The 288,358-nt window shown below is 39.3% G+C and overlaps 6 protein-coding genes across 7 annotated transcripts in view; 2 read left to right on the top strand and 4 right to left on the bottom strand.

Moving 5' to 3' along the window:
- The window catches only part of LOC135477655 (potassium voltage-gated channel subfamily H member 6-like), a 153,154-nt gene extending 67,629 nt beyond the window's left edge, over positions 1–85,525 (bottom strand). The window contains exons 1-2 of the mRNA XM_064757830.1: positions 84,917–85,525; positions 8,261–8,490 (exon numbers count right to left, since the gene is read on the bottom strand). Coding sequence (XP_064613900.1) covers positions 8,261–8,381 — 121 coding nt within the window. The 5' untranslated portion in view covers positions 8,382–8,490; positions 84,917–85,525. The remainder of the gene's footprint in view (positions 1–8,260; positions 8,491–84,916) is intronic.
- Positions 85,526–110,059: 24,534 nt separating this feature from the next.
- LOC135478115 (uncharacterized) lies at positions 110,060–123,222 on the bottom strand. Its single transcript, XM_064758386.1, has 7 exons — positions 123,186–123,222; positions 119,525–121,191; positions 118,637–118,704; positions 116,966–117,379; positions 114,859–114,970; positions 112,791–112,903; positions 110,060–111,216 (listed from the first exon to the last, which is right to left on the bottom strand). Exons 2-7 carry the CDS (start codon positions 121,158–121,160, stop codon positions 111,103–111,105), a joined length of 2,457 nt encoding a protein of 818 aa, XP_064614456.1. The 5' UTR covers positions 121,161–121,191; positions 123,186–123,222; the 3' UTR covers positions 110,060–111,102.
- A 911-nt stretch (positions 123,223–124,133) lies between these two features.
- On the bottom strand, positions 124,134–125,445 carry LOC135478114 (uncharacterized protein DDB_G0284671-like). The gene is made up of 2 exons (XM_064758385.1): positions 125,411–125,445; positions 124,134–124,869 (listed from the first exon to the last, which is right to left on the bottom strand). The coding sequence occupies exons 1-2, from the start codon at positions 125,443–125,445 to the stop codon at positions 124,134–124,136; spliced, it is 771 nt and encodes a 256-aa protein (XP_064614455.1).
- Positions 125,446–139,718: 14,273 nt separating this feature from the next.
- LOC135477520 (protein white-like) lies at positions 139,719–161,036 on the top strand. The gene is made up of 18 exons (XM_064757655.1): positions 139,719–139,763; positions 141,593–141,779; positions 142,289–142,360; positions 143,855–143,953; positions 145,028–145,194; positions 145,680–145,751; positions 148,007–148,109; positions 148,745–148,843; positions 149,135–149,157; positions 149,320–149,425; positions 150,723–150,854; positions 152,385–152,477; positions 153,286–153,343; positions 153,898–153,975; positions 155,762–155,867; positions 156,262–156,362; positions 157,142–157,221; positions 158,053–161,036. The coding sequence occupies exons 3-18, from the start codon at positions 142,301–142,303 to the stop codon at positions 158,149–158,151; spliced, it is 1,476 nt and encodes a 491-aa protein (XP_064613725.1). The 5' UTR covers positions 139,719–139,763; positions 141,593–141,779; positions 142,289–142,300; the 3' UTR covers positions 158,152–161,036.
- A 23,848-nt stretch (positions 161,037–184,884) lies between these two features.
- Positions 184,885–219,043, top strand: LOC135477640 (polycomb group protein Psc-like). Of its 2 annotated transcripts, none has more exons than XM_064757811.1 (10): positions 184,885–184,982; positions 206,218–206,330; positions 208,690–208,786; positions 210,098–210,153; positions 212,464–212,511; positions 214,096–214,201; positions 214,514–214,553; positions 214,861–214,959; positions 215,698–215,778; positions 216,521–219,043. In XM_064757811.1, exons 1-10 carry the CDS (start codon positions 184,942–184,944, stop codon positions 217,409–217,411), a joined length of 1,572 nt encoding a protein of 523 aa, XP_064613881.1. In that variant the 5' UTR covers positions 184,885–184,941; the 3' UTR covers positions 217,412–219,043. The 2 variants fall into 2 exon arrangements, with proteins under 2 accessions (XP_064613881.1, XP_064613882.1); XM_064757812.1 differs by lacking the exon at positions 184,885–184,982 and adding an exon at positions 192,667–192,709.
- A 26,509-nt stretch (positions 219,044–245,552) lies between these two features.
- LOC135477683 (polycomb complex protein BMI-1-like) lies at positions 245,553–285,572 on the bottom strand. The gene is given in 10 exon segments (XM_064757872.1): positions 245,553–248,204; positions 248,611–248,691; positions 249,611–249,715; positions 251,234–251,309; positions 251,926–252,037; positions 252,567–252,611; positions 261,657–261,712; positions 266,158–266,254; positions 285,232–285,280; positions 285,282–285,572. Coding segments are annotated over 10 exon segments (1,329 nt in total). The 5' UTR covers positions 285,396–285,572; the 3' UTR covers positions 245,553–247,610.
- Between the last annotated feature and the right edge of the window lie 2,786 nt (positions 285,573–288,358).

The following is a 288,358-nucleotide window of genomic DNA, read 5'->3' as shown; positions in this document are numbered from 1 at the left end:
TTTATCTAGTGCTGCTTCACTGAGATGCCTTACCAAAAGGCAAGTAAGCCGCTCCGCCCGAGCCATTATACTGATACGGGTCAAACAGTCGTTGCACTATCCCCTTCATGCTGAACGCCGAGAGAGGACGTTACAACTTCCTCTTTTAAGATCTTAGGTGTGGACTCGACCCAGGATTGACCCTGGATCTACCGCTCCTGGACCACAAAAGATGCTACCACTATATAGGGTACAGAATGTCATATTTAGGCAAAAATGGCATTCCTTGATACTCCTACTTTATATGACATTATTTTATACAATGACGACCGGACGTGGGAAGGTCTGCCAGCAACCTGGGGATGGTTGTGGGTTTCCCTCAGGCTTTGCCCAGTTTCCGACCACCATAATGCTGGGCTGATGTCACATTTATCAGATGCTCCTGGGTCATTACGCCATGCCGGCATGCTAACCACCCAAGACCCTCAACTTGTAATTAAGAACACTTTCTTAAAATTAGGATTGTGAGCGTTGTTCAAATTTGGTGTAACAAGTTTGTTATATTGATTGAATGATATATCAAAAGATCAATGCCATCTCATACGACTTTAATACTGTACTGAATTTGACAATGGTACAATGTGAATTATAGCATCTTTACACTGGGTTACATTACTTAGGAAACAGAAGGCACATGTATGGCAAGAAAACAACTGTATGATTTAAGGCCTGAAACAGTCGCTGTTGTTGTCTCTTCATTAACAGTCTCAATCAGAATACTGCTATTTTTTAGGGGGAAGAAACGCTATATAGACGTTATTTAAGGCTGATATCTGCTCTGGTTGTATGGGCTCAGAGACTTGAAGGTTTCCGGTCGTATTCCCTGTACAAGCTCACAAACGTGCCTCAGCACTTAGCGCTAGACTGCCGGCTCTCTGGCACGCCATTGATTCCAGCTATGATCTGGGCATGTCGGAAAACGACGTGACTGTCCAAAATTTCGACTGGGCAAACACTTGACCTCTGAATCTATATTGATTTTTTTGCCCAATCTGATGCTGGTTCTTAAGCTGGCATCGAGAGTGACTATTCTGCAACAATCAAATGCAGATAGATCTTGCAACTGACATCCTCAGAGTGGAAAAAAGGAACACTTCGCACAAGATTTTTTAAGATTTTCCACTTAAAACCATGTTTAATAATAGAATTGTAGACAAGAAGACGGCTGTAAAACTGGCTGGAAAAAATTGCTGGCCAAGTTCAATAATCACGCAAAATCCAGACCAAGAAGGGCTGAGGAGTTCGGAATTCAAAGAAGAATGACGAAGTCCAAAAAGCCGTTCATCGAAATTTCCTGTTACAAGTGTCCCCCTGGTGGCAAGGATATTTATTCAAGCCAACTTAGAGCTTTCCCAATTTTACTAAGGCAAACTAAAATCTGGAGACGTAAATGGCAGCAGATGATGTTCCAAAAAAAAAAACCAAAAAAAAAACGGATTGGCGGAATACAAGAGACATGCTAAAATTGGAAAATTTTTCTGCCCTTGAAAATATGTTTCCATCAACACTGTAATGGAATTGCAGAATTTCCAACTGATAATAGACTGTCATATAAGAAATGACTTTCAATTATCTAACTAGCAAAGACAGTTTTTTTTGTTTAAAATAAAATTATTCTAATACCATGGAAACAATTCCTGTGCATCTACCAAATGAGAAAAGTGTTTTCCCATGACTTTGTTTTAAATAACTATCAAGAATTCAATTTTCTACAGGTTGTAGACCAAAACATTGACCGCACTTACATGTATATGGAAATTGGATGTCACTTGAAAATAAACCTTTATATATGTGTAGAGGATCAAACGCACATGTACTTTGATCTGGTGGAATTTGAATGGCTAAATTTTGTATATAACGCATTTTAACATAGAAAAACACTCTTATTTTTCAATGTTTTAAAACAAATTAATGTGGAAAATTACATTTGCATATTTTAGTTAGTTTCAAGAAAAGTGAAGCTAGAATGTATTGTGGCTTTAATTTACTGTTACTTGTAAATGTTAGATTATTATATTTATTATATGTGTTTTGTGACGACTGACAGGGAATACACGTGTGTACAGTACTTGATGTTAAAACTGTAGTAGATCTCTTCTTACATGATGTGGAAATCATTTTACAATAGGATGCAAAATTAATTTATTACCTTTCACTCAGGTTGATGGGGAATGCATACCTGTACAGTATTTGATTTTAAAACTGTAGTAAATCTCTTTTTACATAATTTGGAAATCATTTTACAACAGGATGCAAAATTAACTTATTACCTTTTACTCAGATTTATGGGGAATGCATACCTGTACAGTATTTGATGTTAAAACTGTAGTAAATCTCTTTTTACATAACTTGGAAATCATTTTACAACAGGATGCAAAATTAACTTATTACCTTTTACTCAGATTGATGAGGAATGCATACCTGTACAGTATTTGATGTTAAAACTGTAGTAAATCTCTTTTTATATGATGTGGAAATCATTTTACAATAAGATGCAAAATTCACTTATTACCTTTTACTCAAATTTATGGGGAATGCATACCTGTACAGTATTTGATGTTAAAACTGTAGTAAATTTCTTTTTATATGATGTGGAAATCATTTTACAATAAGATGCAAAATTAACTGATTACCTTTGACTCAGATTGATGGGGAATGCATACCTGTACAGTATTTGATGTTAAAACTGTAGTAAATCTCTTTTTATATGATGTGGAAATCATTTTACAATAAGATGCAAAATTAACTTATTACCTTTCACTCAGATTGATGGGGAATGCATACCTGTACAGTATTTGATGTTAAAACTGTAGTAAATCTCTTTTTATACGATGTGGAAATCATTTTACAATAAGATGCAAAATTAACTTATTACCTTTGACTCAGATTGATGAGGAATGCATACCTGCACAGTATTTGATGTTAAAACCGTAATAAAGCACTTTTCATATGACGTGGCAATCATTTAACAATAAGACACAAAATTAACAGTAACTTCTTTTACTCGACATGGTACAAAAGTTTAGATGAGTAAACACTCATCAAAAACAAATTACCAGAGTCTTGAATAAGAGCAAAATGGACTAAGTAATTGGCATATAATGCCAAGGATTTTAACATTTAGAGAGCAAAACATTATGCATCATTTCTCGATGGCATAATGAAAAGTTGACATACATGTATTGCAGACAGCCTGCAAGACATTATATGCTCTAAATGAACTTGTACCCTTAAACTAATGCAATATTCATTGTCTAGCTAGTCACACAGACTGAAGTACTGAATACATAATAAGGGGTCGAAGGTCAACCAACTCCAGCAGTCTCTACCAAGCATGCAAAACAACACTTTCAGAATGTCTGACAGGAGAACAGCTGCTTCAGAGCAAACAAGTGCAGACAAAAACGCTCACGCAGCATACAGTAACCAAATCTAAAATTAAATGTTTTACCAGGTTAATGAGAATTATCGCAACTTTATTCAGCATAAAAGAATGACACTTCTACAAATCTGGCAGGATTAGTGTCCACATTTACCTACTAGTCCTAATTATAAAGATAATAACCTGTTTAAACAGTATATTCCCGGGAGGGCTTCTGATAGTGAATAACATGGAAGTTCCGATTTATGACACCTCTGGGCAGCCTTCAGACTCTGAGTTTTCAGACTTTGAATTGGATATTTTTCCAGGCATTTCCAACTGCAGTGACAATACATACTGGTAAGCTAGGTAGCATTATTCTGTGTTACACTGTATGTTTGTCTTAAGATTGAATATTTATTTATTATTCTTTCTCTCTGTCCACTTCACAATAAATATCTTTCTATTCCCTGAGAGATTCTAAATTCATATCTATATTCCATGACAACAACTGACAGATATTATTTTTGCCATTCCGAATAGCTTATGCCTATAGGGGCATATAATGGCCAACAATATAATTACATGTACGATGTGTATGTCAGCGTTAGTGTACAGAAATTTAGTATCTATTGATTTTCAGTTCAGTTAATAATATTTTATAACTACTCTGTGCAGGTGCTGTTGTGGAAATTAGGCTGTATCCCTCTCTTATAGCTTTCAGCAGCAAAATGACCAGAGCAGATACAGCTGTTTTGGGTGGGCACAAAATCTGTGCCTTCATAAAAGCCACATCCTCTGGAAACTTGAAAAAACCAACTCCAGGGTTCTTTGACCACCTGTTTTTACAACTGTATGCGAAGAGCATCAAACCATTTCATGGAGTAATGTGATATGCTTGTTGTCACTCTTGTGTAGCATTTCTAACACTGGACTGCGTGGCAAGGCTCTAAAGGTTGGATTTGTATGACATGATTCGGCAGACTACATGCACCAAGTATTGGCAGGGAATATGCATAAAACCAGCCTGATTCCCTTGTGATACCGAGATTAAAGTAATTTTTTTCAATATTTTTTTACACTCAATTTAACAATATATACAGAGGTATATAATATATGTAATGATGAATAAATAATAAGTCTGGACACTTATCCTTTAATTTAAAATATCAGTGTAGAAAATGTATACTAAATATGTAATAGAATAATTTCAAAGTTTCACTATCAGGTTTAGGGTCGAAGAAATACAGATATGCAAGCACAGTGCTCCAGATAAATGCTGTATATCATTGTGGCAGTACAGTACTCCAGATTTTAGTAGAGGAGTACTGTCTTATATCACAAGAGTACTTGCTATAATCAAAGAAAACCATTTATCATAAATATAGGGAAGTCTATTCACTGTTCTTTGTGTTCAGCATTATGTCCTCATGTTTTTGAGCCAACAACGACCATCACACACTAGAATTTCTCTTTTCTACCAAGTTTACACACTCCTCCAGCAAGGGAAGTCACATCAATTCCTCCAGCAAAGGAACATAACATATAACTCCTTCAGTAAAGGGACATAACACATAACTCCTCCAGCAAGAGACATAGCAGGACACAGACCCCGATTACAACTTCCGTTTTTCGGTAGGGACGATTGTAGTTCTGTGTATTTTAGGGCGTAAAGTCTTTTTTCGCTGCCAGCCTGCCGTTTTTGGTGTACAGGTGCATGCTTGGTATCAAAATGATGGAAATTGTCCAAGCTTTGGGCAGGTAAGAGTTTTAATGATGAAAGATTGAAATTCTGGGCGAGAGGACACAAGTAGACTGATGGTGATCAGGCTGCGAGTGAAGACTCCTTGGCGTTGCTAGGCACCCCTCCCAACTGCCGGCATGGAAAGGTCCAGATTTTGAAGGTCAACCTATGTCAAGATTTTTATGGCTTCTTTCTCACAGGCTGGGTCAGGTATTCAGAAAAGCTTATTGGCCACAGAATGTTTGGGACTGAGCTACAGTGCTAAACGTTAACATTGTCGCTTATGGAAAACTAATGGGGGTCTGTGGCCAACGCGCAACTCCCCCAGCAAGGGACATAACACACAACTCCTCCAGCAAAGGGACATAACACACAACTCCTCCAGCAAGGGACATGTTACACACAACTCCTCCAGCAAGGGACATAACACACAACTCCTCCAGCAAGGGACATGTTACACACAACTCCTCCAGCAAGGGACATGTTACACACAACTCCTCCAGCAAGGGACATGTTACAAACAACTCCTCCAGCAAGGGACATAACACACAACTCCAACAGCAAGGGGCATATTACACATACATGTAACTCCTCCAGCAAGGGACATATTACACACAACATACAATTCCTCCAGCAGGGTACATACATGTAACATACAATTCCTCCAGCATTGAATCATTGTTAATGAATCATCAATCCAGAAATCGCCATTCTTTCATGGATTTTTAGACGTACAAAATGATATGAAAAACGTTTGGAATAATATACAGTCCCAAAAACCCCCATGTGAAAAAAAAAAATTTTTTTGGATGAATTTCTTGGTATGAAAAAATATATCTGAAGTATTTCTGGGTACATTTCTCTACTGCCTTTCACTAATGAGACACACATAATTTTTTAATCTATAATTACACTTTAAAAGAATGGTCACCTTTGTAGAAGTTGAATAATCTTGAGTACGTTGTAAAACACCAATCAAACAAATAAATAAAATACATTTTAACAATTATGTGAAGTATTTACTGTATTATATCTAGCAAGTCGGCTATATAACAGACATGAAGAGCTTCACAATTTCAGTCTATATAAGCGGATTACTGTTATATCCACATTTCCAGTCACTCACATTCTGATAGTGAAGTGTTAGTAATAAGGACACTTTCAATCACAACTAATTTCCTATTCTTGGCCAAGACACACAAAATTAAGCTATGGCTATGTGACAACTAAGTGTGCCAAATCTGGCAAACTTTAGTTCATCTCTTTCAAAAGTTTGGTGATTTACACCTATTATATCAACTAACGAGACCTGTTTTTTTTCCTTGGTGGTGATGGGGGGGGGGGGGAGTGTTGGAACTTTCCAATCTGACCTATCACAAGAGGGATGAAAAAGAAGTGTGAATGGAATTAGCATTTGTCTAACCAAATCTTGGCTGCTGACCAATGGTGGACAAAGGTGACTTTCCTGTCATGTTCTCTACGCTACCAAACATCTGATAAACTTGATTATGATTGGTCTAAATTTCCTTTGGAGGATAATCAATAGCTCCTGGAAGCCCAGATGAGGTATTTTTTGGTTACAACCTCTCAGCATCAATTGCAAAATGCCAAAATTTAGTGTTGTCACTGGCAACGATTGCCTTTGGCAATACTAGAACTATTTCTGCCAAGCTTTCATACTCAACAGCAGGGCCGTCATGTGAAATGTGTTCACAGAAGGATCAGCTTCTTTAGATAGCACAAGATGCTGTTTCAAGTCACATATAACAACATTTTTTTTTCTGTGTTTTTGTTGGGTTTTGATATTTTCCTCGGACTATCCAGAAATGAATAATAACCACCTTTATCCACATCCTTGTGCGTACACGTACAGTGAATATATATTTTCTTCACAGAAAAAAAAATTTGAATATATATATATATATATATATTAAATGCAGGTTGATCATGTACCACATATCACTACCTGAAGCTCAAGGCAAGATTCAGTCACTCAAGTTCTGAGACACAACTTGACAAATTCAACAACTTTCAAGGCCTAAATATTACAGTTATTCAAATTTACACTCCATAAATTGATTCGATTGAGCACAAGCATTTTCAAAATTTCTCCCTTTCAGAAAATCCCCATGCAACCCTTGTCACTCAAATACACTGTACATCCATGCAGATTGTCAGGTTGGTCGAATTGAGCTGCCATTACAAGGACTGGCTAACACAACATAATAACAATCACAGTGTTTATGCCCATTAAAAGACATGTACATGTATATCTAAGTGAAGTTTTCACATTCTTCATCCTGATTAAAGTTCATCATTTATATATATTAAATATATATGTGTAAATGTGAAATATACATTATATTGGTGAGTATCAGTGACACAACACTGCATGTACAGGGCTCAGCTCATAACTGAGTCATAATTGGTATTAGTGACACAATACTGCATGCACAGGGCTCAGCTCATAACTGAGTCATAATTGGTATTAGTGACACAATACTGCATGTACAGGGCTCAGCTCATAACTGAATCATAATTGGTATTGGTGATACAATACTGCATGTACAGGGCTGAGCTCATAACTGAATCATAATTGGTATTAGTAACACAATACTGCATGCACAGGGCTCAGCTCATAACTCAGTCATAATTGGTATTAGTGACACAATACTGCATGTACAGGGCTCAGCTCATAACTGAATCATAATTGGTATTGGTGATACAATACTGCATGTACAGGGCTGAGCTCATAACTGAGTCATAAAGGATATTAGACACACAATACTGCATGTACAGGGCTGAGCTCACAACAGTCATAATTGGTATTAGTGATACAATACTGCATGTACAGGGCTCAGCTCATAACTGAGTCATAAAGGATATTAGACACACAATACTGCATGTACAGGGCTGAGCTCAGAACAGTCATAATTGGTATTAGTGACACAATACTGCATGTACCGGGCTGAGCTCATAACTGAGTCATAATTGGTATTAGTGACACAATACTGCATATAGATCGTATTAGAATTTATGGGCAAGAGACTGATAACGTGGGATTCTTACCAGGGCATGCATGTATAGAAGACGAATAACTAAGTAAGTTTACTCACCGTCTTTTTTATAATACAGGATTTCCACTTGCTTTTCCTCCGAGCCCAGAAGCGCTTCTTTATTTGCAAAATGGCCAAAGTGCTGGTAAGTGGACCGTGCAGGAAATCGCAGACGCAGCATTTCTGCATGACTTCTGCCCTGGAGTACCCAGTAAGTTCACAGAACCATCATTGCAGAAAATAATGGGTCCCGGTCTCCACTTGGGCGTTGGCGATGACAAAGTTACGATCTGCAACACAAACAATGTTGGTGAGCAAAACATACACTGGAGAGAATTCAGGTAAACAGCTGCAATAACAAAATTAAACAACTACTAGTATATGCTAATAAACATCTGAGAACAAAGAGCCATGGTCAAAAACATAAAACTTCACTGTGTCCCAAAAGTGTTAAACTTTCACTTGAGCCAACCTGAAGTGCAATTAATTGACCCTCATCAAGCTAGGTCTTCTAAGCACTGTTATGTACTTTTATAACCAGCTTCATTTCAGATTTATTTTGATCTGATTGATGTTTAACGCCCTACTTCGAATTTAAACACCTGTCCATGATGGTGACTGTTCAGAATTCATCTACACGTATAGTGATCAATGTATATGCTAAATTGCTACACATAGCCTTCTCATTCCCATGTACTGTTCAGTATGCATGATCATTATACAGTGAGAAATTATGTACATTCCCATGTACTGTTCAGTATGCATGATCATTATACAGTGAGAAATTATGTACATTCCCATGTACTGTTCAGTATGCATGATCATTATACAGTGAGAAATTAATATTATCCAACACATTTTGATTTTTCCATGACTTGACGGACATGTACCATATATCAAAAACGGCTGATCAATTAACTCTACAATCATTTGTTTTTAGTCCTTGATGGTGGATGAAGTGAAAACAACAATATTCTGCGAAAAGGTTAAAGTAGAAATGCAGAAATCGCTTTCTCACATTTTTTTGTTTCATTTTATTAGTAACTGTTTCAATAATCATATCTTTGTACTTTTATAAATTTTCTTGTCCTCTTGGATAGTGCTGTAAGAAATCTGAATCCAAATCTCTACCCTCTATCATGCGTACAACAAAATGATCGACCCAGATTTAGAAGGTGGAGGTAAAAATATCACAGCAGACGTAAGTGTGGAACAGCTAGTACATCAGATTGGATGTGAATTCAGGCAAAAAGCAAATCAATTGGAATCTTGAAAGCTATTATTAGCGGCAGACAAGACAGGCAGAATCTTGATCAATAGTGAGACCAATACGGTAACTGTTCAGGCTGTCACAGGTCACTACAGTCTTTCGAGAAAAGCTTACAAATCCTTGAACATGTTTGATTCAAATTCAGTGGACCTTAGTCAAAATGATATTTGTCAGAGAAATCACCAAATATGTAAATATACCAGACACATACATTCTAAGATGATACGAGACTAGTCGCTCTTCATGTTTTGATTGAAATAATAACAAGATTTCAACCAAATTTTCCCCCAAAAAACTTGTACATGCAAGAATGTACATGTGAACAAGTTTTTTAAAACTATGTCAGTGTAATTTGTTTTATATTATGTTGTTCAGCCAGTTTTCTTCCAGCATAATACTGGCCGTCGCTGTAAAAGTGAAATATTCTTGAGTACAGTGTAAAACACTAATCAAATAAATAAATAAATAAATAAATAAATAAACAGACATAAAAACATAATACATCCGAAAAGAGAGCGTTACCTCTGAAAAGCTTAACGTGATATGCAACTCATTTTCAATGAAATCTTCTGCTCTGCATGGCAGTAGACATACAGTGAAACTTTCACACCTGCAACTGTAAATGAAGAATTTCTACATGTAAGCAGATGTTGTGGTAACACTTACATGTACAAGTTTATAGACAGATGGATTTGATGGGGGGGACAGACAGATGGACCTGTAATATGGATGTACCGTATAAAAAAGCTACTTAAAGGCCCGTGTATGTATGCACTTAACAATTTTTTAGTCAAGTGACAATGGAAAGTCATTAGGTCTGCATACATATACTGTGTCTTCTTACGTAGCAAAGCAAGTCCATGACGCCAAAGTGCTGCCGCCACTGAAGTACCATCGCAGCAACCATTTTTAAAGTCTTTGGTAAGATCTCACCCAGGTTTGATCCCGGGTTTCCCAATTTCGAGGTGGACACTCTAACCATTAGGCCACTAAAGCGGCCCAAGGCCTGTGTAAGACGACGTGACAGCCCCAGAAGAAAAGGGGCTTTACAATGTCCTTCTGATCTTTCAAGCCAAGGGTGACGTGAACACATTATGACGCAACAGAACAGGTGTCTTGAAAAAAGCAGCAGAGCTATCTTAAAGGGAATACTATCTCTCCTTTGAGGGCCGGCGACGCCTCTGGCGGACTTAGGAGTTCAAGGTAAATAAGATTCCATGGCCATGTGTCCTGCATATCTGACCAAATCACGAGTGCGTGTCAAGTAATTCACTTGACACGGCCTTCATTATTTTCAAGTTATTCATCGGCCACGACTGTAGCTGGAGAGCTCAAATTTCATCACACTGTCAGTATGACTTCATTTACACCCAATCAACTTCAGGATGGAAAACGTTGCTCATGGCCAAAAAGGGGCTCCCACTAGACAGAGCAGACCATGCAAGAGAGCTCATCATACAGCTTTGTGCGGAACAGCTGAGTAGGATCCAATGATCAAGGTCCAGCACAACTTAACACAAACTGCAGGATTGATGAAGATGAACAAAATAATTAATCACAACGATAATCAGGGACTCTTTGATCACCACAGCACAACTGTTGTCAACAGAATGTTCAAGTAAAATCTGAGTACTGCCTATTTATAGTCCTATTTATTGATCATTATACAAAAAATTATATCTCAAATAATTAATGCATATAAAAATTAATATTACAGTCAAGGAAAAGTTGCAGTCAAATTAGCTGGATTAAAATGGATTACAAAACATTTTCCCAGACTATATGTAGATTAGAGGAAAAAGCTTAATCAAAATGAGTCTTTGATTAAGGATTAAATTACTCTGGGAATTGGTGTTGGGTTAAATTCACTTCTGTCCTCAGATCGGGGTAAATCATCAGATTTGTGTGAAACTGATTGCATGTTCATCAGATTGGGACATACATTTTCAGTGAACTGAAAACCCAATGCGAAAACGGAAGTTTAGAAGAGTCTTGAGAGTTGTTGTTTTTTTTTTCATAAAATTAATGCATAAAACTGATGCAGTGGATTTCAACTAATTTTTACTATGAGTATGTAAAAATGGGCTTTTAGATCGACACAAATGTGCATAATTAAGGCTGTACAGCATAGAGAGTAAAACCAGAGCAGAGACAACAGTTATAGACGTACAGCTAGGAGATGTAAAGCCAGACAAGTGACGACAGTGTGATAGATGTACAGCATAGAGAGTAAAACCAGAGCAGCGATGTCAGAGTGATAGACGTACAGCACACAGAGTTAAACCAGATCAGTGATGTCAGAGTAACAGACGTACAGCACAGAGTGAAACCAGAGCAGATAGGTCAGAGTGATAGACAGACGTACAGCACAGAGAGTAAAACCAGAGCAGCGACATCAGAGTGATAGACGTAGAGCATAGAGACTAAAACCAGAGCAGCGACGTCAGAGTGATAGACGTACAGCACAGAGTGAAACCAGAGCAGTAACGTCAGAGTGATAGACAGACGTACAGCACAGAGAGTAAAACCAGAGCATTGATGACAGTGTGACAGACGTACAGCACAGAGAGTAAAACCAGAGCAGCGACATCAGAGTGATAGACGTACAGCATAGAGAGTAAAACCAGAGCAGTAACGTCAGAGTGATAGACGTACAGCACAGAGAGTAAAACCAGAGCAGCGACATCAGAGTGATAGAGAGTAAAACCAGATCAGCGATGTCAGAGTGATAGACGTAAAGCACAGAGTGAAACCAGAGCAGTAACGTCAGAGTGATAGACAGACGTACAGCACAGTGAGTAAAACCAGAGCAGCGATGTCAGAGTGATATAGCTGGAAAATGGTCACATGTAACTGGTGAAATACAGCCTCTTGTCAATCATAAACCTCTATAAGGGTTTTTCTCTAACTAAACAACCTTAAGATGATATACCTTTTTCTATAAGAAATAAGAATAATAAGAAATTATTCAAACTTAACAGGCAGCCCTTATGAACTTGGAAAAAAGCCATAAGAGTTAAGCAAAATGTGTTCCATGAAAAATGCTAATAAGGTTATAGCTGAATTCACAGTACATGTGGATGCGAAAGAGATTTCACTGTGCTTATAAATACACATGATGTGGGAGCCACCTGTAGATGGTGAGCACCTGTAAGCATTACAGCCAAAGTCAACACAAACTTGTGACATTGAGAATTTGAGCTAAGACTTCATTAACAAATTTTCAAGAAAGGCATCTCATACATAATCACCATACAAAACAATAATATAAAATTCAGGCTCAAATAAGATGTCCATTGAAGATTTGTAATAAAATGACTGGAATGCTGAAACATCTTTTTTTATGACAGAACATGACAGACAAATCGGCAATTCTGTTTCTCTTGGATCCCATCCCATCTTCTGACCAAATCAAACCGCTCTTGTTTACATACAAATCCCTCAGTGCAGCTGTGTTTGTGACTGGATCCCTCACCCATGTCACATCATATGCACTACACTCTCAGCAGTAACCGAGTATGATCGAAAACTTTCTTTCAATACAGTCTGCTAAATTTCCGCATCTTTCCAGGATAGGAAGCCATGCTGTGTAAACAACCAAACCATGGGCACTGTCTTGATCTACTATGACAGACAAAAACAACAAACTCCAGGAAAACAAGTTGTTTGCCCCGTCATAGTACACAGCATTGCTTTATAGCCAGATGTGCCGATGGATAAAGATAAAGTAAGAACTTGTACACCAAAAAATTGCATCAGATATATGTGCTTAGAAAAGAGAGACCTACATCATTTAAACCCCTGTTGCTAGAAATAACATCACCTCCAATCACTCGATGCAGATGATATCTGTTATCTGAAGCCACAACTACATGTAACGATATGAAACCAAGAAAAGGATGTGGACGTGCATCTTGTGTTTCTGTAACAACAACAGAAAAATGCTGCCAATAATTTGATTGGTGTACTTACTATACAGGAACATACGTGTGAAAATGTGTTAAAATGTCTGCAAAAACAGCAGCCATATGATTAAACTTGAACAAGTTATGTCTTAAAACAGTAGAACATAAGCTGTACCTTCCTATAATTGATTTTATCTGGCCAATATAATATATAAAATTCAGAGTTGAAGCAATCAATCTCAACTAAAGGTTCAAACAAAAATGGTGGTCAATGAACTAAAGTTCTGAGTATTTAAGTTTTTCATTTTGCCTGCAGGATTCTAAGAGTTCTATTGACTTTAATTAAAAAAGTGTTTGGGGTTTGTTTGGAAGGTACATGTAGGATGGTGTCCCATGTACTTAACAAATGATTAACACTTTAACAGTTTAAGCATCAAATGTAATACTATACGACATATATCTGCATTGAAACCAATGCATCATTTGTGATAAAATTTCAGGTCACTTATCATAATTTAATATTTAAAAATGTGTTATGTGTATCGTTATGTGACTGTGTACCGTAATTCAGCTTCAGAAACAAGCATTTAGCAACAAACTTGGAAAAGTACATCTTTACAAGAAATAGTTGTATCTGGTTATTAATTCTCTGGCATTTACATGGCATTAATCAATCTAAGTTGTATGAAGACATGGCTTACAATGGAATATGATCAGACACCAATAAATCTGTCAGCTGTTTCAGAATGGTGTTAAAAAAATATCAGATATATTAAAATAATAATAATAGCTACAAACATATATATATGTATCCGGAGACAACCAAAATGTGTATAATTTCTTTCAGCCTAACAAACAGGTTTGGCCAAGTTACTTCTGTTACCATGGTGATAGACACAGAAGAACTCTTCGATTTGGCAAGGTGGAAATAGTTCATTAGTCCTGTACAAGGGATCACCTCTGATTTACAAACACACAGGTGAAATTATCAGCTAAAGCAAAGGCATCTGGGATGAAAGAATGACATGCCCATGGATTTGTTGCAACGGTGTTTTCAGCCATAATCATTCCCACACTGGATGTGCTGGTTACCAAGGCAACAGACAAATGTGAAGACACCTCTTAGTACCGCTTCCTGGAATTTGCAAATGGCCCAACAAGACCTCAGCCAGAGGTCCCTTGTTTCCTTGCCACCAGGAAGCAGACTCATGAAAATGTAAGGCTAACGACTTAACAGAATTATACCTGTGTTGTAAATAATTACAGAGTCATCCAAATCGCAGGTATATGTACATATAAATTACCTGCACATTCAGCAGGTAGGAAGAATGATAGAGTGATGCAGATTTTAAAGACTGCATGCTCTGTCTTTCATTATATCCACAAATATGAACAAACGTATGCATGTTTTGTGATAAAACTAAATCCATACACCGTTCAAGATGGACTGATTCACTCAATTAACATAAGTCCATTGTTAAATACTAAAACATATAGTCATAAAATTTCATTCATGTTGTCTGAAGAAGAAATGTATTTGAACAACAGATATATGGCTTCTGAATTTAAAAATGCACATCTAAATACTCCCTCTTCACCAACAACTTGTTACTAAAATATGTATGTTAATATAGCTCCTATTTTTGGTAATTAAATAAAATGAAAACTACTTAAAAGGTGTGACAAGCTATACTTTCACACTTCTTTATATTTTACGCTGCACTCAAGAATATTTCACTCATATAATGTTGGCCAGCATTATGGTGGGAGGAAACTGACAAAGCACAGGGGAAACCCACAACCATCAGCTGGTTGTTGACAGATCTTCCCACGTATAACCAGATAGAAAGACAGCATGAGCTGGGCTTGAACTCACATTACACACTTTTATTATGTTTAATAGTAAAACCATTTATTTTATATAAGAGATCAGAGCTGGCGATAATCAAGTGGAAATGTACGTGATAGGGCTGAGGCCCCTCAAGGAATGAACGAATGATCATGGCTTAACACAATTTTTCAGCCTCATTGTGGCGACCCCCTCAAGGAAGACTGTATATCCAAAGGTTATACTGAACTATAAATGTACATGTATGTGCATGCACCATTGTTGAAATGATGCCCTTTTCAAACTGATATACTGTTGTCTCCGCACCTTTCAAACTAGCGTGGCATCTACGTGAAGCAGAAACACTAGGGAAGTCTGCTCCCTGATCACATTTTCCCCACATCACTGCTGTGATTCTTCAGGAATAAAATATCACCACCCCTTCGCCTGAACTGGTCTTAAACTAGGCCATGTTGGCACACTAACAACCAAAATTCCATGTGATAACATGGCAGTCAATGTTTTTCAGGTAAGCAAACATAAACATAAAAGCTTACATAAAAAAAGAGAAATGTCTCCAATTTCGTTCCTAGTTACAGCCATGGTGTGGGGGAAAAAAAAAAGACTCAAGGGGGCCATCATCCCTAGTGTTTGTGCCTGACGTGGAGCAAGGTTGTAGCAATGACCCGGACTATTAACTAGACGTTTTATTTGCGAGGAGGGTACATTGGTTCAGTATTTACCCCAGAGTAGTTTTGGCTAGGAAGACGGCTGTTACAGATATGAACATCGGAGCTGTAAAGTACATACTTACACATAGTATACACAGCTTCTGATTGGTCAGTGCTGGGGAACATAATGGACAGAACCAATAAGGTTACCTGAATGATTGGCATATCTGTGACTAGATGTACGCCAGGGTCTATAAATAGAACAGCTCCTATTGACAGTCTGTCATATGCCCACCTGGGCTTATATACAATTACAAAGATACAACAAAATGTTGCATTTATATGTTAATAAGCACCAAATGGAGCAGACAATAAATTTTGTGCAAAATCAAGGTCCTGTGAACATACTGAAAGTGTCTACATAGCACAGGTAAAAAGTTGAATGTCCTTATGTGGAGAACAGGTCTGAGAAAAAACTATGAAGGAAACCTCAATTTCTACATTGTTGTATCCAATTGCAGTTCAAAGTTTTGTTCTCATGAGGGAAATACAGATATATCTATCAGCCTCACAACTGTCAAAAAAAAAAAGTATATTTTTTAATGTGACAGTGGCACTGTTCATGGCACTGTTCACATGATGGAATAGTCTTCTACAAAACTTGTCAGCCAATCAACTACAAAGAACACTTAACTGTCATAAAAAATACTGCTCTGACCTAACCACCTTGAATATATGAAAGTCGTACATGTCCATTACAAAGGCAGGGAATTTGCTTCACCATAAACAATGCATATTGTCATCATACACAATTTATATATATACTGTGATTATACTTTTTCTTTAGTTAATCTAAGGAAATGATCTCTGTCTAAATTCTAAAATAGCATGCAAAAGTTGAAATAAATAAAGTACAACAACTTTCATAAATCATGTTCACACAGTACATGGGTGAGTCATCAATGATGTTCACACAGTACATGGGTGAGTCATAAATGATGTTCATACAGTCCATGTATATAACCCCCTTTTAAAGCGGATAGCTGTGAGTTCAAGTCCAGCTCATGCTGGCTTCCACTTGGATCATACATGAAAAGGTCTGGTAGCAACTTTAGTATGATCTTAGGTTTCCTCCCACAACAATGTTGGCTTCTGCCGTGCAAGAGAAACATTCTTGAGTATGGTACAAAACACCAATCAAATAAACATATACTCCGAGTTGTATTAACCACTCTAGGAGTTATTACCATGGTTTGGGATATAATTTATTGCTTCACTGCCCAGGTGTTACTCTTAGTGGTTTATGCCGGAAACATAAGACACTCACCTCCCTTATAATATTGGCCAAGTATACAAATTTTGTGAAGAGCTATAAATTTACCAATATAAACACAAATCTCCGACAATACCACATGATTTACAACGAATGCACATACAGTTAATGTTGTATACATTCTGTATTGCTCGCATGTAGGTCTAACACAATCTCCACTGCTTACATGCATACATCACACATGCACCCACTGGTATGTGTATTTCGCATCTTTCATACCCATTTATCTGCATTAACGCTTTATGTCGGTCTTGTTGAACAAACAGTAAAGCCACTGTACAATTTGCATCACGCAAGCATGTACAGCAGAGAAATCACGATGCAATGGTGATATCACTGTAATTGTAGCTTCAACATGTACTACGAGTTTACATGCACATTCGTGTCTACTGACATTTCACAGGTAGAGTATTTAGTGCCTTGCATCCTTGTATTACAGGAAAGTTCAAAAAAGAGTAGCACATTAAGGCTTCAGTAAAAATAATGAATAGAGCCTATTGGGAAAGAGCAGTGATAAATTTCCTCGCCTGAGCGCATAGCATTGTGCATCTCCACAGCTGTGCACAAGCCCAACAAACCATTGATTCAACCAGTCACGGAGACGCAGGAAAAATCAACTTCCCCAAGAATCAATTTTAGCGTATCGAGAGATGGCTGTTTTTGGATCTGGCAAAAAGGAAAAAGCCAGTCATTGAGGTGATCATTGATTGAGATAATAAAACGAAAGCTAGGAAAAAAATCGACGTAGCTAGTAGGATGGGGGGAAAAAACACCCAATCCAACCGAATTGATTACGATGAAAGAGCACCGCCTAAGACTAACGTATAGATTATTTCAAACTAAATTACATAACTGGCCATGTCTTCTTGTTACAACAACGTTGGGTTTAATATTAATTGGCTGTGCACTCAATACTAAGAATGCTTACAGCATCCAAGGTCAAATCATCAAAAGGTCATCTAACCAAAGCAGATCTCTGGGCTAAGATCAAAGACGAAACCGCTTAAGCTGTTAACTGCTTCTTACAATTAACTACCAGGATACATAAATACATGTTCAACAATATCCTCTTACTGGCATGACTGGCAGTGAGGATTTGTTAACAAGATACCTTGACAGAGCCACTTAATCGAGCACTTAAACACAACCACCCAAGATACTTAATTCCCTCAAACTATTTGGTCTACGTTAATTCCTATGACATGTTTAGAATCATGCATATCCCGGTTTCAAAAAAAGAATGGTGAGAAAACATTATCTAGAAGTGCACTGAAATATAACATAAATTATAGTATAAAGCGGAGTATTAAAGTATAAACAATATTAGAAACATTGACAATTCAGTGAAAATTCCAGGCTTCTGAATCCCAAGCAGAAGTGCTCTTCATCTCCTCTCGTGTGCACTGAGCGTCAATGCGTCGTGAAGAAACAACAAACAGATTACCCTGAAGAGTGACATACCAGGCTCAAATCAAGAAATGTTGTCTGTAATACTCTTCACTGTGATATATTTATTATGATAGCATTATTTAGACTGATATTTTGTATTAAAGATGAATATTTCCACTTGCTCTTCAGGCTCACAAAAATATTGATCTTCTTCATGAAATATCAAATGGCATATCCATGCAAAGAGCCCTAACTACACCCACATGTACACCAGAATTCACAATAATGCAGACTTCATATAGCTCTAAAACTTCTTCAGCACATTAAAGGGTGCAAAACATGGAAACACAGAAGGTGTTTTGATGTTTGTTGGGAATGTTTGAAATGTAGGATGATCATTTTAAAAAAATGTAAGTGGCGCAGGACTGCAAGCAAAATAACTATATTATTTTTTCAGTCACGTATACAACCGTGATTTTATTTGAATTTTGCAGCACAGACGAGATCTTTTTCAACCTATCAGATTGCAGTGTGCAGCTGGTGCATGTCTCCTCTGAAAAATGGTAATTTATATCGAATAATACCTAGCACTTACACAACAGCATATTTGTGTTTATGATGAATTTTATTTATTTAAAACTGATATCTGATTAAAGCTGAGCAAAATTTTATTAAATTATCAGTCTTTCATCAAAGTGACTGCTGTGAAGTTTACTAACGATCTTCATTTCTGAGAGAGGGAAAAAAAAAATGTACCAGCCGAATATACTGCAGTCTTATAGGTATTTATTTATTTATCTATTTAATTGGTGTTTTACGTCATACTGACGAATATTTCACTAGTAAGACGGCGGTCAGCATTAGTGGGAGGAAACAGGGCAGAGCCCCGGGGGAACAGATGACCTAATTCCCATGGATAGTCTGCTTTCCGATTAAAATTTAATTAAACCCAATTATGGTTACATTATAGACAAAATAATAAAATAGTGATATTACTTTGGGTGTTGCAACTTACATTTTCGCCAGCAGTATATCATCCTACCTTCCAAATAAACATTAACAACATGTCTAGTAGTAACAAAAACTATTTAAGAATCAAGCACAATCTATAACTTATATAGTCATGGGTGAAATTCCATGTCATTTGCCGTATCTTTTATCACAACATTAAATTCTTCACAATATGCAATTCACTTTCACCATGTTCATTCAATTTACCCTAAAGCAGCTACATGTAGCATATAAATTTTAAAACTTGGAATCTATTCAAAATTGTTACTCCTCCCCCCCCCCCCACCCACCCAAAAAAAAGCAAAAAAAAAAACAAAAACACCCTCCAAAAACACCCTCCAAAAAACAGTAGGCTTTCTGTTAGGGAAGATCAGCTTTACTGATTCAAACTGCTGGAGTGTTTCCGATGCCAGTTCGTCTGAAACATTTGGTAAAAAAGTAGTATAAAGATTGCCATGTGTTTACAGAGGTTAATGTGTCATTTCAGTCTTCTCCCACTTGCAAAAAACCTCCCACAAGCTAATAGCTGGTAGTGAAAAACAACAACGAGAATAACAGTTTAAATCAATAAGATTGGAAGGCTGAAAAAAACAGCATGTTAGCTGAAGGACGACCACAAGGAGCTGCGTGACCCCAACATTATTAAAATGTAATTTCAAGTGTTAAAGCATTTTCTATTTACATTATGTGCTTTTACCAAATGAATAATAGTATGAACACTCAGTCAGACAGAAATACATTTTTAAATGAAAAGGAAACTTTATAAGCTCATTATTAACTGACATATTGCTGGCACTATGTTATTACTCAGACAGCCTGCTGATGTTCTGTATGTGCTAGCAAGCCTAGCTAACTCTTAGAAAGAGGATTAGTGCCATAGTCATGAAATCCAAAATGGCCGACACTAACCACATTGGTCTACATAGAGCGACTGATGAAAATCAAACCCGACTGTGTCTTTGTTAAGTTTATAAGCCCTCATGTAAGTATGAAATTGACTGGCATGGATGAAAACTATTCCCAATATCGTTTATCTATATAATAATGGGTTTGACGGAAGGAAATCAAAAAGGCCTACCATCAGCCGTAATGATTCACACATATATATCTAGTTGACAGACAAAAATCAACACTTGGTTGACCTCAGAGGAAATGTGTATACCTATCTACTTGATTCGTTGAAAAACTGTTCAAGATATGTTTCCACCATCACAGGTATAACTCTTGGATGGAAGTATTCACTACCTATGTGCAGAAAGAATTTCCATGCCCCGCCCTCACCACCTTTTATCTGTCAACTGACAAAAGCTCAATTATTTCCTGGATGCTCATGCCTACACTTTATTCTCAGAGCCTTGGTGTCAATAAGCAGTCTACAGCATTAAATACGATTCGTGTGGTCTTCCATGAAGTTTGTGGAAGATCAAATGCCTTTTACTAATAAGGTCTACATAAACTCAGCAACATGTAGTTCCAAATCATCACCTGCTACAAAGGTGTAATTGTCAGTCACTTGCCAAAGGCAGGTAGTTTACCCTCCGCACTACAGTTTCATTATCAAGTCAACCACAATCAATCAATCAATCAATCAATCAGGCCATCCTTAAAAATGTTGGGACAAATCCATTAGAAAAAATAAGGTAGGTTTTTAATCCTTCAGCTATTCACAAAAACTGACAAAGGGAGAAAATCGCAGAAAAAAATGAACTTTTATTAAAATTTCAACAAAAACTTTAAGAGCACAACCCTTTTTCAAGTCATTCAGGCTATTTAATCCCAAACACACATATTTTAATGATGTCCTTTATCAAATCTTCCATTAACAGCATGATCTTTCACAATTCAGTCAGCCTTTCTTGTTTGCAAGCACACAAAAAATATTCTTAACTTTAATTTTCACAACTAGATGCATTCCAAATGACTACCTGTTGTCATATTTTAAAACAGTCAAAAACAAGTGAACACATTTCCACATCCAACTGAAAACGGTTAGCATGAAGTACATGTACTTGAAAATCTTTCAATGAAAAAAAATCTTTGAACCTATTCATAACAGAATTTTGACTGAAACAGCCCCAGTTAACACAGGAATTTAGTATATCTCAAAAATGAACCTGCGCACCAACTTGAAATCCTCAAACAAGAATTTTATTGAAACTATAATATGGTCACCATAATGTAGTTCAATATGAAACTTTATTTGGAATTTCTTTGTGAAATGGCATGACATCTGTTTGGTTTGGTTTGGCTTAATTCTGTTGCAATCAAACCTAGCTAACATTATTCAAACTTCCCATTCTAGCCAGTTGACATGAGAACTGGAAATTTTATAAAAATAGCCCCAGCTTAAATACGAACCTAGTTTATCTCAATATATTTGAACCTGAACAATAAATGTTAAACCGTACTCTGAAGTGTTTTTTTCTTACAATCATGTTGTCCAAACCAACAGGTGCAAAATTGTCTTGATAAATTAGTAATAACACAAAGAAAGTGAGGAGAAAACCTGAGGAATACAAAAAGGCATCTCCTGGATTTGAGCCAGAGACTGGCAGGTATCACATACAATGTGGGCCTAGTAGGAAAGACCAGGATGTAAAAAAAGCTACTTTGATCTTCTGCTCATATCTGATAACAAAAGACAAAGAATATATAGCTGCAATGATACTTCCTGTTCCCATTTGGTAAACTGCAGTAATGATACAATAAAAAATGTAGTCTCATTCAGGCTTGCACTAAATCCCCATATCCGTTTAAAATTATTCTGTTGCTAATTTCGTGAAAATTACATGTCAGAACAGAAAAGTATTTGGAGAATCTTAATCCTCATGTCAATGTGGTTAGGGGCGGTATTAACACTTCGTTTTCAACAAGCCAGTGCCCTACACCCGTCATGAAACGATGGATTGATACGACAACCCACGAGTTGGTATTTACCACCCACAACTTGTTCTCTTCATTTGTCTTCATGACATGTTCATCAGGAGTGACCACGCATGACTGGCGTATTGATATCAACCGTACGCCCGTCGATGTTGTGGCCAGTCGGTCAAATCAAGCCTGAGGTAGTAAACATCCGCCAATGAGCGCAAGTTAATTTCTGTAAATTATTGCATTAGGAATCCTCCCGACAAAATCGTGAGCTTAATTTTAGCATTCTGTGATTGACGTGTTTGATTCAGTGAGTGAGTGCTTGGGATTTAACGTCGTACTCAACAATTTTGCAGTCATATGACGACGAAGGAATCCTTAGGGTGCATGTACGTGTAATGTGCCTCCTTGTTGCAGGCCGGATTTCCACCGCTCTTTTATTTAGTGCTGCTTCACTGAGGCGACCTACCAAAGGCAAGTAAGCCGCCCCGCCTGAGCCATTATACTGATACGGGTCAACCAGTCGTTGCACTATCCTCTTCATGCTGAACGCCAAGCGAAGAAGTTACAACTTCCTCTTCTAAAGTCTTAGGTGTGACTCGATCAAGGATTGATCCTGGATCTACCGGTCCCGAAGCAGACGTTCTACCAACTGTGCTATCCAGGCCGGTATGTTTGATTCAAACTTACACCCAATGGAACTCCCAACTCATATGCACCCAACGGACTTCCTTCCAGAACCATGTTTCTCATGGGCTATCATCATGCGCTTTCTCTTTTTGACCAGTAATGCAGTTTTATAATAATTCCTGTGTATGCAAATAATTAAAGTAAGGGTAACAAGTAATCTGCTTGGCCTGTGCCCGGTCAAATTCAACACTGATGAAGCTGATGTATTCAATATTATCTTTTTGTCAGCTGTTGCTGCAGATATCAGTGTAAGACCTTGAGAAGAATATTGGACGCCGCCTTACAGATGAAGCCATTACATTTAATGTTTTGTTTTTGTCAGCTATTCTCGAATTCTGTTCACAGAACTAAAAACTAGCATGTTTTCAGTCCCCTCCACCCTTCAGATCCCAGGAAATAAACATAATGAATACGATTTACCAAATGTAAAATAAATGTGCGTTTAAAGACTTACACGCACAGAATCTGCGAATGATAGATAGATTGGTGTGGTTAAACTACCATTCTAACAGCATGACACTTCCTTGCCGGTCTCTTGGGGGATGTTAGCGCTCTCAGGGTTAACGCGAACAGGAGCACCCACTTCAGTTGAAGCTCCCTATTTCAGATGCGCTCCACAGGGCTTCCCATGCGCTTCATTTGAAACGCCTGAGAGTAGTAGGGGCTTCAGAGGCGCTTCATAAACTTGAACAATTGTTCTGCTCCCATACAGCATGGTATGGGGGGCTTCAGGGGCGTTTCCTAAACTTAGACCATTTCTCCAGACAATTTTTCAGCCAATAGGGGGCGGTGGGGGTGGGGGGTGGGGGGGGGGGTCTTCATAGGCACTGCACAAACTTTTACTACTGAGCAGCTTAGTAGGAGGGGCTTCAGAGGCGCTCCACAATCTTGGATAGTTTTTCTTCTGCAAAAAATATAGTCTAAAATTGATCACTAGAATAGAGCTAAAATTGAATTAATATGACAAAATCATTCAAACAATTATAATAAACACAGAACATACATAACATTTCACTGTATCACTTGTTCATGAAATGTGAACAAGCCTGATAAATTTCAAAATGAAGAAAACCATGCTCCCTTCAAATGTTGGGGTCCATTACCGGGACATGGCAGTATGAACATGAAAGCAATAGGATAGCGCAAGAGTGCAACTTTCCTGCAATCAAACTGCCAGAGGTGCTTCATGTGCGCGCCACAGAGGATTCAGGTACTCTCCAGAGAGGCTTTCAGGGAGCTCCATCTGCGCTTTAGAGAGGCTTCCAGTGCACTGCATACTAGGCCCTTCGTGAAGCGCCCTAGAAGCATCATTTGCATTTTCTGGACACGCTTCTGGGGCGTATCCTCCTATCTGGGTGAGGTCAGGTTTGGGGGTTTCAGGAGATATAGGGAATACAGGAGAAAAATTTGACATACTGCACACCCAGATTTGTAATTTTGGCTAACTTCTATGTTCCAAGGTAGTACTAACAGTCAATGGAGAAACCCATGCATCTTCCGTTACAATTTGGCAAATTTTTTTCCCTTTCACACAGTTTAACTGTCGCCAAATTGTAACAGAAAATGTGACCGGCATGTTGTACTATTAGCCTTTGCCTGGAGTAAGGTCATTCAGCTCCCCAGCCTAAACTGACCCTGTCAGCCTCAGGTTATTTACCTCCCCAATTAGAGAGTGTTAACTGGAACAGGAATCTGGTGTGATACCACACATGAGTCCAGCCCTGTCAATCATTCCCATAAACCAATCCCACTGAACAGTTTCAATCTGTCAATTTCCCTAAAGCTCCCAGAATACCTTTTACATCTGTATTCCATAGAGGGAGCCACTTGTGGTACTGCCTTATAAGTATTCGTTGTCAGACATGTCAACGTCGGCAGTCAGGCAAATAAATCATGCATGCCTTCAATCAACGCTGTGCTGAGGAAATCAGAAGGAATCAAAGAAGGGTGTGGGGGGTGGGGGAGGGGATATACAAAGTCTTCAGAATGAAGACATGCTGACACTAGCCCATACAATCCACAAGTCACAATAAATTTAAAAACACAATGGCGGAATTTATCAGCCAGAATGTATTTATTGACTCCATGGGTTTAGCAATGGACCTGATCGCGATTAGGCTGCAGAACCGATGCCACAGCCAGTTAGTGCCTTTTGGGATCACAGAGGATGAGAGATATCCTCAGCTCACAATGAAGTAGCACAATGAGCATTCCTGGACTGCCATTCAGTATCAATTAGTGCCTTTTGGAACACAGAAAATCATTACTCTATTTTGTATTCTCTAGAGTGTCATCTAAGGAACCACAATAACTTTGCTGGTCAGCTTCCTGAATACTGATTTCATGAAGCATCACCTTAACACACTGAGCAGAGTACTGTGGGAACCCGAACAAATGATGCAAGGTGATATGTGATTTTATAACTCGGTTTTAGGAGGAAACCACATTCAGCAAATTCTTGGAAATGTCTTAAATGAAACACCATTGTTGGGTATAGCCAGAATATACATGTAATACTACTAAATTTAATTATTTATTTATTTGATTGGTGTTTTATGCTGTACTATTTCACTTACATGTATATGACAACAGCCAGAATTATAGCGGGAGGAAACGGGGGAAGATCCTGGCCAAAACCTGTGACTATTCACAGGTTAATGACAGACTCTCCCACGTAGCACCAGAGAGGCAGCCAGCATGAACTGGACTTGAACTCACAGTGACCACATTGATGAATTGATTGCACCGGGCTAGCGTGTTCACTACTTCGGCCACTCAGACCCTTGATAGCACTAAATTATACAGATATGTTGGCACCATGAAGATTAGTTAAAAACATATGCTCTATAGTAGAATCACAAAGTCTGAAACATTATTCTCTGGTTTACATCTGGTAAAGATACATGTATGCTGAAAATCGATGTTTCAAGACATGCAATCCACAATTTGTACATGATATTGCAGATCTATTCACCACATGTACAACACTTTCATTCGCCAAGCATTCGACTGATTCATCCCACCATCTGATTGTTGGGAGCATTATAAAGGCACAGACGGTAGCAAAAACTCCTTGGTGAAGCCAGAATATATCCAGCGGACCTGAGTCTATCTGATTAGATAACAAACTCAAACATAATGGTCAATATCTAGTGAGCCATCTCTTGAAATGTGCAAATAATGGCTTTCCTATGAAATGCAGCTTGGATGTTTTCCTCCCAATGCCAAAATTGCTCTTGGGCTACTTTTTTGGTCTTCCATAATAGACCTTCATTTTCGTTAGTCTGAAAGCTTTTGTAATTGGATCTGCTATTGACAACATTTGCCTTCCTCTCTTAAGAGTGTGGGTGTTTTTTTGGTGTTGCCCAATATGTCTGTACTGAATTTGTTCTAAATCCTCTCTATATCAACCGTGATCATACCGTTCCCGTGAGCCATTATGGACTCCACCATTGGCAAGATATTTAAAGCTACACGTCTCAAATCCCAGGGCTTGCTTCCTGCCTTTAAACGACTGAGCAATGATGATGTAAGTAGCCCACATTAGGCAGCAGTTTGAGCACCAGAGTCATGGTGATAACTCCTCCCACACACCTCTCCTGTTCCATTTGCTGTGAGAATTACAGGGTTCAACATCACAATCCATCACCCAGGCCACAACTCTCGTTTTATCCTTGAATAATCCTCCATACAGAACAGTTCCATCCTCAAGGGCAAAAATATTCACGTCCAATTTTAACCATTGGGGAAAATGCCTCCACAAATATTGACAGGTAATTTTATTTTTCCAATAGCTCTTTTAACGATTTCAACATTAAATACTGTCAAAGACTGCCTTGTGTGAAGACTGATGACGTAGGCTAGATGTTACCTCAGCATTTCTCTCTATTATTTGAACTGTCTGCAGCCAATAATTTTCTCATCCTATGGCTGTCTTCAGAGGCAATAGCCTACAGATAACGTTTCAATCTTTTTCTTCCCAATTCCAAGGCACCATATGGATTTAATTTCCAGGTAGCCAATTTAAGATGCAGACCAAAAAGCAGAATGTTTGCTCTGAGGATAATTTGCTTTTGTCAAACAATGATTTTGCATTATAATCAAAACATTAAGAAGTACAGACAGCTCCCTATTTTGTAGCTTTTTTGTTGAACCCAGATTTCTGTAAAAGTATATTAAGAGACCTTGACTTGAAATGAAATGAAACATATTATGACAATTACAGCAAAATGGCTCTGCATGTCCATGCAGGTAGGCTAGATGTACATAATGAAAAAAGGTCTCACTCTTGGACACATAAACCTTTGAGATTCCGAGATTTTAAACAGCCAATTATCTACTTGTTACAGCAACTCCAAACCGAAACCAATGTATTTACAGATTAAACTGGCACATGTAGCTAGCTTATTGCTGAACTAAAATTCACAAAATTTTTACCTATATTTTGACCTTAATAGGTAAGGCGAAAGATTCAATGAGCAATAAAGTATAAATTATAGTAGTTGTTGATAACATAATGCCGTATTATATGATTTAAACAAAACATATCCCTATATAAGGGTTTATGCCCGTACAGAATGGTCAAGTTAAACCATTTTTGCACAATTTTTTACCTAACATGCCTAAGAAAACAGTCTGCTATACTTATTAAATTATCTGATTGGTATTTATCGCCATGCTCAGGAAGTTTTCACCTGTGTGATGGTCCAGGTTTATAGGTGGTGTTTGGAGAATATCGTCTGCTTTACATGTAAATTTCCAAAATGATGCCAACATTATTTTCATGTCTTCCCATAATAGCAGTTGTTTTCTGATGGAGATTTGTTTTAATAACTAGATGGACTGCACACCTTCTTGATTCAAAAGTTGCAAAACTTGAACAAAATTCAGACAGTGAACAAATTTAACCGTAAACGACATCATCAACAATTTGACTTACGCAACATGTCCATTCTCTTACACAACATGTCCATTCTCTTACGCAACATGTCCATTCTCTAAAAGAAACTTCACAGGAAGTTCTATATGTACACGCAACACAAATATTGTAAAAACTGATGACAACATGCAGCAAGATATTAATTATATTACTCCTGATTGCATCTGATTTGTACAAATTCTCAGCCTATTTTTGAATAATTGGGTGACAGTTTGTGTCTAATGACTGACTTTCAACCAATAGCAAACCAGAATACTCTACATGTGCATAGCATATGCTAATTGCCATCAGCTAGGTGTCTAGGTGTCACTGTAAGAACAACCGTAGGAGTATCTTAGGAGTATAATGAAGTGTTTTGAAGAAAAATAGATCTTTAAGATGAGGAAAGGAAAGGCGCCCAACTGTAAAAATGTTATTTCACTTCTGTGTCAATTCAACCACAGAGAAGACAGAATACAGACACAGTTTTTTATTTTGAGTGTTGACTAAAGCAGAATGAGAGTCCGTGAGTGAATATGGTTTCGTGTTGTCATTGGCTACTTGACAGCTTTAACGTTCCGAAAAGAAACGAACACACACCATGGATGCAGGTGTGCTGCTAATTCAATATTCTGAAGTATCTATCGATTATACTCATGGCACAACCAACATGTGTAAACTTTTGTACGAGGCACAATCAACAAGGCATACAATATCTGTAATTGAATCCCTCTGAGAGGTGGTGGGCATTAGTGAAGAACCTAAGGCCTCGGTCGACTATGGCAAGCATGGCAAGAAAAGGTGCAATCCCCAGTACACAATGCGTTCCATTCGGGTCCTCCAGCAGTGTAAGCCTGCGAGAAAAGGGTAGGAGCAGGAAAGTGGCCACATTGACCATTCCCCACTGACCAACTCATACATATTGATCAGCATAATCCCCGCTTTGAAACAGCACTTCACTTGTTCACTAACTTCAGAGAATGAAGTATGGTTCTGTCCCATCAGCGAACAGGAATCCTGCTACCAAGGATTATTTGATCGCGCTCTAGCCAGAGGCAACAGAGAAAAGTTCAGTCTGGATTAAGCTATGGTTTATCTAAAGCCCATACTGGCTGTCAAGGACAAAAGAGCATCACGAAAAAAATTTAGACTACATATAACAGCTCTTATTACAGCCAAATGGTCCCATATAATGGTTTTGTCCATTCAGTGAGTGTTCTTTAGGACACCAATCAAATATGGTATTCACATACACTGATCTACATCTTGGCCCATGCATATTACTATACTGAACCAGCCTCTACTAAACGCCTCCTCTATATCCAGACACAGTCTGAGAAAGAACTGCTGACATTCCAAGGAAGAAATCCTGAGTGTTCAAGGAAGAAAAGCTGACGGTCCAAGGAAGAAATCCTGAATGTTCAAGGAAGAAATGCAGACAGTCCAAGGAAGAAATGCTGAATGTTCAAGGAAGAAATGCTGACAGTCCAAGGAAGAAATCCTGAATGTTCAAGAAAGAAATGCTGACAGTTCAAGGAAGAAACCCTGACTGTTCAAGGAAGGCGCTACCAGTCCAAGGAAGGGATCATGAATGCTCAAGGAAGAACCCTGAATGTTCAAGAAAGAAACCCTGCATGTTCAAGGAAAAAACTCTGAATGTCTAAGGAAGAAATGCTAACAGTCCAAGGAAGAAACCATGAATGCCCAAGGAAAAAACCCTAACTGTTCAAGGGAGACGCTACCAGTCCAAGGAAGGGATCATGAATGCTCAAGGAAGAAACCCTGAATGTTCAAGGAAAAAGTCCTGAATGTTCACGGAAGAAACCCTGGCACTCCAATTAAGAAATACTGACAGTCCAAGGAAGATATCCTGCCTACAATTCATAAATCAGTTTTCTCTTAAAACCAAAATTTTTTTCATCCCGGATATTGCACTTTTACACATAAGAAACAAAGAACATTTTTCTCTTGTACATTTGCACATATTAAGTGTAAAGAGATTTCTTTTTTTCTGCATAAATTACTGAAATCGTGACGTCATCAAAGAGCTCAATCCATATAAGCATCACTATTTTCTCTTTTTGATTCAAAGGATGTTGTTTGCATAAAGCAGATTTGCATACATTATCAGGTTTGGATGATCAAGAAAATGGCATGGTCCTTCATTTGATCATGTACTTAACTCTGTTTCATCACACCTTTCAGCTGTATATAGAAACTTCAGCTGGAAATCCTAGCAACAAAGAGAGGATTTAGATCTTGGGAGTTTTATAGCAAATACATTTATTTTTAATAAGAATTCATTGGTCTGATAAAGTGGATAAATTGCAATAAAGGCATAGCGACTGCTGGCAATCTGTTTCTGCTCTCAAGCTGCCTGGCGCATCTCCTCAAATAAGCTTTTAGACAAACAAATCACGAGAAGCTGGATATTGGTGAGGCAAGAGCAGCACGAATGACCACAGAGCGTTGATTACCAACAGAAATTTCTCTGACACAGCAAGTCCTCGTCAGTGGGGAACAACTTCGTGGATTAATTTAGGAGCAAACAGCCCATTCGTCTGGTAGGCTTCACCGAGCCTTTGATCCCTGATAATTGCACCAGCTGTCCATGGGACCAATCATGAACCACGATTTCCATAGGTGGCAAAAATGACTTACACCTTGCTGCTGAGTAAAAGATAATGCAAATCACACCTGCCCTGAACTTCTGACCTCCCCATAAAAACTGAACATCATTAATATGGTCTTACACTTTGAATATAATGATGCAAGAGAATCACAGGACCACATCTAATAGTTTATACAAACAAAATGTAATGTAACTTAATGCAAATGTACTTATTTGTTTTACAGGCGAGCGGACTCGAAAAAAAATATATCCAAAACTGAAATAAAAATAAAATTGAAAATCCATCACTAAATTTTGTTTTCCTGTTTTTCTTTGGGTTTTTTTTTTTCTTTTCTTTTTTTTTGGATCATGTAAACATTAGTTAACCCCATAAATTAGATGATTTGCCAGAGTTGTGTTTATTTTCTTACCCTCTTCCGACATTGAAAAAAAAGAGTAACATGTATTTTGCCCATAAAATAAAAATAATGATTGGTGCCTAATGATGAATTTTTCATCTTCACTGATGAATGACTGAAAAAGTGTCATATAATACAGGTAATTAAATGAAGCTAAATAGGAGAACTGGTCACGGTAGGCAACTGCCTTATCATCCATTTACTACATGCACCTTCTAATGAGCTCCCTCATTATAATCTTCATCCCCTGCATATATACCAAATTGATTGACACTTGCTTTGAAGCAACAGGATAGAACTAAATTATCAATACAATGTAACATATGTAGCAGTACATGTATATGCCTGTATGTGCCGAATGCTTGATAATTTGCTACATGATATAGCAAAGCAAATTGGTCTTTCTCTGAATTTGTCCAATCCATTCCACTGTAAAATTGATATTTTATTATACTGCCTCAAACCAGACTGGCCCATGAGCATACAAACATGTAACATTTCATTTTGTGAAGACACACAGTAGACATATAACATTTACAATAAGTATACTAGTGTCAACTAGTATACTTATAACATTTACAACCAGTATACAAGTATTTTCTTACAACTAGTATATATAACATTTACAGCAAGTATACTAGTGTCAACTAGTATACTTATAACATTTACAGCAAGTATACAACTAGTATTTACTTACGACTAGTATGTAACATTTACAACAAGTATACTAGTGTCAATACAGTAGAGATCATGTAAATATAATGCACAAGATCGACTAACTTAATTTAAAACTTCTCACGTTATGTAGTTTAGCCAGTGTTTACCAGCACCATGAATACAGTGATGGTAACACTGGTTATGGAGTGAGCATGTCATGCAGACATATCTAAGCCCGAGAGAACCTAAGAGAATGATGTAATTTGAGACCCAATTAACGTTGTTTTGTAGTAAATTGTCACTTATGAACATATTGTAATGAAGTCTTCTCAGACATCTTTTGAGTGAATGATTTTAATGCGGTATTTAACAAGGACTGAAAGTCTCTTGACTAAACACTGTGCTGGGACCAGTTTCCCATAAAAATCATCTGGCGCACTGGTCTTCACACTGATTTGAAAAGCTTACAAAACCCAACTTGTACCCACTCTATGACTGGTGCATTTGCGAAACCCCCCACACTTCAGGCGAATGGATCATTAGAGTAACAATGAGTTTGTCAGACAAATTTAGTGTATGGCTAACTTGTAATGCACTGAATTTGTAATAAACATTGATTCAGGCTAAAAATGGTTATTCTTGACATATCAATCTGCTTTTATTGTTCTTTTTACCAAAAAATTCTAATATTTATTTTGTTTTTTTTTATCTAGCTACTATTGTAGGGTAAAAGTAAAAACACTGGAAAAGTTTGTACAGGAAAAATATTTCGCAAATATAAACATGGTATACGCATAAGGCACCATATTATATATCTGCAATGCTTCAAGCCTGCAAATTAAACACGTCAAATTGCTGAGGTTCCAACATGAAAAAACTGTCAGGCTCAAGCACTTTAGCAACAACTGCAACAGTAAGCACTTTGTTCCCTGGCAGTGAGTGACGAACAAGTTGAATGCCTCTTCCACTTTAAATCCCCATTTCTCATTGAATGACACTTATTGATCGTATTTTCACCTGGCTTTCGTTTCATTTTCATGTTCACAGCCCTGACAAAACATCAGCCTGATTAGTGCCGGGCGGCCCATGGCTAGTTTTTACCACCATCACTGAATTCATGACAAATTGGCGCTTGATGCCGATATTGGTTTTCCAATTTCATTGATCAATCTTGCCATTAACAGGTATTGACCCTCTTACTTCCCAGAGAGTGACGGATCACTGACGAATACAAGGCAAAAAAAGAATACACAAAAGTGAAAAAATCAGTCTCCAAAGGCTTTGCACTTCAACCTTCAATAAGAGGAAATTTGTATAAATTACCTTTTAGATTATGAGTATTGAAAGGAAAGGTAGATTCATAAAACATTAAGCTTCCAACAGCTACTAGATCATCACATGCATTTACATGTCATGCAGGCATGACAACATATGGCCATGACATACTATGATATATTGCCCCAAAATTATTGAGCTAAATATCAATCAGCAAAAAATAATAAAATCAAAGTTATACATGTGTCATATATACATGTATGTACTGTAATTCTGAAAGCATTTTTCTGTGTAAGACTGATAAAATTACACTTTTTGTGAAGCCATGAAATTTCCAAATCCATGCAACCAATGCAGTTTTGTCTTTAAAATAAAATTAAAAATGTGCATAAATTGCACTGAAAGTTGCTTTTTCAGATGGGAAAAGTTTAAGGCATTAGGGTAAATGTACATATTAACAAATTCTATTGTCACTTTATTATTTATTTTATTTTGTTGAAAAACAGTCAAACTGAATTTAGAGCTATTTTACTAAATCCCCCCGCTCTTGTGGACTGGGATAGTCAACCTCCTTACCCATAATTACAAAGAGTACATGATTACCAAGAGTGCATGATTACCAAGAGTATATGAATACCAAGAGTACGCGATTACCAAGAGTACATGATTACCAAGAATACATGATTACCAAGTGTACGCGATTACCAAGAATACATAATTACCAAGAATACATGATTACCAAGAGTACGCGATTACCAAAAGTACATGATTACCAAGAATACATGATTACCAAGAATATTTATGTTACTCAACCAATCAATTCATTTTCAATCATTTCAAATAAACACAGCCAAGAATAACATTCCACAAATTCACTGGAATTTTGAATTAACTTTGATTCTTTTTTCCAGAAATTCCACAACCTCAGCACAACTTCAGCACTGGACTGAGCTTCCTGACATATTAGACATACATGTATGTTGCTATAGCAACGGAGAGTCAAGTAGAAGTTTAGTCCAAGGAGATTTGTTGGACTGACATGTGACAACTTTCTGCCAAGGTCGTCAGAGCCAAGTGGTCTGAAGTGATTTCTACCGTTGCCTATAGTCACCAAAGGTCGCCACTAGCACAGAGTACATAACGTTGCCTATAGTCACCAGAGGTCGCCACTAGCACAGAATACATACCGTTGCCTATAGTCACCAGAGGTCGCCACTAGCACAGAGTACACGGAATTTACTCGTCAATAATCAACAAGCTCAGATGAACATGTTGCTTCATGCTTCATGGCTCCAAACCTGAGGAATGTTGTGTGACTGGACAACTGCCAGTGATATACTTCATACATGTGCATACACATATATAGCTACCATGCACACTCTGCTATGAATTCTGTCAGAATTTATTTATATATGTGATATGTGTGTTACGCCGAACTCAAGAATATTTCACTTATACAACGGAAGCCAGCATTATGGTGGCAGGAAACCAAGCTGAGCCAACGACCTTCTGCAATTTCCTGGCAGACCTTCCCACATACGACTGGAGAGAAATCCAGCAAGAGGTGGACTTGAACCCACAGCGACAGCATTTATGAGAGTCTCTTATATGAGAGTCATTATATCACACAGGCACACTATAACCACTGTGCCACGGAGAACCTGAATTCCTTCACAAATATATGGTCAATTAACAATGCAGACTAATGACGATGTAGACCTTCTATCCACTTCATCCATCCATACACTGAACACGTATATGGGGATCCAGAATAAACTATACAGGATTTCATCGTCTCATATCATCCCACCTGATATCACACCTCCATGTGCAGGTTGAAGATAAGGGTAGTTTTTGTAATGAGCTTGCTACATGCAAGTCTACTGTATAAACCAAACCATTTATAGAATATCTGCTTTCTGTTACATTGTAAGCGTACAATGATTGACCTGGGGTGATTCCAACGGACTTCAGGGGGAGCTATTACGGACTTCGGGGTGCTCCTAAGACACTTCATGGGTGCTTTTAAGGGACTTCCAGGGGCTCTTCCAGGAGACCTCTTGGAGGTGTACAAGGAACTTTTTGGAGGTGTACAGAGGACTTCAGAGGTGATTTTAAGGGACTTCAGGGGTGCTTCTAGGAGACTCCTCTGGAGGGGCTTCATAATTCCAGGAAATCCCTTTGATGCTTTATTTACATTATCAGACTTCAGAGGGACTTCCCAATGATGGGTCACACTGCTCAAAGGGACTTCCCTTGCGCTCCATAACTAGAAGTGCTCTAGAAGCCGGAACTTCTCAGGGATTTAAACAGTGCTTTACAGGGGGACTTTAAAAGGACTTTTGACAAGTTCTAATTTTTAACATTTTTTACAAAACTGACCTGACCAGTGGAAAATATAGTTTTGTCAAGTTCATGGTATGCTTGACAAGCCATACCACCAGCTGTATTACACTTATATTAAACTACTAATCTATATTAAAACAGAGTTAAGTATCCGATGGTAATTTCACAGGTTGTGACATACACTAGTGGGAAAACTCCAGGGGATTAAAAAAGCCATGCAAACAACCTTGATCTCTGATGTGTATGCAATCTGTCAAGAAATAACAATATAGACAACCTTACATTCCATGGCTTAACAAATAGGTGAGAAATTATTTTGAGTTCAATTAAATCAAGAGAAAAAACAAAAAGCCTACAAGTAGGTCAAGCTATTAGATTAATACACTTTTGGATGAAAATATACAAGTGTACTGAAATTTGACCATCGTGAAATGCTGGCTTAACAATAGATTTAACAGTTTTGTTGTAATCTATATATGTATGTTTAGGGTTTTATCTTTTACTCAACAATGTTCCAGTCTAATGATGACGAGGAGTACTTAACTGTGTGTACATACATGTATACTGTGTCTTCTTGTGGCAGGGAGTATTCATGCCGCCAAAGTGATGCCGCCATCAAAGCATCATGCCAAAGACACCAGACAGGACACCCCACCGCATCACATTATACTGACACCTACCCAACCAGTCCTGTTTCCTTGCTCTAACCTCTCAGTGCTTGTGTGCGGCAAGTGAGACAGCTAACAAGTACCCTATATTTGAAGTCTGACCCATCACCCAGGTTTGACCCCTGGTCTCTCGGCCTTTATAAAGTGGGCACTTTAACTAGAAAGCCACAGAAGCGGTCATTTTTGTTGTAATAAGACACTCTTATAACACAATGCAATGTGTGACCCTCTTATATGCTTGCAGGTACATAACTACACCAAACTGCCACTGTTCAACAAAAGCTGAAATATATTTGATAGGAGTTTTATGCCATATTCAAAAATATTTCACAACTATGACAACAGAAAAACAAATTTGTTAATAGGTAGCCAATTCTTCCATTTTACTGTAAATTATGCATTTTCTTATCCAGTTGTTTGTGATGTTCTATTAATGTCAATGTGTGGGACTGCACTGTGCTGCCATTATCTACCAGACCATACCGTATATCACATATACTTCTATGATAGATGATGTGTTTTTTCTCAGGGTTTTTTTAAGTTCAATGAGGAAATCAAGCACAGCCTCTAAAAGGACCTAAAAGCATTGGCCACAGGCCTTCATGCAAGAAGAATCATCTAGGGATGCACTTTTTCTACATTTCTTACCTTGAAATTCCTGCCTTGTTCACCTTATTAGAAAATTTAAACCGCACGCTTTATTTCTCGTACTTTTGGTTTACCATAGTTTTTTACTTGACACTGACTGTCTTAATAATCCCGTCTGGCTAAGCAAACCCTGAAAGACCACCAGCAGTGACTTCAGGTCTCTGCCAAAAGATTTGCTTTCTCAAACTCTTGCTCAAACCTTTGTCTTAACAGGGTTATACAATCTATCCCCTTGTTATGTAGCAGAATCTTTGCTCTAAAACTTTGCCATCCTGGGTGTGACTTGCCACAGACACTGCCTTGGCTGAGATGGGACCTCCTGTGGCACCCAGACCTAAGCTCTTATTGATTGGTCTGTGGGGTCAATACTTAGACAGGAATCCCTGCGACGACCGAATTAGGCCATGTAACTCTGCTTAACTTAATTTCCGTCACAGTCTCTGGACATATTCCATGGGGTTTCGGTTTTCATCAACACTGTGAAAGTCAAACAGCAAGAGAGAATCTGTTTCTGCACAGTATCAAAATTTGATGGCTGGTATATACAAGAAACACACGGAAGAAAGTGATGTATCACTCTGATATGTTCTGAAACTGCCACCATATTTTATCCTACTTTTTGGCACAGCAAAAACAAAGCTAAAAAAATAAATTAATGAAAATAGTTTTACGGACAAACTTTAAGTTTTGTTTTTCTTTACACATGACACAATCAGGTTTTATATTTTTGTAGCATCTTTTTTTTTTTTTTTTGCAAACAGATCAATGGTGTGATGATTACCAGCTTAGGCAGAGATCTCCAATGGAGAAATCCAATACTATTGCTGATATGATATTAGAACATTCCCTCAAAAGCGAATTATCAAGCGACTACAGGCACTCAAATCTAGTCTGTCAACCCTATTTTACATGTCACATATTCCTATACCTTACAATACTATCGAAATAGTAAAGTCATGAAACTGACAACAGTTCCATGATGCGTCCCTGCCCTTGTAGACTAAGATTACTTTGTATGTGTATATCATTATCATTTCAATGCATTTGATTGTCAGCACAATCCAATTAGCAAGCCCTAGAAGCCTTGCAAATGATCGGTTATATCCTCTCGCTCTCTTGTAATGAAGACATGCTTGGACTTTTCCAGTTTATTTTTTTTCACAGATGTCAAAATCATGACTGGACATCATCAATCAGTTATTGGGCTTCTGAGTCAATATTTTGGATATGGAAAAAATATCTCCATGCGCACAGAACTTATTAGCATGTATGCAAAATTTATACACTAAACTAGGAAATCGGGTCAAATTTTTTTATATATTTTTTTTGGACTTTCAGAGATACTGTTAAAATGTACTTAACAAAGGTTCATGTACATCTATATTTTAATGTAGGGATACAAAGCATTTACTGTCATTTGACTAGATTCTGAAGTACAAATCAACTGACAAATCTATGCAAATCTTGATGACCTGGCAAAGCAGGTCAAATACTGTAACCCTGATGCAGCCACACATGAACTTTTAATAAGGTCTTCGGGCAGTACTGATCTTTGCAGGATTACCTAATCAGATAAGTCAATAGTCCATAGCTATTATCCAACCATCATAGTTCATAGCTATTATCCACCCACCATAGTCCATTGCTGTTATCCACCCACCATAGTCCATAGCTATTATCCACCCACCATAGTCCATAGCTATTATCTAACGACCATAGTCCATAGCTATTATCTAACCACCATAGTCCATAGCTATTAGCTATTATCTAACCACCATAGTCCATAGCTATTATCTAACCACCATAGTCCATAGCTATTATCCAACCACCATAGTCCATAGCTATTATCCAACCACCATAGTCCATAGCTATTATCCAACCATCATAGTCCATAGCTGTTATCCAACCATCATAGTCTATAGCTATTATCCAACCACCATGGTCCATAGCTATTATCCAACCACCATAGTCCATAGCTATTATCCAACCCCCATGTTTTGACCATGTTTTGACCATGTTTTGAGACGGCTGCTTGATCATGTTTTGGGCCACTAAGCAAGTCTCACCACCTGTGCTACCTGTAGGTGCGGAACTAGTTTTTCACACATTATCACAAAGATCTGTAATACTGGAGAAGAGACTTAAACGAGAAATTCCGAGTCACGTGGTCTGTCTGGCCGAGTCACATGGTCTTTGTCAGCTTCAGTAAATCATGCCAAACACAGCATATATCAATACGCTTTTATGTCATCCCTTTTTGTGCCTAGATTTGACCGCTCTGCTTAAGTCTTCCTATGAAAACTTCCTACAAACAGACTGTAATTTGTTATCCAATCAGGTATACTTTTACTTCAGCTCTCCACCTTTGTTCATTAATAACTTATTTCACCAGATTTTTTCCTGTGTGCAGACAACCAAATGCAAGGTGTTGTTTGAACTTTGCTGTCCATCATTATAAAAAAAAAACCAATTTGACTGGTTAAAGTCCTTATTAGCATTAATCAGCAATCAATTCAGCTGGATCGTTTAATTAATTGTGACTGTTTGATCAATGCATATAAACACAGTCATATTAATTAAAAAACAAGTTATTAAGATTACAAATTAGTAGTATAAAGACTTGACAAAATGTACAAGGTGTTATGGTCTTCAGGGTTAACATATAATACTGAGACACTTTGTCTGTCATCGCAGGTATCTTACTGCTTCCAAGGAAACAGCCACCCTGAAGCTACGCAGGAGGAAAATGTGAAAATAAACAATACTGGATATATACTCTACTATTAAAACACCAGTGCAGACAATTTCAGCAATACAAATGTCCTGTTAACCAAAAATGATTTCAGTATGGAACTATTACTATAAAAATATTAAAGGTTATTAATTAAAATAATAACAATAGCAGAAAGAGGTGAACATTGGCAGTATACAGTCACTCATATCGAGCTTACGTGATAACATGCAAAAACAGACAAATCCAGACTCGTTAGTTTATACTCTTGGTAATTTTGGATTGGCTAATAATTGGGTGGTATTCAAATTCCTTCCTGCTCTGGCCAGGTGTGTCGATTTTCATCATGTGCGAGATCGTTATTTACACTGTTAGGAAGTGTTGAAATTGGGTAGGTACATGATACCACAACCTGTAATGAGCACGGCTGACCTGAGACTTCAGCCGTTAATTGCTTCTGATACGTTCTATTCTCAACAATGAAACATGCACAGGTAGAGCAACCAGTCAGCAAAATCATGTGGAGAAGGAATATATACCTGGCGATCAATCAACAAGACAACACCATTGGTGGATCTAATCCTGGATGCAGGCATGACTCGTTTGAAATCTGGTCTCACCTAGAGTTTGGACCGTGCCTCTTCATCAGTATTCGTCACATTCGACTGAGACAAACCTCTCCTTCGCAGACCAGGCAGATTTCTATCAATCCCACCACACAGAGACTTGTCACGAGACAGCGGAGAGAGATACCATTGTCTTAGGAAACTTCCATCTTGTGCAGAAGTCTAGCCACCTTGAATCCTTCCCATTTACCGTCTCTGAACAGGCATGCTTCAGATTGGAGTGGTACTGACCATTACTTAATGCATCCCCTTAGGGGTGTGCTCACGGTCCAGGCCAGACTATCAGACGATTGAGCTAATGGGGAAGGGAGGGTCTTAATATGAGCTGGGTTTAATAATGTGACTAAACTTGTACCAAAGATTCAATGAACTTAAACAAAACTTACATAATCCACCACCTTTCAAATGTAACCAGGTTTTCTGGGGAACAAAACTAAATGCTGTACAGTATTTAAAGTTTCCAGGCTTGTTCCAAGCATAAATCTCACACTTTCTAAAAAACTTGGATTCCCTGGCTTTACAATTAAAGAGTCAAACAAACTTCAAATCAAGCTTTTAAAAGCAATGTAAAATAACCATACGTGTAGTTGAGCTTTCACATACACCGCCGTGCATCAATGAGACTTTCAGTAGATGGAAAGTATTATCACTGACTTCAAAATGACTTCAGTTGGAGTAAGCTCACCCCACAGGCTGCGAGTTTCTCAATTTAAAGTCTTTTTGGGGCCTCCCTGGCTCAGTTGGTTAGCGTGCTTGCGCAGCTTAATCTAGGAGCCTCTCACCAATGCGGTCGCTATGAGTTCGAGTCCTGTGGATGGTCGTGGGTTTCCCTCGGGCTCTGCCCGGTTTCCTCCCACCATAATGCTGGCCGCCGTCATATAAGTGAAATATTCTGGAATACGGCGTGAAACACCAATCAAATAAATAAATAAATAAAGTCTTTTCCAGGCGCATCTACAAAAACCATTAATATCCAGGCTTTTGAGGTCTGGTGAAAGATATTTTAGTTTTTCAAACTTTTTAAGATTCTTTTCAAATCTATGGTAAAGTCCCAGCCATTATACAACAGATAAAACATTCCATATTCTATCAGTATTTACATTAGTCATCTTTGCAGATATGCACAAATGCAAGTCTGTGATACTATTACCCGACATTTTTTAAAATAAAACATTCCCTTCGAGAAACACTCAACATTTTTTAAAATAAAACACTCCTTTCGAGAAAACGGAAAGTTGAACATGTTGAAAGACAAATATTTTCCATGTCTTCTGACACTGGAACTAGGTCACCTGGGCCAAGTTATATGAGCCTTGGTACAGTATCATTTAACCTGATAGACAATATGTTTCTCTTACCACTTTCCCCAATGGGGTGTTTAAAAAAAAATAACAGGAACCTTTTTTTTTCAAGATTCAATCCTGACAATGGTGAGCTGAAAAGTCTGGGACATCCATCTTTGCTTAGCTACATGTACTTATACATACATGTACATATATATATATATATATATATAAGTAGGTAATCTGAGTCTATATGTTCATGTACATACAACTGCCAATAAATTAAAAATCATCTCTGTAATTAAATATACCCTTCATGAAGAGAAACATGCCACTTAAGGCTGTGAATAAAATATCAAACAACATGTCCCTCAGCTAGCCAGATCATGTGCATACAATTCTGAAAATCAATTGAGGGTGCCTTTGCCACTAATAAGTACGTATATTATTGGTAAGCTCCAGGGTTATAACTTTGCTATCAAAAGATCAAAAGCAAAGTGACAGAACTTTCTCATCAGCAGTCCTCAAGCTTCGTTGTCCAGAGGCTTTAGACTATATTGTACGAATGATCGTGGATTAAATTACACACAATCATTATCCAGGCCTACCTGAGGGGCCAAGGTATTTATCTCCAATCAGGAGCTAGTCTGGCCAAGAGCACGGTCCTGTTAGACCATATCCCCTCCTGCTATCGATTGGCCAGCCCTGACAAGTTTAATTTATTGTTGGAAAATAATGTTGTCCGTGACTCTGGACGTAGCAATGGTATTGACAATGACTGCTTGATCACAATATGTGCTAAGCACACAGCCATGGACTTGTATGAATACCTGAGTAAATGTGTGCTTTAAGTACATCCATATTTGCATTATTTACTATCTAGTACATAACCTGATCGAACCTATCAGGTATTACGTGTAATTAAAACCATGCCCATAATTACCTGTATGCTAGTTTTACTGAATATTTAGCTGTATCCACAAGGAATAGAATTATCAGATATCCTAAAATTTATTATCTATCATGTCTATCAAAAGCCCATTTGATGCAATAGAAGATTTTCCACATCTTGTGGGTTATCATTTCCACCTTTAATTCAAATAACATTTATAGAATTCAAACTTCATTCTGCAATATTCTATTTGTTATTTATAGTTTGACAATATCATGATTTTGTGAATTTGAACAAGTTCACCTTTTATAGCTGTAGGCATGGCAGGCCTTCATACTCTTAATTATCCATTTGTACGTATACAGCAAAACGCTGTACATGCAGGACGTCTTGTATGATGTCATCTCAAACTTCTTGATGTAAGAATCGACGTTAAACATGACTAAACTAGTACTATGACATCAGCTCACTGAACTTGGATCGGAATGTCATCAAACAAAATATCTGTCTTTTGACATCAAGGACACTGGGTGTGAAATATCTATATGTAATAAAATATTTTGACATTTTGTGAAATATGTCTTGAAATACAGATTTTGAAGGCTTAATCATCACCAGCTGAGACATGAGAGGTGCATATATAGCCTGTGTGACCATTTACTCCAGGTATAAAATCATCACCAGCTGAGACATGAGAGGTCTATATGAATAGCCTGTGTGACCATTTACTCCAGGTATAAAATCTCTCAGGCTTAATCATCACCAGCTGAGACATGAGAGGTGTATATGAATAGCCTGTGTGACCATTCACTGCAGGTATAAAATCTCTCCGGCTTAATCATCACCAGCTGAGACATGAGAGGTCTATATGAACAGCCTGTGTGATCATTTACTCCAGGTATAAAATCTCTCAGGCTTAATCACCAGCTGAGACATGAGAGGTCTATATGAACAGCTTGTGTGATCATTTACTCCAGGTATAAAATGTCTCAGGCTTAATCATCACCAGCTGAGACATGAGAGGTCTATATGAACAGCCTGTGTGACCATTTACTCCAGGTATAAAATCTCTCAGGCTTAATCATCACCAGCTGAGACATGAGAGGTCTATATGAACAGCCTGTGTGACCATTTTACTCCAGGTATAAAATGTCTCAGGCTTAATCATCACCAGCTGAGACATGAGAGGTCTATATGAACAGCCTGTGTGACCATTTACTCCAGGTATAAAATCTCTCAGGCTTAATCATCACCAGCTGAGACATGAGAGGTCTATATGAACAGCCTGTGTGACCATTTACTCCAGGTATAAAATCTCTCAGGCTTAATCATCACCAGCTGAGACATGAGAGGTCTATATGAACAGCCTGTGTGACCATTTACTCCAGGTATAAAATCTCTCAGGCTTAATCATCACCAGCTGAGACATGAGAGGTCTATATGAACAGCCTGTGTGACCATTTACTCCAGGTATAAAATGTCTCAGGCTTAATCATCACCAGCTGAGACATGAGAGGTCTATATGAACAGCCTGTGTGACCATTTACTCCAGGTATAAAATCATCACCAGCTGAGACATGAGAGGTCTATATGAATAGCCTGTGTGACCATTTACTCCAGGTATAAAATCATCACCAGCTGAGACATGAGAGGTGCATATGAATAGCCTGTGTGACCATTTACTCCAGGTATAAAATGTCTCAGGCTTAATCATCACCAGCTGAGACATGAGAGGTCTATATGAACAGCCTGTGTGACCATTTACTCCAGGTATAAAATCATCACCAGCTGAGACATGAGAGGTCTATATGAACAGCCTGTGTGACCATTTACTCCAGGTATAAAATCATCACCAGCTGAGACATGAGAGGTCTATATGAATAGCCTGTTTGACCATTTACTCCAGGTATAAAATGTCTCAGGCTTAATCATGAGAGTGAGTGAGTGAGTGAAAGTTTTAACGTCGCTTTCAACAACATTTCAGTTTTATCGCGACAATAAAACGTCAAGTAGTCGATCTACTGCGGATAATTTATTTACTATTCAGTCAAAAAAGGACACCAGAAGTCACATAACAAACACAGACGGTAGTTTAAAATCACAGCTCTCCCTGCTATACCAATGGTAGAGAGAAAATCAAAAATAGTATCACTTTCTACAGAATTGAAAAGTTCTGAAAGAGAGCTCACGTGATAAAAGGAATCTCGTACAGGAGCAAAGTCGCCACAGTCAAGCAATATGTGCTTGATCACAAGCAAAGCAATGAGGAGCATCTTCTCCTTTCAACAAATACCCATGCGTAGCACGTGTGTGACCGATACGACACCTCAAATTGCAAGAGCGGAGACGATGCCGTGAAAGGGAAGGTGCTGGACCAACAAACTGATGAATATCATGCAGTTTGTTGGTTGTCTGGTCATCCCATTGAGCCTGAAACAAGCGCTTGATATAGGAGCAAATAAGTGAACGCAAGTCCGAATATGGAACGTCAGTTTGGGTAGTAACGGAATGCAGAGCCGCCTTCGCGGCTTCATCTGAGAGGTCTATACGAACAGCCATTTCAGTCATTTCAGTAATTTACTAAACACTTAATTCAAATGTGGAATTGTTGCTGAAACATCAAATACACACGTCACCACTTGCACTTAAGGCTAAGGAAATCAGATTTATGAACATGAAACAAGGATCGACAGTATGCATAAACATGTATGATACAAGTAGTAACATGAATGAATGATTGAATGATTATGGCTTATATATTGATCCTGGCAAGTTAGGAACTTGAAAGAAGTTTCTATAAATTACTACAACAAGGACATGTACATGTATTGGGTTAAATTCGCTTCAAATCTACATCACAGGACGTATGATGACCTAGTTATCATAGCTGACATAATGACCAACCATTAACAATGTTAATTGTGTTCACAAATGAGAATTGTGTTCACAAATGAGATACATTTGAACACTTTTGTCTGAGCAATCTTTACGTTTTGTATTATAAATCATAATCGCATACACGTACATCTGACCTCAGCCCCAACAGATATTAATATATACACATTCTATAAAACTGAATTATATTCTATTTTAATAAATGATGGTCACAATCGTGGCCACAAATCGACAAATCAATATTTTCTTTATACATAATTTTTTTATCCAAATTCCTTTTCTCATACTGCTGCATAATTAAAGCTCTCTCTTCTGTCAGGAAGAGCTTAATGTCAATCTTGTCAATTTACATCTGTATGTACAGGAAAGGTAGATGTACACCATATACAGTATTATGATATACACCAATATATCATCATGAAACTTTTAAGACATATTATATATATCTATATATATATATATATATATATATATATATGTATATATATATATATATATATATATATATATATATATATATATCAACACAATCTAGCATAAAAACATGTAGAGGCCTTTCACGTCAAAAATAATTTGTAAAACTACATGCCAGGGCACTACTAGAGTTTATCTTTAATACATTTCAGCCAGGTTATACATGTAACATTACAGCTGGTTGGTTAACATGATTGAGCTGTGAACCATCCACTGCTCAGTTTACACTGGCTCCCAGAGGGCACCATGAACCTATCAGATTCAGCCATCTCAGATGTGCAGACAGAGGCGCTTCCTACCACTGCAAGCTGATGAGCAACTATCAACCCATCAGCTAATTATAAGGTCAGCTCAGCTATCATCACGCTCTTTAATTCTCAATACAACATGCTCTATCTCCTGTCAAGTCTCATTTAAGTATCCTGCTTATCGCGGAAATTCAAATAAAAAAATAAGTCCAAAGAGTAGATCTATGTTCTGAAAATATCCTTCGGCTGGTAGAAGGCACACTTGAATATTGTGAACACGCAAAACAGATTAATCATTTTATTACTCAGCCCCATTCCAATTAGATATGAAAATTAAGTAATAATATCACAGATCTTCTTTGACAATTTTTCATATAAAATAGTACAGCTGCAAACTGCGTAAGACTCTTCGTATGACCTGTTTAACACCGCTCACTTGATTACTTTGTTACCGAAACAATTTGTCACCCAGCCAATCCCAATCCACTCAGTTATTATTATAGGTGTACTCCTAAGAAACCTTGCAATCTAAATTCCATCCTGCAGATATAATGGATCAAGGGTTTTCCTCTGTTGGTATTGAACTCTGACTACCACATATTCAAAGCTGATCAGGTCCAGCTTCCTAACAACTGAGCTACAGGGAAATTCCATTACATGGCCTGCAATGCTAGTATGTCTAACTATTGGAAAGTTGCTCCCATTCGAATGGACAGGCAGGCACCAAAATCCAATCAGTTATTATCAGTCCCCTATGAAAATTAAGGCTTGAAATCATACCTGATTAAAAAATTTGCCAGGTAGGTTTGAAGATATTATTTAGACAAGATCAGGTGCCAGGCAAAGAAGATGAACAGCACAAATACAGTATAATGGAAAGATATAAAACTCTTGTCAGTGAATACTGTTCAAACTTTCAATTTCCACTGACACCATAAAGCGTGATCCAGGATGTGACTTATTCTGAAATGAAGCAACAATAAAACTTCAAGAAAATAAATAAATATTCCAAGAAAATTACATAAAGCAAACGGAGAGGTCAATATTCCCTTACTGAACATTTCCCCCCAAATATTTAAAATTCATAGAAATTTTACCAGCAGAAAATACTCCGGGAATAACACATACTAGTCAGTGTTGTTATGCACAAAATAGACTGATGTAAATGTATACATGTATAGTCCACACTACTCATACTATTGCTCATTCCTGACATAATTTCTGATAACAATTTGTGGACAAACGAGTAATGTACATGTTCCGGTAGTATTGAAGTTCTTATACATGAGAATAATGGTCAGTCCAGCTTGGACCTGAGTGAGTCTCCATTGCGACGAATAGGTATACAGTGCGTCATGATACAAGTACATGCATGTTTTACTCCACAAAACAAGTACTTTGAGAGGTTAATGTTGTGTATACATCTAAATGTTCTGATACAGCATGATAAAACTGTTTTTTTTTTATTCAGTACATCACTGATTTACCTGATAATATTTTTCGATAAAAAGGAGACAGCTCTCTGCAGGAGGTTGTCCATTTTCTCTGCAGATAGCAATACCTTATTTATACCTTATACCTTTATTATGTTTTTTTCATAGGCATTGCACCAATCAAAAAGAGAGAAGAGGGACAATATCACGTAGCTGATGCATAATTTTTAGCTACCTTTCAACATAGTTTCTGATTGGCTAGAATCTAAGAAAGGTGCAGTGTTGCAAGGCTATACACTGGTGAACAAACTCAGTTGTTCGGCACAGCGTGGCAAGAAATATACATGTACTAGCTCTCATTACTTCGCCGCAAAGCATCGGCGCAGAGCAGTGCGGTTTCTGTAAGATTCATCTTCAGGCCACTGTTAATGCAAATTGGAAGCAACAAATTTCAGTTAGCTCTGAAGTCTGTACCATTAAAAGGAGCATAGCAGAGGGGCAAAAAACAATGTTGTGATGCCTTTTTTGCCTCTTTATCTGAAGAGATACATGGAGTCCATTTCATCGATGTTTTCTTAACCACCCCGATGAATATGTAAATCAAGCCGTGAGGGAGAACAGAAACACAGAGCCTGCTGCTTCATGCACTACTCAAGTCAGCCCTCATTGTATGCAGTGGTCAATGAGACACAGCCTTTTACACCTCACAGCCCCACCCTTTACACCCCAAAGCTCCACCCCTTTATACCCGACAGCCCCCCCCTTTACACCCCACAGCCCCACTACTTTACACCTCCACAGCCCCCTTTCATAGCCCCACAGCCTCACCGCTTTACACCCTCACAGCCCCACCCCTTTACACCCCCACAATGATAACATAAACCATTACAAAGAGAAAATGTAAGCCTATATGTAACCTAAAGTAAGAGAACATATGTTTTACAAGATTGACACATGGTCAGCTTCTCCCAAACAGGACGAGTAAATTATGGGTGGAAGCTTTTATTTGTCACTCTATAACTGTCAGAATTTAAAATCAACAGGCATATCTCAAACGCCCGGCAGCAGGAAAGTTGCATGTCTTTCAATTTCCATTGCATATCTTTCAAAGCCTTGCGTGTGATTCTCTTAAAATAAACATAAACACGCCTGTACATATATGACGTGATAATTACGCAGGGAGTTGTCTAGATGCTCATTTGCGGGCAAATTATTAAGTCATCTGCCTGGCAAGAACTGTACTACATGTACCCTATTTCTTCTAATTTTGGGACACCTGTTCTGTCCAAACACAGAATTACAGATTACAATGTAATTGTAACAGGAATATTGAATTTCTTTTTTTCTCACATGGTTACATCATCTAATGAACAACATACTCATATCTTTACCTTTCAAACAGGCTGGTAAAGAAATGTAATATTCTACTTTCAACACTACTAACAAATGTGCCAAAAATCAGAATAATTAGGGTACTTATATGTTTATATATAACTTCACTGCACTGTTAGAGAGTTCCAAAGGTATTAAAAACAAGCCAAAATTCGGGCTGCAACATCCTACAAAGCCACAGAACCCTCATTTAATGATCGAATGACCAAGGTAACACGACTAACAGCACAGGTAAATTTTTATCCAACAGACGACCCACTATGGCATGACTGGTAGACTGGAGTATAATTCTCAGAGGGATACCTCAACTGTACTACTGCATTTATGACATCCTCCATCTGTGGAGAGGTTTCACCTCCATGTACATGTGTAATGGCCAAACTGTCAGCTCGACTCCTCTCCCTCATCACAAGGCTACTGTTGGTGGACAAATCGGACTACAATGTAGTTTAAATTAAGGTGCATAAATTGCACTGATAGTGGCTCTAGCTTTTATGACGGAAAATGTTTAGAGAAAAAAAAAAAGACCACCATACATGCAGATTACATGTACCAGCTAGGCTACCTTTCTCAAAATTATGTGTAGTACATGCCACAGTTTTATTTCCAACACTCTTTACACATGTACATTGTAGTCTTCAGAATATGTGATGTGTGTGATTTACAGGCTTTCCGCTGTCAAGGGCACTATTAACTTGGTCATGTGACCGTAGCATGAGCCCCTCTGGTGGTATGCTAATCCATATGGCTGTTCTGCTTACTTCGGCCGCTGTAAGCCAGTCATAATGAGGGTAATGGGATCGGATCGGAGGATCCGAGGGGGGGTCCTATCTACGATTCATTGGTCCCCTTACGATAAGGGGTTTAGCTGCTACACACCCAGTCAGCGGTAAGTGGAAATTTGTGGAAATTTTGGTGATTTGCTGCAGCTTTCCGTAACCCCCCGCTAAGACAAATTCGGAACATGTACTATAGTGGTCAAGGGACTGGCCAAGCTGGGAGCGGATGGTGGCCGAGATTACAAGCCTTCGTCCATCCATGATAAAACTGACTGGCCGCATGGATTATAGCTAGCCAGGGTCTCTCTTTGTATTCTGTACAGAGATCTACACATACACATGCATGCCTCTGGCCCAGTCTAGAGCTTCGGCGGGCAGCCGATACACTGGCCAATCAATAGGGTTTATTTAGACGACTTAATTGGAGCTCCTTAAGGCTTGGTTTTATAAGACGGCAACTCAGTTGAGGTCAGATGATGTACTTGTATGTCAATTTGAGTTAATCCCACATTCCAACTGGGAGACAAACAGTTCAGCAACTTCCATAAGTCAAAGTCAAGTCTCAACCCTGATCTTGGACACAGACATTTACATCCTGTTGGAGCATGTAACAGAATATATAACCATACACTTGTATTTAGTACACTAAGAAATTAATAATAATCATGCATGTACTAAAGTATACCTCTGTTATTATCACCGAATGCACTTAATCATACCTCTGTTATTATCACCAAATGCACTAAAGTATATCTGTTATTATCACAGAATGCACTTAATTATACCTCTGTTATTATCACAGTATGCACTTCAGTATCCCTCTGTTAATATCACAGAATTCACTTCAGTATACCTCTGTGATTATCACAGAATGCAATTAAGTATACCTCTGTTATTATCACAGAATGCACTTAGGTATACCTCTGTTATTATCACAGAATAATTCTATTTTTCTACAAGGGCTACATGATCATGTTCCTGATGTATTTGGCAAATGATTACACTGTTAACAGAAAGATTATTAGGCTTACTCCAGTATTTATGTGCCAATATGTAAAATTTTAGATGTACTGCTAAAACCAGTTTCCAAAGGACACAACTAACGTCAGTATATACCCCTGTAAATTATCCATGTTTCTATTTATTTATCTGATTAATCTGATTGGTGTTTTACGCTGTACTCAAGAATATTTCACTTATACGACCACGGCCAGCATTATGGTGGGATGAAACCGGGGAGAGTCCGGGGGAAACCCACAACAATCCGCAGGTTGATGTCACACCTTCCCACTTACAGCGGGAGAGGAAGCCAGCATGAGCTGGACTTTCAATGTTTGTACTGTTCTGTGTTTATTAAATTAGCCACCTATTTTTGCTACTGCATGATACATCAAAACCAAAAACCTTCAATGTCAGAAACTAATATGCAACCTAATTTTTTAATGACCCAGCCATTAACCCATATCTCTTATCTGGTCAAAATTGAACTAACATTTTTTTTCTTCATTAACCATATGGCTGACATTTGATCAACAGGCTGTGGTATATTCCCAATGGACACTTTTAATATTTTTGTGTGGTCATAAGCTGCTGGTCAGACCATCCTGTCAAGACCTACATGTACGTGGGCAAGGGTAAGGGCTCGAGGGACCTAACGCTGCTGCCACCCAGTTTACCAGACACACCGGGCTGTGGCAGCCCAGGGCCCAAGTTCAAAGGACGTGCACTTAGCACAGCCGCTCAAGCCTTTGATGAAGCCCTGCAAGCTGGTATTAAAATAACAAACCCATGATTTGGCTTTTCTGCCTCGCAGCCCCGAAATAAGAAATATGGCCTGAAGTCTCCTGGAGCAAATTTCTCAGCACGCTTCTTGACTCCAGGAGAACTGCGTAAATCAATAGGTATTTGACGTTATTACTCGCGGTCGGCGGTATATGCACCGTTCTTATAGATCCAGACTTGGCACAATGAAGTGTAGCGCCCAGAGGAAAAACAACAACAACATAGCCACAGATTTACAGTGGGCACGTTCCATTGTGCCTGTATGAGCTATACATCAATGCAAATTACACAAGCTAAGAGCGATATATAGGCACACAAATGAAGCTATTGAAGACAGATGAATCTATAGTTGTACTTAACGAAACTTTAATATGTGGATGGCTGAGGAGAAGAATATCTACCAACTCAAGAAACTTTCTTTTCTCTTATTTTTCACGGGTTGTTCACTGGATGCATGCATAAAGTACATATGCCAAAACGGATGAAATTACTTTATGACTTTTAAGCAGATCAATTCTAGAATGATCTGTATCACATGACCTCAAGCTATTTCACCATGATGAAGCTGCAGGTGGCCAGCTGCAGATCAATGAATATTAATACTGGCCACAACAGATTTTAAAGAAACGGTAAAAACAAGCCAAACTGGGATTATCTATAAATACCGCTACGGTTGCGCTTGCATTTTGGTGTATACATGTACACAAAGGAGATATATACTGTAAATGCCTGTTTTTTGGAGGGGGAGAGGGGGGAGAGAGGGGAGGGGGGGGGGGGTTCGCTGACTGAAAATCTTGTGCAGACTTTAAACAAAAAAAAATTTGCTGGACTTAAATTTCATGGATATAGTTGGAATATTTATTCATTCATCTTATCAAGTTTTTTTAAATTTTACAATGTGCACAGTTCTCTTATAAATAAATATGGACAGCTAGCATCTAGAATCTCTGCTACTAATTTAAAAACTGAGTCTCATACTACTTCATAACTGAGTCTAGTTCTGATTCATAACTGAGTCTAGTTCTGATTCATAACTGAGTCTAGTTCTGCTTCATAATTCAGTCTAGTTCTGCTGAACCAAGGGCTAGCAGCTGTATGTTCACTGAACAAGATTGCAACACAAGATTACACATGAACAGTTGCATTTAATTATTAATAATAAGCAGACATACATATTTCGATGACCTGCATCTTATTAACTAGCAAGTTTCATGATTTGGATACTGAACTAATTGATTCATCTGGAACATTTCCTTGTGTCAAGTTTATTTATTTGATAGGTGTTTTACGCCGTACTCAAGAATATTTCACTTATACGACTGCGGCCAGCATTATGGTGGGTGGAAACCGGGCAGAGCCCAGGGAAAACCCACGACCATCCACAGGTTGCTGACAGACCTTCCCACGTATGCCTTGTGTCAAGTTGCCAACATCACTGAAATCTGCTGACTACCCTTTGCATGAATCAATCCTAAATTCTTACTTCATATACTTTCTTAGTTCTTTGGTGGTTTGTGTTCAACATCGTTTGCATGGAAACTGGTCTTGCGCTTTCATACTACTCGACCCAGAATGTCCATAATGTTCTGGCATACGAATCTGCTTCAGCTATAAATTTGGTCCTTATGGTTAAAATGAAACAATAACAGCATTTTGAGTAATTCTACACAATTGATTGCTATTAACATACCGCATTTTTAAAATTCGGCTTAGACCATGGGGCTAGGGCAAAGTGCAATAAATTTTTCTGGTGACTTATTAACTTTTACTTCTTTAAAGCAGACAGAAGACGGCCTAGTACTCGATCAATATTGTTTCACCTAAAAAAAATCAGGCTATAGAGATGCCAAAAATACCTTTCTTCATAAGAAAAGCCTTTCAGAACTTATAAATAGTGCATTCAGATATACACTGTACATCAATCAATGACACATCAAAAATTTAAATAAATCAAACCACAATTCTTGGATATCGTTAAACTCATCAGCTGTTATGTTGCCATGGAAACCATGAATATATCAAGGAAACTGGAAAATATTGCTGTACATACATGTATATATAGAATAGGGCTATAGATATATGGTTAAACGTACTCTGTAACTCTGTTATGCCTGTTTTCATAGAGTCAAGTGATGACAATATGACTTGCATTGAAGTAAGCGGTGCCAAAAGCCTGACTGAATAAGCGGTGCCAGATCCCTGGCTGACAAAGCCGTGCCAGAGCTCAAGGCCTGACTAAACAAGTGGTGTTTTTGGGGATGCCAGATGCCACAGTGACCAAGCGGTGCCAGATCCCTGGCTGACCAAGTAGTGCCAGATGCCTCACTGACAAAGTAGTGCAACATGCCGGCTTGAACAAGCAGTACTGCGAAAAACTCCGAAAAACTCCGAAAACACTTTAACTGGAAGTCATCAAAACTTTTCATCTGGTGCCATCTTATCTTATTTATGCAACTTTACTGACAATAATAAAGTACAACAAACACGCATTATTAATGCTAATGTCTCTTTCAGTGAGAAAAGCTCTCAAAACAAAAAAGTACTTTTGGCTAAAAGTTTTCAAACAGGAACATTTCTATGTGTTTAGGCCTATTAACGGTGAAAAATGATTCTTCACAGAAGTTCAAAATTTAATTCGGGCCGAATTAAAACGAAGGGTTGTGGTTCCCACATGGCTGTTTTAAATCATTACCAGACATTGTACATAATGGAAAAGACACAAAATTTGTAATCACTGCAGTCATTGCCATTTAAGTGAGAATTCCATCAGTTTTTGCATCAAGCAAATGAGCAAATCTTATGCTACATTTAGCCAACACAGAATTGGGAACAACAGCAAACCGTAAAATGGCCTCTATTTATGACCAGTTTTTCTACTTAATGGCACATGTGTCTTCTCAAAATGTACTCAAATTTTCATTTTATTTGCTTTGGGAGAAAACACTCTGAACTGGCAATTCCTATGACAGTTGCTCTTAATACACAATTAATGCTTAGGCTATAGTTCTAAAGCTATATACTACATGTGGCTACATGTGCATGTACTTCATCACAAGATAAAGGGTAGCCAGTTTTGATAAACATGTCCCACATTACAAGATAAAGGGTTGCCAGTTTTGACAAACATGTCCCACATTACAAGGTGAAGGGTTGCCCGTTTGACAAACATGTCCCACATTACAAGGTAAAGAGTTGTCGGTTTTGATAAACAAGTCCCACATTACAAGGTAAAGGGTTGCCGGATTTGATAAACATGCTCCACATTACAAGGCAAAGCGTTGCCGGTTTTGATAAACATGTCCCACTTTACAAGGTGAAGGGTTGCCGGTTTGACAAACATGTTCCACATTACAAGATAAAGGGTTACCGGTTTTAATAAACATGTCCCACGTTACAAGGTGAAGGGTTGCCGGTTTGACAAACATGTCCCACATTACAAGGTAAAGGGTTGCCGGTTTTGATAAACATGTTCCACATTACAAGATAAAGGGTTGCCGGTTTTGATAAACATGTCCCACATTACAAGGTAAAGGGTTGCCGGTTTTGATAAACATGTTCCACATTACAAGATAAAGGGTTGCCGGTTTTGATAAACATGTCCCACATTACAAGGTAAAGGGTTGCCGGTTTTGATAAACATGTCCCACATTACAAGATAAAGGGTTGCCAGTTTTGACAAACATGTCCCACATTACAAGGTGAAGGGTTGCCCGTTTGACAAACATGTCCCACATTACAAGGTAAAGAGTTGTCGGTTTTGATAAACAAGTCCCACATTACAAGGTAAAGGGTTGCCGGATTTGATAAACATGCTCCACATTACAAGGCAAAGCGTTGCCGGTTTTGATAAACATGTCCCACTTTACAAGGTGAAGGGTTGCCGGTTTGACAAACATGTTCCACATTACAAGATAAAGGGTTACCGGTTTTAATAAACATGTCCCACGTTACAAGGTGAAGGGTTGCCGGTTTGACAAACATGTCCCACATTGCAAGGTAAAGGGTTGCCGGTTTTGATAAACATGTTCCACATTACAAGATAAAGGGTTGCCGGTTTTGATAAACATGTCCCATATTACAAGATAAAGGGTTGCCAGTTTTGATAAACATGTCCCACATTACAAGGTTAAGGGTTGCCGGTTTTGATAAACATATCCCACATTACAAGGTGAAGGGTTGCCGGTTTTGATAAACATGTCCCACATTACAAGGTGAAGGGTTGCTGGTTTTGACAAACATGTTCCACATTACAAGGTGAAGGGTTGCCGGTTTTGATAAACATATCCCACATTACAAGGTGAAGGGTTGCCGGTTTTGATAAACATGTCCCACATTACAAGGTGAAGGGTTGCCAGTTTTGATTAACAAGTCTGATAAACATGTCCCACATTACAAGGTGAAGGGTTGCCGGTTTTGACAAACATGTTCCACATTACAAGGTGAAGGGTTGCCGGTTTTGATAAACATATCCCACATTACAAGGTGAAGGGTTGCCGGTTTTGATAAACATGTCCCACATTACAAGGTGAAGGGTTGCTGGTTTTGATAAACATATCCTACATTACAAGATAAAGGGTTGCCGGTTTGACAAACATGTCCCACATTACAAGGTGAAGGGTTCCTGGTTTTGATAAACATATCCTGCATTACAAGGTGAAGGGTTGCTGGTTTTGATAAACATATCCTACATTACAAGATAAAGGGTTGCCGGTTTTGATAAACATGTCCCACATTACAAGGTAAAGGGTTGCCGGTTTTGATAAACATGTCCCACATTACAAGATAAAGGGTTGCCAGTTTTGACAAACATGTCCCACATTACAAGGTGAAGGGTTGCCCGTTTGACAAACATGTCCCACATTACAAGGTAAAGAGTTGTCGGTTTTGATAAACAAGTCCCACATTACAAGGTAAAGGGTTGCCGGATTTGATAAACATGCTCCACATTACAAGGCAAAGCGTTGCCGGTTTTGATAAACATGTCTCACTTTACAAGGTGAAGGGTTGCCGGTTTGACAAACATGTTCCACATTACAAGATAAAGGGTTACCGGTTTTAATAAACATGTCCCACGTTACAAGGTGAAGGGTTGCCGGTTTGACAAACATGTCCCACATTGCAAGGTAAAGGGTTGCCGGTTTTGATAAACATGTTCCACATTACAAGATAAAGGGTTGCCGGTTTTGATAAACATGTTCCACATTACAAGGTGAAGGGTTGCCGGTTTTGATAAACATATCCTACATTACAAGATAAAGGGTTGCCAGTTTTGATTAACAAGTCTGATAAACATGTCCCACATTACAAGGTGAAGGGTTGCCGGTTTTGACAAACATGTTCCACATTACAAGGTGAAGGGTTGCCGGTTTTGATAAACATGTCCCACATTACAAGGTGAAGGGTTCCTGGTTTTGATAAACATGTTCCACATTACAAGGTGAAGGGTTGCCGGTTTTGATAAACATATCCTACATTACAAGATAAAGGGTTGCCGGTTTGACAAACATGTCCCACATTACAAGGTGAAGGGTTCCTGGTTTTGATAAACATATCCCGCATTACAAGGTGAAGGGTTGCTGGTTTTGATAAACATGTCCCACATTACAAGGTGAAGGGCTGCCAGTTTTGATAAACATGTTCCACATTACAAGGTGAAGGGTTTCCGGTTTTGATAAACATATCCCACATTACAAGATAAAGGGTTGCCAGTTTGACAAACATGTCCCACATTACAAGGTGAAGGGTTGCTGGTTTGCCAAACATGAACAGAAAGATCTATCTACATGTAGATAATCACTTTAAACCAAGATATAGCCACAGTCCTGAGCCAGGGTAATTCATAAATGATTTAACAGCAAACTCTACTACAGATACTATTACGCCTGTATGGACGTGCTGACCTTTTCAACCCTAATGATTGATTCCCAATGCATATGTTCACATAGCACTGTAACATGAGAGGTACAACTAAGTCCTGAAATACATCTCTTTCAACCTCACCTAGCTTGCAAACTACTTATTGTTTCTCTCTGATAAATATTAAAAAAAGACAACAGTATCCTGCATGAAAGCTCAATCAATGTATTGCTGACGAAGACTTTTAAACCACTGAAGTTTTCACATCAATTACAAGATGACAGCTACTATTTCATCATTCATACCCACTTCTATTCAGCCCAAAATATAAAGAAAAGATCTATTCCTTCCTTTTCAGACTAATTGGATGACAGTTATTTTTTTACATTTTTTAATTTTATCAGTCTTTTTTATAAGCAAAACTTTCAGGTTTTTCCCTTGAGCACCTTTTCCATTTTTCATGCACCATAAACCTTAAATTAAGTACATAAGTATACATGAGTAATACATTAGGCAGGAATAAAGCTCACAAGAGCCAGGAAAATCAGCTAGATTTGTCCAGCTAGCATTAATGAAAGATAAAGATAAAGTTTTGGCAAATAGTTTGATCTTTACATATATAACATTCCTGCCCTTAAGAAGGCCTAGCTAACTTTAATTTCATTGTTATACAACCCAAAACATTGCACGGGACTGTAAACAAAACTGTAAAACTAGTATGCAATAGTACATCATGAAAAGAAATAGACTGCATCATCTGACTTCTCAAATACATACATGTACATGTACATCTAGTATCAAGGGTTAAATTCTTCACTCATTTTTAGAAGTTGAAAGTAAAAATGGTGACCTCAAACTGAGCTCCCAGGAGCCTCTCACTAATGCAGTCGCTGTGAGTTCAAGTCCAGCTCATGCTGGCTTCCTCTCCGGCCGTAAGTGGGAAGCTCTGCAGCAACCTGTGGATGGTTGTGGGTTTCCCCCAGGCTCTGCCCGGTTTCCTCCCTCCATAATGCTGGCCGCAGACGTATAAGTTAAATATTCTTGAGTACAGTGTATAACACCAATCAAATAAATAAAAAAAAATCAAATTGAGCTCAATTAAGTAATTATCATAAAGATAATCTGGAATCGTGCAAATATTCATAATTTCAGACAAAAGGATTGTTTGTAACTTATCAAGAGCCATGTTATGTTACAATATTTCTAAATGGAATCTTAAGCATCTTGAAATGATATTGGATGACCTCAATTTCTGCTGATGGTATCAATGTTTATTTATGAGAAGCAAAGTATGAAGAATACTGTAACAATGTGGATGGTCAAGACAGCTAAAAATAAAATACTTTATTTGTAGATGTACATGTAACAGAAATTTCCCTATCTGACAACAATTATTTGAGCAACAGCCAGAAAGATAATTTGGAGATTCACAAACACTTCTTTTTTTTTTTTTTCCTTTTAGGTTAAATTTATTGTACCGTTCTTTCGGTCAAGACCAGCGCAGGCTTATATCAAGATGCGCACAAATTTGGTCTGCTTGATCCTTGGCATTCATCATAGTGAAGAAAAATGACACAATGTTAGCCTAATTATAATTACTGCTGCGGGAGTTCTGGATTCACTTGTAGCCTGCGGAGGACGTACAATTTGGATGGACAAATGAGTTCCAAGTGACAACCAAATTACTCGCCTTCAACGTTTCTTTCATCGATACCCCGAATAAAGCTCAATCAAGGATTTGCGGCCGACCACAGGACAGGCTAGCATGTCCTAATGCCATGCTCATCACAGTCCATATTGTGCTTAATACAGCAGTGTTTTAGTTCCGGCTACAGTTCTCCAGGCAAGTGCTTGCTTGTGTTTAGCCATGTTTGCAACATCACCATACCATGTGCGTGTGACACACACTCTCCAATTGGATTTAACACCTTAGCATTTCAAAAAATATCAGAATCATGTGAATACAATCATTAGCAAAATGCAATTTCATATCAGGTTAACAGCATTTAACCCTGCATGATAATACAGCATACGACCCTACATGATAATACAGCATATAACCCGCATGTTAATACAGCATATAACCCTGCATGATAATACAGCATATAACCCTGCATGATAATACAGCACATATTCCAGCATGATAATACAGCATATAACCCCACATGATAATACAACACATATTCCGGCATGATAATACAGCATTTAACCATGCACGATAATACAGCATACAACCATGCATGATAATACAGCATATAACTCGCATGATAATACAGCACATAACCCTGCATGATAATCCAGCACATAACCCTGCATGATAATACAGCATATAACCCTGCATGATAATAAAGCATATAACCCTGCATGACAATACAGCACATAACCCTGCATGATAATACAGCACATAACCCTGCATGATAATACAGCATATAACCCTGCATGATAATACAGCACATAACCCTGCATGATAATACAGCATATAACCCTGCATGATAATACAGCACATAACCCTGCATGATAATACAGCATATAACCCTGCATGACAATACAGCATATAACCCGCATGATAATACAGCATATAACCCACATGATAATACAGCATATAACCATGCATGATAATACAGTATATACAGCCAGCATTAATATTACAGTTTGAGTTAAATGTCTGTATATCCATATAAACATATGTATATCCATATAAACATATATATATCTGCAATCCCAAAGCAACTCAATTAATCCATACGGTTTCAGAAATATTTTCAGTCAGTTGCTATCGAAACCACAAATATAATCTAATTAGCCTTGGCCTATATAGCTGGAAAGCACTTCATTCTGATGTATACATGTACATGTTTCCTGTAACGAATCTGGTTTAGAAAAACATGTCTTTGAAACTTAGTATTTCCTGTTGGTTGCCATGGAAATCAGAAGTTTGATGGAATCAGTCCGAGTTTAACAAGTATTCTGTGAGCAGTACATCAGCTTGGGTTACAGGTAATTGCTGAGAGCTAATAAAGCCTTATCTTTAAAACAGTTACACCTGAAAACTTCAAGGAGGTCGAGAAACTCACTTTTATTTAGAATATAAGTTAGAATATATGCCATTCGGCTAAGAGTACAAGAAAAATCACACTTAATACATCCTCCAACCTACAAATGACTTCAACCACATACCAGCATGTCACATCATAAGCAAATAAAAATAAACAAGCATTTATAAACAGAAAAACAACCAAAAGTCTTGAATTATCAAAATCTTCACACAACAACACAACAGAAAAGAAATGAGAACAAAAACAAAAAAAAAACCCAAAACCAAATAGACCAAAAATCCATATTTGTCTCCAGACAGCTTTGCCCTTGTCTGTGAAGACGTGGACCTTAACAGCCAATGAGAGTTTAGCTTTCTCTCTTAAAGCAATTTCTAATCGATAACTCTAGGAAGATGGTGCCATTTATGTATAAAGAGACCTCCAAAATCATCTTGGTTTTGGCCACAAAGATAAATACGCTTGTCACAGAGACACACGAAATAAACTCGTTGGTAATGATCTATTGTGTGTGCTTATGGAGACATGACAAAGGTGCATGTGTTGTGATGCAGAAAGGCATGTATATGTGTTGAAGGGAAAAGAAACACAAAAATGAAGCCATTCTCGTTACAAAAACAATTAAAAACTGTATCTGAAAATAACACCTTCACTTATTATTTCTATTATTTTTTTTTGCACTGAGTTAAAGTTCAATTGTTGTTTTAAGAGCAGAATCATTTTTTTCAATGCCAGGGGAATGTATTTTCTTGATTACTGGAGAGATTTGAAAAAGAGCAATTCATAAAAAGATCAAGATCAGACAAACTAAAAAGGTGAATTTTCAGTTTCAGTATTATTTCCTTTTTTGGATTTTTTTTTTTTGTTTTTTTAGTGTCTGTTTTCCCGAAAAAACCCAAAACAAAATTGTTGTCACCTAAACACGTGTCGTTTTTAAACATGTATTTTAATGTCAGAATTGCTTTTTCGTGCACAAACACACATACATAAAGCTCAAACAAATTTTATTCAGTTACATCTTTCGATATGCATTACATCAATGTGGTCAATAAAGCCCAGACATGCAGGTCTTGCACACTGGGCATGCTCAGAAAAGGGGCATCTCAAATTGCTGACCATTCAACCCTGAATTTACTTGTTAAATACTTTATGATTATTCGGCATAATGAAATACATTCAGTGTCATGTACACAGTAAGGACACTGTACAAGCACCCATGCCTTACCAATTTAAAGTGAGAGGAAATACCTGACTAATGTTTACGTCCACTGAAAGACTACCATTCAAAGTATCTGAAACAGGCATTAAATATTTTTTTAGATTTTTTTTCAACCCAGTAAAAGTTTAATGAAACCGCGTCTTGACACGGTCTTGTTGTCCATTATCGACAACAAGACACGGTAAAGTTTATTCTAGCTCTCTAACGTTGAAGATATTTTCTGTTTAATAATCTGAGCAAAAGCCTATGGCAGATAAAAGTTGTGAATTTCAATGAAGGTCCATGTGATAAATAGCTTTCTCGAAAATTTGACATACTGTATATTTGACATATATACAGTATACAGTATACAGTATATTTGCAAGGATATTTCTTGCACTGCTTAAACTGTTGATGCAGTTGGCCTACTAAATCATTTACAAGGAACTCCAGCGACCCTGTTTAAATATCCTGCAGATGCACGGCCGGGCTATTCCTGGATCTGGCCATAGCCTCTGGAGGGCTTGCTGGTGATTTTGAGCCCTATTAAATGTTTTCAAAATTACAATAAGACTGTTGTGCAACCAGATTCATGCTCAATTCTGAAACAAACGGAAATAATTCTAAGCACCACTGGGACTGCATGATGTTATGGGCAATCAACTGTCGCTAGATTTTATGCTTCAATTTTGTAGTAATGGCTTTTGTCAAACAGAGTATTAATTAATCTTTAGCCGACTGAATCACCCAACACACTGCTATTTTAAACACTGTATTAAAAAGATATGGTCTGGGCACACACAAATGCATGTGTGCATAAACTCCGAGGACATCATGCAAGCAGAATATGTGGGGCTCCCACAGATGACAACATTGCTATCCCGGTCACGGCCATTAATCAGTCTCGCGATCAGTCCACCGGAAATGATCACACAGGGAAGCAGGGTCGCAGCAATATCAACAGCCCCTACACAATATCTAGACAAACAATTGAATGGTAATACTAGAGAAGCACACAGCTCGCACATAAACTCGCTGGAATGGTACATGTAGCTGTATTACAATGGAGCTCATATAAACAGACAGACCTATCTACATGTGGATAGTCACTTAAAACCAAGATATAGCCACAGTCCTGAGCCAGGGTAATTCATAAATGTCTTAAAGGAGAAGAAAACTTAAATATCAATCAAATACCATTGAGAAGAGTATGAATTTCCTCGCAGGTGCATGCCATAAAAAAAAATTCTAATATGTACCTCAAGTTGATAAATTATAAAGTCAGCACCAAAATCTGCTGTGGGGGGTGATTCCATTTTGCCTAAGAACTAGTCATGAAGTCTTCTGTATTAAGAGGAGAATTGCCGTCAGAAACCGCCGAAGCGCAATTCATACATTTCCGATGGAACTCTTCCTAAAAGGTAGTGAACAGTACAGTTCGTTTTCCGCTTGACGATTGGGAAACCGGAATGTTGGACGTAGGTTCCGAGTTTACACTAACCAGCCGGCAGTTTTAACGACTCTCATTGGCTGAGAGGCAACACACCTCCAGCATAAATTACAGGGTGTTAAAGATGGAAGACGCGATGGACTCAGCGATTTATGCCAGCTTTGCCGTCTTCAGGCTTTACCTGTATGGCGAGAAAAAGTCGCAAACTTATGCAGCAGGCAGCTCAAGATAGAAAAAAATGTGCTCTTTTCAACCTATAGTGTCCTGTTTTTAAGCTTTCTTCTCCTTTAACAGCAAACTGTATTACAGATACTATTACGCCTGTATGGACGTGCTGACCTTTTCAACCCTAATGATTGATTCCCAATGCATATGTTCACATAGCACTGTAACATGAGAGGTACAACTAAGTCCTGAAATACTTCTTTTTCAACCTCACCTAGCTTGCAAACTACTTATTGTTTCTCTCTGATAAATATTAAAAAAAGACAACAGTATCCCGCACGAAAGCTCAATCAATGTATTGCTGACGAAGACTTTCAAACCACTGAAGTTTTTGCATCAATTACAAGATGGCAGCTTCTATTTCATTATTCATACCCACTTCTATTCAGCCCAAACCCTAGCCTCAGCCCTAAAGAAAAGATCTATTCCTTCCATTTCAGACTAATTGGATGATAGTTATTAACATTTTATCACGTTTTTTTGGTTTTTTTTTAAGTAAAACTTTCCCAGCTTTCCTCTTCGACACCATGCAGGCAAAACAGCTAGATTTGTCCAGCTAGAATAATGAAAACATATCCAAGTAAGGTTTTGGCAAATAGTTTGATCTTTATGTATATAATATTCTTGCCTTTATTAAGGTCTAGCTGACTTTAATCATTATATAACACAAAACAATTTTGTAGCTGTGGCTTCCAAGATGAGAGCGGTGCTGACCTAGTTATCACTGGCATCAGACAAAGCACCTCTGCTTGAACACCTCTGACTTTCAATAATTTAAAGGTATGTTATAAATTTAAATATTTCAGTTCGAATAAATCCGGGGAAAAAAATTATGTATGAGATTGAATTCATTTAATCCGGTGAGATGTCGTCTTCTGATTCGCACAAACCTTAGGCATCCGTGATGAACTACGCAGTGTCTCTGATATTTGTTATTTAGAAACTGCTGGCTAGACACTAAAATGAATGACAAATCATGTATTTGTGTAACTTACACAGCGTGACTAAGTAGGCCTAGGTTCTACTTGGGAGATGAATGCGGTTTGGGCCGAGACAGTATGCTACTGTACTTAGGCCTACTGTCTGACATAATCTGTGATACCGTCGTTGAATATTACACGGCCTGTAAATCAACTGATTTTACGTCTGAGGTGGTCTGTAAATGATACAGACCTGTCCCACAATTAACACTGTGTGAAATGCCCTTTAGTTACACCTAACTACACAGCTACGTCGTAAATGATCTCAAAATGATGTCTTATGCAGTAGTTCTGTGTTATCATATGTCACTTCATGGAGTGAAAGGGTAAAGGCTACGTCACAGCTTAGGCCACGCAATCTGATAGCAACTTGTTTGATTGGATAACATTCGCAATATGGCCGCCTCAATTCACAGTACTGCCATTTTGTTCTCCATATTATTCCGTGAAATCTCATTAAAATAATAAAGTATGATACTTTTTAGAAAGCTTGAGTAGCCTGCTTTCGATTGAAATATATTTTAAACAGGTGCCATCTTTAAAAGTTTACATGTATTTGTAAACCATTCCAAGGCAACTTGAACATAAAACTGTGCTAATCAAATCTTAACTACTCATCATGATGGGGTCTACCAATTTAACTGAACTAAGATTGGATATATTACTGCTCAGCATGCTGGTTTGAAAACATCTTGTTCACGAGACCTAATGGGCCCAAAAGGGATTCATGGTTATTTGTGTTGATCCCAATCCGATCAGTTATGGGAGTCGCCCACAATTCCACGGAAGAATTTGGTTAAGTGCATGTAGTTTTGAAGACAAAATGGCAACCATTAAGCTAAACGCATGCATGACCTCTTAGATAATGCAATATGTTCTATTTTGCCCACTCCTGGATGAAAGTCTAACCAATTAAAATTCAGAAAACTTCCATGGCAGTGAATTTTTAAAAACAGACATCAAAATAATATAGCCTTAAGTTACATATATTTCGAAGTGGAAGCAGACCTACACGGCCACACCATGTGACAATGTAACATTTATTTATGTGATTGGTGTTTTATGCCGTGCTCAAAAATATTTCACTTTATACGGCAGCCAGTATTATGGTGGGAGGAAACTGAGCCGAGCCTGGAGAAAGTTCATGACCATGCACAGGTTCCTGTAAGACTTCCCCTGAGGAAGTCAGCGTGAGCTAGACTTGAACTAGCAGCAGCAAGTTTAAGAGGCTCTTAGGTCATTGCGTGGCACAGGCATGCCGACAACTACGTCATGGAGGCCCCAACACGGCAATGGGCATAAGGACAGACAAAACAACAAGACAGGCACAGAAGGGCACAAAGACAGACAGACACAAGAACAGAGGGGCACAGAGACAGACAGACACAAGGACAGAGGGACACAACGACAAGACAGACACAAGGACAAGACAAACACAAGTACAAGACAGACACAAGAACAAAGGGACACAAAGACAGACAGACAGACACAAGGACACACAGACACATGGACACAAGGAAAAGACAGACACAAGGACAGAGATATACATTTTCTCTGAGACATGTTTATCAGACGTTGCTCACAGGAGTTGAACATGCAGTCAGGACATAGTTCCAGTTGATGGAATCATTCAGGCCTAACACCACATTGGCAATATTTCAGCCATATCGTTCCCTTTGACACATTCTGTATGTGAAACAGCTTGCTAGGACACTCGCAAAATCCTTAAAATTCAGCCCACCAACATTACACAGTTCACCAGAAAGATGAGTTAATAGGGTCAGATGAAAAAGTCGCTAGCTGATAACGTCAGGAAAAGATTTTGTTTTGTAACCGATGAATCAATTTTCTTTGACACTTCAGAGAGGATGACAGACAAGGAAATCTGAACCAACAATCACTTAAAATAAGACGATGAAATCTTTATGAACACTGGATCACACTTGATAGTGGAAGTTCAAAGGCAACCAATCAATACGGACTTAATTATACGCCTCTCAACAAACAAAAAACAACAAATCGTTCTGCTATGAGCAAATGCCATGTGTCAGGTATTTGTGTATCTATGGACAAACCCGATTGTGACAACTGGTGCTGCCGCTGCAGGAAATAATCCTCACTTCACACATATCTGACAGAACATGAAATGCCCATTACGACAGAAACAACAAAATCATAGAACTCAGTACCTGGGCTTAGGCTATATACATGCATAGTCACCACGGCTACCTGTGTATATTACACCCACAGACATGTACCTGTATATATTTACGATTTTTTTTTTGGTGACAGGTACAGACCTTAATTTAATTATAGGAGGCCTCCATGGCTCAGTTGGTTAGCGCGCTAGTGCAGCGCAATGACCCAGTAGTCTCTCACCAATGCGGCCGCTGTGAGTTCAAGTATAGCTCATGCTGGCTTCCTCTCCAGCCGTATGTGGGAAGGTCTGTCAGCAACCTGCGGATGGTCCTGGGTTTCCCCAGGGCTCTGTCCGGTTTCCACCCACCATAATGCTGGCCGCCGTCGTTTAAGTGATATATTCTTGAGTACGGCGTAAAACACCAATCAAATAAATAAATAAATAATTTAATTGATTAACAATAGGCATGATGACAATACAAATGATTTTCAAAAGAATTTTCTTCAACTTTAAAGCATACAGAAATATTACAAGTCCAAAAGCAGCAATTTCGGCATGTACATGTATATCTATAAACTATTCTCCAATTATGTGAAACCATGAAAAAGTTGCAATAATACAGGTTTTAACAAATAAACCACTAAATCAATCAATCTTAATGTAAATATAGATAAAATCAAATGTCAATTTTGCATGGTTCATCCCTCCAGAGGCCTAAGCCATTGTCAGATGAAGCTAAGCCACAGGACAGCATGTACCCAGTAGGTTCAGCTTAGTACACCGGCTGTGCGTGGCAAATTACTAAAATTGTCGTAAGTGAATCTGTCAGATATTTACAAGGTGTATATCAACGAGAAGTCATCCAACTGGAATAATGGATTTTTCTATCCTGTTGAAGCGTTTGTTCAAACGGCTGACGCCCGCAATCACCATGGGGGCACATGTGCAAGTAACTACGGTAACGGGGCGAAATAAGGTAAAACACCGACGATGCAATTAGCCCAACGGAACGGACCTACGATAAAAATCAGACCTTAGCAAATGTTTGTGGCCGGTGCTGGCACTCAGATCACTATCATGAGCGGTCCATAACCACGTTATGGATGTTAATGGTCCAGGCTTTACAGCAAATTGCACTTTACAGCTACCACACACAAGTCCTCTGTATACATGCTCTGTCCATATCCTTTAATAAAATTTTTTGGAGACATTGCACATGTACATAGGGAGGTTCATAATGAGTATAAAATCTGTATTCAGAATGGTTAACTTTACAGTCAGTGCAATACTTGAACTATGGTTGGCCACAGGTTCGAAACCGGAACTTGTCGCATGGAATCATAATGTTGGATATTTCTGAGATACCTGAAGAGCTAGACGCAGAGGTTTCTTGATGGGCCACACCCAGATTCATCTCTATGATCCAAATGACTCTTGTACTACAGTAGTGAAATATTCCAGCATATGATGTAAAACAGATCAAGGTCAGGAGTGTCATAACTAACCTTGGTATTATCAGAAGGTACTTGTATATTTAACCTGTTTTTTACTCATTTTCACACTTTACTTTAAGAGCATTAACTGTTTCTGTAATATACACTGTGTGTGCCTCAATGCACATTTTTAATCAGTCTTGAAAATGGTAAAATAAAACCGAAACATTGCATCATGTATGTTGTTGAGTCAGTTGTTGGAGATACCACAGTTCTCCGCTTTGTGATGCTTATCAGTGGAGATGTATACTTGTATAAATTTTGTTTTGGACCAGTGTCATCCATCCTGTTGAGAAATAAATGGGAAATGTACACTAAAACCTGAAGACATCCAAAAAATCACACAACAAATGAAGCAATTGAAGCTACACACCATTCTACATATACATGTACATTGGGACACGTGAAAGAAAATGTTTTCTTACGCATTGTAGTCATTCTACTACATTTTCAAGTGCCATTAACACATGAAGATAGACACAGTCCTGAAGAAAGCCTAACACAGTGACAGGTACTGGGCTTAAAATGTACCTTTTACATGTGTAATAAGTAGTTCACATAGTGCCACAGTTTCTTCCCACCATAATGCTGGCTACCATCGTATAAGTGAAATATTCTTGAGTACAGCATAAAACACCAATCAAATATATACATAAACAACTAGAACTGCAAAACAGTTTTAGCTGGGGTTCACATCCTTCATTGTCATAGATATCATTGTACACTGTCAAGTGGGAGACAGCTTAACTATATCTGAACTCACAACGGCTATGGGAAATCATTGACAGTGCTGCAGAAATGAGCAAGTCAACATACAATATATTTGTCCAGATGCCGTCTAACTCAATGTTACAGCCATAGAATTAACATGTCCTTTGTAAAACAAAAAACGGTGGTGTCATTTAAATGCTTCTAGCGAGAAAACTATTGATCTGAGCTCAAATTCGGTTGGCATATTACAGAAAGAGCATGTCTTGGGCTACCTTTTGTTGCATGTTTCACATTTCTAGCTCCCATAGTTCTCGAGTTACAGGTCACTGAAATTACGTCACTAAATTTTAGTTCTTCGCCTATATCTCAAAAAAGTTACGAAGGTATGCAAAAAATAAAAGCAGATTTGGAATCAGTGGCTCAACATACACCACAATACTTTTCAAAAATTGAAACTTCAAAACTATTTGTGACATCACAACTTCAACCAATGGCGAGCTTCCACGGTTTTTACCGGAAGTCAAAGATTTCTCAACTTACTGTAACTACCAATGGTCTAGCTGCATATCAAATTTCAAAACAATTGGTCCTGTGGTTCTTGAGAAGACGATGTTTAAACGATTTCATATAAAATGCAATATGGCCGCCAAACCATGTGACGTAAAAAAATCGGGCTGTGAGGACAAGTTGGTGCAAACTTCAGACATCAGGGAATAATACTGCAAAATTTCAATCCGTCAAGCGGTCTAGGCTGTAGGCAGCTCAAAAAATTGAATCAATAATATTAATTATCCGAACAAACACAATAGGTTTTCCTGTGTGGACCCCCTAATAAATAGATATTGTCCCAGCGATTCACAAGGACATCTAAGTATAACAGACCACCATGACCACTGGGAATCAGGACTCTGGGGAGTGAAATACATGCTCTACAGCTGTGGGAATCAACACTGAACAGCAAGTTTCTAAGAGTACTACACAGGCCTCTGACTTATAACTTTAGCCATGTAAGTTGCCACCGACATGTGCTAACACTACCCTACATCAGTCCGGTTCAGCTCCACATTAGGTTCAGAGTTTACAGTGACTTGACAGGTTCGGAGATAATGGTATGCAGGATTATAGATACACAGTTGGTAGAGCCTCCGCTTCGGGAGCGGTAGATCCAGGGTCAATCCTGGGTCAAGTCACACCTAGGACTTTAAAAGAGGAAATTGTAACTTCCTCACTTGGCGTTTAGCATAAAGGGCATAGTGCAACGATTGGTTGACCCGTATCAGTATAATGGTTTGGGCGTGGGAGGCTTACTTGCCTTCGGTAAGTCGTCTCAGTGAAGCAGCACTAGATAAAAGAGCGGTGAAAATCCGTCCTGCAACAAGGAGGCACATTGCATGAACTCTAAGGATTCCTTCGTCATCATATGACTGAAAAATTGTTAAGTATGACGTTAAAACCCCAAGCACTCACTCACTCATACATGTTGAAGACTTAATTAACATTTGCACATATCGTTTCAATATAGGGACACATACAGTACATGTATGAACTTCTGATATCTTTGCAACTTGCTCGATGTATCTCAATAAACAAGATAACTGTGTTCCATATATCTGTGAGGATAACTTTGCTCCATGTATCACAGTGGACAAGATAACTGTGTTCCATATATCTGTGAGGACAAGATAACTTTGCTCCCATGTATCACAGTGGACAAGATAACTGTGTTCCATATATCTGTGAGGACAACATAACTTTGCTCCATGTATCACAGTGGACAAGATAACTGTGTTCCATATATCTGTGAGGACAAGATAACTTTGCTCCATGTATCACAGTGGACAAGATAACTGTGTTCCATATATCTGTGAGGATAACTTTGCTCCATGTATCACAGTGGACAAGATAACTGTGTTCCATATATCTGTGAGGATAACTTGCTGGGTGTATCACAGTGGACAAGATAACTGTGTTCCATATATCTGTGAGGACAAGATAACTTTGCTCCATGTATCTCAGTGGTTACCCACTAATTATATATATATATATATAGATATAACTCTGCGCATATATCTTGATGAATAAAATAACTTAGCTGTATATATATGGGTGGACAAGACAGCCATGTTGTAAATCAGCTGCAGTATGTGCAGATGTATTTCTGAGAGGGTAACTTTGTTGTATATATCTAAATGGAAAAGTTAAATCTGCTGCATAAAAGGCAATGAGTAGACAAAGTACACATACATATATATATCTAAAGCCCTATGTATATCTGAGTGGACAAGATATGGAGAGGTAGATGTAGCTGTACATGTACAAATGTACATTCTACTATACAAGAAGAAGACATGTATAGAGCATTTAACAAGCAGAATTGTTGTGAAGTCACCGAGCATGTTGCCAAGACCAAGTGTAAATACCAGGCAGACTAGCAAACCTACAAGAGTTCATTTGGCTACGCAAGTGCACTTTAAAACCTGAACACATGTACACAGCATCAAGGAAATGGAAACTAAGTCATTTACGTGACGCTATGTGTTCATCAAATACATAGTTTCCATGGTATAATTATTTTTTGGAGAATTTACAGCACCTCATATCCCACAGCAGAGTCTGGCATTTACAGCTTGGTACTTGTGAAAGGCAAGACTGGACAGCTGCTCTCAGAAGCATACAACAGTAAATATCAGCCTCAAGTCACAGCGAGGCATTACTCATTCACGTCCAATGGCAGCCAGCGAGCTGACATAACAACGCAAAACAACGCAGTATTGTGGCTTGAGACTATAATACATGTGTGAACCACCGCAAAGGGTAATCAGGCTGGTGCAATACGGTTACAACTGTTGTGTGCACGTATGTATGTATGCCTGCGGTTTTGCCTCAAGCTTCATGCGAAGACCGGAGTCATTAGATCTGCGTACACACACAGTACCTTCTTGTGGCAGAGTCCCTGCTGCCAATGCTCTGCCGCCACTGAAGTATCATGCTGAAGTCACCAGACATGACACCCCACACAGTCACATTAGACTGGCACAAGTCCAACCAATCCTATTTCCTTGCTCTAACCTCTCAGTGCTGAGCGCCAAAAGAGGGAACAACAAGTACCATTTTTGGTATGACCCAACCAGGTTTGATCCCGGGTTTCCCGACTTCCCAACACTCTATTAACCATTAGGCATCCAAAGCGTTGTGAGGTGTGTAGACCATAACTACATGCTAGTCTACATGAATTAACAGAATTTAGATTATATATCAGAAAACCTTACAGAAACTTTTTTAATAATGTATGTATGTGTATAATACACATAAAGCATAAAATTTTAATCCACACTAGTTAGGGTTAATTTGACTTTTTATTTTATCTCAACCCTAACCTACAGGTATTCCCAGTGCATTTTAACATAATATAATGTCTGTAGAGCAAATACATGTACAAAACAAGGCAACTAAGAGAAAACCCAAACTTGTTTTCCAAAAGGCTTTTCTCTTATGGCAGAAAAACACACAGAACCTGTTGAAAAATTCAAATCACTTGCCACCTAGGGCCAGACAATGATCTGTAACGTGGCATGTCTTGCACAGTTCCATTCCAAAGCTGTTAGAATGCAGAGTGCAAATGTTCATAAACAACAGCTTAGAGAAGTTCAACACTCTCACTGATGGCAACTTAAATGTGACAACACGGACACGTCGTCGTTCCCATGGGAAATCCTAACTGAGTTATCAACTCGCCAGTCTTGAGTTCCAGGTTACAACTGTAGGCCCATGGCATTTACAGCCAGTCACTGCAAGCAGTACGCAACAACATAATGTATAGAAAATACCATTTTAAGGACAAAAACGATTACTGCATTACAGAAAAACATGAACACTGTTTGTTGACTGTGAGATTATGATTCACTGGTCACGAACGCCTTTACTATATAATCAATGAGATAAAAAAAATATAAAATGACAATTTCTGATACCAAACTGCTCTGTAAGTGTAAACTTTATTGACTAGAAATGCATTGTTATCAAATTATTTCATTGACAAGACTGTGAGCAACCAACCAACACCTTTCACTCTGACGAAAAGCTCAGAAATTTAAAAATTTGTCCATTAAATGAGCTATCGGGTGATCTGTATATGCATACACAGGATATCTGAGCATGTTTGGACATTTTACTGAAATAATAATGAAAAAAGCTTGGTGGGTATAAATGAGCATATGACTAAACCTACATAAAACAAAATCTCACATGGCAATTATGATCATATATTTTTTATTTATTTGAAATATTGGGGCATAATACCAAAGATATCTGTTATTTCCTATTTAATATTTATCTAATTCCATTGCTGAATTGAAGAATATTTCACTGTAATACATGTAATTTGTGTATATATATGACAGTGGTTGAGTGCTTAAACCACCACCATGATGACATTAGGTCTAGTAACTGATGACCTGAATTGGCACTTCATATTGGCAGATTGCCAGGTTGACTGCTACATGTACATGTATGAACTTCACGTAACCACACCTCTAATCCACCCTTATAATGGCGAGTTGTCACTCGTTGCCACCAATAACAGGGAGGCACCATGATTTGTAACCCTCTGTCACTAGTGCAACTCCCACGACCTTGAACAACCGTTATGTTGAAAACTGACTTTAGAACAACACCTACACTGTCACAATGAAGCAGTTTCCACCTCAAGTTGCTGTACTGTCTTTAATGTGGCGTCATCATGATCTAGGAAAGGAACGTATGACATCAATAATATGACATCAAGGTCCTGATGTAGGGCATTCATTCGACAGATCCCCCATTCTACAGATTTCATGTCCAGTACATGTATGCATGTTTTGTTGTTTTTGTTTTGTTTTGTTTTTGCTTATATTTATGCAATTTAAAACATTAACTGGGTCAAGTAAAATTTAAAGTCTCTCTAGTACTGTCACTGAGACAGCTTTATTTTGGTAAAGGCTACTGTTGTAAGGATTGGTGAAAATACATGTATCTGTCACTCCTCCCCCAAATAATACGGCATGTTCATGATGAGGTATGGTGTCTTGTCTGGTGTCTTCCACATGGTGTTTTTAGTATGGCAGCAGTATGAACATGATACTATTGGGACTTCCCTTCTACATCAACACAGTGACACCTACATGCATATACCCCATCAGGGACATATCTGCAGCCATTTTAGTTCTGCAAAACATTTCGGCTCCCAAACTACTGAGCCCTCAAATGTACTACATCAAACTACATCACAAATTGCTTTCATTCACCGACATAAAAGCTCTCAAACTTACCCAAAATTTACATCGTCAAGGCTTCATACATGAGAAATAACAATTTTAAAATCATTTGAAATGTTGACTTAACTCTAAGATCTCTTCCTGATACCTTCAACTTTTTTTATTTTTTCCATGATTTGACTTTAAGAAGGCCTAAAGCAACATAACACTTAAGATTCCACTATTACTGCATATATATCTACTGTAGGTTCTGACAAGGATTACTAATATCCCCTGAAGCTAGTCGCCCCTCTGCCCCTTTAAAATTACAACTTTCAGTCACAGGAACTTCCACAAATACCTACCCATTATGTTTTTGTTCATACAGGTATTAGCCATACAATATCGCTGCAACACTTTCTATGTCTATTATGTTTTTGTTCATACAGGTATTAGCCATACAAAATCCCTGCAACACTTTCTATGTCTATTATGTTTTTGTTCATACAGGTATTAGCCATACAAAATCCCTGCAACACTTTCTATGACTATTATGTTTTTGTTCATACAGGTATTAGCCATACAAAATCCCTGCAACACTTTCTATGTCTATCATGTTTTTGTTCATACAGGTATTAGCCATACAACATCCCTGCAACACTTTCTATGTCTATTATGTTTTTGTTCATACAGGTATTAGCCATACAAAATCCCTGCAACACTTTCTATGTCTATTATGTTTTTGTTCATATAGGTATTAGCCATACAAAATCCCTGCAACACTTTCTATGTCTATTATGTTTTTGTTCATACAGGTATTAGCCGTACAAAATCCCTGCAACACTTTCTATGTTTAAGAGACTCATTGTGTCATGTTTCTTTTCAAAAGTACAATGAAGACAAACCTGTTAGATCACATTCATCTTTTACAGATGATTGATCCAAGAAACGATCAAATCTGATAGTGCCCAAGATACAGCCCTCATTTACATGTAAAAGTTACTTAACGGAAATCTTCACTTTCATTCAAGTGCCTAATTTATTCTAATCTATGCGTATGGTGATCGAGAGTTGTGCGAACTTTGTCCAAGCAGAAACACTGGCATTTACCAGATGCTGCCTCCAGGAAAACATGCCAATGGGCACATACAATTAAAGAAAACTACTTGTAACAAAAATAACTCGACCTACGTGTTGATTTCACTGGATGTGTGAAAATAACCACACAACACTGAATGTCTTTTTCTATAAAAAAAAAAAAATTAAAACTTGTTTCCAAATCATTACTTTCCTTTTAAACTTCAAAACTGAAAAGTTTAGAATCTATTTTAACTGCAGTTTCAACATTTTCTAAAGTGATTTTGTTATCAAGGGTTGCCCTTGATAAAGAACAACATGCTCCAAACTTCAGTTTGAATACAAAGATGGAGAACTATAGCCACACTTGTTTCATTCTATCACCATAGGCCAGTTGTGGGTTTCCTCCAGGCTCTGCCTGGTTTCCTCCCACCATAATGCTGGTCTTCGTTGAATAAGTGAAATATTCTTGAGTACGGCGTAAAACATCAATCAAATAAATAAATAAATCCTCACAGGCCTCACTAGTAAACCCATAACCATCTTCAGGTTGCTGAAGACCTTCCCATCTACATGTTACCATCCTAGATTTTTCAATTTTTGGTCCCTTTGGATGTTGATTTGTATGCAGTCATGTTACAATGAAAAGCTACCTGTATGTTCGAACATTCTGATGTTGAAAACAGTGGCCAACTGAAAAGCTTGTTGTGGATAAAGATTCTGGACATAATGATTTACTGAAAGGAAGATTTCGAACAATACAAGTAGGAGGACATGTTTTACTAAATATTCAGTTCGGACACTTCAGCAAAAACTTCGGCATGAATCCTTTACACTGTCCCCTAAAAAATTTTGTGTATGAGTTTATAAAATTGTTCTCTCAAAGTCATAAATTAGGACAAAGATTTATAGAGGTTGCCCATAAATACAAAAGACACAAAAAGCTCAGTTGATATTTCCTTGAAATTGTTGCCATTGTTAAAATACATAAGTCAGCAAAATTTTATAATATGTCTGGGGAAGAGAGTGTTATTTTACCATAATGGCTAGAACACAAGCTTTCTGTATGCACTTCCCCCGGGCTCTGTCCGGTTTCCTCCCACCATAATGCTGGCCGCCATCATATAAGTGAAATATTCTTGAGTAGGGCGTAAAACACCAATCAAATAAATAAATAAATAAATTCCGTATGCACATTTCAAACTTCTATTTTGATGAAATATGGTAAATGACCTAAACTTTCACTCAAAAAAATGCATTTTGGGTTGAGGCAAACACATGCTATAAAAGTTGGTCCTGAATTGGACATTCAGCCAGTAGGAGATCCACTCTACCTTCCAAACTCCACTCAAAATACCTTTCAAATTATTATTAGAACCTGAGCCTGTCTGTGTAACCATTCACAATAGGCCTACTGTCAACACTGGCTGACAACTCTCCCTGAATACAAAACATACTAGAACATAACAGAATTACAAGCATGGAAATCAGGGTCTTCAAAATTTGTGTGAATGCTAACTTCAGAGAAGTCATGCAGGGTGGGATACATGGTGGGAAACATTCCATAACCACCAAAACGGTTCTACACTCCTTTTTCCAGGTTCAAGTAAAGTTTCATTTGATGTTCAAGTGTCTGTCTTTAAACAGTGCATCAAAAGTAAATTCCCCTTAACATGTGTTTGACATTTACCAAGATATTTGCCGAATCATTGTGAAATTTTGCACACAGTATTTTAGTAAATCAAGTTAACACACTATAGCATGGCTGGCTGACTGATTCACGCTTTAGTTAATCACAGCAGTACATTCACACACCAAGAATTGCAAGATACAAGGATTGTGAGATACAACGCAGTGGCATTCACACAACAAGGATTGCAAGATACAAGGCAGTGGCATTCATGCACCAAGGTTTGCCAGATACAAGGCAGTGGCATTCACTCACCAAGGATTGCAAGATACAAGGCAGTGGCATTCACGCACCAAGGATTGCCAGATACAAGGCAGTGGCATTCACGCACCAAGGATTGCAAGATACAAGGCAGTGGCATTCACGCACCAAGGATTGCCAAATACACGGCAGTGGCATTCACGCACCAAGGATTGCCAGATACAAGGCAGTGGCATTCACTCACCAAGGATTGCAAGATACAAGGCAGTGGCATTCACTCACCAAGGATTGCAAGATACAAGGCAGTGGCATTCACGCACCAAGGATTGCCAGATACAAGGCAGTGGCATTCACGCACCAAGGATTGCAAGATACAAGGCAGTGGCATTCACGCACCAAGGATTGCCAAATACACGGCAGTGGCATTCACGCACCAAGGATTGCCAGATACAAGGCAGTGGCATTCACTCACCAAGGATTGCAAGATACAAGGCAGTGGCATTCACGCACCAAGGATTGCCAGATACAAGGCAGTGGCATTCAAGCACCAAGGATTGCCAGATACAAGGCAGTGGCATTCAAGCATTGATATGCCTCAAATGGCCGGATTATGTCACCACACAGGTTCACAGTTATGACCATAAAACATGATAAAGTCCATTTTTTGACACTTCACACATAACACCAGTCATATTTTCAGATGAGTTAAAAGGGTGGAAGATATGGATATACCTGGTAAATGCCTGGCTCTATCCACAGGCTGGCAACTACCCAAACTTGGGGAGGACACTATTGTAAACTGCACCTGGCACGCCTTGTTGCAATTTCAATAGAGTATTGAAATTTTCTGTCAAGCAATTTAATACATGTACATAAAAGCTCTCCTTTCAATTCCTCATATTAAACAGGATAATTGCACTTGATCAAATTATGAAAGATTTTCCATGTAGCTTATACATCAAAAACTATTTCAGTCTACATGAATATGTATATGTTTGGATAATGTCACTTCAAACATATCTATGCAACAGCTTAATCCAAGAGATGAATTTAAGGTCATTGACTCAGTCAGGTATATCTCAACAAATTCTGACATTAAACAATTGTCTGCTGATATAATGAATTTAAAAATACCCTGAGTTAGGGTTTAATTTATAATTTATGCCCCTGAACTACAGTTTACAGTTTACGCATCTAAGAGTATTATGCTACACATTCTTCTTAAAATTATCTCAAGGTGATGGTGGTTCTAAAAACGTATGGTCATTCTCTGAGGTTGATCTTCTGGAGGACATGCAAATGTGAGTGTAGTTCATGTAAACAATTACATTTACAACTGCTTTTCCGAGAGTCAAACTACTGTAGCCATGTGGTTACACAAATGCTAACGCAATAGCTGAACCGGGATCAAAACACCTTGGTAGAGAACTGCGTGGTAGCGCTAGCTGACAGGCGTAGACAGTGAAGTGTTTTCTATCAGCTGTTTGCCACTCTTAAACATGCATTAAGTCAACAATGAAGAAATGGCTTCTGAGAACATCTTGTTTTGCAAACCTCACAATGTGATGTACTTACTACATATTATACAATCTCCCTTAGCCAGAACCAGAATGCGTTTCCATCCTCAACTACATGTACAAAGAGAGCTACAATTTATAAACAGTCCCCATGGAGACATGCCACAATGCTATAGCTCCCCACTCTGAGAATAGAGCTTCCTATTACAGCAGACTGTGTCCTGTCAAATCCTATACAGCTAGCTACAAGGGGACTGCTCAGTGTCCCTGCAGTACCGGCAGCCAGAAAATACCCCATATCCCCACACAATCTGCTGAAATAGCTGCTCAGTCAGAACAGCAATAAATAATGTCAACTGACGCTACCAGAATAAGGCATTTCATTCTTTACCACACATTCATGCCACATCTGCAACTGGCAGAACTTCTGGCTTTTGGAGTTGGCTACAGAAAGGATAATGAAAATCCTAGAACATTTTTTGGTAATTTTTATCTTTTTTCTTTTTTTTTTCTTTTTTTTTGGCCTCAACGCTTGTGAAATGTCATCGTTCATCCAAAGCCATCCCTTGTGGTTTAGATGATCTTTAAACACACAGATGTGCTGCAGGGGAAAACCTGCAGTTGTGAATGTGACATACATATTGATTACCACTTGTACTTGAGCTTGTAACACACTACAATACTGTAACAAACCTGCTACCAATCTTCATTCTAACCCTACAACTGTACAGGTGTATAGTATTATATCAAGTATTATGGTATATTAGGCATGCAGCGAAAGACACTGTAACATGCCGCACAGCATTGCTTTCATACACATATACACATACAGGGACAAGTGACATGCTGTTATATTCTACCAATGATGTATTTATTGGATTGGTGTTTTATGCCGTAGTCAAGACCATTTCACTTATAGGACGGTGGCCAGCATCATAGTGGGAGGAAACCGGGCAGAGCCCGGGGGAAACCCACAACCATCCGCAAGTTGCTGGCCAACCCCCAATGATTTATATACATTGTACCAACCAAAGAAACTCAGCAACATGTTTGTCATATACTGTCCAAAATGACTCCTTACAAAAATTTAGGTTAAAATGCATCACTGTTCAAAGGTTTCCAAATATGCATGTAATCTGCATTGGATTTTTGTCAGTCACTGCCACCTCATTCAAGACAGTGACTGCGTCATCACTCAGTGCCACCTGACTCACATAAGCGCCATTACTCATAAGCACCTCACTCATGCAAGTGTCATCACTCAGCACCACCTCACTCATGCAAGTGTCATCCCTTGAGTGCACATCCGACTCCTCAGCCATTTCTATACATATTTTAGCATGCATGTACACGTAGACAGCCAGTATTTTCTTCCCTGTTACAATCAGAATCAAAGCCCAAGCAAGTAAATTCCCTGGCACATGAATGTAAGTGTGCGTCTAATCAGGACATCATCACAGCAACTGTGACCCACCACATTTCAGTTCCTCTGCCTGTGTCTGCTGTATGTGGAGCTTACGTTAGATGGAAATGTCCTCATACATGCACATGTTTTAATACACATTTTCCCAATCCTTAGAGGATTCAAAGTAGGGATGCAATGATACGCGGCTGTATCGACTGGTGCATCATGATACACCGCTGTATCGACTGGTGCATCATGATACACCGCTGTATCGACTGGTGTATCATGATTTATTGCTGTATCAACTGGTGTATCATGATACACCGCTGTATTGACGGGTGCATCATGATACACCGCTGTATCGACTGGTGTATCATGATTTATTACTGTATCCACTGATGTATCATGATACACCACTGTATCGACTGGTGTATCATGATACACCGCTGTATCGACTGGTGTATCATGATTTATTACTGTATCCACTGATGTATCATGATACACCACTGTATCGACTGGTGTATCATGATACACCACTGTATCAACTGGTGTATCATGATACACTGCTGTATCGACTGGTGTATCATGATACACCACTGTATCGACATGATACACCGCTGTATCGACTGGTGTATCATGATACACTGCTGTATCGACTGGTGTATCATGATTTATTGCTGTATCGACTGGTGTATCATGATACACCGCTGTATCGACTGGTGTATCATGATACACTGCTGTACAATAGGACATATGATATGCCACAATGCATTGCGTGATGCATCCATTTTTATTCTATTCATTCTCACTACATGTACATGTAGCTCTATTCATCCAAAATTTATTTAATTTATTTATTTGATTGGTGTTTTGTGCCATACTCACATTAAACCAAAATGTACCCCCATCAATTATCAGTGGATGATACTATCCTACTTCATCTCCTGCCCTTTAGGCATGTTCAGATACAGCCCTACGTATAGTATACAGCATATGTGTGTTTTACTTTATCTATATGTGGATGTATATACAGATGATGTATCATACCGCCACTTCCGTATCATTCATCATATTTTATCTTGAAAGCGTTATTCTTTCTCTATATCCCTAATTCCATGAACATGTAGTTTTGTTGGTTATCGAGTTCCGTCCCTGCCTGGATATAGCAATATCCCCGGTTTAATATTTAATATGATATGTACATATTGGGAAATACTACAGTCCAAGCGTGGGATGATCTGCGAAAGATATTACCTCACACTGCACACTTGTCAATACTCTCAGCTCTTACATGTATACACAGGCCTGCCAAGTCCATGTATACACATATACTGTAATAAACTAAGATTACAATGTACCAGCAAAATGTTCAGGTCAACTTCCGCACCCATTGTTATATACATCTGTAAGTGATGAGCCAGTAGACAAACAAAAGGTAGGAGTGTGCTGAATGATGAATAATTTCAAATTTTAAAAATTCTGTTTTACTTCTTTTTAAACACAACCAAAAGTTACATGTCTATTTATTTATTTATTTATTTATTTATTTGATTGGTGTTTAATGCCATACTCAAGAATATTTCACTTATACAAGCCAGCATTTTGGTGTGAGGAAAACTGGGCAGAGCCCGGGGGAAACCCACAACCATCCGCAGGTTGCTGGCAGACCTTCCCACTTACAGCCGGAGAAGTTACACGTCTAAACGACACCGGTATGTGAACCTATCAACACATCTTCTTGAACTGCACTTTAAGGTCCTCATCAGGGGCATACTTGAAGATTCTGCTCCCAAACTTGATTGGTGGACATTGTGACACTGCATACACTCCAACTCAAGATTATGCTGAGAGCTGTGAAATCTGGGAACGACAGAAATTTGTATGAAAACTTGGTTCTGTTCAATTTAAATTACTTACTAGTTTCAATACAGCTTTATTAGTTTGGGTATACCCGCACGTGTTCCGCAACTAAAATTGCTCTAGATATGGTCCCGATAACAACAATCCCATAGATATGCTAAAAAAAAAAACCCACATACCTGCGCCCAAATTCATTTATCAATCAATGCATCAATGATCAAAGGTGAGTCCTAATAACAATTAAAACAGGTGTGCTTAAATAATGATGAGACAAATGCACCCAAAATAAAAATGTAATGATGGGAAAAGGGAAAAATCACAAATAATTATCGACATGTGGATATATGTGGCAGTTCCACTGAGACATGTGAGGGTTCCTCGGAACTTTACGCGGACAGCTAACTAAAATCAACACTGACAATCACTCATTTTTAGGATTATTACACACTGATATCTGTTAATCCCGCATGGATAACTCAGTATGTGATTATTCCACACTGATATCTGTTAAGCCGACATGGATAACTCAATCTGTGATTATTCCACAATGATATCTGATAATTCCACAAGGATAACTCAGTATGTGATTATTCCACACTGATATCTGTTAAGCCCACATGGATAACTCAGTCTGTGATTATTCTACACTGATATCTGTTAATCCCACAAGGATAACTCAGTATGTGATTATTCCACACTGATATCTGTTAATCCCACATGGATAACTCAGTATGTGATTATTCCACACTGATATCTGTTAATCCCAAATGGATAACTCAGTATGTGATTATTCCACACTGATATCTGTTAATCCCACATGGATAACTTAGTATGAGATTATTCCACACTGATATCTGTTAATCCCACATGGATAACTCAGTATGTGATTATTTACTATCTAGCACACAAATGTGAAAAATGTCAAAACAGTCATTCTGAACTCAAAAGTCCTTCTGCATGAAGAAAAATTTGTGTAAATGTCACATACTACGTAATTACACACTTTAATTTCTCTCTTTGATTACTTGTACACATACACTGTAAATCTTCAACCTTTTCAAGCACTGAAAAGCTTTCTTTCCGTGAAATGTAAGCATAGAGTTATTATGAAAATGATGCTTAAAATGATTTGTTTGTGTCATTAAAGACGCAAGCTTCCTACAACTGTGCAAATTATTTCTCTACACCCTATAGTGTAATGTTTCAAAGACTTTGCAGAGACGATTGAAAAGGTTGACGAATTAGGGTAAGTGAGAATGTGGATGTCTAATTCGGTCTGGTTCTCATAGGCCATAAGTCTGTTTTTCTCCTGAAAAATGCTAATATATCTGTTTGTTTGATTTGGAGTTTCATAATGTCGCTTTTAATCTTACATCGGTCATATCCCAAAGTGTCTCCTTGTAGCAAGCTGGATCCAATGCTGACTTATCTATAATGCTGCCTCACTAGAACACCATGCCAAAGACACCAGACATGACACCAACATCAGTCACATTATACTGAAATCAGGATGACCACTACTTTAATAGCCTCTCCCTCTTTAAATATGCTGAGTGCCAAGCAAGGCATCGCCAAAGTTACTGATGTTGAAATCTTTGGTATGACTCGTTTCGGGCTGGAACCCGGATCTACCATTTACAATCCAGACACGACAGATATGTGCCTTTCGCAATCGCAGCATGTGTACATCCATATATATTTATATACTGCATATATAAGTGTACTGGATTGGGCCAAAAATTCAGGATGTTCTGATGAAACCAAAGTTGACTGAGAGTGTACAAAATATCCAATGTGAAAACTACATGTACTGAATGCAAAGCTTTACTTTCAACAGGAATCTGTGAATCTGATTCCTGTCATGACTCCCAGAAACCAAATTTACCAGAATCTGCCTGGATTCTCTTAAGAAAGTCACAAAAATAATTTTCAAGACGACAAATTCTTCTCAAATTTCCAGTCCATAATGCGCCTAATGTTCGACTTTTTTTACATGTTACTTTAAATGTGCGTTGTTGTTGTTGTTCGCCAAGATAACTTTCAAAACATACAAACTATAGAACCTTTATACTGGTGAACTGAGATTAAAATAAACTGTGAAACTAATCAGGATTTTGAAGTGAAATTACCTAATGGTTTTATACTACATTGCAAGCAAATTCTTATATGCCATGTATTAAAACTTGAAGTAACTGCATACTTTGTGGTACTAGATTTGACCTAGATTCTGGTGGATTCTCACAAAGCAAACTTACAGGAATCCATTTAGATTCCGGTAAAGAATTACGAAAATGAAGGCCTGCACTGGTATATATAAAGACTAGTCAAGTTACTGTGTTGAATTAGCAGAAGAAGTTAATGAAAATATGTACTTACTCTGGCCATCAAATTTCCTTATTATTGTATCAATGAATGCATATGGAGGGGCAATGTGGCCTCGTCGTACCAGCATCTTGGCAGCTGACGACACCAGAAATGACACCCGAACCAGTCACAGTATACTGAAATTGGGATGCCCACTGCTTGGCCTCTTCCTTTTTAAAGATGCTGAGTGCCAAACGAGGCATTGCCAAGACTAGTGATGTTGAAATCAAGATTATTGAAGATGACTACAGATATGTCCCTTTCGCAATCGCACCGTGTGTGCATCCACATATATGTATATACTGCATATATAAGTGTACTGGATTGGGCAAGAAATTCAGGATGTTCTGATGAAACCAAAGTTGATCGGGAGTGTACAAAATATCCAATGTGAAAACTACATATATCAGTATATATAAGACTATTATCTGAACAGAGAAAGCCTCTGACCACAGTAACAAGTTTATGTACACATAATACATATCGGTATAAACATAAGGTTTCCCACAAGTGGTGTGTACTCAGGCTACCAAAACCACATGTGTTTTGTTCTGGGTACAGTTATATAGCCCATGATAGCACAGCAGTGGTAACCTCTAGCTTACCAGTTCACACTAGACAGGAGAAAGTCGCTAGCCAGTACACATAAAATCCAGGCGCTCTACCCATCAGAAATAATGCCTTACACTTAACTTTGATGTGGGACATGGCTCTATCACTGTTTACAGGATGCCTTTTCCCCAATATCTGTAAATGTGCATGTAGAGCTTAAAAGTATAGCCTGCTCAGCTTTGCAATGCATGAGCAAGTATTATGAACATCTTAGAAGCACAGTTCAATATGGAAGTTAACTGTAACATTGCACAGCTGCATACAAGCAGCTATAAATAGCATATACGCTATGCCATGGGTAGGCTACTGGACAAACAAAACATAAATTGTTCAAAAACAGATGTGTGCTATTGATTTAAACATGGAATATTGAAAACAGTACTGAACCAGATTTCCTACTCAGTAAATAAGTAATAGTACGCCAATATTTATAGCAATGCAAATCCACACCAAAAACTGAAAAGAAGGAAACATGTTCCAAGATGAACCAACCTGTTATAATAAATGTTACAATTATAAAGCCAAAAATATTATTTACAATCACAAAAAATATGAAAAAATTCACTGTGGTGAATTAAAAGAAGCAAATAACGAAAATATGTACTTACTCTGGCCGTCGAATTTCCTTATTATTGTGTCAATGAATGTATTTGGAGGGGCAACGTGGCCTCGTCGTACGGGCATCTTGGCGGCTGGCGACTAGCTCACTCCCGGCGAGGCGCCTCAAAGCGGGCGGAGGATTGAATCACAAACACCGTAGTCGTCTGTCAAATCGCCGAGTGAAAGCAACAGCGCACATCTTCACCTGACACATCACAGTAAAAATCACTCGACCAAAACCTCCCAATTCCCGATACATGGAACGCGTTGGGGCTTAAATGGATAGCCTTATCCCCCAAGTCGGTAATAAATGTCTCACCAAAAAAGAAAAAATGCAAAAAGAAAATCACATGAAATTGAAGTATACGGGCAATGCCGCACGTTCCCTGGATGACAATCGCCACAAGAGCATGCCGATAGACGATTCGGGTGCCTGTTTTCGATGAAATAGCCCAACCAAATCTGCAGGGAAAACGTAGTCAGCCAGTCTAACTGATTTCCAACCGTCACCACAGCGAATTATTATTGTATTCCCTACAGATGAAAGCCAAATGCAGCGACTGTGTGCTCATATTCATACAGAATGTTTTCTGTCGACATGCTTCAGCATCGCTCTCTGTTCCCTCGCTTTGACTAGTGATGCATTGGTACCGAAGATCCACGAAGATTGGCGAATTCTAACGACTGTGACCAATGATGTATTGGCGTAGTGCGCCGCATAAATAATGTTCTTCCGCTCTCGTTTAGGTCCGCGCTGCTACTGCAAGGTTGCTCTCTCCAGCATTTGTCTTCGTGTACTGCAGTTCAAAGATGTCGACGTATTCTGTACATGTATGTACAAGCGCGTGTTATGTGGCATTTAATGTGGCAATGGAAAAAAAAAAACGTGTATATGACATTTGCCTTTGACGCGTTTTTTTCACAAGCCAAAATTGGAACGACATGTATTTCAACATCTACATGATCAAAAGCCCATATGTGTGTGATTTGCATATTGAACTACAATATTTAATGTAAATTGTCTAGAACCGTTAAATATCTCGGGCTTAAATTCTCCCATATGACTTGCCGACAGGGATGGCAGGCCTATAGCCTATGTATAAGTTGGGTTAGCGATCCAGTGGCCACTCAGTTCAAACCACCTTGCTGGGCTAAATCTTCTTTTCGCAACATTTCCCCTGTAAAATCTAGTGGAGAGTTCTAGCCTAAACAAGTAGAGATATCCTGTTAAATAGATCAATGAATCTGAATATGTATAAACAATTATGTACAAGGCCAAATATGGCAGAACGTGACGTTATTCTACCAGAATATAGTGCAATAACAAACTCTATTCTGGTATGACGAAGGAAAAACAGTGTTATGTTAAATCTGACAGATTAGCTTTACAGTGTTATATATACATTTAATTATGATCCGAGTTTATTTATTTATTCATTTGATTGGTATTTTACACCGTACTCAAGAATGTTTCACTTATACGACGGCGGCCAGCGTTATGGTGGGTGGAAACCGGGCAGAGCTTGGGGGAAACCCCCAATGATCCGCAGGTTGCTGGCAGACCTTCCCAAGTACGGCCGGAGAGGAAGCCAGCTTGAGCTGGACTTGAACTCACAGCGACCGCATTGGTGAGAGACTCCTGGGTCATTAGGCCGCGCTAGCGCGCTAACCAACTGAGCCACAGAGGCCCCTTATCTGCCATGAGCATAGGCCTAAATATTTCACCCAAACGTGTAATGCACAGCTAGAGCTGGACTTGAACTCGCAACACTCACACTACATGTTCAGCTCTATAAACGTATGTGTATTCACGTTCATGTATGGAGACTGACGTAACATTTCACACACAGTTTATAACTCTCTGACGTGTATGACCAAAAGATCTACAGTAACCACGCAACTTTGTGAACATGACGTAGGCCTCATCATTTTTTTTCCCGAATGTTCTCGGCCGGGTGAAATGCATTTGAATCCATATATTCCGTTATGCCTTTTCTGACTGCATTATGACCATACAGTGACGTCTCATAACGTCTGTGATAATTAACACACACAGATTGCTACACTTCCATATTCAAGATTCAAAGACGTATAAATCTATAAATGCGTTCACCGAATGTACCTTGACACAAACCATTTCAAGCAAAAAATGAGTTGTGAGATCATTTACACGCACTGTGTTCCGACAGGCCATCCTATGCAGAATCCGACGGTTTAAAAGCATTTTACTAGGTTGGAAAAATTCTATTAAAAAAATCGATTAGTTATCCAGGAGATTGTTTACTTGCCCTTCATCTAATATACACGTCATTTTGGTGGTTTATTTGACTTTAAGAAAAGTCACAGATTATATTCCGTTTTATTTATTTAGTTATTTATTTGAATGGTATTTTACACCCAAATATATTAAGATTATTTCACTTGTAAATACTACGGCGGCCAGCATTATCGCGGGAGGAAATCGAGCAAAGCCCGTGGGGAACCCACGACCATCCACAGGTTTCTGGCAGACTTTCCCATGTACGGATGGAGAGGAAGCCAGCATGAGCTGGACTTGAACTCACAGTGACCGCACTTGTGAGAAGACCCTGTGTGTCAACGCTGCGCTAACATGCTAAACAACTGAGCGGGAATTTAATTGTTAAGTGGATCGTGACACAGTACTAAGGTGCTCATTGGGAACATGTAATGTGGATTGTGACACACAACCAAGGTGATAAATGAGAACTTCTAATGTCATATAGTGACACACCACTGATGTGTTCGTAGGGAACTTGTAATGTGGATCGTGACACACTTCTCAGGTGCTCATTGGGAACTTTAAAGTGGATTGTGACACACAACCGAGGTGCTAAATGAGAACTTCTAATGTGCATTTAACAAACGAACACACCACTGAGATGTTCATAGGGAACTTATAATGTGGATCGTGACACACTATACTGAGGTGTTCATAGGGAACTCTACTAAGGTATTCTTGGTAACTTGTCCTGTGGATCGTGATACACTACAGAAGTGTTCATAGGAAACTTGTACTGTGGGTCGTGACACACTTTACTGAGGTGTTCATAGGAAACTTGTACCGTGGGTCGTGACACGCTATACTGAGGTGTTCATAAGGAACTTGTACGGTGGATCGTGACACACTATACTGAGGTGTTCATGGGGAACTTGTAGAGTGGATCGTGACACACTATACTGAGGTGTTCATAGGGAACTTGTACTGTGGATCGTTACACACCACTGAGGCGTTCATATGGAACTTGTAGAGTGGATCGTGACACACTATACCGAGGTGCTAAATGAAAACTTGTTGTATGGATCGTGACACACCACTGAGGTTTTCATAGGGAACTTATAATGTGGATCGTAACACACTACAGTGATGTTAACAGGGAACTTATAATGTGAATTGTGACACTCTACTAAGGTGTTCTTGGGAACTTCTACTGTGGATCGTGACAGACTACTGAGGTGCTCACAGGGAACTTTGCAGTTAAGTTGAACTGATGAATGCTCTGATGAAAAAGTATATAATACACCCCGCTTTACAAATTTTAGGAACATTTGTGGCGATTTTGAGCGATAACACCTGCACAGACGGGGCTCATATTTTGTGAAAGGTAATTCGTTTACCTGTTCTAAAATAACAGCAAGACTTCGACTGAATTTGCCTTTATAGAGTTCTTTCCAAAAAATCTCCTGTATCGCGTCTATCAAGATTAATGGTACTACCAAGGCGACATGCTCAGTGTGTGAGTTTGGGTCTCTTCATTAAGTGCTAACCACACACGTTCTCTAAGCTTTCTAGGTTATATGCTGGACACGAACTTAATTTATCCTACGTAGTTCATTGAGTGTAACTTAATGATAAATGTTAATTTGCTCACCATGGCACAATTGTGAAGTGGACCAAGATTCATTACAATACGTCGTCCCATCATGCAGGTCCCAACAAAACTATTTATTTATTTATTTGATTGGTGTTTTACGCTGTACTCAAGAATATTTCACTTATACGACGGCAGTCAGGATTATAGTGAGTGGAAACCGGGCAGAGCCCGGGGGAAACCCACGACCATCCGCAGGTTGCTGGAACAGACTTTCCCACGTTCGGCCGGAGAGGAAGCCAGCATGAGCTGGACTTGAACTCACAGCGACCGCATTGGAGAGAGACTCCTGGGTCATTACGCTGCGCTAGCGCGCTAACCGACTGAGCCACTGAAGTATTTAACAGTGTAACTGAGAAATGAATGGCCACCTATATCTTATGGAATCGTTCGAACTGGGTCGTCCTCTGGATATACACACACTTTCATCTACTGACACCTTTCGTCACCTTTGTCCTGTTTTCGCACGCCTTTATCGTCGCGACATAGGTGGTTTCTGCGAGTGCCCAGGGTTTGCTGATCCATTATGTGAACACGGAAGTGTACACATGTTTACCCAGTGCTCTGCATCTCAGCAAAATCACGGACAATTAGTTTCAAGCAATTGTAGAGTATAATGGCATCTGATGTAAACGATGCTGAATCAAAACGACTTGAATTTAATTTGATTAAATTCTAGCCAAATGAAACCGCTTTCCTTCATGGTTTTTTTTCTGGCGTTCCAATTCCGGATGCAGGCGCGTCTAATGAATCCTGTCAGGGCAAGCCGATTCTCATCCCCTTTCTTTTACACAAATCTGATCATGGCGAGTGCTGACAAAGTATAAAGCCCAGTGGACTTGTGCGTCTTTTACACTTTGTAGCAGGCGAAGGACCACACAAATATCCGTATCCAGTCAATTCTACGCATATATATTGGGCCTAACGTACGTAGCAAGTCACGTATCACCCATGCCTTCTTAGTCAGTCACTGGATCGGTCAGTCAGTAGGTTTTTCCCTCACGCGCAATATGTTATCATCTACCCACGCCTCCTCAGTGAGTTGCTGAGTCAGTCACGCAGTCAGTCTGCTTTTTCATCACACACAACACGTCACACATCTGCCCACGCCCCCTTAGTCAATGGCTGAGTCAGTCAGTCAGTCTGTTTTGCACTCACGCACAGCACGTCACACATTTGGCCACGCCCCCTTAGTCAATAGCCGAATTAATCAATCAGTCTGTTTTTCTCTCACGCACAACACGTTATCATCTGCCCATGCCTTCTCAGTGAGTCAGTTATGCAGTCTGTTTATCCATTATGCACAACACGCCACACACCTGGCTACGCCTCCTTAGTCGGTGGCTGAGTCAGTCATGCAGTCAGTGTGTTTATTCATCACGCACAACACGTTATCATCTGGCCACGCCTATTTAGTCTATCACTGAATCAGTCAATCAATCTGTTTTCCCCTCACGCTCAACACGTCACACATCTGCCCACGCCCCCTTAGTCAATGGCTGAGTCAGTCATGCAGTCAGTGTGTTTATTCATCACGCACAACACGTTATCATCTGGCCACGCCTTTTTAGTCGATCACTGAATCAGTCAATCAGTCTGTTTTCCCCTCACGCACAACGCGCCACACACCTGGACATGCCTCCTTAGTCGGTGGCTGAGTCAGTCATGCAGTCAGTGTGTTTATCAATCACCCACAGCACCTTATCATCTGTCCACGCCTCCTTTGTCAATCGCTGAATCAGTCAGTCAGTATCCATAACAGGGAATATGCCACTCATCTGCCCACGGCGCCATATTCTGTCAAAGATAATCATATACCGATAAGTTTATCGGTTTTCTTTGGCATATCGTGAACCTGTCTTCCATTTCTTATAGAGTTTGAAAGAAGACGTTAAAAAAAGTAAATACCTCCTAATCCGGAACATGAGAGTAAAGTCTCTTGCCAATAACCGGTTTAATGGGGGAGATGAAGAAAACGTATAGAAACAGCATCCGATGATGCTCATTGCACGTTTGTTGGTTTAGGGCTTAATTGGTTTATTTTTTTAAGTCTGAAGATCTCGTGAGAATGACAGGGACGGCTTGCACCATACTCGCGACGCCACACATGCGAGCCTAGGACCTAAACCACGACAGAAGACATGCGTGGTTAGAAGCCTACCCGCAACGCTACACATGCGCAGCTAATACCATAAGCTCGACACCATACACGCCCGCTTAGAACCATACCCGCGGCACCAGACATGCGCGGTTTGAACCATAACCATGACACCAGACATGCGCGCTTAGAGCCATTTCCACGACACCATACATGCGCACTTATAACCGTACCCGCGGCATCAGACATACGAGGTTAGGATCGTAGGTAGTCATGCAGACGGTGGAGTAATTCAGTGACGTGGCTTGCAACACTGATAATACACTGATCTTGTACTATGAACGCATACAGTGGTGTTTGGTGTACAGGAATTAAATCCGGGATCACACGAATTCTTGGTGAAAAAAAAAACCTTCCTTGCTTTTAACATTATTTCTGTGATTTCACACTTTATGGGAGGGAAGAGCAAATAAAATCGAAGTACAAGAATGAATGTCACGAACGTTGTTTATCTCGGATATTATCTTCCTTGACTTTACTTTTCATAGGTGACGCTTACTGTAAAAAATTTTTGAGTACGACGTAAATATCATTCAAATATTCAAATAAAATCCAGCCAGGCAACATCAGATGTAATGACAGCCTTACACCATTATACACCATTACACCATTAAATTTGATCAGTTTTCCTATTTAAACGCTTGGCAAGCCATAGAAACAGCTGAACTTTCACAGGTGATCGACCCTCCACGGTACGAAAGGCTGCTTGGTCGTGCTTTATTTCGTTACAAGATGATCAGTATTGACTTAGTCTCAAGACTCAAGTCAGTATCGATTGTGTCCCTTGATTCCTGTTTTCAAGATCTACCGTGATCGCGTTCCTGAAGTGCTTTACTGATATGTAGTACGACAGAAGTCTATCTGAGTGTCTATACAAAGAACCAGTTCTCGTTCGCAGACGAGAAAACATCGGTCATTTCAAGTTTTGAGGCCGCATAAATCTGTATCATCTGAGATCTTTGGGACCTACACTCACTTCGCCCGTGGGGTAAGGCTTGGTGAGATAGATACATATAGGGCCATGTATGAACTTTTGACAGTTGTGTCATTCCAGAACCACCATTCCAGAACCACCATTCCGGGAACGCCATTCCAGGAACACCATTCCAGAACCACAATTCCAGGAACACCATTCCAGAACCACTATTCCAGGAACACCATTCTAGAACCAACAATCCAGAACCACCATGGTAGGGATACCATTTTAGAGGCACCATTCAATGGACACCATTTCAGAGACAACATTCCAGGAACACCATTCCCGAAAAACCATTCCAAACATCATTCCAGTCACCAGTGTAGCTGCGCCCTTCTATAAACACCATTCCAGGGACACAGCTCCAGGGAAACCATTCCATAGACATCGAGAGAAACCATTGCAGAGAAACCATTCCAGGAACACAATTCCAGAGACACAATTCCAGGCAAACTGTTCCAGAGATAACATTTCAGTGACACCATTCCGTAGTCATCATCTAGAGACACCATTCCACAGAGAAGCAATTCCAGGGGTACCGTTCCAGTGACACTATTCTGGGTACACCATCTCAGAGACACCTTTCCAGAAACACTTTTCCAGAGACACCATTCCAGACACTATTCCATACTCACCATTCCGGAGACCCCCATTCAGGAAGCATTATGAAGCGATCGTAGGCAAAGTCGTAACAACCAAGACAACACATATTAACAACATATGGAATTTGGTTGCTTTGTGGTACAAGGCCAGGTCATTATTTATTATGATTTATATAATCAGAAAGAAGTGAGTCTTTCCATTTCAATGACTACACTCATTTCATTTAAGCGACTGCATTAAATTCATATAAATGACTGCACTCGGCTCATATAAATGACAACATTCGTTTCATATAAATGACTACACTCGGTCCAAATACGTGCGTGATGATAATGCATTGATGGTCATAACAGTTTAAATACCCTCTAAGGCGGTGTCAACATATTCTTTGTCAGCCATTCATTATAGAAGGAAAGGTTTTAATTTTGTGTCTAACAATTTGAAGCTACTGTACCACTATTAGTAAACAACGCCTCGAATGATTAGGGACAATGTTTTATCAGCTGTGTCGTGTAAGATTAAAGGTAGAAGGTGCGGTGCCTTAAATTGTATGCATGTATATGTGTATGTATGTATACTTAGAGTTTTACGTCGTACTTAACAATTTTTTCAGTAATATGACGTGGAGGAGCCATTAGGTGTGTGTACAAATACTGTGTTTTCTTCTGGCTGGGCCGAATGAAGTCGTTTATATGAATCGAGTGTAGTCAATTATATAAAGTGCTGCCGCCACTGAAGTGTCATACAGAAGACACCAGACATGACACCACCCTTTCACATATACTAACAAGGGGTCAACCAATCCTGTTTCCGGGGCCTCCGTGGCTCAGTCGGTTAGCGCGCTAGCGCAGCGTAATGACCCAGGAGCCTCTCACCAGTGCGGTCGCTATGAGTTTAAGTCCAGCTCATGCTGGCTTCCTCTCCGGCCGTATGTGGGAAGGTCTGTCAGCAACCTGCGGATGGTCGTGGGTTTCCCCTGGGCTGTGCCCGGTTTCCACCCACCATAATGCTGGCCGCCGTCGTATAAGTGAAATATTCTTGAGTACGGCGTAAAACACCAATCAAATAAATAAATAAATAAATAAATCCTGTTTCCTTGCTCTAACCTCTTAGTGCTGAGCGTAAAGAGAGGCAGCAACAGGTACCATTTTTAAAGTCCTTGGTATGACATGGCCCGGGTTTGATCCCAAGTCTTCCGACCATTAGATCAACAAACCGGTCTAAAGCAATTTGTGTCATTATCTATCGGATGTTAACGGTTAATTGGAAACTCTAACAATTATTTACTATGACTATGTGGGAAAATCTGCACACACAGAACGCTTTATCAGGTTTACTTAAAGATTTTGGCATCATAAAGAACATTTTGCCTTAAGCCATAAAGTTTGGAAGCCTCGCAGATGAGGACATCTCGCTCCGCGCCTCGCATTACCCACGACAAGGCGCTGGCCTAATGTTTAGAGTGTCCGCCTCAAAGTCGGGAGACCTGGGGTCATACCCGGGTGAAAGATTTGAAAAATAGTACATGTTGCTGCCTTGCTAAGCGTTCAGCACGGACAGGCTAGAGCAAGGACTGGTAGGCCCGTGTTAGCATAGTGTTACAGGGTGGGGTGTCATGTCGGATATCTTCGGCAAGATAATTCAGTGACAGTAGCACTTTGGCGGCATGGACATGGCTTTGCTACAAAAAGACAAAATATATAAACTATAAAATAACACTTAATAACACTTTGTCGCCACACGACTGAAAATTTGTTAAGTATACGACGTAAAACCCTAAGCAAACATGCATACATATTCTTCAGCCGTGCGTGGCACTGTCTGCCAGCAACCTGCAGATACTCGTAAGTGTTCCACCGGGCTAAGCCTGGTTTCCTCCGACTATAACGCTGGCCAAAACCTTGGTGATGTTAATTAATTTAGTAAACTGGAAAAGCATAGATACTCCCAATAAAACCTTAGGAGTCACATAAATGAAGTATTGATGAGTACGGCCTAAGCCACTGATCAAGTACATAAATATGTAACAATCCTGACATCACTACGTCACCTTCTGCAGTGCAGATAACAAACCCTGTCTTCTCTCGAGATGGTGAATACATCTAGCCACAAGCGACCACAAAAGACACTGAGTTATATACAGATTATAGTTGTCTGCATGCATAAGTGAATGCGTGTAACTGACGATGTCGGTGAGGCCAAAATTCATAAAACTGTAAACGTGGTAGGCCTATTTAGCGTGTGCGTGTCAGTTGCAAACAAGCTTGACGTACCTTGAATATTACGTTGCATTTAATGGATATATTTGTGTTGAACGATTCCCATCCTTCTTTTTATTTGACTTTCTAAATATAAACAAGCTCTGAGAGTTGATTATGGATGCATTGTAAAAGCCTGCTGAGTTTTAACAATGACACAAAGAAGGCACCAAGATCTGCAGGAGTTCGATTTCCTTTCATGGAATAAGAAATACTGTAAGAAAAAGATGGGTAATTGTTTTATTGATTGGTGTCTACTGGAAGGGCTTGGGAGGCTGATTACTGCTAGAATCTATTGGAGAGGGAACGTCCCCGGGAGAGATGGGAAGAAAACAAACACACCAAATCCACCCCTTACACACCGCAACCACTTTGACCTTTCCCGACCGAGCAACTTTTCAGATTGATTCTGAAAACTGTAATAGCGGCGGCCATTGATTTCTGAGATCAATTTGCCAGTGTGTGAGCATTGTGGTCGGGTCAGGACATCTATTGCCCACATCCTTATTCCGTCACAGGATTTCTTTTTTAGCTTCCTCTTCGTTTTTCGTGTTACAAGCTCATCGGGTAATTCCATCTTGTGAGGATGTTGTCACGAATTGATTTTGTCTCAGAACAGAACTATCAATTCAGTCAATATGGTCGGTTTAGAATGATTGCATCTAGTTGTCAGACCAGTTATTTTGTTTCCTGCACAGACGTTACCTTCATATTTCTCAGTTCCTCCTTCATCACCTAGCTATAAACGATTTGGATGGCTAAATTGTCAGCCTAGGATAGTCTTCTCCACATTTCTAGGTTTTCCACAGATACCTCCTTAACTGCTCGTAATTGTCCATTCAGAGAATGGAAGTAGTGTAATCTTACTCCGTGCACTATTATTTAGGTCTTTACTTCTAGTTTACATTGAAACTATATATGTGTATGACAGCTAGATGCTAACCCCAAACCCCACGAAACATAAAGAATTTTGAATTCTGAAATATTTAATATATAATACAATTTTAAAAATTACACTTTTCAAAAAAGGTTCGTGCAAAGTAACAGGAACTTTAACCAGATGTTTACATTTACAAATTTTGTTAAACACAAAAAAAGGTTTTCTTCTTTTAACATCAAAACACAGAACACTCGAGATAACAAAGTTTTGACTACATTCGCCAATATAACGATTACATTGGTACAGTATGCCCACAAAAGGATCTCTACCGTTCATTTTAACGAATGACTAAGAATCGGGTTAATGGGTGTCCGAGGTTCTTTATCGTTTAGACCGGCCCCAATAGCACAGTTGGTAGAGCGTCCGCATCGGGAGCGGTAGATCCAGGATCAATCCTGGGTCGAGTCACACCTAAGACTTTAAAAGAGGAAGTTGTAACTTCTTCGCTTGGCGTTCAGCATGAAGAGGATAGTGCAACGACTGGTTGACCCGTATCAGTATAATGGCTCAGGCGGGGGCGGCTTACTTGCCTTCGGTAAGTCGTCTCAGTGAAGCAGCACTAGATGAAAAAGCGGTGGAAATACGTCCTGCAACAAGGAGGTACATTACATACACTCTAAAGGATTCCTTCGTCGTCATATGACTGAAAAATTGTTAAGCACGTCGTTAAACCCCCAAGCACTCACTCACTCTTTATCGTTTAGTGGACATCTGTTTGTAGCCTTCGTATGAATATCTGTTATATTCAAAAATTGCGGCATAGAACTACTCCAAACCAGATTAATTGACAAATTTACAGCTTGCAAGGAGAAAGTGGTATTGGAAACACGACAGACAATTGCTGTCTTTCGTTGGTCTTAAAATAAACTTTAAAAAAACTTAAGACTATGGTTTCAAAAGAAGTGAAGAAAGTTATGACAAAGAAATGAAAGGAAAAATGAATTTTGTGTCTTATTTTTATATCTCGACATACCTGCTGTATTTTTATGCACATTTTCACGCATTTGTCGGAAATTTTCGGAAATCAGGTCATCGATGAACTAGGAATACGGGACCGCACACTCCTTTCGGGCTTTTCACACACTGAGTTGTTTTAACAGATATTACCCTCGAAGTCATGAGTGTAGGCCACTTAATTTCGGGACTGGCCGCTGAGGCCTTAGCAAAACTGCTGTTTAATTAATTTTTACGCCTAAAGAGGAAGGCTGAGCAGCCGTGGTCACTTGTACGTCTGAACAGTGCATAACACTATTGGACGCTCCTATATTTCACACTATTGGACGCTTCTACGCATCACACTATTGGACGCACCTATGCACCACACTATTATAATTCAGCTGCAAATACTCATTTTGAGATATACGTTTACTTATTATATCAGCTTACCTGAGTTACATAGGCCTTTTTCTGCTCATGCAATTGCTCCAAAAGAAACAATTTATACGCCCCTATAGCACTATTGTTTATTTTGGAGCGAACCCTTCGAACTATTAACTATGAATGTATGTACCTTTCCTCAATCGAAGCAATCCAGTTTACCCTATACTGTAAACATTAATAAGGCTATATCGCACTCTTATGAAGAAGAAAACATTCAGACACATTGCACATTTGTGTTCTAATAACTGTAACGCTGCTGCTCTAACGGTCTTCATACCCAACCGCTATTCCCCAAACTGAAGAGGAGTGTTTGTAAAGTTAGACTGCTTAGTGGTGTATATATAACATGTCCTTAATCACACTGAGTTGCGTATGAACAACAGACTTTAAAGCTTAGACTATAGGATCCCTGATCAGTTGAGGGATGCATGGGCTGGAGGTAATGTCTTGGGACATATGAGACAGGAGTTATGTATATGCTTGAAACAAGTGGGAAGGTGGGCTGGGAAGGGGACGGGGAGGAGAGAAAGGGCAATGACAAGTCCACTTAATACTTGTGGGATGATTTCAAGGGGATATTGAGCTAACAGTCCACAGGAATATTCAATTCGACAGTCAAACAAAGTTACCGCTCGAAATCCTGGCTTCGACATTTATTACTGACCGGCGGACCTAAAGAGATTTGACATTGGACAATGTAGGCTACAGTGTCACGTTTGTATGCTCGGCCTGGGCACCAACCTCGTCTGTCGCTAATTCCCCTCTGCAGTACTACCAACATCTGGGACACGTACAATAAGGTTGTTATCTCGTCTAGTAATATAAATTACAAAACTGATCGATAGATATGTTTGCTGTTTAGTAGTTTCAAGATGACTGAGAAGATGAGCAATCCAGGCGGTAAGGGTACAAGTTACGACTGTGTAGAACGGTAACCGTTACGACTGGGGCTAGCAGTAACGGTTACGATTGTAGCGGTAACGGTTACGACTGTGAGACTAGCTGTAACGGTTACGACTGTAGGGTAACTCTGAGATCGGTTGGCCATGTTTCTAGCTTAGCTTCCACATAAGATAACATACATCTTATTGGTTTCGATCAAATCATTCCACGGGTTTATCTTTTTCCAGACGTTGACGAGTGCGGCCGACTCAAATAATGGCGGCTATCGAAAATTGGTTTGCTTCCGATGCAATGAGTACACTTGCGTTAATTGTGACGTTATGCTCTTTATTATTCACGATTAACTAGATGAAGTAAGAGTTACTGAAGCATTTTTGGAAACGTGTTTTTGTAGCTTCCAGCTTCGACATGTTAAGGAGAGCACGCGCGAAAGGGTCGACTTCTAGGTTGATGATTGGAAGAGTACAGATTTGTGTTGATGAAAGTTGAGCTGGAAAGAATGGAACAGATCTCAGATCTACTACTCTATCTATGTCGTTTGTTTGTCTGACCGAATTTGAGTGCCAGTGGCACTTTATTATACATGACTGGATGACAACGACCTATTTCGGATGCAAAATACAGCGAGATGTCATGCACCTAACCCAGGTTGTGTACGCAATTTATCATCCACCGGGTGACCTCCGTGGCCGAGTAAGATAGCGCGCTTGCGCGGCGCAATGATCCAAGCGCTCTCTACCAATGCGGTCGCTATGCGTTCAAGTCCAGTTCGTGCTTACCTCCTCTCCAGCCGTACGTGGGAATGTCTTCCAGCAGCCTGCGGAATGGTCGTGGGTCTCCCCTACCATGATGAAGACTGTCGTGAAATAGTCTTGTGTACGGCGTAAAACACCAAATAAACAAACAAACAAATAAATAAATAAATAAATAAATAAATGAATTTTATCCGCTGTTTGAATGATAAATTTGAGAGGAACGCGGTTTATTGTATATGCTAAATCATACATACCTTATGCACCTCTGGGATTCCATATTGTTGCGATTTTTCGCGATTAAAGCAACAGTTAAGGCCATAAGACTGTGGAATTATTTAACGCATTCTCTAGAGCACTTAGAGCCTGAGGAGAATTCTTAATTTTCACATGTCAATTTTCTCGTCATTTGAAGACCCCAAATGTGCTTATCTAAAGGAAATGTGAAAATCCCCCCTGACTTGAAAAGATTCACTGGTACCTCAAAAGTAACTGAAGGTTAAGAATTTCATTTATACACCAGAAACCAGAAAGGCATATATGTGCAGAAAATAAAGCAAGTTTCGGTGCCATCCATGTCTTAAAGGAATTGGCATACATTTGAAATAAAACGGCCAATCTGGGCACCGTGGACTAAAGAAATCGGCGTACATGTGAAGGGAAAGGGCAAATCTGGGTACCGTGGATTAAAGGAATGGGCATACATGTGAAAGGAATGGGCAAGTCTTGGCACCGTGGATTAAAGGAAAGATCATATATGTGAAGGTAAACAGCGAGTCTCAGCATTGTAATTGAAAGGAATAGAGTAAAAAAAAAAACCTCGTTACCGTACGTTAATTTATGGAATGGCAGTACCCGTATGGTGCCCCAAGTTTTGAAATTTCATCACGTTCACTCGCTTATGGTATATGCGTGTGTTTGGGAATGTAACTTTTAATTCATGCTTGATACAAACACACAAATGATAACCACTGGTGTTCTGTCTTAAGATCTGTGTACTTCTACAAGTACCCTGGCGTACACAGACATCTGGGATGAACTCGCGGTAGGATTACAACTCAATGTTTATTCAAAACAGCATAACTCGTTTAGCTATTGTCTTCGGCATTGTAACAGAAAATGTGTACAACCTGATCAAAGAGTGTACGGTTTCAAACTTCGTGGAAAAATGAATCAGCAATATACTAGCAAACGTTATTGGGTGTCATCAGAAATGCTAAATTGTCTGCTGGTTCAAACTGTTTGCACTTGGAACCAGATTTGAAGTATTCCTTCATATCTATTTTGATCTCCTTCAGAAAAGAGCAGCTGTTCTCGGCTACGTCTGTATTTACCGATTCGCGCATCCACATCTGTCTTCTCTTTGCCTTATCAGACAACCGCCTGTATCAAGAAAAACCCACGCTTATGAAATAATCGATTCGACATATTTTAAAGACAGTTTTCTAATTGAACAATATTCAGCGAACTCCAGTCTGTGCAGTCGGTCATATATGTATATGTATATATGTATATGTAAATATGAAGCGTTCTAAAGACTCCGACATGGATAAACTTCATTGGCGGACTATATGTATATAAAAGAATTGGGGAAAGAAAAAATAATCACAGCTCTTGCCCTCTGCTACCAAACATGGCTTCTGCCTGGACCAGAGAAAGTATGTCTTGTGTGGAACTAGAGCTTACACTCCGTTGAGAGTGAAGGGATCGACCGTGCTTGTATCCAGATGGTCCGCTGACTGAACAAACATTCTCATCGTGTCCACGAGCCGTGCAACAACAACACCCAACCCGGAAACGCTCGATAAAACTGTTTTACTGCTATTTACAGATATTTTGTAAATGATTCCCCGCCCTTCAGTCAAATAGCTTAAGCAATTACGGACTGCATTTATAGGTTGTCATGGCTGAGAGGCTTATAGTTGCGCTCAAAGCAGCCATTTTTTTGGGTGAACACGTTACATAATAGTCACCAACAGAACTCTCAACGACCTTTATAGTTTTATTGATCAACCGTTCACATCGACAGTGGACAGCTGTACATTCTTGTTCATGAGTAAACAGACGTGGTAATTTTTATTTGTTTGGATTGGAAAATATTCAGATATTCCTAATGGCCACCAACATGTTACGAAATAGAAGTAAAGTCCATGACTTTCTCTGAGAACATTATGAAGTATACCCAATGATCATCAGAAAAGTCCAGGTCCGAAAGATGAACATTAATGGACATAAGAATGCCAGTTTAAGGGACTACAGCTTCGTACATCGTTTTGTTCATACATAAAGCTGTTTCGGTACGGCTGTTTACGACTGTTGTCAAACATAATTGTTCAAGTCCTTTAGACAGTATTGTTCTCGTAACACTGTTGTTCTCTGAGTTGCTACTAATCCGAATAACGGGGTGACGTTGTAACTAAAACCATTTTGTATGTAAAATCTGTTGATCTGGCATTAAACTTATTTATTCTGCATGTGTCTAGCGCCATTTCCAAGGACATTTAATTTTTTGACACTGAAGCAAGCGGTTGGCGGGGTATAAGCCTGGGCTCAGCGAACGCGACAAGAGATTATAACAGAAGATCTCAATGGATTGTGTTTAGAAGCGTGTGGCATTAAGAACTCATGACTAACAATGATCGTTAGACACGTTTGCTGGTTATAACTAAGACGTTAGATTTGTGTTTGGTTGATGAATCACAATTCATCAAAACAAAACCAGTAGACATTCGATAAAACCAACACTGTTGATTCATTTAGGTGCGTTAATTATGATAGTGTGTAAATGGTGAATCTTTTAATCATGTATTTGGTACAAAATGTATTAACGTACGACTTTTTGCGTAGAAAGAGTTAGAGGCCGTATATTCATCCTCCTGAATTAGGTCGCGTCTTTGGATATATGAACAGTTGCAATCAAAGCGCAACTGAGATACATATTTTATTATCGACAACTTACCTTCTAGAATTTCCACACGATCTGAATACTGATTTCATTCACTGAATACACAGAACATACCTTGCGTCTTTCCTATATCACTGAAAACTGTTGACCGCTTCTGTTCGCATGATTCGTTCCTATTTTCATACTTTATATATTTTCTTAGTTCTTTGACAGTTTGTCTTAAACGTCGCCTTGTGAATTAACTTTGCGATTATTGACAGGAACGTGTTAATTGGTAGACGGCTGGTATACGAATATCTGTTTCAACGCATACATGTTTTGGCTGTGAAAATATCTTGATGTTACAGATGAATATAAGTTGTTGTTGTTAACATTTACATAAAAAGTTAGAATAAAACTCTGACGTAAATTAACAGAGGCCGGATTCCAGCGGTTACGCGCGTGACAACTGTTGCAATGTCCTCAATATCCACATCCCCGAAAAGCTGAAGAAATTATTCTTTAAGGTGGGCTCTAAAACAAATATATATTTCTTAAATACACACTTTAACAACAACAAAAATCCTGCGCTAGTTGACTTTAGACGACTTCACCGTGTGTTTGTTGTTAAAATAATCCTATGTAATGAAGGCTATAGCCCTCCGTTTAGACTACTTGCGGTTTGAATACATTTACACATGTATGTACCGGTATATCAGATGGGAACAATATAAAAAATAATCATTTTAATATCGCTGAGGGGCTTAGAATGGCCTTCAAATCCCAAGGGTTTTATAAGTTGTTTATTACATCGTAATAGAAACAATTGTCTTTATATATAGCGGCATGTACATGCATGTATGTGAGTATCGTGGATCAGTATATTTCTATAAAACAAATAATGCCTTTTTACATGTGTTCATTTCAAGGGAGTATCCTTTCCAAGTATGGAGTATCCAAACATGATGCAGCTTGCTGGATTCCTTATATCTACCTTTGTCATATCCAAAAAACTAAGAGAAACTCACTTAAGAAGTTTAATAAAAGGTGTAGATCGATCACCGTATAGAAAGATTACATATACAGCCCCAGCCTGAGCTCCTGGCCGCCAATGTCTGACTCTAAATCCTACAGCTATCCGCTGTTAGATATGATATGCCGGGGTTTTCAATCTCCGATATCTCATCAATGTGTGCATCAATAGGGACTAGAAAAAATTGATATTTGTCCAGTGGCCAGACGCAGTTATAGACTCTCCAGAAAGCGAGAGACTGTGAATACATGGTTACCCCTGACATATCGTAATCGTCACGGGTAAGAGCTGTGTATTTATAGGTCTACCTACCCAACTTATTGATAGACGAGTCTAATCGAATTATAAACCGCGGGAATTTTCCTATATGAGATATATACATGTACATGTGCATGTGTATGCTGAAGTGTACTATGATAGACAAGCTAACAAATCTACCATCACAGAGAACATGATACAGCGTGACAGACATAGCAAATAGACATATAACGTGACAGACAAGCTGACAAATCTACCATCACAGAGAACATGATACAGCGTGACAGACAAAGCAGATACACATATAACGTGACAGACAAGCTGACAAATCTACCATCGCAGAGAACATGATACAGCGTGACAGACAAAGCAGATACACATATAACGTGACAGACAAGCTGACAAATCTACCATCACAGAGAACATGATACAGCGTGACAGACAAAGCAGATACACATATAACGTGACAGACAAGCTGACAAATCTACCATCACAGAGAACATGATACAGCGTGACAGACAAAGCAGATACACATATAACGTGACAGATAAGCTGACAAATCTACCATCACATAGAACATGATACAGCGTGACAGACAAAGCAGATACACATATAACGTGACAGACAAGCTGACAAATCTACCATCGCAGAGAACATGATACAGCGTGACAGACAAAGCAGATACACATATAACGTGACAGACAAGCTGACAAATCTACCATCGCAGAGAACATGATACAGCGTGACAGACAAAGCAGATACACATATAACGTGACAGACAAGCTGACAAATCTACCATCACAGAGAACATGATGCAGCGTGACAGACAAAGCAGACAGACATATAACGTGACAGACAAGCTGACAAATCTACTATCACAGAGAACATGATACAGCGTGACAGACAAAGCAGATAGACATATAACGTGACAGATAAGCTAACAAATCTACCATCACAGAGAACATGATACAGCGTGACAGACAAAGCAGATAGACATATAACGTGATAGACAAGCTAACAAATCTACCATCACAGAGAACATGATACAGCGTGACGGACAAAGCAGATACACATATAACGTGATAGAAAAGCTAACAAATCTACCATCACAGAGAACATGATACAGCGTGACAGACATAGCAAATAGACATATAACGTGACAGACAAGCTGACAAATCTACCATCACAGAGAACATGATACAGCGTGACAGACAAAGCAGATACACATATAACGTGACAGACAAGCTGACAAATCTACCATCACAGAGAACATGATACAGCGTGACAGACAAAGCAGATACACATATAACGTGACAGACAAGCTGACAAATCTACCATCACAGAGAACATGATACAGCGTGACAGACAAAGCAGACAGACATATAACGTGACAGACAAGCTGACAAATCTACCATCACAGAGAACATGATACAGCGTGACAGACAAAGCAGATAGACATATAACGTGACAGATAAGCTAACAAATCTACCATAACAGAGAACATGATACAGCGTGACAGACAAAGCAGATAGACATATAACGTGACAGACAAGCTGAGAAATCTACCATCACACAGAACATGATACAGCGTGACAGACAAAGCAAATAGACATATAATGTGACAGAGAAGGTGACAAATCTACCATCACATAGAACATGATACAGCGTGACAGACAAAGCAGATAGACATATAACGTGACAGACTAGCTGACAAATCTACCATCACGCAGAACATGCTACAGCGTGACAGACAAAGCAGATAGACGTGACAGACAAGCTGACAAATCTACCATCACATAGAACATGATACACATGACTGGGTGGGTGGTGATATAGAACTTTCATGTATGACCGCCAACGTCCCAGAAACATCGAAGGTATAGGGTGATGTCGACAAATGTGTATACAGAACATAAACGACCAGCACAAAGACAAATGACATAAAATAGACTTGAAGGCAAAAACTACAGTTCAGGGACACTATGCCAACAAGCTTGCATTGAAAGGTTAAGCGTATGCCCATACAAATGATCGACAAGCTAAAGTCGTTTCGTGTGAATTGGGCGATAACAGAATGTCTGACCGTTTCCAATGAGCTGTATACGATGGTTTCCTCAGCACATACAGTAGAGTTGACCACTGTTCCGCTTTCGTGGAACCGTAAGGAAATATTCTGGACTAGGCAGGACGTAGAAAACCAAACAAGTAAATCAATTAATAAATACTGTAGAAGAAACAATGTCAAAAAGAAATGAAGGTGCATAGTTAACACGCAAACAGGTTTAAGAATGACGAAGACACGGAGAAAATTGTCTACTATTTACTGAAAAACGAAATGCTGAGGCAACTGCTTGGAGGTCATATTGATTGAATTGATAATTCTGTTCTGAGACAAAATCAATTCGTGACAACATCCTCACAAGATGGAATTACCCGATGAGCTTGTAACACGAAAAACGAAGAGGAAGCTAAAAAAGAAATCCTATGGCGGAATAAGGATGTGGGCAATAGATGTCCTGACCCGACCACAATGCTTGCACACTGGCAAATTGATCTCAGAAATCAATGGCCGCCGCTATTACAGTTTTCAGAATCAATCTGAAAAGTTGCTCGGTCGGGAAAGGTCAAAGTGGTTGCGGTGTGTAAGGGGTGGATTTGGTGTGTTTGTTTTCTTCCCATCTCTCCCGGGGACGTTCCCTCTCCAATGGATTCCAGCAGTAATCAGCCTCCAAAGCCCTTCCAGCAGACACCAATCAATAAAACAATTACCCATCTTTTTCTTACAGTATTTTTTATTCCATGAAAGGAAATCGAACTCCTGCAGTTCTTGGTGCCTTCTTTGTGTCATTGTTAAAACTCAATAGGCTTTTACAATGCATCCATAATCAACTCTCAGAGCTCGTTTCAAGTATAGAGCGCAACAAAAAAAAATATCTTTAAGAAGAGATGCGTCAATTAAATGTAACTGGACATTATGGACTTTGTGCGAGATTCCAAAGACGCTCCTCCAGGCTGTAATCGTCATCTGCCACATGGCGTCATTGACATCTTAATCCAGTTCTTCACATTTGTATGATTTGAAAGCATTGTTTTGCCCAGGGACATAAAAATATACTTTCTTGTTCAGAGAAAGCCTTTGTCAGAAGTCTAGGACGAAACCTGCCTGTTAAACAGTGCTGATAAACTACTGAAATTAACAAAAGGAAGAATTGTACGCAGGCGCGGGTTATTGTCCATAGTAATTTTAAATGATCGTTCATGCACAGGCCACACTCATGATAACAGCGGCCTATCTCCATCCGGTAAAACAAGACGAGATAGGTCGCTGATATTATAAGCGCATGCACAGATTCCCGTCCTTGACCTTGTGGTTATACTGTGCGTATGTATCTGTACAGGATAGTTATTACACTCTGAAGAAAATTCCTTCGGAAAGACCTTGGTGCTTCGTAGTTCAGCAGGATTTTGGGAAGCGGGCAGAAATTCCACATTGCCAAGGATGGAAAAAGTACGAAATTTGAGGTTTGAAGAACAATACCAAAGCGAAGTGGTTCAGATCTCTCTGAGACTACCATACTGCATGGTACTTCAGGCAAAACCGTAACTTTAATTCTAAATAAACGGGAAAAAATGTCAAATCAGATTGTTTCTAATCAATAATCGTGTAAACAAATATCTGGCATACGTATTTCAGACAGCTTTTATTATAAAACTTTAAGGAATAAATTGTGATTAAGGCAGAAATGTAGACAAGCACCAGTTTATTTGCCTTGAAAAGATTAACCCAACAATCGTGTCATAATACTCAATACTGATTAGAAAAACATAAAATAAACGAAAAACAAAATTAGTGCTTTCTTATTTTGCCGCATAACGGTAAATGGACAGCTAATGAATAATGGCTATGAATACAATATACTGATTCAGATAGGGGAGGTGATTAGTAATAGAATGTGTTTTGTAAGGTCACAACAGGAAGACATGACTGATGTTATAGACTGGACGATTCTAAGCAGCGGAAAGTAAGGAACTGATTCATTTCGTTTGAAAAGAGAAAAGACATTGCATACTGTCTCAGAACGGTCAAACAATTACAAATGTGGGCTTTGATTTTCAGATGCAATTTGGTCACGTGAAATAATATATCCTGTCCGCAGAACTGAATACACGTAAATGTAGTCAAGGTATTAAAACTATCTAACCAATGTTACAGAAAGTGTACGAGTGTGATCATGAGCAATGCCAACCTTCTATGTACCTCTACGATAGAGATCCATCTGAAACTTGCTCCAATCAAGATGAACTGACGTCCTTCTATACACCCGTGAAGCTAGAACGTATGATAGCAGTTTGCAGATTTTGCTAGAAACATCGTCGGTGCTATCTGTGGTCTGATTTGCAAAGATAATATTGGTCTTGATTATAACCTGAAAAGTTACATTTTTATGTATTAAAGCAAATACAGTGTACAATGCAAAGGCTTCCACACTGACCCTTTGCTATCTTTTAACGTGAAATTGGAACTTTTATTTGTCGAACTTCTAACTTGGAACTATTCCCAAAAAACTTTTTTCTAAGTGGAAAAAATTCAGTGATATGTTGTCAGCGCAAAACAAAAGGAAACAGTCTTTAATAGCTGTCAGAATTAACACACAGTTTCTGACACAAAATTGATAAATATAAAAAGCAAAAATACATTAGAACACGTAAAAAGAAAATATGAGTACCTTTTAAGCATTTTCACAAAGTGAAGGCAGCACTGGTCTTATATCACAGAATACCAGGCTCAAACTGCTCAAAGAAATCTCAGCTCAAGCTCAGACTTAACCTCACAATAAATTTATCTCAGTCTTTTGAGAATGAGAATAAGAAAATTCACTGCCGACTGAGCCCGAGCTAAAAGACACGGCACAATTTACTACACCTACCGACATCTATGTCAGAACTCAGTACAACACAATTTCCACGAGGGCAGAAGTTTTGCTGATGTTGTACAACGACGTCTTCGATGTTTCGTAAGGTCTCAATTAATAGGACTACTGATATCAAACACTGACACAAACACCAGAACCTCATAAACTGGAAATTCACTGCAAGAAAACTAAAAACTAAAAAAAAAAAAATCACAACCTATAAAATGACACCAAATAACTATGGTTTTGCGCAGCTTGCAACAATAATTGGAAAGTCAACATTATTTACCATTCTGAACGTATAATTCCACAAGGGCAAAAAAACTCTTCTAAACTTGCTGAAATCACAGTAACAAATCAACGACAACTCTAACAAACACTGCCAATAAAACACGAAACATAACGTAACATATATACACATATTCATCAACGAATATACTATCGATCTATCATCTAAATCGAACGTCTATGTACTTTGAACAATCCTTCTATATCAAGCATGATAGTCTTTGTCTGTTCAAGTTTTTCAAACAGCCCATACATTATTTTAAACTTCCAGTACATTACACAACGTCCAGTACATTATAAAACCCATCATACATTATTACTGGTGCAACAATTAATACCTACGATTTGTAAATACAAACATGTTCAGTACTGGTACAAGATCAAGAAAATGGCTGTTCAAACCTATATGTGCATGTAGTTGAAAATAACACTTACCTACCACCATTAAACAAAACCTAATGAAGGGAATAAAATATTTCCAAAAGCTTGATAATACAAACATGTAGCTGCCATAGAGACCGTCTGATTACACTCTGATATTCGGAATTTTGCCTGTAGAACAATCGTCTAAAAATATTTAATCACGTCAAAACAAAGGCAATCTGTACATGTACATACAAACATGTGTATATAATTTTAACAAGAACTTGGTAAAACAGAGATCAAACATATTAATACAACCAAAGATGACACAGTTTTGCTGACTAAATGCAGGTGGGCAGTGGTTACAAATTTGTGCTTCAGAATTTGTGGGAATATTTAATTATTGTTACACATAAAAGAAAAAAGATAACAACAGTTGTTAGATCAGCTTAAAGAACTTGGAGTAAAATGGTTACGGATGTTTGTATGCCATACAAAGGCACAAAGTAGCTGGGCTGACAAATTGAAATGCTAAAACGAAAAAGGAAAATTAAGCAATGCTGTAAAATATGTAACAAATAATAAAATTACAGAAGGACTGTAGAATTCTGCACCGAGAAACAATTGATAGTTAGGCAATTTTGTTGTGTGGGTATTTAAACAAGAAAGCTATAAAAGGAAGACACTATCTGTAAAAAGATAGTGTAAATTAATTAAACTCTTTCCAGTGTGACAGGGAAACAATCTGCTCAGTGTGTAAAAGCAACATGACCAAATGTGCGCTGCAAGGAGAACAACAGTCTGAGCAGTAAGATTTGACACAACCAGTGGATTAGAAGAGATATAATGAACGGTAAGATGAGACACAATCAGTGGATTGGAAGAGAAACGATGAGCAGTCAGATGAGACACAACCAGTGGATTAGAAGAGAAACGATGAGCGGTAAGATGAGACACAAACAGTGGATTAGAGGAGTAACAATGAGTGGTAAGATGATACACAACCAATGGATTCGAAGAGAAATGACGAGTGGTAAGATGACACACAACCCGTGGATTAGAAGAGAAACAATGAGCAGTAAGACGAGACACAACCAGTGGATTAGAAGAGAAATGATGAGCGGTAAGACGAGACACAACCAGTGGGTTAGAAGAGAAACAATGAGCAGTAAGACAAGACACAAACAGTGGATCAGAAGAGTAACCATGAGCGGTAAGACGAGACACAAACAGTGGATTAAAAGAGAAACGATGAGCGGTAAGACGAGACACAACCCGTGGATTAGAAGAGAAACAATGAGCAGTAAGACGAGACACAACCAGTGGATTAGAGGAGAAACAATGAACGGTAAGACGAGACACAACCAATGGATTAGACGAGAAACGATGAGCAGTAAGATGAGACACAAACAGTGGACCAGAAGAGTAATGATGAGCGGTAAGACAAGACACAACCAGTGGATTAGAAGAGAAACGATGAGTGGTAAGACGAGACACAACCAGTGGATTAGAGGAGAAACAATGAGCGGTAAGACAAGACACAACCAGTGGGTTAGAAGAGAAACAATGAGCAGTAAGATGAGACACAAACAGTGGATCAGAAGAGTAATGATGAGCAGTAAGATGAGACACAACCAGTGGATTAGAAGAGAAACGACGAGCAGTCAGATGAGACACAAACAGTGGAATGGCGGAGAAACGATGAGCGGTAAGATGAGACACAAACAGTGGAAACACAATTAATGCACAGGTGATTAATTGTTTTTTCAATGCCAAGCTTAGGAAGTTTTCACTTATATGATGCCAATCAGGTTTATGGGCGAAGGAAAAACAAGAGTGCCTAGTGTACACCATCAACTCTCGCCAAGCACCTGACAAAAAAATCCTAGCTGAAACAGTGAGAGTTGGATTAGAATACACCATCCTAATAGTCAAGGACCAGATAATCGCAGCGAGCCAGTGCCTGAACCATCTGAGTTAACAGGGCCCGCTCATTTAATATGCACAAGTGGGTGCTATATATTCAGCTCTCCCTGGTTCTATGGACGAATCATGAATAGAATTATGGATTCTGTATACATTCGGATTTGATATCTATTCTTGGAAATAATATTACCAGATTTTAGTTTCTTGACCCTCCCTTTAGAAAGGATTTAACCATTTCCCAAAGGCAGACAAAACATAAGTAATACCTCCACCTGATTTCAAACCATCTAGTGGAGTTTTCTGGGGCTATGTATTCACTGAATTTCACTTAACTTCCAGTAACTTAAGCTTAAGTAAAAATTATTAAATACCTATATCGGTATAGGTATATACATTTTCCCTAGTGCTTTATCAGCTGCATGTGGACTTGATTCATATCCTGTAATATGAATTTTATACATTTGTGTCTAAAATTAATGTCACAGTTTTAGCTCAGATTTTTGGAACAACAATATTGAGCAAAAGTATAAAAGCACACTAGCTGCATCAGAAACTTTTCTGAACCAAAGCCTACCCAGACTGCATATCTGCAGGTAAACCTGCATCAATGGTTTGATGCTGATTATCTGCCTGTGTGTTGTGTTATGGTCAACCGCATTGATGTCATCCCTACAGCTGGGTATGTTGGGTGATCTCAGATAAGATATTTTGACGTCGCGTTTTTGTCAGCAGAATGGGTGATGGAGCTTCGTCACTGAATGGGTACTTGAAACTCTTAGGTCTCTGTAATAATAAAAAAGCTAACTTTAGGATATAAGTATGTACATATACACATGTATAATATATTTAGTCACATCAAACCACTGGGGGCCTCTATGGCTCAGTTGGTTAATGCGCTAGCGCAGTGTAATGACCCAGGAGCCTCTCACCAATGCGGTTGCTGTGAGTTCAAGTCCAGCTCACGCTGGCTTCCTCTCTGGCTGCATGTGGGAAGGTCTGCCTGGTTTCCTCTCACCATAACGCTGGCTGCCGTCGTATAGGTGAAATATTCTTGAGTACAGCGTAAAACACAAATCAAATAAATAAATAAATCACACATAAGTCACACATGAAAACCATTCTTTTTGTGTTTCAATAAAATTTATCTTGTCCCATCAAGTGACACAAACTGCGGACTGGGAACTATCAACACTACTTCTCTGTGATGCTGCCTTAATGTAAAAAAAAAAAAAACAGCTCAGAACTCTAAAACTGACATAATAGTTTCATGGAAAATGGAGAAAGTTATAAAGAAAACAATTTCTGTTTTTTTTTTCAAATCTTTTTGGAAATGAGAAAATCCATAAAATGCTGGAGTTTCGAGTTAGAACTCTTTTGTCGAGAAAGGTAGAAAAAGTCCAACTGTATCATGCGACCTGTCAAAAATTGATGAGCTGAACGCTTGTAAACTTGATAAATTTTGAAAGGAAATAGATGACATGTGTACCTTTAGCACAGGGTGGGACAGGTGATCAATTAATTAATGTCAACAAAGGTTGCCTAATATTTTCCACAAGTCACATGATACAGCTGGACTGTTTTTACTTTCATCAACAAAAGAGTTCCAACTCGAAACTCCACTATTAATGTGAAAGTAAGATCAGCAGGATCGCCCCGTCCGTCACTCTCCAATAAAACTCTTCCTACCCACAGTGAGATATATTGACAGCTATCATCATAGATGTCCCGACTTCATGTCACTTAATTTCTGGGGTCTAAAAACTGTAGTTTAAATCAGCTCCCCCCCCCCCACCCTCCCCAAAGTGCTGAGAAGCTTTTTATACTCTTATACGTAAGAAAACCTCCTCAGCTGCATGTTAAATAAAATCACATATATCATGTACCATTTAAAACAAACAAGTTATTCCTCTTATAACCAAAGTGAGCAATTTTAACCACCAGTAGAAATCTACATTTAAGCCTTTTGACTGACAAATCACAACTAAATGAATGATTTTGGTAAAATATAATTAAGACGTACAGCATAGAGAGAAAAACCAGAGCAGCGACAACAATGTGTTAGCCGGCAAATGGTCAGAGGTAAACATGTGAAGTACGGACTCTTGTCAATTTAACTCAGTTAGGGTTTTATTCCAACTGTTCATGTAAATGCAAAAGTAGTAGCAAATTAGATGCCCCCTAGATCCATGGCTTAAGGAGAATTTGGTAAAAAAAAATGCGCTGATGTTAATTGCAATTTATTGGACGTCACTGATCTTGAATTACTCAAACTGCTGTGTTGTCATCACATTTATTAATGACACTTCAGAAATCAATAACAATTGAGAATGAATACTATATAAAGAACAAGAACAAACCTGTGTCAGGATGGGCTTGGGGAGTGGAGTGGTTGAAGGGGAGGGAGGGGGTGTTTTGTCAACCTCCTGTTCTAATGCCTCACTCCAGTGGATCTTTGAAGCTGCTTTTGGCGCTGTCAACAGAGAATATCATGGAGCATCTAATTAAATCATCTTTAACATCTTATCTTTTTGTGATACATATACCATGCAAAGCCTGGAGGAATTCCCCTCACTTTGAAGGTAGATGCCTGGCCAAACCAAGAGGAAATGACATCTCCTTGAAGGTACAGATAGATGGCACAGTCAAGAGGAAATGATGACACCTTCAAAGTAGATACCTGGCAACGTCAGGAGAAATTGACCTCACCTTGAAGGTAGATACCTGACTATAAAGTGAGGGAGAATTTACTTCGCTTTGAAGGTACAAATACCTGGCCAAACCTGGAGGTATTCACCTCAACTTCAAGGTACAGACATCTGGCCAACCAGGAGGTATTCACCCCAACTTCAAGGTACAGATACCTGGCCAAACCAGGAGGTATTCACCTCAACTTCGAGGTACAGATACCTGGCCAAACCAGGAGGTATTCACCTCAATTTCAAGGTACAGATACCTGGCCAACCAGGAGGTATTCACCTCAACTTCAAGGTACAGATACCTGGCCATACCTGGAGGTATTCACCTCAACTTCGAGGTACAGATACCTGGCCAAACCAGGAGGTATTCACCCCAACTTCAAGGTACAGATACCTGGCCAAACCAGGAGGTATTCACCTCAACTTTGAGGTACAGATACCTGGCCAAACCAGGAGGTATTCACCTCAATTTCAAGGTACAGATACCTGGCCAACCAGGAGGTATTCACCTCAACTTCAAGGTACAGATACCTGGCCATACCTGGAGGTATTCACCTCAACTTCAAGGTACAGATACCTGGCCAAACAAGGAGGAACTGACCTCTCCTTGAAGGTACAGACACCGGATAAATCCAGGGGAAATCACCTCATCTTGAAGGTACAGATACCTGGCAGACCCAGGGGGAATTGACCTCACCTTGATGGTACAAATAGCTGGCAGAGTCTGAAGGAATTGATCTCACCTTGATGGTACAGATACCTGGCAGAGTTTGGAGGAATTGACCTAGCCTTGAAAGTACAGATACCTGGCAGACCCAGTGGGAATTCAACTAGCCTTGAAGGTACAGATGCCTGGCAGGCCCAGGGGCAATTCACCTAGCCTTGAAGGTGTAGATACCTGGTAGACCCAGGGGGTATTCACCTAGCCTTGAAGGTACAGACACCTGGCAGACCTAGGGGGAGGGTTCACCTAGCCGACCCAGGGGCAATTCAACTAGCCTTGAAGGTACAGATACCTGGCAGACCCAGGGGCAATTCACCTAGCCTTGAAGGTACAGATACCTGGCAGACCCATGGGCAATTCACCTAGCCTTGAAGGTACAGATACCTTGCAGACCCAGGGGCAATTCACCTAGCCTTGAAGTTACAGATACCTGGCAGACCCAGGGGCAATTCACCTAGCCTTGAAGGTACAGATACCTGGCAGGCCCAGGGGCAATTCAACTAGCCTTGAAGGTACAGATACCTTGCAGACCCAGGGGCAATTCACCTAGCCTTGAAGTTATAGATACCTGCCAGAGCCAAGAGGAATGTAGGTGCAGATGCACTTGACGGATTTTTCTGTAGGTTGTGGTCAGTAAGTAAATCATGTGTGAGAGAAGTAAAATATCACAGGTCTGCACAATTCTGTGTTGTATGAATATCATTGGTCAGTTCAGACACACTATGCGGACAGTGTGGAATCGTCAGTGTATTTTTCAGCGGTGCAGATGTATTTGGCATGTCTTACATGAGTAAAATTTCACAGAAGGCAAGACTGCCTGCAAAATACAATGTTGCTGGCATGGACTCACAAAGTGGATTTATACAAATTCACAGGATATGTCAGAAAAATCCATCTAGTGGGTGCCCAGTTTGTATTGGCTCATAGGAAGTTTATTTCACACAATAAGTCTTTAATAAACAAAACAATTAAATAAATAATCAAGCCAATATGTAGTATACTAACGTGGGTAATGTGTGATGATCATTGGTGAATCTGAACACTTGATGTACTCCACCAGTCTCTGCCCATTACAGATCGTGTGAATCTTTGTGATGGTGTCCAGATCAGGAGGTGACTGTGAACAGAGAACACTCAATATCAAGTCCCGTGCTCACAGAGTCACAGACACAAAAGCCATACATAACACGCGCAATAAATTTTAAAAAAAAGGTCTCAGACCTTGGCCTCAGAGAATTTATTTGTTCATTTGATTGGTATTTTATGCAATACACAAAAATATTTCACTTATATGATGGAGGCCAGCATTATAGTGGGAGGAAACCGGGCAGAATATGGGAGAGACCCATGACCATCCACAGGCTGTTGTCACACAGCTTGAGCTGGACTTGAAACTTTGACAACTGACAACCCAAAACAAGCATATACTGTGAATATTCACAAAATCCAGATTACAGACAATGCCACTTTGCCATCATTTTCCATTTCATATTTCAATGCCATTAAAAAAAACTTCATCTTAAAAGTTAGATACATGTATACTTTGTCTCTTTTCCTTTGTGAAAGAACTGATACATTCCTACCCCATCATATAAATACTATATGTACTTCTTTCCTGCCATTAATGCTCATTGTAAATACTTAAACATATTTATCTGCAGGAATCAATGAATAAGGTCATTGAAAACAGGGCTCAAAATGTTACCTGATTTAGGTGAGTGAGAGAGTGCTTGGCGTTTAACGTCGTACTCAACAATTTTTCAGTCATATGACAACAGAGGTCCTTAGAATGTATGTAATGTGCCTCTTTGTTGCAGGACGGATTTCCACCGCTCTTTTATCTAGTGCTGCTTCACTGAGACGCCTTACCAAAGGCAAGTAAGCTGCCCGCCTGATCCATTATACTGATACGGGTCAACCAGTTGTTGCACTATCCCCTTCATGCTGAACGCCAAGCGAGAAAGCTGCAACTTCCTCTTTGAAAGTCTTAGGTGTGACTCGACCCAGGATTGACCCTGGATCTACCGCTCCCGGAGCGGATGCTCTACCAACTGTGCTATTGGGGCCGGTCACCTTGACTTTACTCAGGTAAAATGTTTTTGCACCTGTCTCAATTGAATTATACCTGTAGAGTATCCGTTTTTCATTCTTTGTACACACGTACATTCAAAGTAAATATCTGAGGTATGTATGTATGTATGTATACATGTATGTATGGAGTATGTATGGATGTATGTATGTATATATGTATGTCAATGTGGCTTGTTTTTTCACTATAAAAGCTTTTATTGCATTGGCTTCTCTCTTCATGAAATCCCAGAAAATTCCATGTGACAGAAACTTGATCCTAAGGGATACCTTTAACATTGTAGACTTCAAAAATATCCATCAGTTGAAAGTAGATATTTGAGAGCTGTATTTGGCCAATATCTTGCAGGGCATTCACAGAACTGGTAGTAGTAACCCAAATAACCATTTTCAGCCCGGGATATGTGTATCTTATGGTGAACTATGAAAAGAAACATTGTGATGAATGATCAATGTGTGAGCATTCTCCACGACTGCGGGTGGTGGTACATGCGTCTTTGCTATGGCCTACAGTATCTGAAAACTGACACATCATGGAGAGCTTCCCACACTATGGAGAATTCAGTTCATTCCTCTTGTGAGTCGGGCATATCGGAAGTTGGAGATGTACAGCCTGTTGGGTATGTTCAAGTCGTCAAAGTAAAGTGTATGTTTTATGATTTAGTGTGCTAACTTGGTCAGATCTGGTTTACTTGTTGCCAGCGACATGTAAGTTTATTTTTTGCCTGTCACTGGCAAAAATAACATGGTAGATACATGGAAATTTCGAGCCATGTGAAAATGTTTATAGAGCTGAAGTAAACATTGGTGATGACATCCATCCCATATTTTGTGGGACTTAACATCCACAAACCAATGTTTACTTATGGCATTAAAATTTGGACCATGACTAAGGTACTCATTTTGCCTTATTCCAAGAGTTCTATGTTTTAAGACAAATAAAAGATATTTTAAAACAATCAATTTCCTCTAAAAATGCGTTTTTGGGGAGTAATTTTTGGTCAATTACAGTAATTATAGTTACCAGTTCTACTTCAGTCTGGAGGTTAAGCTTTATCCCAGGAGGAAAGGTCGGAGGTGATGAAGGTGGTGACGATGGTGACAACAAAGGGGAGTTAACTCTGTCCTCAATTACAGGGGCTGGTGATAGATTCATGGGCCGAATCCTACGCCCTTTTGAGCAGCTGTTTTCAGGATTTGAGGTATCCTCTGTTGACATGGATATGTTCAGAGGAGAAAAATAAGTAGTAGTTTGTTCGTTAAAACTTCTTGCTTTATCTCTGTTTGTCAGTTGGTCACGGCATTCCCTCGACTGTGGCGTTTTGACAGGAGTTGATGTTTTGATGTTAAGCGTCACATCAATAGAGCTGTTGCCATGATCATGTGAAGTCATGGACTGTTGCTGACAGGGGCTGACTTCCATGTCAAAGGATGAGGACTGAAAGTAGAATGCACAAGGGGTATCTACTGGTGGTCTCTAAACAACTTTAATGATGCATTTACATGAAAGAACACTTCAGTTTACGCCATGATCTTTTATGTGATCTTTTCACACAATGATCCTTTATTTATGTTGGATTAAGATCTATTTTGACACCACAATTATGACTTGTATGCTAATGTACATATAGAGTACCCTAATTCCCCAACCTTTTCGTATTTGAAAGAGCTACTTTCAGTGTAATTTATGCACATATTCAATTTGTTTTTTTTTTTAACAAAACTACATTGGTTGGATTGCCCACATTCAGGAATTCACAAAAAGCATAATTTTATCACTTAACACAGAATAATGCCTTCAGATTATGCCTGAATAAACACATTGCAAACATGCACAAAGGTTGAAGACTTACAGTATATCAAGTACAGAAAATATATCTACCTATGCAGATGACTGAACAGATGGGATTGCAAACAGTTTCTGTAGAAAGTATTTATTCATTTTTATTTTTTTTTGGTAGTTAAACATAAGGGTTAAATGGTCTATCAGAATTATGTAAATATTGTAAGTCATATCCTGAACATTCTGCCTGTATATGCCCCTCTGCAGCCTCATCTGAACTTTTCTTTAAAAATCTTTTCGTGTCAAAGGACTTCTTTTTTGAGTTTGCACAGGAAACAAGACAAATTCCAGATGAATCAAAATTTAATACGATGTAAGTCATTTGCCAGAGTCTCATTGGTGCAAGTAAAGTTTCGCTGTACTACATGATACACAGACAAAATACAAAACGCATCACAGAAGTAGGCTTCACAGCTCTCCTAAACACGCTCGTCTTACAAGACAAAGACTCAGCTGTCATCTTGTTTAGTGTCACAAAGCTACACACACATCTTATCTCATACTGGAAATTCCATCTGTTCGTAGTAGTTATAAACATTCTCCTACGTTTACATGTAGCTGTGCTGTCATATACACAAATTTACCATGTTGTCTTATGTGGTCAAACACATGCATGCATCTGTAGGTCACTCTCAACTTTGTAACAGACGCTCAGCATGCCGAAAGGAGCTAGATATGGCTAAGCACATGCCCATGCAATTATCTATTAAACTGTCAACCGGTACCACATGGCTTTATGTATGTTTTAAACATGAGTGAGTGAGTGAGTGCTTTGGGTTTAACATCGTACTTGACAATGTTTTTTCACGATACCGCGAACATGAGTGAACAGATACAAGAAATCTTACTCACTGGGGATCTCTTTTCATTTGTCTCGTATGGTGCTGCAAGCTTTCTCGGCCTAACCACTCTCACTTTGCCTGCAACAAAAAAACCCAACAAAACCTGTAAACAGGTGTGATATCTACCAGTACCAGCATTATGTACATACCAGGATGGACATAGCAATACATATGCTCATACTGAAAACCCAAAAAAATAATTGAACATTTGTTACCAAATATAATAATGTACACATTGGTAATGAGTTATGGAAAAGGTTGTGTAGATAACTAAAGACCAACTACATTTATTTACTATGATAAATTAAACAGGATGGTTATTACCATATTTCTATTTTGCATGTTTGCGAGGTATTTATTCAAGCATACTCTGTGTTACTCAAGCATTATTCTGTGTTGACTGATAAAGTTATATTTTTTGTGAACATCTGAAATTGGCCACTCCAACAAATGTAGTTTTGTCTATAAAATCAAAATAAAAATATTCATAAATTGCACTGTAAGTTGTTTTTTCATGTGCAAAAAGAGTGAGGAATTAGGGTACTTAACTATATAGGCCTCTCGTCTCTCAAAAAATACTTTTTCGTTGCTTTTTCTATCACAACAAGCCTTCTGATGGTAAAATTTGGAGTAAACAAGCTTTTACTGTGTGTTAAACTTCCACATTCAATTTCATGAGTGAGTACTTGCTAACCTGTGAATGCAATATATGAAAAACTGAATTTGTACAAACGCTTTCAACTGCCCAGTTCTGGCAGGATTGTTTCACATTTAATCATGAATTAATACTAATTTGACATCTCAACTAAGCAAGTCCATCGTTTAACAAGAATCTCAAAAAATTCCTGGCTGCAAATAAATGTAATGTATTTGTTTCAGGCCAAGGGAGAGAACCCACCGTTTTTACTCTGACTGGAATCCCTAAGTCCATTTTTGCGGATTGCTCTCCCCTTTTCTTGGCTGGCATCACCACTGCCGTTGGACAAATCATGTGATTTGAGACGTTTTTTGTCTTGAACTGGAGTTGATGGCCCGGCAAATGGGTTATTTCCTCTTGTGTGACAATTGGACGGACTCACAGGCAATTCAGAAAATAGTCGACGATGGGACACATAAGTTTTTCTCGAAGTCAATGGATGAGAACTGACGCATTGTTTTCCTGGGGCCACATTTTCACTATTTAACTCCACATTAGAGTCTTTTTCATTCCACTCACTGGGTGGTTTACTTATCACTGTTTGCTGATTATCATTTTCATTTATAGCACATTTTTTAGTTACACTTTCTCCTGGATGACTACATGGAATATCGGATGCTTCTGTTTGGGCAGAACAACTAGTGTACACTCCACGACACAAAGGCATGTCACGAAACTTGCGATCTGAATTATGAATGATGTCCTGCCAAATTTCACTAGTAGTTCTCGAATCTATGGAAATCGGACTGAGATACGTTGACCGCACAGCCATATCCTTTGGTGGTGTGCCTGGCATTCTGCCATCAAGAGCAGGTAAATATTGTGGCACTCCTTTTGCACACTCCCCCTGCTGTCCAGTCTGGGTGCTGATACACTGGCGTGCCTCACCTTCCACCCTAATTTGCTCTGGTGCTGACGGCGATAATACTGTTTGGGGACTGTATTTTGATGGGGATTTGTACGTTGTAAAAAGGGGCACAGGTGGCTTCATGAACAAAAGCTCAGAAGCTGGAACAAATGACTTTTCGAACGCTTTTTTCCTGTCACTCTGGACAGATTTCTGAATATTACCCCTAGGTAGAGGGCTTGATGTTGGAAATTGCACAGGTAAGGACAGGATTTCCTTCTTTATCGGATCTTTATTTACAACGCCTTGTAAAAATTCATCATAATGAATTTGTTCGGCAGCAGTCGGTTGTGATGGCTGGTGCCCCACATTCATGTTGTGTGCCCTTCGCGATTTTCCACCACACTCTGTACTCACGTCATCATAACACAAAATGCATGCCACACTGTCATCACCATGACAACAGGAATTCACCACGAAATCACCTGAGACAGAGTCAATGCTGTCACTCTTAGTACTCAAGTCTGAATATTCCAGAAGTTCTTCTGCTTCTTGCAAAAAACTAGCAGTTTCTCCAGAGTTATTCTCAGCTTTGTGTTCAGCCCCATTGCACTCTTCTGTCAAATCATCTGGAAGTTCAAACATGGGAATGCGAGCTGTGTTCAAGCCAATGGAAGACCGGTTCTTTTCTGGCTGATGAAGAACGCTATCGTCAGCCAATGAGAGCAGAGAGAAACTACTCTCCACTCCACTGTCAATATCCTCACTGGTTTTACAGTGTGACATGCTTCGACCACCGTACATTTTCTTTCTCTTCGGGACTTCCTGGCCCAATATCAGAGGACCATCTGGAGTGTTTGATAGGCTGATCTCAATACACGAGCCCTCCTCGCTGATGCCAGGTATGTAAATGGCAGCTCGTTGGCGTCGTTGCCTTATTGACATCTTACTGAACCCGACAGCATTCTCATCATCACTTAAATCTGTCATCTCAAAGCACTGGACGGGACTGACCTGATATCTGAATAAGAAAGTCAAAAATATTTGTTGAAAAACTATGAATGTAATAAACTGAAAGAATAAGGTGAGTTCACTCAATAAGACAGAAAACAAATTTATATAGAACTGCCATTGTTTTTTTCCCACTGACTGACCCCTCATTGATAAAATGATTAGTTCTAGCCACTCTGGTCAAAGATTTCATGCTTTTTAAGAAATTTTGCAGATGTACTGGTAGTTTTTTAGTTTATATCCTGTTAAACACAATTTCAGATTTATTCAAATATTTTAGTTCTTGATAACTAGAAGTGAATTCTTAATTCTTGTATATAACGTCTCTTTGTGGCCAGTCTTTGTACACTGCTCCTAAGTCACTACGTCACACTGGCACATCAACCACCTCTGCGACAGAGGCCACTTTGGTCAAATAACCAAGAGGGGTAATTTTATGTGTGCATGTAATATATCTTCTAGTCATTATGATACTCCTTGGTTAAAGCTCTACAGAGGGCGTTAATATCTCACAATTTTGGGGATACATGAATTTTAAATGCCAGAATTTTTTTTTAAAAGTCATGCCTTGACATTAAAATGGCTATCAACATTGAGTAATTTGGTTATGATTAAAATTGATACAGTCAATATGACCAAAAACTTCAAAGTAAACACCGCGTCTGTCTGGTGAGTACAGAAAGGAAAGAAGATACTGTCCTGACAGGATTTGGTCTAGAAATGGGAGGTGAGTTCTGACACCATGCAACTTGTCTACTGAACTTACAACCTGTATGAATTTAATATTTTCTTTTCAAGACGTATAATCAAGTCTGGGGGAGTCATGTGTGCGTTTTTTTTTCTTACACGTCGTACATAACAATATTTCAGTGATACAACGGCGGCCAACATTATGTTGTGAAGTAACAGGTGAGAGCCAGGGGAGACCCACAACTGTCTGCAGTTCGCTGGATGTCCTTCCCACGTTAGGCCAGAGAGGAAGCCAGTATGAGCTGAATTTGAGCTCACAGTAACCACCTTGGCGAGAGACTCCTGGGTCATTCTGTAAGACAGGTTGGAAGATGGAGGTCAAGTGACCATCATTTCGCGTCTAAAACAAAATGGTCACCCAATGTTAAAGCACTGGGGAAAAAGCCACTTTTTGCCAGTTTGCTAGTGACCAGTAAGAAATACCCCCGACTATCTAGAAAACTGAAAATTATACAAGATCCCTGACAGGGATTCAAAAATGGGCATTTTCTTATGCAATGACATTGGGAGGACCATTTTCTTCATCCACACCCTTTGTTACTACGGAGATCACCTGGGGCCAATTTCACAAAGCGGCGTACAACATTTTTTTTATTGTACATTTGTCGTACGATATTTTGTAAGTCATTATTAATGTACCATTGTTCTATATGTGCAATATCGTACAAGTACAATATCTTTGTGAAAGTGGCCCCTGGTTTCTAGCTTTCGACCTGTCTGACAGAATTGCCCCATGCTGACATGTTAACCACCTCGGCCGCACCTTATTTTTATGTCATTTCTCCATTAAATCTTCTTTATTTATTATCCGCACTCAAAATGCGCCACAAAGTACAGAAATCAGAAATTCTCAAATTTAGTAATCCATTCACGTGGAGGGACATTCCCAGTGACACCCCCCTCCCCCACTTCCACACAAGCACACACATTCCCAATAACAGACAAAATTTAGACGTACACATGGTGATGACAACACTAATAACTGAATGAATTTCGAGAGAACAGTTGAACAAATTAGTTCTTAGTGAAGTTTACGTCGAGTATCACGAATATCCATCAATCACATCACTGTACACAATGCAAAGGCAACAACAACAACATATCGATCGCATCGTTTGCCGACACGTCCACCTACTGATAAATCGGCAATTGTTTCAACGAGTGAAAGTCCCATACGCTTCATCAAACACCTGAAAATATGCATATGTAGAACAAGATTCAATTTGCAGATGTAAACAATACACATGAAAGCACCTGTTTTTCTCCCCACTTCAACGACAACGATTTAAATTTGGAGCCTCGTAATGACGTCACTTCCTTCAAAGGGGGTGCAACTCCTGATGATGCTATTCAAGTCACACATGTCTCACACTTGCTCGCGGCCTTTCAAAGGTCGATCATTACATTTTTCCCCACATTTATTCATTTATCTATTCGACTGGTGTTTTACGCCATACTCAAGAATATTTCACTTAAATACCATAGCGGGTAGCTTTAAGGTGGAAGGAAACCGAGCAGAGCCCAAGGGACCACCGCGACCACCAGCTGGCTGGCGGCGATCACCTTCCAAGGTACGACGGTAGAGGAAACCAGCATTGAAACTACATGCTATTTATCCACCCATAAGATCATTTTGTATTAACCTTAATCCAAAAAGAAAACGATTATATATTTCAATTTCAACAAACTCAGAAGCGTACCAGGTATAAGGTTAATGCATAGGGAGGGCGAGCGAGCATGATCCCAACACCGAGTTCAGTGACCATATACAGGGCCACCTAGACACTCGAAACCAATTCCAAAACCGAACTTATAATGAATGTAAAATTTTTATATTCACCCGCCAGTCGTTTTCCCTAACCTTTTCCGTCAAGGCTTATTTCTATCTAGGACCTACGTAGGCCTATATCGATACATGGTTCGGGTTCAAACCAAGCCAAACGCCTCACACTAGTTGTGGAGCCACGGATTCTCCGCCTCTCACTGGTTGTGGGTTCATGGATTCTCTGCCCCTCGCTGGTTGTGGGCCATGGATTTTCCCGCTCTCACTGGTTGTGCAGCCATGGATTTTCAGGTTCTCACTGGTTGTGCGGCCATGAATCCTCCGGCCCTCACTGGTTGTGGGGCCATGGATTCTCCCGTTCCCACTGGTTGTGGGGCCATGGATTCTCCGGCTCTCACTGGTTGTGCGGCCATGGATTTTCAGGTTCTCACTGGTTGTGCGGCCATGAATCCTCCGGCCCTCACTGGTTGTGGGGCCATGGATTCTCCCGTTCCCACTGGTTGTGGGGCCATGGATTCTCCGGCTCTCACTGGTTGTGGGGTCATTGCTTCTCCCGCTTCCACTGGTTGTTGGGCCATGGATTCTCTGCCCCTCGCTGGTTGTGGGCCATGGATTTTCCCGCTCTCACTGGTTGTGCAGCCATGGATTTTCAGGTTCTCACTGGTTGTGCGGCCATGAATCCTCCGGCCCTCACTGGTTGTGGGGCCATGGATTCTCCCGTTCCCACTGGTTGTGGGGCCATGGATTCTCCGGCTCTCACTGGTTGTGCGGCCATGGATTTTCAGGTTCTCACTGGTTGTGCGGCCATGAATCCTCCGGCCCTCACTGGTTGTGGGGCCATGGATTCTCCCGTTCCCACTGGTTGTGGGGCCATGGATTCTCCGGCTCTCACTGGTTGTGGGGTCATTGCTTCTCCCGCTTCCACTGGTTGTTGGGCCATGGATTCTCTGCCCCTCGCTGGTTGTTGGGCCATGGATTTTCCCGCTCTCACTGGTTGTGCGGCCATGGATTTTCAGGTTCTCACTGGTTGTGCGGCCATGAATCCTCCGGCCCTCACTGGTTGTGGGGCCATGGATTCTCCCGTTCCCACTGGTTGTGGGGCCATGGATTCTCCGGCTCTCACTGGTTGTGGGGTCATTGCTTCTCCCGCTTCCACTGGTTGTTGGGCCATGGATTCTCCGGTTTCACTGGTTGTGGTTCTCACTGGTTGTTGGGCCATGGATTCTCCCGCTCTCACTGGTTGTTGGGCCATTCCGAAAATAATTAAGTGGTCGACGAGGTGAGTGGCTTCTCACGCATTATCACGCGAGATCTGTAATATTGGCCTCGTCTTCACGTAGGAACACCAGAGTTCCAGAGCTATTCGTAAGTTTGCTAAAGAATTTTTTACGTGAGGTGAATATACACGATATGGATGCCTGTACAAACATAAAGCTATATACACAGAACATAGGACTGTATGGGTACGGAGTAATTCCCACCAAACTATGCAATGGCAAGTTTAATTTATACCGCCGATCTCAGTTTCTACGCACGTATGGGCCTATGTTTATGTAACATGTCTTGTTTTTTGCAAGTGGAGAGCAAGAGGTAACCGTGCAGCGAATCCGTGCTACCAAATTCCCGTTACATAACAATGGAGACAAAGGAAATCCGAAATACTGAGTCATACTGAGGGAAATGACCAATAAATTACCAGCCTATACACTCCCAGGTGAAAGCATAAGTCATACTGAGGGAAATGAGGAATAAATTACCAGCCTATACACTCCCAGGTCAAAGCGTAAGTTATACTGAGGGAAATGATCAATAAATTACCAGCCTATACACTCCAAACTCAACGCGCAAGTCATACTGAGGGAAATGACCAATAAATTACCAGCCTATACATTCCCAGGTCAAAGCGTAAGTCATACTGAGGGAAATGATCAATAAATTAACAGCCTATACACTCCCAGGTCAAAGCGTAAGTCATACTGAGGGAAATGATCAATAAATTACCAGCCTATACACTCCCAGGTCAAAGCGTAAGTCATACTGAGGGTAATGACCAATAAATTACCAGCCTATACACTCCAAACTCAACGCGCAAATCATACTTAGGGAATGATCAATAAATTACCAGCCTGTACACTCCCAGGTCAAAGCGTAAGTCATACTGAGGGAAATGATCAGTAGATCTCTCGCCAGATTCAGCCACAGAATCCATCAATCAGTGGTACACAATAGCTGATGACCAGCGAGATCTCGCGAACACTTCTTCACCCTAAATACTACGAAATATTGATATATTCAAGCTATATAGTCTTTTATTGCCTATATGCTGTTTTGTTTATTATATCGACTATACCATATATATACCGCGTGTAGATGACAAAATATATTTTTATTTAATATACTTATTTGCATGACATTTTACGGAACATTGTCCACGTCCATCTACCAATTATTTCGAGGCGTACAGGCACGTATTTTACCAGGGGATGCCGTTTAGGGACTGACAATAGTATTTATTTATTTATTTGATTCGTGTTTTACGCCGTACTCAAGAATATTTCACTTATACGACGGCGGCCAGCATTATGGTGGGAGGAAACCGGGCAGAGCTCGGGGAAAACCCACGACCATCCGCAGGTTGCTGAAAGACCTTCCCACATACAGCCGGAGAATAAGCCAGCATGAGCTGGACTTGAACTCACAGCGACCGCATTGGTGAGAGATTCCTGGGTCATTACGCTGCGCTAGAGCGCAAACCAACTGAGCCACGGAGGCCCCCAGGGACTGACAATAGCTTGACACTGATCGGTTACATTCTATTCATACGTTCCATACTGACCTATCAGCCAAGCATTCGCAGTAAGTTGGACCATATAAGGATGATGTTGTACTGTCTCAAATGACATATCTCAGCCAGATAAACACGATCGCGTCTTGGGAAATGTCTGGGGACAGTCATCGTGTGAGTTGATTGTTGCTGAAGTGCTCGAACAAAAATTTGGTAATATTGTCACCTACAAACGTCTGTCGTATCAGTTCTTTCGTCGTCACATGACTGAAAAATTATCAGTCAGAAAATTGAGTATCATGTAAAAACCCAAGCACAAATACATATATATAAAAAAATTACTTATCAATAACAGATGTTGGCCAAGTCATATAATACACATTTCTCGAAACCTAATGCACCGTTACTTTGTAACATCATTCTATTTCATAAAGCAAAGCACCGACTTGTCATTATATAGTGCTACACTGTAAGGTGAGAGTATACCACATGGCTATTAAATTACAGGATAACATCGATCTAATTAAAATATAATGACGCACAGTTATGTGAACAATGCATGTGACAGAGAAAGTGGAATAGTTTAGAGTATTTCTTTTTAATTTTTAATTAATTCTACATGCGCGTAGAATGAAACGCCAAAACACGACACAATTTTCCTCGTTGTGAAAATGCCATTTACATTAATGAGTATCGGCCGACATTATATTAATGAGATGTTGGGAAGTGTATAAAAGCGACAATTAAAATATAAGCTGAGTAAGGAAAGTGAAAACTGACCGACGCGTCCGTTCACTCTTTGTTAACTGATTACCAAACCTCAGTCCGGCACGCGTGTGTCCCAGTGCCTGTTGCGAACAACGCTCTGGTTGGCGAGCCTATAACATCGCAGTGCAGGGATTTGCTAGGGACAAATGCTCGTGCCTCTTAGACCATGCCATCATCAACCGGACAAGGCGGTTCGTGAAGTTCTGTTGACAAGTAGTGCCAGTAGAAATCAGGCAGTACGGTCTGTGAAGTTCTGTTGACGTATAGTGCCAGTATCAACCGGAAAGCACCGCCTTTGATGTACCGTACTGTTGCTATATGCCAGAATCTACCGGACTGCTGTGCATATGAATTCTGTGAACATATAGTGCCATTATCAACCGGACAAGGCGGTTCGTGAAGTTCTGTTGACAAGTAGTGCCAGTAGGAATCAGGCAGTACTGTTCGTGAAGTTCTGTGGACGTACAGTGCCAGTATCAACCGAAAACCACGGCCTGTGATGTACCGTACTGTTGCTATATGTCAGAATCTACCGGACTGCTCCGCATATGAATTCTGTGGACATATAGTGCCAGTATTAACCGGGCAACATGGTTTGTGAAGGTCTGTTGACGTAAAGTGCCAGTATCAACCGGAATGCACGGTCTGTGATGTACCGTACTGTTGCTATATGCCAGAATCTATCGGACTGCTGTGCATATGAATTCTGTGAACATATAGTGCCATCATCAACCGGACAAGGCGGTTCGTGAAGTTCTGTTGACAAGTAGTGCCAGTAGGAATCAGGCAGTACGGTTTGTGAAGTTCTGTTGACGTATAGTGCCATTATCAACCGGAAAGCACGGCCTGTGATGTACCGTACTGTTGCTATATGTCAGAATCTACCCGACTGCTGTGTATATGAATTCTGTGAACATATAGTGCCATCATCAACCGGATATCTCGGTTTGTGAAGGTCTGTTGACATATAGTGCCAATATCAAGGGGATAGTTAACACGGGTTGTGACCTGAGTTTGCGATTATCTTTGGATACAGCTGATATTTTGCAGTGCGAAAACTGCTTATATCATATCTGTATATTGATTGCTGTCACAAGTGGATGCCTGTGAATCCGTACAACGTTGGGTTTTCATGACGGTATATGTGGTGACGGCTTGCTCCCGGAATCAGACGAAGTCGGGTGGAGTAGGAACTGGAATACCACATGTTCCACATGTGGAATACACACACGTATATACTGCAGAAGTCTATGCAAGGTTTGTCAATGTTTTACATATGTACAGGTACGTGTACGTGTATAATCCAGGTATGTGACGTGCGATGAACAATATTATTTAAATCGGGTTTGTTTTCATTTTTCGAGAGAAATAGAAGCGATTAATTAAGTATTAAGTATTTTTAACGGGACTCTTCGCACTCAGAGATAATTAGGCCTTGATTTAATAAGATAAGTGATAATATGTACGCAGTGGCTTTAACTTTATACATGTGCATATCAAGGAAGCTATTCCAATGAAAATAAATAAATAAATAAAAGAAAATAAATAAATAAATGAATTAATTATTCACCGTTTCAAAATTGACAAACCTTAGTTCTTGGTGTAGTTTTATTTATACTCACCGGTTGAACTAATGAATATAGAAATTTTACAGTGATTCCTGGAACTTTACAACTGTTTACGTCGACGTTCTTCAGATGTTTTGATCTCAAGGGCGTCATATATGCATGTACATGTATTCTGTCCAAGTCGAATGCCATCGTATAGGTGAAATATACTTGAGTACAGCGTAAAATATCAATCAAATAAATAAACAAATAGGTACAACCGAGTGACAGGATTCTTCTCAAATCCAGTTGCATAAAAACTTTCGCTTTTCATTGTTGACTAGCATTTACAACTTACCTATATTTTGAACACGGTTAATCTGAATATTGCATAAACTCAGAACTTTAAATATGCTCACAAAACTATATACAAAATAGAAGTTAAAGTTAAAGGTTCGCGCAAAGTACTGAAACACATGAGCAAATAAATCTGAGATCCCCGAGACAAAAGTCAAATCACTTTCAGTGTATACACAAAATAATCATTTGTTAATCTGACAGAAAGTTTTTTGTCTGATTGATAGTAGAATGTGTTCTTCTATTACAACACAACATAAACTGTGTCATATTCAATATTATACTTTTAGTGTAATACAATCTCTATGTTAACAGAATATGTGGGCAATATTTAACACAATAATCTGCTGCAATGTGAGAATAATCTGCTGCAAAGTCAGAATAATCTGCTGCAATGTGAGAATAATCTGCTGCACTGTCAGAACAATCTGCTGCAATGTGAGAATAATCTGCTGCACTGTCAGAATAATCTGCTGCAATGTGAGAATAATCTGCTGCACTCTGAGAATAATCTGCTGCAATGTGAGAACAATCTGCTGCAATGTGAAAATAATCTGCTGCAATGTGAAAATAATCTGCATCACTGTCAGAATAATCTGCTGCAATGTGAGAATAATCTGCTGCAGTGTGAGAATAATCTGCTGCACAGAATATATCATAACAGACCTCTTGTTACAGTAGCAAATTGTTTTTTCAGAATTATTTTGAGAGACTCAAAGCATGCAAGGATTTCCGTGCATGGAGATTTTGTGCAGTTCGATTTGAGAAATGAAAGAGAACATACGAACACAATTCTTTCTTTTTGCTGTATTTAACATGTGGGGTTTTTCATAGTCAAGTATATCGTAGATTTATGTCCCAAAGACTCCGTAATTTCAGGTAGAGGAACTTGTACATATACCTTATTGAGGTACATGTTCCGTCTAATGTAACCCGGGAAAGTTGCAAGGATGTTTAAAGTTTTGGAAAAAGATAGTCCTCATTCGTTCCAACAGGTTAATGGCCAAGGCAACTTGGAACAGAGTTGCTATTGTAGGGGAAATGGCACTCAACCTCGCCCACTGCACCCGCGGCCTTGACAGATTCCACCGACAGGAAACCCATTTCCTCCCCAACAATCCGACAGCCCCGATTTGTTTGCCGTCAGTAGTGCAACAGAGCCTAACCTGTGTTAATTATGCATGGTACTAATTATCAATGGCTAAAATGGCCTACGGTGTGCCAACTATTTTTCCGTGAAAGAACAAAAAACGTGCTTCATAGATACAGCTATACAGACAGCATGTACACGTTGATGGTGTTAAACTACGCACTGTGGGCATGGCTGAGATGCTCACAAAGATGTATGTTTAGCGGTTCTCAGTATTATGATGGTCACCTTGGTCAACTCAATCAGGTCTTATGCCATTATCCGCTATATTCCTTCAGTGCACGATGAGGTACATGTAATCCCTGCCCAGCTACCCGCGTCACATTATGGCAAGCCATATTACTATTCTTTTCTATTTTTGTGATATTTTAAAATTGATGACTCTATAGGTGTCCAAAAAAGATATTCGTATACCAGAAGTCATCCAAAATGGGGGTAACGGGTACATATTAAGTGTTAACATATGTATTAATTTCACTTCAGTTACTGATATGTTCTTAAGTTTTAAAATTTAATTAAAAAGTTATTCCACGGTTTTAAAAATTTTCGTCCTGTCTGTCGAAAAAAATAATACACACAGTATAACAATAGTTTTTTATGGCCGATTGGTTGAAGATAAACACAAATATTTGTTAGTCTTTATCGTCATGTCAAGGGCAATGTTACATTGTAAGGAAATATTTCTTTATTTAATTACTTGCCTTTTGTTTTTTAGGCCGTAAAGACATGAAAAAACTTCGTATATTCTGGAGTCGTGCAAAGATCTTCATTCCTATCATTTGTGTCAATCTCAATATTTTACAGATGAGCCAAAGAGCGAAGCTAATCGTAGTCTGGGTCACTTTCTTCCTCTTCGTTCTGAATGACTGTGCTAACTGCATGTGCAACCCTGGACAGGCCAGACGGTCCTGTATTCTTGGATGTTGGCGTTGCGCATTGGCTTATGGGAGAAGGGTGTACAATACGAAGGCTTGCTGTCTTGTCTGTCTAGAATCACAAGCCAGTTTCATCGATGACGGACCACTGCATTGTTCTAAACGATTTGCCTTCCAAACGATTCATCCAAGGTCATTCTACGGCTATCAGAATTACAACACATGACTTTAGTTTGGGTTTCTTTTAAAAACAAACCTGATTTTTCTCCTTGAATACTGTGAACACCGTGGATATTCTTGAACTCTGACAAAGATACAGCTTCTGAAATATCTGGTTGGTTATACCTAATCGTTGAAAGCTGAAGCATTCTCCCAAACTTTGTTACAATGATGCTGTCAAACGGAAGGATGCTACTCTCTGCCTTATGGCAATGGCTCCATGAAACGGAAATTTTCTACCATATTTTGTGTAACGTTTCTATAAAACTGATTAATGTTACTATGCTTTGTGCCACCATCTCAGAAGTCATCCAAAATGGGGGTAATGCACTAAAGCATTCTGTCATTCTTTTTTGCACTGTCTCTATTAAACTGATTGTTATACTGTGTTGCCATCCTGTGCCATAAAACTAAATGATTCCACTTTGTTTTGTAGCACTGTCTTTCTTGCAATGTCTATAAAATTGAGGGATTATGTTTTGTTGTATTGTCTCAATAAAACGTACTCGGGTAGTTTCCATGGGTTACAATGTCTGAATAAAACTGAATGATTGTCTATACTTTGTAAAACTCAAGGATTCTGATATGTTTTGTTAACAGGTTTCGCTACAACGAAGTGTTTTAAAGGAAAAGACTGCCATGAATCTATGAACTTATTATTTAGCACGCGCGCACTTTTCAACACACCAGCTTTGATATTTTCTGAAAATTTAAAGACAGCATGCGTGTTCCTGTAATTATCTCTGAAATAAATCATGCGTGTCAGCCAGGTGCAAAAGATGGTTGTCAAGAGTAAAGCATAGCTGTATCCCATACATATATAGTGTTATTATAAAAGGGAAACTCTGTGTGGTGAGTTTGGTGTCACATATGATACCAGGAGCTCAACGTGACTATACATACACATATGCTACAGTACTATCCAGTTCTTAAACAATTCCGTCTTAGTAGGATGAGGAAATGGTTATAGTTTGTGTCCGGTTTATTCCAGCATTTCATCTTTTCCAAACATACATCATTCCATCGCTCAACTATAGTGTCCGGAATCTTTATAACTACAGAACTTTTTGATCAATGACCTTCTCATTAAGGCTGTGGTATATAACATCAGTTGAGAGCTTGCTGATCGATCACCTTCAGACTTGGACAGTGGTATATAAAACCACTTGAGAACTTGTTGATCGATCACCTTCAGACAAGGACAGTGGTATAGAACATAGCTTGAGAACTTGCTGATCGATCACCTTCAGACCCAGGACAGTGGTATAGAACATAACTTGAAAACTTGCTGATCGATAACCTTCAGACCCAGGACAGTGGTACATAACATCACTTGAGAATTTGTTGATCGATCACATTTAGACTTGGACAGTGGTATATATGGCATAATTTAAGAGCTTGTCGATCAGACTTGGACAGTGGTAACATCCCTTGGGAACTTGTTGGTCGATCACCTTCAGTCTAGGACAGTGGTATATAGTGTCAATTGAGAAGTTGTTGATTGACCACGTTCAGACTTGGACTGTGGTATAGAACATCACTTGAGAACTTGTTGTTGTTGGCTCCGCCCCGTTTCTTCCCACCCTAATGCTGGCTGTCGTCGTGTAAGTGAAATATTCTTGAATACGGCGTAAAACACTAATCAAATAAATAAATAAACAGCTCGGAAATTCAACATTTAAATTTAAAAGTACACCCGAACCGGTTTTTATTTTTTATTTGCATATCTGTTTTATGTATGGTATGAATATCCCCATGTAACTAGTTTGAATTGTTTCATTTGTAACAATATGTAACCCCTATATGTATTGTGATGACTGACAATGGTTCTAAATGGTATCCAGTCTCCAACGTGTAGTTCTCCCAATAGGCCGCCTATGGTTCCACTTTCCAAAGCATCTGTTGAAAATAGACCTTTACATCTAAATCGCTTAACTGTCATCCTTTTGGTACACAGACTTAATATCAATAAAATGTCATAAAATATTCAAACTGGTCGTTCCAGCTAGTCGTGCTTGGAAAATAAAACATTGGCACAGCGAGACTGGGTCAACTATATAACAAAAAAAGTGTAATTATAGCGTTTTTGGTTGAGTGGGTCAGTGTCCTGTGGGATTTTTAAAGTGTAATGAAATGTTTCCTTTTCTAAATCTGGATGGAAGTCTATTGCTCGATCTGAGTGATTCCTTTATGAAAGATATACCAGTGCGTGCAATTACAATGGATGCACCGTAGTTTATGTTTATTTGTGATCTGTTATAGCCCGTATCAAAATGTCGGTGTTAACCTAGGTACACAGGCTGATTAATTATCATACTGTTTGAAGGCCAATATACGCATCCATGAACATGCTGTAGATATAAATGGTATGCATATCACGTGAATGAAATGACTGGCTAAGTATATAGTGAATGCAGAAACAGAAAACGATTACATGTTTGGTTAATATATCGATGAATCGTTGATCACCACGCAACTCTAATGCGTGCAAAAAGGCCCAGGCACGTTCTATTAATTAACCATATACAGGTTGCTTATTTATTTGATTGGTGTTTTACGTCGTACTCAAGAATATTTGAGATTATATTACATTATATTAAATTATATTAGACGATAATAGGATATTAAGTTAAATATGACTATATATTATATTACAGTAACAGGATACATTCTGGCACCACTAAGACGACAGCCCTTCTGTTAATATTGAGCAAGTCTTTGTTTGAGTGAAGAAACCGATGACACAGTTTACGGCATTTATTTCCACGCGCTTATAGGGAAACAAGATTGTGTCATTTTCTCACCAGAAAAAATTTTGTAGACAAGTTGAAGAAAAGATACCGGTATAGTTGTTTTTTTTTCAGTAATAAACACCCCAATTACACAGACCGTGGGAGCCTTTTTATTTGCCCATGGAAGCAAATTAAAAATTCAAGAGTTCAGAGATAATTAATCGATCGGAGACAATCAAGTAGGCCTAGCTATTATATAATTAAAGTGCATGTTCCTGTAGGCTACAGAGTCAAAAATAACGTTTGCCTCAACCATAAGGAGTATAAATAAATTATTTTTTTCAGTTCTTACCATGAAGTTCCCCAAAAGCAATTACTTGTTTTTGAAAAAAAAAATCTAAAATGCATTAAAAATTATAAGAATGATCCTACATGTATATGTACCGGTATATATATATACATATATATATATATATATATATATATATATATATATATATATATATATATATATATATATATATATATATATATATATATATATATATATATATATATATATATATATCTGTAGTTCATTAAGAGGTGATGTTACAAACAACAATTATTTTCAAATTGCTCCAAACAAGCGGGAAGTCTTATGGAAGTGAAGGGGCCTCAAAAACAATCTCAAAATAGTGTTGACTGCAGTTTTTTTAAGGCGCTTTGAATGGTAGGCCTATACATCGGTAATTAAATTAACTTTATAAATAAACGTTTTCAAATATTAACGAACTAACAGAGAAACACACAAAAAACCAGTTAGTAGAATTATAGTGCTCTACATTTAGACAAAGCATTTATATAAGTAGACAAAGAGATGAATGAAAGGTTAAAATCACGGCCATCGAAACTGAAAACCTGTCGATCGGTGATAGGTTCTATCTCTTGGCACGTGCTTATAGGGTGAAGGCTGAAATATGGGACTGCATGATTATCCTCCAGAAGTATAGTTTATCGAATATCGAGTTATACAATAGTGCATATAGGTACATATACGTGTTTGATTTGATAAAAAAATATTGAAAAATGAATCAACTGATTTATGCGAATCTAGTCTGCCTGAAAGTCCTTTTATTTTTAGGTCGGCATGTACGGGCATGTATAGGCTAAGCCTATCGCGTTCTTCAACTTTATTTATTAGATTGGCGTTTTACGCCGTACTCAAGAATATTTCACTTATACGATGGCGGCCAGCATTATGGTGGGAGATTTTACTGCACCCGCTTATACTGTCTGTCGACTTGTACGCACAACTCAAAATAGCACAGGACAAAATTTATCTGGTAGGTATGAACAGTAGGCCTAACCATTGGTGCATGCTGTTTGAAATGTATCCATTAAACCGTGAAGAGCAGAGTGTTATAACATGTAGTCAATACCGCCACCGGCATGCGCTACTAGTTTGATTTAAATACATATACAGGCATTTGGCCTAGGTTCGGTTTATGGCTGTGCCATCTATCTTTCTCTTTACCCAAATTAAACAGAAAAGCGGAAATTATATTGATTTTTTATTTTATTCTATTATTACTAAATTCTAAATTCTCATTGTGTAACACTATCCTCGTAGTCTACATTCTGACCTCTCTATCGGGGTCACCGAAGAGAGATTAGCCAATCAGCCATAGCGTATGTTGAATCGGCGTTATCGAAAACCAATGAGAAGTGATGGTACTGATTCCCCACACTAGTTGGCTGACAACAAGAAGTGGGAAGATCGAAGTGCACCTTAGTATAAAGTTTAACAAAAACATTCTAACTTTGCTAAGTGCGACCCTATTTATGGTTTATGATCGGACAGTCACTGGTCGGAGGTACAGAGACAGCCGCTGTTGGTGAGCGTTAAAAGCTTTCTTTGTTACAGATGCAATTTTAGCGGAGATCTGTATATTGCCGATTTTGAGATTTTGACAGGAGTTTGATGGTGTTGTGAATGGGTGTGTGTTAGGTGGATGTGGCCGTGTATTGTGACTTGGCATGCCTGGATACATGGGTATGAGATCTGAAAGTAGCATTTCCCAGATGAGGGCAGTTAATCAGCCTGCTTTTTCGGAGAATACCATCCCTGAGGGAGTCCAAACAAATAGGGGTTGCACTTGCCACACGAATGTGTCTCAACTGATCTAACCATGCACTGCCGTACCGAGCACACAATATCTCGGCACGGTAGTACATTGTTAAATCTGCTGTCCGCAGCACTTGATATACAGGAGGCCTAGGCTTAGCACCAGTTGCCTACTTCAACAGCTATCTTTACACTGGTCTGGCGTTTATCGATACCGCCAGCCCAGTATAAAGACAGGAGTTGAAGCAGCCACCTAGGTTATGGTATGTTGACCTCTGTCATTCTTCTATCTCCTAATGACACTGAATTTGACGCTGACAGAACTGAAACCAGACAGTAGAAGTAGATTCAGAAAGTGGGAGCGGAAGAAAGTTATGTAAAAAAATATTTTTGCATGGATTATAGGACATTTGAATTTAATATTGGTTAATATTTACAGGAAAACATTATTATTGTTGACCCTAAAGGTTAATTATGTGAAATTGACAATCTGACAATTCAACAAGTCGCCCCTACCCTTAATAATAAACCGAATGAGATCAACAGTTTTATTCTGACTGCAGGTTTTATATGGACTTCAGTGTGAAATAATAATAATAAGAATAATCATAATAATAATGGTAATTATTATTTTTTATTAATCTCTAAGTAAACACTAATGAATCTCCAGAATGAATTCATTTGAGTGATGGGATGGTTCAAATTTTTGTTCCAAAAACTTCAAGGAGTATATAGTCTACAACAGGACCAAAGCTCGAAAGGCCAGTGAGAAATTCCCAGTGGCCTTAAGTTAAATTTGTAGATAGCCAGTGCATTCTGTCCTGTTACAATAAAGGGAAGAAGAAAAGTCCGAGAATTAACAAAGGTCCACCTAACTGGCACAGATTAGAGTGAGTGAGTGAGTGCTTGGGGTTTAGCATTGTACTTAACAATTTTTCAGTCATATGACGACTAAGGAATCCTTAGAATGCATGTAATGTGCCACCTTGTTGCAGGACAGATTTCCACCACTCCTTTATCAAGTGCTGCTTCACTGAGACGCCTTACTGAAGGCAAGTAAGCCACCCTGTCTGAGCTATTATACTGATATGGGTCAACCAGTAATTGCACTATCCCCTTCATGCGAGGACACCAAGCGAGGAAGCTGCAACTAAAGTCTTAGGTGTGACTCGACCCAGGATTGATCCTGGATCTACCGCTCCCAAAGCAGATGCTGTACCAGCACAGATTAGAGAGCATTTATCGAATTGTTGCTCAGTAGCCAGTGGATTGCAGCACACCCTGTTGGTTCACTTGATCAGACTGGACTTGTACGTACATGTATCAGAAATATAACATACCCCTAGCTTAATGAGTTGGTAAAATTGAGTCTTTGTTAAAAGTGTGCACTAAATACGTACATGCAAGTTTTGGTTTTTGAAAATTGGCGTTTTGACAAATTACATTATAGTAACTGCATTGCGTAAATAGATAATGCAAGTTTATACATGTAGGATGACTTTTTCTTGTTTTCTTTGCACCTATTCTCTTCCTTAGAGAATGTCAGAAGAGCGCCAGCCGCTGGTGTCCAGCGGCTCACATTCGGGACGCTACATGCGCTACACGGACGACAGTCCACAGGGCAGTGATGCGCTTGACGGGGGTCCCTATCAAAATGTCCATTACAACACCGCAGACAAAACTCCTGACACAGTCATAAGTTTCCCTGGTTACAATGACGACAGTGTCAAGATCCATGGAGGGCACAATGGCCCAGAGGTGCACTACAGTAGTGTGAGCGGAAAGATGCAGGATTCACAGACAGGGGTCAAAAGGTCACGGAGTCGGGTGTCACGAAGTATCAGCTTGACACAGAGTATATCTGGACCGTTTGAACCAGTGACTCTTGCTTTTGATAACATCAATGTGTTTGTTCAAAGCACTGCAGGATGCTGTGGCAGAAAGTCCTATGAAAGTATACCTAAACACATTTTAAGGGGAGGTAAGTAGTGTGTCTTTTATCACTGAATAAGATAAAGTAGATGTTATCATTATTAAGCATCATAATAATGGTATAAGCCAACCAGCTCATGAGAAAAGAGCCCTGTAGTTTACAGCCAGAACAGGACCCCTAACCTGGCTGTTTACCGTACTATCATTGATCAAAAGATTAGAGGATTATGCCTGTTTACTCACCTTTTACATCAGATATGGCCTGGTATTCTCCTCATAACTATTTTTACCTTACCCATACTTCAAGACTCGGGGTCAGAAACTAGACTGCTAAATTGGAGCAGTTCTACTTATACAACATGGGTTAACATTAAATGTACACTTACCAGTGGAGATATGTTGACAGTTACAAGTCACATAAACCACACTGCCATTGTATGAGTGAAAAAGACTTTGAGTAGTGTTAAACAGTTAATGTGTTATACATGTAATCATATAAAATTGTTAATATTAAAGAAATATTGCCAGAAATATGTATTATAAATATAAATTTGTGCATGTACAGGTATGATCATGCTTTCATTTAATCCTGCAAATGTACCTGTCCATGTACACATAAGGTGTGTAAGAATTGTGAAATACATGTATGCAAGTTTAAGTTTTGATGAAATCTTATAATGCTGTCACATTACTGCTAATTCAGTACTGATATATATATCTCACATTGCTTTTGTTATTGTACAACTTAACAAGTCAGCGTTTCAGTCGGTAGGAAGACACGGACACAAGGTGTAGGTTGTATTTTGACCTTGGATAGGCAATTTGTACATTCCCTTGCTCTCACTGCTTGTGAGGCCTGGGTTTGATTGATTGGTGTTTTTACGCCGTACTCAAGAATATTTCACTTATACAATGGTGGCCAGCATTATGGTGGTAGGAAACCCTTGCATAGCCCTGGGGGAAACCCACGACCATCCGCAGGTTGCTGACAGACCTTCCCACTTATGGCCAGAGAGGAAGCCAGCATGAGCTGGACTTGAACTCACAGCGACCGCATTGGTGAGAGACTCCTGGGTCATTACGCTGTGCTAGCGCGCAAACCAGCTGAACCACGGAGGCCTGGGTGACAATAAGCAATTGATGTCACTCCTGTGGCAGGCTAATGTTTGTCCAAGATCACTTACACTTTATTTTACATGTGGGAATTCAAGTTTGTCAGTAATTTGCCAAAGGCTGATGGTTTTACACTTTATACCAGGCACTCCCACCCATAAACCTGACAACCATCATACATGACCACATATACATACATGTAAGTGAAAAATTCCCGAGCATGGCATAAAGCTACAATCAAATACATGTAAGTATAAATAAATAAATAAAGTAAGAATAGCTGATCGTGTAAGGTCAGTGAGAGAATATCTTACTGTTCGTTGTATTTCATGGTATGTTATCATAGGATGACATAAAGCACTTGAGGTGCAATAAAGATTCAGCTTCTGTTACTTCCTGTGTTCTCTGTCTGCAGTGTCTGGTCTTGTCAAACCTGGTCATCTGCTAGCCATTATTGGAGCAAGGTGAGTCTAACCTCAAGATAGGAGCAAATATACAATGTATATGATGTAGCTATATGGTTTGTATGATCAAGCTTCTAAAATGTCTCTAAAATTTGGTGGGGAGATTATTGATCTTGGCAGTATTGAAACTGCTCATGATTATGTTGTGAAAACGAGAACAAATCAATGTGTCTGAGAGTAGACTAAACGAGACAATCATTGGAAGGCTCTGAGGCCAATTAAGGCTTAGATGGCAGGATCACTTCAACATTTTTACTCACAGGGACTGGTATAATTGATTTTTTTAATTTCACATTTTTACTTGCTTAATAACATGATGCAGCATGGGTACATATATAGAGGATATGTAATGAGTGACTCTTGATATCAAATTTATTAAATGAGAGTAGTAGTTTTCAGTTGAAAACAAATGAAAACAACCACTCAAGTTCAATAAATTTGATATCGAGGGTCACAAATTTCTATTTAAACCATAAATGCCTTATTGTAAATTTATAGCGGAAAAAATCATTGCGATTTAAACTTTTTGGAGACTGAACTAACTTTTAACCCCTTAATGATATCACATATATAGCGTCGTCAGTAAGTGACAAGTACATTGCAGAGTATAATATAGTACAGACAAAATTTATTTACATGACGACTTTTTTTATACCATAGACATATCAAAAGTTTTTGCTTTATACAATATATCGTTCAGTACATTAATATTTATAACAAGAATATTACGTTTTACTGCAGACAGAATTACTGTCTAAAAAGGGTAGAATTCCACGTGCGCACAGTACACACTGAGGAACTTTCAAGAAACAACTTAATGAAGGTTGAACAGGCGAAACAATCTACAGAGTTGTAACGGCTAATTGGAATTTAGGCATCAGCTAGTGGTCTTGTGAAGATTCGGATGGCGGTTCAATTGGTTTCATCTAGATAATGTGAAAATCAGCGAAGCACTAAGTGTTAGGCCGATAGAATAATGTAAAAAAAAAATAATGGCCTACCCTGTTTTTCCGTTCTGGGGATTTTACTTAGCCCTCGTGGTGATAGCTCTATGTTGGAGTCAGTGCCGAGGATTTCCACATTGTTTTGATTATCTCTTGTCAAATTTATAACTCTGGCGCATCCTTTTTTGTCAGTTGTATCAATTAATACATGTATCCCCTGGTCGAAAGTTGGCCATTTTGACATTTGCAGACAAGAAAAAGTTGTAAAAAAAAAAAAAGTAGTGCCTGTACAGCTGAGTTGTAACTTTTGATTGATTGATTTGATGAATGAAAAGATTCATGGACCAATCAAAATGCTGGAATTTATATTACACCTGGTGCATATCAAAACGATATGTCATGCCATTATTACCTGGAAAAATGAACATTTATGGGATAAATATACATATTAAAGCCTGATTTAAATCCAAGTAAATTTTGTACATGTACATAGGACTAAAGTTGCATCTCTCACATTGTAGATGTGAATCTCATTTTTTTTTTATCAAAAATCACAGTCTCAGTTATTGTAATGTTTAATAATATCTCTCTATGATTGCTGCATGATGTTTTCATCACCTGTATGAATGATGAAATCCTGGGTTGACAGCTCTGAATTTAATGCACTTGTACATGAATGCCTTTGAGAGTGGCTCTTTCATAGTTACCAGTATACATGTACATTTACAGCAAACTATTGTTTTATGGGTTTTTTTTTTTTACCTCAATTGGTCTGTTAAAATTTTACATGTGTACATGTAGATACAACTGTAAATATAACTGTAGAAAAAGAATAAGATAATATAAGATACAGAGTAAAATTGCTATTCCTCTCCCTCATTTCAGTGGTGCCGGCAAGTCGACTCTGCTCAACATTATCACAAGTAGATTCCGAGAGCCTCTGATTGTGGAAGGCAAAGTCACTGTGAATGGTCAGTCTCTGGGTAAAGCCATCAGCAGTATCTCCGCCTATGTCCAGCAGGATGACCTGTTTATCGGCATACTGACTGTCAGGGAACATCTCAACTTCAGGGTAAGGAATGCCTGCGACCTATGTTGTCAAAGTTTTCATATACATGTACTTCACCAGTAGGTTTTTGAGTCAATTTGTATGTGTATATATGCATACAAGTGTGCCTCTCATGTCTCAATATGAAATGAAATAAAGTTTATGTGAGAAAATGAAGTGGCAAAGTTTTGGCATCAGGCTATGTATGTTTGGTGCATTTGTGCGGAGGAATTTGATTTGATTTGATTTGATTGGTGTTTTACTCTGTGCTCAAGAATATTGAACTCATACGACGGCGACCAGCATTATGATGGGAGGACCCACGACCATGTAGAGGTTCTCGTAGGAATGAATGTGGAATTAAGTCTTGATTGGATATGTGTGTGTCCAATCATGAGATCTTCAGAATTCACTTCTTGTGTTTTACCCCAAAAAGTATCTGTCATCATGCAAAATTCTTTAAAAGCATGTCATTTAACAAGAGCCAAAGAAAAGTTACAGAAATACTAAAATGACCTTACGATGTATTTCAGGCTACTCTGGGTATGGACAAACATGTGACCAAAAACCAAAGGCTGGCAAGGGTAGAGAAAGTAATCAATGAAGTAAGTATACTGATACATGTACATACTGCTGTTGTTCTACATTGTTGTAAACGATCCTCCTTGGACTATCAGCATCTTCTACCTGCACAGGGGAGATAGTTTGTCTGGAGTCTGCCTGGGGGGATGGGTTGTCTGAAATCTGCCTGGGGGGAAGGTGTGTCTGGAATCTGCCTGAGGGGATGGTTTGTCAGGAATCTGCCTGAGGGGATGGTTTGTCTGGAATCTGCCTGGGATGATAGTTTGTCTGGAATCTGCCTGGGTTAGTGGTTTGTCTGGAATCTGCCTGAGGAGGATAGTTTGTCCGGAATCTGCTTGATGAGATGGTTTGTCTGGAATCTGCCATGGATGATAGTTTCTCTGGAATCTGCCTTGGGTAGTGGTTTGTCTGGAATCTGCCTGTGTTTGTCTGGAATCTGCCTGGGGAATGGTTTGTCTGGAATCTGCCTGAGTTTGTCTGGAATCTGCCTGGGGAATGGTTTGTCTGGAATCTGCCTGGAGGGAAGGTTTGTCTGGAATCTGCCTTAGGGGATGGTTTGTCTGGAATCCGCCTGAGAAGATGGTTTGTCTGGAATCTGCCTGGGAGGAAAGTTTGTCTGGAATCTGCCTGGGTTAGTGGTTTGTCTGGAATCTGCCTGAGGAGGATAATTTGTCTGGAATCTGCCTGAGGGGATGGGTTGTGTGGAAACTGCCTAGGAGGATAGTTTGTCTGGAATCTGCCTGAGGGGATGGTTTGTCTGGAATCTGCCTGGGATGATAGTTTGTCTGGAGTCTGCCTGAGGGGATGGTTTGTCAGGAATCTGCCTGGGAGGTGGGGGGGGGGGGGATGGTTTGTCTGGAATCTGCCTGAGGGGATGGTTTGTCTGGAATCTGCCTGAGGGGATGGTTGGTCTGGAACCTGCCTGGGATGATAGTTTGTCTGGAGTCTGCCTGGGTTGGGGGGGAGGGGGGAGATGGTTTGTCAGGAATCTGCCTCGGGGAATTGCGTCTGGAAACTGCGTAAGGGGAGCGTTTGTCTGGAATCTGCCTGAGGGGAAGGTGTGTCTGGAATCTGCCTAGGGGGATAGTTTGTCTGATACCTACTCATGGGGGGATGGTTTGTGTGATATCTACATGTACTCAGGGGAATGGTTTGATATCTATTCAGGGAGGAAGGGGTTGTTTGGTATCTACACAGAGGGGGTGGTTTGACTGATATCTACTCACGGGGAATAGTTTGTCTGGTACCTATTCAGAGTGGATGGTTTGGAATTATCTTTGTGGTTGTTTGGGTATTAAATATTGTAAAAAATGATAACCTGCCTGTAGTGTAGTCTGTCTTTGAATGCAACCTACACTTAGAAGCGGCGACATCGTATTTCCCTGGGACGTCACTCTGTTACTGTAATGATGTAAATGTGCATTTCAAAGACTGTGTATTGAGTGCATAATGTTGTACATTCACGTGGTGTATGATACTGTACGTACATATCTGAACCTTTGTTTTTGTATGGGCAGATGGGGCTATCGAAGTGTGCGGACACCCTAATTGGGACACCTGGCAGGATTAAGGGAATATCAGGAGGAGAGATGAAGAGGTTGTCATTTGCCTCAGAGGTAGGGTCGGTTGTCTTTATGCATATAGGATAGCTGGCTAGAGCAGGGTAATGATCCAGGATCCTCTGACAAATGCAGCCGCTGTGAGTTAAAGCTGGCTTCCTCTTCAGCCGTAAGTGGGAAGGTCTGCCAGCAACCTGTGGATGGTCCTGGGTTTCCCCCGGGCTCTGCCCGGTTTTCTCTCACCATATTGCTGGCTGCTGTGGAATAAGTGAAATATTCTTGAGTACAGCGTAAAACACCAATTAGATAGATAAATAAATAAATTCTGCATATAGTACTAGCATAGTTGAGCTTTTAATAAGCCTCAGAATGCACCGTACACTTACTATCAATGTTTGACCTCTAAAAGACTGCTGTCAGTGGAAGTTATGTAAACAATTATAATGAAAATGAAGGTAAAATTATTTGTGTTTGTATCATTACAGATGGAAGCTTCATAAAAATGTGCAAATTGTTTTTCTTCACCCTACAGTTTTTTCTCAGAATGTTTAATAATATCGGTTGCACAGGCGTTTGAAAAGTCAGAATTAGGGTGGTTCACGTCCTGTATACAAGCCATACATATAAAACTGATCATTGTGCTAATTATGATTATTTTGCTATGCACAAATAACTTGTTGGCTTATATATTTACCGGTGAACTCAGATACATGCAAATGGTTAATCTGCCCTGAATAGCACATCCTCTGTTTTCTACTGCCCTGTTTCCCCTGTTGGCATGGCTGGTTGGAAACATTCGCCGGGACAGTACTCATATTGGCCTGTGTTTTTTATGATGTACATCTTCAGTGTTGCGTTAACATATATTTTTAGTATTATGTTACATATTTTTTGATATTAGTGCTTGTAATTTTTGAACTACATATATGTACTGTAACACTATGTCCCTTTTGGATATACAATTTCTTGAGTTTAATAAGGATGTATATTATTGTTTTGTAAGTGAAGACTTTCAAATTGGGAAGATTTTAACAGCATTAATATGTATCACTTGTATATGTAGCTCAAAAATGGACATTTTGATTATAGACTTTATTGACATCAGTCACACAATGTTTAATATCTTTCCAGATCCTGACGAATCCTGCACTGATGTTTTGTGACGAGCCTACATCTGGCCTGGACTCCTTCATGGCTCAGAACATTGTACAGACCTTACAGACCATGGCTGCCAAGGGCCGCACAATTATCTGTACAATCCATCAGCCTTCCTCAGAAGTCTTCAACATGTTTGACCAGTTAGTTCTACATCATTTGGGCAATCTGAGCATTGCACATATCTGCATAGAAGTGTCTTTTTTTAAAGTATCTTTCAAAATTCATTTCAAAGATGGTGTAGTTATATGCAGATGATAGTGTAGATGTGGTTTGGTTATCAGTAAAACTTAATTGAATGGCTGAAATATGTCATCTGTTTTCAACTTTTGAATGGATGAGGACAAGCAAATGAGATCAGTCGATATGAGAAAGAATATGTGAAGGTGATGAAACTTTATTGCTGAAGAGTTTGAGAAAACTATGAGGATATTAAAGCACAGATATATATCATATTTGTGATAATATTCCAAAAGTTGTAAAGTTCGTCCTCCCAGAAAATGGACTTTTATGACCAAAGAACTATTGCCATGGAGAAATTGTTATTAAGTTTGCTTATCGAGATATGATAGTTTATAAACACGTTACATGGAACCAATTTGTGGGTATAAATCTCTCATTTTCACAGACTGTTGATTTTGGCAGAAGGCCGTGTGGCTTACATGGGGCCATCATCAGGAGCCATTCCATTTTTCAAAAGGTTTGTATAAATATTCACAAAATTATCATTACTGATTGACATTTTGTGTTTGCATACAGAAAAAAGGAAAAGCAGTCATTGATGTCGTCTTAATAAACTTGATTTGTTTTTCAAGTACTTGTGGTTATGAGTACGTGTAACATGAGTTTATCTCAGACATGTTCAAATTTTCCATGTCATCAAAATTGTCAACCGTGTCTGTTTTATCAGGTACTTATCCCTCATCTTTGTATAAAGCGGAATTTAAAACTTGCATCTTGTTAGACTTGGTGCATCAGACAGGGAACAGTACATGTATACAAATGTATTATCACATTTGTCACATACACTGTAGGCAGGATCTGTAAAACAGGCTAATTCCTAAGTAGGGTACTGTGGTAACTCATATCTGTAGTAAGCCACTACAACTGCTGTTAGTCACTACAGCTGCTGTAAGTCACTACATCTACTGAAAAGTCACTACATCTGCTGTAAGCCTCGACTTCTGCTGTAAGTCACTACATCTGCTGTAAAGTCGCTACATCATTTGTAAGTGAGTACACCTGTTGTAAGTCACTACATCTACTGTAAGCCACAAGATCTGCTGTAAGTCACCATATCTGCTGTAAGCCACTACATCTGTAAACTGCTTCATCTTCTGTAAGTCACTATATCTGCTGTAAAGTCGCTATACATCTGCTGTAACGTCACTACATCTGTTGTAAGTCACTACATCTGCTGTAAGCTGCTACATCTGCTTTAAGTCACTATATGTGCTGTTAGTGACTACATCTGCTGTTAGTGACTACATCTGCTGTAGGCCGCTACATCTGCTGTAAGTCACTACATCTGCTGGAAGTTGCTACATCTTGAAAGTCGCTACATCTGTTGTTAGCCACTACATCTGCAGTATGTCGCCACATCTGCTGTAAAGTCGCTACATCTGTTGTAAGTCACTACATCTGTTGTAAGCCACTACATCTGCTGTAAGCCGCTTCATCTGCTGTAAGCCCAAACTTCTGCTGTATGTCACCATATCTGCTTTAAAAGCTGCCACATCTGCTTTAAGTGGCTACATCTGCTGTAAAGTTGCTACATCTGCTGTAAAGTCGCTACATCTGCTGTAAGCCATGACTTCTGCTGTAAGTCACCATATCTGCTGTAAAGCTGCTACATCGGCTGTAAGCCACTACTTCTGCTTTAAGTCACTACATCTGCTGTAAAGTTGCTATATCTGCTGTAAAGTCGCTACTTCTGCTGTAAGTCACAATATCTGCTGTAAAGTCGCTACATCTGCTGTAAGCCACTTCTTCTGCTGTAAGTCACTATATCTGCTGTAAAGTCGCTACATCTACTGTAAGCCACTACTTCTGCTGTCACTACATCTGCTGTTAGTCATTACATCTGATGTAAGCCACATCCGTTGTAAGTCACCATATCTGCTGTAAAGTCACTACATCTGTTGTAAGCCACTACTTCTGTTGTACGTCACTACATCTGCTGTAAGCCACAACATCTGCTGTAAGTCACCATATCTGCTGTAAGCCACTACATCTGTAAACCGCTTCATCTTCTGTAAGTCACTATATCTGCTGTAAAGTTGCTACATCTGCTGTAAACCACTACATCTGCTGTAAGTCACTACATCTACTGGAAAGTCACTACATCCACTGTAAGCTGCTACATCTGCTGTAAGCCACTACGTCTGCTTTAAAGTCGCTACATCTGTTGAAAGCCTCCACATCTGCTGTAAAGTTGCTACATCTGTTGAAAGTCTCTACATCTGTTGTAAGCCACTACATCTGCTGTCAGTCGCTACATCTGTAGTAAGCCACTACATCTGCTGTAAGTCACCATATCTGCTGTAAGCCGCTACATGTGCTGTAAGCTGCTTCATCTGCTGTAAGCCGCTACATCTTCTGTAAGCCGCCACATGTGGTAAGCTGCTACATTGCTGTAAGCAGCTACATCTGTTATAAATCGTTAACCTGTGGTATCTCTTGGAGTTAAGGCATTATATCTGTTGTGTTGTAATAAAGCCATTATATCTGTTAATAGATATTACATGTATATCTGTGGTGAAGCAAGATACCATCTTTTATAATCTGGTGACATTCCTGTGTATTTCACTCTTATTCTTTTACACTGTGTTAAATATTGTAGGCAATATCTTTCAGAATTAGGGATTTGCTGGGTGCCTGCTAAGAGAAAATCTGCAGTAGACAGATAACTGTTTATGAAAGTAGTAATAATTTGTTTCAAACTTCTGTTTGCAGTCAGGGGTTGACCTGTCCCAGTAACTATAACCCTGCTGATTTCTACATCCACACCTTAGCCATTGTTAATGGCAAGGAGAAGGAATGCAGGACAAGGGTGGAGGTATGCTTTCAGTTGATACATGTGTGGGTACTCATTGATCTTTATATACGGGTCTCATTTGTGTTGGACACGATACTGAAAGCTACATATATATTATCCTTTTTCAAGGCTTGAGAAAACAGGGATAGTCGTGGTGAAAACCATGGCTATCCTGAATAGGTGCGCGACAAACAATGTGCCAGAACCCAGGGAGAACAAGATTGAGTTCAATTTCAGACTGCCCAGATATAATCCCTTTTTTGTTGTTCTTGTTCTGTTAGTCATCGTTGTGTCGGTTAGCGCGCTAGCGCAGCGAAATGACCCAGGAGGCTCTCACCAATGCAGTCGCTGTGAGTTCAAGTCCAGCTCATACTGGCTTCCTCTCTGGTCGTAAGTGGGAAGGTCTGTGCCAGCAACCTGCAGATGGTCATGGGTTTCCCCTGGGCTGTGCCTGGTTTTCTTCCACCATAATACTGGCTGCCGTCATATAAGTGAAATATTCTTTCGTACGGCATAAAACACCAATCAATCAAATTTATTGTTGTACATAGCCCTAAGCCTTACTTTTTTAAAAACAAGTATTTTTAATCACCTTACATGTTTTAAGATTATGAGATATTCCTAAAGCTTATTTCTCCTTTGTGTCTCCTCTCCAGCAAATCTGTGATGCCTATGAGAAGTCTGAACAAGCTGCTGTGATAAACAGAGAACTGGAGGAGTTTGTTTCAGATCACCATGATTTAGGGGATGCCTGGGTTAGTTTACACAGTGATTGTCTCAGTTCTTACCATCTCTGGGTGTCATCTGTATCATTTTACTCTCCCTCACCAAAGTTAGGATGCGTGGGGGTTGGGGGGGGGTGTATACTGAAATCACCCTTGCTGGTCATAAATGCTGATAAAAACGAAACTAGATTGAAAGAATGGATTAATTGTTTGACTTATCTTATGATCTCTTATTCTGATCTGCTCTGCCCTGTATTTGTGTGAGATCATATTAGATTGTGAGAATTTCAGTAATGTGTCTGTGTTTCTATGTTTTGACAGGTGGATATGTCAAGCATCAGGAGGTGAGAGCCAAATTTAATACATCATCACACATTGGTATGATTGTAGCAGCAGTTATTAACAACTGTGGAATCCTAGAAGAAAGAAAGCTTGCTATTACATGTACTTTACTCTGAATCAGTGAATTACCTGTAGTTAAATATATGAATGCTTCACATTGACAGGTACAAAGGGAGCTGGTGTAAACAGTTTGCTGCTGTATTCTGGAGGTCCTGGCTTGGCAACTTCCGGGATCCTAACCTTCAGAAGATACGTCTCCTACAGAGCATTGTGAGTACTGCAGTACTGGGCATTTTCCACGAGTACTGGCGCTGAGCATCCTCCATGGGTACTTGGGCTGGGCATTCTCCACGAGTACTGGGGCTGGGCATTCTCCACGAGCACTGGCGCTGAGCATCCTCCATGGGTACTTGGGCTGGGCATTCTCCACAAGTACTGGGGCTGGGCCTTCTGCACGAATACTGGGGCTGGGCATTCTCCACGAGTACTAAGGCTGGGCTTTCTCTATGAGTACTGGGGCTGGGCCTTCTGCAGGAGCACTGGGGCTAGGCATTCTCCACGAGTACTGGGGCTGGACATTTTCCACGAGTACTGGTGCTGGGCATTCTCCACGAGCACTGGCGCTGAGCATCCTCCATGGGTACTTGGGCTGGGCATTCTCCACGAGTACTGGGGCTGGGCATTCTCCACGAGTACTGGGGCTGGGCATTCTCCACGAGCACTGGCGCTGAGCATCCTCCATGGGTACTTGGGCTGGGCATTCTCCACAAGTACTGGGGCTGGGCATTCTCCACAAGTACTGGGGCTGGGCATTCTCCACGAGTGATAGGGCTAGACATTCACCACGAGTACTAGGCCTGAGCATTCTCCACGAGTACTAAGGCTGGGCATTCTCCATGAGTACTGGGGCTGGGCCTTCTGCACGAGTACTGGGGCTAGGCATTCTCCACGAGTACTGGGGCGGGACATTTTCCACAAGTACTGGTGCTGGGCATTGTCTTTTTCTTCCCTCCCATTTATCAGTGTGACTTTTCTTCCTTCTCCCATTTATCAGTGTGACTTTTCTTCCTTCTTCCATTTATCAGTGTGACTTTTCTTCCCTCCCATTTATCATTGTGACTTTTCTTCCTTCTCCCATTTATCAGTGTGACTTTTCTTCCTTCTCCCATTTATCACTGTGACTTTTTCTCTCTCCCATTTATCACTGTGACTTTTCTTCCTTCTCCCATTTATCACTGTGACTTTTCTTCCCTCCCATTTATCAGTGTGACTTTTCTTCCCTCATCCATTTATCATTGTGACTTTTCTTCCCTCACCCATCTATCCATGTGACTTTTCTTCTCTCTTCCATTCATCACTGTGACTTTTCCTCTCTCACCCACACATCACTGTGACTTTTCTTCCCTCCTCCCCCTCATCTATCACTGTGACTTTTCTTCCATCACCCATCTATCACTGTGGTTTTTTTTCCCTCTCCCAGTTATCACTGTAACTTTTCTTCCCTCCCATTTATAAGTGTGATTTTTCTTCCTTTTCTCATTTATAACTGTGACTTTTCTTCCCTTAGGTAATCGGTGTGATACTGGGACTGGTGTACCTCAGACAAGAGTACAACCAGGAGGCCATACAAAACCTGAACGGAGCACTCTTCCTCATCATCACCAACATGAGCTTCTCCAACATGTTCGCCGTCATCAATGTATGTCACTGAGTTTTGGTAAAATTTGAATAAAATTAAACCTTACTGCAATCATTTTATTGAACTAGCCCGAAAAGATTACCCGATCTACTTGCATTATTGCCTCTGCAAGGTTTGTTCAATGTTTGGACTGTTGACGAAGTAGAATCACTGGACCAGCTTTCTGCCTTCGTGTTCCCTGCCTTTGACCTGGGATGGAGCCTACACCTCAGTGTCCTAAATGTAACATTAGAGAAACAAGCATCTTAGTCACTCAGCTTGTTGACTCCCTCCCACCTCCAGCTGCCTTCTAGGTTTAAATTAAGTAATAGGTAAACTTTTGGCAAGGCATTCAGTTGTGTGAAATCATCAGTAAAGTGTCTTTATAATATCTAGTCACAGATGTTGTCTCACAAAAACTTTTCTATTATGTTTATATTGTCCATGCATAAATAATTAAAGCTCAAGACATATACATGAAAATGTTACATTTATCCTACTGTAAAGCATTAATTATTTGCTGAAATTTATTTTTGTGGATTTACTCCAAAAATATGTTGGCGGGAATTAATTTTTCGTGTATTTAATCAAGGGAATACTAAAAAAATTTAAAAACTGTTTGATTTTTCTTGCTGTAATATGGCTAAAATTAACCAAGCAAGTCAAACAGGTATTATCAATTATCAAAGGATTTCAATTCGATCCTCTTTTGTTTCCTGTGATGTCACTAATCCTCATAATCTGGATCAGAGATTAAAACAATGGGGGATGGATTATCACTATGTAAGAAGATTACTTTCACACATACCGTAAGCAATATTCAAAGAGGTGTCCCTTCTTTTCGCACCTTTGTTCAGTACTTTTGATCAGACTGATAAATTGACCTGATAAATTGACCTGAACAGTTCAACGCAAAACATATGAATTCACCATTATCGGCATCAGTCATTCATTCTTTATCAAGCATCACGATTAGTTTTGGAATGTTTTCGGCTTTAATTGTCCTCTGTAGCCGGTCAGAAACCGCTTACATTGCCGCAGCTTTCAAACAGCCATTGCGTTGTTATCCACATTTCACAGTTTGTTAGAAGCTCACTCATTGGTCCACATGAGAGACACTGCCAATGGGCTAGCGTGTATCAAAGCGACATTTGTTGGAAGCCAGCAAGTGTTGGTATCTACTTTTTGTAGATCAAACTAAAGACGAATAAACTCCTACTTCAACCCTTTATGCCAACCAAGCCCTATCACTCAATTTTGTACATATTTAAAGCCTTCTCTCCTTAAATTTTCTTTCCCTGCTCTTAAAGTTTGGCTGTCCCACCAGGCTTTCTTGTCGCCACTCCTGTCAGTCAGGTGTCACTTCATTAATACTACCACCTGTAGTATATCATTCAGTATTGGAATTTTTTTTTCGCTGGAATGATTTTTCGAGGTAAATTATTCACCTCGAAATCCACGAAAATTAGTCCCACACAAAAATTAAGTACTTTGCAGTATCTATTACATCTTTATATGGTTATTATTATGTTTTGATTTATTTTTTCTCAGTCTTTTCCGATGGAGCTGCCAATCTTCATGAGAGAGCACGGATCCAGACTGTATCGTGTGGATGTGTACTTCATAAGTAAAACCATAGCAGAGGTTAGTGTGCAGTCGTGGGGCATATTTATTCATCATGAGTTGTATTAAGGCTTTGTTGTGTACAATGTGCTGTAATATACACGTCCGTGTAACTTTCTGTAACAAGGTAATATGAGGTATTACAAGAGGATGAATCAAGACGGTTAAAGGAAATGACATAAAACTTAAACCTTAAATGAAAAAGCTATACAAAGTATGGAATTTTTTATTTGTTTTGTTTTTTTCTAAAGTTTTTTTAAGAAAGGAAAATGGTATTAAACATCACCATTTTCTACAAAATACGCCAATTCAAGGAATGTTGAAAGTTTTGCCATGTTTTAGGATAGTCCAATGAAAAAGCTCCTTTCCTCTTGAATATTCATGGTGACATCACTGAGCTTAAGGTTTTACTCCAAACATATGGTTAGTGTGCATTTCCAGTCTCGGCTAAATATGTACGTTTTTTGCAATAATCTGGGATTTCATGAATATCATTACTTGAGACACTTGTCATCCTTCTCAGCTTACATCAGAATACCTTAATATATATATACATATATATGTGCGTCATGGACTCTTTGTATCACCAGATGAACATATCGTCCTTATAAAGACTGTTTTATTTTGTCAAGGTGCTTTTTTTAGCAAGTAGTTGATGTTCTGATATGCTGTCGGGAAGGGCTTTGCTGTAGAAATTTAGGTAAGGCTCAGATGGCCGATTTTACAATCACTCTGTGTTAGCTAAAATTTGAAACTGTGGTTCTGACAGGGTAGAATTTCGATGTGGAATGAGTTTAAATAAACTCTCAATATCTCTTTTTTTTTTCAGCTACCTAACTTCATTGTGTTCCCAGCAGTGTTCTGTGCTGTCATCTATTGGATGATAGGTGAGCTTTTCACACTGTGAATAGCCCTCAGTTCACTCACAGTTATGGATCCACCCCAGTTTTACTGGTTGAAAAATTGACAAGAAAATATGTCAAATGACCTAAAAAGTCAAACTTCACATACTGTTGGTTAATATATACTTTTGGTTATTTTGTAGCTTCAGGTTTTGTCTCGCATAGAATTAGTTGTCCGGCTAAAACCTGATGTTACAGGTCGAGTTACATGAAGTACCTACTGTGTGAAGTATAGAACTTGTGTATTCTGAAGATCAGTGCAACATGCAACATTTTGTGGCCCTTGTGACAGATGGTCTGCAATATGGTTTACCTTTAAATGGCCAACATTTGATGTCTGTTATGGACGTCTTTGGAAGCGAAACATCGTCTGTCAGGATCCAATTCTTCGTTGTGGTGACGGCAAAATTTTTGTTGCCAGATCATGAAATTCTGTTGTCAAGAACAAATGTTGTCTGTGAGTGCTGAGTTTTAAGATGTCACAAACCCGTTGTTCACTATACTGTTGATGTTCTCACCCTGTAATTTGTATTTTGCAGGCTTCTACGAGGCTGTGGAACAGTTCTTCATCTTTATGGCTATCATGATCTTTGTGGCAAATATCGCTGTGTCTGTAGGTAAGCTGACAGTATTATCCAATGGTCCATTTTAGGTTGATTGGTTATCGTCTAGGTGGGTAGCTATTCCATTGTTCCACCCACACCCCACCACCCCACCCCTGCCTCTGCCTCCACCAAATATACCCATCAGCATTGCAGCCTATGCAGCTTATATGAGAAAAGCATTTATCACTAGACATGGTCATGAACGTTTCAAATACTGGTGTGCTTTCCACGAATTTGACATACATTTGTTTGTTTAATATGTGTGGAAAAGTTCATCACTCATTCACCCATGCTGATCATCATTGATTTCACCCATGCTGATCATCATTGATTTCACCCATGCTGATCATCATTGATTTCACCCTTGGTGATCATCATAGATTTCATCCATGCTGATCATCATTGATTTCACCCATGCTGATCATCATTGATTTCACCCTTGGTGATCATCATAGATTTCATCCATGCTGATCATCATTGATTTCACCCATGCTGATCATCATTGATTTCACCCATCCTATCATCATTGATTTCATCCATGCTGATCATCATTGATTTCACCCATGCTGAGCATCATTGATTTCACCCTTGCTGATCATCATTGATTTCATCCATGCTGATCATCACTGATTTTTTTTTTTTTTTTTTTTGATTGGTGTTTTACGCCATACTCAAGAATATTTCACTTATACAACGGCGGCCAGCATTATGGTGGGTGGAAACCAGGCAGAGCCCGGCGGAAACCCATGACCATCTGCAGGTTGCTGGCAGACCTTCCCACGTACGGCCGTAGAGGAAGCCAGCATGAGCTGGTCATGAACTCACAGCGACCGCATTGGTGAGAGGCTTCTGGGTCACTACGCTGCGCTAGCGTGCTAACCGACTGAGCCACGGAGGCCCCCATCACTGATTTCACCCATGCTGAGCATTGATCATCATTGATTTCATCCATGTTGATCATCATTGATTTCACCCATGCTGATCATCATTGATTTCATCCATGCTGATCATCATTGATTTCACCCTTGCTGATCATCATTGATTTCATCCATGCTGATCATCATTGATTTCGACCATGCCGATCATCATTGATTTCACCTATGCTGATCATCATTGATGTGACCCATGCTGATCATCATTGATTTCACCCATGATGATCATCATTGATTTTGACCATGCTGATCATCATTGATGTGACCCATGCTGATCTTCATTGATTTCACCTATGCTGATCATCATTGATGTCGCCCATGATGATCATCATTGGTTTCACCCATGCTGATCATCATTGATTTCACCTGTGCTGATCATCATTCATTTCACCAATATTGATCATCATTGATTTCGACCATGCTAGTCATTATTGATTTCACCCGCATTGATCATCATTGGTAAAGTGGAAATGCTCTGGGTTGTTGAGGTGAACAACATACATTCAGGCAGTTTCTATTTTTACCTGTGATTTCACGTTGGAATTTTAGAAATATGCATACAATGTCAGAAGTTTGAATGCCTTTAAAATATTAGAATATTGCTTAGAATATCTATATTTGAATAATTTGCAAACTTTTGCCATGAAAGCTTTCAAATTTTACGTGTAGGACTTTCACCAGGTGAATCAGAAGTAGGATCAAATTAATTCTATGCCATTTGAGAAGTTTTTGTTGAATGTTAGTTGGATTTTGGGATTTAATGTCATTAAAATTTCCCTGAAATCCTTAATATAATGCATCCAGAATTTAAATAGTTTGAAACATATTGAATGTACCGTGTAGATGTGTCATTATTTTATTTATAGGCTATGTGATATCCTGTATGACGGGCAGCTTGAATATCGCCTTGGCGATAGCTCCTCCTCTCCTTATTCCACTGATGCTGTTTGGGGGATTTTACGTCAACACCGGGTAAGTTGTATGCATATGTCATGAATAATGAAGTCAGATGTTTAGAAAACACCCCTATAATGATATATATATGTACATGTAAGTCCCAGATAAAGCATATTACAAACATTGTTTCTATGTCAGAGACAAGGTATGCAAGTTGTCATTTTAATCCTATAATTTTATTGTAATCTACACCTTAAAGGATTAATGAAAATGAACTCTAAAACACAGGTTACTGTATGGTTATCTGTGAAATAAAGCAAATGATGGTGAAAAAAAAACATTCATTTTTGGAGCATTATCCTTCTATTTTATGCATATTTTTGTTAATGGTCGCAAATTTTCAAAAGTGACAGTAAACTTGCTGGAACAGTGCACCCATCACCCCTCACCTTTCTTGTTTCTTGTTTAGAACTGTCCCTGTGTATTTTGTGTGGTTAGAATATTTGTCATGGTTCAAATATTCAAATGAGATTGTGACCATCAACCAATGGAAAGATGTGACAGACTTAGGTAAGCAGAGACTCAATGTACAACTATCATTGTGTCAGATCTCATCAAGTTTGATGTGAAATCAAAGTGCTGTTGGTCTCATTAGTCCATTGCCAATACCCCTTCTAACTGGCCGTTGTGAAGCTGTTTGTCAGCTGTGTTCTTTTTTTTAAATTGGTTCAACAGATTGAATTCACCATGACAATTTTATATCAACATCAAGTTCTTTTTTGCTGTACGTTGGAAGGTCTGTGCCAGCAACCTGCGGATGGTCATGGATTTTCCCCGGGCTCTGCCCAGTTTCCACCCACCATAATGCTGGCCGCTGTCGTATAAGTGAAATATTCTTGAGTACGGCGTAAAACACCAATCAAATAAATAAATAAATGAATAGAAAGTTAAAAGTTGTTTTAATGACATAATAAGAAAAACAGACGTATCCTTTAAGCGAACTATTTCAACATTAAATATGCTAGCTTTGAGGTGGGATGTCATTGACACCAATAAAATCCTACTGGTTGCTGTGTTTATCGTATCAGATCTGCCTTGTAAATGACAGGATTGGTCGTATTTAAGACATTTACATCAGTGGTCGTGGCCTGTTGTTGACAAGTGTAATATGACTGGTTGAGACATGATATATGATATCTTTGATGGTTTTTCCAGCGAGGCAACATAATAAATATGTCAGCATTGGGTCTGGCCTGCTTTATACAAGAAGACACCATAGTGGCTCGACAGAAATAATGTAGAAAGCAGTGCTTAACAGAAATCAATGTTCTCTCTCTCTTCCTCAACAGCTTGTCCTAACAACACGCTGGGTCAGAGGCCATGCTTTACGAATGGACAGGAAGTACTGGACTCCCTGAACTTTAGCAACGTGAGTTGAGCTTATCCTTTAGTTTTGACAAAGTCCTCAAAAAGTTAGGCCGAGCTAATGTATCGTGAGAGACGTGTTTAATTCACACTGAAGTTTGAAGAATACCTGAAACAAAGACGTGATGCTAACAATGAAAAAGTTATGCCAAAGAAAATTTTTAAATTTTTAAAAAATTTCCATTATTGAGTCATGTACATGTATGATGTCATTACCCCTCACTGATGCGTAGTTACGAAGCTGCCCATGTTATAAATTGCATGCATATTCACATGCACAAACTCGGCTGATATATTGTGAAAGGTACTATGTTATTTGGCCATTGCAAATTACTAGCAAAAATTCAGTTGAATTTTCAACTATTTGTTTTTTGCTATAAAGTTCTGGTGTTCTCTCTGGTATAGTTAACTAAGCTAAGCATTGACCAAGATATTTTCCCATTATTGCTGCATTTATGTACACTTCTTGGGATTTCAAGATCATATATAAGGAGATCTTTTGAAGGCTATCTTGGCTATACCATATTACCTTCAGGCACTGACCAGATGCTGTTATAATGTGTTTCTAATAGTGAATAGCTAGCACTCATGAAATTATCATCAGAAACCTTTACAATTCAGAATGCGGGCATCATAACCACAAACAATTATTCTGCTTTGAAAGCACGGAATGAATTGCACAATGGCATCTTAAATACACATACTAAATCTCATGGATTTCTTGAAATTGAAGAAAATAAAAAATAAAAATACTGTGCAAACTTCTGAAATTTTATGTTTACTTTTTTATGTTATGTTTTCATTATTGCCTCTGAAATGTTGTTTTTTGCTTTAGGACAATATAACATTGGACCTGGGATTGATGGCTGCCCTGTTAGTGGGCTATAGGGTGTTGGCCTTCCTTTTGCTCCTTCTTCGCTCCAGGAAGCTGTGAGGTTATCAAAGGGAGATAAGGCTGTCAGACTCTGGCTTTTTATGCTTGTCAAGGTATAGCCATTGCTTCTGAGGGATGAATGCATGTGCAATTGTGTGCAATTAATGGAATGTGTAATGGCTAAAATCTGCTAATTTGTGTCGGTGCTACCAGATCTGTTGAATACACTTGCTGGTTTCTCTTGTAATATGCATGTAACAATATAAAAACCCTTTAATGTTGTTATTTGAAAAAGGAACAAAAATAGATAGTGTCCAACTTTTATATTAGTTTTCACTACTTTAGAACATAACTTTAGAATTCATATTTGTGTAATGAAACTAGTGATTTGAACAGGTTTAATATTTATGATCTGACATGTTAAGAATTATTCACATTTTTAAAGCTGATCAAATTGATACTTTTTCTACCTTGTGTAATTTTTTTCCCTAGGGTGACATTTTTTAACCCCACTTATCTGTATATGTAGATGTTGTGTATAAAGTGTTGAAAAGTAAAAGTGTCATAATTTACATAAGTATTATTAAACAAGCAATTATATCCGAACAAAGAATATTTTATAATTTTTTATCTTGTAATTTATTTAGTTGTATTCTCTTTTGTACTTCAACATGCATGACATGGCCAAAGAATAATACTGACAGTGTTTTTTGGTCTTTTTTTTCCCATACTTTAAACAACTTTGGAAGAAGTTTTATTAATAATTATGACTATACAAATATGTATGTGTTAATACCATCTGATATGAACTTCTGTGATGTGATTGTCAGTATATCCAGAACATGTGTGTGCTAGTTGATCTTAACCATCATGAGTTTTAAATATCACATTTTCAGCGGTTTTCATAATTGGTCACTGGTGTAATATTTTTACCAAATTCACAAAACTTCTGTTCTGCTCTGTTATTTTTTACTACAGATTGATGCTGTATTGTGTATAAGAAGTGATTAGCATGCTGTATGCTATTGATTTATTGCAATGTGTAACATTTATGTCAGGTATTGTCCACAAGCACATGCCACAAAGTTTATAATACTGGTAATGTTTTACGAAGATTAACATTCTAATGTCACGTATTACACTTATTATGAGAGGTGATTATTTTCAAATGAACAGTATTTTCAATGTAATTTTTTTGTCCAATGTAATGTTTTTGTGTAATGTACTGTTTTTTGTTTGTGTTGATTGAAAGACGTTTTGACATCTTTCAAGATGTGTAAGTATTGGTGTCATGTTCTGTTTTGCATGTTTTAGCTGTGGTTTATTATTTATTCACTAGAGGTTAAGCATACAGGTATGTGGTATCTGTAACAACAGTGAAGGTCACAAAGTTTGAGACAAACAGATAAGTATATTCTGTAACATCAGTGAAGGTCACAAAGTTTGAGACAAACAGATAAGTATATTCTGTAACATCAGTGAAGATCACAAAGTTTGAGACAAACAGATAAGTATATTCTGTAAAATCAGTGAAGGTCACAAAGTTTGAGACAAACAGATAAGTATATCCTGTAACATAAGTAAAGATCACAAAGTGTGATACAAACAGATAAGTATATCCTGTAACATCAGTGAAGATCACAAAGTTTGAGACAAAGAGACAACATTCTGTAACATGGATGAAGATGACAAAGTGTGAGTGAGTGAGTGAGTGCTTGGGGTTTAACGTCGTACTCAACAATTTTTCAGTCATATGACGACGAAGGAATCCTTAGGGTGCATGTACGTGTAATGTGCCTCTTTGTTGCAGGCCGGATTTCCACCGCTCTTTTATTTAGTGCTGCTTCACTGAGACGACTTACCGAAGGCAAGTAAGCCACCCCACCCGAGCCATTATACTGATACGGGTCAACCAGTCGTTGCACTATCCTCTTCATGCTGAACGCCAAGCGAAGAAATTACAACTTCCTCTTTTAAAGTCTTAGGTCTTACTCGATCAAGGATTGATCCTGGATCTACCGGTCCCGAAGTGGACAAAGTGTGAGACAAACAGATAAGTATATTCTGTAACATGAATGAAGATGACAAAGTGTGAGACAAACAGATAAGTATATATCTGTAACATGGATGAAGATGACAAAGTGTGAGACAAACAGATAAGTATATTCTGTAACATGGATGAAGATGACAAAGTGTGAGACAAACAGATAAGTATATATCTGTAACATGAATGAAGATGACAAAGTGTGAGACAAACAGATAAGTATATTCTGTAACATGAATGAAGATGACAAAGTGTGAGACAAACAGATAAGTATATTCTGTAACAAGTGTAAAAATTTTTCACTGAGCTTCTGTCAAACGACTGTCCATACATGTATATAAATGTTATATGTGAATTTTCCCTGATACTAATTGTAATTATATTTTAAAAAATTCACCTGAATATGGTAAAATTGTCTTCTTTTCTTGTGATGGATCGATTTTTTACCTGAAAATATGATCATTCAGTGTGTCCACATATGGGTGTATAGAATTTTACAAGTTCAGATTTTATAATGGTTGTGAAGTTATTGTTGACAAGTACCTCACCTTTTATCCAGTGAGCAAGGAATAAAGTTCATGATGTAGTATTCCTGTTCACAGGAGATATAGATATGTAACGATTTTTGCAAGTCTGTAGTGTAGTTTTATACGGCAGGATCATGGAAAAAAGAGAATATATGCAGGAAAAGGTGTATTTGTGACAAACAAACGCTAACCATGACAGAGTAGTTTAGTTTATTGAGATATTTTATGACAAATATCATTTCTGTTTATCACTTTTAACCTTGTAACAATATTTGTTATTGATATTTTTTTTCACTCGAAGTTAGTATTTTGATATCAAAGAATATTGTTTTCATAAAAGATATACTATATATGATCAATAAATAAATGAATAACAGTGCAAAAAATCTTCTGTATGCAGTCTCTTGTGTAAAGCTCAATTCTACACGCATATGCCAGTATAGTAAATATCATATGAGGAATATGTGTACTTAAATTGTACCTCAGTGACATTTCATTCTGCATTTGTTGATGTATACTCGGGTTGACATCACTCGAACATCCACGATGTAGACTTTGGTATTCCATCTGTGCTGTTGATGTATACTCGGGTGTTCCACCTGTAGTGTTGATGTATACTGGGGTGTTTCACCTGCAGTGTTGATGTATACTGGGATGTTCCACCTGTAGTGTTGATGTAAATTGGGGTGTTCCACCTGTAGTGTTGATGTATACTAGGGTGTTTCTCCTGCAGTGTTGATGTATACTGGGGTGTTTTACCTGCAGTGTTGATGTATACTGGGGTGTTCCACCTGTAGTGTTGATGTATACTGGGGTGTTCCACCTGTAGTGTTGATGTATACTGGGGTGTTCCACCTGTACTGTTGATGCATACTGGGGTGTTCCACCTGTAGTGTTGATGTATACTGGGGTGTTCCACCTGTAGTGTTGATGTATACTGGGGTGTTTTACCTGCAGTGTTGATGTGTACTGGGGTGTTCCACCTGCAGTGTTGATGTATACTCGGGTGTTCCACCTGTAGTGTTGATGTATACTGGGGTGTTCCACCTGTACTGTTGATGCATACTGGGGTGTTCCACCTGTACTGTTGATGTATACTCGGGTGTTCCACCTGTAGAGTTGATGTATACTGGGGTGTTCCACCTGCAGTGTTGATGTATACTGGGGTGTTCCACCTGTGCTGTTGATGTATACTGGGGTGTTCCACCTGTACTGTTGATGTATACTGGGGTGTTCCACCTGTGCTGTTGATGTATACTGGGGTGTTCCACCTGTACTGTTGATGTATACTCGGGTGTTCCACCTGTAGAGTTGATGTATACTGGGGTGTTCCACCTGCAGTGTTGATGTATACTGGGGTGTTCCACCTGTGCTGTTGATGTATACTGGGGTGTTCCCCTTGTACTGTTGATGTATACTGGGATGTTCCACCTGTAGTGTAGATGTATACTGGGGTGTTCCACCTGTACTGTTGATGTATACTGGGGTGTTCCACCTGTGCTGTTGATGTATACTGGGGTGTTTCACTTGCAGTATTGATGTATACTCTGGTGTTCTAGCAGCAGTGGTGATGTATACTCTGGTGTTCAACCTATACTGTTGAGGTATACTGGGGTGTTCCCCTTGTACTGTTGATGTATACACGGGTGTTCCCCCTGTACTGTTGATGTATACTCGGGTGTTCCACCTGTGCTGTTGATGTATACTCGGGTGTTCCACCTGTGCTGTTGATGTATACTCGGGTGTTCCACCTGCAGTGTTGATGTATACTGGGATGTTCCTCCTGTACTGTTGATGTATACTCGGGTGTTCCACCTGTAGTGTAAATGTATACTCGGGTGTTTCACCTTCAGTGTTGATGTATTCTTGGGTGTTTCACCTGCAGTGTTGATGTATTCTCGAGTGTTTCACCTACAGTGTTGTTGTATACTGATATTTGCAATGGAACTAGTCTTCCGGGATGTTCAATCCACAAGTACAATGCTGGTTTAAATATGAATACAATATGGTAAAAGACTTACATGATTGTGAGTAAAACAAGAGCAGTGACGACGTTGTGTGTGCTTGACACATGGCCACACATATTGTAGCTGTTCATGTATATGAAGAGAAATAGCACTCTACATGCTCCCTGTACCATGCGTACAAAGCCTACTGTGCCATGCATGCAAAGCCCCCTATACCATTCAGGCAAAGCCCACTATGCCATTCATGCAAAGCCCACTATGCCATGCATGCAAAGACCCCTATACCTTGCGTACAAAGCCTAATATACCATGCATGCAAAGCCCCCTATACCATTCATGCTAAGCCCACTATGCCATGCATACAAAGACCCCTATACCATGCGTACAAAGCCTAACATACCATGCATGCAAAACCCACTATACCATGCATGCAAAGCCCACTATGCCATGCATGCAAAGCCCTATATCATGCATGTAAACCCACTATGCCATGCATACAAAGCCCCTATACCATGCATGCAAGGCCCCCTATATCATGCACGGAAAGCCGACTATGCCATGCATTCAAAGCCAACTATGCCATGCATGCAAAGCCCCCTATACCAAGCATGCAAAGCCCACTTTGCCATGCATACAAAGTCCACTATACCATGCATGCAAATTCCTCCATACCATACTTGCAAAGCCCGCTATACCATGCATGCAAAGCCCCCCATATTATGCATGCAAAGCCCCCTATACCATGCATGCAAGGCCCCATATATCATGCACGCAAAGCCCCCTATGCCATGCATTCAAAGCCCCCAATACCATGCATGCAAAGCCCCATATATCATGCACGCAAAGCCCCCTATGCCATGCATTCAAAGCCCCCAATACCATGCATGCAAAACCCATTAGCCATTCATGCAAAGCCCCCTATACCATGCATGCAAAGCCAACTATGCCATGCATGCAAAGCCCACTACGCCATGCATACAAAGTCCTCCGTACCATGCATGCAAAGCAGCCTATATCATGCGTGCAAAGCCCCCTATACGACGCATGCAAAGCCCATTATGCCATGCATACAAAGTCCACTATGCCATGCATGCAAAGCCCTCCATACCATGTATGCAAAGTACCCTATATCATGCATGCAAAGTGTACCATGCCATGCATGCAAACCCTCCATACCATGCATGCAAAGCCCATTATACCATGCATGCAAGCCCACTATGCCATGTATGCAAAGCCCCCTATTTTATGCATGCAAAGCCCCCTATTTTATGCATGCAAAGCCCCCTATACCATGCATGCAAGGCCCCATATATCATGCACGCAAAGCCCCTTATGCCATGCATTCAAAGCCTACTATATCATGCGTGCAAAGCCTACAATGCCATGCATGCAAAGCCCATTATGCCATGCATGCAAAGCCCACTATGCCATGCATGCAAAGCCCACTATGCCATGCATTCAAAGCCTACTATACCATGCGTGCAAAGCCCACTATGCCATGCATGCAAAGCCCATTATGCCATGCTGCAAAGCCCACTATGCCATGCATTTAAAGCCCACTATACCGTGCATGCAAAGCACCTTATACCACGCATGCAAAGCACCCTATATCATGCATGCAAAGCCCACTATGGTATGCATGCAAATCCCACTATGGTATGCATGCAAACTCATAGCATTCCAAGCTACTTTATTTATTCAAGATATAGAAGATTCACGATAAAGAAATTCTCCGGTATATATAGTCTCTTAAATTATTATTTGTGCTGAAATGCAATTTGTTGAAAACGTTAAAATAAATTGTGACCATATCAATATATTTTTATGTCGCATATATATCCTGAAAACGTTTATAATGTTGTCTTACAAGTTGTCTTGAAGTACACGCTTCCTTATTAATCCCTTTTTTCAATAGAATGTGTGTACTCTTTTTCTAGGTTACAGTGTGAACCAAACGTTGATTATTTATTTATTTATTTAATTGATGTTTTACACCGTAGTCAAGAATAATTCACTTATTCGTCGGCGGCCAGCATTATGATGGGTGGGAACCCGGCAGAGCTAGGGGGAAATCCGCGACCATCCGTAGGTTGGTGAAAGACCTTCCCACTTACGGCCGGAGAGGAAGCCAACATCAGCCTGACTTGAACTCACAGCGGCCGCATTGGCGAGAGACTCCTGGGTCATTATGCTGCGCTAGCGCGCTAAACCGACTCAAGCCTTGATTAAAAATCCCTGGGCATTGTTGTAATGTTATTGTATGTTAAATGTGATGAAAACACAGCATTTTGAGTAACTGCAGACAAATGACAAATTGCACATAACATCCCTGCATTTCTAAACATAATTCTGCTTAAGCCATGGCTCTAGAGTGCGTGTAATGTTTTAAATGTTTAAGCATTTAATTAAACATGAATAATTAGAATAATATCCTAATTGAGCTAACTTAACAACAGACACTTACGTGCGAACATTTACCAGCTATCACACTGTCGGCGCTGCCCGGATTTAACTTCCTGTACTTTTTGGATTATCCGTTTTTGATTATATAGTTATTGTAGTGTGGTGTGTGTGTACCAGATTATATCATCGTGATTTTGCGCCCTTGCGAATGATTTCTCAAAACCTTTTTTTCTTTAGATAAAGCTGCTAAGCTAAGTACACTCGTACTCCTCACCGCGGGCATTACCTGATTAAGTTTGGATTTGACATATGTTTCGTTTTTTCTACACTTATTCTTAATTATACAGATTTTGTACTTTCCCGTTTTCATTCTCGAATTGTGTTATGCTTTGGTCACGATTTCTCAAAAAAATTTTTGAGACACCGGTAAAGCCTTCAAGTTTGATACACACATTCTCCTTTTAAATTTTAACAGAAACATCGTCATCTGCATTTTTTTTTTCATTTCACAGATTTTGCACTAGAAAGTCGAATTTTTTACCGGTCCCATTTATTGATGGTGTACTGATGCAGATAGCTCAGCAGAGCGGAATGCAGGGCTGTCTGTATGGTGAACTGCTCGCTGTGGCTTGTACAGGCGGCTTTACTCCTCCATAGAGGTTACATACGTATCCATCGTTTGAATATTTTCAAATTCGAAATACTAGTTGTCTGAGCGACCATAAACTGTATTTTGTCATAAACAAATAAATAAATAAATAAAAATAAATAAATAAATAAATAAATAAATGATGCTGTACATGCACTGCATGCAGCCTGACTTACCCTGACCATATACTGTACATAACGATGCCATTTTTATTTGACCCATGCATGTGGGAAAAAAAAATTATTTCGCCTACAAAATCCTTCAGGCAGCTCTGGGTTTGAATGAATTTGTCTGAATGTTCTAGTCAACACACGGGTAATTAACGTTTTCATTAAGGATATAAGAAGTTTAGATGCGCCATGCAGAGGTGACCATGTTGGATTTTTCTGGGGGCTTTCCGTGGACCAGCTATTCACGAGTAGAACACAGATGTCACGTTATCCACCTCCTTGATGATAAGCACAAAGTCTTCCAGCGAAACCCCGTTAATTGGTCCTTTTTTACAGGCAGTGTCTAATGGAGCAACATGATTGGCTATTGTTAGCTTTTGATCAGCCAATGGAAGGAACCTTTGCAGCTTGTTCACGGCAGATGGTTCCGTGATTGACGAGCCTTTTAGGAGCTCGACAATGCCTTCGCGTCAGAAAGGCCCAGATTCTTTTTTCGTTGGCAGTGGAAACCTAGAGACATCCATCAATCCATTGCATTGGAATAAACTTCCATCAGTTAAGAATTTTGGGAGCCGGCCAAGACGGTTCATGACCAGTATTGCCTTATTGACAGCTTCTGACCACCGCTCCTCCTGGGGAGAAAGGATGAGATTGTCTAAAGCAGGATTCAAAGACACGAAACCATTTCGGCGAGCCAAGGCGATGAGTCATCCAACTGTCTTTGTTATGCATCTCTTGCGAACATCCGGGGTTTTGGCCTCTTCGCGCGCACTACAACCCCGTTCCCATGAGAGCGTTCACCCGTCCTTCTATTGACGAAAGGGTGCAATATGAATGGCAGGTATTAGTCTGGGGAAATTTCTCAGCTCGGAGAGAAAGTGCCCCTCTTGGATCCTCAAGGGCTCTTAAGCCTGCCCGCTTGGTATCAGCTCTCTCTGAGCTTTTGTCAACAAGACGACTGTCAGGGAGGGCTATAGGATATGGTTAATACCAATGGACACAGATGATAACACAATTTGGAGGCGAAATAATTATATTCCATGGGTTTTCCTTTGTGATTTCACAGTTCTTTGAACACATCATTGGTCGTAAAATTAAACTATCTCAAACTGTAGCATGAAACTAAATCCCCTGAAACTAAATGAATGTTTCTCCAAAAATTAGATTGACATGCAAGACAAACGGATCTATAGCTATAGGAAATTACAGCTGTGGTAAAAAATGAAAAAAAACAAACAACCAAAAACAAAAACAAAAGCAAACAAAAAAAAAACAAAACAAAAAACACACACATTTATTTATTGCATTTATTTATTTGATTGGTGTTTTACGCCGTGGGGAAACCCTCTATCATCCGCAGAATACTTTATTTGCAGGTATGTTAATTGACTTTAATATGTATGTAAATAAAATTGCTCCATGGTTATATTTTAATGTTTTCAGATATCTTACAGGCAATGTTTTGAAGGGCTTTGGCATTGCGGAATTCCATTTTTTCACTCAGATGAACGTGATATACATGTAATTACGGATCAGATCTAATAATGGGATTTAAATGTGACTGGATTTATTGCCCATATTGGCCGTGGTTTGAATGTACATCGCGCATGCATTTATTAATCTGACACATTTGTCTCCTCTTTATATGATGTTAGAGAGCAAAGAGGTTTTGCCGTGATGCGCTGATTCAAAACTAAAACCCTGAGTGAAATAAAGGATATGTCACGTTGGCTGTACATTATTACGGGAAATCTTCTGATTCACGCTGTGATCATCTATATAACACTTATGACATATCTTCAAAAGTTGCATGCGGTCGCTGTGAGTTCAAGTCCAGCTCATGCTGGCTTCCTCTCCGGCCGTAAGTGGGAAGGTCTTCGGCAACCTGCGGCTGGTCGTGGGTTTCCCCCCGGGCTCTGCCCGGTTTCCACCCACCATAATGCTGGCCGCCGCCGTATAAGTGAAATATTCTTGAGTATGGCGTAAAACACCAATCAAATAAATAAATAAATAAATCAAAAGTTGCACAGCTGCAAGTATTGCATGTGATTCAGAACACAGATATAATTAGTGCGCCTACAGGGCTGGGATCTGTCTATATGCATCTGCTCACACGTAACGGGACAAGTATATGGCAACTAACGGATATATTTACCTATGTAATTGTCCCGTCTTTTCCCTGAACTATAAAACTAATCTGTTAAATTGATAGAATATCACTTTTCGGAATGTTGCCTGAATACTTGTACATGATCTTAATGCGTTTCTCTGCTTCCATGACTCTTCACACGTGGCCTATATGTTAATAATATATAGCCTACAGCTGCGCGATCTGAATTTCTCATGGCATACCTTGGCAGATCTTCAAATTTAAAAACGGTAAGTCAGTTTGCGCTGTTGGGTGTCTTTCAAAAAACAGCATACTAATTAAGAGCTTGCAGACAGAGCAAAGTATTGCACTGCAAGGATCGGCGATGTGCGTAACAAAGCTTATGTCATTTTGAATGCCTCTAGACCATAGATGTTTAATGAATTGTAATTATCATCGCCACACATGTTTTACCCATTCAATTCTGCTAATTAAGCATTGGTATGAACAGTTAGAGTAACACCCTGACAGAAAAACAACTGACATGAGTCCGGATATCACACTGTCATCGCTGCTTTGGTTTTACTCTCTCTACAGGCCTATACTTTATAGACAGACTATCGTTTCATGGTTATTTATTATTTATTACGGTAATAATCAGTATCGAAGTTAACGTGAAGTAGAGATTAAAAAAACGAATAAGCGTTATACAATAAGTATCTATGTACTACCTATCTCCATACCTTAATCTCGCCTGTACATAGATATGTATACATAATGCTTACTTAATAGGCAGATATGTGTCATTCTTTCGTTGATTAACGCCTATTCCTAATCTAAACTCAATCGGAGTTTCCCAGAAACAATTTGGCATTGTTTTCGCCCACTCATTGAACGCGAGACAGATAACAGCAATGGAGGGAATGGAGCGCACGACAACAGACGCGAATATTTATTAAGCAGTGGCGCATAGGATTCAAATAATTCAAGTTTGGAATGGACGACGATTCTTGGGGCTGAACGCGATAGAATCTTATCTTTCTTTGAATTCCATATGGGGAGAAAGAGACAAGGAGAGATTGGCTATTGGCTATCAGAAGAAACAAATGTCGCCAACTTGTCACGTTCAAAGTCCACCGCACGAGCCTCTGTAATTCGTCTGGAATTAGTTTTCTGCCTGTTTTCCTGAGAACAATCCGCTCCGTTATTTACACTTTCTTCTGTCGCGCGCGAGATTGAGCTGAAGCATTCCGAGTTTTAATTCTGTCTGAGACTCGATAAACATTTTGTTTATTGGTTTGTGACGTGCAGCGTGAGTCAGTCAAGAGATTTGGTTCAGGCGCTCACAAACAGAGTCTGCCATACTTTTGTTCTTCTGGTCCAAATATTAACATGTAATTCGTTGTGCTATCATAGCAGTAATATGTAGCGATTTCTTTACAAACACCGTTGGTTCTTCCACTCAGTCATCAAAACAGTTTTATAATTTGAGCAATGTTAGCAACATTTTTAGGATTACGCCCCCAGTAGGCCTATATTAAAGTGTTGAAGACATTACCAAATCGTTAAAAACTTCAGACAATGGCTGGAGTGAATTTTAAATTGCAAGGGAAATGATTTCTCATGAAGTCCAAAAGGGAAAGAGGAGTTTCTGGACAAACCATAATCTTTCCACCTAACGATTTATGCTCACGCGAGATGAAAGGGTCACAGTAGTGGTTGAAGGCAAGCAGTTCTATAATTGAAAGAACTATTGCACTGGACAACTGCTTTATTTTCATACAAAGGTTCTTTGAAAGACCATAGAAAGAATGAAGAGCAAAATTAAACGCCCTTTTTTTAAAAAAAAGGATTCATAATATCCTATATGTTGATTTTAAGAAAAATGAACTATATATGCCAAAAAAAGAGGAAAAACTTTCATATTTGAGACTTTTTTATATACTTCTTAGTAATCCTTCTATTTTGTGCATATTTATCTTCACTTTTGTACGTTTATATGTTATACCAAGTCGTTTTGAAAGAAACCAAGTGTTTCATGTTTTCTTTAAGCGTGTATATATGCCTATATATAAGTGCTATAGCTTATTTATTTGTTTATTTTTTCCCTATGAGAGCAGAAAGTTTAATGGTGTGCGAATGCGCACTCCTTACAGCGCATGCGTCGCTCTCTACCTTTCGCTTTACATCACTGCGACCAATAAGACAAACTTGACCTTTGGATCTTGTGAGACCCATATGTACACGCGTGTTTAGGCTTAGCCGCATCACTTGTGTCCTCCCTCGGAACTATTTATTCAGCATTCATCAATGAATGTGTTATACGTTTTGAATCATGTTGTAGATACTCTAGACAAAGAGTTGTTCGAGACTTCTGTACAAAATTTAAAGATAGATTTGTTTATTTATCTATGTATTAATTTATTTATTTCTTTGGCCAGTAGTTTACACCGTCAAAATCTTACGACTGATCATGAATAGATCTGCAGTATTAAAATGGCCAGTACTGGATCTTTTGATGAGTGTTGTTTCGTTTGAACGATAGATGTATGAGTAATGCAAGGAAAACCTTTGATCTTGTTCAAATGCATCATTTATATTTGCCACAAATTCAGCACACTACGGTCGGAACTACTCTGTGAGGGCAAAGCATCAAACAGTAAACAGTCACTGTGGCGCCATTCATGTGAATAACTGATAAATGAGTTTACCCGGAAACAGTTCTGTATCATTATTTACTCGATTCCCTTTGAACTGACACAGAATAATGGCGCATGGATGGACCAGATGTTGATCGATCATTGTGTATGTATACTGTATTATACCTGGCTGGTTTTGTCAGCATTTCCGCTTCTGGCTGTGGGTTAGGACTTTTCTCAAACCCTATATAGTGCCCTGTATAATGGCGACGGCGGAGAGCCTTCGTCGGGTTCAAACAATGATACATTGTAACAAATCTTCGTGTGTAAGATCGATTCTGGTATATATAGATGGAATATTTTTCATGTTGGCCTGTCCAAGCCTTGGCCTTTTGCGGTGTTGGTCCACAAACTGAGACATATGTATATCTTCTGTTAAATAACAAATGAAAGAAAAAACTAATAGAAAAACTGAAGGATAAGTTATGAGGTGTCATTGACACCCAGTATACAGTATAAGCCATATATCTCTATATACTTTAGTACTTCAAGCTGTTTTCATCTGATTGACACTCAGTATACAGTATAAGCCATGTATCTCTATATACTTTAGTACTTCAAGCTGTTAAGTTTTCATCTGATTGACACTCAGCATACGGTATAAGCTATATATCTCTATATACTTTAGTACTTCAAGCTGTTAAGTTTTCATCCGATTGACACTCAGTATACGGTATAAGCTATATATCTCTATATACTTTAGTACTTCAAGCTGTTAAGTTTTCATCTGATTGACACTCAGTATACGGTATAAGCTATATATCTCTATATACTTTAGTACTTCAAGCTGTTAAGTGTTCATCTGATTGACACTCAGTATACGGTATAAGCTATATATCTCTATATACTTTAGTACTTGAAGCTGTTAAGTTTTCATCTGATTGACACTCAGTATACGGTATAAGCCATATATCTCTATATACTTTAGTACTTCAAGCTGTTAAGTTTTCATCTGATTGACACTCAGTATACAGTATAAGCCATATATCTCTATATACTTTATTAAATCTAGCTGTTAAAGATTTCATCTGATTGACACTCAGTATACGGTATAAGCCATATATCTCTATATACTTTATTAAATCTAGCTGTTAAAGATTTCATCTGACTGACACTCAGTATACGGTATAAGCCATATATCTCTATATACTTTATTACTTGAAGCTGTTAAGTTTTCATCTGATTGACACTCAGTATACGGTATAAGCCATAAATCTCTATATACTTTATTACTTCAAGCTGTTAAAGATTTCATCTATTGTTCCCCTTATAAAGCAAACAAATAGCGCAATATATTAAATAATATAGTTTGATCTCAATTTACCCGCTTGGCCATTGTTAACTTAAACACAGCCATAAAAGGAAGACTACATATAACTTCCGATGGTTTGAGTACGGCTTTGTGTCATATAGATACAGATGGTGTGAAACCTACCTGATGAGAGACGCCGGTCTCCTGCAGGTTCTGTCCAGTTTCCTCTATGGGTTCTATAAGGTTTCCTTATACCGGGTTCTTCTCGGTTTCTTCCATCAATAAAGGTCTTCCATTATGACCGTCGTCTTATAGTATAAATGAGCTGTTCGGAGCAGTTAATGTGTTATAGCTAAGATGTTTCAGCTGCTTGATCGCAAGTTATTGAGTAAGATTGTGTCGAGGTTTCAGTCGCATTTATTCTTTGATCATGTGACCCAGGATTGTGGGAATTGTGCCCGCTTGAAAAAATTTTCCTTAAATTTTCATTAAACAAAAAATAATGATTTTGTTGCGCTAATAGTTTGAAAACTGTTGCAACAACGCTGATTTATGTGAAATCTGTAAAACCGTTTATAAGCTATATCACAAACGGTACTTTCTTATAAAAGACTGGGTTCATTATTATACTTGTCCGGTGACTATACACTTATTTATTTATTTATTTGACTGGTGTTTTACGCCATACTCAAGAATATTTCACTTATACGACGGCGGCCAGTATTATGGTGGAAGGAAACCAAACAGAGCCGGGGGGAAACCCACGACCATCCGCAGGTTGGTGGAAGACCTTCCCACGTACGGCCGGAGAGGAGGCAAGCATGAGCTGGACCTGAACTCATAGCGACCGCATTGGTGAGAGGCTCCTAGGTCATTGTGCTGCGCTAGCGCGCTAACCTACTGAGCCAGGGAGGCCGCCATTTATTTTTTATTAAAATTATTCTGACTCAGCCACAGCATGACTGTACATGTGCATACATGCAGGTTTATCATACATGCACGGATCAGTGCAATTTGTCCTCATTTAGTTGTTGTGGGTGAAACGGGAGGTTTTACTCTCAAGAATACACGGTCTGGAATTCATCTACATGCATTACATTCTCGCCCAGTGATAAACACGTGACCACACAGTAACTAGGATAACCCATCAGATTCCTTTACTCTTCAGTTTCCTAAATTTTACATTTGAGTACAGTTCTCTTGAGTACTAATTATGCCTATCCTGGGGCTCTATAAGGGCGGTGTATTTTTTATCATGTTGAACAAGATTGACACATAGGATATACGAACTGCTTCAAAGGGCGCTGTGACACATATTTGCGTGACGACAACATGATTTGCATATAGCACTCGTTGCGTCTTTCGAGCCGTCATTATTGAAAACTGCATGTTGACTGCTTGTCTTTGCATAATTCCATTCTAATTTCTTAATACTTAATATATATTCTTATAGTTGTTTGATGGTTTATGCTATTTAGGAAATCATTTGTTTTGTTAGCGGCTCATGTCAGTTTCGACCCTTAACCGCCATAAATGTATATTTAGGTAGTGTACGGAGCTTATGCAGAGAACTGTCCGCCCGGAAATTTATTCACGACTGTTACAAAGCATGTGGTATTGACCAAAAAAATTTATTTCTGATTTTTGTAAATCATTGTTTCACTCACAGTTCTTTCCTGGCATGTATAATCAGGGTGAAAATCCTCCTCCCTTGAAATTAAAAGCGCCATTCCTGTAAATCTTATATCATCACATTATGTGAACTATGAAGGCGTGCAACTTAAACACCAATCCAAAAATGAAAGAAATAAATTCCTAAATAAATAAATTTCTAAATAAATTGTAAAATAGAATTTCTAAATTAATAAATAAATAAAAAATTTGAAAGAAATTTTTAAATTCTGAAGAAATAAATAAATAAATTGACATGTATTTGAAGAAAACTTATAAATGATTAAGTAATGGATAGACCTACATAAGTATTTAACAAAAATAAATGAATGAAATTTACGAATAATTCGGTGAAATAGACAAAGACAGAAAATTTACAAATAAAAAAAAAATTGCAAATAAAGAACATTGACAAATACCCGGTAAAGAAAATTTTCAAATAAATACAATTTACAAATAAAATACAATTAATAAAGAAGTACAATTTACAAATAAATACAATTTACAAATAAGTACAATTTTACAAATAAGTGCAATACACAAATAAATACAGTTTACAAAATTAAACAAATACACGTAAATTAATACAGAAATAAAACTTTCCCTGGAATATGTGCATGTAATATTTTTCAAAACACGTACGTACTTTACACGTGCGTTGAATGTGCACGATACGGCTGAAATATTGCCGATGAAGCGTTCAGATATAAGCATTTATTTTTTATAAATTATGATTTGAAGCCGCCCACTGTATATATTTCCGATATTTCCTGGTTTGGCGACGATGCATCCTTCGTGAATATGCTTTAGAATCCATGGCCTAACGGTTAATGGGACATCCGTGTCTATGACGACTGCATGGAGAAAGAGAGAGGAGGAGAGGGAGAGAGAATGGGGGTGAGGGGGAGGGGCGCTTAACAATAATCCTGTAATAATGGCTAGACATAAAGGAACTTAAAGGACTTTGTCTTTGGCTTTATTATTTCTTAGGCCTTGGAAATTCGTGCCTCACCCGGATACTGTGTACCGGAAGTGGCTCATGCTAAGAGGGCTGTCCCATTGTCTTTATACTCATGAATTTAGTAGCATCATTTATATAAATGATAAATAAATGATCCATGCTACACCTGTCTGGAATAACTCGCACGGAATTTGCCATTATCGAAAATATGCAATCTATAAAAAAAGTACCTGCAACAATTTTTTTAAAGTAGATAATATATGTTGTAATTGGTTGAAATCTGAGTCTGCGTTGTTGTGGTTAATGAGACAACTACAGGAAATTCATTGTCTCTACCCCAGGAAATTCCAGGAAATATCATCTGCAATTTGCGAAAATCTTCTCATCACTATAAATGACGGATGTCATTGGTCATGACAAAACCTGACAGTTGTATTCTAAACAGGACAATATTGAGAGACAGTTGAATGTTTCGGTCATAAATTATAAGCGACAAGATGGGAATCATCTCACAGCCGTGGTCTTAATGTCAAAATCTGTAATCATTTATATTGTATTCCTCAACACACATGGATGCTAAGCATCCCCGAGGCCTTGTACCTTTGCATTGTTTTAATGTGCTGGTTTGTTTGCTTAAACACAGCTTTAGAAAATTACTATGTTTGTTACAACACAGCTTTAAAAAAAATAACTATTCCAGAATTTACATGAACAGTTTATAATAAAACACTTACTGAGGTAGTTTGACTTGAGGCGAGAATTCACGGGTTCTGTTTGACATTTGTCCCGTATATTACACTATATGTAGTCGATGTTTTACTCACGGCAGCATTCTGTTGTCTTTTATATTATATGTGCCCAGTAAGTTCAGTGTTGCTAACTTTAACTGTGCGACAGTAATACGATTGTTAGATTTAAAAAACTAGTCAGAACACATGAGCAACGACACAATTGTGGTCTAACTAAAGCTTGATTCGAACACGGGCCCTTATTGATGCAGACTTAGCAAAATTCGATAAGGGAGACCCTCGAGTGGAATGTATAAAGTCAGTACATCGGTTGTTCAGTTTTGTGTCTTTTTTGTGCTCATGGTTTACGGTATAACATTAAACAGAGATAATGGAAACATCCTATCATATATATGTATAGACTAACCGCACGAAAGGAATACATCAGGTTAAACGTGGCGTCCATGCAAACGCTGTTGGTTGCTACAAAAATTTACAATATAAAGGGGCTCATCCACAAAAAAATCACAACTCATCTCAACGATACGGCTGAAATATGGTCTATTTGGTGTTAATGCCCCATCAGTCATTTATCTGCCGCTTGAACGTAAGGAATGGCCCCTTACATGCTTTTTTTTTTCTGTAAACATTTTCACCATGAATTCTCTGTAAAACTGTTTTGTTCTTTACATACAGCTTTTTGAGTGTGTTATTGCATGTTTCGTGTGGTCCTAGAGTTATTTATTGAATTTAGTTTAATAGCCAACTGTCATCCACCTTTTTTTCATAGGCAATAATTGTAATCAATCACTGTCAAGTTTAACCTCGCTCAGAAGATCTGGTTTTCTTTGCAGGGGCTCATTTGTACTCAGATTTATTCCGTCACATTTATTATAATTTACAAAATGGCGGTGGGTTGCAGTCAAGCATGATATTGATTAATTGCTTATGGGCGGTGACCTTGTTTTTTCAAAATTCATCCACAGGTCATCACATGACTAAAACGACCAATAGCAAGCTTCCACATTTCTCAACCGATTTGAATAAGATTTTCAATTCTGATATCCCCAGTAATCTTGTACGTGCATATTAATTTTCAATGCAATCGGATCAGCGCTTCTGGAGAAGAAGTTTTTTTTAGATTCCCATACTGCTCCAATATGGCCGAAAAGTGGGTCACAGGTTGGTAAAGTTTTATGCTCAAGCAGGTAATGAACATGAGTAGAAAAAGATAATAGCTGTGACACGCAGTTTTATCGCAAAACTAATTAATAGAAATTAAAAAAAACCCCAGAGGTGTCAGAGGAGAAGAAAAATATTCTGAGCAAGAACAATAGTCATGGAAGCCTATTAAAAGATAAATATATTAAGACTTTTGTAGAGCTTGAATTAGGATATCACCTTGTCAAATACAACTTTTGCGCCAATGTATATCTCTTGGTAAAGCAAAAAGATTGTGGATGATGATGATGTTTAGGAAGATGATGTATGCCATTCCTTATTGGGAATGATTCACACCACTGCTGTACGAAGAGCTGTCAAAGTTCAGTTAACCTAAAAAAACATACCAAAATCTCTTAGTGGCTACCACATAACCTGCAACAGCCGTGAATACCGCTGCATAAGTTTTGATTAGGGACAGTATATGTGCTGTCAGCGAAATTGCTCTCACGTGACTACAAAGGTAACGCCGTACTCCAGAATATTTCAGCTATAAGACGGCGGTCAGCATTATGTTGGGAGGAAACCGGGCAGAGAAACCCTGGTAAACCCCATGACCACAAACAGGTTGCTGGAAGACTTTAACACGCGTACGCCAAAAACAAAGAGACAGTCCGTAAGCATTCAGAACTGCAGAGAATGCTGCAGTTGTACACACAGCTCGAAATCAGCTTGAGTATGACGTGAAATGTAATTGGGCAATAATGTACATTGGTTTCACTGTTTTTAAAGACCATGGCTTAATTACACAAGGCTGCCTGAATAACACGAAACGATGGGGGCGGGGTTGGAGTGAGGTTGGGGTTGTGGAGACTTCAAAGCACATTGTAGTCATAATGAGACTAAGCACCTTTGTCCAGCGAGGGCTGTACTGATCGTTCCAGCGTACAGGTGAAGTATAAGAAGGTGTTTGTCGCCCGTTCACGTCTGTATAGGTACTCCATAAGGTGTATACCACTAGTACCAGCTGAAATGGAAGTGAATTTTCAGTGTCTCAGTTATTTATTTATTTATTCCTTTCTTATTTGTCAATTTATCACAACTAATAGCTAATTATAAGAATTAACAGTGACACCCACTATCTCCCATTCCAAATGTCACTGATGTTTATATATTCGAAATGGGTTGATTGTCATTAGGCTGAATAACGGCTATTTAGTTGTCAGAATCATGAAATGGTGTTATTAAATATTTCGACATTTGACAGTGAACAGACAGGTATGTGTATAGGTCTACACTACAAAGGCAAATGATGAAAAACGCCTTATTTGTTACAACAGCTTTTCGTATGTAATTATTTTAATCAGCTTCCTTACTTTATAAGACACACATGGCATCTATATGTCGGATACCTTGACATGTCCGATCATATCTAAGCAATGATTTAATTGGCTGTGTTGCCCGGTGCATGGTGGTTAGGCTGTGTGCGCCTTTCAAAAACGACTGGTATCTGCACGTGACAAACCAGGACGAGCACACGCCTGCGCGTGACTCTCGCACGTGCAGTGTAATCAAGCTAATGGACGAGTTGTTGTCCTGCTCGCTGACCTGTGTATTCTTCTGACCACCCGGAATCATCGAGGAAATCTATCAAGATCACGTGACTCTCTGATTGACAGGTTGAAGATGGCGCATGTCCCGTTGTACGTTGCAGGATTTCATTAAGCTACATAGACTTTGATTGTTACTATTACACTCTTGTCTACTCTGACCGATTGACACTTGTGGCAACTAACCATGGTTTGGAACACGCGACGTGTTCGGATTCCTGTTATACATTGAACAGGCATGCATTAGTTTACGAATCGATCGTCTATGCACAGGTCAATGCGTATGGTGTTCATTTTTTTATAGTTTCAAAGCAAGTCAGCACTAGTTCCACTGTTATATAAGTAATATTAGCTGTTCACCCCCCCCCCCCCCCCCCCCCAGCTTACTATGGGAGAGCCGTAATTGTTGAAAAACTCCAAAGCATGAATTGCGCGTCAGATTGAAAACACGCATGCAGAAAAACTATCTCTAGCACAATGGCATGCTGCGAATATTGTCTCTTAAAGAAATCTGCGACAATCTTAATAATAAAAGTCAAAAGTGTTTCAAGAAAATCAAAATATAATCCTGTAAAATATTAAAACAACGTTACTATGCAATGGTTAAATAATGTAATGAATAATGAATATAGTATATTAATGCACTAGAACTCTCAGAGTAGACCTGCTCTCTGGCTTTGACATGTATGAATTCCAAAGTAAACAACTGAAAATCTTTATAGAGCAAAAGGCCGTATTTTCTGTTTTTATTTTCAGAGATAATATGACCAGCAAAAATGCTAGCGTCAACGTACCAAAAGTAATCTCGCGTTAAATGCGTTGTTCATTGCATGTTTTGGCTTTATATATTTGTCTTTTCTTGCGTTGCCACAGTTAGAAAGTTCTTCTTGTTTCCGTGTTCGGAACATCGAGTGGTGAAACATGCGCCGTTCACACCAATGATGGTTGAATGGGCTGCCTCAACTAAATGTTATTCTGGTGTCTTATTAAAAACTGCACTATTTATTACCCGGCTTTTGCTAAGCTTATCTCGAAACGTAAGTGACTAGTGCAACCAATAATTTGTCCGAAAAAAGGGCAGTAGGCCCCTAATATCAACTGAGGAATTCTTATATTCCAATCCCGCGTTCTCTGGACTTATGTGGAAACCTCGGTCATTAATTTAGCAGTTTTGTCTGAACACGGAACTTTGTAAATTTTATCTTCAGTTTTAGCGAAGAATATCTGGCAACTAAACATAAATGTACAACTGAAAAGGGAAGACATTCCGTTTTTATTTTTTTCGTCACTGATTCTGAGACAATAACTGCATGTATTTGTGTTTACATTTCTCAAATTTCGTTTATTTTCGTGTAGAATAAACACAAGAATCCCAAAGTTACGTTAAATCGTCAAAAAACAAAAAACAAACAAACAACCCCCCCCCCAAAAAAAAACAAACAAAAAAACAAAACAAAACAAAACAACCCAAATGCTATGCTTTCAGGAAATATGTTAAACATACTTGAACTGTGCTAGTTATAGTCAACCCCACTTATCCAACAGCACTGATCATGTGACCCAGGATTGAGGGAATTGTGCCCGCTTGAAAAAATTTTCCTTAAATTTTCATTAAACAAAAAATAACGATTTTGTTGTGCTAATAGTTTGAAAACTGTTGCAACAACGCTGATTTATGTGAAATCTGTAAAACCGTTTATAAGCTACATCACAAACGGTACTTTCTTATAAAAGACTTGGTTCATTATTATACTTGTCCCGTGACTATACACTTATTTATTTATTTATTTGATTGGTGTTTTACGCCGTTCTCAAGAATATTTCAGTTATACGACGACGACAAGCATTGTGGTGGGAGGAAACCATTCAGAGCCCGGGGGAAAACCCACGACCATCCGCAGGTTGACTATACACTTAAAACATTTCTGTTAATTTTAACAGAAAGTCTATGGTCTGAATGATGCTAGAATGTTTTCTGTTTTTATAACATAATACTTTGTCATATTCAACATAATATCCTGTTAGTCTATTGGAATCCTTACGTTGAATTAACAGCACATTCGTGCTGCATTTAGCGGAATAATCTGCTGCAATAACAGAATACCTTTTGGCATCACGCAAACAACAGACTTTCTGTTCAGTTTAACAGATTATATGTTTTTTTTTTTAGATGATTTTTTAGATTAGATGATTTGGCGCAGAGACGGTGGACTAGTCCCCGGGGGTAACCGGGCTGGGGCCTGGCATGACACCAACCGCACGAAATCGATCTCTACTCTCTTAAAATGCACATACTGAAATGTCAATACTTGAAGGGCCCTTAAATGATACATGTCAATTGCTTTACTCTATATATATGCAAATTTCTTAACACGTTACGTTGCATACGATTGTTTCCGGGTCGTAACACTATGTTAACACAACATCTAAAAATGTATACTTGACATGAAATAGTGTTAAACTACAACATTTTCCAAGCATTTGGACAGTGTGAACCTAACAATATAAATGCTTTGTCTCCTCTTTTAATACCCACAACTTGGATTTAACGTTGTTAGAGTTAGACCTAACATTTCCGTTTAAAGAGAGTATATGGTGAGGGGGGAATGGCCTGGGATAAACAAGGAATTATGAGTGCAAACTGGTTGGAAGAACTGGTCTGCTTAAAAAAAAAAAAAAAAAAAAAAAAAAAAAAAAAAAGTTTTTGGCAAAGAATTAAACCCTAACTCACAGGGACATCAATAGTTTTAGAGTATCTACGACACATTGTGAGCGGGCGATAGCAGTCGCTCTTTGTGAGATCTGATAGTATTGGTGTCACGTGACCCATACCGTAATTTATCAGGGTCATTCAGAGGTGACGCACGAGATCTCCCGGGGCGACAGGGTACAGGCTCTCGTCTGATTGGTCAAAGTTTGAGTTGATGACAACATCCAAAGGTCAAGCGGACCAGTGAGCGCCTCGGATCGAATGACCAGCGACCTTTTGTTCGTGTATGGTAACTGAACTGAGAGGGGAATTTTGAGATCTGAAGCAGGTTTGTAGGGTGCAACATAAGTGGAATATTTTCATATGTTTATATATTTATTTATTTGACAAGGGTTTTACGCCGCGCTCAACAATATTGCATTTATACAACAGCGGTTAACGTTATAAATAAGCAAAGTGACTCCAAACAAAATCATTTTCACGATCTCAATATTACGACTTTAATTAATTCATCCTCAGCAGAAGTGTATCAAGTGAGGCACGTGTTAGCTATATATACATGTATACAGTAGGCTCCCAGAAAAGCATAATTAACAAATAATAAGATGTAGAGTATAATATATCATAACGGGCAGCATCAGTTAGCAGTTAATTATCAATAAACTAACACCAGCATTGTGGTGGAAGGAAACCCGTCAGAGCCCCGAGGAAATCTACTACTATCCGAATGTTGCTGGCGGACCTATCCAAGTACGACAGGAAAGGAAAATAGCAGTAGCTGGACTTGAACTGACGGTGATCGCATTGGTGAGAGGCTCCTGGGTCATTTTGCTGCGCCAGCAAGCCAGCCAATAGGCCACGGAGGCTGCATTTAGTTAATCAAATATCTGCTTTTGTGGCCAGTTCTTCAGAAGTGTTTTCACAGTTAAGTCTTAGATCTCGTACTGTCAACCTCATTTGAACGCATAACTGAAATCCGGATTAAATGTGACAACATGCTTTAAAGTGAAAACAAAACTGTGCCCAGGGCAAGTCTGAAGGTAAAAAAGGGTTTGGTAAATCTAATAACTCCTAGCCTCAAATTAAAACACCACACTTCACTTTGTTATTTTCTACACAATTCTGTGTATTTCAAGATATAGAAACGCTTGACAAAGCCAACAATTTACAATGTATTAGCGACGTGTTAAAAAGTCATACCCTCAGTATATATAGGTTGCTGAGCAAAAACTTCTAATCAGCCTTGTTAGTGACTGGGTACGTATGGTTGACCGCGGATACAGTATATACTTTCGTTGTTATATGCACTAACCTCCTCTGCATGCGATTTTTCAATGTACTAACGTGTAATAGCATGATAATCTTTCCTGGTATTATTTTTAATACTTATTTTGCTTCTAGTTGACCCAGTTTCGAGTTACGGCAGTTATACAGATCTATAAATTTACCTGTGCTTTTGATTGATTTATTTATTTATTTGACTCATGTTTTATTCCGTACTCAAGAATACTTCACTTGTACGAGAGCGGCCAACATTATATGACGGGGGGAAACCGGACAGAGCCCGGTGGAAACCCACGCATGAGCTGGACTTGAACTCCCATTGTGTTTTGTGCTGTCTATCCTACCGCTATTGCTATCGCTATTGTATACAAAAAACGGTCAAATTCCACTGTAATGCAACAAAAATGTTTCAGTTGCTATTTCGCAAGCTGGGCTCACACGGTGAGGTGTGTCGCTTTCAAGTCGCATTGGATAGCGCTTATTCTGTTTTCTTTCGGCTAATCGAATTCGACCACACGACAAGTCACAGCGCATAAACATGAATTACGGAGGCTTTATTTTTATCGCAACTTGCCAAACCACATTGTCATTCTGTCACGTTCCACGGTGATATTTTAATATACAACCTTAATCTCAAATATAGAATTTTTTGGATCTGTACAAATGAGTGCTTCAATTTATTTATTTATTTTTGGTTAAATGATGATCGAGATTTGTCTTCATAAATTTGAATAGATAGTTTGCAAAATTAATTCGGAAAAACTAATAAACTACATGCCTTTAATTGGTCTGGAAGGAAATCTAGCTATTCTTGCTCATATGTACAAAAATCGTTGTATTTTAAACTTTTCGCGTTGAAGTCAAACTGCCTATTCCAACAACATCTTGTAAATGTTTTTCGGCTGTATCGTTTTCTAACAAGATGATTATGAAACCATCAGATTCATCTAATCACCTTTTATAGTTCTGAGCGTGTTACAGATCAGTTATATGACGATATCTATGTAATTTCAGCTCAGTCATAAATTTATTTAGAGTTATTTGTATTTCTGAACAAAAATATGTGTATGTCAAATACCTCTTCGGAACAGAATTAAAAGGCTGAAGAGGTTCGTCGAAATTATATAATTTCATATTTAGTTGTCCACATAATGATTGACTTGCATACTTATACATATATGTTTATATTCTTTTATTTACTTTCTAACAATTAATTTAAGACAATTTCTATTTTTAATTTTCCGTCAGCTTTTCCGAATTAACAATCTTACGTATATGTGACATGCAGATATAGTAACTTTACAATCTGAGTATTCGCGGCTATAGCTGAATGCCCAAACCAAATGCATGTAGTTCTAAGCTATAGACATGTGAATGTTATATGGGCTTGTTTAGGCTCAAACTGTATGCACATGCGCTTATTTGCATTTCCAGTTAAGATGATTAAGAATAACAATACTGACTTTCTGTATACCGTAAAATCTACCACATGTTATGTCTTTTGATACTTTCTTTATAGTTTTGATACTTTCTTTATTAACCATTTTCATATTGTATTTTTTCATATAGCCAAGCTGTCGCTGGAGCAAGTTTATGGCCATGCGTAAGTTTCTCCGTGCATTATATTTTCTATATATACAGGCCAATAATACATACACTAAGCTCTGCGAACGAGATATATATTCATTTATTTATTTGATTGGTGTTTTACGCCGTACTCAAGAATATTTCACTTATACGACGGCAGCCAGCATTATATGACGGGAAGAAACCGGACAGAGCCCGGTGGAAACCCACGCATGAGCTGTGTTTTGTGCTGTCTATCCTACCGCTATTGCTATCGCTGTTGTATACAAAAAACGGTCCAATCCCACGACCATCCGCAGGTTGCTGGCAGACCATCTCCCTAACTGCCGCGAGATATATAGATACAGAGATATATAGAGGGCATATAGTCTCACAATAAAGTGAAAACAAACATATCCTTAGCCGTGAAATCATTTCGAGTTTCCGATAATTAAGACAATCTGATCAATGTTGTATTTCGAATATTAGCCTATAATCAAGTTGCATGTTGCTTGTTCCCCTGCGCTCGATTTACTCAGATCTGATCGATCGACGATAAAGGCGATAAGTGACAAGTGATAAGTGAGTACCAATCAAATAAATAAAATTAAAAACAAGTTATGGTGTGTATACTATTTAGAAACAATTATATTTATCCGTGGTTTTAAAACCACTATACTTGGTTAAAAAAAAATATAAAAAAATAAACTGAATAACTACTATCATCTGATATATACTTCATTTTAGTGTTTTCTCTGCCTTTAATTTACGAAGGTGGTCAGATTTAGGTAACTGGACAGGAACTAGAAAAAAAAGCCGCCCATCGACGTGTACGTAACTAACCTGCTGACGTCATCCCGCGTGCTGTTAGTGCATGCCATATCCGCATCGCATACAGACTTGTGCATGTATTCAGTGCATGGGCATGTGTCAAAATCATATAGCCTAGAGATTCTGGAATATTCAGAGAACTATACCTGTTTCAGTTAACTCTCCGTGTGCAGTATACATACCAATGTGTTCAGGGTCAGTATATCTGCTTCATTCTGCATGGGTTAACATTGTTGTAATGTTATCTATCTATACTTTTCCCCTTTCGCCAGGAAGTCTGTCAGCTCAAATATACAACAAAGAAGAGTATTACCGTTAATAGGGATTGCACTTTCTGAATATAGCACAGATTCTAATGCTGAAATCTAGTGCAGAGACCACTGCGGGTTTTGGACCAACGACCTCTGTCAGACACCAAATCGCCAGCAATACATGTCAACTGTTGAGACCACTCGACCAAGAGGACTTCTACAAAGATAGAAGGTAGTTGACCGGTATACTTTACGGCGAACATGCATTACCCCTCTTATGATCACAAATGACGTCACTCCCTTAGGTGAATATATCAGGTAGGTACAGATGTCATTTTAGAGAGTGGATTAAGTAACAGTATTATAGTTGACAGGGATTACACTTATTCGAAACTTTCGATTCTACGAAGTCTTTTTTCTGACCGCATCGGGACCAGTGACGTCACATAAGGTATTTGCCACTTAACACATATAACACTGCTAAATTTTATCATTCAAAATGCACAAACATATAAATCTGTGAATGTATTCACAGAATTGACCTTCAAACGAACTATCACGTCACTGATACCTACTGGGTCAAAACGTAGAAGCTGATGTTTTGAACTTGGTTGAAAAAATTATATAAAAAATAAATTGAACTACTACTATCATCTGATATATACTTCATTTTAGTGTTTTCTTTGCCTTTAATTTACGAAGGTGGTCAGATTTAGGTAACTGGACAGGAACTAGAGAAATAACTGACGTTCACCGTGTACGTAACTAATCTGCTGACGTCAACGCGCGTGCTGTTGGTGAATGTCATATCTGCATCACATATAGACTTGTGCACAGTGCTGTATTTTCATGTCTCACAAAATGTTTAACTTTACCAATGTCAACCCTTTCTCCTCCCATATTCGGTAAAGTGTACCATAGTGACTGTCTTCCTTCATCATTACGTCAATTCTTTAGACAGAGTGGTCAAATACCCGCCATTACTCCATATGTAAGGACTCCCGAATTTAAATACTCATAAAACATTTACTTCCACTCTCCTTGGAAATTAATTCTCACAGTTGTTTTGCCCTAGGGAATGGAACAAACTGCACCATTCACTCAAAGGTATCGACTCACATTCTTTGTTTAAATCTCCTCTGTCAATCAAATTTACAAAACTCCTTGCCCTAGGCACTACCACATTTTTCACCATTATTTAAATAGTCTTTATAGAAATACGAATGTTTAAATGGGATAGAATATGTCCTGCAAACATTAATCACATTATCGTCGCTGCTCTGTTTCTATATTCTCAATCCTGTATACGGCTTTAATTATATTTAATATTTCTCGCCAAGTGTACCCTTGATTTAACCCATATTTTGACATTTGACATTACGGTGAAAAAATAAACGGAAAATAACGAACCTTTATTTTTAACTCAGTACACTAGTAAAACGCAAAATTAAATATAATGTCGAGTCACAATGAAGTGTACGTTTTTCGTAGCTACACTACGTATATGTTTACAATTGAACCAATATCGACCGACTGTTCACAAATTCACAAAAATTCCAATTTTGTGGAGTTCTGCAAGTTTTTATGGCAAATGACATCGTGAGAACAGACTCTGAGTCCCTTTTGTATTGTTTCAATGTTATTGTTTATTAAATGTGGTGAGACTTTGAGTGATTCTAGACTAGTGACGATTAACATTTTGTTTTACCTAATGTTACTTAAGCCATGGTGTTGGGAGACGTGTATAAGTTGCTATTATGTTGGAATCTACACGTATGTTTACTACAATAAAACCCTATCTGGATCAGACTGAGTCCAAATATCACCAATTACATGTGACTGTTTGCTAACTATCGCAATGTCGTCACTGCTCTGCATGGTTCTAATGTCTACGTTGTTGTTTATCTATTTCATTTGCGATGGGTGTACATAGAGCAAGACCTTCATGAGTGAAGATGAACGCCAGTCTTAAGCATAAAACCACCTGCGCTGAAGAAGACACAGTCTGTATCTGCCATGCCATCCAGATGGCCTCTCACTTAATTCTTTCAGCACAAACTACCAACCAGCTGCTGTGTAGATACGCAGAAAAGCCCGGTGTTACAAAGTAAACATGTAACTCCTACAGCGGCAGTACAAGAAACACGAAACTCATATGTCCGGAGCAACGCGGTGTTTTCCTTTCAGTCTGATAAACTTTTTGCACGGACAGTTAATTGCGGATTATTAGCGGGGTTGTAAACTTTAATTTCAAAATCGCTACATTCATTTAGTCCACAGTACAAAAATTTTAAAATTTTGATTGTAAAGATGAAGTATTAAGATGCCACCGTCGTCATACGACAACTGAGATAGAGTTTGTTGGGTTGTGATTTAACATCTCTTTGGCCAAAACAACTCCATTTTACCACCTGTGCACCGAGTCACAGTATTCTGATGTCTGCACGATCGACCAGTATTTAGTCTAATTTTAACGAATTTTTAAAAGCAAATTAATGTTTGCAGAACTTTTTAAGCAATGCGGTAAATTACAACAAGTGGTGGGGAAAATATAAAAAAAAATTCGCCTGAAATGTCTTAACATTTAGTCACATGTAGAACGCTATTTTTGTTCACAACTTTTTCACGCAGGCGGCAGTTAAAGGAGATCTAGAATGCATGAGGTAAGTGTAAATAATAAAGATTCATTGATCATTTACGATTGATTACCGAGTATTTTCGAGCGAGGATCAAAGGCTGTCAAGCGCATATATTTAAACTTGCAGTGAGTAACTCTGCGTTACTTTCGCAATAAGTAATCTCATGTTATTACTTAACTTTCAGAAACAATTTGTTTTAAAGACGGGATAGTTAATATCGTATAAATTACATAAACATATTCGTTAGCTCTTGTATAAAAGCTCACTCTGATAGGATATCTGTGGGTAAATATATGACAGCGACAAAAAAAAATTGGAAACAAATAAAAAGCCATGCATTAATTCGACGTTATACAGGAAAGATACCGGTCTGAATATGTATAGTTTGGAGTTTGGCCTTAAATGAGGCAAAATATCATCAACAGAATTTAATTTCTTAAAATAAATAGTTTCAGGTGAATTCGGCACGTATGCTGGAAACATGTATAGTCAAACAGATTATATGCTGCAACAGGGTTTCAGAGAAGGCTGTACAAGCTAAAATTAACCGGGGGTCTTCAACCTTCGCGAAAAAGTCTGGGACCACTTTTACAAAACTTCCTACGTCACATTTTTCGTAACTATTTCGTAAATGATGTTGTGTTTGGGTTATAGCACCATAAGGCGACGTCATTGTCGGGAATAAATATAAAATATTGACATACGAAGTTTTCTGATGGCTTCCGAAGAAGATTCAGAGCAGTCTGCTTTTGTGTTTACTTTCAAGAACTATTGTTTAACTGCTGTATGTTACATATTTGTCATATACGAAACCATCCGGCAGAACATGCCAGACACATTAATTGTCTCTCCAAGGACAAGCGCTTTGTGCTTAAGTTAGAGATTACAGTAACTAATACAGATTTCAGAAGTTAATACCTTCTATAACATATATGAGCTTTGGTATATACCGACCATAGAAATAGTTTTTCTCAGTAATCAGAATGCAGCAGTAAGCTTTGCATTTAATGTAAAAACATAGTGCATCGAATAGGCTGAGAGGTCGTCTAAATATTTCGAAAAAAGTTTCATCTCCAAGAGTGAAACTGAGAAAAGTAAATTTTATCATGTCTGTACAATTAAAAGGGTAAAATAAAATTATACTTTCTGGGTTTTTTCTGATTCTGTAAATTAACTTTATATAAAATAAACACGTGCCTTTTGCGATGTATTTTACATAACATGCGGAAGTAGGATAAGGCGCATGCCTTTCCATTCAGCTATAGGACCTGCAGTTGCACGAGGCCGGGGTTTACATTTCCGGTCTTGGACAGTATGTGAGCAGATTTCCCCACCCTCACCTCAGAACCCTAATGGTGAGATTAAACCTCCGACGAGGTTCATATTGCCATATTTGTCCAGGTCAATCTTCGTTGAAGGTCATTTGTTTTCCACCAAAGCGATGTGAATCGTCAAAGTTGTCATGCTCAACTCAGAGGTTTGACCTAGACATCCTGATTTCCTGTTCTCATGAAACTGACAGTGAAATATTAATGAGAATGATGATAAACAACAATGCAATAAATAAATAAAATTAATGTCTAAGTATCGTTGCTGACATTCATACGTTCCTCTTCAGCCCGTTTTATCTCGAAGATCGTTCATTTCTTTGTGGATAACTGCTAAGCCTAACGTTTAATGGCACATTATTGTCCCAAAGTATTCCTGTGCAGAGAAAATGCTTTTGTACAATAAATAAAACAAGGAGAAGATTTCGAAAGCGACACTAAAATTCTTCGAACTATGTAGGAGCTATAAAGGAACCGATAAATGGTATATAAAACGATCCCTTTAAGAGATATCAGTTAAACACTGGCTAAGGGGAAGGTATAGACGGAGCCGAAATCAAATCTCACATTTAACGTCAATGTTGGCACAAAGTCAAAGTGTTATATTTTTTTCAGTTATTTAAAGTGAACATAATGTCAGTCACTAAACCTGAATTAATTAATAAAGTAGTATTCCAGAAATGTCATAAAAATATTTAAAAAATTCTACACCGCTTATCAACAAAATAAACAGCAAACAATCGTCAGTACCTAGCCACTTTTATAGCTATCTAGAGTGATGTCAAAATCTAGGAGCTCTCCCGAAGGAAAGGAGGGAGGAAACCGGACACAGCCCGGGGGAAACCCACGACCATCCGCAGGTTGCTGAAAGGCCTTCCCACGTACGGCCGGAGAGGAAGCCAGCACGAGCTAGACTTGAACTCACAGCGACCGGTGTCAATAAGAAAATACAAACAAAAACACCTGATACCAAACCAAAGAGTATCAGCTCTGTGCCGTGTTCAAAGGGCGGATTTTCCCCTTAGTTTGGCGCTCGGTCAGGGCAAATGTTCGTGGATACAAGCGTCGTGTTTTAGCGGTCCTGCTCGTCCTCTTCCTAAATAGGTGCAGGCATGATAGACCTAGCAGGTTGTACTGACATCATGCAGGGAATTTACCAACCATAGCAGGACCTTCTGATTCATAAGAGACTATTTCATTAACATTTTGGGAAGATATTTTCGATATAAATAAATCTGACTTTGCTAAAGAAAAATAATGCAAAGCTAGAATATTTTTCTTCAAGCAGTGACTCTCCCGAGGCGTTTTTTTTGTCAACTCATCCTGACAAATCATTGTAGTACCCTGCCCAAACATGTACTCATTGTGACACGGGCAGCCGTTCTCAGTTCTCCGCTCAGAAATGTGTGGTCCAAAATGCATCAGTTAAACTAACCGCAAAATCCAGTTTATTACATCGATATCTGCCTATCCCCTGTGACGCAAATTTCCTGATGTCTTCTGTATACGTATATTTATAATATACGCTTGAGTCATAATGCTGCCAAACTGAGGCTTAGTTGTGCTTTTCCAAAGAAATAGCTTAAACAAAAAGGCTTAACGCATTAGCTGGTGAATCAAGCTATATATGGCATGGAGTGATAAAGAATTGATAAAAATTGTGTACAAAACGCGGTAATATATCACAACTATATTATATACATATTGCATACAACAAAGGATAATTAAGTTGGAAGGTGAAACAAAGTTGACGCTGCGGATGGTCGTATATATATATATATATATATATATATATATATATATATATATATATATATATATATATATATATATATATATATATATATATATATATATACCGCTTAATTTTGACCTCAAAGATTGAAAACATAAATCAGCCTACATTTGTGGACTTGACAGTATAAAGGTGTTTCTTTAAACTAAAAACGCAAATGTAACATGTCATATACTAATATCGGCTGTTTCTTATACTCTAATTCCTCAACCTTTTCGCAAATATGAATTAGCAAATTTCAGACTTATTTTAATTTGATTTTGAGGACAATACGACATTGGATGGTTTGACCAGTTTCAGGCCTTCACAAAAAATATAATCTTTATAACAATACTTTCAGAATATGCTTGAACAAACACCTTTGCAAACATGCGAGAAGACTGAAAAATGACAGTGGTTTTCCGTACTTGGAGCGAGATGAAGGGAGAAGTGGCTTATTGAGATGTGTGCTAGTGCTCATCGACCTTCTTGCCGCTGTATGCAAGAGACCATTCTCGTTCTCCAGAGAAGCTGCTGTGATTGGATAAATATTTTAATAATTACCTTTAATTTTTAACATAAATAACTGTATACGGACGTGTATAATAACTGTACGGACACGTACAATAACTGTACGGACGTGTATAATAACTATAGATAACGTGAGAAAAACAGCAGATGTCTGCTGGGTATTTTGTAACAATAAAAAGAAGAAGTATTTTACAGTGTTTTCAAACCCATTTTATGTATTTGTCGTAACCCTTAGCAGTTACAGTAACATTAGAGTTATTAGAAACATTAGGTGACATCTGACATCTTCGCCAGTGCGAGAAACGGCCACGCAAGGGACTATAAATCCAAGTTATTCCGTCACAGACGCAATTTATATGAAATTATAAATTTAAAAAAAAAACCAAAACAAAAGAACACACATGTATAGTTACTGTGTTGATATCCGTGTAATCAAGAATGAATGCATTATAGGCCTACAGCTTGAATGCATATGAATAACATAAACCTGAATGTTTGATGTATGCCTGCATACAGTTGTCAACATAAGATATTGGATTATAACGATTTACAACTATCCTTTGCCGATGGGAAACTTTATAAAGGAGAATAATGAGCAAAACGCCACGGCGGGAATAAATAAGAGATTATGCCCGCTGTAAAAGTTTTTTTTTAAAATTTTAATAATATTTGACAAAGGGCCCCAGTATACTGATAAGTTCGACGGGCACATCAGATGAAGGCACTGTAATCTAATCTCTCTTGGCCAAACATGCCCTTAAAAACAAAATAAAAGCGTCATTCTTCGAAATCATTTGAATAAAGAAACACCTGACACTCATTTTGATATGTCTTATTTAATAAGGGAAAATGTTATAGAAAATTTATTATACAAATACAAAGCAAACTTTTGGGGTTTTACCTAGTCTCTCATTCACCGTGTCAGCGTTCGGGTTCACGATTCATGTTATTGCAAAATAAACTGTCACAGAATATTTGCACAACGCCATGCTTAAAACAACAAAAATTATGTTGCAGTCTAGGGTAAAGCAATAAGTTATAATAAACTGATTATATTTCATAAACAAAATTACAGAAATCCTCTTGTTTTTGCCAATCCTAAAACGCGTATATTTAACATCTATGTGACACCTATCAGCGAAATAAGTCCAGATGAAGTGTGATTAACAATAAAATATCTAACATTGAATTTGATTTTGTTGTCATTCTGTTTTGTTTGGTAACATTTCGCTAATTACTGGACTAAAATTTATGCAGAATAAATTATACCAAAATCCACACATATTGTGCAGGTGTAAATTTTTTGTAATACTATAATTATCAAAATTAGTATAAATTCGATAACCTTCCAGGTTTGTCTTTTCTCACGTGAAACCCATTCAGATATTGTCTGTCCAGTGAATGGCACTGTCTGGAGTGTCTTTTGATGCCTTAAACCCCTTTATTTCTTCTGTTTTGACGAATCGCAGGTTTTTTGTGCTCGAACACAGCTCTGTCAATTCTCGCGCAAAGAGGGCGTATAAAGCTTTTCATTGCTTGCCGAGAGTCCAGACGCGGCCTACTTCTCTGAACGCAGTGTGGCTGTAGAGAAAATCGTGAAGCGCTGATTGGTGGAGAGGAAACACTCTCTATAAATAGCGAACCGCAGTAGCAAATTAAATCCGTTGTCACGTGACCTGGTTAGCTTTTAGCGAGTCACTCCAAACGCTGACCTAGCTGAAACATTGGACGTGTTTTCCACGATCTCAGACCCCTGCTTTTTTCGCCAACAAGGTAAGTTTACGAAGACGTTAAATCGCTCTCTTATTTCGATCGCGTAGCGCGTGAATTTCATTCCGACTTGGTGTGTCGTGAGGGAGCGACAGTGCCTCGAGTTGTGTGTGACGCTGTGGTTTGCACCCTTAGCTTACGCTCGTATTCAACATGGCGCTAGGCGGTGGGTGAACAAATCATGCGGCAGTGAAGATTGTGTGGCCCAGTCAGATGTTCCTGTGTGCACGTCGCCTGGTCGCCAGCAACATGGGTGCCCCAAACAGCCGCGGGGTAACTGGGCATGTGGATTCCAAATATTCACATATGCTAAGATAACTTAACCGTCAAAACACTGTCGTGTATCACCAACTGTGTTTGTTACAACCCCTTGATTCACTAAAGCACGTCAACGTTAAAAAGTACTGCAAATTATAAACTTAAGGAGTATATATATATATATAATATATATATATATATATGTGTGTGTGTGTGTGTGTGTGTGTGTGTGTGTTCCGTGTTAGGCGCTTGATTAGTCGTAGTTTTCCGTATATTGGTTTGTACATGGAATGTTATTTTATCAGGCGAAATAACTGTGCACAGCAATTTTAAAGCTGTTCAAAATATTCGCAAATTTGAATTACTTGTATTAAAGTACCACCTAGGAATACAAATGTTATGAAATGTAGATACCAGAAGTTTTTGAGAAAAATGTGTTAAGCGACGAATTGCAGATGAAAGAGTGAATATGTACTGTATCAAAAGTTAGCCATGACATATATGTGTAAATATATATATGCATATCTTTATACATGGAAATATGTATTACACTACACTGCGATGCACTGAACATGTTTTGTGTCGAACTGATTGAATTCATGGACGTTTCTATCTGTGTGTTATGACAGTACAACTAATGTTAATCTGTGTATATTGGATTAATTGGGTGATATTTGTAAAGCCGTATTGCTTAAAATAGCGTAGAAGTGTTAACAGATGGCGAGTTGGACTGACCAATGGGGTGACGGGCGTGCTGATAACACAACCCCCGAGTAAACAAGCTTGGTTGGCCGGCAGAACGGGCGGTGTAAACAACACATACACACTCTCGATCCTTCCCCAGGCTCGATGTACACCTCAATTTAACTGCTCTCTTATTCACGGCCGTGGAGGCGAAGGTTTCCGGTGATAACCGATTTGTGGACAAGCATCGGGGCTAAGTATCCTAGCTCTCCTATGGGAGAAAATGTTCAGTTCAAGAGAAATGTAGTTTCAAGATGTTCCTTGCGTAACTGTCTGTGGTGAAAATGGAAACTGGAAACCAGTATCGTTCTATAAGTCAACATAATGAGACTATGCTTTCTTCCCAGCCTCCTTGTACAGCGAGAAGTCCGCGCTCCACATTTTCGGGGTCAGATTTGTTTTTTATCCGAGGGTATTTCGAAGCAGCCAAGGGAAATCGACATCCCCGACAGTAGCACGGCACTTTCTCTCTCTGTGCGCAGCTCCCCCTGCCGTATCTGCCTGGCATATCGTAACAGTCCTTTGCCCCTAACCTGCCTTCTTTCTTGCACGTCTTTGTGCCCCTCAAGCCCTGACGGACAGGCCTGTTAGGAAATCATTAACTCCCGCTGGGTGACAAGAGATTCGGCGCGGGCGGACGCGTCAATCCAACACGTCGCCGGCTAGCGACAGTTCCTCGACTCAAGGAAAGGAAAGGGCAAGGGATCTAGTGTTGAGCAGCGCACGGACCGTTAGATTGCGGATCCTGACGAGACTTGACAGCTAAGGAGATCCAATGGCAGTACTAAAGAAACCATCCTCACGCCCGTAGACACAGAAAACTTGTGGTCAAGTTATACATATATCGTGTGCACCTATTTTGAACCTTTTGTAAGTAAGTCCCTGAGTGAAAGGAGAAGTTTGGGCAAACAGAACCTTAAGTGAAAAGATGATGAATTCAAGATTTTAAATCTTCTTGTAACTGTGGCTATTTTAACGTTTATCACCTACAATTTAGAGAAATTGCTGCACGATGTGGACTTGGGAGGCGACCACCTCCTATACGTCAAGCTAACATGAAATTGACGAGAAAAGCCTGCAACCCATGGTGTTTTCGTCATGGACGTCATCCTTGTCGGTCCCATAGTGAACGGCTTTAATCGTGGCATAATACACTCTCAGTCAAATTTCAACAAACTCTTCAAAGAAACTAAAGCTCGTGGATAAGCTGTCACTGCTGCGGAAACAAGACCCCACAAACTGGTGCATGCGTACTGTAAAGATATTATACGTCAAGGCCGGGGTACAAGCAGGGACAAACCACTTTTAATGATTCTGATTGGACAGTACCCGTTCGGTCACGAGACCTGTCAAAATGGAATTCCCCATCCCAGACAGCTAGAGTCGCCGATTGCCTGGGTTTGAATCCTAGCCTATAATAACGTATATAAAAGCTGATAAAATTGCTCTGTGGGCACTTGAATGGCAGAAAACGTGGTTTCTTTGGAAGGCCAAGTTTGCAAGTTTCCCAGCATTTTCTATGACTCAGCTGCGGTTTCCTTAACGCAAAGAATTGGAGCGAAGTGGGAATCATGTGTCGTTTCAGACGGAATTTATTGATACGTTGTCGCTTTTGAGTTGTGATGTGAATGGACAGTCTATATGTTTGCTATATATTACAGATGGAAAAGCGATAATCGCACATTCATGTCGACGGTAGACAGCGTATATTTGATTACAAAATCAGGATGCCGGTGTTTAACATTTGTTAGTAGTTGTTTTACAAATAGACCATTCGGAAGGATGGCGTGATCTGTGGTGCACTGTAACTGACATTGTCATCTTGCATGGAGTTTTCTTCTAGCCAGATCGACTTTTGAATATCACAATAGGCGACTCAATGCAATTCAACATTACAACAATCCAATGCGTAATGGTAGAAATATTGAACAACTGACCCATTTTCGGATTGACAAGGAAAATGGCTTTCTCCTAGGTTCGCTATAGATGACGCGATTAGTTCATTCTTTGTTTTTGAAACCTTTTATTAGGTCTTGCAGCAACCTGCGGGTGGTCGTGGCTTGCCTCCCCCCCACCTTTTTTCCCTTGCTGTGCCGGCCGCACATAATGCTGGCCACCTTCGCATAAGTGAAATGTTATTGAGTACAGCGTAAAGAACCAAATAAATAAATAAATGAAACATGATATTGAAGACCTGTTACAATCGACGGTGACGGAATGCTCTCGGTTAGTAGAAACGCCTTTTGACCGGTAGCGGAGTCGGCAGACCAGTCGTTATTGACCACGAGGGGGCCCATCGAATTCGGGTTACATGCCCATGGTGAAAACTTAGGCGTGCAAGGATAATTAAGTCGTGGAAATACTGTTTAGAACCATGGATTAAAAGCTTATCATTTGCGTTTAGGAGCCAGCGCCCGGATGCCGTACCAACTGCTGATGGTGTAACATATACAGATGCACATACGTAGACTGACCCACAATCGAGCCACTCAGAGGAAAGCTCGACAACTGGAGGGTCAATCTATCACTGTCAGCTTGGCTAAGACCTGCCTCTACCGCTGGCGTTTTTAGTATGGGCGGGGGCATTGAAGACGGTGCCCTTAGGGACAGTGTTTGAGATGCAGCTGGTCGCTATGACCTCAGACGCCATGATTGTTACGAATAGTATTGACCTTACACACAGTGTAACATTGTCTGTTCATAAATGTTTACAGTATACGTCTACATGTCTGCAATATAACATTGTCTATTCGTACACTGAACACTCGATTTAGAGAAGCCCAAAACATTTCGTTTCATTTACATTTAATCCAAACTTAGTATATAGAGGTATGAGGGTTTGACAAAATTATTATTTGTGTACCATTGACCAAAAAATTTCGTGTGGGAATTCCATCACAAAGTGATCTAATGTAGGGGCCTATTTAATTTATTATTCTTATCTATAAAGGACTGTAATTCCTTAAAGTGCCTTCCACTCGGCACGGTTTTTGGTTTCCTTTCGCTTGGCTCGGTTTTTGGTTTGCTATCGCTTGGCACGGTTTTGGTTTCCTTTCACTTGGCAGTTTTTTCATTATTATAACCGTATTATTTATCCCCTCTGGAAAGCACCCTTAACAGTGATCGAAGAAAAAAACTGTTTTGTATACTAGCATTTTAAACTCTATCAGAAAAGAGCTCAGTAAACAGAAGTCAGAATAAAAAGCTAATAATACTGTGTGTAAAACATGAATGTCTGGGAATAACACAAACCTCTTACGTTTTATCTCGGATATTATGCCCTTAAAGGTGTTGCATACTGACGTCTCGTCTGACAACATTGTGTGGTTCAGTTAATTCGCATAATTTTGAGTGGAAATGGCTTTTTGTTATATGTTTACCGTTGTTCTTTAATTATGATTTATATAGCATATTTTTGTTAGGTGTACTAATTAAATCTGTTATAGAAAGATGCTATGATCAGAAAGAAAATACAAGAGAAAGTTTTGAAGATACGAACATACAGATGTCTCACTGATCAAATTACTTCCCCTCTTGAAATGAGGCGAGTTTTGACAAAGGAGCACAGAAATTGTTTCGTGTAACATGAGGTGACGTAAGGAGAATCCGTGTCACAATGTGAATCGGAAGGAATAGGCGTATACAACCTATAGGTGCTACAATATCGACGTAATATTAATGTCACGCCCTCCTATATAACAGAATAACCTGACCAATCGATCCAGCGTTACATAACGGCGCTTAAGCTCGATCTAACGGTACTGGCTGTAACAAGTGCTGATGCTCTCGGTGTATTGATTCGTGATTATTAGTAAGCGGTACATGTGACTGCTGTCCATTCGGTTGCAGGCTAACGGTATCACACAATAACAATTAATACTTCGTGCATATTTATTATGATATTAGTCTGCAAGGAAAATTATACCAGACCCTTTGCCACTATGTGTCTTTTTGTATTGTACTGAAGATAACGCGCTATAAAGCCAGTCCAGTAATCGGCTGATATTGACAGCCCTCCCGTATAACCGGGCATGCTCTGGTTAATGAGCTCTTCCCTACCCTCCCGGACGAGGCAGTCGTCAGATAGTGGCTATTAAATGTATACGACGTGCTGTTGTCAACCTAAAGATAGTCCTGCCGAGCTCATCTATAAATTGAACTTTCCTGATCCTAATTTTAGCAGTATTCTCACTCTCCAACGGCTTTTACATTAATTAAACTGACCGCCTTCGTCTGAGTGAAAAATTAGTGAGTATGACGTTATTAATGAATCAAAGAAATAAATTTACATGAACGTAACATGTAACCCTCTGCTGCTTTTTCGAAAAGCTGAAAGGGTCTAAAATATTTAGCTTCAGCGTTCCAATAAGAGGGGTAACTTCGGTAACGTCTGTTTGAAATGACAATTGTTAGCAAAAATTTCGTGATAGGTTCGTCTGGATATTTCTTTACGTCATTTTATGACAAACTAACGATACACTTTCGCGCTTGGCCCCCCTTCAAAATGTGCTCTTTTGTTTTCATTCAGTATTAATTCCTTATTAATTGTTAATTCGTATTTCAATTCAGAGGAAATTAGTTTTTGGATCTTTTGTGGACCTCAGATTGAATTAATCCTATAGAGGCTTTATACCGTAACAACAGAAACGTTTAGTACCTCATGTACTTATTCTTGTGTTTTGTTTTGGGGGATTTTCTGGGTTTTTTTTGACAGTTAAATATAGGTCAGGTAAGTGGCCTGTATCATTCAAGTCATCCTTAAATGTGTATACTTTATCATGGGCTCCCATTACGGGCAACTCTCCACAATATGCCTGAAATATTGCCGAAATGGCGTTAAGCCATAATCATTCATCCTATATTGGGGCAACTGCTCATGTAAAAATTGCGAAAAAGGCATTCGCGATGGCAACCAGCGCCTTGTAGCTGAAGTTACGCTTAACCTGGCATAATGTGGCTAACCCGTATGGAAATGGGATGTCGCTTTGACGGGAAATTTAAGAGGAACGAAAAGCTTTGTTGTTACGTCACTGGCCTTTTGTCCAGGTATATAGATCGTACCGCGTGATTCAGGACTGACGTTAATCGGCCAAGCGCGTGTCACGCCAAATGACCACTCAAATATCGATCATTTGCCCAGTTAGCACCGATTAGTAGCCCAGCGGGTAATCTACCAAGTACTCACTGAGGGCTTTCTTGGAAGGACAAAGGGCTACGTGTGTACGGTGAGACTGAATACCATAGATAGTATTGACCAAGACCAACTGGTCTGTCCTTTGTTCGTTGGCTTTCTTATACAGTAGACATTTGGAGCAGTCCTTACGTAAGTGAAAAGGAAATAGCCAGTAAATATATACATGACATCACAAAGTGTCTCCAGCAAACCGAAGCCCTATTTTCGCCCATTCATTGCCAGAGCTTATTACAGCTGGTGAAAGGTCAGGATTATGGCGTTTAATTAGGTGTCCTTGGGCTCTGTAAGAATCTGTTCGCGACAATTATAAATAAAGTGACATGCGGTTCGGACACTTCGTGTTAAATTGCATGTATAAGTCGTGGTGCACATGGGCGCATGATGATAACAAGCATGCATGTATATATCCCAATCTAGATTTTAGGCTTTGTAGGGGCTACGTAGATAAGGTACATCAGTCGTTTAAAAATACTTCATCGTTATCACAGAATTCAATATGTTATTTTTTTGGGGGGTGGTTGGGGGCTCCGGAGCCTATGTGGTTAGCGTTAGCACGCCGTGACCCAGGAACCTCCCACCAACGCGGTCGCTGTGCTTTCAAGTCCATCTCATTCTGATTTCCTTTCCGGCTCTATCCGGTTTCCTCCCAGCGTAATGTTGACGGCCGGCTTATAGGTGAAATATTCTTGAGTACGGCGTAAATAACGAAATACAATCGAATACATGAAAACATTTTTTACTTTTTTTCTGATATAATTGAATTGACACAATTAACTCTATGGAGCGTTCAGTGTTCTTGGAATGTAAGTAAGCATCCGACATCAATTACATACATATATTCCTAATAAGTGCTGCTATACTAGTCCTCTTCACACAGCTCTGTGAAATTGTTCACCATCACATTATGTTTATGGTGGGAGAAAAATCCGGGGGAAAAACCCACGACAATCGGCAGGTTGTTGGCGCACTTTCCCACGTATACGTAAGACCAGAGAGGAAACCAGCATGAACTGGACTTGAACTCACAGCTATCGCATTGGTGAGAGGTTGTTGAGTAATTGCTCTGCGCTACTTCTTTGTAATAAAATCTTTGTAATAATTTAGGACTAAATTACTCAGCCAACGGCCACAAGGCTCCTCTGTGGGCGGACATCGAACCAGTAACAAGGTTAGATTTGAAAAGGTTGGCTTTGCACCGTATAAGTTACGATTCAGATGAAGTAAATATTATAGTACATATATACCTTCAGTTGGAAACGATCAACATCTCCAAAAGCATGCATAACAATGGCTTGACTTGGCGTACAGCTATATGTGTATCGGAAGTATGAGGAACAATAATACTGATCGAAGGTGAGCAGGATTTCAGTATGTATTCTGGGTCCTTGTTTGATGTATAAGAATAAAACCGTAATGAGGATGATGTAAAGGGTGGATTTGACCTCCACAGGTCAGGATGTATTCTCACGATTGTTCAGCATGTATGAAAGTCTTACTTTAACTTCTCTGCGTAAGCATGTAAACGTGTTGTGTTGTATCCTAGCCCGAAGGAAAACGAGGCCTTGTATTGTATGATACATGGCATGTTTATGATCACACCAGAGCTTGTTGATGTAGACATGTCAAGTTGCGTAATTAGTCTGTCATCCGCTTAGTTTATCACAACCACCATCGTGACCTCAGCAAATTGCAGCGTTCACCTGATGCGTCTCTTGACAGGTAGTGATTTCCTCTGACATTGGTTCAAAACCCGATGATGTTTAGACACTTTTTTGTGCTATTTCGCTCAATTACTTGTTTGTATGTCAGTGACTGTTGTTTCCCAAAGCAGCAGTGCGTACCCCCCCCCCCCCCCCCCCCCCCACCCAATTCTGTGAGTGTATACATGTGAATCCCAGTCAACTATTAGTATTACTGTGTTTTCCCAACTTCTAAATGCATCTAAAAAAAGTTAAATGTGAACCGCATTTATATCGCCATCTCCCTTCTTCCCTTTGTCTCGATTCTTGGTGGGGGTAGTCGTGGATACGCCTAAAGTCATAGATTACGGATTCCCTCCTCACAAAGGAATCAACACGTCCTTGCATATTCAGTGGAGGACGAGTGGTCCCCTCGCTGGGCCGACCGGCACCCAGCCCTTGTTAGTTTTTAATTAACAGCCGGTGGCTGAGCGATACGCGGAAGAGAGTTGTGAGACGGCTAATGAAGAGGCCTCTTTACCAGATAATAATGGCGGCCAGAGCACGTGATATGGGGAGCCTCGTTCTTGTGCACCACGTGCAGTTAGAAACATGACAGCTGCATTGAGTACAAGTGGTAAACAAACAAGCAAACCCACAAAATGTCTCATGGAAGTGAAATGAACTTTATTGTGTTTTTTGATGACTATTGTGTTCCTTATTTGGGGCCTACGATAGGGACTAATTTCATAGGCTTTTTGAGGATTATCCCAGTGATTGTGTTGATTGTTCTCATGCACACGACCGGTAGAGGATTATCCCAGTGATTGTGTTGATTGTTCTCATGCACACGACCGGTAGAGAATTATCCCAGTGATTGTGTGGATTGTTCTCATGCACACGACCGGTAGAGGATTATCCCAGTGATTGTGTTGATTGTTCTCATGCACACGACCGGTAGAGGATTATCCCAGTGATTGTGTTGATTGTTCTCATGCACACGACCGGTAGAGGATTATTCCAGTGAGTGTGTTGATTGTTCTCATGCACACGACCGGTAGAGGATTCGTGATTATCACAGTGATTGTGTGGATTGCTCTCTTGCACACGAACGGTAGAGGATTATCCCCGTAATTGTGTTGATTGTTCTCACGCACACGACTGCTAGAGAACTATCCCAGTGATTGTTCACGCGTATGTGGCTGTGGGAAGATTATCCCGGTGATTGTGTTGATTGTTCTCATGCACACGACCGTTAAAGGATTATCCCAGTGATTGTTCACACTTATGTGACTGTTGGGGGATTATACCATTGATTGTGTTGATAATTTACACATAATTTTTTGTCTCAGAAATTAATCACATACATTTTAGCAAGCCTGAGGGAATGTATGAGTCCGTAATGGAATCTTGTGTCTTGTTGGGGACATCTGCGAGTCTTTTGACCATTATTTAGGGACTAGATTATTGGATTTTGATGATTTTGACCGTGTAGCGTGTGAGGAATTTTCTGTTTACATGTTCAGTGTATAGAGTGAAAATATTTCCTGTACCAAATGGAGAGGGAATGATTTCTATTTACATATCATTCGTTCAAAGGACCGCGGAGGACCCTGTGTTAGGGGGATTTTGTCATACTTTCGTATTTGTTACAATAAGGAAATCTGTGAGCTAATGTATGAAGGAGGTTTGTGTGTTCCGTTTTGTCCATCATCTTTCATACCAGGGCATAAGCGCGTGTAAACATCGACGGAAGTATGATATTTCTGTCGATGTGTATTACCAAAAGTTTAGAAGATGTATTATTTAGAAACTGAAAACAAATATTATAATTTGCTGTATGAGTTTTGTTGTTCGTCTGGTATCAGTGACATTTGTAAATTTCTTAGTGCGTTTTCATGGCGACGAGTCATATGCTGGTATCTGTCATGACGACGATTTGTATTCACATCTCACGACGACGATTTGTATACATATACATTTGTCATGACGACGATTTGTATACATATACATTTGTCATGGCGACGATTTGTATACATATACATTTGTCATGACGATTTGTATACATATACGTTTGCCATGACGACGATTTGTATACATATACATTTGCCATGAAGACGATTTGTATACATATACATTTGCCATGACGACGATTTGTATACATATACATTTGTCATGGCGACGATTTGTATACATATACATTTGTCATGGCGACGATTCGTATATATATACATTTGCCATGACGACGATTTGTATACATCTTCGTCTGTCATGGTGACTCTCTCGAAATCATCGGCGTATAAGCATACGTATATCCGTATTTAATTTAATGCTGAACTTATCATACAGTAACATTCTATCCACATGTTGGGCGTATAATTTCAAGCGTTTACTCTCTTCTTTGAAATAATGTTGCTTTATAAATTTTTGCTCGCTTGTATCACAGAAACACATATCGATTGATTTCTAATTGGATGGGTATTGTGTGGAACATCTCCCAGACTATAGGCATGGATTTGTCTAGACGTTGATGGCAAGCGGCTTGTCTAGCCAATGTCTGCTCTGGTATAATAAGACTGCCCTTGATGAGATGTCAGATCTGTACCATTTAATCCTACTGGGCGCAATTGATCGTCTACGGCTTTATTTCATGATATTATATCGATTGACTGTTGCTGATTGATTAATATAGTGCTGTGATCATCGACTGGTGCATGAGTACTTACTTACTAGTGACAAGTAAGGTTTATATGTTCGTCTATCCTGCACATATACAGAGTTGCGATTTGAGCTGAAAACTAGACTTAAATTAATGCGTAGAATTGCAACAAGTGATCAGCGCTAGGGTAACATGCTTCGATTATTAACCTACATTGTGGTGTAATATATTGCCTACGGAAACCAACCAATCTTAATACCCTTTTGTCTTGATTGGATCTTTGTTTCATATCAATTTGAATATATGCAAAGTTTAATTCTAAAAATACTTTTTCGTTATGTTATCATACAGTGGAAGTACTGATAGTCATTCATTTTAGCCAAGAAAGAAAGAAAACAACACTTAATGCATGAGATATCTGGACTCTAGACAATTCGTGTATTGCGGCGTGTTTCATCGAAGACTGAAACATTACCTCGTATTTCTGATCGTTGCGTACGTAGACAGCTCTTCGCCCTTGATTATGTGCCCAGACGTGTTATTTGCGCTGATGGCCACGTGGAAATGTTGTGAGTGTATGAATTCCCCATTCTGTTAACAAGCGATCGCTAACTTATTATCTGACGTTATACGACACCAAGGGCTTGGTATTCTGGTACACAGCATGTGCTTGTTATATACCATGTGCTTGTTATACGCCATGAGCTTGTTATACGCCATGAGCTTGTTATACGCCATGAGCTTGTTATACGCCACGTGCTTGTTATACGCCATGAGCTTGTTATACGCCAGGAGCTTGTTATACGCCATGAGCTTGCTATATACCATGTGCTTGTTATACGCCATGAGCTTGTTATACGCCATGAGCTTGTTATACGCCATGAGTTTGTTATACACCATGAGCTTGTTATACACCGCTTGTTATACGCCATGAGCTTGTTCTACGCCATGAGCTTGTTATACGCCATGAACTTGTTGTACACCACGTGCTTGTTCTACGCCATGAGCTTGTTATACGCCAGGAGCTTGTTATACGCCATGAGCTGGCTATATACCATGTGCTTGTTATACGCCATGAGCTTGTTATATGCCATGAGCTTGCTATACGCCATGAGCTTGTTATACGCCATGAGCTTGTTATACGCCATGAGTTTGTTATACACCATGAGCTTGTTATACACCGCGGGCTTGTTATACGCCATGAGCTTGTTGTACACCATAAGCTTCTTATACACCACGTGCTTCTTATACACCACGTGCTTGTTATACAGCGCGGGTTTGTTATACACCGCGGGTTTGTTATACACCGCTAGTTTTTTATACACCGCAGGCTTGTTATAAACCGTGTGCTTGTTATACACCATGAGCTTATTATACACCATGAGCTTGTTATACACCATGTGCTTGTTATACACCACGTGCTTGTTATACACCACGGGTTTGTTATACACCGTTAGTTTTTTATACACCGCAGGCTTGTTATAAACCATGTGCTTGTTATACACCATGTGCTTGTTACACGCCGCGAGCTTGTTATATACACCATGTGCTTGTTATAAACCATGTGCTTGTTGTACACCGCGGCCTTGTTATACACCGCGCAATCACAATGTCACAAAGTTGTATCACTTTGTGTGAGCACAGGACGCGACGTGGTTTTGTTTTGGTGAGACTTAACATAATTATTTCTCACTCATCGCAGCCTAGTTGTATATTACATTACACAACAGCGAAAGTAAAACTTTGTTTGTTCACGTTCTGTCAGATATGGGGTGGGATAATATAGACAGCTCAGTTTATCATGTAGGCGCACGTCCTCGCCCTTAAAGCATATTCCCTTATCAACGTGTACATGTACGTGTGCTTTTTGTTCAAGGTAGAGAAAGTTAAAACATTTCATAATACCGTAAACTGTTCACAGGTAAGTTGTGAATCGATTACACACGACTTGTACGTTGATTGTACACAATTTGTCAACACATTACAAATATAAGAGTGTATCAGCTGATGGCCCAGAAGTAATCTGTTTTGTGTATATTTTGTGTGTGTGTATATATATATATATATACACACACGCGCACGACACCAACTGAAAATACTCAGGTTACTATCTCAGTGTTTTATCACGACAAGATTGAATTTAATTCAAGCTGTGGAATTCTCCTAATATGGACCACTAATGCATCAGTGGAGGATACATTGTGGATACATTCAGGATACAAAGGGGACATTAGATGTTACAGCACGCAGTGTGCTGTAGATTTGATCATGCGCAGGAAAATGGACTGTCTGCCGACTCTGCTTATACTAGTCATGTTTCTTCTCATAAATTTTCAAGCCTACCCGAGTTATGGGCCTGAGGCCGGGGGCTTTGAAAGGGGTTTACCTACTGTATTGGGACAATCAATCTGTTGGTACGGTGCGAGATGTGCCTCTGATCTTCCGCATATCACGCTTATTTTTATCGGTTTTTATAATGATGTACACAGCGTTCAGTCCTACTGCGATCGCCGGTGCCTCGCCGGCTCAGTTGGTCAAAGCGCTCGCTCAAATGGTTAACGCGCTTGCTCGCCGCCACCCTTGGCAAATTCATGAGGAGACAGGTCGTGTGTTCGAATCCTGCTCTCGCTGTTTAGGCTGGGGCTTTAAGTAAAAAAATTTGTCAGGTACTTTGGCGAAGATCGATGCTTTACTCTGAATGCACTCGTTTCCTCTATCCATAAACCAGACCACGATCACATGAGTAACAAATTTTTGAGCCCGGCGTTAAACACCAATCAAACAAATACACGTATAAAATTGGGTCGTATCACTAAATCCATAGACATTTGGTTCGAAATTGTAATAAGCATATATTGTCAATAAGCATGCCATTATGTGAGAGTTTTCCGTCGTTTTTTTGCTGAATCAGTGTTGTCGTAAATTTGCGCCAGTTTGTTACAATTTCACTTTGAAAGTTCCCCTTTTCTCTTTGCAGGATGTATCGGACGACGCGGTTGAAAATAACGGATTTAAACCCACATCTAAAGTGTGTACTCTGTGGCGGCTATTATGTGGACGCTACCACAATTATAGAATGTCTGCATTCATGTGAGTACAGAATTGTATATTCTCTATATACATGTGAGTGCAGAATTTTAATTTGTCTACATTCATGTGAGCACAGGATTGTAGATTGTCTTTATACATGTGAGCACAGGGTTGTAGATTGTCTTTATACATGCGAGTGCAGAATTATAGTTCGTCTGTATACATGTGAGCACAGGATTGTAGATTGTCTTTATATATGCGAGTGCAGAATTATAGTTCGTCTGTATACGTGTGCGTACAGAATTGTAGTTCGTCTGTATACGTGTGAGTGCAGAATTATTGTTTGTCTGTATACAGGTGAATACAGAATTATAGATTGTCTTAATACAGGTGGGAACAGAATCTATACACATATAGGCGTACACACGAATAGATTGTCTCTGTGCATATGTGAGATTTTTCTTGGCGTATATATTGTTACATTCATGTAAGTGCTGAGTTGTTTAATTTCCCACCACAAAGACAAAATGAAAATTTAAATCTATTCCTAAGGGAAGTGTAGAACGTATATTCACACCATACACCAGTAAACACCGCAGTAATAATGCATATATTGTCAAGCGTTTTGCTAGAAATTGACGCCAGCGTTCAGTCGATGTAGGACTGTTTTACATTTCTTATTTCACACTTGTAAAATATGCATCGTTTACAATATCGTGGGAACATAATGTAGAATTGTATAACCTCTAGTGCACACGAAGGGATAGGTTTTAAAATATCTTTAGTGATCTCAGTAAGGTATACAGTTATAAATATTGTATTTTCATGGCGTCTTTATTCATATAAATACACGGTTATAGAATGTCTGATGTTCCTAATTCTTATATTTACTTAGATTGTCTCTCTCCATATCAGCAGCGTCTTTTTTTCTTTTATGTACAATTTCGGAATAGTTAGATTTTGCTCATATGTTACATAACAGTCATAAAGTGTGCATGAAGTTAGACGCTTACATATTTAAATGTCGTTTTGTTTCCGCAATTTTAAAGGCATTGTAATTGTCAGTCACGTGGTGATGATGTGAGTAGGTCGCGTTGAGTCCTACATATCGAAGTCCCCATCTGTGTAACTCCTGTAGTGTTGAGACAGTCCTGCTCATTCACAAAGCAAGTCTGTCTAACTATTAGTGGAAAAAGAACCAAGAACAAGAGGTAACAGAAGACAAGGATTTGCTGATAAAATATGAGTATCCTGCGAGCCAGTTTTCTGACACGTCGATGTGCTTAAGGCTCAGACAGCGCTGTACGCGTGACTCGTGATCTGGCACAGAAATAAATCCGAATGTGAATCGTTTACACAAAGTTTTGTAAAGCGAGACACCTATTCCTGATCCGTCGGCCGGCCCAGAAAATTTTAAAATGGTGTTCTTTTAACTGAACTAACTTATGGTCCAGGTGGCCGCGTGGTTAGGGCGTAAGGATATTTAATACAAAGGCTGTGCCGCGGCTGCCCTCGCAAAGAAAACAGTGCCGAAGAATAAGCAGTGAAGGGGAGGATAGAACAGATGGGTTAGCTCCCGAAATACCGCAGAATCCACGCTAGCTATGCGAGGCGCTGGGAGCTTTACTTTTCATCTAGCGTATCTCACTCAGTTGTTTCCGTTTGACGAAACAGAGAGGGAAATTTATTCTCTTCGGCGCAATGATATCGGTCTTCGCGGATAACCATGACCCTGTTCACGGCGTGAATATTCATCAGCGTGTCGCGGTTTGAGCCAATGAGCATGCAGCCCTCTGGTCGGCTTGGCGTTGAAGTGCCGTGAGAGGACACCCATGTTAAACGTTGCTTAACTGTTTAATTCTTGTTGGGCTCTTCGGCATTAGCACTGTGTACAATCAACGCTGGTGATCACTAGATGCATCATTAGGTATAAATTGATCCAGCAACAAAGGGTGGATTTATCTCAGTTTGAGATAAATCCCCCGCCCCAAAAAATGTGAGAATTGTGTCCTCATCGCTCTGAATATTTCCGGGTCCTCTAAATATCAGCATGCCATTACCAATAATTTTCTAATTAATTAGATCACTTAAAAAAAAAAACAGATATCTCCTTTGGCAGTCGGAATAATATTGCATATATATATGTAGGATATTTTTCAAAGGACCACTTAAAGTATACCTACGTACGTTATTTAAATCACGCTCATGATATTTATATATATTTTAATTATTTTTTTTAGATTTTTATTTTTATGTAATAATTTATAAATAAAGCTGATTAGAAAATGCATAAAACATTTCTATTAAAATAAATATTATATATACATAGTGAAAAAATCATTATTTATTAAAATTATTTGGCCTAACAATTAACTTTTCATTAACGGGGTTGTTTTTGTTATCACATTTATTTTACTAGTTTGCCGGACGTGTATCTTGCGTTACCTGGAGACAAGTAAATTTTGTCCGATCTGTGATGTCATGATCCATAAAACGCGACCCGTCACAAACATACGGTAAGTCTGCTGGGCTTTTAACTCTGTTGTGTTATTTTTTACTAAATTTATTTACTCTGAAGATAACATATGTTTTTAGTATGAATAAATTTAGTCGCATTAATTGTATCTGGTAAAATAAACGGATTCAGTATATCTATATGATATGCAAATATACATACATTGTAAACTTTAAATTTAATGTCTTTTACTTGTTAAAGTTTAATGTATATACAAGTGATTTTTGAAATTTGTAATAAGATTAGCGGTATATATTTCTTATCATTACTAAAGGGGAAATTAAGATAATTCATTTTTTGCGGGAAAGTTTTGATCCAATTACTAGTATTTGTTTGATTTTGTGTTTTACGCCGTACTGAAGAATATTTCACTTACACGACGACGGCGGCGAACATTATGGTGGGGGTTGGAGGGGGGGGGGAACCCACGACCTTCCAATTACTACTAACTTATGTTGCAATGTATTCCCGTGTGTGTGTGTGTGTGTGTGTGTGAGTGTGTGTGTGTGAGTGTGTGTGTGTGTGTGTGTGTGTGTATGAGTGTGTGTGTGTGTGTGTGTGTGTGAGTGTGTGTGTGGAACGGGCGGTATTGTAGTTCCACATCTCCAGTCGTCACGAATCAGCATTTGGTCGCGAAGAACTACAGTTTAGGAGTGTGTCGAGCGTTTGAAAAAAGACTTCCGCGTGGAATTCTGTAGCTTTTGACCAGGCTTTTTCTCACAGTGCTGTTGCATCGAGCAGAACAGTGGTGTTTTTTGTACCTTCTGACCAATGCCGGAAGCTGAAAAGTTAGCCAGACGGTGTGACATTCATCGGTCTGGCTTTGTTATGCCCAATCTGGGGAAGTTAAGCCCACTGGGCCACAATGGCCAGACAGGGCAGACAGGACAACATCTCCTTTCCATCCATCAACGATGTGTAACTTAGCATTTCGAGAATTTAGCGCCAGTTGTTTGTGACGCCTGTATAAGAGCCCCTTGTAGAACTGGTCATTCTACAAAACACGAAGCGAAGAAAAAAGCGTCGGTTCGCACAGTCTGTCAGGGATGTTTACCTTAACATTAGGATTTGTGCTACACCCAGTGACCTCTGGTTGCATTGTTGTCCTTCAAGAGGCCCTTGTGTTGTTACTCCACGGGAGAGCTGCTCGGAGTGAAAGGGGATTTCCGCATAAATCACCTGTAGCCAATAGGATCCCTGAGCGAGGACGAGAGGCTACCGCTGTCTCTATTCAGCGCCTACGTTTGTATTACGGCTGGCTGGCTGCCTGTCACTCCGCTAAATGTCGTCTGCTTTCTTCCATGTGTTTCAGGGCGGACAAGACCTTACAAGATCTCGTTTACAAATTGGTGCCTGGGCTGTATAAAAGTGAGTAAAGCTTTCTGTCTGACGTGTGTCAGAAGGGGAGATTTATTTTCATTGGATGGGGTTTTTTTTTACTAGGCTTCATTGGCCTGCCGACTTCCTGCAGCGCCGGTGACCGTCGTGCTGGTCTCCTCAGTGTAGATAAACCCTTAACTGAAATGCTCAGATGGTTACAGTCTGAAGTACATTTTTCCAAAATTGTATACTTGAAAGTCATTTTTATATACTTCTGCAGAATAGTATTCGTTTACTTTATGCAGTACCTCGTCAATTTGATCAGAATGGCTGTTGAAAATAAAAACCCCTGGAGTATAATTTGAAGGTCTAATTTATGTGAATGTTTATAATCCCAAAAGGAACTATAATTGAAAATATAATTGCATACAGAGAGCAGTATAGATAACATCAAGATGCAAACTTCTTAGATTTTTGGCTGAGTGTTTCCCATAGTATACTTTTGGCCTGTACATATTTAAGTGAATTTTATCTCCAGTGATAAAGCTTACAAACAGATAGCAGACCTTGAGCATGACTTAGGCCAAGCCGTTATCATTGACCCTGTGTAACTGAATATTGTAGTCCCCAAGGGGTACAGCGAAACAATGGCACCTTTGTATGAATGCCCCAGCCATTTGCGCCCTGTGGCTCGCATTGGATGCTGAAATGATATACGATATGATTGAGAAAGTTTGGACTAAAATTGTATTGTGGCGTTCTGGGGATAAGTGAGTCATTTCGGTAAGTAAGACATGGAATGCATATTGACAGGCCGTTGTGTTATCAAGAGGAGCACGTCAAGCAGTGATGCATGAATGTAAAGTCTTAGTGATGATCAGGAGTTCAATTCTGACTCAGCATGGCATTAGAAGATATTGCATTATTCCTCGTTCAGTCACACAATTCACATGTCATTGCCCAAACTACCCTCCTGTGTTCTCTCTCTCTCTTTTCCGTCAAATTTCATGAGCATTCATAACTTTGTGTGAAGCCACTCCCTGATTATTCATATGTATATACATAATGAATAGTAGATTTCATCTTGTCTGAGTTACTTTGTACGTCGGGAGTCTACATTCAGCCATTCACTGACGTGTGTTTCCCTACCATCTCGCGTCAAACACCGGATTCACGCGGGCACACATGCAGTAAAAGGTCAAGAAGCAGGAGGTTTGTTCTCAGCCACAAGGGAAAGCGTTGATGTAGATACAGCGTATGTACATGGATATAGTATGGTTAGTGAAGACCTGCATGTGCCCCTAAAGGCACCTCATCTTGTCTGACGCCGAATGATGGATGGCCAGCCGGACTGACCGCGCGGGGTTCCCGCGGGGACAAGCACGTCTGTTGCCTCGCGGTTAGAGACATTTGACCTCGCGTCCCCGACAGGCGGCTGAAGCAAATGCTCACCGGCACATCGCGAGATCTACACTGACGGCCGTGTATACAGTATGTCTATCGACCCGCCAAGTCCGGCAGGAACATGGCGACAGTGTCCGTTAGGGAAGTCATACTACGTTAGTAGGGCTTACAGGCCAGCATAAAGACGATTCGCGTAAAGAGGAGGCCACCTTGGCTGTGTGTAAGAGAGATGTCTGTCAAAAATACCGTTGTACTTCACGTATGTAACAGTTATTCATAGGGAATTCCTGGATGGATACATACCTCAGAGGCGATTTCAACAGCGGAGAGTCACGTGCTTATGGACCCAGTTATGTTTCCGCTCAGTCACGGACAGATTAAATGATAGATATCAGTTGATGATAGAGATGAACAGGAATGCAATAGTGTGTGTTCGCAATTTTTTGTTTTAACTCGACCCTATATTGGAGCTGCGAAAACTCATGGACGGTTTACATGAGTGATTATCTTTCGTTTTCGTATTCAGAAATATCCTATTTCCGCTTTTCACATATTCACTTTTGTAAACATCTGTTTATATTCTATGCAGGCTAAGTTTGACATCTGTTTTTTAATGGTGTTGAAATTTTAATTGCTTTTTTATTTGGCGTTTTGATTTGTGTCTTTTATCTGCAGAAAGATTATTAATTTTCTTTTGCCTTGACTCGGAAATGTCTGGTCTATTTACGACCATATCTTAATTTCAGTATATTTATCAAGTTCTGGCTCCCTTTAGTTATATGTAAACCAGGATGTATCCATAAAATATAAATGTATAACACTGACAAACGCTTTGTCACATTTACTTAGTTTAGTAGTCAAAGGCATCCGACAAGAAATGCAACTTTCAAAGTAAAGCGATGAGCTTTGTGCATATCTCGGCCATTACAATTCATACTATTTTTGATTTTTCAGACGAAATGAAGAGAAGGAGAGAGTATTACGTGAAACACCCAGATGATGGTATGTGCTTATCTTGTGTACTGCAAGTGGGGGCCTCCTTGGCCTCTCACCAATGCGCGGTCGCTGTGAGTTGAAGTCCAGCTCATGCTGGCTTCCTCTCAAGCCGTACATGGGAAGGTCTGTCAGCAACCTACGGATGGTCGTGACTTTCCCCCCGAGCTCTGTCGGGTTTCCTCCCACCATAATGCTGGCCGCCATCGTATAAGCGAAATATTCTTGAGTACGACGCAAAACACCAATCAAATGAATATATAAATACAATCTGCGTACTGCATTTTTAAGCGTTGAAATAAAGGGTTCGATTGAATTTTTTTCTGCGCTAAAGTTGTGACTTCCCTAAGGTATTTAACATTTATAATTTTGTTATACTTTCGTGACAAATTAAAAATTGACATTTATTTGCAAATATAAGTCCACGAATAATACCACGTGTCAAAGATTAAGTCTGAGATTAAGCCATTTTCGTGATGCACGCTACATAAACACAACGACGGTTCAGACTGATGCATGCACAAAAGGACACATATTTCTGGAAGCACCGCAGAATTTCACCAAAAATCTGACATTTACGGCAATTTTTCTACGTGAGATTATTATGTTGGTGTTCGAAAAACTGACCATTACCTGTTCAGCGTTGGTTGAATGTCCATAATAAACTGCTGGTCATATCCCGTAGCGACAGAAAACATGTAAGTCTCAGCATTTGTGAGCTGTCATTGCGGACACTCGTCAAACGCCCGATGCACTATTATACTGGCAACCACGTTAATTGGGGACGGCTGGGGGGGTGGGGTGTGATGGGCGTTTGGATACACCTGTCAGGTATAGTGCTCTCCACTTTTTATTTGAACATAACTCATCCTGTATTTTTTATATCCGCTTTTTTTTATACACATGATGTCTTAATTTTACGGCTGTATATTTGGACCAAGGTTATTGGAGTAGAACAATTAGGGCAGGGCTTGTTATAAAGCCGATGTGGCGGACGTGAAGAATGACTAGGCGTTGCCGTCGTTCTTAATTGGCCGTGAATTGGCTTATTATTTCCTGTCTGGTGATCAGATTACATTTTCTGTCAGATGGAGAGAATTTTCATTCGGCACTGTTTCGTTAAAGGCTAAAAATGATTCTTCTAGGCGGTATTCCTTTCGTCTCGGGATCAGTGATATCCCTACAACCGCCATTCACTCAGTGGTGTTTATCTCTGTATCGAGATGTAAGATGTAAAACTCCCTTAGTATCAGTCTCAAATTCTTGTGTATGGCGGTGAACAATGATGTTTATATGCCTTTCTTTTGTAACTGTAAATTCCATCATGGATGGCGTCGTGTACCACAACTGGCAGTCATGACAATTTCCTCACAGAGCTGTATACAGGAAAAAAGTGCAAAGTCGTACCACACCGTTGACCAATAAGACCAGGAGTTCAAATCCTTCCTCCCTCTCATGGTAGCGAGGCAAAGTGCAGGTATACTAATTTTGTCTACCGCAATTGCACAAACTGAACTAACCAGTCGTGTATTTATTGGTTATTTATTATGTATTTTATATATTGATTAATTTTATCTATTTTATTCGTTGTAGTAAAGAGAATCCGCTTGTCGGGAGAGGCCGTAGGTAATGAGGCAAAGGACCGCGTGATTTACACAGAAGATGAGCGAATTAGTGTCAGTTTGGAGTTAAGTACAGGGTAGGTGTAAGCATAATGGTGTTATGCAGTAATTAACTACAGGGTAATTGTAAGCATATTGGTGTTATGCTGTAATTAACTACAGGGTAAATGTAAGCATAATGGTGTTATGCTGTAATTAACTACAGTAAGTGTAAGCATAATGGTGTTATGCTGTAATTAACTACAGTGAGTGTAAGTATATTAGTGTTATTCATTAACTAATGAAGGAATACCAATTTCGAAATAAAAAAAACTAAAACTAACGTAATTGAAAGAATTGGTTCGAAAATGACCTAAAGAATAATTTTGATTATCATTTCTTTATTTCAGTGGCGTCGATAAAATACCAGAAAAAGCGGATTCCAACCCGGTATGTTTTTCATTAATAAAAAATGATTTTCATTATTGATAAATGGTTTTCATTATTGATAAATGGGTTTCATGATCTGAAAACATAAGAAATGAATAAATAAAATGACTAAAGGGGGGAAAAATCTGTCTGCTTTCAGTGTTTACAATTTTTTTACTTTGATCTCACGCCAAAACAGATTTGTCAAATATTCTCTTGCAGTATCATTGCACAGCCTGAAAAATTATAAAAATAACTTTGGAATGATAGTCTTTATATGTAAAAATTAGTCTTTCTTTCTGTAAACAACTGTTTCTCGTTTTCCCAGAGAGTGGACATCCGTTATCTCCAGTGCCCGGCAGCCGTCACAGTATCACACATTAAAAAGTTTGTCAGACTGAAGTACGATTTGTCACCATTATATAAGGTATGTGTGCCCTGAAGCCCTAATGGCTACATGATCTTATTCGTAATTGTTATATTTGTGGTAGAGTATTTGGTTTTCAGAATAACAATATCCGGAAGAAAAAGTAAATTTATGTATGCTTTCGGTTTTACGTCATAGTTAAGTTTTTCAGTTGCATAACGACGATCGAGGCATTAGGTGGGTGTACATATACTGTGTATTCGTGTGGTAGGGCGAGTCTATGTCGACAAAAGTGCTGCCAACACTGAAGTATCATGCCGAGGACACCATACATGACACCCCACCCAGTCACATTATACTGACACCGAGCCAGCCAGCCAGCCAGCTAGCCAGCCATATTTCCTTACTCTAACCTCTCACCGCTGAGCAACAAGCGATGCAGCCAAAAGTATAATTTTTGAAGTCTTTTTATGACCCGACCCACTTTGCGAAAAAGTAAAACCTTTGAAAAATTGTCTACATTGTCACATGAACGCATGATGTGCTCAGTTAGGTATTGTTATTTCCGCCATGGTCGTGCTGACGTCATCGGAGCAGTGACGATCGATATTATTCCTTATTATAATTAAGGAAGAAAGGAATTTCAGTAAATTTTGGATTGTGCACAAATAAGCTGTGGTCAATACTAAGACTTTTTCACGAGGGAATGTTTGCAGTATGTTCTTTGCAAGCAACAATCGGGCAACATAAATGAATGTATAGCGTTTATTCATCGATGTTTATTTCCTGTTTGTGCAGATTGACATTTTCCACAGCGACGAGGCGCTAAAAGACGATCTCACCTTAATGGATATAGCTTACATATACACGTGGAGACGAGTAAGTAATATGCATTTCCATTTTTTTTAGAATCAGAAATTACCGCAGTGGTAAAGCAGAGATCTGCATGCCTTTTATTTCTTTTTAATTTGATCAGAACGTTTGAAGAAATATTTTTGTATGGGGATATTGTAACATGAATACCGTAGTTACGGCATCGTTTTAAGGATTTTCTTAATAATTTTTTCTGTCGAAACATGAAAACTTACAGACCCGAACTTAGTCCGTTGTGTCAGTACGGTATATATAGTATTAAGATAGAGTAATGGCATATCCGCTAATACGCTGATCTTTGGTATTTAAAAAAAAATAAAAATAAAATAAATTTTAAATTGGTATGAAATAGGTTTCGAAATTAAGGGAAACATAGCCTCAATCGTCCTCTTCTGGAATGAACTGATCATTGACTAATTTCGTGGCCGAATCCAGCTAAATTAAAACAAAAATGTGGTTTTCGCCAAGTACTATGTGAAGAGATTGAGGTCACTGCGCATAAAAAGTGGAGCGTTCCTAACACCAGGAAGATAAAGAAAGTTACATTATAATATACCATCATCAACGTTCTTCTCACCATAACAAGATTTTCTCTGCTGGTGGTATAAAGAATAATTCTATGCATGAATGTCTTAGTGATTGGTGCTCGTGGTATTGCCTTTCTCAATGGACACAGTGAAAAGTAATGCTAAAACTAGTTATAGTGAGACTGCCAACCCTTAAATTGTCTCTTTTTTTCTGATTTTAGCGTGGACCCTTGAAGCTTTACTACTGCGTGTACGAGAATGGGGTGAAGAGAGTGCGGCTTGAGTGTACGGAACGCGATTTGTCGGATGGGACCCAGCCGTTAGTGCGAGAGAGGGGTCGGGGACCTGACGTAGTCGAGGGTTCGGCAGCGAAGATTCAACCTGCGAGGGGAGAAAAGCCGGGCGTGAGGAGCAGTGAAGAGAAACAAAAGGTTAAAGACGTTACCGAAACACGACCCCATGAGCAGAAAGACACAGAGGAGAAGCAAAAGAAGCCGATAGAAAAGGACGACCTTGCCAAAGAGGTGACAGAGAATAATCCAGTTATTAAAAAGAAGGCCGATAATGAGGAGAAAGCCGATGGCGCTAACCCTGGCACTTCTAATACGGTACGCGTGAAAGAGGAACAGACGGTGGAGAAGGAGCGGGCAGGCAAAGGCAATGATAAAAGTGCTCCCGAGTCCAATCCGCCAGTCAACACCAAAGACCCAGTGACAAACGGTACGGGAAATGGAATGAAAGACAATTCTGTCGTGTCCAGCGATAAATCGAACAACACCGCGGACAAACAACAGGCGTCTGAGATCAGCGGTGCTCAGAAATCCGTCAATGGCCGAGAGGTCTCTGGTAACGATGACAGTGTTCCTCCGAAGTCAGAGTCGAACTCTAAAGACAAAGCTGACAAAGCAGCTTCTAATGGACTAGTGATTAACAAATCTTCAAATGTGAAAGACAAGCCTAGCCCCAAAACTGTGGCACCTTCACAAGTTAAAAAAGATAAAAAGACGAAGCGGAGCTTAGACGATAGCGTGGCGAAGTGTAAAGCCAGGGGTGAACTAGCTCTTCAGGCCAATGGGAATACGCAACGAATCAACAATGGCGGTACGGGATAAGGGGCCAATCAGAAAGTTGCACGTGCTCGTCGCGTGCGCTCTGAATGACATGTGGGGCGGGGCATCTTTTATTCTCGTCAGCCTGCCTGTCGTTCCCAAACATGTAAACGAGAAATATTTGGCTTTGCGAAGAAGCCTTGTTTGTTCTTTGATCGGAGTTGAACTCCCAACACATCGGCTCATCCGTCGTTGTAGTGTTTCATTGCTACCATGATATTTTGAAAAACTCGATGTTCGAAAGGATGTCATGACTAGTGGCATTTAGGATGACTCGATAAATTTACTGCCATCCACATACAACCAACGTTTGCAGCAGTTTCATAGTGGGGGAAAATGAGGCAATCTCTGTTTTGCATTTAATAAGGTGATCACAAAATTAGATACGGCACGACCTGTTTTATCAGACTGTAACAGGAAGAAGTTTGGTTCTTGTGCCTTGAATGATTATTTATTTCTTACAAAATCAAGTGAAAGTTGTGCCGGAATGTTTGTACAGCTTCTGAAACGAATCCAAATTTGTACAAAGCGTCAGGGGCGTTAACACGTTGCGATTTGTCGCTTCGAGTCGTCGAAATGGACAAGTCTAGAAAGTCTGTATTTCATAAGCGATTTGTCGAATTATGTGGAATAGCCTTTGTCATATTTTCTTTTCTGCGAATTCGAAATTACATCTGAATTTTATACGGCTGAGTTTGATATCTGGTATAAACAAATGAAGTGTTTGTGACTCCACGTATTACTAGGGAAAAGCTGTCAACTGTGTGACCTAAAAGCATAGCATATTACTTCAGCATTTATGAGAAAGGCGACTAGTTGAATTGCATTTAAGCTGTTGCTTTATTTCTTCTAACGCAACAAGTTTTATTTTACATTTTCGTTACACTTTTTTTATCATGACGCACACAGTTTAGTCTCAGTATTGCTTTTTGTTTCGTGTTTAGTTGGCCAGGTATCAAGCCTGTATCACTATTAACCGCTCATACCCAGTGCATACCACGAAATATATTAGAATATTTCTCCATAAATAAATTTTTTGTTTGTTGAAAGAGCCTATCTTGCCCAGTAAATAACGTTTATTTTGCATCCTGTGACATGAGAAATACCTCAGAACAATGTTAACCGCTAATCACTGTGAGTGTATATATATTATATCAGCAAACCATACCGGCGATACCAACATAACATACATACCTGTGTTATACGTTTGCTGTTTTGTTGGGCGACATCGGAAGCTGACGTGGCCATGCATGGTGATGTCATTCAGATCAGGGTTTGGTACATTTTTGATGGGATGGGTTCGTTTTCTCCAGAATAGCTCTTCTCAGACCAACAAAGCTATTAGATTTCATTGGTGGTCATGTGCGGTCATGATAAAATATAGTTTCTTGATACTGAAACAGCATCTGGTGCTATACCCAGTTGTGCGCATGACACTATACCCAGTTGCGCGCATGACGAATCATTACAAATTGCACCTGCTTTACGCTGTATTTCTTCGTACAACAATCTTGTATAGGCTTCATTTTGTTTCAGTGCTGTTAAATGATGTGTACGTATCATTAATTTGCTTGACTTATTTGCTTGCAGTAGCTGTAAATATCAACTGTGCTAGAGAATAAACATTTCGTGAGCCATCCTAAATTTGTCTGCGCTATTCCTTACTGAACGTGGATATTGATGCCGACAAATGGCTAGCTTATCCACATACCAAATATATGTCTCGTTTTTTGAACTGCAGTACTTTCCTTCCTTAACCGATTCTTCAGGCGCAATTGCTGATACTGATGTGTGCATGCGATTTGACCTAGGGATAATCCACGTACTGGTCAACCAGATGTCAGAATAAGGTGACTGATTGCTGTTAGTGATGTGGGCATGGCCCCTTGCGTAAGGGGATATCCCACATACTGGTTGACCCGATGCCAGAATAATGTGGCTGGTTGCTGGTACTAATGTGAGCATGCCGTTTTGCGTTAGTGGATATCCCACGTACTGGTCGACCCGATGTCATAATGTTGTTGCTGAGCAGGTACTTACAATTCACACGTCAACTTGAAACAAATATATTCTCACATCAAAAAATGAACAACAAACAATAAAACCCAAGTGGCTTGATCTAAGTCAGCACAGAAACCTGCGGATGGTCGTGGGTTTCCCCTGGGCTCTACCCGGTTTCCTCCAGCCATAATACTGGCCGCCGTCGTACAAGTGAAATATTCTTGAGTACAGCGTAAAAAACCAATCAAATAAATAATCAATCAATCAATCATCAATGATGAGCGATCAATGAGATCCGAGCTGTGGCATGCTTGTTACCTGTCGAGCCCAGATGGGTATGGTTTCTTCCCAGATCGGCATGGTTTTCTCACGGCTCTACATGGATTTCCATTTCTCTTCTTGGATTTCCATGGTTTCGTCTTAGGTTTACATGGTTTCCTCCCGGATTTCCATGGGCTCCTCCCGGATTTACATGGTTTCTTCCTGGATTCACAAGGTTTCTTCTCGGATCTACATGGTTTCCTCCACAAAGAAATCAATCATAAAATAAAACATTCCGGAGTACGACATAAAGCACGAATAAGTTAAAATAAATACAAGTGAAATATACAATGAACAAAATAAACGCAGGCAATCAATTCGACGATTTTTAATCAAGCAGCCGAATGGAATTACGCATGTCAGAACCGTGGAAAACCAAAAAGATGCCAACTGACTGACATTCTGATTTGTGAGCAAAAAAACGTGAGCTTTTCCTAATTATTTTTACGACTATCTATCGAAAAAAAAAAAGAACAAGGCTTTCTTATTGACAGAAAACAACAGAACAATAATTTTATTTATTTATTTCCCTATTTTCAATTGAGAATAGTGAATGGGCCGTAACTTAGTGGTTGGATGCGCTTGTCTTTCAATCGCTATAGAAAACGGGAGGTTCGAGTTCAAACCCGGTGTTGGACAATGGCGGTGGGAATGAATTCCCCTGTTCTCACCTGTCTTATAGGTCGTTGAACACTAATTGTCATGGACCAATTAATATGCATGGTGTGCAAATCTGTGTATACGTCCACAATCCGGTGGGTTTGAATTCAACATCCGGATTTAAATATACATGGCAGGACTGTGGAGAATGAAAGTTAGAGTAGGTGACTGATATTTCGGTTCTCTGGCAACAAAAAACCGTAAGCTGTTCTTAATTTTGCTACTAGCTGCCGAAACAACCCACAAGAAGACTTTTTGAATGATCGACATGAGACAGAACAATTTTATTTATTTTATTTGTTTATTTCGAACATACCCGATGCGGATTCAAACCAAGTCTGGGAAAGATGGTTAAATCATCTGTTGTTTGATAATATTCATTATCATTGTTATCATTATATTCATTGTATATATCGAATGTGTTAAAACGCACTGAACGTCAGCATGCTGGCCTTTTCAATTCACAATGTAATGTCCAAACTCAAAACTCTGGTATTACAAACGTTTATAGCGGAAAGTGACCACAGCTAAACATGATAAATTCAAGCCTGCATGATATTAGTGACAATATTGTTTAGACAAAAGTAAATAAACAATTATTTTAATTGGAAAAAAATAAGCTATGTTAAAAAGTATTAACACATGTATGAAGGGATTTAGCACTCAAAGTCATATAATTTATTTATTTATTTGATTGGTGTTTTACGCCGTACTCAAGAATATTTCAATTATACGACGGCAGCCAGCATTATGGTCGGAGGAAACCGGACAGAGCCCAGGGGAAACCCACGTCCATCCGCAGGTTGCTAGCAGACCTTCCCACGTACGGCCTGAGAGGAAGCCAGCATGAGCTGGACTTGAACTCACACCGGCCGCATTGGTGAGAGGTTCCTGGGTCATTACGCTGCGCTAGCGCGCTAACCAACTGAGCAAAGCCATATAATACTGAAGGTCTGGTTTACAACATGTACATTTTTGAAAAGTAGTTTTGCAGATGAAGTTTCTTTAAGTACTTCGATCAAAAACAGTTCAAAATTAATATATGTTAACTGAGATGATATGAAAAGGATGTCTTTATTCGCTCACATGTAAAATAGTCGTTTTGCATTCATTGTCCCGTGAATTTTGGAGTGATATAAAACCTTTCGAAATCTACACATTATACATAAATATGTCTCATTGAATGCATGGTATGTAAAAATTTTGCTGAATTATGTAAAGATAAAGTTAACCAAGTATGTACTGAACGATGTCTGTACTCAGTCATGTAATCTGATGTTCTAAACAATATTTGTCACTCGGACTTGTCAGGTGTTAAATATAGAACTGAGGCTAGTCTGTAACATGTTTATGGCAAGTCTGTAGCATTCTGGGGCGAGCCTGCAGCATTCTAGGGCAAGCCTGAAGCATTGTGGGGCAAGTCTGTAGCATTGTGGGGCAAGTCTGTAGCATTATGGGGCGAGTCTGCAGCATTCTGGGGCGAGTCTGCAGCATTCTGGGGCGAGCCTGTAGCATTCTGGGGCGAGTCTGTAGCATTGTGGGGCAAGTCTGTAGCATTATGGGGCAGGTCTGTAGCATTGTGGGGCGAGTCTCTAGCATTGTGTGTTACGTTAAACGGGTCAAGTCTGCTGGCATGGGTGGATGATGTTACAAAGTGTGCATTCATTTATCCATCATTTACTACTTCCACTCATTATTTTTCCTGATGTCGTTAAAACTAAATCCGGGGACACCCTATCGTCAGATTCATTTGGCCCATGTCTGATATTTTACATATGTTAATAATGTAATTATACAGCTTGGAACACCATGGACATATACCAGTACTGACCCGTCTGTTCATGTTTTAGAAGAGGTAATGACTTCGTAATTATCGCATTCGCAGTGAGTCCTTGTATTAGCATATTTCTTAACGGATGCGAGAAAAGCAAGGACTGGACACGTTTTAGAAAGTTAGCTGACTGGACCGTTCCAACATATTTTATTAATTGGCTGTATATTTCGCACCTGTATTCCAACCTTTACTGTTCATTTGGTGTGGTGTACAGAATGGTGTTAGACAAGATGGAATTATATAAAAAAAGTTTACATTTGTATTACCCTGACTTTGGCCTATCAAATACTGGTGTTTTCTATTGTTTTCTGCTTGAAGTAATATTGCTGGTCATCTAATTAACCGTTTGTTCTAAGACGATGGCCTTTTGTTTAGCCATCACCAAAACTCTTTTTTACCTAGGCTGTTGCTTTTTGTATAAATATATGCTTCTCATAACACACAGAATAGAAGAAAATGCTATAATGTTTGGTTGTGGCTCGAGATGTTTATAATATGTGAATATGGGTGTCTTAGGCGTACGGCGAAGAGGTTGTCAGAAAGTATCGCTTTAAATGGTATTACGGAACGTGCGTTTAGGGCTGTAAATTATGGTCAACTTATTTATTCAAATTCTGTTTTTAATATAGGAGATGCAGTATAGTGCCAGTTGATGCTGCTTTTGCACTGACATTCCCTAGTGTGGCTCTGTAATATACGTATAAAGCTGTACTCGGTTTCAAGAAAGAAATATTGCAATGTGAGATATTGTCATGAGAAATAATGTCACATGAAATTGTCATGAAATGTATTGTCATATGAGATATTGTCATGAGATATATTGTCATATGAGATATTGTGAAAAATATTGTCATATGAGATATTGTGAAATATATTGTCAAAATGAGATAATTATCATGAGATGTATTGCTATATGAGATATTGTCATGAGAAATATGGTCATATGAAATTGTCCTCAGATGTATTGTCATATGAGATACATATGCAATGGTAAATAAAACAACTTGCTGTCATGGTCATAATAATAAAAACAACAACAACGTTTCTCACTCTCTTAATTTGTTTTCCTCTTTGCTATTCTTCTTACGGTTTTCATGTATGTATTCCTTTTTCATGGACTTGGTGTCTGGGAAAGAGTTGTGTCTTATATAAAGCACTCACACGATGTCATGTTAATAATTGACAGTGCCGGTAGTGATATTTAATCGCTAATCTGATTACCACCCACGTGGTCAAACCTTCCTTGGATGACAAATCCGGCCAAAAATCCTGGATACCCTTAGATTTTCTTTAACCTCTGTATGGAGGTTACCATAGAGATCCGCATATTCTAACATCGTGGCAAAATTCTTACCAGAGATTCAGTGCAGCACGTGTCATACAGTCCCTGTGGAATTTGCCATATCAAATTCTCATGTGTTCCTCTTGCAAACAGCACAGCTTGTTGACTGGCTTTTTGCGAGGAAAGTTACTGTAACATAATGTTGAGTATAAGAGTTACGAGATCGAATCTAGCTTCCGCTGCGTGTCTGAAGCGTGTTTTTCTATATTAAAAAACTTATCTGATGTCAAATTACAGCAGTTTTAAGTGAGATTACAAGCGAATTTCTCCAAAGTTATACGCTGTAACTAGAAATTTTTAGAGAATTATATACAGCTATACTTTAAAAATACGAATTTGGTTTTCGAATGTTATCTGACGTGTGAATTGTTCTGATTGGTTTTAAAAATGTCCCGTATTATCACGTCAAAAACCATTTAATGTTCTCACCACGATATGGCAGCAATTTTGCCAAATTGGCGTCAAGCCATGGTCATTCATTCATTTATTCCAACATTTTTTACGATTGTAATCAAAAGTACAATGAAAAACTTATCAATTTTACTTAATAGTAGGAAATTTATTTACCTCGAAACTGCTAATTAGAACCGCTGTTTTTTTAAAAATATTTTGCAAACAAAGGTTCATTGTTTTTATATTTTTCCCTATTTATGTTATTGTACATAAACTTTTTTGATAACAAATTATTTTTTTTAAAATAAACATATTCACCACTCATAAAAACTGTATGTTTACACTGATCACAGATGATTGAATTTCACGTAGTAGTGCGATAGAAGGACATAAAGTATGAGAAAAAAGGTATGATACAGGTATTGGTTTAAAAATAAAACTTGAATGGGAATTATGCACATGACAATGCGTATTAAACAGAAGTATATAGAACTCCTCATACATGCAAAAGCATTCCCCACCGGAAGGCAAACTATATAAATGAGAAATAATTTATTTCCATTGTTGCAATTTTAGATCATCATTACTGAGCGCGACTGAATTAGTCTGCTCCAGTCGTATATAGGGAGTTGTTAAGTGTCCTTTTTAGTGGCGTCACAGAGAGTTGATAAAGTGTCCTTTTTAGTGACGTCGTAGAGAGTTGTTGAATAGTCCTTTCTAGTTGCGCCGTAAAGAGTCGTTGAAGTGTCCCTTTTAGTTCCGCAGTAGAGAGTTGTTAAAGTGTTCTTTTTGCGGAATCGGAGAGAGTTGTTAAAGTGTCCTTTTAGTGGGGTCGCAGGGATTTATTTATTTATTTATTTGATTGCTGTTTTACGCCGTACTCAAGAATATTTCACTTATACGACGGCGGTCAGCATTATGGTGGGAAGAACCGGGCACAGCTTGGGGGAAAGCCACAGGTTGCTGGCAGACCTTCCCACGTACGGCTGGAGAGGAAGCCAGCATGAGCTGGACTTGAACTCACAGCGACCGCATTGGTGAGAGACTCCTGGGCCATTACGCTCTGCTAGCGCGCTAACCGACTGAGCCACGGAGTCCCCCGGGTCGCAGGGAATTGTTAAGTGTTTTTTTAGTAGCGTCACAGAGAGTTGTTGAAGTGTCCTTATTAGTGGCGTCGGAGAGAGGTTATAAAGTGTCCTTTTTTGTGGCGTTGTAGAGAGTTGTTAAAGTGTCCTTTTTAGCGGCGTCACAGAGAGTTGTGAAAGTGTTCTTTTTAGTGGCGCCGTAGGTAGTTGTTAAAGTGCTCTTATTAGCGGCGTCGTAGAGAGTTGCTAAAAGTGTCCTTTTTAGTGGCGTCACAGAGAATTGTTAAAGTGTCCTTTTAGTGGCATCACAGAGAGTTGTTGAAGTGTCCTTTTTATTGGCGTCACAGAGGTTTATTAAAGCGTTCTTTTTAGTGGCGTCGCAGAGAGTTGTTTAAGTGTTATTTTTGGTGGGATCTTAGAGAGTTAATACAGCGTCCTTTGTAGTGGCGCGGTAGAGTTTTGTTAAGTGTCCTTTTCAGTGGCTTTGTTATTACTCAAGATATATGCATGCAAGCATTTCGGCGAGAAAACGATTCGTGCATGAAGTTTAGATAATTCAATAATTATGCATATTAATAAATGATGGAAAATATGTCATATATATATACATTCTACGTGTCTTTCTGAAAATAAAACGTGAACCCCCCCCCCCCCCAAAAAAAAACAAATGGGAAAAGCAATGTTTTAACTCTATAAAGAATTATAGGCTTTGCCTTAATCTTTTAAATAAGTAAAATCCGCATTGGTTTCATACTAAACCCGTTCTAAAACTAAAATAGTTCCGGAAAGAATAATGTGAGCAATTTATTAAAAACAAAAATGTATTTGTTTAGGTGGAATTTATGCCACACACATCAGTAAAATGTACTCACGTGCATGCATTAGGCGCGTGCAAATTTTACCACGTTCATACACAGCTGCCTCACCAAAGTGATTTTATAATGCCGCTTGAATTGTGCTGTAAAATATAAACAATTACATATTTTACTGTTAGCTACATATAACACCAGTTAAACAAATGAAATAAATTAAATATAATCTTAATGAAAGACCATTTCATTTTATATCAGGAAATTATGTAGTGAAAATGTGTCAGATCTGTAGCGCGCGCAGACAGGGTATCAACTATTCTCTGAAGACAATCCTGGTTGCTAGGAGACAGCCCACCAGGCAATAGCTGGACGACAAAACTTCAAGCCCTGACCAGATTGCTGAGCTGGCCAGCTCATATGGCTCCTTCACCCTACAGCACAATGTGCCATCACCAACAGCTTAATGACACTCTGACAACACCCGGGGGCCATATTTTGTAAGAGGGGCTTCACAAGGAGTTACAGCAATGCGCAAACGTTCTCTCGATTTACCTCTTTTTCGGCTGAATCGGCTTAAAGGTGAAGATTTCTACATCATGGGCTATTTCAATATAAGCACAAGGGTCATTGGTTTCTAAACATGGTGCTGGATCACTCTTGTGGAGTTTATTTTGTTAAAATCTGTGACTTTAAATCTCAACCTTACATGTAAACTTGTATCTGCATCATTTAATATATGTTCTATCAAACGAGGCATGTATCGGCTGTGTTTTCCATGGAAATCGTGTCTTACCAATTTATGTTCTTCACTTTTGGAGCGTCAATATACACTCCAAAAATTAATTTGTTAATTTTAACGGACAGCTTGAGTGGTGCGAGAATGTGTTCTGCTATTATTTTCAACATAATATCCTGTTAGTTTGATAGAATTAGTTTGTTAGAAATAATAGAATACATGTGCACATTAATCTTTTGAAATAGCAGAATACATTCTAGCATCATTTAGGCAACAGATTTTCGGTTAAAATTAACAGAATCATTTTTTAGTGTACAGCCACGAAGCATTGAACATTAACCTATAAAGGGAACTTTTTTCATCATAAAACTTCAAACTGGCGAACCCTGATAATACGAAATCTACATTTGGTGAATTTTGCTTATTGTCTTCTGTTTATGTTAATGTCTATGATGTAAATTGTACTATACATGAAAACGTTACAGCCATCGCTTCATATTCGTGGTATTGTTATACGACTAAAAACAGAGCAACACAAACTTGCATGCATCTAAAACTGAATACATATATAAAACTGTTAATTGTTCATTACTCGAATCTGTCAGCCTATACATACATGTATAAAAATGTTAAATGTTCATTACTCGAATCTGTCAGCCTATACATATACATGTATAAAAATATTAATTGTTCATTACTCGAATCGGTCAGCCTATACATATATTTATACATATCTGTTAACATTATTAGATTACTATGGGATAAATCATGGCAAAGCCTTTTTCAAAATATAAAAATTTTCACAATGTGGTACCTCAATATTCTATATAAAAATGTGGCTACAATTTGAATTAATCGGCTGTTTTTTTTTTATATATTATGAAGATGATATGTTCCATTTGTTAAACGCATGGGATTGTTTTCAAGTCAGATATCAAGCTCGTATTCCAGGATAATTTACATGTCAACCAAACAGCCAAACGCTAACCAGTCTCTCTAATACATGGCACTGGTGATTATGTACATGTCAACCAAACAGCCAAACGCTAACCAGTCTCTCCAATACATGGCATTGGGGATTATGTACATGTCAACCAAACAGCCAAACGCTAACCAGTCTCTCCAATACATGGCATTGGGGATTATGTACATGTCAACCAAACAGCCAAACGCTAACCAGTCTCTCTAATACATGGCATTGGTGATTATGTATATGCAAGTTTTTTTTTGTCGAATATGCTATAAAATGTGTGGGTATTTTCTCATGAAAGAGGATTTGTTGCACATTTCAATTGCATTTTTCTGTTTAGCAGATGTTATCTCTGTCACGCAAGGTGGCTACAATGTAATCCTGTATACATCAAAATAACAGCGTGTGGACGTGTATAGGCCCTGTATACCTGCAAAGACCGACAGTTTAAACAGAATAGCCTAAAATGTTGCGTTACAGGCCCATGAGTGTGTGAAAGAAAATGAGCGAAGTTCGAAAATACAAGATAAAAGCATCACTGAAATTTTATGTGGTCGAATTCTGTCGATTTTGTGTAAAAATCCAGAAGTTTGCGCCTGCACGCCTGAACGCACACATTGCATAATGCGCTGATATGAACTCGAAAAGTGTGAGAATGAATCATTTGCTTGCTGGACTACATAAACCACTTTGTCCAATTAATCCGCAGGTATTTCTGGGCTACTTTCCATGTTACGTAACAATTAGAATACCATAGAAAAAAATACGCTGAGAAGAAAGATGAAACAGCTGTCGAATTTATTGCTAAATTTTTTTCTGAGGTTAAATGTTACGAATAAAGTGCACAAGTATGCAGCGAACTGTCAAACTGCAAGCAACAGGCAGCTGACTCTGCAACCTGAATCACCTGTACAGCCTACATAAATGTAAACTGTAATACATGAAGATGTAAGGCATTCATTAATATTACAGTGTATTATTAAACAGATTTTATTTACTTATTCTGTATGTCCTTTACGGCGTATATTTCAGATATAACGTTTACATGTCGAGGATATGGAGTCCAATCGGAAGAAGCCACTGTGCTTCTGCAGCATCGTACTTAATGCCGCAGCCGAAATATAGGCGGAGCTGGATTCCAGTCGCGATCTCATCGCAAGCGCTCGTCGTCTTCCTAAAGACTCCTCGGCAGCGGACTAACTAAACACGAATAAATTTATGTGCCAAGAAGTCTGCATTTGCACAATCTGCATATGTCTGCAGCGAACATTCACGCTGCTCTTATATGAATATAGAAGTTTGCTCAGACAACTTAAACAACTTTAAGTATGATTATCATTTTTATACTGAACGACTGAATAGAACCCACACTTTAAAAACATTTTATTTGTTTTTATTGTCGTTAGTTCATCGAAATGAGTACATTCCAAACGTTTTAATATCAATGTGCAGGTACAAGACGACATTCAGGTGTTATAGGCCCGATGAAGGCACACCGACTTATCATGTACGTGTGTTATAGGCCCGATGAAGTCACACCGACTTATGATGTACGTGTGTTATAGGCCCGATGAAGTCACACCGACTTATGATGTATGTGTGTTATAGGCCCGATGAAGTCACGCCGACTTATGATGTATGTGTGTTATAGGCCCGATGAAGTCACACCGACTTATGATGTATGTGTGTTATAGGCCCGATGAAGTCACGCCGACTTATGATGTATGTGTGTTATAGGCCCGATGAAGTCACACCGACTTATGATGTATGTGTGTTATAGGCCCGATGAAGTCACGCCGACTTATGATGTATGTGTGTTATAGGCCCGATGAAGTCACACCGACTTATGATGTATGTGTGTTATAGGCCCGATGAAGTCACACCGACTTATGATGTGTGTGTGTGTGTTATAGGCCCGATGAAGTCACACCGACTTATGATGTACGTGTGTTATAGGCCCGATGAAGTCACACCGACTTATGATGTACGTGTGTTATAGGCCCGATGAAGTCACACCGACTTATGATGTATGTGTGTGTGTTATAGGCCCGATGAAGTCACACCGACTTATGATGTATGTAATGACAGATAAGAAATAGCTTATAGGTGAGGATCTAGTAAATTTCAGATCTGTATACAGTTTGGCGTGTAAACAAATGATTTTGACGGCTATAGCATAATGAGAAGTCAAGCCAGCTGTCAATGCACAGCCAGTAAGTTCGGTAAACCCATCTTAAACCTTATGATTCCTAAAAAAAGGGAAAAAACAAGAACATTTCTTGAGATGGTTTTTTTTTGCTGTGATGGATGTCTGCATGGGTCAGGTTGTTTGGGTGATTGATCACCAAAATGTTCGCAAATGGGCCTCCAGAGTTCCGAATAAACTGTCATTGTATGTAGAAATAAGTATGATAGAGAAATAGTCTTTGATAATAAATAAATGCATACAGTCAGGAGTTATACTTGTGCCCAGAGTTAAGAGTTATAATAGATACCACATCAATACAATTACCATAAAACTCAATACAATTACGATAAAAATGTGGTCACCATGCATAGTAAAATTTTCTGTTCATATACTCATTACGGGTTAGATTTAACAGAAAGTCTGCTGAGTGATTGGCTAGAATGTATTCTGTTATTATAGTATAATATTGTGTTATGTTCAACATAATATCCTGTTAGTCTAATAGAATCCTCATATTGAATTACCACAATATTTATGCCGTATTTAACAGAATAAACTGCGATAATAGCAGAAAACGTTCTAACATCTCTCCGACTTTTTCTTAAATTTAACATTTTTTTTTGGAGAGTAATATTACAAGATATTACTAACTGACATTAGTGAGGTAATAAATGTGCAGGAAACACAATTTATGTAACGTTTTATAGACTAAATCAGCTTCATGAGATTTATAAACCAAATTTGTGGGCAAATAAAGCTCTGATGATTTATTTTTATTGTCAGTCATGATAGGATTTTTATGTCGGAAAATTGTGTCTTGTGTTGCGTAACTGGCCTGACACATAAAAGTTATGACGTTTTAACAGCAGCGTGTAACTTTGCGAAGATATAAGATTCCCGGTCCTCAGACGCTGCAAACACATGATAAATCACGCGTGACAAGCCGTGGGCAGATCGAGAAAGAAATATGATCGGGCGTCATGAATATATAACAGAGTATATAAAAGAGCTTCAACAGGTCGCTGGAGAATGACCGGCGGATGTCACTCCATCTGATGCACGAACATCCCGGACAAAATTTCTACTGCGCAAATGAAAAATCTCAGTCGCTTAGCAACGGTTTGATTTATTACGCAATAAGTCACACGGGTTTTCAATTGACGAGGGGGATCGATTTCGGGTCATTTCCTATGGCTGTCACTCAGAACGCCTTTCGGCAGACTGGAATCTATTTCAGCACAGGTGATCGAAATCTCGTGGACGCATGTGCGGAATATGGGGATCTCCTGAAAAAGAGGCGGATAAATCACAAGGCCTTATTAAATCCGATCGCTCTAAGCATGCGTGCAGACATTTCTCGACATAGTGATCACGTGACTTGGGCTATTTTTCAAGAGTTTGGCTGAGTCATCCGCCTGTAAACAGCTCTATTCACCTTCCCTGGGAATGACGTCTTAAGCTGGCAAGGTCTTCAACCATCTCTCTTGGCGTAATTGTGAAGAAAAAGAGAATACACTCATGTATATATGTATAACCTATACTTACGTATAGCCACACGTGGCCACATCTATATACATATAACCTATACATACATATAACCTATAGCTTACCTCAGCGTATATGCCTACATCGCATGTTTAGTGGAAAGTGAAGAATTTTTTGAACCTTATGCAGTTGTTATAGTAACATATTGCAGTGTTTTCTGCATGGTCCAGGCGACGCCAGTTTATTACACATACATTTTGACAAAAATATCAACTTCTGTCTTGAACATACTTCCCGTTTCGCGTAATCAATCCCCGAAAGACTATAAGTGCAATGTTATACCTCAACTAAAGCACCAAAAGTTAAAAAAATTATACAAATTCCCTGAAACTGGAATTCTTTGTCCCATGTATGTATACAGCTAAACCACTTCCGATACATACCATGTAACTAACGAGAACCTATATTCATGTACGTTCAATTTGACAGGTGCTTTCTACAGCCTATAGCTCTTACTTAAGCCACCTTTCCTCTATGAAAATGTATCCCGTCAAAACCCCGCTGAGAAACACAATTCCTTTGTAATCATTTTTCCTGGTTTCACTTTCGGTTCCAAAGCTATATACATCATCATCACATTACCAATCATGGGATGGCTTCAACTAATATTAGGCTAATAGTTTTTCTTCCGGTAATATAAACCTACGTCTTGATTCGGACATATACGGACAAATCAGATTTGATAATACAATTATACTGGACAACTATATAATCTTGTTTTAGTCAAACATGATTTTTTTTCTCTTAAACCATATAAGTTTGGTGTCTTGTGTTCTTCATTTATATACGCACAGCCTCTAGTTAGCAACAAGAAATACATGTAGGCCTACCGTACATTTGAAAAAGTAATTAACCAGATATGGAAATTGTTTCATTACCTAGTGTACGGAAGGTTTTTGTATGACATCGTGTTTCATTCTCACGCTTATGTCCTTAGCCGAAAATTATGTATATGTACTTTGTATAGATATTGAAAATCTCAACGTTCCGTCAGGCAATATACAGGGTGTCCCAAAAGTCGTGCACCATACTGATTTTCAGATTTTTTCTCTCTTTCAGAGTTAATTATGGCTAATAAACTAACAGTACAAGAAAGAGTTAAATTAGTTTTTATGCTTGGAAGAGATGGGGCAACACACCGCTCTAGCTCAAGCATTCAACCTCAGCCTGGATGCTGCGCGACTTTTGGGACAACCTGTATGTATAATCATGGGAAATTCTGCCAGCAACCTGCGGATAGTCGTGGGTTAGATTATATAAATAATTTAATTATAATAATTAATCTGATTTAGATGATAGTTGACTGATTTATTTATTTATTTATTTATTTGGTGTTTCACGTCGTACTCAAGAATATTTCACTTAAACGACGGCAGCCAGCATTATGGTGGGAGGAAACCAGGCACTGCCCCGGGGAAACCCACGACCATCCGCAGGTTGATAGTTGACTAAAGTCAACTGATTCTTATAAATTCACTGATCGTCATTATTTATACACTCAGCAGTTAATTTGTATCTGGCCTCCGTGACCGAGGTGTTTCGCGTGCCGGCGGGGCGCAATGACTCTCACTAGTGCGGTCGTTGTACATAAGTTCAAGTCCAGCTCATGCTGGCTTCCTCTCCGGTCGCACCGGGGAAGGTCTGCCAGCAACCCGCGGAGGGTCGTGGATTTCCCCCGGGCTCTGCCTGGTTTCCTCCTACCATAATGCTGGCTGCCGTCGTTTAAGTGAAATATTCTTGAGTACGACGTGAAACACCAAATAAATAAATAAATAAATAAATAAATCAGATGCACCCCATGTTAATAACATACACTCTCCGTGTCTGATATACGTTCGATTTCTGTCCGTCGTTTGTTTGATCGATGCCCCCAAACCCTGCAAAGGAAACCATATAATTCTAAGATTATATTTTATTACCTTTTGGCCTGTGTAAACATTTGTCTTGGTTGAAGCGCAGAGATTCACTGGTAGAATTTCCTGCAAATTTAGCAAACGTGTGACATGATGACAAATGACTCATCTCAACATACAACACGCAGGCGTTAAGCCCTAATCATTCATTCATCATAGAATACTAGCCATGTGCGCCACACAATTTTCTCTCTAAAAATGAAATTATCTTTGGCTTGTTTCCGTCTTTATCCTTGCATCTTTAACAAAGACGGTATCATGGCCAGAACTGAAGACTGTTAATAGTTTTTTAACGCTTTAATGCAAAGCGCAACAGGGTTTATACAGACATGTTAAAATTATTGCTTCTTCAATAAAGACAAATGTATGTAACAGGGATAAGTACTATTGCTCCAAGCTGTGTACACGGTATATCACGTGATGCTGGGAGTAACTATACAGAATCCAGCAGCTATTATTATCAGGTCAGAGGTCACTGACACTTGTTCAGTTAATTTGATTATTATGATTAGCAAAAAGCTGCCAAGTGTGCTTGATTGATTTTTAGGGGATTCCGTAAATCGGCCGAGATTTATCGCTGCCGTTAACTTTTATTTGTGCCATAGGAAAATCAAAATATTTAAATATTTATATTGGATTTTTTAAATAATATTTTCTTATATTTTTTGAAAGAAAATTTGAAGAGTAATAAAGTCTTCATCTGGCATTATTTATAAGATCACAAAATCCCTGACAACATTACTAATCCAAGGAGGAGATTTCATAATTAATGAAAGATTACATTTTACACATTTAATTAAAAGTTGATCTAATATTCTGTGACGAAGAAATATGCACAAGAATCCTTTTTGAGTTTTCACATCGTGTTATTTCGCTCTTTGCAGGAATATTGTTACACATCAAAACATAGTGAAACTTGTTATCTCAGTCAGGTCAGTGGTGTTCCTCATGAGTTAGCTCAATCAAGTCAGAGATGTTCCTCATGGGTTAGCTCAATCAAGTCAGTGGTGTTCCTCGGGGGTTAGCTCAATCAAGTCAGTGGTGTTCCTCACGAGTTAGCTCAATCAAGTCAGAGATGTTCCTCAGGGGTTAGCTCAATCAAGTTAGAGGTGTTCCTCATAGGTTAGCTCAATCAAGTCAGAGATGTTCCTCATGGGTTAGCTCAATCAAGTCAGTGGTGTTCCTCAGGGGTTAGCTCAATCAAGTCAGAGGCGTTAATCATGGGTTAGCTCAATCAAGTCAGCGGTGTTCCTCACGGGTTAGCTCAATCAAGTGAGTGATGTTCCTCCTGGGATTTTCAGACTATATATATGTATACAAACACATACACACTCTAGTGCGTATTTGGTTAGGCTGTAAGTGGGAAGATCTGGCACCAACCTGCGGATGGTCGTGGGTTTTGCCCGGTTTCTTCCCACTATAATTCTGGCCGCCGTCGTATAAGTGAAATATTCGTGAGTACGGCGTAAAACACAAATCAAATAAATAAATAAATATTTAGTTAGGAAAGAAATAAGCTGAAAAAAATAACAGTATATAATAAATTGTGAAAACCGTCAAGCGGTTAACAACTTAGAAAGCGATATACTACATCGGCGCTAATATGTTTATATATCATATGAGAAGATAAAACCTGGGCAAACCGTAATATATAGGCGTTCCGGTGTGGAAATGTATAGTTCATACCGTGAATCACTGTCCCTGCTTGGTATCTGAACTCAAGAACGGCACAAAGGAACGAAAACAATCTTGGAGCCTCAAGTTCATAAGGAGGTGAGGTGTCTAACTGCTTGACCGCGATGAACATGTGTACCTGAGCTTGCATTGTAGACATCTGTATTTTTCGAATCAACATAGAAAATTAAATTAACTTTTCTGACATGTTTTAGGCTATCAGTTGATATCAAAGGCATGTAGAGGAAAAAAAAGATAGAACATGAAAATCTCCTTCCCGGATTCGAACCCACGAACTCCCTGTCCAGACAAAACTTGGATATCGTTGATATGCTTATTAACCATCACTCTTCTGCCACAACGTAGCTCAAGATGGGATGTTTTTATTCAACATCAGTGTGCCGAAGACAAAATATTGTTGTATCCATGAATGAAGGAAGTCTTACCCCGAAAAGATTTGCACAAAGTATTGAGATAGTATAAACACATTATTATATTACAGGTTTTCAAATCTTAAAAATAAAATTAAAAAAAATATGCGAAATAATATTAATTTATATTAATTATTATTTACTCTCTACAGGACACGTATAATCTGGATTAAAATGAAATGAGTTTTCTCTGTACACACTTGGTCCAAAGCCCCTGTATATCAAGTGCGCATGTCACGTAGTAAATGTATATGGCACTGCTGATAGTTATAACAGATAAAAATCCATTTATATGACATTTAAATGCGCTCATACGTCTGTACATATATAATTAACATGCCTGTTATACGCATTCAATATATTTACGTGTATAAAAACTGTGGTGATTATGTGTGCCTGTGATACACATCTTGGACACGTCGCAGGCTATACACGAAGAAATGTGTACAAAACGGTACACATTTGCTTTTTGAGAGCAAGTCAAACTGAATTATATAATACATATACAAAACTTATTGTATCAAAATGTATCAATTCATATCTATACCACAGGGATGAAGGTATATATCCACACGCCAATCATATATATATGTATGTATTGAACATATGTCATGTCAGATTTGCGCAAGGTTTGAAAACACATCTACCAAAGGTGCAAAGTCCAATGAGCCTCCCTGACCGTCGGTGTTAAACCATACGATGTTAGGCTTAAATTTTATACTCTGCTATGACCTATCAAACATGATCGAATGACAGGCCTAACTATCCATGTATTTCGAGAAATGAGATACTATTCGATGGATTCAGTTTTTGAATCGTTTTTTCTCCACCTTCTATCTTTTTCCCAAGTTTTCGTCTGAGACGGTCTTCAGTATATTGGCTTAATCATCAGTGAAAAATGAGATAACATAGCCTGTGAACGATTCTACGTTTAAAGGAACTCCGTGAGATTTCCACGTCTTCTTCCTTTGGGTGTCAAGGTAAAATAATGTAAAATACTTTCCTGGCTGCCTCATAAATTACCCTTATCTCCTAAACAAGTTTTGGCTGTATTTATAAAACTCTTTCCGCGAAGACCTGTTGCAGACATATGCTTGAATATGAATATAACTTTATAATACCTAAATACCAAGTCCGATAACGAATACCGAATTATTTCTTCAACGTACATTACTACGATATCTGGTGGCAGTTTGTTGGCAAGACTTAAAACAAAACTGTGTCTTATGTGTGAGGTGTATTTGATTTATATAGATTACATGTAACAGTGCAGATATACTGTGAGATAGAATTTAATATTTCATATTTTGATTTAATTGAGAGTAGGCCTATTTGCAGTTAGAAATTCTAAAATCACGGCGTTGCTCTTTGTGTTTCCTTACAAGACGAAAACTTCATCACCTAGCGCAATTTTTGCAGGTCTTTACGGTACACTGTGCCAATTCATCGACCGGAGCTCGTCAAAATCAGACGTGCGGAAGATTACTTATTGAGGCTGTCTACCGGTGGGTCCATACTGGAAACTACATATCCATTGTGAAAAAAGTAAGTTGAAAATTCACGTTCTAACATTCCAGTTCATATGTAGCTTTAGATTCTTAACGGGAGAAAATATTAAAATAGTTCGGAATAAAGTAATGCGCTCAGAGTTTTGCGATAAAATGAAAAGTGTTTCTTTTTCCACCGCATGGACCCTCCTGCCTGACTTGAACCCGACAGCCTCTATTTTGCAAGCTTGTGTTTGCCCAGTACTCCATGTCAGTAACCTTTAAGCACTCAGGGGCCTTTTAAGGGGTCCCAATTGCGACCGACAACTTTACATGTATAACTCGGGATTTCCAGTTCTCAGACGAATAGACGGAACCCATAGGGTTAGCAGATATCGCATGGCTGTTTCAATTAACATTTTTGTGGGGGTTTTTTGTCGAAAACAAATCAGAGAAATAATGTCATTTACACAGGTTAAAAATGTAAAAACATCAGCCCGAAAGCTTTAAAGTTGTCATTATTAGCATAGCAATGGTTCAGATCATTTACATTACCGGTACGCGCAAACGAAAAAGCCGATGAATTCTCACCAGAGACGTAACAGTTGCTATCCATACTGTACATTATTTAATTTTCTTCTAATGTATTTTAATAACCAACTATGTATGAATTTCTAGGTTGAAATCTAAATCCAAAAAAAATTGTACTGTTAGTTTATTAACAGCATTTGGCTTCACAGGAGGCGTATATTTAGCTTCACAGGAGGCGTAAATCTGGCTGCACAGGAGGCGTAGATCTGGCTGCACAGGAGGCGTAGATCTGGCTGCACAGGAGGCGTAGATCTGGCTGCACAGGAGGCGTAGATCTGGCTGCACAGGAGGCGTAGATTTGGCTTCACAGGAGGCGCAGATCTGGCTGCACAGGAGGCGTAGATCTGGCTTCACAGGAGGCGTAGATCTGGCTGCACAGGAGGCGTAGATCTGGCTGCACAGGAGGCGTAGATCTGGCTGCACAGGAGGCGTAGATTTGCACAGGCAGCTTGAACAGACCGCTTATTTTTTTCACTGCCCGTGAATGAGGTTTCACACAGAAAAAGAATCAATTATTTCTCACGGTCCTCAATCGCCAGGTGTACGTTTATCTACTTACATACAGTTTAAAAATGGATGTTTCATTTTATCCGATTATTGTTCACCTCGGCCTATTGGGAGTGGCATGTCGGAAAATATCCGCATAAGCAGCGAAATCACAACTACCGCCGATGTGATCTCAGCTTGGTTTGCATCATCCGAATGATTTATTGGGTCCTGTTATGGTATACATTATTTTCGTAAATAATTATAATCTATAGTATTTGTTTGATTAATTAATGTTTCATGCCGTACTCAAGAATATTTCACTTATGCGACGGCGGTCCGCATTATGGTTGGGGGAAACCCGACAGAGACCGAGGGAAACCCACAATCATCCTCAGATGGACCTATCAGTGATGCTTTAAATTACGTTAAAGCTATGTAAATTGTCTGACTGACCTATGCAAAATAAACGTTCTATCTATCCAATAACAACACTTCCGCAAACACGGATATATGAGGAATAAGCGTCTTGGTGACTTTTACCAGCTGTCTATGCAATTATATGTATTTTTTAAATACAATTTACACATGATTACCCAAGTAACAAATCTTAGCTGTGCTGGCAGACAGCTAGGCCGAGATATTTATTATACACTTCACATTTTATCGGGAGACTTCAGTCATGCACTTATACGACTTTACATTTATGTGTCTCCATTTTTATAATATGGGGAGGTACTTCGACAGACTTAACATCTGTTCTATGTACTGAAGCCTGTGCCCTTCAGAGGTACGATATCTCTCTCATGGACTCAGTACTGTGAACTCGGTGTCCTTCTAGTCACATGTAGCGATGTGTATACGTTATATTACTTCTATACAGTTCCCCACGATGTGTTCACACTATCTCACTCACAGTCCCGTTAATGCGTACAGGGTACTGTATCGCACTCAGTCAAGTCGAGTATGTCACTCATAGTCACTGTGATGTGTACACGGTATCTCACTCAGTCACTGTGATGCGTACACAGTATTTCACTCACTCTCCCGTTGATGTGTTTACGGTATCTCACTGACAGTTTTCCACCATACCCGCTCTGCCCGGTCTCCTTCCACCATATAATGCTGGCCACGGTCGCTTAAGTGAAATATTCTTGAGTACGGCGTAAAATACCAATCAAATAAATAAATAAATCACTGACAGTCCCGGTGATATCTCACCCACAATCTGTGTGTACACGATATCTCACTGACAATCCTAGTGATGTGTATATCGTATTTCTCTCACGCTCCGTGATGTGTATACAGTATCTCACTAACAGTCCCGGTGATGTGTACACATCTCACTTACGATACCGTGCGGCCAATATAATGATGGGAGGAAACCGGGCAGTGTACAAAGGAAACTCACGACCGTACACAGGTAGCTGTCAAATCTTCCTATGTACCAGGTATGTTATAGTCATGTCTTGCCGGGACTTTGTTTTCAGGTACTTTAAATTTATTTACTTGACTGGTTTTTTACACCGTACTTAAGAATATTTCGGTTATTCGACGGCGACCAGCATTATGGAGGGAGGAAACCGGGCAAAACCCGCTGGCATGTTATAGTGCGGTCTTACCGGAAGCCTATTGTCGGGTATACATTATACAGTGCTGTCCCACTGGATCTCTGTTCTCAGGAATACATTATATAGTGCTACTTCACGGGAACTATGTTCTCAGGAATCTAGTATATTGTGCTACCTTTCCAGAATGCTGTTCCGGGTACATTATATAGTGTTACTTCACCGGAACTCTGGTTTCGGACATACATTATATAGTGCTACCTCACCGGAACGCTTTTCTAGAGGGCATTATACAGTGCTGTCTCACCGGAACTCTGGTCTCGGACATACATTATATACTGCTACCTCACCGGAACTCTGTTCTCGGGTACATCATACAGTGCTGTCTCACCGGAACTCTCTTTTTTTTTTCTCAGGTATACATTATCTAGTGCTACCTCACCGGAACGCTTTTCTAGAGGGCATTATACAGTGCTGTCTCACCGGAACTCTGGTCTCGGACATACATTATATAGTGCTACCTCACCGGAACGCTGTTCTTGGGTACATTATACAGTGCTGTCTCACCGAAAATCTGTTTTCAGGAATACATCATACAGTGCTGTCTCACCGAAACTCTGTTTTCAGGAATACATCATACAGTGCTGTCTCACCGAAACTCTCTTCTCTTTTTTTCTCAGGTATACATTATATAGTGCTACCTCACCAGAACGCTGTTCTCGCATGCATTATTTTGTGCTGTCTCATCAGAACTCTGAAGCGTCCGCTTCGGGAGCGGGAGATCCAGGGTCAATCCTGGGTAGAATCACACTAAAGACCTTAAAAGAGGAAGTTGTATCTTCCTCGCTTGGCGTTCAGCATGAAGGGGATAGTGCAACGATTGGATGACCCATATCAGTATAATGGCTCGGGCGAGGCGGCTTACTTGCCTTCGGTAGATCGTCTCAGTGAAGCAGCACTAGATAAAAGAGCGGTGGAAATCCGTCCTGCAAAAAGGAGGCACATGCGCTCTAAGGATTCATTCGTCGTCATAGGACTGAAAAATTGTTAAGTACGACGTTAAATCCCAATCACTCACTCATTCACTCACCAAAACTCTGACTTATGAAGTGATAAATCCCGCCTCCTCAGTTATTGTATGTCAGACATAACGTATACCTGAGAAAAGTCAAAGGCAACTGTTACGGGGCTGATAGCAAAATTATGTTTGAATATGCCCGCCATGGACCTTTCTATCATACTTTATCATCAATCCCATAACTGTTGACTCCGTGTAGATGCGGTAAAGGTATATACCCGAGCCATGCAAACAATGCCACACAGAATGTTCTATATGCCAATAACTGGGGTTTGGTATGACCTCACTCACTACTGTAGGAATGGCAACACCGAACAGTAAACCATGATCGACTAATTTCGTTGCAAATCTGATCAAACAGCCACAATGATCCATCTTGCAAAACATTGTGCGTGCTTCGTGCGTGCTTGTGGTTTAACGTCATACTTAACAGTTTTTAGTCTTATGACGACGTGCAAAATATCGCATATGACATATACGATATATACACCTAAATAGTCAAACACAGAGAAATAAAGAGATAAACGCCCACTGCTGTGATATATACTGTGTTTTTTTTTAATGTTCGCGATACTGTAATAACGTGATATGAACGAACGCACAACAACAACAACACATCAAAGTGTAATCACTAAAACGATGCAAATGTCTATTTACTGCCGATCAGTAGAGGGGGTAGCTGGAGTCCGACGCGGCACGGTAGCGACCGCCGTGTTCAGTCATCAGGCCATATAAGACACAGGCTTTTCTATCTTACAGGAATGGTAGGCCTAACTATGAAGAAACATACAGCTCAGGCATGCCGAAATTACCGCACGAATACAAGCCTATCTTCGTGCCCATTAGTGCATGGAGATATAGAGACCTATTTTATCTTCACACATTCAATGCCGTACGTGATTTGAAGTATGCTTCTAAATAAACTTTGGTGATAAATAGAACCGTCAGGCCAAATACTAACAGTAACACAGAAAGCCTTTTACTTCACGACAATGTACGGGTAGGCCTGCATCTAAAGCACAGTACCACGCAGTTAAAGATCGTTTGGTCTTGCATACAAAACAGTCGCACGGTACCACCCGGTAACTCTAGGGTACTTTGCGGCCACTCCAGAACTTCGTTGATCATAAGTGCACAGTGCTAAGTACATGTACCTGACGGGTAGTGTCTTGTGATATTCCCACTTTAAGTTCCGACGAAAAAATAACTACATGTCGGTTTTCCAGTGACGTCATCTAGTGCTGTTCGAGTGACGTCATCGCGACAAACGCATGATGTTCCCTTGTTTTACTGCTTTACTGCACGGTATGACGCATTGCCAATCGTACATAAAACAGAAAGCAACATGCAGAAGAGTACTGCAAACGATTATCGTCAACTAACAATACATGATTTAACAGTTCATTGTACAAGACTAACTGGTCTCACTACCTCAAGACGACGAGGTCAAACAATGCCACTCTCAAAGCGAATCACGTGTAACATGAGACCCATGAAAAAATTAATTAGAAGTAACTCAGCAGAATGGGACAATTACATTGCCATCTAAAAGGAGAAAATTACGGATCTAAACCTTTAAGAAGGTTGGTATAAATTACACTCCATAAATTACTGATTCATATTTAACGAGCAAGTGTTGTACAGCTCGACTCTCAAAAATGCAATAGGATATATTAATATCTCTACAGATAACACAGCTTACCAAAACAAAGAAGAAGAAAAAAACAGAAAACAAAAAAAACAAACAAACAAATAAAGAACGTCTTAATACAATCTTATTTTAACAAAAAGCTAGGTTTTCAAGTTTTTGCGGGCCATCTCCAAGAGTACATCCGAGATTTCGGACTGACGAAGACATATTACGAGACAATCATTGTCTACATGTATATGACAATCTATGCGCAAACAAACACTTTTCATAGCATTTAGAATGAATCAACTAATATCTAAATGACAAGATTCGCGAAGCCTGGTCCACTCACCAAACAAGCCTTCCACTCACCTTAACATACAAAACATACAGAGTCTACAATGGGCTACCCTACAATTAATCTTGTTGTTTTTCACAGTTTGGTCAAATGCAGTAAATCAGTTATTTTCAAGAAATTACACATACTATATAAAGATGTACAATTCAAATAATGATTTCTTCCCCAAACTGAGATTACTAATCCCAACAATGCACGCCATACCAGCTGAAACCATATACTTGCAACTAAAAAAGGAGTCGCAAAGTCAAATGTTTTCTTCCAATTCTCGGCTCATATGAATAGTCAAAAGTTTGAAAAAAACAAAAAAAAAAACAAAAAAAACAAAAACAAAAACATTGTTGCATCAGTCTCCTTCTCAAGTGTTGGAGCTAGAGATTCTCATTATGTCTGTCAACTACTTTTAGAAAATTGCGTTTTTTGAATTTTATACTCGAACAAAAGGCGCTAAATTAACTACCGATACAAACTTATACCCCGACTTAATTTCAATGCGGACCAGTGTACATTGCATCACCATGTTGCGACTGACTGGCTGTAACTGGCACAATTGTTTGTTTTTACCACTCAGTCACTTGATTTTGTTATTGTATGTCTCCCTCCGTCCATTTTGGCGCATAACCTGCTAAAAAGAGCTATTTCAGTGTCAAGACTTGTATGTTTTAAAAGCAGGGTAAAATGATAAGGATCGAGATAATCTGAATTGCTTTCATAAAACTGTGAAAAAATTGCACTTCATGAAAAACGCTGTTGTCAGTTTTGGAGGAATTTTCGGTAACAAATTTCGAATTTAGCCTGGTGTGACGTCATGCAAGAACACTTGACGTACATTCAAACGCGCATGACGTCATTCCAGCAGAAATGCCTTACTCGACCGTCTCGTCTTCCTGATTCATCGTCACATAAGGAATATTAGCACGTCACATCGGGAAAATTTTATTTTTGAGGACTCTTCACTAATTGGGGTTAAATAGTGATATTCATCGTAAACATATTTGAACCGTGCTGTTAGCCGTGTTCTTCACGAGAATCCCTCATATCCGTTTCCTATTTCCGCTTTGTTTCTCTTAAGACTAAAGTAGCACTTTTAAATCCGGGTAATAAATTCATTAACTGCTCCTGAAGTATACAAAAAACTGAATATCGCCCCTTCGAGCTTGCTTGATATTCCCGTTTTGAACTACAGACATCAGACTTGTTTGGAAAAATGCGCAGATTCAAAACATCACAGATACAAAAGAAGTAGGTCATGCACGTGACATCACACAGACGACAGCGTATCTTACCCACACGTCCTGCAAAATCAACTCACTACGTTCTCAAATGTATTCCTAAGCTTTGAATATCGAGGGGTAAAAAGCGAAATGATGTAAGGTATACATATACAAAGAAGGTAAAGGTGAACATAAAGCAGAATGCCTGTGATTTTCTAGGAATATGTCGCGTGACAGTTTGCAGACTACATATATATGTTATACGTAAATTCTTTTCTACAGTTAAAAGTGGATTTAAATTTAAACGTAATACAATGGAATGCAATCAAATAGCATTTGAAGATGTAAAAAGAGTGAAATATATGTGCGTTTCGAAAATATGTAATACTTTCATTTCTTAATGACAAAGGCTGGAAAACCCTTCTTGAAAAGTATAATAAATTTCTGAACGTTTTGTCTTAATTTGCATGTAATCTTTTTGCCGTTATTCAGCCGTATGTAATATTCTTAAGAAAATGTTAAATATATAATAGCATTTGAGATATCTACTGTTATTCACGTCAACATCGTATCTTTAATAAAAACTGACACAAAAATGCTTGTAAATTATCGTTGATGTTTTACTCAAACATTCTTCAAATGCGACATTAATTACCCCCCTTAGGAGCCTCAATACTACAATCGAGCTGTCTTCCGCATTTTCCCACCCGACGCGTTTGTTTGCCCTACTTTCTGGAGGCTACAGACCCTTTGAGGGTAGAAAAAAAAAACAAAAAAAAAAAAAAACAACGCCTGTAGGGAAGATAGATAAGGAGAGTTCAACACAGCACTTCCGTCAGCTCTCCTTGTGGGCATTAACAGATGTATACACTGTATACTCACACATTCTCCCCTCAGCCTATGCTGCCGAGACTAACGGAGTAACAAAACAAAATTCTGCTAACAGTAATAAAATAAAATTCTGCTAACAGTAATAAAACAATCATGCACATCAACATATTTTTTAATGATTTAAAATAATCTATAGGCGTGGACAGAGTTGTCTCAACCATTTGTTGTGTGAATTTAACAGTGGGTTATATTTCTAACGCTTTTAATACGAATATCCACGTAATTTGTTTACAGCTGAATTGCAAGTAACTTGGTAGCAAAGGTGAAATCATGCAAAACTAATGTGTGAATTTTTCTTGATCTAGCAGATTTCGAATCCACGTTTAGATTTTTAGACAGGATGTTTGTCACCTGTGAAGAATAAAACCGTATACAAACAAGGATGTTGGAGAGTATTAAAGACAGCCTACACCAGTGAGAATATAGGATATAGGATCGGAGTAACGAAGCACCTATGTTTTCCTTTCTTTGCCATAGTTGTCCTTCGTGCGCAGGTCATGTACATCTACATACTATATGTATACAACAATTACTGACTACGCCGAGACTCCTGTGCGTTGTCGACACGTCGTTTTCTCTCAGGGTTGTATTTGCTATATATGATTATTGGACCAGGATAGCTCTTTTGGCATGAACACATGTCAGAAAAACGCATCGAAAAGTCTAATGCGTTTGGCACACTTATTAGTACCTGAAATATTGTCTAGAAACTTCGCATATGTAGGATTTTTTTTTTTTTTTTTTTTTTGATTGGTGTTTCACGCCGTACTCAAGAATATTTCACTTATACGACGGCGGCCAGCATTATGGTGGGTGGAAACCGGGCAGAGCCCGGCGGAAACCCACGACCATCCGCAGGTTGCTGGCAGACCTTCCCACGTACGGCCGGAGAGGAAGCCAGCATGAGCTGGTCTTGAACTCACAGCGACCGCATTGGTGAGAGGCTTCTGGGTCACTACGCTGCACTAGCGCGCTAACCGACTGAGCCACGGAGGCCCCGCATATGTAGGAGGGCAAGGTACAAATTCACTGGTTCAGGATTGCACTAGTCCAAGCTGTGCAAATATCACGGAGAAGAGGCGACTAACAGTGCATTAGCACATCGATAATTCCAGACCGCAGACTTGCGAAGACTGCGACATGCTCTTCAAAGTATGACAGTATTACGCAAATATACACTTTCACACTAGGAACGCAGAGCATAGCACATATCTAAACGTTACTATAAGCTTTACTGAAAATTTCAAGAACTAGATGTGAAGTTAAATACAGTTCATATTCCAAAGTCTAAATAAAGTAGTAAAGTACTATGTTTTATAGTACGAAGTGTTAAGCAGAAATGTCCCACAGCTAGCAGAAAATCCTGCGTTAGCGGACACCTATAAATAGATATCAATCAACGGTTGACGAGGCAACCAAGCCATAGAAGTTACCAGGGACCTTGTAACCGGGTAGGCTCACTGGTACAGACAATGGTAATTTGATCTGTCGTAAATGTAGATCCAAGGGGTCTAAAGAAACCAAGAAACCTAAAGAAGGAGTCGTCATCCACAGGAGACACACAAACAAATCCCACTGATACCTGTGAGAGAATGACTTCAAACCGTCACACTGATTTGTGCCCCACACATAATATCAAGCTATATGAAGACTGCAAGATAATACAGTTTGAAACGTTTCCATGACGTAGAAATGCCGGAAGATTGCATTCAAAACTAAGCAAGAGAACATATGGGAAGCAAAGCTGTTTTCCAAAGGAGACTATAGCAATTGCTATACTTCAGGAAGCATCGCATGGCAGCCGGATTCATTTCCAGTACCAACTAGGGTTTGAAAATGTATTCTGTTGAAACTTCGAAAAGACTTGTTTGGGAAAACCTTTTCTCTGGTAAATTCCACTGAAGGCCATCCTTCCAATTATTAATGGGTTTTTGTATACAGTGGTCACGTGGACAAAGACACACAGTATGTACGAAAACACACTATGCATTTAATAAGTATTTAGAGTACATCCTGTGTCCGGGAGAAAAATGATGACATAAGTATAGCAGCACTATTTCCCAGGCCTGATACTTCACACATATACAGTGGCAACAACAACACGGTCCACTTTCTAACGGTTAATCCTCAATGAGCAGTGAATATACAGATAATAAAACACAAACACAACCGTAAAACATGAGACAATGTGGTATCAATTCAGGGAATCACCATTACAACATGGTGTCGCATTAGAAATCCGCCATTACAACATAGTGTCGCACTAGAAATCCACCATTACAACATAGTGTCGCACTGGAGATCGGCAATTACAGCATGGTGTCGCACTAGACAATCGACATTACACCGTGTTGTCGAGTTAAAGATCCATCATTACGCCAAGTCGCTACACTTGAAATCCACCATTACACATCGTGTCGGACTGAAGATCCGCCATTACAACATGGTGTCGCACTGAAGATCCGTCTTTACAACATGGTGTTGCATTGAATATCCGCCATTACAACATAGTACACTATCATAGGACGACCATACAGCACATAAAGTAGAAATAATGTCGACCAATAGCACTGTTATGAACTGCATAACCCCTACTCTGTACTGCTGCACTGTTGGCTCTCGCGCACGACCGGTATTGAGGAGATTGTAACTTTTAATCCTTTGACTGGATCCACATGTACTACTCCACGTGTACTACTCCACGTGTACTAGTGCACACGAGGTGATGATGGGCCCACTGCAGCAGGTGAAAAAATGTAAATTTTGACACTTCACCTGATACTACAGAAGGACCATTATTCACCAGCAACGTTTTGCGTTCACTAAACGACAATGTGTGAATACTTGTCTTATCCATTCACGCTTACGTCGATTCACGCTTACGTCGATTCACGCTTACGTCGATTCACGGTTATGTCGAACAATCGATTTGAACTGCGCAGTGAAGCATCTCGATTTCCACACCCACACACACAGGTACATTCCAAATAAATACTATGATTGGCCCGTTGTCTCGTCGATTTCAACTGGTTCTTTTTTCACTGCTGTTGTAATAACCATGTTAATTGGTCCGTTTTCTTCTTCATTCTCCTCTGCTATGGTAGGTGTCGGCAAACTGTTCAACTTAGGAGGAGATTCCGAAACAGGGTCGGGTTTGGAGACTACCACAGGCCTTTCTGTCGGGGGAGTTGCCGGCTCTGTGTGAGCTGGAGTTAAATTTAACGTCTCTGTTTTCGGAGAAGTTCCCTCGTTTTCAACTTTCGGGCTACAACCCGACGTCTCATTGTCTTTTGGCTTGGGGCTGGATGATGTCACAACGTCGGAAACCTCGCCATTTGCAGGAGGCTCCGGTGGGGGAGAACCATCGCTCTGCACAGGTACTACAGTCTTTTTCACTAGGTCTATTGGACCTGTAGGGTTACTGTCTATTTGATCCACGTCCCCATTTACGACTGGAGGAGACACGGTGGCAGCAATTTCTTCCTCATCCTTCACAGTTTCCTTGGACACATCCGTGTCTGTGGAAGCTAATCGCCTCTTCTTAGCCGGATGTTCGTAGATAGTATAAAACAGCCTTAAAGGCCCCCGCTGAAAAAAGTGCAAGAGGGAAAATTGTCAGTCAGAACTCAAGTCTCCGTCATTTCGAAAAATAAATACATGTGTGTGTAAAAAAAAAAAAGAAGCATGCCAGGCTTTCCCTCTCGCACAAATCGTATATTAGTAGAATGAACTTTTCCCTCTTCACACATGAATTAATAAATTAATTTTTTTCAGCATAATGCTGGCTAACGTCTTATGTATGTGAAATATTCTTTATTACAGCTTAAAACATGTAGCAAATAAATAGATAAATAAATCATTTAAATTATGCTTTACGGCATCACAGGGATAACTATTTTAGGTATCACAAAGATACTTGTACAAATGTAAACTCTCTATAATGCCATATCATGATGATATTACAAAAGTCAAAGTTTACAAACGTAAAACTTACCCTTCTCCACGAGTAGATATAAGCTATATCCAATAGTTTGTAAGTATCAATGAGATTCTCATCGGTGTGAAATACGTCTATCTGTAATAAAATAGTAAGGAGAACTGAGATGAATTTAGCGTGACGTACACAGCTAACACCTTAAAAGCAGTTTTATACCTCCATTTACCGCCTCCAAGTTTTTTTTAACAAATAATGACTAGCATAGTGGACAACACTAGGGATTATATAGGGGTTTTGATGCTACGAGGTCAGCAATTACAGCAAATTCCCTTCACTCTCTAGCACGTGTATATTTGCACATGAAGACTGTCAGTCATGATTCACTGAATTCCGTTTACATAGAAATATTTCCTCTATAATCTACACGAAGACAAAGGCTGACCTCGTCGGGTGCGTTCTGCATTCTTCTATCATATTCTAAACAGCGTGCAGCTACAGCGCATGTGTCGCTCTCTGCTCTCGCTTTACATGCACTTCCACCACTACATAGAGAACGCTGACCTTTCCGACCCACGTGACACAAGTAGGCGTACACACACAACTAATGTCCTCGCCCAGACCTACAATTAGCCTTCCTCAATACAATGTCCGTTGGAATTTTATTGTGGATATATTGTATTTAGAGTAAAAAAATGCATATCTATCCAGTATAAATAGAAGCAAAGGCTGATAGAGACGTTTATTTTTTTTCTGACACATTTCATGCATCATCATGCACCGGTACCCGAGCGAAGTTGGCGTTTTTGAACATTCCCGTACAACTTGCATGTGATTTGCAATCATCGTCAGGGAATATATCAAAGAGATAATATTATTTCCTACACTTACAAATTCAAGTTGTGAGTTCAAGCCTCACTCCAGCCAGTATTTTCGCTGGTCTCGATTTATCACTGTATGAAGTCATACCTATGACAACAGCGATGTAAAACAAGCGTGGAGAGCGGGGTATGTGTTGTTATCTTACAACAGTCAACAGTTTTTATCTTTAATATTTTACCATATAGCGATCTGATAAGGAGAACTTCATGCGGACGAATTTCTTTAAATGTGCAACGGTCACTGCAGCAGGACACAAAAGATACCGGCGATCTGCAACATCGTTCTGGAAATAAAAAGAAGAAGAAAAAAATGTACTTTCAATTATGCGTAAATGCTCCAAAAGCGCGATAGCGCAGCGTAATGACCCAGGAGCCTCTCACCGATGCGGTCGCTGTGAGTTCAAGTCCAGCTCATGCTGGCTTCCTCTCCGGCCGTAAATGGGAAGTTCTGACGGCAACCTGCGGATGGTCCTGGGTTTCCCCCGGGCTCTGCCCGGTTTCCACCCACCATAATGCTGGCCGCCGTCGTATAAGTGAAATATTCTTGAGTACGGCGTAAAACACCAATCAAATAAGTAAATAAATTTACCTGTCACTAAAAGGTAAAATGGAAATGAATAAAAATGAATAACATGGAGGAATTTCAAGAGAACCATGATTTTACTCATGCCTGACTAATTTAAATAAAAACGACAATAATTTCTTGTATGTTCTTAGCGTGAGGAGTCGGTACCGCGCGACTGTCCTATCTCAATCCACTTTAGCTTCCAAGACGACTCGCCACGACCAGGAAGTAGCGGATTCGAATCCAGCTACTGTCAGAATAACTGTGGCTTTCCTGCAAAACCTTTCTCCAGATACTAAACTTTCCATCCTTCGTAAATCTGATCACCGTACTATTTATTTATTTGATTTCGTTTTACGCTTTGCTGGGGGAAACCCACTCAGAGACTGAACGGAACTGCAGGCTCCCACATCAACTGGACGTAAACCTCGCCGCCACTGTTCATACTCATTTTTCTCTGGGTTATTTTTTTTCCTCTTTTCGTCTGGCTGACGTTTGAATGAAGGAGACAGTAAAATGTCTCTTAAGCATAGCTATTTCGAAGTCCTTTATGTTTACAGGTTCGAGTGATATTTTACGAGTTTTTATACGGACGGCTGGCAATGACCTTGTCGAAAAATGTATTTGTACTATTTACATGACCTAATCATTCCTCAACAAATGAGCAGATAAGGAAGGAAACCGGGATGTAATTGTACGTGGGTCATAAAAATGTAATCGACATTTGAACTTCACAAGAATATAAACTTTGTTTGCCACAGAATAAAGTCATCCACGGTTTTAAAAAAAAGACAACAGGTAATATAACCTCAATTATTTCCGAAGAGGGGTGAAAACAAACAGACATGCATTTTTCTGAAGGGATTGGTAACCATGAATACACCAAGCCCGGATTTTTTACTACAGACCATGAGATACGGCATGCATGCTGGGAACCACAATGTCGCGTCACTCGGCCCCCACGTACATATGGTTACAAGACAAGACAGGGTTCGGGTGACGTAATCCGAAATGGCTGCGTCCACGGATTATAGAAATAACTCGGTTCTGATTAGCTAACATAGCGGCACATTCAATTTTCTCAATTTGGGCTTTTTTGTTTACTTTAAACTTTGACAATTTCGTTATGCAGCATCACAAAAATAAATAAGGTATGCTTCTAAACATTACGTCAGACACTCTATCTATGCATATTGTCCAGTGTTGTCTTTTTAAAAAAAATTCAAAGATCACTCACATCTGGTAGGCGCCTTGCCCTACTCAACACCTCGCCGTTAACTTTTCTCCGGCGGAAGTCATCAGGCGGTCGACCACTGCGAACAATGAAAAGCAACGCGAGCTTTTAAACATGAAAAAGACAAAACCAGAAAAAGACAAACAAACAAAAATATGAAGAGGAAATTCAAGTGACAGCGTTGTGTGGAATTTTAAAGAAAGGTCAAAATCTGGAGCCATGATCATAAACCCCCCTGGGGGATTGGATGAAGGGATCCGAGGATAAAGGCTGACAAAAAGCTTTCAATTTTTCTAGCCCCTGGAGAGGAGAAAGAACGAGGACAGGCTGTACACAATTAATACAGTTTGGTCGTCGTGCATCTGATAAAGTATAAACTGCAAACTAGTATTTGTTTAACACTATGTCTGTGAGAGTACCATATCTTGGACCTTTGCAAACTGGTATATTGTTAGGAAACAGCGTGAAAAGGACGTACTTAACTACGTGTCACCTTACATAAAGTTTTGATAATGTACTGTGCATTATTGTGTAATAATATTGAGACAGTTGTTATGTAAATTATATGAAATTCTGCTTTAATATAAGAACAGGTGTATAAATACAGATGCATTAATTGCAGATCAGAGAGGAGGGGTTGTGGGGCATGGGAACATAAATACGGCATGACCATGTATGACTTCATTTCAGCTCACTTCGGACTTAGCTCCAGGGACAAACTGATCATTTCGTCGTCTGTGTAGATCACCCGCTCATGTAAGCCCACCGCCTCGCCCCGCCCCTCGGCTGTCAGGAATGTAGGCGTGGCTGAAACGTCAAATGTCAACACTGTATCAGGAAGTACGATATTGAGGGATATTTCTATGGTATATAACACCTGAAATTTCCGCAGAAATCTTCATCCACATGTGATATAATTAGTGACAAGTAACAATAAGCAAAGCTCGAAGAGATTCTCTTCCCTTTCCACAATCAAAATGCCAAAAAAAAAAAAAAAAAAAAAAAAAATAACAGCAATAACAAAGAAAAACGATTTCGGTAATGACTGTTAGAAGTTACAATGCTGCAGTACCTCCAACAGAAGTTACAATATCTCGACCCTAGCATGTTTGAAAACATAATGAATTGTGTATAATATTTATAATTCTATTAATTGAAGAAGCTTTGTATCAAATGTTACTGTATGATCAAAAAAAGCTTAAAACAGATAGTAGCCTTTATTTTGTACTTTAACACATTTGACTTTTGATATATCTTTAAGATGTTCGCAATAGCACGAGTTTAGAGTACGGGAGCAAAGAGGTGACAGAATTAGAGCTAAGAACACTGTCCTTACCTCCAGGTTTATCGACATAATAATCTCTGCGCCTTTTCATCTCCCCTGTGGAACAGAAAAAGTGAAGGGCGGGTCATCGGTCGACTCATAAACAAACACATTGTTATTAATTTAAAACCTGTAAATTGTTAATTAGCAGGTCTCTGGCGAGCAAGATTGATCTGTTGTCAAATAAAATTATTTGAGGTGCCTGAATAAAGTTCTTGACTGAACTGAAATTTCAGTTTTTTCTATCCTGATATGTTTATGATAACTGCCATTATTAATTAGTTAATCTAACCGGGAAAGAGCATACTTGGAATCCTCCTCAAAATTATTTCTCAAGTCTACATGGATTATAAATAAGTAAATATGGATTTACATGTATATACAGAGTAAAAAGGGTATGGATTTACACTATTAACAGAGTAAAAAGGGTATAAGATTTATATTTACAATGATTAAAGCCTCACCATAAATACATACAAATTGTACGCCACTTTTTACCTGCTTAATACCACTATAAATTATTCATTTATTTATTTGATTCGTGCTTTACGCTGTACTCAAGAATATTTCACTTATACGACGGCAGCCAGCATTATGGTGGGAGGAAATCGGGCAGAGACCGGGAGAAACACAGGACCATCCGCAGGTTGCTGACAGACCTTCCCACGTACGGCCGGAGAGCACAATACTAGTAAATTAATTTTCAGTGATATTTAAATTGACATTATAGCCTCATTGCATATTAAACGCTAAAAGAATAAAAACAAAACCAGTATAGTTAGAAGTTTGTATATCAGTACTAGGCCGTTTGACAGTCTTTGTCAGGTTACTTTAGTTTTATATGCTAAAAACTTGACCCTATCAAATTAGCAAAAAAAAAAAAAAAATTAAAAAAATGCAACACCTCTTGATCTGGCAACACACTCCATCGGTTATGTATTAAAACTAGAATTTATATCAAGCTATCACAGTACCTTGTTGACACTGAACGGCTCAAGAAAAAAACATTAAATTTTAGCTATATTAAGTGGTATTATTCCGGATTCATTCTACATATTTATATTTTAAATACGTAACAAAATGTATATGCATATGAGACGCTGAGATATTCAGATCACTGGTTGAATATTTTATTTATTTATTTATCTGATTGGTGTTTTACGCCGTACTCAAGAATATTTCACTTATACGACGGCGGCCAGCATTATGATGGGAGGAAACCGGGCAGAGCCCGGGGGAAACCCAGGACCATCCGCAGGTTGCTGCAAGACCTTCCCACGTACGGCCGAAGAGGAAGCCAGAATGAGCTGAACTTGAACTCACAGCGACCGAATTGGTGAGAGGCTCCTGGGTCTGGTTGTATATGGAACGAATAAATGAATGCTTATGGATTAACGTTACATCGTCAATATTACTGCAATAACGTGGTAAGAACATTCCCGGATTTCAATCAGGGCCCAGTTGTTCGAAAGTGTAACACTGGCATCAAGTCATATTTTATATTTAATATTTGAAACGCAATTCAGCAGCCAATGCAGCTGTCCAAAGATTAAGTATAACAGTAGCAGATTTAGTTCATCTTTAATATACTGTTACGCAATTATTTTTAGGTTAAGCACAAAATTGAAGACTTGGCATGAAGTTCAATCTAGTAATAAGTCTAAAAACAGTTTTCAACAACCGCGCCGAGGAAACAGTGCATGAAAAGGAAACGTTGGGACTCGTTTTACAGTAATGTAAATGTATTACAGTATGACAGAGAATGACCTGTCTCTATTGAGGATTGAGCAAGTGTTCGTCAGCCTATATACTTCATCATACAACTATTTATAACCATGTTGGAAAGAATAAATAAAGCTATCCGTACAAACAGCTGGATGTATTGATTTACACTCTGATCAGATTTGGTGTATACGTGTATAGATATAAACCCAGTCCAGCATCACTGAAAACGGGACATAGAGAAACAAGCCAACGAGACATAGAGAAACAAGCAGAAACAAGCGAACGATATATATATACAGAGATACTGACACTAAATTATCCGCGTGTATATATAAACAAATAACAATACACCGTATTACACCTGCCATTTCGTCGTGTAGCAGTAGCTCGCTTAAAATATTTTTTCACAGTCGTTTATTTCTTTTTTTTTTGTTTGCACTGTAAATTAGCCGTTTGCTAATAAGCTGTAAAGATTAGCTTGAGGGCGACTGTGTTATCGCTTATATTACACCTCCGCGGTTCCGAGTGTCTGGCGATACTCTCCAGATAAACACTTATCTTTGCTTTCTGCTTTGTAACACATACCGTACGCACAAGAAAATATTTCCTGGGTAAGCATGCGCAATGGTGTCATGTATATACACGCTCGTTCAAGTTTAAGAAACACTGAGCACACGTTTCGTATGCAGTACCTTGCTGTGAAACCAACTGGCGTTAGTAAAATGTAGAAATTTTTAAATATATTGCTTGTGTAAGCTACACGGAATCTACACACATGCACAGTATATATAAGCCCCTTATGAATAATTGGGTACTATTGCAACTGTAGGGCTGTGTTGAACTTTAGCTGAGCATTCCAAATGAAGATATGAGTAACATGAAGCTCCAAAGCTAGTTAAATAGAACACAAGGGATACGCTTTCGTGGATTAGGAGAAATTATGACCTATTTTCGACTGAAATAATGCCAATGTGTAATGGGTCAACACTCTAATGGGTTTTTGAATACGGTGTGCATTTACATGCAATAGACCAATCGCAAAAGTCGACGACGTGAAAAAAGGAAATGCCTGGGACGAGGCTTTACGTCATTTTAGCCAGCATTCTTTCGACATTTAAGCAAAACATACCTTAACACGTAATAACAACATTATTAACACAAATCCATACACCTTAACAAATTCATAGAATACAGATGCAACAAGGTAACGCGACTGAACATATGTGGGTATCATTGAACACAAACAGACCATTTTTGGCCACTGTTCTTTTCGTAAAGGATCCATGCCGGTGGTTCTTTCCGTAAGGTTCCAGGTCCGTGGTTCTTTCTATAAACGTTCCAGGCCCGTTTGAAAACAGTGGAAACTTTCAGAGGAGGCTGATCACAAACCAAACAATGAGCAAAATCCTAAACACAGGCACAGCCTCAATTAGCTGAAGGCATAATGAATTGCTAATTGTTTACAACTCTGATTTTCCACACTTGATTCTCCACAGAAAGCTCAACTGGCCCTCGGATACTGTTCAAGGAAAGTCCAACTGATGCATTCCGGCAAGACAGTCCCAGATATATTCCTTGCCGGCGTGACGAACAAAAGTGGTTCACCGCAGACCACAAGTCCCTTGAAGAACCCCTCGGACCGTTTATCTAAGGGTCGATAGGTTTAAGTTTGTACACACCGGGGCACTTTCAAAGCTAACGATTGTCCCTGAAGAATTCCACAGAGGGGCTCTATGTGCTCACGTTAACGACTCACTCTGATGTAGCCATAGGGCTCAGGGCTGCGGTATTGTAGGCGTTATTAGGCGCGGACTGGGGGATGTGGAGGCCAGCATTAGACGTCTGAACAACCTTCGTAGCAAGCACCGAGTGAAGCGTCACTGAAGGCCGACTGAGGAAAAATAAGACCCTCAGTAATGCTCGTAATAAGGTCAGTACCGGGAAAGAGGGAGGTGGTATGGCGGTATAGCGTTCACAATACGTTACTTGTTTATGTAGCGAGAAGCGGTTATGACATTTATGGCTAGTCGGTTTATGGCGTGGATCTTTACAAATACTAGGGTTAGCGGCTGCCTGTTTTCTCCCGCTGGCGTCTGCGTGGTGTCAGCCCACGGGGGGGGGGGGGGGGGGGGGGGGAGGTATTACCGCCGAGTTGTGCGGTCGTGATGCAGTGGAGCGGTAACTGTCAGTTGATACATCTCTCTTAACCGCCTTCGTTGATATATGAGATTTAGAAAGCTTTCTTTGGACTATTTGTTGCCTGGCAGGCATTAATCGCTTGTATCCGACATGGCCAGAATGTGCCGGCTCTGGCCGAGACGGACCTTCGACAAAGTGCGGAACATCTCCATCATCAGTAATCTAGCTGAGATTAATAAACTAAGGAAAGCCGAAATCTCAACTTTCGTTCATTGACTGTGAAGATAAATTTGAAAAATTTTGCGAAAATATGTGGTTAAAAGACGGTGTGTTGGGGGATATCTCCAAAATCATACCTACAGGAGAGTGGGTATGGCATATTGGTAAAAAAATCAACATTACAATAACATTATGATACCAAACCCCTGCCCATCAACCCAAACCCCCGCACCCACCCCACCCCCCGCCTCGAAACTGCAGCCAGAAATGCTGGCGATGTTAGAATAACAGCTAATGATGAGAACTCAAAGCCAAAAAATCGGTTTTTCATCAAACTTATTGCCAGTCAAAATGTTGACAATGACGAGTGGATCAATGGCACACAAAATGTGATGTGTGGATGTAAGTGACTTACATATTATACGAGCCAGTCATCAATCGTATCCCCGGGACAGAATGCAAATCTGTAACAGGTTGGTCATCGTATACCTACATGGAATTCTTGAACAAATGAGAAGCACTAGCTTAAGTACATATGATTACGAAAAAGCTGCTTTACAATTCTTCAAATCTCGGCTAAACTCCCGGATGCCACTTGAAGTAAGCTGTCAAGTCGCAGGTTTACGCTGGCTCATAAGCAGCTACGGCTGACAAGCTGGGATATTACGTTACACATCATCACGGCGATTCACACGGCACACAACACCAGAACGAGGCTCTGTGTATCGATCGTCATTCCATTATTGCTCGCCCCATTAACTACGTCCGACATCAATTATGTCCGCCGCGCGCTCTCAATAGAATTAACACGGGGCCCTCGGGCGCATTCCTTTAACTCACCTTGTATTACAGTTGTTAATTAGTTACGGCCAAATACAGGTGAATGGTGATGGTGATGGCGATGTCTGACAGGATAGCTCGTGGCTACTGCCCTATGCATGCTGGCTCCACGTAAAACCTCAACCCGGACGTCACATGATAATAAAACGTTTGACGCTACATGCATCGGAGGCGAGACTTAAAGCCGTGAGGCTGCATTTAGTCGCTCTGGAATTCCAAAAGTGGAACAAGAATAGTCCATTCTATAAGTCGCGACCAGACGATGAAATAATCGGGGTTTTCTCTCCTGTTCTTGACTACGGAGTAGAAAAACACAATAAAATAAATTAATAAATGTGAATTATCGAATGCGTAGATTGGTTCATCAAAGAAGCATATCAGTGTGTACACAAGCCATATAGTGATTGAATGGCATGCCCCTTAACCATGATCCCCTTACTCATTACCGGATGGTCACGATGCCACCACGACAGAGTGACAACCGCCAACTCATGACCAGATGGTCACGATGCCACTACGACAGTGTGACAACCGGAAACTCATAACCAGATGGTCACAAGGTCGCTACCAGTATGACAACCGACAACTCATAACCAGATGGTCACGATGCCACTACGACAGTGTGACAACCGTCAACTCATAACCAGATGGTTACGATGTCGCTACGACGGTGTAACAACTGGCAACTCATAACCAGATGGTCACAAGGCTGCTACCAATCTGACAACCGGCAACGCATAACCAGATGGTTACGATGGCGTCACAACGGTGTGAAAACCTCATAATCAGATGAATCAAACCGATACCAGTGTGACAACCGGCAACGCATAGCTAGATAGTCACGATGCCGCTACCAATGTAACAACCTGCAACTCATAACCAGATGATCACGATGCCGCTACCAATGTGACAACCGGCAACTCATAACCAGATGGCCACGAAGCCGCTACCAGTGTGACAACCGGCAACTCATGACCAGATGGCCACGGAGCCGCCACCAGTGTGACAACCCATCAGTCATGACCAGATGGTCACGAAGCCGCAACCAGAGTGACAACCCACAACTCATGACCAGATGGCCACGAAGCCGCCACCAGTGTGATAACCGGCAACATGACCAGATGGCCACGAAGCCGCCACCAGCGTGACAACCGGCAACTCATGACCATATGGTCATGTTGCCGGTTATCACACTGACAACCCACAACTCATGACCAGATGGCCACAATGCCGCCACCAGTGTGACAACCGGCAACTCATGACCAGATGGTCACAGAGCCGCCACCAATGTGACAACCGGCTACTCATGACCAGATGGCCACGAAGCCGCCACCAGTGTGACGACCGGCTACTCATGACCAGATGGTCACGAAGCCGCCACCAATGTGACAACCGGCTACTCATGACCAGATGGTCACGAAGCCGCAACCAGAGTGACAACCCACAACTCATGACCAGATGGCCACGAAGCCGCCACCAGCGTGACAACCGGCAACTCATGACCATATGGTCACAAAGCCGCCACCAGTGTGACAACCCACAACTCATGACCAGATGGTCACGAAGCCGCCACCAATGTGACAACCGGCTACTCATGACCAGATGGCCATGAAGCCGCCACCAGTGTGACAACCGGCTACTCATGACCAGATGAAGCCGCCACCAATGTGACAACCGGCTACTCATGACCAGATGAAGCCGCCACCAATGTGACAACCGGCTACTCATGACCAGATGGTCACGAAGCCGCCACCAATGTGAAAACCGGCAACTCATGACCAGATGGCCACAATGCCGCTACCAGTGTGACAACCGGCAACATGACCAGATGGCCGCGAAGCCGCCACCAGTGTGACAACCGGCTAATCATGACCAGATGGCCACGAAGCCGCCACCAATGTGACAACCAGCTACTCATGACCAGATGGCCACGAAGCCGCCACCAGTGTGACAACCGGCAACTCATGACCAGATGGTAACGAAGCCGCCACCAATGTGACAACCGGCTAATCATGACCAGATGGTCACGAAGCCGCAACCAGAGTGACAACCCACAACTCATGACCAGATGGCCACGAAGCCGCCACCAGTGTGATAACCGGCAACATGACCAGATGGCCACGAAGCCGCCACCAATGTGACAACCGGCTACTCATGACCAGATGGCCACAATGCCGCTACCAGTGTGACAACCGGCAACATGACCAGATGGCCACGAAGCCGCCACCAGTGTGACAACCGGCTACTCATGACCAGATGGCCACGAAGCCGCCACCAATGTGACAACCGGCTACTCATGACCAGATAATCACGATGCTGATATCAATTTGACAACGAGCATCTGGACAGTTCTATGTGTATCTTGACTCACTCAAACTTTTTACAACATCGTGTTTCTATTGATCACGTCAATCTTGTATCACAGAGACAGTTCCTTACAGTTTTCCTAAATAGAAAAAGGGCGAAGAGGAAAGCAACAGTGATAGCGAACAGCAGTTTCATAAAAAATAATCAGGTGTTAACAGTTAGTTAATGTGACCCTCAGCTTGATTTTGACGCCCTGACAACTTGAAAAGATTCCCCCAAGATCAACACCAAGGGGCTTGGGCCTTTAGCCATGCTGACAGCCTCATCACCAGCCCTCCCACTCCCTCCTTCCCTCCCTCCGGGCCTTAGAAATCATCAATGGCATCGCCAACACAATCGTAATGCTGGTTCTCCATCGGATCACACTAAGATCTTAATCGAATTTTCTCCAAAAACGTCTTTGACTACAAATGAAGATCGATTTTCTTTTTTCTTTTTTTTTGCAAGAAACTATTTGTTGTAAAGCGGGTCGCCAGCACAGCTAAAACAGCCCCGGGTTTGCGCATTAGGACGAAGGCTTTTATGACAAGACGCATTTTGCCATCTGTCCGAGCATGATCTATTGTGTCGCACATAACGTCACTTTTAGCACTGTTCCGATGATAACAAGATGACGTCCCCTTGTAACAGGCAAGGTTCTTATGTCGGTATGACGATGTCCCCTTGTAACAGGGACGGTTCTTATGTCGGTATGACGATGTCCCCTTGCAACAGGCAAGGTTCTTATGTTGGTATGACGATGTCCTCTTGTAACAGGCAAGGTTCTTATGTCGGTATGACGATGTCCCCTTGCAACAGGCAAGGTTCTTATGTTGGTATGACGATGTCCTCTTGTAACAGGGAGGGTTCTTATGTCGGTATGACGATGTCCTCTTGGACAAAGGGAGGGTCTTATGTTGGTATGGCGACATCCCGTTGTAACAGGGAAAGTTCTTATGCAGGTATGACGATGTCCCCATAGACACAAGGAGGGTTCTTATGCCGATATGAGTGTGTATACGTGACATCATGCATTTCAATATACTTCATATTTCCCCAAAATGTTGAATCCAAACGAAGAGGCCACATTTAAACAGGGTGTGAAATGCTGTTAGGGCCGGCTTGGGACAATTGATTCTCTTTATATATACGCCTAATTTGACACTTGACATCAAGTCAAATTTAATTATTATAGTTTATTATTGTCGCATTATGAGAATATGCAAAAATTGTAAATGATCGTGTTTGTTAAAATCAACTCCAGGAGTAACAACACCCCACCCCACCTCACACCACCCCACCTCACACCACCCCACCCCACCCCCCAGGGACGACACTTTAACTAAGTTTAGATCTTAGCTGCTGATATTTCACGAAAAATCCCTTCTCGCTTGCAATGCATATGCACGTGCAAGGAAGCATCTGTCGACATATCACGCGGACGAAATCGGCATGGTTTAAGCTGTGGGAAAGTTCATTTCACAGTTCACTGCATTTCATACCGTGACAACCAAGCACGCCTGACAAGGATGGTATTATACACATGCTGTATTATTATTATTATTATTACCAATTCCTTGCTAATTCTTTAAGACGCTTCTAAAATAAATAAATACCTCGTCCCCTGAAATAATGCCAACAAATCTAAAAAGACCCAGTGTACTGTATGTAGGTATTTCTATACACGTAAAGTATTGATGATAAAAACGGCGAGAGAGCACCAAATTCACACATAAATATGAAATATACAGCTGTTATTAAAGATGAATTCACGGGTTATAGATAACGATAAACATTTATTGGGAGAAGAAAAAATGGAATGTATAATCTTACCTTTAAATAGCCCAGGAACTAGTTTGTAGACCAAGTCTTGTAAGGTCTTGTCTTGTCTAAAACACAAAGAAGGGAAGAGTATAAATTCCAGTACCTGATAAATGTAAAACTGTAAAGTGTATAAAGAACCTGGTACGTAAGGCGGAGAATGAACCCCAGATATGTACGGTAAGGCGGAGAATTGGACCCCAGATATGTACGGTAAGGCGGAGAATGGACCCCAGATAGGTACGATAAGGCGGAGAATGGACCCCAGATAGGTACGGCAAGTCGGAGAATCGACCCCAGAGGAGTACGATAAGGCTGAGAGTCGACCTCACAGAGGTACGGTAAGGCGGAGAATCCACTCCAGAGAGGTACGGTAAGGTGGAGAATCGAACCCAAAAGGGTACGATAAGCCGGAGAATCGACCCCAGAGAGGTACGATAAGAAAGTGCAAATTTCAAAATCTCCGCACAGTTCTGTAAACTTCCAAACTGGAAGTATAAAACTGGGTCGAAGCACCCATAAAAGTTATACGGCTATAAAAGAGATGGCTGCTTAGCAATAATCCCCCAAGTATGCACTCCCGATCAAAAACGCCAATTTTTCGTTCAAACGAGGCACCGTGTCTTTAATTTACATTGTGAATATCAACGTTAACCAGAAAATATCTTTAATGAAACTTTTATACGTGTATTTCTACGTTCTGTCAAATTTTCGTTCTGGTTAACGTTTGTCTTCATACGTAAAACATAAACTTTATAATGTGACCCGTTTTGTCATGTTTTGGCAAGTTTAAAATTTGTATTTCCGCAATAGTCTGTCAAGCATCCTTTATAGTACAGTGAACTAACGAATTCAATGTGGAGACCGCATTGCACCTCGAGGAGAAGTTCGAATCTTTTTTTCTCTTTTTTGCTACATACTTTTGGGCGAGTAAAGATACAGGATGTCTTGCATTAAATAAGTGTTATTATGAATTAGAATGGAGAACTGTTCAGCCATGGTATTACGTAACGTGTGGCAACTATAGCGAACTTATACCTGAATCCTGGTTGAGAGCACCTGTGGTCCTCTAGCTATATGTATTTAATTGATTGGTGCATAACTGGGTGCTCGATAATTTTTCAGAAAGTTATATTTGTGGTGCAGTAATTTTCTCTACTCTACAGTGTCTGATGCAAAACAAAAGATATTTCAGTGCGACTGGAGTCTACTATTTTTCAATTTCATGACTTGTACATTTCCTCAATGTATGTTTGGAGCTTTATAAGTCGCATGGTTGCCATACAGCACGAAAAGAAGAGTAAAATAGAACTGAAAAAGAAGTAGCCTCACGACTGTGTCAGCAAGCTGTCAGTCACAGATATATACAGTTTCGTTTCTTGAGGTGCACGGTTTCTTGCATCGGGGCCGATTCCCCGCCTTATCATACCAGGCCCTTTAGCATATTAAATGTGTGCTAATTTCCTTCAGTCTGTATTTTGGAAGCTCAATGCTTAAATACATCAAGAGTCCAGAAAGTCATACAGTGTAATGGATGGTCAACATTTTACAAAGATACTCGTTCAGAAAAAACACCATACCGTATATGAACAAATTATATGCCGGTGTCGATGTTTTGCACACTGAATATCAAATACCCATCCCATATAATCACCGGAAATCATGGGTACATCAGATAAATTTATCCCTGTAAATATGTCGTCTTTTCTTTTTTGTGCTAATATTTTCAGCAGTTCATAAATATATAAACGCACAAAGATAAAAAAAAAAATATGCCCATAGTTAACATTACCACATTGGGTTAAATTTGGATGTTATTTCTGCCTCACTATTTATAGCCTGTATATGTAAATATACCATAGAAAACTGTACAGGCAATTCCACAGATATAAATACTTAATTTCTGAATTTTCTACTATCGCCAAATTAAATAAACATCGACTCATTACCATTACTCTTCTTGATTACGGCGTATAATACCAATCTACTAAATAAACAAATCATTATCATTACATATACCTGCTGACAGACAAGAATCAAGGCACTTTTACAAAAAACACGATACAACCATGCTATGTAACATATATCCACTGAAATCGCACGCAGCTATGCGAATTTTGAACGCCTTAATGTGTACGAATATGTACTGAAACGCACTAATATCCATAAAAAATTTCACAGAAGACTTTTAAAGAAATTTTTCCGATTTTCCAAATTTCAAACAATGTTATGTTACCGGCGACACATAAGGACCTCTCCAACGAAACCATATTATACACACCATGGAGTCCGCCTAAGCACTTGTGAGAAAGATATCAGCCAAAACACCTTGAACAAATCATCGTCGATTTTTTCTCATTTTATAAGACACGATGTTCTACCTTTTCTTCCACAAACGTTCATTCTCTTCACTCAACCAGCAGTCTTTACAAAACCACCGAAAAAGTCACATACAGGGTCCTACACTTTGGTGTGGAGTAATAGATGCCACCCATATTACGGTTTTTTTTAATATTTAATTCATATCAACATATTTAATTCATAACTCTTTCATATTATATATTCAATTCGTATATACATTAAATATTCCATAATTTATTCTATAATTTAAATAAAATCGAGACTTTTTCTGACCTTGTTACAAAGAGCTTATTTTTCAGTGTTGGAATTTCATTTACAATTAATACAGCTACTTAAAATGGATACGAAAATGAATGTAGTCAGTCCCCAAAAGCGCGAGAAGCCATGTATAATGTCCAATCGTATGTTATTTACGAAGCAGACTGTTAGTAATCAAGAGTGCTGATTTCACGAGGTTTGTGTCGTCGTTTCGTCTTAATACATCACACTGAAATCACAGAGCCTGTGTCTTTAAACGTCTTAATATAAAACTTTTACAGGGAAGTTCACATTAGTAATCCGGTCCTCTCGCCATTAGACAACGGGTGCTTCGAGTCACGTGATCACATCAACGCCAATTCCCCTCCTCTGATTCATTGCTCGGCGTCTTAATTAAAAATCGGTGATTAAAGGTTCCGAATAAAAGCCGGTTAATCGATGGATTTACAGTTGCTTTGCCGTTTATTTTTCTGTCGTTTAAATCAAGGAGATTAGACTTGTCGATAAAATGTGACGCGGACTTCACGCGCCAGACGCCTAATAAATCCCGATTTGTTTATGGGGACGGAGATGAATACCGCATGTCGCATGCAGGTCCAGGTCGCTCTGATATCGCTGCCAGCGGATTTAAATAGCGGCGATGTTTCGGCTCTCTGTCAAGGGTCAGATATCAGTATATTCCGAGGCGAATGGTTGCCCGTGCACGGATTGCAGAATAAAATTAAAAAAAAACGAATTAACAGCACAAAACAAATCAACCAGCTTCCATTTCCTATAGTAGGCCTATAATTATATATTAATAATTCTGATATAAATACCTCAAAAAATACGTCGAATACGCTCTTGGATTAGGGCATTATCAACATACAGTTGCATGTATATATCAGTGATCCATATCTCATAAATACTGTATACCAACGCACCATCTGTGAGCCTATAATATATATTCGTAGGTCTACTAAAAGAAATGGAGGCTGGTTGATTTGTTTTATGCTTTGGAAATTCCTCTCTGCTATCATCTTAAAAATGCAGGACGAAAAAGTATATCGGTAAAACTTAAGCCTAAGGATATTTTTTTTTTACAAAAATCATCTGGTTGAAATATCAGTATTGTTTATTTATTTATATATTTAAATCGTGTTTTACACCGTACTAAAAATATTTAACTTATGTAAGCGCAGCTTTTTAGTTGGAGGAAACCGGGAGCAGCATTACAGTGGGAGGAAACCGGGAGCAGCATTACAGTGGAAGGAAACCGGGAGCAGCATTACAGTGGGAGGAAACCGGGAGTAGCATTTCAGTGGGAGGAAACCGGGAGTAGCATTTCAGTGTGAGGAACCCGAGACAGCATTAAAGTGGGATGAAACCGGGAGCAGCATTATAGTGAGAGGAAATCGGGAGAAGCATTATAGTGGGAGGAAACCGGGAGCAGCATTATAGTGGGAGGAAACCGGGAGCAGCATTATAGTGGGAGGAAATTGGGAGCAGCATTATAGTGGGAGGAAACCGGGAGCAGCATTATAGTGTTCACTTCATTGCTTTTGCTTACCACCATTTCCTCAGTAAGAAATTCCATGGGTGCAACAAACCAGAGCGTCCGTGTACAAGACCACCGACCTAGTTATTGTCGAACTTTCTCAAGTGAGTCTTAAATCATATTGTTGCACTGCTTTCTTCGAGGCGCCTGCTACTATAACAGTTTATTACATGGTAACGACACGCATTTGCCCTATGCTTTCATTCTGAGCAGCAAGCGAATAAATCATGGTAACGAATGTGAAACCTGACCCAGCTAATCAGTGATGGTGTTTCCCGCGTAAGCGCAAGGCGGGCGCTTTTAACTATTTTGTCACCGCAGAACGATTGCTGAATTAGTGAATCAAGTGTATCTTACCTTATATGGTGAAGAGGGCGTGTCTTGTGCACTTGAACCTCACAAATAGGACAGTATTTACTGGTCTCCAAATACCGGACAATACACGTGCGGCAGACTGAAAGAGAAAGCAATGTATACTTCTGACAGTCATTTAACCATTTAATATTTTCTTGTACATATATAGTCCATAATTAAAAAAAAATTATGCCTTTAACTACGACTGTCAAGATCATGAGTGCCGAAAAAGGAACAAGACTAGTTAACTGGATGTCACTCAGACTCGACATGCACGTCGCTTTGTATGTATAACCGAGCCTATATACGGGCTACGCTCGAAGATATACACATATTTCTAACAGTAAACATTTGTCATCAGTGAAATTTACCCTATAGCTATATGCTACATCTTGCTGGCAAACAAACGACTCATTTATGTTACACAAAAATGCGGAAAACATGTTCCTCTGGGTGGTACACTTCCGGAGATATGCGGACTGATTAGTTCAAATTCAGGACATAAAATAATTTCGGATATGATTCAATGCTCTCTGAGAAATACACCGAAGGCTGAAGGCCACTAGTCCGAGCTCTGCTTGCTCCAACATCACAAATGGCAGTCGGAACACAGTTATTTTTGTTCCATTAAAACGCAGTCAAATATAGCCGAATTCTACGGTGGTCTTTATGGATCATATTGTTAAAGCTGGATACCAGTGACAGAAGTGACACCGAGGATTTCTGTTCATACTTTCACCTTTTGTCTATATAGTCCATCTGAGTAGTTAAACAACTGACTACATTTGTTTCTGTGAGCAGCATTCTTTAGATACATGTATAAAGAAACTTTCAGAGAAGGTTTCCATTGGTTATTCGTCTGAAGTGCACTTCATATTTTTGTTTTCGTTCAGCTGAATATACACCCATAGGAAACACATATGCAAGCACAAAAATGGCAGCATATATGGGAAGCTTATACGTCCATAATAATCCATATGTAAATTCGTCACACAAGCTTACCTCTATCTGTAGAAAAAGAATGGAAATACCTATGGTATTTATTTATTTATTTGATTGGCGTTTTACGCCGTACTCAAGAATATTTTACTTATACGACGGCGGCCAGCGTTATGGTGGAAGGAAACCGAGACACCGAGCCCGGTGGAAACCCACGACCTTCCGCAGGTTGCGAAGCCTATGGTGTACTTTTCGGAGTGTTGATTAATAACTAAATGTGTTCAGTGGTGTTTATTAAGGATTATTTGTGTTCAGTAATGATTAGTAGTGTTTAGGAATACTTAGTAGTGTTTAGCATGAATTAGTAGTTCTTAGTAATGATTAGTAATGTTTTGTAGTGTTAAGTAACAGTCTGTAGTGTTCAGTAAAGATTAGTATATAGTGTTTCGCAATGGCTAGCGCCAGTGCCAGAGATCAGCTGGGTTATAAAGCAAGCGCTTGAAAAGTCAAGTTGCATATGGCGTAAGGAAATCGTTGTATCTTTCAGTAAGATCGATGGATTCATTACCAAGAGCACCTAACACCGGCATATAGCACCCAAACTAATTGGCGGTATATTTTCTACACGTAACAGCGTCCATATGTATAGTGTTCACACACAATCGTGCACGTGCCTTCGGATGGCCTTGTCTGCTTTTCCACGAAAATCCATAATGGAGTAGCTACATATACGTGGATTTCCTTCCACAAGCACTCATAGACAAAAAAGCTTGTTAATATCAAGAAACATCGATGATATAGCGTGCAGATGGCCATTACACTTCCACACGTACACTGGCTTCATGAGGATTAACACTAAATGTCAACACAAGTGGCATGTACAAGCATCTCAATCATAAGGAAAACAGCTACCCGGTTACCATGACAACCGCGAAAATGGACAAATGTGAGTCGCGACACATCGTCATATGTGTATCTACATGTATGTATCCACCAAAATTTAAAACTCTGTGTGGAAAACTGATGGAGTTATAACCTGGACACGAAATAATATCTATGTATATATAGGGAAAAAGGCAATCTGGTAGCCATGACAACCCCGCAAATGGACAAATGTGAGTCGCGACACATCGTCATCTGTTTATGTATGTATCCACCAAAATTGAAAACTCGACTCGAAAAACAGTTGGAGTTATGGTCCGCACACGAAATCATATCTATTTACACAGTATACATAAGGAAAATGGCTATCTAGTTACCATGACAACCGCGAAAATGGACAAATGTGAGTCGCGACACATCGCCATCTGTTTATGTATGTATCCACCAAAATTTAAACTATGTTGAAAACTGTAAGAGTTATAGCCCGGATACGAATACGGACAGACAGACAAAATCGCTATAAGATACTACGCTTTGCCTATATGCGGGGGCGTATAAAAATTCAGGTTTTAAAATGCGCAGAACGAAGCTTTTTTGTTCAATAAACAAATTCACTTGAAGCCATAATTTCCAAAAAAATTGACTGTTCAGTAATTTTCCGGTTGTTTTTGCTTCAGATACAAAATATATTACATATATTAAATAAAGATTTTTATACTGTGACAAAGAATGTAGATTTTTTTTATATATGTAACTTAAACCTCTTTTAAAAATGTATATAATTTATTTTGTAAAAATATCTCTAGTATGACACTGACCTCTATTTTTTATTAAACAGACACAGTATATACTTATTTGAAAGCAAACTATTTCGAGAATTACATGTTATTTCATAGAAACAAAAAAATCAGTTTTGTGGCTATTATAGTTAGTTATATTCTTTTACTGATAAAATAACATTCTTGCAATAATGAAGCATGCAAAAAAGCAAAGTATTATAGAGCGAGTTGTGCTCGACGATTATAATCTTAATTTTAAAAATTCTGCTGAGATGCCTGAAACGAAGGAATATGGTTGCATTAGAGTTGGCTAAAATGATGGAAATATCTACTCAGAAAAGCACAGATGACAGAGGATGTATAATATAACGGCCCAATGCTATACTACAAAGCAATAATTTCGAAACGCAACATTTGTGCACCGTGTTCCCATCGAAAACACTTGTTTTGTTTTAAAATGGGGGTGTTCTTCCACGTTTCACTTAAAATCGCGTGGTGTTTTGTGCCAGAAAATGTCTCGTGTTCTAAGAGTGTTTTACAAGAAAACACCGTACAGTAAATGAAAACTAAAACACGACAACGTGTTTACATTTGGTAAATACGTTAACACATTTGTTTTCATGGTGTGTAACACCAAACATCTGTTTTTAATGTGTGTACATGCATGTATCAATATAACTTTTTACTCAGTAAGTCTGAAGTCAAAAACCTTACTTTTACTTATCTCTATTCTTTTTTAGATCTTGCCATGCATGTACCTGGTTTTTAATTTTCGGTGTACTTGTAAAACAAGTGGTAACGGTTCATTAGAGCTTCCAGCATGTAAGAATTTAAGAAACATTTCGCTTACGCAATTATACGCAAGCACACTATACCGGGGCTCGTGAGGGCAATTAACATGTTTGTGAGAGGCCTCAGTGGCTCAGTTGGTTAGCGCGCTAACGCACTGTGATGACCCAGGAGCCTCTCACCAACGCGGTCGTTGTGAGTTCCAGTCCAGCTCATTCTGGCTTCCTCTCCCGCCATACGTGGGAAGGTTTTCCAGCAACATGCGGATGGTCGTGGCTTTCCTCCGGGCACTGCCCAGTTTCCTCCCACCATAATACTGGCCGCCTTCGTATAAGTGAAATATTATTGAGTACGGCGAAAACACCAATCAAATAAATAAATAAATACAAGTTTTGTGCCAGCATATATACACAGTTTTTATATGTATGCATTTCGTACATAGTTGTAAACAACTTGCGTGTGCATAAGATGCTAGACATATGGTGATCATTATACTGACAGTCTATAGTATAGTTATATTACGTGGGAGTCGCGGGTCGGAATGTACAACACTTCGGGTACTTGGGATTAATATATGCGGGTGTGATCTTTGCAAGAGATGTGATAACATCTTGTCTGATGAATACCATTGGCTAATATCCAAAGACTTATACTCCACAACAATAAGTGTGTCACAACATGCATGTCATAACACATGTAGGCCTACAGCAGATTTGTTAAAAATTTATACAGCAAACGCTAAAGTTGTCCTTTACGCAGGAAATGTAGGCCTAAACTGTCAGTCAGGAAGAGCTAGAACAAAACCTTGAGCTACGCGAAAGTTTGTGTCAAGTATTATTCTGTTTCCAGGGCCCCCTTGGGCTTAAGGGAGTATCTACATACAACGTCAAGGAGCTCTCTGAGGGGGTAATTTAAGAAAGTCATTAATTAATTATGGTCCCTCGTGACTATACATGTTGCAGGTTAAACGCAGGGCTAACTAATCTATAACACCCAGATTTCTTGATCAGTATATAACTTCTCGGCTTGTTTTTGTAAATAGCAACCGAGTGACACGTGGAGCTAGTTTTTGTATACATCGCTATATTACAGCATTCCTCGGACTCTAGCTTTTACAGTTCTACATATGCACGCCGAAACAGGCATAAAAAGCGCCGAGTTTACATGTCGCTCTGGCGCTACTAGAGCCAACAGTAAATCTATAGTGAAAACCCCTACACGATGTTGATTCTGATTCGGTTACGGCACCCATCACCCTGTTGAACGATATTCTGGTCTAAAAATAATCCGTGCCGCAGGCCAAGGTACGAGCTTTATAGTGAAGTGAAACCAGAGAAACGGCCATGTAGTTTGTTCAAAGATGTCGAAGAACACAGGAAACACATGTGTGAAATGTTCTCAACGTGTTTTACATTAAAACCCGACAGATCAACTGAGTGGATATTTCCTCACGTACCGGTAAAACACAAATATTGTTACCGGTAATCGACAAAAGTTGAAATAATTGAAAAAGAACAAGCTGCCCTCAATGTATTCAACATTTTGTTATGCCATCTTCAGCAGTTATAAAATGACGAAACATTGAGTACAAAATGACCTCATTCTTCGAACTAACACTAATTGTATTATGCAACTAACACAATGGAGTCAAGGAATTATGGATTCCTACCCAGAACAAAAACTTATTGCCTGAATAAGATTTGTTATAGCGGTTTACAAAGGTAAAGTGAGAAGATTTAAATAATGTGATTCAACGAAAGAGGAAGAAAACTAAATTTTCAAAATATTCATCCATCGGGAGCGTTTGCAATATACAAGAATTTGCAATAATAACTACGTAAGTCTGTATCTAAGTGAAGAAATCGCAACCTGCCGATAAGAATCAGGTCCAAGCACAGCATGATCTAAGCCCAAAAACAGATGACTATATAACTGCCCATAATAATACAGCAGTGATTATAACTGCCCAAAATAACACAGCAGTGATTATAACTGCCCCGATACAACGGTGATTAAAACTGTCCTGATGCAGCAGTGATTAAAACTGTCCAGATGCAGCCGTGATTAAAACTATCCTGATACAGCGGTGATTAAAACTATCCTGATACAGCGGTGATTATAACTGTCCTGATGCAGTGGTGATTATAACTGTCCCGATACAGCGGTGATTATAACTGTCCTGATACAGCGGTGATTATAACTCTCCCGATACAGCGGTGATTATAACTGCCCTGATGCAGCGGTGATTATAACTGTCCCGATACAGCGGTGATTATAACTGTCCTGGTACAGCGGTGATTATAACTGTCCTGATACAGCGGTGATTATAACTCTCCTGATGCAGTGGTGATTATAATTGTCCTGATGCAGCGTTGGTTATAACTGTCCTGATGCAGCGGTGGTTATAACTGTCCTGATACAGTGGTGATTATAACTGTCCCGATACAGCGGTGATTATAACTGTCCTGATGCAGTGGTGATTATAACTGTCCCGATACAGCGGTGATTATAACTGTCCTGATGCAGTGGTGATTATAACTGTCCTGATGCAGCGGTGATTATAACTGTCCTGATACAGCGGTGATTATAACTGTCCTGATACAGCGGTGATTATAACTCTCCTTTTTTGTTTTTGTTTTTTTTTTGATTGGCGTTTTACACCGCACTCAAGAATATTTCACTTATACGACGGCGGCCAGCATTATGGTGGGTGGAAACCGGGCAGAGCCCGGCGGAAACCCACGACCATCCGCAGGTTGCTGGCAGACCTTCCCACGTACGACCGGAGCGGAAGCCAGCATGAGCTGGTCTTGAACTCACAGCCACCGCATTGGTGAGAGGCTTCTGGGTCACTACGCTGCGCTAGCGCGCTAACCGTGTGAGCCACGGAGGCCCATATAACTCTCCTGGTGCTGCGGTGGTTAAAACTGTCCTGATTCAGCGATGGTTATAACTGTCCTGATACAGTGGTGATTATAACTGCCCCGATACAGCGGTGATTATAACTGTCCTGATGCAGCGGTGATTATAACTGTCCTGATACAGCGGTGATTAAAACTATTATGGTACAGCGGTGATTATAACTGCCCCGATACAAGGGTGGTTATAACTGTGCCAATACAAGGGTGGTTATAACTGTGCCGATAAAAGGGTGGTTATAACTGTCATGATACAGTGGCGATTATAACTGTGTCAATACAAGGGGGATTATAACTGTGTCAATACAAGGGTGGTTATAACTGTGCCAATACAAGGGTGGTTATAAATGTGCCAATAAAAGTTTGGTTATAACTGTCATGATAGAGTCGTGATTATAAATGTGACAATACAAGGGTGGTTATAACTGTGTCAATACAAGGGTGGTTATAACTGTGCCAATACAAGGGTGGTTATAACTGCCCAAAAATTAATATATCATTCCACCCAATACCTAAAGCGTGTTTTTTCTCTGTTTTCGTGCATGATACGACAGGAATAATGGCGGTACATCTTATGCACAATGTTTCTTAAGATTAAATGCAATTGTGAAAAATGGGACAGAGTGATGTTGTAGACGATTAAGACAGATGAGTAGTTGGATAAAAAAAACTTGGCGTTCTGCACTAGTTTACCTCGTGTAGACACACAACTGACAGGCGCTGTAAACTGAGCGTCACGAGGGCTTTGTGAAGGCACTATACAGCGGCTACACGATCAGGCCATCCCTAACGCGTTGCCAGTCCACTTGATGGATCGCTAGCTCTTGATTATACGAACACACGACACATATCTATTGGATGCGCTCGACAAGCAAAGTGATGAAGGTAACCTAATGCCTATAATCAACACGATACCAATCTGCTGGAATATCAGCCAGTCTTCTCGCGCCGCATGCGTCTCGGCTAGCGCGCTTTTGTCGCGAAAAAGCAGCAGGGCAAATAGGGAGATATTACAAAGCCTGAACATTACCCCCACAGCCCTATAACGGTGCGTGGGAAGGAAGGCTTCCCACGACGACAACATACCCTGCGAATTTACGGATCTTCTTTAATACCAGAATCATACGTATAGTTGAGCATGTAATAGCAAAATGATCACTTCAATTCTACGCACGCATGCAGTCTTGAGTACAAGGACATCTGTCAGTCATACTCAAAACCTTACAACACTGGCTAAAGCCAGAAACTTTTTAATTCGACCGAGCAAACGCCGATCAGTTTTGATAAGTAGAACCCAATTCCCAAACTACCAGTAGTATCAATTCTATACAAGAAATGTCAGTAGGTACATTCATATATAACCAACACTGGTAACATGTAGGAGAGAAGGGGACTTCGTTAATAAAAAGCCATTCCATAATTACGTATTATCACCTGAGCAAACTTAAGCTGGATTATGGATTGGTGGATTGACTGATTACTGTGTCATTTATACGGCGGTTAACGAACGGGCGGAGCAAACCAGAACGCTCGGAGTAAACCACCAACAATATTATAGACGAATAAAACATTTGTGAGTGCTGAACACGTATTTTGGACGGGCCAATATTCTTCTTTGGTTTCTTGACTGATAGACAGATTTACATTTTATAATAAACAGCTTTTAGTTCCACTGCATAGTTGTAAATTATGAGTTTACAGCATAGATAACTCTACATCTATATATTATGTACATATGTGTGTGAGTGTGTGTGTGTGTATGTGTCTTCAGCTCTAAGAGCTTGCCTATCGCTCCTCAATCAGTAAAAGACAATTAAAACAATGCATTCAGTTTATTGGCAAATTGAATTTATATTTTAAGGTAGTGTCACTGAGTATCGTCACATGGGCATTGCGTCGCGCCATCAGCTTAGGTTTAGGTAGCCCACCCAGTGAATCCAAAATAACCTCGGAAGATACGAAGGCGTCCACGCGTGTGATACAGTGCTATCATTGTTAACATACTTAACTCGTGCGTAAATTTTTCCCCGGTGCTAAGTGACGTGGCGACGGCGAAATGTCACAAACACAGAAGAACGGCCATTTATTTCTGTCACATACGCCATTTTACAGTTTGGAAAAATTGTTTCCTTTGTGTTTTTTTTTTTACTCCGTTTTGCTGAACGGTTGGTTCCACTGTTGTTCCAATGCTACCCGTGCGTGGGCGTTTATATCACGCCAAACACGTCACAAAAAGGCATATTCTATACATCAGTTTCTATTGTAATAGACCTTGTTCTTTCCTACATGAGAACATCGTGCAACCCCCTGAGTCTAGTTATAAGGACAGCGTCATACCTTCATAATCAAAATCTCTCAGGATTCCAACAATCTGCATTTAGATCAAAAGTGAAATTCTGCCAGATCAAACTGCAAGTCAAATTTGTTGAGTCTCACACATGGCTAATTAAGGTTTCTGTCGACGCTTCTAGAGCTACGGCTAAATGGATTTAAATCTATAGATTTAGATCATACTAACAAAAGAAATCGAAACTTCCGATCTGAAAGCCTAAAACAGCGTTCTTGCTGTCTTGAAATGTTTACGCTAAAAATGACTGTAGTCCTACATGTCAGCAGATTGTTCATTTTACCACAAGGTCGACATTCCATAAAATTGGGGGCAATCAAAGTCGTCTACATTATGAACGTAATTAGCTTCAGTATATACATATACATCAAGCGGAATGATGTGCGCGTGCACGAATTGTTGGACTCGGGCTTAAAATGCGGCCGATATCCCAATTTTGGTTTACATACTACATGAACTTGAATATTACGATATGGCACTTGAAAACCGATCTTGAAAATCTTGTGGCACGGTATTGAACCCGCGTACATCCCGCCTATGACACAGGCACTTTGGCGTTTTCATTGCGATTCAGTTGTATGAGTATCCGTAACGACTTTCAGCAGTCGCATTTTCTCTTCATGCAAGATGTACAAGAACTGACAGCCGTCTTTCCAAAACGCTTTTCGCAGGTTGCAACTCTGAGATTGGATGTCAAACGTTGCACAACTACCCGGAAGTATGATTGGACACATAAATCATGCATAATACGAAGTGACAGTAATTACTGTACGGACGATCCAACGACCGCCCTTAAGCTAACAACCAACTGAACTTTACGATCGATTCCCATCCGGGAGTACAGATGGTAGCCCGGATGCGGTCGTTGGCAACCGGGCTGGTTTCCGGCCACCAGTTTCCCGGGAACCGCCTCCAGTCACACCGAGCCATTAGTAAGTACGTTATAACTTCATAAAGTCTCTTAGTCAGTAAGAGGAAATCGTGCACGTGATAACACCAGCGTTCTGTACAAACCCTGTCACAGATATCTGCCAAGGAACAGAGATACGGTGTATCATTTTTGTCACGAGCATTATAAACGCAAATACTTCATGTCACGGTGACAAATTTTCATAGCCCGTCTATACCACACAGAAACAAAATACTTGCTCATCAAGGTTTAAAACAGGAGACAATTTTACACGCAACATGCATCTGGTAATAGGCAGGTGCACATTTCATTTGCTGTGGGATACTAACTTCATACTCCTAAAATATTTTTCAATCATATGCAAACCGAGAGAAGTAAAAATCCATAAAATTAAGGAAAACATTCCGTTCCCTGCAAAAGATAAAAATGGTCATATTTAGGCGGGCGAAAAATTGGCATACTAGTATTTTAGGAAAAGAAATATATTCTAAACGAACAGAATTCTTTCCGTTTTTTAGAATATAGAGAGCTTCAATTAAATAGCGCCTATACATGTATATCCATAAATCATTGCAATTTGAGAAAATGTTTGTATGCCTGTATCTGAGTGTAGAACAAATGAAGTTCATGCTTATGTAGTCCGAAATATCCATAAATCTCTAAACACATTGGCTTGTCCACGCTGTAGAGAACGTTTATCACAATTTAGAGGTGAAAATTTCCGGCTTAATACTGAGCTTAGAACATTTATATTAGGAACCAAAATCTCACATGCTTTCCATTCATGAATATAACTTAAATATATCTCACACGGCGCAATTCACTCTTATTTTTCTTTAAACTACAGTTTTATTAATCACGAACCGAGGTCAAACGGATTAAATTTCCCAGTCTTTGAGTTCGTTATGGTTTTTTTTCTATAACTTAATGTTGAAGTTATTTGCTGGGAGCAAATTTATTCCAAACAATCTGTCAACATCAGATTATCTGATCGTAAATATATCTATCTATATATGGCGCATTATTCGATGAATAACAAGTCAGCAGGGATGATACAAACAACATAAAGCTGTTTTTTTTTTACGATAACTGATGTGTACACTGCATGTTTACAAATCTGTCTGAGCGCTTCTTTAATTAACTCGGATGTTATTAGAACATTCACTGAAACTATGCAGGGGCCTGTTTCGTATCTACCCGGCGTGGCGCTACTCTGTTCATTAAGTAACTAGGCAACCTACAGCGATCACACAGGACTGAGATTTACATCAGCTTGCATACTCATGTTTGTCATATCAAGCGTTATTTAAAATACGTAACAAATCACATTTAAATAAGACGATAATCGTGACTTATGCTGTAGACCACCGACATTGGCTTATCAGATTTAAATAAGACGACAATCGTGACTTATGCTAAAGACCACCGAAATTTGCTTAAACTCCACATCATCGGTTGTTTTATTTTGCATATAATGGACAAGTTCTTATAGCCATGTGATATTCAATCGAAGACACTACTATACGAGGTGTTTATTCACTTTTATTGAACAAACGCAGGCTTTCTCCAATCAATTTGACTTTGCGAAATATAGGCCGTTAAAGTACTCTAATCGTGGCTCTAATCGAACAGTTTTAGGTCTGATTTAGCTATTAACATTTTTTTAGTACAGGGAAAAGGGGCCTTGGACAAACCAAAGACTTTTGAAAAGTTACTGACGAACTTTCCCACACCATGCACACTGGGGAAAGACAAGTGCAGGAACGATGACATGCACGAGTGTCGTTGACCGCACGAGCTGTGACATCATGCATGAGCGTCGTCGACCGCACGAGCTGTATATATGCATGACGACTTCTAAATCCATCAACTATTATATTAGCTGTCTAAACCTAATACATACCAATTTCATGTTGATTTCAGTGCATGGCTCCCGGCATCGACTGGAGCAAACCTTTTTCAATCTGCGTCATGCATGTCTTATCGGTTTGTACGTACAGACCAATGGACTCTAGTTCTCATGAACATTGTTCCTGCATGCATGGTCACAAGGCACAGTTAATGAGAACTTAAGCATCAGTTCGACTTTGCACAGGAGGGCATCTGGCAGCATTATAAGTTACCTATTTTAGGACTACATATATGTATATATTTATATACAATGCCCTTTTATAGCGGCAATAAATTCAGGCGCCAATGTGGTATATATCGCCATGTAACTTATATATATGCGTGACATGGTAATCTGCTATGGAAACCTTATAGTGAAACTATTACAGGATTTGTTGTTATTTTGATATCGTTTACAGGATGCTATACATTTGACTTTCTAGATACCTAGATTCTAGAAAGCACACTGTTTTAACAAAAAACAGGATGTGTGATAGGCAAAGCAAGGCGATGCAACGCCTTTTCCTTGTAAATGGGGAAAACATTTTGGGGACGGGAGGGGGAATGATACCATGTTTTGCAATAGATAACAAAGGTTTCCGGCAGATGTTGTAACTACACTTACCACTTAACTACAAATGTCGCGTGATGTGTTTGGGTTTAGGGAGAAAATAGACAAAGCTTCATTTGCTGTTTTGTACAAATACACTTCAGTTATATGTTTATATCCATGAATCATGGTATATATCTATATACAAGCTACCGAAGGCTTCCTTTTCCGAGAAGCTCTGAAGTGGTACCGAGAATCCGTAGAAGACAAAATCCTTGTTTCAGTCGCGAGACTTTAACACAATGCAATACTAAATCTTCTACACCTATACACGCACCAATAGATAAAACACAACAATCACTGAACACAATCATTACAAATTTGTTTGTTGGGAGCAAAACGACGGACCCATCTAAAATTTTTATTTGGGGGTTTTGCTAAATTCTCAAAGTTAATTTCTTCATAAATTTCTATGCAGAATTAACCCCCCCCCCCCCATATTAAACAAAGATTTTTGTGTTGCACCGGCACTTGTACGCTGCTTTTGTTTACTTTGGATACTTTGGTTTCAATCAAATTCATACCTGCACGTTGCTAGAGATTATAATTATGAGTGTTCCTATATGTACTTTGTCTAGCTCATCTGCGAAACATATGTTTATGATAACTATACGTGAAAATTTATGTTTCTCAAATTGATCGTATTTCTGATATGACGTGTGCACAATATATCTGTTTTTGCGTGGAACCTATTGCCGCGTCACCTTTGACTTGTGATTTTACCAGACTACTCTGCATCTGTCGCATACTTTATGTGTAACTAGATACAAGTACATGGGACATCTGCTTATCATCCCTATATATATATATATATATATATATATATATATATATATATATATATATATATATATATATACGTACTCTACTTGTCCTCTCTATAAACTCTTTGCTTAATTTCACTCATTATATCATGGAACTGTCTACGTGCAGATCCTCTTCTGTTCCACGAGCAGGGGATGGTCTCGTATAGAGTAAGATTTCGTCAGGGTTTAGGCACGGAAGCAGACCCCTGTCAACTCTGATGATAGAAGAACGACTGACGAAGTTCTTTATAATAAATGACAAAATCTTATAATCATGACAAATATATTTGCAGGTAAAACGGCGAGTTTATCGCAATTTTGCGTCAATATTTCAAATAAATGCACATCTGGAATCTCTATTAATAAAAGCAAAGCGAACTGAGCATAAATGTATGTAATATATAATTGGCATGCATTTGTGAGCTACATTAATTCATTTATTTATTTATTTGATTAGTGCTTTACGCCGTACTCAAGAACATTTCATACACGACGGCGGCCAGCATTATGGTGGGTGGAAACCGGGCAGAGCCCGAGGGAAACCCACGACCATCCGCAGGTTGCCGACAGACCTTCTCACGTACGGCCGGAGTGAAAGCCAGCAGAGCTACATTAATAATGCATCTTACATGTCTCAAAGTCATCCACCAAGAACAAGAAATAACACTGAACGCCATTTATGTAGAGTTAGATATATGCTATACCGACATACATATACATCTGTGCGCAGGTGAAACTAAAAACTTTATTCAAAGTTGCAATTTGTGTATTTATAGGCTACATACTAAACGCAAGTACAATTCGGTCTAAAAACAAGAGATGTAAACGTTTATAAATGTATCGGCTGGTGATATCTCTGTGGTGATGTCAAACCTTTAACTAACCTGTAACTAAATAGAACAAATGCCAGTCGCAAAATTCAAAGCGCTTCGTATTAAGAAATATACCTTTGAACTAACAACAACAATAGGCATAAAATGGTTTTAACTTTTAAACCCACAAGAATATCTTGTTAAACAAATGGATGAGTCATGATATGAAATTTTATCAAGCTGTCTTTTCAGAAATTTAAATTTTTAGAAATATATTCTAGTAAGGCAGTAGATATTAGATGAATATTAGATGCAAATTTATTATCCGTCTGAGATTGTGAATACTAACACGGGAGTGTCGAGTTTTTCGTTAAAATTAAAAACAGTCCTATATACTGTATCATGTGCATGACTTCTCAAAAATTTTAGCAACCTTTGTTGCCATTAATTTACCAATCATCTGTCTCCGTTTCCTCTAGAAACTTTTCAAGTTCACAAAGGTTCAACTCCTAAATATATCTGATTGCACGTCCACTCTAAATCATTTTTTGTGAAACTTTTTCCAGACGCCGCAGTAATACCGACATTTAAATAGTTTTCCCAAAATGGGACTCCGGGAAAAGGTTAAAGCTCCACTTTCACCGCAATAGGGCTGCGACCGGGGCGGATATGTTCCTCGGGGAGTATCGCTGTACCCGAGGGGCTCGAAAACGGCGCCGATTGAATCAATGAAGTGGAAGCTGACGGAAGACCTCGACGATACCGTTGTCAAGGGATCACGTGCGTGAAGGCTGCATCTGATTGGATGGATATGCACACGCACGAGGCGGTGCATGTTGGTACACCGATACGAGTGGCCCCAGGTCACCCACTGACAGAACCATCGAGAGTAAAATCGTGAATGCAATTTACAAAAATCCGGCCACGACTGGTTTGGTACTGCTCAGAGATGACACTGGAGATTGTGCAGAGCTTCAGTCAATATATCTTCAACTCCGGATTCCGAAAAGTTGAAGATGAGCAAATTGCATGTTTGATTTGTATCAAAAGACTGATTTGTTTTCTGTATATCTATTAATAAGAACAAAACGTCCTATTTTAAAATCGTTATCAATAGGACATTAAATATCATTCCGGTACAGTCGTATAAGAAATAATTTCATTTCTCATCCGATTACAATGGGATAATGCATATATCATTTAACCCAACATTTGACACTTTTAATTGCAGGGTATGTCGCATCAGGATTACGCCGTGTAATGTATCTGACGCAGGACAATGGCCGATCATAAACAGCAGATAGAGGAATTTTGCGAACTGTGTAGCACTCTAAAAGCTTCAACTTCTCGTTAATTCGATGAAATAAACATGACAATTTGAGGCCGCATTAAACCGTCACGTAATCGCTGATTGCCTCTAGATTGTAGCGTGACTTTTAAACATTAGACACTTTGCAGGAACCCACAAGCGAAAAAATGCAACGCAATCATTAGATTTACGTACTATAAGATGTCCTCGCATTATTTATCAATAATTTTCATCCATTTTATAAACATTCCGATTCTTATACATGTATATGTATACTTTTTTCACAAAGACTTAAAAAGTTCAGGCCTTGCCTTTAGCAAATGATTCGTACGTTGCCTTGGCGTTTGTTTAAAAACGGCCACCTGCCTGTAACAAGGATACATTTTTCGAGCACGGTTATTTCTCCGTGCTAATATTTGAATCGTGTTGAAATCTGTGTAACAGCCCCTAAACATATGTTGAGGAGACGATGAAAAAACAAAACACCCCCCTGACTATTTCTACATTTAGGAAATGGAGGTCACAAAAATACCGCCAGCATGGGTTGTCGGTGTTAAACAGGAAGTGTGGGGGGATGCATCTGATAACGGCTTCAGAGAGGCGGTAAGGGTAAGGGCATAGCTGTTGCTTGGAAACAAAATGAGACTAAGTAAGTCGCAATTCATTATATACGGGCTTTCTTCAACAAGTTACCATCCGGTGATCGTGAATATCCGGGTGATGTAGTATTTTTAATACGGTAAATAGACTGATCTCAAAACTGGTACAATACAATTTTAAATAGCATAAGGAGTAAATCCACTTAAAGCAGTCACGACAGTTTGCCACGACCTGTTGGGTACCTCAGGCTTATGTTCTGACTGTTCATATAAAGGTTTAAAGAGTAGCAACTTACACGCCCTCTAGATCCTTGGCAGAATTACAGGTAAAAAACTGCAGTGAAGTCAATTAGTGTTTATTATTAGTTAATAATTATTATTATTATTATTATTAAACTGGCGTGGTGTCATCGCATTTAATAGACAGTAATATGAAAACAATATGCGTTCCTGTATAAAGTCAGAAGCATATATACACGTGGAGGCCGCAAAAGGAACCGTTTCTACATGTGTGATTAGATCAACTAGTGTATGCATATATATATAGAAAGGTATCACTCTATATATAGTCTTTGCCTGCTTACACGAACGTTCCTTTAGTCGACTTTCGTGCCTGAAGTCTTTTAAGGAATATAGATGTATACAAGTGTATGATCGAGCATATATCTGTCACATTCGTATCTTTGTCTTTATTAATGTCTTGGCCAGAAATGTCACGAGCAGTATTCTGATATAAGCAGATTGTTGTGTTTTTGTTGTCAGTTTCTTACGTAATTCAGCACTGTAGACACTTTGTGACGCTTTGCAGAGGCTATGTCATAGCTATCCCTGTTCGGTGCCTGCCCACATGCAATTCCCGTCTCTCATGCAGCACCAAATATAGATTAATACAGCTTTGATTTTTTGCTGTTAATTCTTTGCAAATTGTGGATTATATGCATTAACAACAAACTTAATATATATGCACTAGTATGCTTCTAACCACGTGCTTGTTGCAGTAATGGATCACGGCAGACCATGCGCATTTCTACTGGAAATCTGTCTCAATATTTGCCGTCTTTTGGCAAATTTCTTGCACGGTGGAAGTGAAAGACCGAACACAGTAAACCATAGATCACTTCAGTACGTGGGTTTTACAGTTCCTGAATCCAACAGAACTGTTGGCGCTCAGCAGCATCCTGATTCGTTGTTTTTGGACGGAGAAAGGTATAATGTAGCATGGCTGAAAACCGAGGTTATCATGTGAAAACGGTTGATGTCCACATACATATACGACACCGTGTTAATAGCTCCAAGGGTTAACTGCCCACACCATTACCAGTGCTGCATACACGCGTACACACGCAGACACGGTCATCAGATCAGCATTTTCCAATCAACTACAACCAAGATCTAACCATTTGGTTCCCACATTTGTTCTCACGTGGGCCCGTCTTCAGGAGCTGGTCAAATCAAAGATGGATTCCACATACAACAGCGGAGAAATTCTGCGAAACACAGAGGAGGGTACTTGGAGACTTTCACCAGGAAAATTCCGCTGTTGAGCACGGCACCGCTTGCTAAAGGAAGATCGCGCTTCTATGAGAGTAACTCGTTATTAGAACGGCAGGTCAATCGATGCGGGGCCGTCACAGCGGGTCACTCTGCTTCTCTGGAACCTTTGACTGCCTGGATAAACCTTCCCGGGGGTAGGGGAGGGTACGGGAGAGGACGATGGGGGGTGGGATCCCGTTACTCCAGATATTAGCAGTATAACAATATGGATACATGTCGGAACGTGCCTCGTGCCTCGTGCCGGAGGCTGTTCTCCCACAGCCGCGTCTATGACTGGGTCTTAAGGACGGGTATGTTTACACTTGGCATTAGCCCCTTCTGAGGGCCCCTGAGGAAGAGTATCAAGTTGGGAATGCGGTTTGTGTTGGGGATCTAGGGATATGATGTGGTGGGGAGACGAGAAGGGGGGTGGGGGACGACGTCAAAACACAAGGAAGCTTAGGGTGCAGGCTACTACAACGATTACGTTACCATGTTCAACTTCACCCCAGCTCATCAGGAAGATCTTACAATCTATACTGAGACCCTTACACTGGTCACTATAAGGACTGTAGTGAGTGCGGTGTCGGTGGGTTACTGGGAATGTACATTGAATGATCGGGGTGTCATGAATGGTGTCGTCGGCATGATGCTATTTCGAGATGTACATGACAACATATACGTAGTGTTTACTGTTTATCACGCTACAGGAAGACACTGTCCATCACACAACCGACACTGTGTGATTGAAGACACCGTAAGCTCGCAACAAACAAGCTATATGCAAATACACAAGTGGTTAATTTCACATGTGCACGCAGGCTCATCATTTACGTCCAACTCTCTTCATACATGACAATGGCCGTCAAAAAAATATATATGCGTACCGACACAAAACACAGGCAGGGAAATAGAATAAATAATAGAGAGACGTCTATTAAAATGCGATCTACTTCAGTGATAAGCTATACTGTTTAATGTTGGAATGCCTAGAGGGATAAAGAATAAAAACATGAAGCTAGCTAAAGGGATTAAATCTACTGCTATGTGATGTGTCTATGCGTGTATGCCGCGGTATGAACTGCCGAAAACATCGCTATACTACAGTGACGTTGGCAAACTACGGGTCGGTTGTTACCACAGCTTTCTCCCCACAAGTGACCGTGTGTTGGATAGCTCTTGCTCAACCACGTGTACTCGTTATGATAAGAGCTGGCACTGTATCCGCATTCACAGTTCACAACTAGAGAAGTGTGTCAAGAGAGACACACGATACATGCAGACATTAGCATTTCGCGACGAGATAATATATAATAATTCTTCCAGTTTCCGTAATGGATTCGCCCCCCACCAGTCTACATAATATAGCCCCCCACCCATTAGTCAGGCTCACTAAGACACATTCTTAGTTTATCATTTAAACCCATGCTAGCGCTGTACATTGCTTCACAGCACAAAATGTATAAATAATGAGATTTCTAGCAAAAGACTTCCTGACTTTTTAGCCAATAAAGTTTATCAGCGAAATCTGGAACGCGAGCTGTACTAAGAAAACAATGACACATCGGTTATCCTTAAAAATTTAACTGTAAAATTATTCATATTAATATGAGAAAGTCATAATTGCTGCTGCGCCTGGAATTAATCATGGATTTGTCAGCTTGAATTACATATTGCAGGCCTATTTGCAATTTTCACAACATAGTCACTGAATAGTAAAAGCCTGTAAAATGTATAACTAAAAGGCTTATCAGTTCAAGCCGGGTTGGATATTCGATGACATATCATAGTCTGTCACCGTATGTTCATCGTCATGGCGTGTGCGGGCCAAAAATACCGCTGCAGTAGGCGATCAACAACATACATCGGACTGAGCGGGACACCGAGTAGGGGAGACACCTTAACGGCTCGCTTGGCGTCTGTATGACGTCACCAGATAAATTTGCATACTTACAGGAGTGAAGACATTCGATGATGGTGGTGGCGTCGATGTAGTACCCCCCCGCAAAGCACGCAGATCAGATGTGGGTTGAGCTCGGTGATTTTGATTCGCGTCGTTCCGTGCATGACCGGCCTGAAGGCAGGCGGGGCAGGCTCTCGGGTACGGTCTACATCCATGGCGAGCCGACAGCCGTAGACCCTGTGCAAGTTAGAGCAGCCAGCCCCGGCTTAGTTTTGACAGTTTCCACTTGGACTGGGAGAGAAGGCGTAGCTGCGATAACCTCGGTCCCAGCAGCTCCGAACCCACACCAAAAACCAAGCCCACCGCTCACTCCACATACGTGTATGTCTGGACTGTCAACTAATCCACAAGCCAGCGTTTCGCGGACCTGGACGAAGCCTACGCACTGTCACACAGCCCCTCGTATATACACACGGCCCTACACTGGCTGAGTTGCCTTCAGCTATGCGGCAGTGGAGGCCAGCTTGCTTGGCGCAGTGTGTCACCGCGCAGCCCAGGCCGAGCGAAAATCAATACTACGCATGCGCACATGCTAATGTATTACGTTTTGATATATTGCTGGTGGGAGCGGAAGAAAAGGTATTCTGGGGCTGAAGAGCTAAGAGTACGATCGAGCGCTCAGCCTGGGTCTGTTTGCACCACGCTCTTGCCGCAGATGATACACACAGCCCCCCTTGTCCACTTCGTTTCGTTTCGGGGCTATATGAGGGTTAACCGAATATCAAAGCCGCGACCAACCGCAATTTATCAGCTCACGCGGTTCATTACCTTAGCCTTGAAACCCGAGCCGCATTTCTCAGCAAGGTAACAAAATGCTGCCGAAAAAAAAAAACAAAAAAAAAAAAACACGCCACAAACAGGGCTGACAAACAGACGAAAACAAACCCAGTGAGATACGCCAACTATTTCAACCATTCGCCAAAAGAATCGCAAACCTATTCCACGTGATCAGTACAACAGAAATCGATTTAACTTTTTCATAACTTACATCATCGTGTATATACCAGCTTATCTAAATATTCGAAAACAATTGTAAAAGGAAATAATGACTGCGAATATGATCACCCAAACCATTTCCGTCATTGTTAAAATCGTCAACTATAATTTTCAAGAAAGGAATGAGAGCTTTAAATAAACAGTAAAGAATCACTTAGCCTCGCATTTGATTTTCTATCAAAAGTAGGATAAATTTCAAGAAATAAAACACTAATAAAAATGATCATGTTCGATTCTGTTATTAATTCATCGCAAATGATAGGCAAAAAATTAACTGCACATTATGTGTTAATGTTAAAATGAATATCGCCGGCCTGTAAATTTCGGAAAAAATGTGAGGGCAGGAGGGCAAAACTATCGAATGAATGGACGCTGTCAACATTTTCCTCGATTCTAAAATTATTGTATAATACTATATTTTCGGGAATACTGCATTACTGGAGTTGGTGAAAAGATGGTATATAACTGCTACCGGTTGCACATTTGATTAGTGTGAGCGTATTTGATAAACACTCACAGTGTAAAAAATCGGTTTAGCTTTTCGACCACGGAACAAATTCAGTAACTTAGTGCCATTAGAACAAAACTACATCCGTATGAATCATTTCTCAGAAATTTAACAATTCTCTATACCTTAAAATATGATGTTTATCTGCTGTTCCTTTAACATGTCAAAAACACAATGTTCTGACAGTGGGAATATTACATGTAAATATTTACACAGCTGGCCGAATTTTAAACAAACGGATTAAACCCGATAAATCGATAAAAGAGTCAACCATGCAATACAATTCAATGTCACAGCTTCAGGATTTCTGAGTTTTATATATTTTTTTGCAGATAAATCTTGTCGATGTGTTTGAGTGATTTTAATGTTGAGGGGCATTTGGGAAATTACCAGAAAACCGCAAACCTTTGAGATATACCTAAAAAGTACTTTCCAGTACACGTGACTGATATATTCGACGAGGTTGAAAAACAAGATATCTCCAGTACGCGAAACACTATAGATGTACATGTACAGCCATCTCACTGCATATTCGATTTCACAAAGCCAGTTTTCGTATTAAGTTACAGATGTATATAAACTATGTATCAAATTCGTGACGTATTCCTGCAACAGACAATATATAGATATACATTTTAATAGAATGTGATAATTTGATGTTAATCGCATTCTCATATCACTTGTAAGCATCATTTTCTCTGTTAAATGTTGTGTCTTTCGCAAGGAACATAAATAATATGCAAAAAGCCTAAGGAAAGCAACATTGTGGAGCAACCCAACGAATGTGGGGAAATAGATCCACTGACTTCATGAAACTGCCACAACGATTAATAATTAACATATAACGAATTAAACTGTTTCTTCGAATTCCCAAAAATTCTCAAAAATAAATTATTTTACTGTATTTAACCAAGTCTCAGCAGATATTCGCACCAGCGATGATCCTTACCACCATGCATCGAACATGCGAAATTCGCGTTTCAAAACACGTTATGCAATCTCAGGTAACAGTCCAGAACGGTTTTTTGAATATTATATCTCCACTCTTTCTGGAATGTGTGACATTCGATGTTTGTCAGGGGTTGCAACTGTAGAAGCATAGCTGTCTGGGGCCACTTTCACAAAGATGTCGTACTTGTACTTGTACATAATTGTGTGATAGCAACAAAATATCGTACGACAACTGTACAAGAAAAATGTCGTAACTGGCTTTGTGACCCCTGGATGAGAATGTGGGTCAAACAGCGTTATCGTTGTTTACAAATTAATACATGTGATTCATCAAACGTTTCCTCTTATGTACAGAATTGGTGATTACTAGTATCTGGATACATGTACATCTACTGACAATATGATTTATTTATTTATTTATATATTTATTTATTTATTTGGCGTTGTACGCTAGACTTAAGATTATTTCACTTATTCGACAGCGGCCAAAGTTATGGTGGGAGGAAACCGGGCAGAGCCGGGCATCCGCATATTGCTGACAGGCCTTCCCACGTACGACCGGAAGCCAACATGAGCTGGTCTTGAACTAAGAGCGACTTGTTTTGAGGCTCATGAGTCATTGCACCGTGCTGGTACGCTAACGACTTGGGACACCCCCCCCCC

Source organism: Liolophura sinensis, chromosome 11, assembly GCF_032854445.1.
Source record: "Liolophura sinensis isolate JHLJ2023 chromosome 11, CUHK_Ljap_v2, whole genome shotgun sequence".
Classification (NCBI taxonomy): Eukaryota; Metazoa; Mollusca; class Polyplacophora; order Chitonida; family Chitonidae; genus Liolophura; species Liolophura sinensis.
The sequence above is the reverse complement of the archived record's forward strand: the minus strand, read 5'-3'. Positions and strand labels throughout refer to the sequence as shown.

Excerpts from the sequence above, each read along its gene's own strand:
- LOC135478115 (XM_064758386.1), bottom strand. The coding sequence starts at position 121,160 with ATGACAGATTTAAGTGATGATGAGAATGCTGTCGGGTTCAGTAAGATG. Across the intron at positions 118,705-119,524 it reads TTCCAGTCAGAGTAAAAACG|GCAAAGTGAGAGTGGTTAGG; the intron begins GTGGGTTCTCTC and ends TTTTTGTTGCAG. Across the intron at positions 117,380-118,636 it reads CAAATGAAAAGAGATCCCCA|TCCTCATCCTTTGACATGGA; the intron begins GTGAGTAAGATT and ends TTCTACTTTCAG.
- LOC135478114 (XM_064758385.1), bottom strand. The coding sequence starts at position 125,445 with ATGACTTATGCTTTCACCTGGGAGTGTATAGGCTG. Across the intron at positions 124,870-125,410 it reads ACCTGGGAGTGTATAGGCTG|TGGAAGCGGGAGAAGCAATG; the intron begins GTAATTTATTGG and ends CCCAACAACCAG.
- LOC135477520 (XM_064757655.1), top strand. The coding sequence starts at position 142,301 with ATGGACAAACATGTGACCAAAAACCAAAGGCTGGCAAGGGTAGAGAAA. Across the intron at positions 145,752-148,006 it reads GCCATTCCATTTTTCAAAAG|TCAGGGGTTGACCTGTCCCA; the intron begins GTTTGTATAAAT and ends TTCTGTTTGCAG. Across the intron at positions 153,976-155,761 it reads AAATATCGCTGTGTCTGTAG|GCTATGTGATATCCTGTATG; the intron begins GTAAGCTGACAG and ends TTTTATTTATAG.
- LOC135477640 (XM_064757811.1), top strand. The coding sequence starts at position 184,942 with ATGATCACAAATGACGTCACTCCCTTAGGTGAATATATCAG. Across the intron at positions 184,983-206,217 it reads CCCTTAGGTGAATATATCAG|GATGTATCGGACGACGCGGT; the intron begins GTAGGTACAGAT and ends TTCTCTTTGCAG. Across the intron at positions 210,154-212,463 it reads GGTGCCTGGGCTGTATAAAA|ACGAAATGAAGAGAAGGAGA; the intron begins GTGAGTAAAGCT and ends TTGATTTTTCAG.